Source organism: Magallana gigas, chromosome 8 (genome assembly GCF_963853765.1).
Source record: "Magallana gigas chromosome 8, xbMagGiga1.1, whole genome shotgun sequence".
In the NCBI taxonomy this organism is placed as follows: Eukaryota; Metazoa; Mollusca; class Bivalvia; order Ostreida; family Ostreidae; genus Magallana; species Magallana gigas.
In genome coordinates this window covers 37,054,293-37,287,225 of record NC_088860.1, presented here as the reverse complement: position 1 = coordinate 37,287,225, position 232,933 = coordinate 37,054,293, and the positions used below count along the sequence as shown (strand labels likewise).

Below are 232,933 nucleotides of genomic sequence, written 5' to 3'. Positions count from 1 at the left end.
CTGACTGCACCTGCATTATATAATATCAATCAAGCAAATCAGTTGTGTTTAAGAGAGAGAGAGAGAGAGAGAGAGAGAGAGAGAGAGAGAGAGGTGCATTTTTAATGTCATGTCGGGTAAAATAAAGGGGTGCAATTAAACTATTATCATGCACATATCAGGGGTGAGGATGCGAATAATTTCAAATCGATCAAACCAAAAAGCTGTATTTGAATTTGTGCAAAACTAAATGCACATCTAAACATAATGAAATGTTTATTAAGATAAATAAATTCCATTGACTATCAAATTGTAGAAAATCCTCCATTTCAGTCGTTCAGCCATTTTGATAACAAGTTAAACTAACTGAATATATATAATTTTATTTTAGTTGGTACCTGCTTTGTCTTGAGATTTACATAAATGATGTTCTTATTGGTGATAATTTACCCGCATCCTTATCCTGGTGTCATATACAAGATGAAATGATGGAAAGAAAAACCTGAACTTTAAGAACAGGAAGTCTGTTTTTTTTAACAGAGAAGAGGAGCATAACTAAGAAGTCATACAATAAACACATTGATATCATTTAAAGAAATTACAATTATGAGTTTGCATGCATATGTCAGGTTTAAATGTTGTTACAGAATTTTTTTTCAGAACGTCTCTTTATCTTCTTGAATTAATAAAAGAAATGAAACAAATATAATTGTTTCTATATTCATAATTTTGTTTGAGAAGTGAAAAGGGGATGGTATGTAAATGGGTGGGAGAGAGATTCTCTCACATAGGAGAATTCAGACTTATTTAAATTCAATAACTTGATGTGAACCAAAAATGGCTTTTGATTGCCTTGTTGCAGGATTGACACACCCTCTTTCTTCCTTTCTCAGTAATGAGAAATGATCAAGCATAGAATTTATTTTGTGAATGAATATGCTAACCCTCCCCCTCTCCTTAACCTTAATCATTCTGCATGTGTTGAATAAAAATAAAAGTCAATTTTTAATGAGTGTTTAAATTAAAAGTGTAACATGTGTAATACAAAGGTGAATACTGTTGATTGCTTATGGGGGATGGGAAAAGGCCTCATACATGGGCAGATCTACATGTATAGTCCCCGTGGCAAATTCTAATTTAATTCACAATTTACATAGTAAAACACCCTGGTACCTGGCCCCTGGCAAACAGAATAAAGTTACCCCTTTGAACCCCCCTCCCCAGAATAATATTAACAGACTCAAGCAGTGCTATAGAATATGCAGTCATTGGGCTAAGGCTGCATTTGCATTCATCTGACATTAAATCATAAATAATGAAAAAATACTCCATATCTTATTTTTTAATATATATTATGAGATCAATTTACTTATATTAATATCAGGGGCTTCATTTGTCTCTGTTGACATCTATAAATCCTTCAAATAATTGTGTACAATTAGCTCTTATATATTTTTCTCCCATTCCTAAAAAAATATTAAGAAATCAATAACTCCGCGAATGCGGTTAACCAATATAACTGATACACAACGGTTTTTTGTTTACATCCATGATACGACAGAGGAAATGCGGACGATTCATCGTAACCATCTTGTCTCTTTTAAAATAAATAAAACAGAAGCACTATGTTTTAATAACCATTTACATAATGTACTGTTGAAACATATCTTAAAATTAATTCGGATTATGTGATAAAATGACATCGCGCCTATATCAGAAGAGTTATCGCTCAAAGAATTAACTCCCCTTTTGGGATCACTTGTGCGTTTGAAATGTGTATTGATTTGAAAGGACTTCTAGACTGAGAAATTAAATGCAAAAGTTCAAGTGCAAGACGCCTATAGATATCATTAAACTTGGTATGATTTTCTTCCTTTTTACAAGTTCTTTATAAAAACTGATGCTCATTTGTTGAGAGATGAAGGTTTACTTTGTAATTTTAATGAAAATATACAAAAATGCACTATTTTAGGAACAAGTAGACAGTTTTTAAAGAAATATACATAACTAGTAAACTTTACAACTGAATGAGCATTGATTTCTATGATGTATGGATAATTTTGAATATGTTGCCATATTACTTACTCTAAAATTTCTCTGGCTTGCCCTTGAACTTTTTGTCTCAATTTAACATTACGATTTTTGTCTAAAAAACGCCCACGTGACCCTAAAAAGTCACGTGACCGTCAAATTTAGACATGGTCAAGTAAAGGAGACCCATATCTTTACAATAACACCCAAAATAGTTTAGAACTATTCATTATGCACAAATGAATAGACAAAAGCAAAACCACCTCCTTTTCCTGCTGTTTAAAAGCAAAATGTTGCCTTAACTGTCCTGCGCAGTGCTGAGTCCCATTTTTTGCTGGAAAGTGACATTTAAAGAAAGAGAAAATTCAACATAGAACGAACTGAACCCAATTTTTTGCAGGGGACAAACAGCTTTTACAAAAAATTACAAAAAAATCATTGATTCTTTATAAATGATAAAATTGGAATAGTACAAATATTTGGTTTGGGGATAAAATAATAAAATAGAGAGATGCCATAACTTTGTGGCATTTTCTTTAATGACGGCATACACACACACACGCAATAAATAGACAAACCGCACAATATATCTAAGGTGAATAGTATAGAAAATGTATCATATTATTGCCATTTCATTTATTATCCAAAATACCTGATAAATAAATAATAGGATGTTTAAATTTAATACGTTATTTAAGTTACATAATAGCATATAATCCTCGATGTCAGGTAAATGTCAAAGTTGTGAAAATATTATGTTATGCAAACTTCATTGAATGATAACGAATGAGTCTAGTGATTCCAACCCCACTGTTCTTTGAATAAACTGCTACAAACAAGATTTATTTCACATACATTATATCAAACAAGTTTTAAGTACCCGTGTCCTGATCAAGGTCCAGGAAGTTCTAAATTACCTTAAAATAGCCAAAAATAACAGCTACATCCAGCTTATATAAAGTCGGAGTACTACAAATCTGGTTGGTGGAAGTGTTTCGTTTTCTCTGACTTAGTAAATTGAAACAAATGTGTTCCACTGCTTACATACAAACCTATGATATGTGAACATTTATATACAGATGGTGAAAATGTTAATCACATAAATGCAGGACAACTGTGCATCGTTCGAATCCCATATAAATTTTCTTTATTATTATTTACTATAAAAATAAATATACAATATATTATACATGTACATGTATCAAACTTTGACTACCTTTTTTATGCGTGTTTCCGGACTCCGTTTGGGGTATTTCTGCGGATACCGAGTGTAATGAGGGTGTTTTCTCGGTGATTATTTCCCATTACATAATCAGCTACCTGTTGACACTTTAGATGCGGTAATTGTCGCGTGGTCAATTTTTATCTAACAAATTTTGTTAAAGCAAATGAATTTCAAACGAGCGCTTGGATTACATTATCCACATGTGCAGATCGATACCTGTATTTATTTACTTGAAATTCTTTAAATATATCACGTTTTTGAGTTTGTGTTTTTTAAGACACATGTACATGTATATATACGAGAAAAGCCGTCCCTGGAACTCTTATATATAGTGAGCGGGGATCTTAGGAACTGTTCCACCCAGAAATTATATTTCGAGTAAATTGGGGGAAGTTACCACATAAAGAATACTTTTTAGCATACTGAGTTTGAAAATACAAACCGTCTGAAACCGGTAGATAGGGTAATTATTGCAATTTGTGAATAATTTATTAAATTCGGTAAATAATTTTACCAGTTCCTCACTTCAAAACCAACCACAAAGCAATTCAAATATAACAATAATGATACTGCCTTTAATTTAAACAAAATAGCAGAATAAGATAACAGATATTAGTTCACATTGTTATCCTGAAAACTTTTTTACAGACGATAATTGTAAGCAAAAACTAACAAAACATACAGGAAATGCCTTTTTGAAAAATGAATGTACATAAAAAATAATATAAGGTAACATATATGCCTAAAATATAGCAATACATAAAATAAACTTTCAATGGGAGTAGAATACCGTAAAAACACAGGCTATTACTGCAATGTTGGATGAAAATAATCTCTAGGATAAGCATATTTAAAAGTTTCTTAAATTAGATGACATGTTAGAAATAGAAATAAAATATCTTCTGATATATTAATAAGATATTTGCTGTTGGATGACATGTTAACGAACGGACTTCGTGTTCCATATTTTACCCACAATGAAGTTGTATAAAATGGTAAATGCCTTGGACAAGGATTGAATGTTCTAACCCGTTGGAAAAACAATTATATCAACACGTTTGATAATCTTTTTCTTGAATATTACATTTTTGTTATTTTTTTTACATAATTTTAAAAACATATAAGGCTGTTTAAACGCTTATTATTTTCAAATTATTATGTTAAGCAGGTATGGTTGCTTGCACATTATGATAACGTAATGTATATTGTCTATATTATAAATCCGTTTTACATAACTCTTAAATAATTCAGGTTCGCTTGAGTTGTTTTATAACGTTATTATCCCAAAATTGAAGAAATAGTTTGGAAAAGTATTTCGGTGGGTTGCACGTTTATATAAGCGTTATTTTAGAGGATTATTTTGCTTATTGTTTTAAAAACCATCTTGCATATTATGGCTATATTTCATATCAGTTTTTGGTTGATAAAAATGACTTTGCCAATATTTGTGAAAGTATATCTATCTTCAAAGATTAAAATATTTTGCTTCTTATGGAATCATTTTTTTTTAGAATTAAGTAGAGTATACCAAAGAGTGGTTGTCTTAAACTCGTTTACTTTACAACGCTGTTAACTGGCGCTATACATGATGTACCGATTACTTGTATTATTTTCTATTTGCAAGATAATGATGATCGTTGTTAAGGTAATATTGGTAGGTCTATACACGAAAGATCTGTGGTATTGCGTTTACGTTTTTTATTTCTATTTTATGTGTTTTCATTACAATACTAGATGTGAGTCGGCTAGTTTTCTTACATGGAAAAAGGATTGATCCAGATTAGTTATGCACTGCTTGACCTCTTGATCCAAGCTGATATTATGCAGATATAGCAGCAGATTGCACAAATCGTGTTTGATAAAGGAAAATATTTACGGGTGTAAATGAAAGTATCAAAATTAAATGACTTGAAGTGGGTGTCTAATTCTGTAGCACTACATGTGTGTGTACAGCTGTGGCCTATAACCCGAGTTCGAAAACAGCAGGTATTGTTTTTATCAAAGCAAAGCCATTTTTTTTAAAGTTGATTAAGATAAAATCGGAAAAGTTTGACTGTTATGATAAAATTCAATACACGTATATTTAAAAAATATGAAACTTTTAAGGTTGCATCCGAAACACAAAGTATGCATTGCGTCGTTATACTGGTACTAATTCGAAAAAAAACACATGCTACGAACATCAATTCCTTTTAGTGTGTACCTCACACAATATTGCAGAACAAAGCAATTTTTTCCCCAAATACATAAAACACATAAGACAGTTATGGATTGGATTCAATTTATTTAAACCATACCAGTGCAATCATCAAATGGTTTTTTTACGTATCACATTCTTCATACTTGTTACATGTGCAGCATTGTGGAAGTCTTAGCTTGACCATCGTAAATCCACAATTCTCACAATAAACCCATGCATTGAAGTCACGGAAGTATGACATCAAACACTTGCTTTCTTCTGTCGTTGAACCAGAGCAGCCCCTAGAGATAATTTTACACTATATATTCCTGTGACTTTAGGGGGGGTTTTCGAGAAGGATGTTTGTTTGTTTTTTTTAAACAAATTAAACTATATGTAATTGAGGTTTCAATTCAATTCAATTTTTTCCTATAATAGACTGTAAAGCATTGTTTTATTAGTTTCTCCATGTATTTTTTTAAATTAGTCTGAATATAAGTCTTAAATAAAGTCATTCAAAGATTTATATTTTAAGATTAAGCGGTTTTGGCAAATGCAAGTATTATTTATCTTATACTTACGGTGCGTCGTCACATTTCACGTAGGTCAGACATTGCTTTTCTGGCTTGACGATGTAACAGGTCTTGCCATATATTTCAACTGTCGTAGGAAAGGTGACCTCGCTGGGACAAACATTATCCAGCCCATATGGAGTGTAGTAGCTAAAAACCAGTTTTGCATACATTTTTAAAAAATTAAAATACATGAAATATATCAAATGTCCAATTTCTCTGCTCTGATTGAAATGGTTTTTTAATCAATTAATCACATATTGTGTAGAATTTAATTTACGTGTTTGCGCAGTGAAGATATTTCTCTTTGATTTCTTCATTAACAGCTGGATTCTTTCTCAAAAGATACTCAATCTTCAGCCTGAAAAAATAATAAATATTATGATCATATTATTGTTCGTTATCAATTATTAATTATATACGTTCAATCTTTCCATCTTTCACGTGTAAACTAAAAACAACTACTTTTTTTCTATCATATGTCAAAGTATTAAAAAGATGTTTGCATGTTTACTTGAATGAATATTTGATGTATGTAGATAAGCAATACAATATTGTGGAGGCTAATCTTACTTCACAGCCGCGCTTTGACACTCGTCTCCAACTGGTAGCTCAGGGTTAGTAGGTCCATCTGTCCAGCATTTGTCCTCTTTGTTATACTCTCCATACAGGCTAGTTTTGTCATACTCCGAATAGGCATACAAGTCAGTATCACGACGTTCAGCTTGTTTAGCAACAGGAGAATCCTCACCGACCACGTGACTCCAGAACAGGAGAGAAATCGCAAAGACCACAGTTATGACCTTCAAGATGATTAAATGAACATTATGAATTGAAAACAATCTTTTTATGCATGTCAAATCATTCTGGGATAAATTTTTCGTATGTCGTTTTAACTTACCATGAAAACAAATTCAGGTTTCGAGAACTAATAAATAGTGGTATTACTCGTGTAATTTAATTTTGTATATCAATAAAATATTTGGAGTCTAAATACTTTTCTATCTCTGAATATCCCAAGAGTATAATTGTGCTGGTTTTGTTGTCGTACTTATTCTTAGAATATATTTTGTTCTGGATCAGATCACAAAGCAATCACATGTCTTAGCTTCAATCAAACTTCCAATTACTCTCCTGACGAACCCTCGGCATTTGCAGTTTTCAATTTTAACCAGAACTGAATGATTTGTTGCAAAACACGTGCATTTTCTTTTATTCAATGTTAAAGTATACAAAGTTCTTGCAAACATAATAAACACGTTGATTTCAAAGACAGATTTCATCAATCAATATCATTGTCAAAACACAATTATCGACTTTAATATTTACAATACTTGGAAAGTCGAGCATCGCATGGAAAACAGTCTATAATAATTATTTTTAAACAATCAATAACCAAATAATTTTTGTGTTATACTTTTTATAATTTGCTTTTTTCAAAAAATCATATATAAAATAACAGTGGTAGAAATGCATATTAAATGGCATACACCGTAAATTAATTTTTGGTTACAGTCTTAAACTTACCTGCATGATGTTTGCCGATGTTCACTTGGGTGACTTATGACTTACGGCTCAAAATCACCCTGTATAAATACCGTGTATGTTATACAACGCGTATATATTTTGCATATCTTAAGCCCATCAAATGTGTATAGACTGAAAATTAACGTTTTAACAAATTATCATATCAACTCATCTGCAAATCTCAATCACGTTATGAAACTACATTAAAGTTGTATAATCGAAGAATCGATGAAAAATCAATAGTTAATCTGTTATTAATACATTTAAAACGAAATGTATTCAAGGAGTTAACAAGGAGTTAATTTAAAAAACCTTTTGTATTGGTATGATTTTTAAGTTTAAACCACACTAGAACACCTTCGAAAAAATATTAGAGAAAATGTTCTGTCACCCATATTATATAGAGCAAATTATTATACAGCGCCAATTTTAAGAGGAATTATGAGTTGGAAGAAAAAAATGTAGAAAAGCAAAAAACAAAAAAAATTAACACGAAACTTGAATTTAAAAAAAAACAAGAAATCTGTTTTTAAAAAGTGGCTGGGGGGGGGGGGGGGTATCTATATATAAATTTTAAAGGGACTGAACGGACATCACTTAATATGTTTAGACTTAGTCGTTCTTCTTCAAACGAAGAGTTCTTTATAAAGATATTAAAAAACATAGAAACTTTAAAGTGAAATTTCAGTTTCTTGAATAAATGTTGATTTATTTCTTGAAAATTTAAGCTAGATCTAATTGTTAATTGTGTTGACCAACCAGCCTCCTTAAACGTTTTAGATTACAAAGAGTAAAATTTTGTTTCCAAGAAAAACTACATTGGACAGTTCTTTGGAAAGAAGCAAATAGTGACGTTCGGGGCACTAGATAAACTTATCCTATTAAACCTCAAGCATCAGACAGTAATGGTATGTACCATGTACTAAATCAATTTGGACTAAGCATTGAAAATTGAATAGGTGAAAAGATTTTATCGAATAATAATGTGTATACTAATTAGCATGTTTTGTAACACACCAAGCATATAAAAGAGAATGATTCATAAGTATATTCAGTCATCTTGGTTCAGCAGTTGTACATCATGAAGGTAAATATTTCATCTTTTACAAAACTTTCTTTGATTTAATTCTAATATGAATTTCAAGGATAACAAATTAGTTTTCAACAAAACCTTGGTTGGTGCAATACTGGATGAAAAGGGGTTAATTGTCTTGTATCGTGTCATGTTTTACAGCCTGCTAATTTGTAAAATAAAAAAGTGTTAGTTTAACAGCAACCGAGTGAAGTTTTGTTTTAATCACAATCACTCAGTAGTGATTACGTTACGTTACACCTTTTGTTGTTTTTGCGTTGTCAGTAATTTCTATATGGGACTTTAGCTTTTTTCTCGCTCCTTACAGAAAATATTGACCACGTCCACACCTGGGTATAATTTTTTATACAAGGATAGGTCATTTAAATGAAGGTCAGAGGTTTAAACTATATTTGTAACGAAGACAATCCATTTAATTGTCAATCAAAACTTCGAATGTATAAAAGTTGATTGCGGATACACAAAACTTTTTTTTTAATTTTAAACAAAAACATTCTATTAAATACTAAACTTTATGGAAGAAGTTTTTTTTTATTTCGGTTGTATTTAGAAATACTATAATGTCGGGTTTAAATCATGTCAAATGATTTACAAAAACATGGTTTACTGCAAAATATCTGTCTAAAATGATTCATTATCCCGAATAGAGGGACATAGTTACTCTAAAATGGATATTAAGAGAATAGAAATATTCTCATTTTTTCAGTTTTGGAATCATTTGCTTAGTTTGCACAATTTTTCTGTATTTTTTTAAAACTATGACGTTTGTTTCAAGGAAATATGCATACAGATGAGGTATAAATAATTATCATCCATTTTTCTGTTAAAGATTGTTAAATAGCGCTACAATTCGCGAACGTTGTGGTTAATATCAGTTATGAGACTGTAAGAGAGACTGACATAAAAGCAAACACTCATTTTATACATGTTTTAAAACGATTACACAAATAAATGTATACGGTCAATATAACTTTAAAACTTTTTAAAAATTTTAAAACATCTTTTAAACATCCATTTTAATATAAATCAATTGTTCCATTTTCATACATATGTAATCTGAATATATCATAATTAGAGGAATTCAGGGCCACTTTTTTTTCTAGCTAAGGTTCTTAATAAAGATATATAAGATTCAGTACACCGTTACATGTACAGTAAAACACGTTTATAAAAAGAGCCAGGGAGGGGCTTTTCACTTCGTTATAAAGATAATTTGTTTTATCCGTTAATTTCACAACATGTTCCCCACAGTGAATGAAAATTACGTCCATCTAATTGTATGGGTCAGTTCATTATAAGCGTGATTTACTGTATGCCTCTTATATATTCGATTTTTTATATCGCTTTCAGTATCTATCACAAACTACGGTGTTCAATTTAATGTTTAAAGTAACTGTTTATAAAAAATATTTCAGGCCATTTTCCTCACTTTGATTGGTTCTGCCCTTTTTTGGGTGACCACAGAGGCAGCAGATGCCTTTGCTGTGGAGTTATATGACAAAACAAGCATTTACGGAGATTTTGACAAAGAGGATGAATGCTGGACGGACGGCCCGGAGAACCCTACTCTCCCTGTCTCTGACGATTGCATACCAGCCAGTACAAAGTAAGAATGTGTTAAAAAGGAGATAACATTTTCTAGTTTTGCTTAACAGTAAGGTTTGTTAGGAGTGTCGTTGGACAAAAAACATTTTGAATCAAAATAGATTTTTTTTTCATAATTAAATGTTGATTTTGTTTCTTAGACAAACAAAATACTCAATGAACTTATTGAAACATGTCATAAGAAATATGATATTGCTATATTTGTGTTGAATAAATCATCTATAAAGTTATTAGAAAAAAATCATTTGAATATTCTTCTTTTATTTAAAACGTTGGATTTATTTTTAATACTATTTTATAGGTACATGTATCATATATTGTGGAATCATTAAAATTCGTGAGGGCGACTTTTGTAGATTGTTTAGATTTTATTGGTTCGTTGAAACGTAATTTCGTGTGTTATCTTATACATATAAAAGACAACATGACTTTATAGTCATCATTTATAAATTTGTGAAGAGTATTTATTCGTAGATAAGAGGTTCCCAGGAATTCAACGAAAATTGAGACACCATGAGGTCTAATGATTCCTTTGTATATCATTTATATCATTCTTTTCAAATATCAGTTGATATTCTGCCTATATTAATTATTACTTATCAATTTTTGATAAAAGTTGAAAATTCTATGCATTTATTTTAGGCTGAAAATTGAATACCTCTTAAGAAAGAACCCAAGCGTTTTGGCTGCCATTAAAGAAAAATACATCCGTTGTGACAACAGGTATGGGAGATTAATGATCATTGAAGCAAAAAGAGACGACAAAGAAACGTTTGAGAAGTTTTAATTCATAATCCAAGTCTTTTTTAAAGTTGATAGCAATTATATACATAGTAATACTTACATGTATACTGTCAATATCTTTAACAATACAAGTGCTAAAAACTCATTTCATGAGAAAACCTTTCAAGAAATTTCTATTTAAGGACATTTTTTTTATATATCAATTAAACTGAAAGTATTTTATTGTTTTTAATGATATGATTTTTCTTTTTAGCTATTACAAGTCTGTTGGGCTGACAAATGTCTGTCCATCAGAGGTTGCCTATCCTACAAAGGTCCAGGTTTATGGAACAATGTGTTATGTCGTCAAGCCTGAAAGTCAATGTATCAGATACGCAAAGTGTGAAGGGAAATCGTAAGTACATGACCTTTCTTTGAAATACTTTATCATTGGGTCTTTTTTACATAGCAAAAAATTTGCAGTAAAGGGGGTAAATGTGTCACTCTTTTTATTTGCGTCAGTCATTTTTACAAAAAGGGTTTTTTGAAACAAATTAAACAGAATATAACATTGCGCACTGTATTGCTGCGATGTCAAAGTGGTTGCAAACATAAGATAATTCCAAAAATAGCATGTTGAATTATGATAAGATTAAAAACAATAAAATACTTTCAGTTTAATTGATATATAAAAAATGTCCTTAAAAAGAAATCTCGTACAGTATCGTATCCAGATAGGTCAATTCCTGATTGATACAGAAATACCAGCAAAATAATTCCTTTTTCATTAAAAGATAGCTCAGAATTGAAGAAATTGACAATAAAGCAGTATTGTACAGTTCAAATAATAGTTTATAGAAATAGCACTAGTGTCACATTATAAGGGCGATTTCTTTTCTTCTTATTCTTCATAATGTTTCCAATGCAAGGTTAAGTAATGTAGATACGTCATAACTTTTGTTCTTTCATTAACAGAGGCTGCCTGGAAAATGACGCATCAAAAAGCGAGTGTCTGATGGACAGTTTCCGCCAGTTTGACACCTGGATCTACTGTGAAAACTGTGGGTTTAGACTCGTCCAACTGAGGCTTCCACAGTGTTGCACCTGTAGCAAATACGAGGAATGTCAATCGGGATCGGGATAGAGGAGAGGTGCAGAACAGTTTTTGGTTCTGTGACAAACATGCATATTATAGAAATATTAAAATCTGTTCAAAACGTCTAACTTGTTCCTTGATTCCATTTGTGACACTTGTGGTTTGGAATATGTATTACTAGGTATAAGTAGATAATAGAAATGGTTTGAGTATTTGAATGTCTTTGTGACGAATGTACTTTAAAAATGATATTTAATTTTGATTTTAATGTCTTGTTCTTACTTTCCTTGGCACGTGACAACTGTCATTTTTTAAAATCGAAGAAAGAGAAAATTCAACATAGAACGAACTGAACCCAAATTTTTGCAGGGGACAAACAGCTTTTACAAAGTATTACAAAAAAATCATTGATTCTTTATAAATGATAAAATTGGAATAGTACAAATATTTGGTTTGGGGATAAAATAATAAAATAGAGAGATGCCATAACTTTGTGGCATTTTCTTTAATGACGGCATACACACACACGCAATAAATAGACAAACCGCATAATATATCTAAGGTGAATAGTATAGAAAATGTATCATATTATTGCCATTTCATTTATTATTCAAAATACCTGATAAATAAATAATAGGATGTTTAAATTTAATACGTTATTTAAGTTACATAATAGCATATAATGCTCGATGTGAGGTAAATGTCAAAGTTGTGAAAATATTATGTTATGCAAACTTCATTGATTGATAACGAATGAGTCTAGTGATTCCAACCCCACTGTTCTTTGAATAAACTGCTACAAACAAGATTTATTTCACATACATTATATCAAACAAGTTTTAAGTACCCGTGTCCTGATCAAGGTCCAGGAAGTTCTAAATTACCTTAAAATAGCCAAAAATAACAGCTACATCCAGCTTATATAAAGTCGGAGTACTACAAATCTGGTTGGTGGTAGTGTTTCGTTTTCTCTGACTTAGTAAATTGAAACAAATGTGTTCCACTGCTTACATACAAACTATGATATGTGAACATTTACATACAGATGGTGAAAATGTTAATCACATAAATGCAGGACAACTGTGCATCGTTCGAATCCCATATAAATTTTCTTTATTATTATTTACTATAAAAATAAATATACAATATATTATACATGTATCAAACTTTGACTACCTTTTTATGCGTGTTTCCGGACTCCGTTTGGGGTATTTCTGCGGATACCGAGTGTAATGAGGGTGTTTTCTCGGTGATTATTTCCCATTACATAATCAGCTACCTGTTGACACTTTAGATGCGGTAATTGTCGCGTAGTCAATTTTTATCTAACAAACTTTGTTAAAGCAAATGAATTTCAAATAAGCGCTTGGATTACATTATCCACATGTGCAGATCGATACGTGTATTTATTTACCTGAAATTCTTTAAATATATCACGTTTTTGAGTTTGTGTTTTTTAAGACACATGTACATGTATATATACGAGAAAAGTCGTCCCTGGAACTCTTTTATATACTAGTAGTGAGCGGGGATCGTAGGAACTGTTCCACCCAGAAATGATATTTCGAGTAAATTGGGGGAAGTTACCACATAAAGAATACTTTTTAGCATACTGAGTTTGAAAATACAAACCGTCTGAAACCGGTAGATAGGGTAATTATTGCTATTTGTGAATAATTTATTAAATTCGGTAAATAATTTTACCAGTTCCTCACTTCAAAACCAACCACAAAGCAATTCAAATATAACAATAATAATACTGCCTTTAATTTAAACAAAATAGCAGAATAAGATAACAGATATTAGTTCACATTGTTATCCTGAAAACGTTTTTACAGACGATAATTGTAAGCAAAACCTAACAAAACATACAGGACATGCCTTTTTGAAAAATGAATGTACATAAAAAATAATATAAGGTAACATATATGCCTAAAATATAGCGATACATAAAATAAACTTTCAATGGGAGTAGAATACCGTAAAAACACAGGCTATTACTTCAATGTTGGATGAAAATAATCTCTAGGATAAGCATATTTAAAAGTTTCTAAAATTAGATGACATGTTAGAAATAGAAATAAAATATCTTCTGATATATTAATAAGATATTTGCTGTTGGATGACATGTTAACGAACGGACTTCGTGTTCCATATTTTACCCACAATGAAGTTGTATAAAATGGTAAATGCCTTGGACAAGGATTGAATGTTCTAACCCGTTGGAAAAACAATTATATCAACACGTTTGATAATCTTTTTCTTGAATATTACATTTTCTTATTTTTTTTTTACATAATTTTAAAAACATATAAGGCTGTTTAAACGCTTATTGTTTTCAAATTATTATGTTAAGCAGGTATGGTTGCTTGCACATTATGATAACGTAATGTATATTGTCTATATTATAAATCCGTTTTACATAACTCTTAAATAATTCAGGTTCGCTTGAGTTGTTTTATAACGTTATTATCCCAAAATTGAAGAAATAGTTTGGAAAAGTATTTCGGTGGGTTGCACGTTTATATAAGCGATATTTTGAGGATTATTTTGCTTATTGTTTTAAAAACCATCTTGCATATTATGGCTATATTTCATATCAGTTTTTGGTTGATAAAAATGACTTTGCCAATATTTGTGAAAGTATATCTATCTTTAAAGATTAAAATATTTTGCTTCTTATGGAATCAATTTTTTTTAGAATTAAGTAGAGTATACCAATGAGTGGTTGTCTTAAACTCGTTTACTTTACAACGCTGTTAACTGGCGCTATACATGGTTTACCGATTACTTGTATTATTTTCTATTTGCAAGATAATGATGATCGTTGTTAAGGTAATATTGGTAGGTCTATACACGAAAGATCTGTGGTATTGCGTTTACGTTTTTATTTCTATTTTATGTGTTTTCATTACAATACTAGATGTGAGTCGGCTAGTTTTCTTACATGGAAAAATGATTGATCCAGATTAGTTATGCGCTGCTTGACCTCTTGATCCAAGCTGATATTATGCAGATATAGCAGCAGATTGCACAAATCGTGTTTGATAAAGGAAAATATTTACGGGTGTAATTGAAAGTATCAAAATTAAATGACTTGAAGTGGGTGTCTAATTCTGTAGCACTACATGTGTGTGTACAGCTGTGGCCTATAACCCGAGTTCGAAAACAGCAGGTATTGTTTTTATCAAAGCAAAGCCATTTTTAAAGTTGATTAAGATAAAATCGGAAAAGTTTGACTGTTATGATAAAATTCAATACACGTATATTTAAAAAATATGAAACTTTTAAGGTTGCATCCGAAACACAAAGTATGCATTGCGTCGTTATACTGGTACTAATTCGAAAAAAAACACATGCTACGAACATCAATTCCTTTTAGTGTGTACCTCACACAATATTGCAGAACAAAGCAATTTTTTCCCCAAATACATAAAACACATAAGACAGTTATGGATTGGATTCAATTTATTTAAACCATACCGGTGCAATCATCAAATGGTTTTTTTACGTATCACATTCTTCATACTTGTTACATGTGCAGCATTGTGGAAGTCTTAGCTTGACCATCGTAAATCCACAATTCTCGCAATAAACCCATGCATTGAAGTCACGGAAGTATGACATCAAACACTTGCTTTCTTCTGTCGTTGAACCAGAGCAGCCCCTAGAGATAATTTTACACTATATATTCCTGTGACTTTAGGGGGGGTTTTCGAGAAGGATGTTTGTTTGTTTTTTTTAAACAAATTAAACTATATGTAATTGAGGTTTCAATTCAATTCAATTTTTTCCTATAATAGACTGTAAAGCATTGTTTTATTAGTTTCTCCATGTATTTTTTTAAATTAGTCTGAATATAAGTCTTAAATAAAGTCATTCAAAGATTTATATTTTAAGATTAAGCGGTTTTGGCAAATGCAAGTATTATTTATCTTATACTTACGGTGCGTCGTCACATTTCACGTAGGTCAGACATTGCTTTTCTGGCTTGACGATGTAACAGGTCTTGCCATATATTTCAACTGTCGTAGGAAAGGTGACCTCGCTGGGACAAACATTATCCAGCCCATATGGAGTGTAGTAGCTAAAAACCAGTTTTGCATACATTTTTAAAAAATTAAAATACATGAAATATATCAAATGTCCAATTTCTCTGCTCTGATTGAAATGGTTTTTTAATCAATTAATCACATATTGTGTAGAATTTAATTTACGTGTTTGCGCAGTGAAGATATTTCTCTTTGATTTCTTCATTAACAGCTGGATTCTTTCTCAAAAGATACTCAATCTTCAGCCTGAAAAAATAATAAATATTATGATCATATTATTGTTCGTTATCAATTATTAATTATATACGTTCAATCTTTCCATCTTTCACGTGTAAACTAAAAACAACTACTTTTTTTCTATCATATGTCAAAGTATTAAAAAGATGTTTGCATGTTTACTTGAATGAATATTTGATGTATGTAGATAAGCAATACAATATTGTGGAGGCTAATCTTACTTCACAGCCGCGCTTTGACACTCGTCTCCAACTGGTAGCTCAGGGTTAGTAGGTCCATCTGTCCAGCATTTGTCCTCTTTGTTATACTCTCCATACAGGCTAGTTTTGTCATACTCCGAATAGGCATACAAGTCAGTATCACGACGTTCAGCTTGTTTAGCAACAAGAGAATCCTCACCGACCACGTGACTCCAGAACAGGAGAGAAATCGCAAAGACCACAGTTATGACCTTTAAGATGATTAAATGAACATTATGAATTGAAAACAATCTTTTTATGCATGTCAAATCATTCTGGGATAAATTTTTCGTATGTCGTCTTAATTTACCATTGAAAAAAATTCAGGTTTCGAGAACTAATAAATAGTGGTATTACTCGTGTAATTTAATTTTGTATATCAATAAAATATTTGGAGTCTAAATACTTTTCTATCTCTGAATATCCCAAGAGTATAATTGTGCTGGTTTTGTTGTCGTACTTATTCTTAGAATATATTTTGTTCTGGATCAGATCACAAAGCAATCACATGTCTTAGCTTCAATCAAACTTCCAATTACTCTCCTGACTGACCCTCGGCATTTGCAGTTTTCAATGTTAACCAGAACTGAATGATTTGTTGCAAAACACGTGCATTTTCTTTTATTCAATGTTAAAGTATACAAAGTTCTTGCAAATATAATAAACACTTTGATTTCAAAGACAGATTTCATCAATCAATATCATTGTCAAAACACAATTATCGACTTTAATATTTACAATATTTGGAAAGTCGAGCATCGCATGAAAAACAGTCTATAATAATTATTTTTAAACATTCAATAACCAAAAAATTTTTGTGATACTTTTTATAATTAGCTTTTTTCAAAAAATCAAATAAAATAACAGTGGTAGAATTGCATATTAAATGGCATACACCGTAAATTAATTTTTGGTTACAGTCTTAAACTTACCTGCATGATGTTTGCCGATGTTCACTTAGTGGGTGACTTATGACTTACGGCTCAAAATCACCCTGTATAAATACCGTGTATGTTATACAACGCGTATATATTTTGCATATCTTAAGCCCATCAAATGTGTATAGACTGAAAATTAACGTTTTAACAAATTATCATATCAACTCATCTGCAAATCTCAATCACGTTATGAAACTACATTAAAGTTGTATAATCGAAGAATCGATGAAAAATCAATAGTTAATCTGTTATTAATACATTTAAAACGAAATGTATTCAAGGAGTTAATTTAAAAAACCTTTTGTATTGGTATAATTTTTAAGTTTAAACCACACTAGAACACCTTCGAAAAAATATTAGAGAAAATGTTCTGTCACCCATATTATATAGAGCAAATTATTATACAGCGCCAATTTTAGGAGGAATTATGAGTTGAAAGAAAAAAATGTAGAAAAGCAAAAAACAAAAAAGAATTAACACGAAACTTGATTTAAAAAAAAAAAACAAGAAATCTGATTTTAAAAAGTGGCTGGGGGGTATCTAAATATGAAAATATATTTATAAATTTTAAAGGGACTGAACGGACATCACTTAATATGTTTAGACTAAGTCGTTCTTCTTCAAAAGAAGAGTTCTGTATAAAGATATTAAAAAACATAGAAACTTTAAAGTGAAATTTCAGTTTCTTGAATAAATGTTGATTTATTTCTTTAAAATTTAAGCTAGATCTAATTTTTAATTGTGTTGACCAACCAGCCTCCTTAAATGTTTTAAATTACAAAGAGTAAAATTTTGTTTCCAAGAAAAACTACATTGGACAGTTCTTTGGAAAGAAGCAAATCGTGACGTTTGGGGCACTAGATAAACTTATCCTATTAAACCTCAAGCATCAGATAGTGATGGTATGTACCATGTACTAAATCAATTTGGACTAAGCATTGAAAATTGAATAGGTGAAAAGATTTTATCGAATAATAATGTGTATACTAATTAGCATGTTTTGTAACACACCAAGCATATAAAAGAGAATGATTCATAGGTATATTCAGTCATCTTGATTCAGCAGTTGTACATCATGAAGGTAAATATTTCATCTTTTACAAAACTTTCTTTGATTTAATTCTAATATGAATTTCAAGGATAACAAATTAGTTTTCAACAAAACCTTGGTTGGTGCAATACTGGATGAAAAGGGGTTAATTGTCTTGTATCGTGTCATGTTTTACAGCCTGCTAATTTGTAAAATAAAAAAGTGTTAGGTTAACAGCAACCGAGTGAAGTTTTGTTTTATTCACAATTACTCAGTAGTGATTACGTTACGTTACACCTTACGATGTTTTTGCGTTGTCAGTAATTTCTATATGGGACTTGAGCTTTTTTCTCGCTCCTTACAGAAAATATTGACCACGTCTACACCTGGGTATAATTTCTTATGCAAGGATAGGTCATTTAAATGAAGGTCAGAGGTTTAAAATATATTTGTAACGAAGACAATCCATTTAATTTGCGATCAAAACTTCGAATGTATGAATGTTGTTTGCGGCTACATAAAACTTTTTTTTTTAATTCTTAAACAAAATCATTCTTTTAAATACTTAACGTTATGGAAGAATTTTTTTTTATTTCGGTATTTCGGTTGTTTTTAGAAATACTATAATGTCGGGTTTAAATTATTTCAAATGATTTACAAAAACATGGTTTACTGCAAAATATATGTCTGAAAAGATTCATTATCCCGAATAGAGGGACATAGTTACTCTAAAATGGATCTTAAGAGAATAGAAATATTCTCATTTTTTCAGTCTTGGAATCAATTTGCTTAGTTTGCATAATTTTTCTGTAATTTTTTTTTAAACTATGGCGTTTGTTTTAAGGAAATATGTATTCAGATGAGGTACACAATTATAATGTTATTAAATAATTATCATCCATTTTTCTTTTTAAAATTGTTAAATAGCGCTACAATTCGCGAACGTTGTTGTTAATATCAGTTATGAGACTGTAAGAGAGACTGACATAAAAACAAACACTGGTTTTATACATGTTTTAAAACTATTACACAAATAAATGTATAAGATAAATATAACTTTAAAACATTTTTTTATTTTTTTTATTTTATTTTTAAAACATCTTTTAAACATCCATATTATTTCATATCAATTCATCAATTTTCACACATATGTAATCTGAATATATCATAATTAGAGGAATTCAGGGCCACTTTTTTTTCTAGCTAAGGTTCTTAATAAAGATATATAAAATTCAGTACACCGTTACATGTACAGTAAAACACGTTTATAAAAAGAGCCAGGGAGGGGCTTTTCACTTCGTTATAAAGATAATTTGTTACATCCGTTAATTTCACAATATGTTCCCCACAGAGAATGAAAATCACGTCCATTTAAGTGTAAGGTTCAGTTCATTATAAGCGTGATTTACTGTATGTCCTCTTATATATTCGATATTTTATATCGCTTTCAGTATCTCTCACAAACTAGGGTGTTCAATTTAACGTTTAAAGTAACTGTTTATAAAAAATATTTCAGGCCATATTCCTCACTTTGATTGGTTCTGCCCTTTTTTGGGTGACCACAGAGGCAGCAGATGCCTTTGCTGTGGAGTTATATGACAAAACAAGCATTTACGGAGATTTTGACAAAGAGGATGAATGCTGGACGGACGGCCCGGAGAACCCCACTCTCCCTGTCTCTGACGATTGCATACCAGCCAGTACAAAGTAAGCTGCTGTTAAAAAGGAGATACAATTTTCTAGTTTTGCTTAACAGTAAGGTTTGTTAGGAGTGTCGTTGGACAAAAAACCTTTTTAAAGTAAATCCACCCTCCTGTGACGTCATACATTTTACATAAACCATGAATTCATTAAAATTATTGCAAGTAGATTTGTAATTTCTATGTTATGATAGGTGCACATCAAAAACTCAAATTATTGTTTACTTGGAGATATTTAATAAGCGTTCTTTATCCTTTTATTCGACATAATTCAATAATGACAAAGGGAAATAACTCTTTTCTACTTTTCTCTAAGTGATATATCTAAATGCTATAATTTTTCTAATGTAAACAATTTTTTCTTTTTTTTAATTAATTTTAGTTTTCTGGCAAAGTAAGCGATAAAATTTAAATAGACAAACAAGTATCCATCCACTTATATTTAATTTTTAAACCAAAAAAAGTAATTTTCAGATGATAATTTCAGCCTTTGGTTTTTATTATCTTACATCTTAAATAGTATGGATACATATATATTTTATTTATTTTTTGATGAAATTCAAGTCTAATAAGTTAAAAAACAGTTAAGTTTTTAACTTTGAACCCATAATTTTATAGATACGGAGTTACCTTAAATCAAAATAGATTTTTTTTTCATAATTAAATGTTGATTTTGTTTCTTAGACAAATAAAATACTTAATGAAATTATTGAAACATGTCTTCAAAAATATGATATTGCTATATTTGTGTTAAATAAATCATCTATAAAGTTATTAGAAAAAAATCTTTTGAATATTCTTCTTTTATTTAAAACGTTGGATTTATTTTTAATACTATTTTATAGGTACATGTATCATATATTGTGGAATCATTAAAATTCGTGAGGGCGACTTTTGTAGATTGTTTAAATTTTATTGGTTCGTTGAAACGTAATTTCGTGTGTTATCTTATACATATAAAAGACAGAGGTTCCCAGGAATTCAACGAAAATTGAGACACCATGAGGTCTAATGATTCCTTTGTATATCATTTATATCATTCTTTTCAAATATCAGTTTATATTCTGCCTATATCAATTATTAGTTGTTAAAAGTTGAAAATTCTATGCATTTATTTTAGATTGAAAATTGAATACCTCTTAAGAAAGAACCCAAGCGTTTTGGCTGCCATTAAAGAAAAATACATCCGTTGTGACAACAGGTATGGGATATTAAAGATCATTGAAGCAAAAACAGACGACAAAGAGACGTTTGAGAAGTTTTAATTCATAGTTCAAGTCTTTTTTAAAGTTGATAGCAATTATATACATAGTAATACTCACATGTATACTGTCAATATCTATAACAATGCAAGTGCTAAAAACTCATTTCATCAGATAACCTTTTAAGAAATTTCTTTTTTAAGGACATTTTTTTTATATATCAATTAAACTGGAAGTATTTTATTGTTTTTAATGAGATGATTTCTGTTTTAGCTATTACAAGTCTGTTGGTCTGACAAATGTCTGTCCATCAGAGGTTGCCTATCCTACAAAGGTCCAGGTTTATGGAAAAACGTGTTATGTCGTCAAGCCTGAAAGTCAATGTATCAGATACGCAAAGTGTGAAGACAAATCGTAAGTACATGACCTTTCTTTGAAATAATTTATAATTGGGTTATTTTACATAGCACAAAATTTGCAGTAAAGGGGGTAAATGTGTCACTCTTTTTATTTGCGTCAGTCATTTTTACAAAAAGGTTGTTTTTTTTAAGCTTAACAGAATATAACATTGCGCATTGTATCGCTGCGATGTCAAAGTGGTCGCAAAAATAAGATAATTCCAAAAATAGTCTGTTGAATAATGATAAAATATTATGATATCTCTTACAGTATCGTATATAGATAGGTCAATTCCTGATTGATACAGAAATACCAGCAAAATAATTCCTTTTTCATTAAAAGATAGCACAGAATTGAAGAAATTGACAATAAAGCAGTATTGTACAGTTCAAATAATAGTTTATAGCGTATTTAAAAAATATTATATTAAAATTATTTCCAACGATGTGAAATTTTTTAAAATAATTATTAATAGGTAAAAGGTCAAACGCAGCGCGAAGAAATTGCAAAAGGAGTAACAATGCAAATATATAGTTTACTTAAACTGGATGGAATAAAGAAATAGCACTAGTGTCACATTATTAGGGCGATTTCTTTTCTTCTTATTCTTCATAATGTTTCTAATGCAAGGTTAAGTGATGTAGATACGTCATAACTTTTGTTCTTTCATTAACAGAGGCTGCCTGGAAAATGACCCAGATAAACCCAGCGAGTGTCTGATGGACAGTTTCCGCCAGTTTGACACCTGGATCTACTGTGAAAACTGTGGGTTTAGACTCGTCCAACTGAGGCTTCCACAGTGCTGCACCTGTAGCAAATACGAGGAATGTCAAACGTAATCGGATTAGAGGAGAGGTGCAGAACACTGTTATGTCTCTGTGACAAACATGCATAATAAAGAAAGATTATAATCTGTTCAAAATGTTCAATATATTTCATTGTTCCTTATGCGAACAATAATGGAAAAGTAGAAAAGAAGGTAGAATTATTCACAATTCTTTGATGTGTTAGTGACAAATATAAATAATTAAGAATGTCTGAAAGAATTAAAATCGATTTTTTTACGTTAATTCGTTTAGAAACACAAGCAATTTCTAACCCTCCACAATGTTATGTGCCCGAAGTAATAAATGTTTGTGGTAATTTTGATAAGATTTCATCATTGAAGAACAATGATGGGAACTAATTACGAATGAGTAATAAGTATAAGTAATCGAAATATTCAAAAATTTGTATGGATCCAAGCAATAGTGAACTCTAGTCTCGTTCAACCAGATGCTCGGCTGTCTCTGTTAGTCAACAAGCAAGAGAATGTGTACACCAGGTCACGTAATAGCTTGATAACGCGACCTCTAAATATAGAATGACTCTCTGCATTTCGGAGATTTACGGAGACAGCCGATGGTTGAACAAGACTTTGTTGAACTCTGGCGTATGAATACATACGACTGCAAAAATATCTAAATTGTTCGTACTATTTAACATCTGACTATTTTCAAAGTATTCATAAATAAGTTTCTTACAAACCAATGCTTCAAGATACATTACATCGAATTAAAACTAAATCGATATCTTGTCAGCGGTGATGATTTATGCTTACTTCCAAACACTGTTTCACTTTCGGTTTGCCAGAGTAACTGCATAGGAGAGTTGATTAAAATCAACTCTCAGAAAGGATTCTTAGTTGTTTAAATCAAGAGTGAAACCCTTTTTCAAACGGAGATAATTAAAACAGTAAAATAGGTTGTGTGTCTGTAAATAATCTTCTTCTCAAGAACCACAGTACCAAAGATACACATATTACTTCAAAGCTTGTATATACAGAGAAGATTCTAAATTGTGACCCTACACCAATATTGGGGCCCCAAGAGGGGTCAATAATAGCTAGTTAAATGATTAAACATATATATATGTATACAGACACACTGTTTTAGAATCTTATTCTCCAAAAACTGATATGCTATTTTTTGTGATATTACTACATGTAAGCAAGCATCCTCAGACTGTGTAGATTCTAAATTGTTTAAATAAAAACCCCAGGCTAATAATGTGGCCCCCAGGGGGAGTTAAAAGTTTAACATAAAAGTATATTGGAAAAATGATTAAAAACCTTATACACAAGAGTGCTAATATTTGGGGGATTATTTTGCAAGTATCCTTAGGTAGTGAAGATGCCCAAAAGTCAATACTGGGGTCTTAATATGGGTTCAAAGTTTAACATTTGAATATAAAATTTGGGGTTTTTGTTTAATCTCAAGAATTGTAATGCTACAATTTATGGTATTGCTATGCAAACATTCTCTGATAGTGTAATTATTAAAATAAAAAGCTGAAGCCAATATTAGTATCAAAGTTTGACATAGAAAGATATTATAGGGAAATTTTCCAAAATTCAACATCTAAAAAACGTTTCGGGAGATAACTATGCAAGCATCCTAAAGTAGTGTAAATTCTAAATTGTTAATACTGTGACCCCATGCCAGATATGAGGAGTTTAAAGTTCAATTTAGAAATATAATGGGGAAAGTGTTTAAAAATATTCTTAAGAACAAACAGTGTAACAATACGTGAAATTCTTTTGTAACAAGCACCCTTAAATAGTGCAGATACTAAATTGTTAAAACCGTAACCCATATGCCAATGCTAGTATCCCAGGATGTGTTCAAAATTCAAATGTATTTAACCTTGTTTAAAGTTCAGTGTAGATTTAAATAGAAAAATAAAAATTAAAAAAAATCTCATGAAATACAATGTTGATTTTAGTTATTTTTCTAAGTAAAAATTCTCATATATTCATAACAAGGTCATAGTGACCGCCATTTATTTTATAATTATGTATACACCATGTTGTCATCTTTGATACGTCCTGGCCTTGGATAATAAGGTTGGACAGTTGATGCATCTTCGATCTCAAAATATGATGTTCAAAAAAGTAGGCGTCTTTTATACATTGCTTAATATATTTTCAAATTTTGGATCATATGAGAGTTTGCAATATTTTCTAGCGATCAGCACCAATACCATAAACACAATGAATTGTTTAAGGAATAGTTACACGAGCTTGTAATCTTTAGTCTTTGTGGTTACCAAGCATGCATAATGTGGTTACCAAGCACGCATAACAACTGATGAAAAGTATTTCGAAAATTATATTTCATGTTTCATTATTTCCAATTTTAAAGAGCTGGATGGACGTGGCCATTTTTAGTTTACATCAATCTTCTTTTTTATTTAAAAGGAAACCTTTGCATAGAGATAAAGCAAATTATCCAAAACATTACATTTCAAATATTACGAATGTTTCTATACTAACAAAACTGCTAATAGCTGAATAAATCATATCTAAAAATTTTGGGTATATAGATCTGATGGGTAATTTGTTGGACATCCAGTTTCCTATATCTATTGTTTGTATATCACTATATGTACATCATTTGAATAAATACATTTATTGATAAAACTCAGTGAAAACTTTACCTGGTCTGTAATGTATTTATAAATCATGTATGCAATATTCAGTTTGAAATGAGCGTAATCTGAATTTCCTTAATGTATTCAATATTGGCGCAAGTTGATTAGACTATTCTATTGATTATATCCGTATCTAGTTAATTAATATAAAGGTAAAATGTAGAATTCGTCAGCTTTGTGTACACCCATCCAGAAATATCGATAGTTTTTGCATTTTTTATAACCATCTATGTGCATTGGAGTATAACTAATAACACGTGAAGCCTTTTTAATGTAAGAATTAATTGATCAAATCTAGGATTGATGAAAGAGGTTGAGGGAACATGATTAGATTGGTACAGTGACTTTTAAAGGCACTGTAATACCTAAATCAGTGGGTTCACTGCTAAATCTACAGACGTCGTCAGTCAGGTCTACCCATCGTCGGTCGTTTCGACTCCTATCCTGGAACGTCCTCGAGGTTTTGAGTCAGCAATGATAGCCCAAATCATTGCCCGTCTGTAGATGGCTTCCAGCTCTACACTGCTCTTCTCCACCATATAACAAGCATGATGACTTCTCTGCTGGTGTTGACAGTCTCTGTATTCCTGCTTTTGTTTCTTTACCCTTGATTCTCAGGGTCGACATTGCTCTCCACGTAGACTGGGCTGGGAATCCTTTGCAGCTAATTTCCACTGGGAAAACCCATGCACCTCGTCCCTTGCTGCGGATGTTGTCTGCCAGACCTTGATACTTTAATTACTTCCACTGGTAAGCCTCCTCGCATCTCTCTTCTCATGGGACAGTAAACTCCACCATTACTATCTTTTTGCCTTTGTGGGACCATAATACGATGTCAGGGCAGAGATTGGTGTGGATAACATCTGGAAATACCAGCCGTCGTCCATGGTCTACCTGCATCTCCCATGATGTTGACGAATCCAAGATGAACTTCTGTTCTGAGGGTTTTTAACTGTTGTTGGAACGCCTTCCTTCACAAAGTTGATATATTTACTGTCGTCTCTCCTCTACCCTCTCTTCTTTCGTTCCCTCTCTATGTCCGCTAGCGCTGACTTGGTCATATATCCATCTGTACCTGCCCTGTGTCAGAGAGACACTACATGATGTGTTCCGCAGTACCTCTCCATCCACATAGATCGCAGGTCATATTTTTTGCTAGGACCACTTTATATTGATATATGGGTTATTCTAATTTGTAACATTCGCTGAAATATATGTTTCATCAATCAAAATTGACATTTTTAAACAGTGTTTACTCATATTCTTTCGAAACATTGGTTTTAATTTTTGATTCACGAAGTGAGAATGCATCAACATTTCTTTGCCTGGCAGTAGGAATTGTAATAAATATTTGGGGTCTATTCATCTAAGACGTTTTGTGAAATAAACCATCATCAGTTATCGTCAATCAAATAATCGATGAATATAAAAAAATTATCAAAAAAAATCCAACGCTTAAATTACAAAATTATCAATCCATAGTTACTATCAGTATATTATTCAGTGGACTGGTTAACGTTAATCCCTTTTTATCATATGTAGGTCAAACGTACTTTGGGTACTGTGGTTTCATCAATATTCGTTGAATACCAATTTTCGTGGATTTCGTTGTTTAGTTGATCCACGAAATTAAATGTTCATTGAAAGGCAATTATTATTAACATTTGGTATTGATAGGGTCATTGGCCACGAATTTACGTATCCTTGAAACTGTGTTTTTTCACTTAATCCACGAAAATTGATATCCTTGAATATTGATGAAACCACAGTATATGAATTAGTTGTTTTTTTTCATCAAAAATGTTTTAGGGGCAAGCTATTTTCTAAAGTATGTAAATCAAAGCTTATTCCATTGCCATTGACTCTATAAAATCAACATTAATGACTATTGGCAAATTTTGGTTTATATTCAACCTAAAACAAAAAAGGATCTTCGTCTTCATCACTTGTGAAATGGTAAACGAGATGCGAACCACAGTTATCCAGATAATATGCAATTTTTGTTTTGCATTTTGTAAAAAAGATTTTTAAATATTAATTTTTTTCTACTTGTGACGGAGCAGACAATAGATTCATTTCCTGGGTTATCGGCAAAATGTATGGCTATGTCTTTTATTAAAAAATAATAAGAACCATGTGCATTGTGTGATATAATTAATATTCGCTGACCATCAATTTTTGTGGAATCCGTTGATATTACATAACAAATACTTATAATCATTGATCACGAGTCTAGGAAATCTTGAACAGATTTTTCAATAAATTCACGAAAACTGTTACCCTCTTATGTTAATGAACGTGAAACTCCTGTAAATATATGTCTATCAAATATTATTCAAAATGTATTATTACTTTTCATAACAACGCAGTACTCTTTCCAGTTAAATATTTGATAACTTTAATTAAGTTCTCAACGATGCCAAATGTAAATATCACCTGACTTGTATCTGATACGATGGTGGGTTTTCTATCTGATCATCTCTCTGTGACGCGTTTCAAAATTGAAAAAGTAAAATTTCTGTACCCGTGCATAAACTTTGATACTAAACCTCATGACAACATCCTTTTTCCACATTTTTTTTTTTGGTTTCATTTAAGAGATTTCCAAACAATTAAACAGAAAACAGAAAACAAACCGAAAGGAATTAAGTCGACACCAAAATACAGCTGTTAGAACCAAAGTGTAAGGTGTCCCATCATTGTTTTTTAATTTAAATGAAATATTAACTACGTTCCTTAATTTATTATCAAATAAGTAGGTTAAATGCATTATTATACTTTTTAACACACAATATAACAAAGAAGATATTTTTTTTGCATCAATGCATTCCGCTCTGAAGTCTGTTTTAAACGGAAATATATTTGCTGTATACAATTTTTCATATGCAATATTGCAATATGTTTCCCAATGTTTAAATGCTAGTTATGATTTAGATTTCTTCTTTTTATTCAAGCAAACCAAACATCCCCTTTTTTAAGCAAACAATCAAGCGCTCTTTTCGAAAATTGCAGTTCTTTGTTCATTTGGAACAACCAAAAAAGATGACTACGCTCGGTTTGGGGCTATTACCTTTCTGGAATCAAATATTTTACACCATCATGGTCAGATATAATAGCAGTTCTATATATGTTAACAACAAATGTTAGCTATTTAATGATCATCCAAAGTTTGAATGTAGTTGCGTTCCAATCAGACATAGAGAACCTGAACTTGGACATTTACACTGCATCTTAAATGTACATAAAATTATAAAAACACATCTCTTTTCTATGAGGAATAGTCCATGAAACACTTGTGTTTTTTAAAGGCCGGCTTCATCCATTTTTTTAAATATAGAATGGAATTAAATGTGAAAATATGAGGAAATTAATTAAAAGTTGTCTATGACAAATGGTATACAACATATTTTTTTGTTAAACCTGCATTGATAGGTTGGTCAAATCGTAAGAAAGTTAGTAGAGGGTCTCCGGTTGAAAAAAGACAAGGATTTGGGGATTGGTTTGGTAAACATGTCTCATCGGTTTGTTTTGAATTAAGGCTGTCAACATAATCGGTATGTTCACATTTATAGAAACAATAATTGTATTTGTTTGAGGTAAAGGCAATGAAAATGATTTTTTGTATTCAACTTTACAGCATATTTAAAATTGTTTTACATTCTGTCTTAGAAACACAACAATACAATTATTTCACCAAAAGGAAAAAAGAACAAGGATTAAATTTTTGGTTAATTATTATGTGCATGTACTTACACAATCTAATTATATCAAAAATATATCTTAAGTAACAATATCAGTCAAGCATTTCGCAAATCATTGAATCCGAATCAGGGATTATAATTTCTCTTAATTTTATCGGCTAATCGGTATATACTAGGGTTATTTAACCAATACAGAAATTTGATTTCATCTCGTTGACTCGATAAAAGCGTACTTATAATGTTTTATAACAGAGTATTATATATTTCATAAGGTCAAAACTTCTTTCTTTGTCATTTTTGATCGGATCATACACTATGCAGGTATGACTTTTATTAGCGTAATGAAGATTTGACCATAATTATATAATATTTTGGTATGATAATCAAAATCATTAAAGTAAAAACAAAGTTTTTCCCCCATTTTGCTTTCTGTCTTCCTGTTTCCTAATTTGCGTTTTTGCTGTGTTATTTTTTATTCAATTAATATTGAAATTTCTGTGAATCAACGTCTTTAAAAACATATTACATCTCACAAATAAAATGTAATATAAATCAAAGGCTGTCTTTTTTTGTCATCGCCTTAATGAATCTGAGTCACATAAAAGAGACAATCTTACAATGAAAAAGAGCGTAGGGTGTAACAGACGGAAATACACCCATACCTAAGAGAGAGAGAGAGAGAGAGAGAGAGAGAGAGAGAGAGAGAGAGAGAGAGAGAGAGAGAGAGAGAGAGATGTAACGAATTATGTGAAATACATGTACAATGTGTAAACTTATAAACTCACATAATATATCGCATGACGATAACTTTTTTTCTACGACATTTTGTGATATAAGATTTATATAATGTACCAACATAGTTTTTATTTCAATAATTTGTACCGATATCAACTTCATCAAACTCCAAACTGGCAAAACTTTGCAATTTTTTTTCGTTTTATATCATTGTAGATCCGTTTATTGGCGGGAACGTTCCTTGCCTTTATTGGCTATGTGGCCAGCTACGATCAGAGTTTTCTTATTCAACATAATGACAAAGTCGGCGTATACGGACAGTACGACAAAAAGGAGAAATGCTGGGACCAGGAGCCGGAAAATCCCACCCATCCCGTTTCTGACGAATGTCAGCCTGCTAGCGTAAAGTGAGTTGTTCTTTGTTTCAACATACACTTGCTTTTGTCCCATCAGCGTTTGCAATGATCGCGAACTTCATAGCCAGTTTCAAAAACCACAGTCCAATATTTACGCTTTTTTTCAATTTCTCATAAATCGTTCTAATACAAAGAGTAACAGTCCATTAACTTGGAAGAGCAAATATTCTTTCATACGTATACCATGTTTTAAGTTACTTCAACTATCTGAGAGGCTGACATTGGGCTGTGCATTTCGTTTTTTCAATGTTTGCATTTGTTTCGATTGATCATGAAGTAATTCATGCAAAATAAAAATCTACAAGATAACAGAAAGCTTTATCTAAAATGTACAGATCTACCTTTTTAGTTAAGGTACTTGGAGCGGGTAAAGTTCCGAACGTTGTTGAAAATTATGTTTTAAGTTTTTAACAGCTGAACGTTTGTGCAACTCAATATCACACTATAATATATAAGGGTAAGTTTGTGATTCGGTCACTAGCAGTTTAAACAAATTCTGATTTCTTGCCCAAAAAAATAGAGAAAATACTTAATAGATGTAGATAAAAATCATTGAATAAAATAGAATAATTACATAATACATAAATTATGTTAAATTGAGAAATAATTGCAGTGAACATTTAAGACAAGACCCGTGGGACTAAATTCTTCAACTTGAAGAGTGCGTAAATTTTATCCCTATATTCAATTTCCATCGTTATTAATTTAAAAAAAAACATTGTTTATTAGTTTAAGAACAATAACAGATATTTCATACGTTACACTCTTTTATCATTTTAAAAGAGATTCAAGTTACAAAAAAAAACTTTCCTGAAAATAAGTGTTTAGAAATAAACCTTACGTAAGAATATTTAAAGAATATTTAAAGAGACAATACCGTATGTAGGTTTTTTTTATGATGTCACAAAATTTGCCAAAATTTGTAAAATGTGTAACTTTTTTATTTTTGTCCGTCATCTTTCAAAAGTTTTCATATATCAAACAAAACCGAATAAAATTTCTGCGTGTATATTCTGCGATCTAAAAACGATCGCGAAAAATCATCGCAAAATTAACCAGATATAAGATACTAGTAGTTATTAACCTTCAAGAGGGCAGGTTTTCTCTCTTAACCATCGAGAAGGTATATTTATTTTTTCAAAGTGTGCGATAGCTTTAATAATATGGTTGATTTTCAAATATTGCATTTTCTGATCATATCCTCTACTTGCCTTTTCGGATTTTTTTATCTTCATGATTGCAATCAAGAACATTGTATATTCTAAATATCAAAAATAATTAATTTCAGGATTAAATTAGATTACCTTTTGAGAAAGAATCCAGCTGTGGAGGCTGCAATAAAAAAGAAAGGCGTTTATTGTGACACAAGGTAGGCAATCGCAAGATGCAAATTTTGGTGATTGGGATAGCAAAAAAAGTAAATATCTTGTATATGACGTAATATATGAAAACAGAATATCAATATAGTTTCTTATCGACAACCAAAAAACTCACTACATTAAAAAATTACATCTTCTAAACACCATTTGTGAAATTGAAATACTCGGTGACATCTGATAACTCGAACTTCATTTGAACTTGGGATTGTTTAGACTAAGAGATCGATATATCATGTCAGAACCATGATTTAAAATTTAAAATTCAAGAGCATCGAGTTATGAGCCATCGAGCGTCACCAAGTTGAAATTAAAAGGCATTTAGTAAAGTTTTATTAATTATTGAGGTCAAGGAATATTATATGAAAAAAAATATGTTGCCAATTTTGTGGGTTTTTTTTAGTTACTACACTCCTATTGGAATCGAAAATATTTGTCCCTCAGAGATTACGTTTCCTACAAAAGTCGAGGTTTATGGATCACGGTGTTATATTGTCAAGCCAGAACTACAATGTATCAGTTACGCCAAGTGTGCAGAACAAACGTGAGTGTACTTTTTAAAATATTGCTATCTTGATCTATTCTACAGTGTATACAAACCATTTCTCACTACTTTAACTTCTTTGATTTTTGGTATGAATCAATAGGAAAGATATGTAGATTTTGGCTTTTATTCAATTTAATTTAGCAAAGCAGGAAATAGTTATAATAAAAAGGTTAACACAATAATATCCTAGTAAGAAGATTTGAACATTTCTGTGGGCTGTAATATGAATTAGAAATTTGCAACGAAAAACCAATTTAATTAAGGATATATCTTTGTTGAAAAAATAGAAAGACGCGCTTTAAAAATGAATAACTTTTTTAAAATAACTGTGAGGATGTTAGTAAAAAAGGGAGAAGCAATTTAATGGATGGATATAAAGCATTTGCTTCGTCTTAAAGATTTGCATTATAAATAACCAAACTACCAAGTTGTTATTTAGAATCTGTGTAATAATCATATTGCCATTATTGTTCTTTAACTAGTGGTTGCTATATCTCAGAAGACAAAAGAAGCAAATGTCTACAAGATAACTTCCGTGAATTCGACGTTTGGATATACTGCCAAAACTGTGGATTTAGACTCGTAAAAATCAAATTGCCACAGTGCTGTACATGTAATAGATATCGAATTTGCGGTGATATGGATCAGGAGGGTGGAGAGACAAATGAGGACGGAGATGGAAATGAAGATGGTGGGGACACAAATGAAGATGGTGGAGACACAAATGAAGATGGTGGAGACACAAATGAAGATGGCGGAGAAACAAACGAAGACGGCGGAGACACAAATGAAGACGGAGAGGGAAATGAAGATGGTGGGGACACAAATGAAGATGGTGGAGACACAAATGAAGACGGTGGAGACACAAATGAAGATGGCGGAGACACAAATGAAGATGGTGAAGACACGAATGAAGATGGTGGAGATACAAATGAAGATGGTGGCAATACCAATGAAGATGGAGATGGAAATGAAGATGGTGGAGACACAAATGAAGATGGCGGAGACACCAATGAAGACGGTGAAGACACAAATGAAGATAGTGGAGACACAAATGAAGACGGCGGAGACACAAATGAGAACGGAGATGAAAATGAAGATGGTGGGGACACAAATGAAGACGGTGGAGACACAAATGAAGATGGTGGGGACACAAATGAAGATGGTGGGGACACAAATGAAGATGGTGGGGACACAAATGAAGATGGTGGAGACACAAATGAAGATGGCGGAGACACAAATGAAGACGGTGGAGACACAAATGAAGACGGAGATGAAAATGAAGATGATGGGGACACAAATGAAGACGGTGGAGACACAAATGAAGATGGCGGAGGTACAAATGAAGATGGTGGGGACACAAATGAAGATGGCGGAGAAACAAATGAAGATGGAGGAGATACAAATGAAGATGGAGGAGACACAAGTGAAGGTGGCGGAGACACAAATGAAGACGGCGGAGACACAAATGAGGACGGAGATGAAAATGAAGATGGTGGGGACACAAATGAAGATGGTGGGGACACAAATGAAGATGGTGGAGACACAAATGAAGATGGTGGAGACACAAATGAAGATGGTGGAGACACAAATGAAGATGACGGAGACACAAACGAAGACGGCGGAGACACAAATGAAGACGGAGATGGAAATGAAAACGATGGGGACACAAATGAAGATGGTGGAGACAAGAATGAAGACGGTGGAGACACAAATGAAGACGGCGGAGACACAAATGAGGACGGAGATGAAAATGAAGATGGTGGGGACACAAATGAAGACGGCGGAGACACAAATGAGAACGGAGATGAAAATGAAGATGGTGGGGACACAAATGAAGATGGTGGGGACACAAATGAAGATGGTGGAGACACAAATGAAGACGGTGGAGACACAAATGAAGATGGTGGGGACACAAATGAAGATGGCGGAGACACAAATGAAGACGGTGGAGACACAAATGAAGACGGAGATGAAAATGAACATGGTGGGGACACAAATGAAGACGGTGGAGACACAAATGAAGATGGAGGAGATACAAATGAAGATGGCGGAGACACAAATGAAGGTGGCGGAGACACAAATGAAGACGGCGGAGACACAAATCAGGACGGAGATGAAAATGAAGATGGTGGGGACACAAATGAAGATGGTGGGGACACAAATGAAGATGCTGGAGAAACAAATGAAGATGGAGGAGATACAAATGAAGATGGCGGAGACACAAATGAAGGTGGCGGAGACACAAATGAAGACGGCGGAGACACAAATCAGGACGGAGATGAAAATGAAGATGGTGGGGACACAAATGAAGATGGTGGGGACACAAATGAAGATGGTGGAGACACAAATAAAGATGGTGGAGACACAAATGAAGATGGTGGAGACACAAATGAAGATGGCGGAGACACAAACGAAGACAGCGGAGACACAAATGAAGACGGAGATGGAAATGAAAACGGTGGGGACAAAAATGAAGATGGTGGAGACAAGAATGAAGACGGTGGAGACACAAATGAAGACGGCGGAGACACAAATGAGGACGGAGATGAAAATAAAGATGGTGGGGACACAAATGAAGATGGTGGGGACACAAATGAAGATGGTGGAGACACAAATGAAGATGGTGGAGACACAAATGAAGATGGCGGAGACACAAAAGAAGACGGCGGAGACACAAATGAAGACAGAGATGGAAATGAAGACGGTGGGGACACAAATGAAGATGGTGGAGACAAGAATGAAGACGGTGAAGACACAAATGAAGATGGCGGAGACACAAATGAAGATAGTGAAGACACAAAAGAAGATGGTGGAGATACAAATGAAGATGGCGGAGACACAAATGAAGACGGTGGAGACACAAATGAGGATGGAGAAGACACAAACGAAGACGGCGGAGACACAAATGAAGACGGAGAGGGAAATGAAGATGGTGGGGACACAAATGAAGATGGTGATGACACAAATGAAGACAGAGATGGAAATGAAGACGGCGGAGACACAAATGAAGATGGTGAAGACACGAATGAAGATGGTGGAGATACAAATGAAGATGGTGGCAATACCAATGAAGATGGAGATGGAAATGAAGATGGTGGAGACACAAATGAAGATGGCGGAGACATCAATGAAGACGGTGAAGACACAAATGAAGATGGTGGAGACACAAATGAAGAAGGCGGGGACACAAATGAAGATGGCGGAGACACAAAAGAAGATGGTGAAGACACAAATGAAGATAGTGGAGACACAAATGAAGATGGTGGAGACACAAATGAAGAAGGCGGGGACACAAATGAAGATGGCGGAGACACAAAAGAAGATGGTGAAGACACAAATGAAGATGGCGGAGACACAAATGAAGGTGGCGGAGACACAAATGAAGACGGCGGAGACACAAATCAGGACGGAGATGAAAATGAAGATGGTGGGGACACAAATGAAGATGGTGGGGACACAAATGAAGATGGTGGAGACACAAATAAAGATGGTGGAGACACAAATGAAGATGGTGGAGACACAAATGAAGATGGCGGAGACACAAACGAAGACAGCGGAGACACAAATGAAGACGGAGATGGAAATGAAAACGGTGGGGACAAAAATGAAGATGGTGGAGACAAGAATGAAGACGGTGGAGACACAAATGAAGACGGCGGAGACACAAATGAGGACGGAGATGAAAATAAAGATGGTGGGGACACAAATGAAGATGGTGGGGACACAAATGAAGATGGTGGAGACACAAATGAAGATGGTGGAGACACAAATGAAGATGGCGGAGACACAAAAGAAGACGGCGGAGACACAAATGAAGACAGAGATGGAAATGAAGACGGTGGGGACACAAATGAAGATGGTGGAGACAAGAATGAAGACGGTGAAGACACAAATGAAGATGGCGGAGACACAAATGAAGATAGTGAAGACACAAAAGAAGATGGTGGAGATACAAATGAAGATGGCGGAGACACAAATGAAGACGGTGGAGACACAAATGAGGATGGAGAAGACACAAACGAAGACGGCGGAGACACAAATGAAGACGGAGAGGGAAATGAAGATGGTGGGGACACAAATGAAGATGGTGATGACACAAATGAAGACAGAGATGGAAATGAAGACGGCGGAGACACAAATGAAGATGGTGAAGACACGAATGAAGATGGTGGAGATACAAATGAAGATGGTGGCAATACCAATGAAGATGGAGATGGAAATGAAGATGGTGGAGACACAAATGAAGATGGCGGAGACATCAATGAAGACGGTGAAGACACAAATGAAGATGGTGGAGACACAAATGAAGAAGGCGGGGACACAAATGAAGATGGCGGAGACACAAAAGAAGATGGTGAAGACACAAATGAAGATAGTGGAGACACAAATGAAGATGGTGGAGACACAAATGAAGAAGGCGGGGACACAAATGAAGATGGCGGAGACACAAAAGAAGATGGTGAAGACACAAATGAAGATAGTGGAGACACAAATGAAGATGGTGGAGACACAAATGAAGACGATGGAGACACAAATGAAGATGGTGGGGACACAAATGAAGATGGTGGGGACACAAATGAAGACGGCGGAGACACAAATGAAGACGGAGATGGAAATGAAGACGGTGGAGACACAAATGAAGACGGAGATGGAAATGAAGATGGTGGGGACACAAATGAAGACGGCGGAGGTACGAATGAAGATGGTGGGGACACAAATGAAGATGCTGGAGAGACAAATGAAGATGGTGGAGATACAAATGAAGATGGCGGAGACACAAATGAAGATGGCGGAGACACAAATGAAGACGGCGGAGACACAAATGAGGACGAAGATGAAAATGAAGATGGTGGGGACACAAATGAAGATGGTGGAGACACAAATGAAGATGGTGTAGACAAGAATGAAGATGATGAAGACACAAATGAAGACGGCGGAGACACAAATGAGGACGGAGATGAAAATGAAGATGATGGGGACACAAATGAAGATGGTGGAGACACAAATGAAGATGGTGGAGACACAAATGAAGATGGTGGAGACACAAACGAAGACGGCGGAGACACAAATGAAGACGGCGGAGATACAAATGAAGACAAAGATGGAAATGAAGACGGTGGGGACACAAATGAAGATGATGGAGACAAGAATGAAGATGGTGGAGACACAAATGAAGATGGCGGAGACACAAACGAAGACGGCGGAGACACAAATGAAGACGGAGATGGAAATGAAGACGGTGGGGACACAAATGAAGATGGTGGAGACAAGAATGAAGACGGTGGAGACACAAATGAAGATGGCGGAGACACAAATGAAGATGGTGAAGACACAAAAGAAGATGGTGGAGACACAAATGAAGATGGCGGAAACACAAATGAAGATGGTGGAGACACAAATGAAGACGGAGATGGAAATGAAGATGGTGGGGACACAAATGAAGATGGCGGAGGTACGAATGAAGATGGTGGGGACACAAATGAAGATGCTGGAGAGACAAATGAAGATGGCGGAGATACAAATGAAGATGGCGGAGACACAAATGAAGATGGCGGAGACACAAACGAAGACGGCGGAGACACAAATGAAGACGGAGATGAAAATGAAGATGGTGGGGACACAAATGAAGATGGTGGAGACAAGAATGAAGACGGTGGAGACACAAATGAAGACGGCGGAGACACAAATGAAGACGGAGATGGAAATGAAGACGTTGGAGACACAAATGAAGATGGTGGAGACAAGAATGAAGACGGTGGAGACACAAATGAAGATGGCGGAGACACAAATGAAGATGGTGAAGACACAAAAGAAGATGATGGAGATACAAATGAAGAAGGCGGAGACACAAATGAAGACAGTGGAGACACAAATGAAGATGGTGGAAACACAAATGAAGATGGTGGAGACACAAATGAAGATGGTGGAGACACAAATGAGGACGAAGATGAAAATGAAGATGGTGGGGACACAAATGAAGATGGTGGAGACACAAATGAAGATGGTGGAGACACAAATGAAGATGGCGGAGACACAAACGAAGACGGCGGTGACACAAATGAAGACGGCGGAGACACAAATGAGGACGGAGATGAAAATGAAGATGATTGGGACACAAATGAAGATGGTGGAGACACAAATGAAGATGGTGGAGACACAAATGAAGATGGTGGAGACACAAACGAAGACGGCGGAGACACAAATGAAGACGGCGGAGACACAAATGAAGACAAAAATGGAAATGAAGACGGTGGGGACACAAATGAAGATGGTGGAGACAAGAATGAAGACGGTGGAGACACAAATGAAGATGGCGGAGACACAAATGAAGATGGTGAAGACACAAAAGAAGATGGTGGAGACACAAATGAAGATGGCGGAAACACAAATGAAGATGGTGGAGACACAAATGAAGACGGAGATGAAAATGAAGATGGTGGGGACACAAATGAAGATGGCGGAGGTACGAATGAAGATGGTGGGGACACAAATGAAGATGCTGGAGACAAGAATGAAGATGGCGGAGATACAAATGAAGATGGCGGAGACACAAATGAAGATGGCGGAGACACAAACGAAGACGGCGGAGACACAAATGAAGACGGAGATGGAAATGAAGATGGTGGGGACACAAATGAAGATGGTGGAGACAAGAATGAAGACGGTGGAGACACAAATGAAGACGGCGGAGACACAAATGAAGACGGAGATGGAAATGAAGACGTTGGAGACACAAATGAAGATGGTGGAGACAAGAATGAAGACGGTGGAGACACAAATGAAGATGGCGGAGACACAAATGAAGATGGTGAAGACACAAAAGAAGATGGTGGAGATACAAATGAAGATGGCGGAGACACAAATGAAGAGAGTGGAGACACAAATGAAGATGGTGGAAACACAAATGAAGATGGTGGAGACACAAATGAAGACGGAGATCGAAATGAAGATGGTGGGGACACAAATGAAGATGGTGGAGACACAAATGAAGATGATGGAGAAACAAAAGAAGATGGAGGAGATACAAATGAAGATGGTGGAGACACAAATGAAGATGGAGGAGATACAAATGAAGACGGTGGAGACACAAATGAGGACGGAGATGGAAATGAAGATGGAGGAGATACAAATGAAGACGGTGGAGACACAAATGAAGATGGTGGAGACACAAATGAAAATGGCGGAGACACAAATGAAGATGGTGGAGATACAAATGAAGACGGTGGAGACACAAATGAAGATGGCGGAGACACAAATGAAGACAGTGGAGATACAAATGAAGATGGTGGAGACACAAATGAAGATGGTGGAGATACAAATGAAGACGGTGGAGACACAAACGAAGATGGTGGAGACACAAATGAAGACGGCGGAGATACAAATGAGGACAGAGATGAAAATGAAGGTGGCGGAGACACAAATGAAGATGGTGGAGACACAAATGAAGATGGCGGAGACACAAATGAAGATGGCGGAGACACAAATGAAGATGGCGGAGACACACATGAAGACGACGGAGACACAAATGAAGACGTTGGAGACACAAATGAAGACGGAGATGGAAATGAAGATGGTGGGGACACAAATGAAGATGGTGGAGACACAAATGAAGACGGTGGAGACACAAATGAAGATGGCGGAGACACAAATGAAGATGGTGAAGACACAAATGAAGATGGTGGAGATATAAATGAAGATGGAGACACAAATGAAGATGGTGGAGATGGAAATGAAGATGGCGGAGACACAAATGAAGACGGTGGAGGCACAAATGAAGATGGCGGAGACACAAATGACGACGGTGGAGACACAAATGAAGATGGTAAAGACACAACTGAAGACGGTGGGGATACAAATGAAGATGGTGGCAACACCAACGAAGACGGATGAGAGACAGATGAAGACGGTGGAGACACAGTTTAAGATGGCAAAGATACAAATGAAGGCAGTGGAGACCCTAATGTTTCCTTCTTACATATTTATAATTTGATCATAAAGAAGTATATAAAAGTAACTAAATTATTGTAAATTACAAATTAAAAATTGAGAAATCGTCTTATATGGAATTTGAGTCTGACATCATCATAGTTATTTCGTGTGTAAACAAAACTTAAGATAAACTTAAAATAAGTCACCTCTACCGGCCGCCTAAGTTTTTGATGAATTATCCCAGCTGAGCACTCCTCTAGTTATGGACTTAAGTCTAAGAATGAACACGTCTTACTTACATGTAAGCATTGTCTTAGATTTGAGAACCCTTTACGTTACAAGTCCTTTGTATGATCTTTGTTGTTTAAAAACAATAACTTTCTTCTTCTTTTTTTAGGATATCTTGATTCCAATTTTTCAACTACAATGAATCTTTTAAAGGTAGTTCTGTACTCGCCACTAAATTTGCTCAATCAGAGAAGTTTAGTTTTGAAGAATAGATTTGCTTTCTAACAATACAAAGCATAAATCATTTATACATGTAAATGTATCATTTTCTACACGCTACTTTTTCTGTTATCACCTCTTAAAAATGAGTACCCCTTTACAAAAATTATTGACAATGATGAACTTTGAAAGACGCACACTTTTTAAAAACTAATTAAACATTTAGTAAGAACTGGATGTACCAAATAGAGTGTCAACATTTCTAAACAATATCATGAATATTCTTTGTTAAAAAACAAGTACGCATTGTGGCCCTTATATATCAATACGAAAAAAATGCGATGCATATGTCGATCGTGGTCATTTTTTATGATTCAAACATTAACAATGGTATTTACGAGGGTTGTTCAAAAAGTAATGTCACAGATGCTGTAAAATCGTAAAAAATCAGCGTAAATTGAAAAATTTCGTGCATTGAAATATCCACCTATTTCAATTCCGATTTGAAAATCTTTGTGCATTTAAATATAGTATTTACTTCTAAAATGTATTTGATAAAGCGTGATGTACGAATAGTAGCCGTACAATAGCGACGTCTATTCTGAACCCTTGCCGTTCTAGACAGGTAGAAATTCATAACTTAGTCCTTCTATTTTATAGAAGATTCATGAACTTCATGGGTGTTACACCTTTAAATTTAATGTTAAGGTAAAATAAATAGTTATTCAACTGCACGTAATACCATGGCAAGACAGCTTCAAAGAGGAAATAGATATAATTCCCTAGTGAACACATCCACTTGATAGTAATATCAGCATTGTTTTCATTAAATTAAAAAATTTTAATGACCACAATCCACATGATTTTATGTTACATCAAAGCTTTTCTTGCAAGCTATATTATTTAATATATTGCATAATATATTATTTAATTGTAAATCAAATGAATATGAGCTATAAATATACTAATTAAAAATTGTAACATGATTATACGGTGATGTATAAATAAGAATCAACACTCCTGATGGGGTTCGTTAAACGGGCCTTTATTTATATACAGTAGAATAGAATTGACCCTTTAATAACAATATAACAAATAAAAATAAACGGCATAAAACACATAAGCTTTAGGTATTCACTTACTGATGTACAATCAATAAATTGAAGTTATTTAAATTTATAAAGGGAGATAACTTCTACAAGTAAACTACGCACTACGCTTTACATAGTATCTCCTTTATATCCATTTACATTTGAGTCAAAGAAATAAAATCATTTTCATAATTATAATAATTAATGCATTTTATACGTTATGATATTCTAGGCATAAACATACCATTCTATGGGAATAGGTCCCATGTACAAGCTGAACCAACTAGAACTTTTTTTGTCTTCAACAAAAAGTAGGGGCTTTTTGACATCCCCTTATTAAATGTCAGGAAATATCATGTCTAAGTTTTTTTTTCCAAATTCTTCAAGCCTTAGTATAACATGTATAAGCATTTCCTTAATAAGAATTTGTAAGTAATGCAATGTTAAACGAAAGATAACTCAAGATCAAACTCTATAAGTAGATATACTTTTAACTTCGTAAAGAATATTTTCAATAAATTCTATAAAAATAAACACTTACTTCTCGGACCCAAGACTTGGTATGTTAAGAGTATTTATCTCTATACATTGTTTTTAAGCAAAGTGGGATAAAACGGTAAATAGATTTTAAAATTTTACAAAAGTACAAAAGTAGTGATTTTTAGGCTCTTAAAATCCCTATAAGGAGTCACAAAGTGGCCCCTCATACCATAAATTTTAAATGGTACTCTCCACTTTGACCTATAAACCAAAAAGATTTTTAAAATCTGATGAAAAATAAAAAAGTTACAGCTAAAGGGCTGTTTTGAATATTGACCCCTCAAGATCCCTTATTTTCCGGAATATCGTTTTCAGACCCTTTTCCAGTCTGCGCATTAGGTCCCATACATGTAATATAAATATGAAATATATTAATAAAATATTTACTTAAACACTCTCTGAGAAAATGTGACACATGTGAATTTAGTTTTACATTAAAACTCCCATAGACAATTTTTATCTACTTATAAAACCGGAACTCCTCAATAGTTTTAAATGAAACTTAAAATATATGATGATTAGGACAATTTCAACATTCCCAATGCCTCATTTTAAAAAAATCGTCGTTTATTTTAATTTCTACTTTTTTTCATCCCCCTTTTTTCAAAGTTTGAAGCCTAATATTAATATCTCGAAAACAGTAAGAGATAAGAAAAAGTTGTTGCTTACAATTTTGTATATCATAGCATGAAGTATCTAATTCCAAAATTTCTTAGTTTATAATCAAAAAATAAAAAAGATACAAGGGTCCTTTGAATTTTTTTTGTATTTTGCATGTGTTAACCCGAAGTATATAAACCAGAGGTCCAAAAGGGACATACTGGAGAACTAAAAGATTGCTACAATAATTAAACATTAGATTTTTTTTTTTTTCCTACTGTTTTCAAAACATCGCCGACGAAACTTTGTCGAGAAGAATAATAATAATAAAACAGAACAAAAACAATAGGTCTTTTTAACCGAAAGTTGAAAAGCCCTCAATACGAGACATGTTACAAAATGCAAGGATATATATTTATTCACACTTAACATACACATTTCCATTCAATTTGAAAGTGTTAATTCAGTGAACTTTGGATATCTGATTTGACTTCCAAGTCTTCTTGCATTCTTTATCAAACACCCCCAAACCCTGCTTGCTGTCTTTTAGTACACATGCCCTACAAAATAGGTGTCCACACGGTGCCCTATATAAAGATTCCATTTGTTCCCAACAGCTGCAACATTTGACATGAGTTTGAATGACAGGTGACGAGGAACTAGCATTGGAATTACTTTTTGTGAAGGACGGTAACTGACTTAAGATATCACTAAAGGCAGAATCAATACTCTCCTTTAATTTCTCCTCATGAGTCTTTGATTTCACAGATGAAGACTGAAAATCAAGTTTTATTTTTTTTTCTTTACTCCTTGGAGGATCTATATCAGCTCTTTTGGAATTATCACTTACAATAACATCAGATCTTGTGCTAGAATCCTTACCATCAAGCTCTCCACATCTCACATATGTAGTATTCTCAGACCCAGTAAACATTTTTCTCCTTTTTCTGCCCTGAGTTGTTGTTGTTTTATCGGATTCATTATGTTGTTCACAATTGTTTACATTTTCTGAGGGTTTTTCACATTCTATGAGTCTACTAGTATTTTTCCTCTGTCTTTCATACTTTGAACAACTTCCAGCACTACTGCCAAGAGTTTTTGGAATATGCTGTAATTTCACACTGTTTTCAAGTACAAATTTGTCAATACGAACTTTCAGAGGGACATTTGGCAGTGGCTTGTTCTTGTCATCATAGGGAACTCCTGTAAAAGGGTCACTGGGTATTCGTCCCCATGAAGCCTCCACTGAATTATGTCGCTCCAATGTTAACTGATCCACATTTTTACCACAAGGTAATAACATAGGAACAGTCATTATTTCACAAGTGACAACATCAATAAAATCATCCGGAACCTCCACCCCATTTTCTAAATGCACAGTCTGACTACCTGTAGGAATACAAGATTTTTTTGGTGAATTTTCTTCTTGTGGTTGAAATTTTTCCACTTCTTGTGGTTGAAATTTTTCCACATAGGTGACCTGATTCGGGATGCTGGTAAACAACTGGCCTAATTTTTGTCTCACTGACTGTGGCACTGAGCGTGAGGGCTGCCCCCAAACTTCAATACTCTTAATGGCAACCGACCTGCCTGAGGCAGTTTTCATAATCCTTATGTTAAGGTCACTCACATAATTCAAGTTTCTTGAATTTCTTCCTTTTAAATACACACAGTTTTCATACGAGGTCTCTGAAACTGGCTGCAATTCTTTTCCTGTCTGAGACTGAAAGAGTTGGTTCTCAAAACATACTGAGCCTGGGTTTGAAAGTTGAACTTTCCCAATTGGTGAAAACACGGCACTAACAATAAATTCATAATCATTTTTCTCTTTTGGGGGGTTTACAGAAACGTCCTTCCACAATGGACCAGATCTCACTTGATTGCTCCGACTGTATATCTCAATTCCTGATGACTTTTGAGCCCCAACACACGGGTTAATAATGATTCGTTTTATCTCAATGTTGCATGGAAATGAAAGGGTAACCAACACGGGTGGTTTAATGAAGGATTCTCCAAGAAATCCCTTCTGTCGCTTTGAGAAGTTTCCGGAGATTAGATTCTCCACTTCATGTCCATCTACGGACACTTTATCACAAACTATTTTCGGATATAACCGGCTGTCACAAAAATTGAGAAGCATGGCAGATGATTTTCTCTAGTCTTGCATGTTATAAATCATATTACAACGGCTTCAATAAAACATCTTTTGGGCGTAAATATATATCGGAAATAGTAATCGCTAAATAGATTTCAAAATGTTTCCGGATGCTTCAACATCGACTATACAAGCCATGATAAAATAATATATAAAGTGTTTTGAGTGGTGAATTTTATGAAGGATTTTCATGATATACTAGATATTCAAAAATAGTGTATACGCACCCATCTTTATGAAAAAATATTATTTCAAAAAGTCAATTTGATTTTTTTTTTTGGATCATTTTACGGGTTTTAGCCACTTCTTCCGGAATAAGATGTCGTCCGTAAAAGCAGCTGTTGGACGCTTGACTATGATGCAACGTTGCAACCTGTGCAAGCAAAATGACATCACTTCGAGGGAAAACCTTATTTGTGGGAAATTTTATTCGTAGAAGATGTGTTATCGATTCCAGAGGAACTGTCGTGAAAAACACAAATAGTTTTCTTTCTCAAAAAGCAGACTTAGGCTTACTAAATAAACTTCAAGCCAACTTCCAAAATAGACGTCCATATTTTCAATTTCTGTCTGCATCAATTCTGTCAAGTTGTGTGCTTTATTTTATTCAGAAAAAACGTTACACAAGTGCGAATATTGACGCTTACTTTTGGAATGATCTTGGACTAAGACTTGGAAATGCATTGAATCTGAGAGCAGAGTGTGCTCAAGGCCCAGGAATGAGAGCACGGTTTAATTTCATTGCGGACATTGTGGAACAAGCCCAGCCAGCTGTGGTCTTTTTAGAAGTTGTCAAAGGAAATGAAAGATATGGGTAATTTGATCCATATATAATATATGATCATAATTGTAATTCGGTCATGGTTTTCTCAAATTTTAGATTTTAATACATACATGTATAGCAAGCATAATGAGGTGTATACAGACTCTGAAGCATGTGATGTAGGCATGCATGTCTGTTTCATTGCTCTGCCACTCAGCCATGCATACATGGATCTTTGAAATCAACAAGATTTCATTGTCTGGCTTTTGAGCTAAATTATAAGACAGCTATAGTAACTATAGTCTGTCCCAAGTTATATTGCTTCCATCACTTTAATAAAAATATACATGTACACATACCTGCAGTGAAAGAAATACACTTGAAATCGATGAAAGGGAATATATCCAAGATATCTTCATTGAACAATTATCATTTTTCACCCATAAAAGTTCACAGGAACAAAAACAAATTTCTTATGGAGATTTATAATGGGAAATGTTTACATCTTTTCTCCATTCGGAAGTACTCGGGATACCTCGTGCAATTTTTCAATGTTATCATCCGGCCTTATTAATGGCCAATGCAATGCAAAATCCCCGAAGACTTTTTATTTTGGGATGTGTATTGAAACCTAATGCGGTAGAGGGGGTGTTTCAAAACAGATAATCTGGACATTTTTTTTATATTAGTGGATAAACGTAAGTTTGAGCACAAAGGTATTTATATTATCAAATATCAAGCAAAAATGGGTGGAAGCAAAAACTCGAGACAGAGTATAGCAATCATATATGTATATTAATAATTCACTTAAAACTAGCGTCATTTCCAACTTGTTTTGTTGCAAGAAAAAGATTAGATCTTACTGAAAGTCCAAGGTCTTGTTAAAATGGTTCTAATACACCAAAAGATGCTTTCAGTTGGCATATGGCCTGAAAATGTATTGTGTAAATTTCTTCATGTAAATCTCTTCTAGTGTGCAGCATTTCATATTAATTAAGACATATTAATTAAGTAAAGTATATCATGCAGGCCAAGCCATTAGAACCATTTTAACAAGAGCTTGGACTTTGGGTAGTTGGGTCAAACAGCAATGTGATGTAGGCCTGTCTATTTCATTGCTGGCCACTTCGCCATGGCTCTTTGAATTCAACAAGATTTGTCTGGCTTTTGAGCTAAGACTAGCAATTAGTGCATATTTCACTTGAAACAGCATCATTTTTAACTTGTTTTAGCACAAGAAATAGATAGCTACATCCAACCAAAAGTCCAAGGTCTTGTTCAAATGGTTCTATATCTATATGTTGTAAAGTTGGTCAATTTTAAAAAGGTTAAGTTATTGGGTTGAAAAAAAGAAACCCACCAAAATTATACAGTGTACATGTATTGGCTGTATATGATTGTAGACTCAAACAAAGGGCTAGTGGATCAGGATTTATCGTGCGCTCGGATGGTTTGATCCTGACCAATGCCCATGTAGTAGCAGGTGCTTCCCGAGTGCAGGTGTGCCTGAATGATGGGGAGAAGGTCCAGGGCGTGGTGCAGGCAGTAGACCAAGTGTGTGATCTGGCCACAGTCAAAGTACAGAGGGTAGGTATGTGTGCTATATATATCAATGAAGGTCTGGTAGTAGTGATTAATGAATTAGTGTAATCAATATACCGGTAATCTGTGACATAATGCCTAGATATTATTACAGTATGTAACTGTAAATTATGATTCATTAATATCATATATGTCATATATTTATATTCACCAAGTATGATTCCCTGTATTAATTCTTAAGAAAATTGAATGCAACTCATAGCTCTGTTGAAACTGAAAGGACTGAAATCTATACACACCCCATTTATTAATTGGACATCGAAACCTTTAGCAACCAGGGCTCTCAATTCTCTTTAATTAGAACTGATATTTGGCCCCATTCCCAACGTGAAAAAGGCACCTTTTTTCCAAAATTGATTACGATATCTAAAATTTAATATGTATAAAAAAAACCAATTGAAACAAAACATACTAATTGTGAATACCTTTAATAGTCATAAAAGCACTGAAGATATGAAGCACTACCACATTGTGGCTTGATAAATGGAAACCAGTTAGTGTGAAAGCAAAGGTAAATTGTAAGGGGGTACAACTTGATTTTTCCAAAAAGATGTTACACTGTGTACACCTTTGTAAATTAAGTGCAGTGTTGTAGCGTTTAGGTGTACACTGGATGTACATTTTTTTACAGTGAGTCAGGGGCATGAGTTGTTAGGTTTACAGTCCCTGAAACATTCTACTTTCCGATTTTTCTGTGCGTTCACTGGGCGCTCACAATGCATTTTCTGTGCATGCGCTCTCCGCCCCGTTCGCACTAATCATTCACGAAACGCTCACCATGTTTAACCAGGTTCTCACAAAGCGTTCACATTGCACTCACCGTTGGTTTGGCATCTACTTATCGTTCAGTCAGATGATATTAGATTTAGGCTGATAACAATACATACGCGTAGTTTAATTATTTGTTATTTTTTCCTGAGTACCGATAAAACACAATGTAAGAATAACTCTCGGGGCTCTCGGAATAAATTGTTCATCTTGTGTTCACATATCTTTCACCGTTCACTTTGCGCTCAGCGCTCGCTCACCATTCACCATTCATAAGCGCTCACCAAATTCTGTTGAGTTTGCACTCCCCATTCACTCAGCATGCTCTCACTGTTCAAGTGGAAAAGTAGAGCGTTTCAGGGACTGTAGCAGTAAAACCAATATGGCGGACGAATGTTATGATCAGAAACTTGATACATGTAAATGGTTTAAGTACCGTAATATAACAGATTAAAAGTTGCATACAAATTGTCTTTTGTATGAAAGCCCTTGAATTTGAAATATGTTTATTTTATTGCATTTATATCAGAAAAAACCTCGGATTGTAGTAGAATGTCAGATTCTCGGTTAAAACAGCATCCTTTTCCGCCATTTTTTTTTTCTTAACTACCCATTCCATGTACACTACACTATTTATAAGTGCTTTTGATATACAATACTAAATGTTTACATCAGTGTACACTGGTGTATACCAAGTTAAGCTAAATCAAGCACATGTGCACCCATTAGTGCACCCATATGTCATATAAAGTACTACTGTATGTGCAGTAAAATGATTTCTGACTATTAAAACAATTGCAAAGTGCAAGAAAATAGACATTAAATATTTATACAACGGCAAACAATTAATTTTTTTCTTAAAAGAAAGACGTATTGGCGGTAAGTATATAAACAAATAAATATGCTTTGTTGGATTATGAAGGTAGCAATCATTGCAGAAAAACATTATTTTGTATGACTTATTGTATAGTTATTAGGGCCCCGGCCGCTCTGTGGGTGCCCTGTAGTGATCAGTCTATCCATCCATCTTTCTGTCTTTCCATCCATCTATTTATCAGAGATCACTTGTCTGGAGCTTATTTTCTCTCCCCTTGGCCCAATCTGGCTCATAATTCATGCACTCACAAATTGTCTATAGACTATGTATATTACTGTAAAATGTAAATAATGATGTAAGATTTTTTTTCCAGAACAACCTGCCAACTCTCCCCCTTGGTAAGAGTTCTGAGGTACGCCCAGGGGAGTGGGTGGTAGCACTGGGGAGCCCCTTCAACCTCCAGAAGACGGTCACCGCTGGCATTGTCAGTAACCCAGGTCGGGAGACAATGGGGAACCTCACCAAGAGTCCACCCATGATACAACATGATGCTATCATCAATGTAAGCTGCAAATATGCCTGTATGTAATATTGGGGGGGGGGGGGGGGGGGTGGCAGGGCTACATATACAGTCATGTACTTCATTATTATAGAACTATCACAGCGTTTTGTTCAGCAGTTCTCAAAATGATATATTTCATACTTCTTAATACAAAATATGATGCGACAGCAAGCAAAAGTTCCTACTCATTATTTGTTTGAAAAAAAGGTATAACCCAGATGTCTTGTCTTTTCTTCCTTATTAGCATAATTTGTTATATTGGTAAAGTTTAGAACAAGTCACGAGGAATGAAAATCACTTTGCTGTAAGCATCAATTCATTACATGTATAAGAGAGTTTGGTATTATGGTGTTTTACTGTATTAATGTAAATTTTACCTTTAAATATTGTCAGAAAAACACACAAATGGTATAAAATTGTTTAAATATTTTACAATGTTTTCTGTTACACTGTATTTAATTTGGATTGAATTCAATTTAATTTATTTTGTATTAGAATCCATTATATGATTTATCGTAATGTGATTTTTGTGTTATTTTGTAGGTTGGAAATTCAGGTGGTCCTCTAATCAATCTAGTAAGTTTGCTGCTAGCTACATGTATTTTATCATCAACGGGGGATAATGTAAATTTCATTTTTAAAAACATTTTAAAAACAAAAGCACATTATTTACAGCATGCAAAAAAATTGTGATTGTTTGCTAAACTACCATAAAACATGTTAGGAGCAAGCAACAAGCATAGATTTGCATTTGTATACTAGTATGTCCCAAACTGTTTCGAACATATAAACCTACCGTATGGTACATTTGATTTTTTAAACACACAAATTGTAAATATTTGTCAATGATTACAAAACACTCTTAATAAGACATGTTACTCCGAAATTCATGTCTTTACTTGCCTAATACTTTTTCACCCTTGTCAATCCTGGAAAGAAAAGTGTGTTAAATGCACATGCAGATCCCAAGTTTCCATTATATACTGTGGTTTCATTAATTTTCAAGGGCATCAATTTTCGTAGATAAAGTGAAAATCACAGTTTCAAGGATACGTAAATTCGTGGTCAATGACCCTATCAATACAAAATGTTAATAAAAATTGCACTTCAATGAACATTTAATTTCGTGGATCAACTAGACAACGAAATCCACGAAAATTGGTATTCAACGAATATTGATGAAACCACAGTACCTGACTATAAATAAGAAATTAAGCCTTTTAATCCATCTTAATCAGTACAGCAATCAAATCAGTGACTTTTTGTTTCTTTAAATTGCTATAGATATACAGTATATTTATGGAAATAATACACAATGTCATATATTACATGGAAATTCATGGTTGATACACAAAAATATACTTCATGATCTTTGTTTTGATATAAAAGAATCATTTTATATTTAATTTTTTGTATTGATATTCAGTTATGAACACACTGTACCATTGTGTTTTGCTTCAATCATCAGAGTTTATCTCTGGATGTAAGTATACACATACATACATATATAATTATATTGTATGTATCCTGAATACATGAAAAAAGCATGTTTAATTTACATTCCTGTAGGTGTACGTGATATATAACAAATGTTTAATAATTTTAAACAAACAAGTCACCTTTCTCAAACAGGATGGTGAAGCCATTGGAATCAACACAATGACCTTGACCTCAGGAATTTCATTTGCCCTTCCAGCAGATTTAGCAGTGGACTTTCTGAACAGGGCCAAAAGAGGTAAGTGCATGAGTGAGATATGCTTTCCCCGAAATGTGTATTCCCTAGGTTTATTTTACCAATGAGCTTCATACTGGAAATCTAAGAGCATTAAAATGTCAATCAACAGACATTTTTGATCTATATTTTTCAGCAAAAATTCTTGTTTTTAGCTCACATGATCGAAAGTTCTCCTCTGTCTGTCTGTGTTGTTAGCGTCATTGTTCACATTTTCCACATTTTCTTCATCTTTTAATTCAAATGGGTCAGTTTAAATCAAACTTGGCACAAAACATCTAAGGGTAAAGGGGATTCAAGATTGCTCAAATGAAGGGCCAGGTACTCTATCAAGGGTAGATAATTTAGAATTATTAAAAATTTGTTGGCAATTTTAAAAATTTTCTTCTCAAAAACCATTTTTTCAGAAAAGCTGAAACTTGTGTTTCAATAAGCATCTTCATGTGGTGTAGATTAACATCTTTTCGATTGATGATCCCCAGGGTGGTGGGCAACAATGGAGGGTTCAAATTTACATAGGAACAAATTAGGAACAAATAGAGAAAAAAATATGTAAAAAGCTTCTTCTCAAAAACCATTTGGCTAAAGAAAACTGAAACATGTTTTTATGTATCTTCAGGTAGTGTAGATTCAAGTTTGTTCTAATCATAATCCCAGGAGGGAAGGTGGGGCCAAAAAATGGAGGTTAAATCTTTTACATAAGAAGAAATAGAGAAAATCTTTAAAAAAAATCTTCCTCTCAAAAACTGAAACAACAAGAGGAGCTCAATATCATAAGAATATGTGTGGAAAAACTTGAAAATCTCTTTATACAAGGTCTTCTCCACTGAATTAACTAAATATTTTGTATTTGATTCCCTAAAGCTGAGCTGATAAGAGTTATGACTACTGTTGCTGAGGTGAGCGATGTGGCCTATGGGCCTGATTTTTTTATTATTCTGCGTAAAGTTAATTTTTCATGGTTTTTTTTATACATATAGTTGAGGGCAAATTTCCTAAACCAGCTCCCAAGAGGCATTATGTAGGACTTGGTGTCATGTCCTTGACCCCTGACCTTCAAATGAACCTGAAGAAAATGGCACCCAATTTCCCAACCAATGTTGAACAAGGCATTGTTATTGGATCTGTGTATGTTGGCTCACCTGCCCACCAGTAAGTGGTTCTATATTCAAACATTAATTTAAAAATGCTTTCTTTCTTTTTTCAAATTAAAAGGACATACAATATGGTTTATTAATAATTAATATTTGTGGGCATCAGTTTTCAAGGATTTAGTGAAAATGATAGGATCATTCAATGATCCTATCAATACAAAATATTACCGGTACACATCAATAAATATTACGCAATTTTTTGCTGTTTTCGAGGTCAATACGATTATTTAGCTACCCGAGAAGTACAATTCCGGCGAGTTGAATATTGTACTTTGAGGATAGCTAAATCATTGTATTGATCGAATAAACAGCTGCAATAATTATTTTAGTTTTAAATTCAGCTACGAATTTATACAGACATATCTCATTGAGTGTTATCAAGCAAAGATTTTAGTTTGAAGCCATAGCCAAACAAATTGAGAAACATGATACATGTATTTCATTGGACAATCTATTTTTAAACCAGTTATTATATTGACCTAATTCTTGATCAAGTGCAGGTGATTATAACGTTCTACTTTTTCTAGATTGTTGGATATCAGCCAATCATAGAGCTAGAAATTAATCAATCATTCAATAATGAAATTCGTTAATCAACTGTACAAAAAGTCCACAAAATTGCTATTCAACAAATATTGATGCCTCAGCATCTCAAGCAAATGGTACCCAGAAATTCCATGGCTGCATTTGGATATCATGCAGCCAATCATAGAGCTAGAAATTAATCAATCATTTAATAATGAAATTTATTAAATTCATTCAACTGTACAAAAAGTCCACAAATTTGCTATTCAGCATCTCAAGCAAATGGTACCCAGAAATTCCAGGGCTGCATTTTGCAAAAGAATTTACGAACCAATAAAATAGTCACAAAGTAATCAGTGTTTTATTCTGATGGCTGCATGTACATGTAAATTAAGATTATGGAAATCAAAGTACATTGTAGTTGTAAATAAATGGTACATGTATTATATAACTTTTGTTAATCATTAATTAAAGACCCTTCCATGAGACTGAAAATATTTACAACTTTGTTTGTCATATGGTTTATGTACCCTGTAAATGCCTGTTCATGACGTTTTGTGTATCTTCAACAGGGCTGGACTAGTACCCACTGATGTCATTACCCATATCAACGGTAAGGTCGTGACCTCAACCTCAGACTATTTCAAGGCTATTGAGACAGGTGAAAAGATTACATTACAGATTGCACGCAGCACTGGAGTTTTCAAAGTCTCCATCGTGCCTGAAGATGTTGATTGACGGAAGAGTTTGTGTGTGAAACTGTTTACTGATCATGTTTATTTGTTAGTACTGATGTCACTTCTTACATTAAGATATGCAAATATTTAATTTCAATTGTGAAAAGGAATATATGATATGTTTATTTGTTAAGATCTGGTGTCACTTTTAGTGAAAGTTTTTTTTTAATTTAACATCAAATATATGTTAAAAAATTGATGTTGCTCAATGGCAGTTAAATAAAATTGATTGTACATGATTGTTGAAACTTGTTTGTTTTCAATTATATCACAGAGGCATCGGAAGGTATTGAATATTAGGACAGTGAAATTTGATCAATAAGTATTGAACCTGGTTTGACTTGAAAGTACACTTGAAACTTTTATAAAAAGTAATAGTAGAATACTGTGGAGTCATCATTACTTCATTTCCCATGTTGCTTATAAGGCGAGATCTGATTGGTTAACAAGCCAGGTGTAAATTTCCTTACACCTGCTGAAGCTGGGTGTAAATAAAATACGACATCGCATAATAATGCAACGTTCAATGAAGTAAATGAATAACTCATTTGTCATTTCTTAATATTCTATTAAATAAATACATGTATGAATATATGATTTTCAGCACAATTTCAATTATTATTGATGAATTTCAGTTTGCAAAGCACTGTTAAAACAATATAATTTTAAAATTTGTATAACATAGGAAATAACTTCGTTATCCAGGTCCAATCAAGGGTGTATGTGGATTAACCCTGGGTTGTATTCCGTAAATCCCCGTACACCCTTGGTCAGATCTGGATAACTAATTTTGTTCGTGGGGGACAAATGTTTGTTGGCGATCGAACCTTGCCCAAAAATTTACATACTTGCGAACGTATATATATAAACATATACAAGCATTTGTTTAACACCATTTTTTATTAAAATCATCCCAAGTTTTCTACCAAATGAATAAAATTAAGTCCCAACCAACCAGGAACACTTTGGCTATACCCATGAACATTGACACCCACAGTACATATAATAATGATTCCACAGTAAATAAACTCTGCAATGAAAACTAGAACTGTCCTAATGGGACTAATACCCCCGCTAGGCTAATTTCAAATGGGACAAATAATTGAATTGAATAATAAAGGTTTTGAACACATACAAAAAAAAATTTCTAGAATTGTAAAAAAAAAAATTAGTTAACAAAGAAAAATTAAAATCAAAATTGTCAGAATTTCACTGTAAATACATATCTATAACAGTAATACATTTACAAATGTATGTATTTGATGATATATTTTTTTTATTTAATTGATTTAAAGAAAAACCAACAAAATGAAAATAACCCCTCCCTTTGCAGTGAATAGAAATACCGGTAGCCAAGCAATGCTCTTCTGTTGATAAAAATTTCAATATCTTTCTAATAAGAGTCTTGACAGATGCAATTAGTTGTTTCAAATTTTCCTCACTTTCTCCTATGGCACAATGGAACTCCATATCAGAAAATTGATCCCATAGGACTATGATTTTCTTTGATGAACTTGTTAAATTTAATAAACTCCCAAAACATTACCATAATTACCATACTATGTAAAAATATGTAAAAAAGAAAATTTAATATTACAAACAATTTTAAAATTGCCAAAACACTACAATCATATCAGTAATTTTGAATTTCATTTAAATTAATGCCCAATAGGGTCACTTCATCAATTTACTTGACAAATAAATTTAAACAACCTCTAAAAATAGTTTAACTTTTTTATTAATAATTATATTATTTATTTCCTTATAATGATAGACCCTTTGGTTTACATGAAACAGTTTTAAAATAGCCCCAAAACCATCACCCATTTTACAGATTATCAATTTCCCCTAAACACATGCTCCATCTGAACCATGGCTCAGATAATGGCTCCCTTGGGACAAATGAATTCAGCCACACTTGTCTTTGATGTTCTTATTAGCTCCTAAGAATTTATCATTGACAAACAAAAACTTTGCATTGTCAGTTGATAGAATACTTATAAAAAATAAATTTTTTTTATTAATTAAGACATAAAGACAAAAAACTCCATCTGGATGTATTTATATAAATATATTTTAGAGTGTTTTCTATTAATTAATTAATAAAATCTGTAAGGATTACCTCCCTTACTTTTCAACATTAGTGTACAATATATAGAATAAGGAAACTGTCATAAAATCATTAAATCTTGTCTGATCTTAAAAAAAATTGCAGGTGCACATCTTCAGATGGTGTTCAAAATATGTACAAATTTTCAAACTGTTCCATGCAGTAATAAAAAATTCTATAGGGGGGACAAAATTGTGTCTACAGACAGACGGACAGGGTGAAACCAATATACCCCCCTAAACTTCGTTTGCGGGGGTATAACTAACTGTAAACTGGTATTTCTTGAAACCAACATTTCTGGATTTACCAGTGATGAACTGGTTCATTCCCACTACACACGATTTTTAGAGCAGAGCCTATTATTGAAGGCAAAAGTTGGTCAAGTTGCAAAAATATGAGCTCTATAAATGATGTCACATTTACGAGCACATCATTTTATATAACCAAGTCTCTGCGCCAAAAAGATAAAATAAAGCGTAAATTTTCAGTTGATTATTTTTATTTGTCAATGTAAATATATGCTTGAAATCAATGTAAATACATGCTTGACACACTGGACAAAACATAATGAAAACTGCAAAATATTAATGACTAGGGCTGTTCCATTATTAAAAGGGGCAATAAGGAAACAAGTAAATCAATTAATTTATTAATATGAAAAAAATCTATCAACCTATATTTAACAACTCAATAAAAATAACAATATTAAAATTGAAATTCTAAACTTCCAAATGATGCATCAATTTTATCTTTTATTTCCTCCAACCCCCCCCCCCCTTTTTCAGTCCCTGCACCAGGCAAAAAAAAAAGAGGAGTAAATCTGTTTGTCAATAGAGCTGATCATGTTGTTTATAAAATGGATGCTTGGTAACCCATAATATATCTTAAATGAAACAGCCTAACATTGATTTTTACAATGATTATCAAAAACATATTTATTTTTTAACATATCAAAAATGCACACACATTAAAATGTTATAGAGCTGCAATAGAGGATGTACATGGTACATTTATAAAACATACATATATATGTACACATAGTCGTGTACACATAACATATATGCAGACATGTAAATTATTAATACAAGTTCAAAACAATTATTTAGTACATTAAACCCCTGTGGAAACAAAAACCCCAAACAAGCAACACTAAAATGTTTTTAAAATTTGGGCATTAAGTATTTCAATATATCTCCCAACACAAAACCCAAAGACTGCAACTTCTAGGATTTCATCCCCAATACACAATAAGAATTAGGATAAATCATTTCCTCAAAGACCGTACTGCTAATGGATGCCACACTTTTACTACATTATTCCATGGATGTTACATTGTACATAGTTATGAGGTTTTTCTTATCATTATGATATTATATTCATGTTGAATGTGATGTGATTGCTTAGACTTTATGACCATCCACATGATTATGAACATTCTTCAATCCATTTCTCATTTTCTCATCAAATATCTTTTACTACTCAACCCTGAGCAACTGAGATTTACTCTATAAATTCAACAACTGGCTGTATTTTTCATTTTTTCCTTTCATTCAAATGATGAATATTTGTGAGGAATTTATCAAATTATTCACCAAATGTAAATATGTTACTATAAGTTTATACTGAGAAATCAATGACTTTTAACAGATGTCCATGGTTTACTGGTAATTTGGTATGTAATTCCCAGAGCTGGCTTCACTGGGTGGAGTATAATTTGACTGATATCCCGAGTTCTTCTGTAGTTCCTTGGCTGCTTTGTGAATTTTGTCCACAAAATCAACCCCTGAAATCAAAGAAATCCTCATCATTATGTATGTAAGCACAAGAAATGGTAAACACAAACCAAAGTTAAAAATAAATTCCATAGCAAATCTGAATGACAAGATAGTAAATTTGATTTTTTTCCAAGTTTAATGGAAAAGCTGGAAGCAAGAGGGCATGTAAGCTATTCCCTGTAGAAGAATGTACCATATATAAAAATTTCCTCAGTATTCTTTATGCAATATTTTAACCTGAAAACCATTTAAATTTAGTTTATGAACTTGCATCTGATTTGAAACTCAAAATAAGGGAAAGGAGAGGGTGCTGTCACAAACCAGGACATTTTTTTGTTTTGACACTGGTAATAAAGGTGTGTCCTACTAGAATCAAATGTACAAACCTATTCTTGTGGCAAAACTGAAGGCAATACCAGAGTACATGAGCTGGGGGTCGTCATGGTAAGTCATAACATACTCCAGGCCATTCTGTGAAAACGAAACAATACAATATTTCTTAAACTGCCAACATATCATTAACAATCCTAATGGTCATGAAATTAATCATTAACTTTTATTTAAGGAAATTACCCCACGGCTTTTTATGCCTTAAAACCCCAACCTCCCTTTCCAACATTCTTTTGAAATTTAAAAAAAAAATCTTTTATAGTTATTTCTGAAATATATCTTTAAAAGTAAACAAAAATTTGTGGAAGACAACAGTGATACAGATATCTTGGTACACTGGTCTAGCGGTTGTACCTCTGAGAATGTGGTCTTGGGTTTGATGACCATGTAGGAGCAGTAGATGTCCACCCGAACCAGGTCGTCCTTGCGGGGACACTCTGGGTGGTTCACTGACCGGGCCATGTACGCCATCACATTTCTTTCTTTGTCCACCTGAGTGACAGTAAACACATTTTCAATACTTTGTACTACAATACTCAAAACAACAATCATAATGAATTGTACAGTGTATTCCTATAAAGTTATTCATTTTCATTTTTAAAAATAAATCATTTTCATTTTTAAAAATAAATCATTTTGTTTATCATGATTACGATATTTTGTCAAATACAGATTTGAACTACCCTTATAACAAAGCAAAAATTTTGTAAAAAAGTCAATGTAAAAGATAATTTTGAGTTTTGATAAGTGTTTTGATTTTGTAATTTGAATACTTTACAGTGCATTGAATATTGTACCTTGAATCTTCTGATGTACAAAAACTCTCGACTGTACCAAGTAGCCTGTAAAATGTCATAAGTCATCAAGATGTACATGTCATGGTCATCATGGAATACACATTGATAAAATCACAATAATTTAAGATCTCCTTTTATAGATTTTAAGTGCAATTTAAATTACCTACATGGTTAACGGGTACAAAAATATGACCAAAATTAACCATTCCTGTCCACTGTAATTTTAAAAGATAGTTTTCGTAGTACTTACTGGATAGTTTGTTATCCACTGTACAACCTCAGATTTAGACTGTGGGTCTTTGTCAATGACGTCCAGCTTCACAACATAATGGTCCCATTTCTTCCTGTACTCCAAGTCAAGCTTTATAATACACGTGAAAAAAAAAAATTAAATACCCATTGAAACCATAATAATTATCCAAACAATACTCCTTTTCTCTACACATTTTGTTGTTTCTATTAATTAATATTGATAGGTTTTTACCTGTACTTGGTAAAAGGCTGATGGGGACACATCATCATACTTTCCATATACTAAAATAAAAGACTTGAAAATGTAAATTGTTTCTGTAACTACAATATAGATCTATATATATATATTACTTTTAAATTTACTTTGCTCCACAAAAAAATCATCTATAATATTCTCTCTCTTTTAGTCTCTTAAAACTTTATTAATATTATAAATAGATTCTTTTTCAATAGAAACTACCAATGATCAATATATTTTTTGTAATTTTCTCAGTTTTTTTTAAGCTGTACATAAACCTGTAAAGTTTTTAACATGCTATGATTTGAAGGTAAGTCAAGAAACTTAACCATGGTCACATACTCGCATTGAAAGTGTGTGCATCTCAGATGACCAATATATACGTTACTTGAAAATTTGGCGTAAAAAGAAAAGGTACATCTCGTTACCTTTGTATTCATACAGATGAGAATTGGGAAGGGGTCGTCTCCAGATTTTCAGTGATGGTTCATTGACGATAAGTGCCCAGTCTTTCAAACATCCTGTGGCATGGGCCCCCTCTAGCTGGTGGTGACGGCCCATAGCCTGAATCTCAGACATATCATCGATAGCACTGAAATAGAAAAAGGTTGTGCATTTTAAAACACTCCTTTGCAAAAGATGAAAACATAGAACATTACAGCTTAACAGATATTTATCAAATCCCCCTCCTATAAGTTAATTTTCTGAAGATAATTTTACTTTTTAGATTGGCCCAGTAGGTAATGGGACGACAAATTAACATCTAAGACTTCGAAAACCTTGAAATTTCCTGATCTGTGATGATTTCTTCATTCCATGAGAACATTGAGGCAGCAAACAGAGCAGAGAGTCCCATCCCCTTTCTCCTCAAAAACGCATTCTGTAAACTCTGCAAGAATCTGATCAGCGACTTGTGTCCATGCGTATTCTCATACTCGATTGTCCGCCGTATCCTCTGGGCAATCACTCCTTTATACTGGGTTTTCACAGTCTCAGTGAATGTTTTGAAGTTTTCGGTGATGTACTCAATGTATGCACGATACAGAGGATGCGCCCTCAACCTTACTGAGAGATTTGTATACATCTGCGATTTATCTGTCTCCGCTTTGTGACTGATGGATAATAGTCTGTGAGAAAACCTGCGGAAAGCTGCGTAAAGACCTTCTGGAGCCATGATCTGGACTAGAACAGCTCCTGCTTCAACCCCGTTGTATAAGACTGTTTGAAGGTTATCAAACGGACAAACCCCTTTGACTACGGCCGACCATGCGTACCGGAAGTACAAAAGTCACATGAGTAGCATAATATCCCGAAAAATTGGAAGACCTAAAACAGATACTGATCTTTTTTCTATGCAGTGTAAAGTTTTCTTTTGAGGTTCTATTTGTATTCATAATATAAAGATTAATATATTATATTATTGTATTTTTAAAAATCCACACCATTGATATTTTAATAATTTTGTAACAATTTGCAGAGGGTATTCTCCAACCAGATGGGGGTGGGGGATGGCAGTGGCGGAAAATAGTCAAAATAAAGTTGAATCATGCTCCTTCTGACAAAGAAATTGTATAAATTGCGAGTCTTAATTATTAAATTTTGGAACATTAGACTGAATTCAACGGTATAATATGAAGAAATTCCCATACGTGGGTTCAATTGTGTAACGTCCTTTTACATACATGTAGAAAACCCGTTTTAGAACGCTATCCTTGGGTTTAAATGTGATCAGAAATCTGCCTTTAAGCGATTGGTTATTAAATTTACAGCCAGAAGAAAAAAATAAAAGGAAATGTTTTTTTGTATTTCTGCAAACAGAGGGTGTTGTCAAATTTACAGCGTTTAACTGAAATATTTATCAACACCCAAAAGCATTATGGTATGCATTTTCTTAACCATGTTAACAGCAATATTTTTCAAAAGGTATATGCATGGTATTTGTAATGTATAAGGTAATATGCACTGAGCATATTCTTTCTAATCAGTTTGTTCATTAAGCGTTAGCGTATGAAATTAAAGCCATTTCAAATATGTATATCAATTACATTCATCTTCAAGTTGATAAAATTAATTATTTTTCTTAATTCTGGAATAACCATTTTAATTAATATATGAACCAAATGAGAGATCCTTATCAAGCAAGTTTTTTTTAATTAAGGTGATGTATGTATATACATATTCAAAAAGTAAGTTAAAATGATTCACTGCATGTTTATCGTTTTTGAAAGTCTCAAGAAATTAAATCGAGCCCTGCACATTTTTTTCTCGATAGTATCGACCCATCTTCGCTTGCAATTGCCTTGTAGAGGAGTAAAGTTAACAGTAAACGTTTGGCTCTTGTAGAAGAGCGGACTGCCGGAATCATAAACTCTTGGCTTTTGTAAAGGAACAAAGTGGATTATAAACCCTTGGACAGCGAAGATGGTATCGATCTATGCAAAATTCAAAGTGCATTGACTTGGTCATAAATCTAACGCATTTTGTTTTTGTTTTTATTGAAGTGTGTTGTAACATATTAAATACCTGCTAATTTTAAGCACTCCTTGCAAAGGCAAATTTAAAAACGTTAAGAGTCATATTCTTTTGTTTGTGACTGATAGGTAAAAATATCCCGGCCTGTCATAGATATGAAAATGTGCAGCTCTATATGAAAATAATATATATAACTATTTTTAGGTACATTATAACTATTATAACGTAAAACACTTGCTTCTGAAATAAAGGATGTTGTATACTAGTACATGGTTTTAATAAATAGACTAAAAGAATAATAAATCGAAAATATGAATAAGTCCAATTGATTATCCCCATCATATTAACGTTTTCAACTGTCTTTGTCTATGATAACATTACGAATCAATTTTGAAGACTATAACCCAATAATTTCCGAGCAGATGAGCGACTCAAAATGGGCGTGTTTTATAGCAAAACCGAAGAACGGCATTGACTGCGCCGCGTAGTATAATTACATAACATGTGCTACATGAAAAAGAGTGGTTTTAAAATGGGGGGGTTTTTTAAGTGTAAAAATTAGAAATGATTTAAATATAAGTAATAAGGAATCATTCTTTGAATATCGTGAGGTGATAATTTCGGTCGGAGCGTGGTCAAATCTATCATAAATTCCTTCGGGCTTTATTGGATTTGACCATGCCCCGACCGAAGTTATCACCTCATAATACTCAAAGAATGATTCCTTATTCCAGGAATATGGAATATTTATTAAATAAGCAGATGCTGATGACCTGGTGTGAACTCGCTTGTTAACCTTTCATAATGTTAAATTTTTCGTAAGTACAACGGGGGTCACATGACATAGATTTCAGAAAGTGTGTTCGAGGTGACTATAGAAGACAATTATAATAAAATTTTCAAATGTCTTTGTCTGTAATAACACTATGAATCCAATTTGTAACTTAAAAAAAAATAACTAATTTCATCAATAATAGAAATGACCTACAGTAAAAAAGGACCGCTGACATGTTATGGGAAACTATCCCTAATTTGCCTCATAGTATTGTTATTATAATACTAGTATTAAAGGAATAAGGAATCATTCTTTGAGTATTATGAGGTGATAATTTCGGTCGGGGCGTGGTCAAATTTGGATAGATTTGACCACGCTCCGACCGAAATTATCACCTCATAACATTCAAAGAATGATTCCTTATTACTTATACATGTATTTATGTTATTTCCAATGTGTACACTTTAATGCAACATTATTTGAAAACCAGTATTTTTTTTTATGAAGCACATGCTATGTATTAATACGCGGCGCAGCAAATACCGTTTTTCGGTTACGTTTTAAGACACCCCTTTTTGTGTCACTCATGTTTGATGAAGTTATTGGGTTTTATGGTTCAAAATCGATTCCTAATATTTTATCACAGACAAAGACAGTTGAAAATGTAAATATTAATTAAGGAGTAAATTTCATTAAAGTTCTTGACCAAGAATCTCTCCCAGAAGAGATGTCAGTCAAAAATTGTCAGTCTCGAAGAATCTAGTTGAGGTTAAACAAATTTCGTCACAGAAACACAGTCCAGAATTTTAATCAAAGTACCGAAGAACTGACGGGAGTTAATTTTGATGGATGTTTATTTATTTTAAAATCAATGATATGTTATTTTGCATTACAAGTACGGGTAGTTTCTAATCTGTATTTGAATTATGCACATTTCTATAATATGAATTTTTGGACTTTTTTGACACAAGAATGTTGATAAAACCCCATATGAATCATGTTAAGTATTATTTAAAGATAGAATTAATTCAATAAAACTATGTATCAGTGATAGAAATATTTCTGGAAAATTTATGGATCCAAGCAATATTGAACTCTAGTCTCGTTCAACCAAACGCTCGGCTGTCGCTGTTAATCTCCAACAATTAAGCAAGAGAGAGTCTCTGCTTGTCGGAGATTTAAGGAGACAGCCGAGCGTCGAGGTGAACGAGACTATATTGAACTCTGGCGTAAGAATACATACGACTACAAAACATATCTAAATTGTTCGTACCATTTAAAATCTGACTATTTTCAAAGTATTTATAAATAAGTTTCCTTGAAAAACAATGCTTTAGCATACATTATATCGAATTTATAAGTTATTTTTAAGAACTAAGTCTTGTCAGCGGCGATGATTTGTGCTTTGGTCCAAACACTGTTTCACTTTCGGTTTGTCAGAGTAATTTACTGCATAGGAGAGTTGATTAAAATCAACTCCCAAAAAAGAATTACAATAAATAAGCAGAAGAAAATATTTTTCAAAAGACCACTGACTGTCATATTTGATCACTGTCAGAACAGATTAAAGAAAATTAATAATTCTTTACTCATTGAAATTTATTAAAAATCATAATCAGTATAAATAACATGCATAAGTGAAATAGCAACAAAATGACCAGAACTTATAACTAAGTTATCATGACATCATCACTGACACATCATCATCTCAATTCTTCATCCCCTATCATCAACAACTTTTAAATCAAATCTGAAATCTAATTGAAATAATAAGTCACAATTCAATATTACTATCTAATAAATTTTACATAAAAATTGGCATATTGGTTTTATATTAGACTAAAGTCCACAAATAGACACATGACCATAATATTTTTAAGCAACAGGTCAAAGAGCACTTAACAAAACACATTTATTTTCATGTGGAGATGTATCCAAAAATACAGTTCATGATTTTGAAATACGTCTCGAAATCTAAGAAGGATAACAAAACATGATTTGATGTCATACATTTGTATCCTGTTGTATTAAATAAAACAAGGCTGAATGGAGAATTCTCACATTCATATATAATACAAGAAACTAAAGTTACTTATAATGAATGTACAGTACAATGAGAAAGTACTACTGAACAGAACATCATGATGTCAGCAAAGTGATGTCATGGATGTGCAACACTTTATGCCTCGATCGACAAACCAATGTCTTTGCGGAGATTTTGTTTCCTCTGGGTGCAAACAAATTGACCAGACTACAGGGCATATTGCCTAGATCTCAGTCACAGAACAAATAATGAAATAAATTAAATAGAATTGCTTAATCATGCTATTTCTTTCACAAATCTTTCTGTTATTTTTTTTTAATGCTTACTAACTTAAAACCATTGTGATGCTGCAATCATCATCAAAAAGCATCACCCACTCTAAAACCCAATGCAAAAACTTGTAGCGAAAATGCAGTTGTGCTTACATCAAAAATCACTCAATAAAAAATTCCCTCCTTTCCTCATATCAAAACCCGACTGACACAAAATTTTCGTAAAACATTCTTCGTAGGTAACTATCATGCCCTGTTTTGAATATTTAAAAGGAATTAGATTTTTAAAGAAATATTCATATATTTGTTTAGTTGGTTCTTGTATTATTGTATATGTACACTGTTTCCATGTATAGCATTTACTTGATTTAAAATTTTGCAAAAACTGCTCAAATGTAAATATAGTAAATGTACAACTGTAAGGTCTCCCTTTAAATGGAACCTCACAATTCTATTATAGATCAATTTCTATATATTAGCATATGTGTTTGTTCAAACATACAACAGCTGCTCAAGTGATTAAAAAAACATCATTTAGGGGGAATAACTCTGAATAGCTTCTTTTGCTGATGAGGAAATTAAATGAATAAATTATTGGAAAATAATTCATGACCTGCTATTAAGATTAATCTTTTTAAATCAATGACTATTGGAGCTCAGCACTTGGTAAATAAATTCACCTAACTCTTATTTACATGTACATTGAATTATCGGAGGTTCTTTTATAATAAAGGCGAATAACTTTCATTAACTGGAAAAATATCCATCATATATGGTTTAGATTTAATGAGCAAAGTAAGCTTTAAAGAATTGTTAATGTACATTCTTGTTTTCATTACATATAACATTGAAACCAACTGATCAGAAATTAACAATGTAACAATTTAAGGTGCATATCAATGAAATATCATTTTCGCAGGAAATAAAATCTGCATGGTATTAAAAGACAACAAAGTCAGATAACGCATAGAAAAATATTTTCAACATATTTTAAATATTATATATATTCTATCGTAAACGAGAACAAAAAAATGGTTTAACCATATCACAAGATATACCCATGCAGTATCTGCAGATATTTCTTTACAAATCAAACATTTAACCTGATATTGTATCCATAAAAGATGAGTATGTTATTTTAAAACTACATGTACATTTAGTGTTCTAAAGCAGCAAGCATTTTTAAGGTTTAAATTAGCATAGTATTCAAAAGCAGTGCAGAACTTTTCAAACCAATCATACATCAAGTCAATTTCAAAAAATCTTCAAGGCAAGAAACTCACAGGGTAAAATTATGTTAGCATTAAATATCAATGTGTTTTAAAAAGCTGGAGTAAAAATCATGGGCGGTTTATAACTACATGTACATCAATGATTTTTCAAACATTTCTTTCATGAACTACAACAGTTTTTCCAACATATATATCTTCACCCATACTTATATATTTCTATTTTGCAATTATCATCATTACTTTCTCCAATTCTAAACCAATTTACATGAAACTTGGTAGGGATATTCCTTTCTCCAATGAAATGACCTAGGGGCATCAACATGTGTCATGAGATAGTGATGATACTGTTTCAGCTTCCCACTTTGGCTATTAGTTCATCACATATTGAGGTCAACTCCTCATTCTCTTTGATCTGAAATTTCATAAACAGACCAAATAAGACCATGCATGATTTTTCCAGTTCAAAACAATACACTGTATGGAAACCTCCCTTACTTATACAAACTAAAAACATCTCCTACCACTACTTACACCAACTAAAAATATGCTCTTTAAACAATCATATATTAATTTACCTTTCTTCTGAAAAGACTTATAATTTTTTTCAAATATAAATTCAACTAACTACATGTAATACTGTCATTCAATATATAAATAATGACAATACATATCAACATATCAATATTACGGTAATAAAAATTTAAAATATTTTATCAAGATTAAATAACGCAACATGCTGCATGCTGCTAGCATCTCTTAAGTGGAACAACTTCTATCCGAATGGATTATAATAAGATTAAATACATCTGCTAGTATCCCTTGGTTTTCTAACATACCACATTTTTATTTACCTTTTGATCCAGTGATTTCTGTAGACTTTGGACCTGAAGGTCTGACTTTTTGACGGCCGCCTCCAGACGAGCGATGTCTGACGATGCAGATTTACGGGTCTTTTCCATTTCCTCTGTAGCTCTAGAAAAACAACACATCGTTTTAGCCTTACTGTACTTAAATAATACACAACATTCATATTCAGTGACTTTCTTCTTCAATGAAATACAAAATGCAATAAATATATGTACATATTGCTAGATGACTTTAGTTTAAAACTCTCAACAGTTTATAGATCCTGTTGAACTCCTTTGACTTTGATGGTCACTCACTCTTCAATTTTGACCTCCGCCTCTTGAATAAAGTCCTGTAGTTTGTCTTCTGCCACTTTCAGCTTGCTTTGATAATCCTGGATGCATTTTTTAAGCACTTCCTCATTCTACGAACAAAATCAAATTCAAATACAGTAAAACACCGTTAAAACGAAGTGCCAGGGACGGGCGAATTGCTTCGCTATAAGCATAATTCATTATGCCCGTCAGATTCACAACATAAAATATGGTGATGTGAAATGAAAATCACTTCGCTGTAAGCATCAATGCATTATAAGTATGTTTGATATAAACATGTTTTACTATATGTCTTCCCCAAAGGAAAAACATAGCTCCCTCTTTATGGGTTTCAACCCCCCCACCTCCATATCGACCGCTGGGGGAGATGGTAAAGGAAGTAAGAGATAGTAAAGGAATGGGATATGGGAAGGATGTGATATAGCATTAGTCACATCGTATTGATTTCAACAAAATTTATGAAAACATACCATAAGAACCCCATATTCTTTTCACTAATATAAAGAGTTGAAATATTTTTACTGCTTAGACATTAGCATCCAAGCCTAGATTTTTTAAATATTTAGTAATCATTCATATACTTAGCAATGTTTTTTCTAATTTTACCTTTTTAAATCCTTCTACAACGCCTTTTGTTTTCTCGTAACGTCGGTGTAAATCTGAAAACGAGGCTTCAACTCCCTGTAAATCTTCTATGGCCTACACGCAAAAAAAAAAATAAAAATAAAGAATAACTTAGTACCGGTATGTACTAAGCAAAATATTTAAAAACTGTAAAATGATAAATCTGCATATCACAGAAAAAGATGTTATATTGATATATTTACATTTTCCAGTGTCTCTGCCTGTGATAACACTACGTATAGATTTTGTACTATATAACCCATAATACAAATGACGCCAAATTGAGGTGCCAGCGGGGTTTGCTAATTTATATTTAAATATCTAATCGTACGATAGCTTAAAATTATATAAATATAAGTTGCAAGGAATCATTCTTTGAATATTATGAGGTGATAATTTCGGTCGGGGCGTGATCAAATCTATCATAAAGCCCTTCGGGCTTTATAGGATTTAATCACGCCCTGACCAAAATTATCACCTCAAAATACTCAAAGAATGATTCCTTTTTCCTTATTTCTTTTCGATTGTTAAAAAAAAAGAGAAGCTAATGCAAGACTCTAATCTTTTGTGATTAAATAGGATATTATTTTTACAGCTCGCCATGATTCATCAGAGATAGGAAAGACACAACCAACTGAATAAAATTTATATCCAATCGCAAATCATATAAATAGTTCTTTACAAATCAATTTTTAAAAAGAAGATTGTAATGCATCTCATTTTACCTGATCCCGTTCTTTTACAACCTCCTCAAATGTCTGTTGTGATTCAGAATGTGACTTCTCTTTTTCCGCTACAAAAAAAACATAAGTGTATATAAGTAGCTGACTTTTTTATTTTCAATTTTCACTTTATTTGATACTACAAGTCTATGGCTTTTAATATGAATCACAGATGTACTGTGGAATCATTAGATTTCGTGGTGGCTCAATTTTCGTGGAATTCGTGGGTACCTCGCATCCACGAATTATCATCCTCCACGAATTAATAAATTATGGTAATAAAGTCATATATCCTTTGTAGGTTTAAGAGAATACCTGAAATTACGTCCCCACGAATCTGTAAAATTGAAGCAATCCACGAAAATTGGCCCCCACGAAATTTAATCACTCCACAGTAATTGTAAACTGCAAGAGTCGGACCATCTCAAAAGTCAATCAAAATTTCCTTTTACGCACAGATAGAATGAACAGAATGATGAAAGAATCAGTTTTAATTCAAACTGCAGTCACTAATTCTTCTTCATTTAAAAGACTATAATCAATTACAAACAGAAAGCTACCCACTACAAACAGTCAACTGATGTTAAAAATACATCTTTTTATAGGAAGATAATTCCGTGTACAGCAACTTACTGCAACTATAATACAGTAGATTCCTTATGAAATGCGAGGATATGCTATATGTCGTGTAAAATCGCAAGAAGCACCCATATATTAAAATCTCGCTTTTTTTTTCTGAGAGTTTAGAATTATAAGAGATTTGGATAAAAGTTCTGTGTTCGCGATTTTATATTTTCGCTTTTTGTTACAAAATAACGGGATCGCAGAATAGAGTACTCGCGATAAATAAGGAATCTACAGAGGTGCCAAGCATTATCTTCTATAAAAGGAAATATCTTTAATATCGGGTGTCTGTGCCACTAAAGTGTCAATTTAAGCTGTAGTCGGATAACAATCAACACTCCCCTTTTCATTCTACCAAAACCTTCTTTTTTTTTACTTGATAATGATAACAGAAGATGCACATATTTTAGTAGTACATGTATTTTGGTGACTCACTTTGTAACTGGGCAATAGTCTTCTCAAACTCAGCAACAACTGCCCTGGAATAAAAAGAAAAAATGACCTCATTTAAATTCTAGTCCTGAATTAATAAAACATGAATACAACTGATGTTTTAAACATTATTGACCTCTACTAGTATTTTGTTTTCATAACTGATCATATGTCCTCATTGCTTGATTTGTGTAGTAAATTTCTAGTACCTCATATTCTCATTGGTGCACTTCTATATATACAACAAGTTTTCATTAATGAAAAAATTGTACAGTTACTTACCTTATGCCCTCATTGATGGATTTGTACAGTTACTCACCCAACACATGTCCTCATTGATGGACTGTGCAATAAGTAACCCTAATTCTTTAATACAAAAAATTTGAACAAACCACAATTATAAACTCATGTCCTCATTGGTGGCTCTGAACAGTTACTTACCTCATGTCCTCCTCATCTCATGTCCTCATTGGTGGATCTATACAGTTACTTACCTCATGTCCTCCTTAGAGGATTTTTTTTAGCAGTAACTAACCTCATGTCCTCATTGGTTGACTTGTACAGTAATTTACCTCATGTCCTCATTGGTTGACTTGTACAGTAATTTACCTCATGTCCTCATTGGTTGACTTGTACAGTAATTTACCTCATGTCCTCATTGGTTGACTTGTACAGCCTGTTTTGTTCATTGAGCTCTGTGATGACCTTGTCTCGAGCCCCGAGTTTCTGACTCCATTCTCGCTCCTTGTTGAGAAGACGAGCCTGGAAATCTAGCTCTAGCTCCTGCTTTATCTTGTTGACATCAGACTGGGAGTATTTTAGCACCTGTTATTAAAATAACTCACAGATCAGCAACTTGGTATATTTTGTAGTGAAAATGATTGCATTACCTTTCATCAATTGCTTTCATTCTACCATGCCTGAGAGAGATATTAGATTATCTGTCCGATTAGTTTGATGTGTTTATATCAAAATTCTTTAAAGAAATATCTGAATATTTTTAAAATGATTTTAACAGGAATGATATTTCAATTAATATTATCATGTAATGCTATTTATACCTTCTTGAAAAAAAAATATATCATTCTTAGAGTTATAGTTTAAATTAATCGGATTTTTTAACTTCTTATGACAAAAAACGGTTTTAATCTGTGAACAGATGTTATATTTCAAACAAAACCACACTCCCCATAATCATATATAATATGACAATTACATGACAGTCTTTATTTGTACTTGTATTAGGGTGGGTGTTGTAACATGGTATACAAGTGCTCCAACCTGGTATTAGTCATCCAATCACCATACAGGTCAAAGTTCAACAAAACAGGTGACCTTGCATCACTCTTGTTGTGAGTATGAGAATTTTCAACACATCTTAGAGAACTAGCTAACAGTTCTAGACTGACATTAGAGAGTGAAAGATCTTTATCCAGTGGTTCTTTTAGTAAAGATACATGTTCTGTAGGAATTGTAAGTAGCTCTTTAGACACACTAAGGATGAGATCACCATACAGTGAACTTCATTATTTGCCATTATCAATACTTTTACAATCTGCTACAGTAAACTCTCTTTTACTTTCAATTGACAGAATTTTGTAGGTGAGGCCTCATTAAATTTATACATTTATTCTTAGCTGCAGTGATTTCAGTTAGGACATATATTTGCGACAAACAGATACTTTCAGATATTAATTGGGAATGTTTATAAAAATTAATGATTTCCTCCTCTTTTCATCTCTTAAATATCTTTATAAGTATCATAAATTCAAAATTCTTCATAATATTCTTCATTGTCACAGTATCAATATTTGCCATAATCAAGTTGTACTGTATGGTAGGAAAACTGTCCTTGCTAGCTATGAAGACCTGTGCAAAAGTCATACAAAAAAATTTGCTGCTGACCATAATGAACAACAGTCTAGAAGAATTCATAATAAAATCTATCAATTAAAATTTTAAAAGAGCATTTTGAATGTTGAATTTTCAGCAATATATAAAAAAACATTATATAAATTACAGAAGCAAGTTTCTTTTTTTCAATCTCCCATTTGCACAGGGATCATAGAAGATGAGACAAAGAGAGTTACAGGTGAGGGATACAGGTAACACTACCTGGCTCAGGTAAGCAACATACATAACTACCTTGTTATTGCTGTTCTGTTCCTAGAGTATAGACACAACTCAGGTTAACACAGGTAATTCATACAGGTGACAATAGAGAGGTACCATACAGCTACATTTAATACAACTAAAAGCATTAAAAATTAAAGGAATAGCTCTAGAACTTAAAGATATAAAACAACTTTCTATAAGCATAAAAATAAAACAATCATAGCTCTAGAACTTTTTAAAAAGACAAAAACAATCTATATAAAATAATAATAATAATAGATTAGCACCAACAAAAATATACCATACTGTGGTTTCATTAATATTCAAGGGTATCAATTTTCGTAGATGAAGTGAAAATCACAGTTTCAAGGATAGGAAAATTCGTGGCCAATGACCCTATCAATACATTCAAAATGTTAATAGACATTGCACTTTGATGAACATTTAATTTCGTGGATCAACTAAACAACGAAATCCACGAAAATTGGTATTCAACGAATATTGATGAAACCAGAGTATATGTATCAATTTATATATACTAGAACTAAAGGTTTGTAGTAGTTATTAGCTTCATGTTAACATTAAATTTGTTTGATATTCCTTTAAATAATAAGTAAGCTAGGAAATATATTCTATAAATGCTTAAATGATGAATAATCACTCCTTTGTTATATGTCATTAAGGTAAGCTGTGCAGTTACAGGGAGATAACTTAAAGTTTTTAATTTCATTATGACGTAACACTAACTATCCTTTAGATTTTTATGATGTAATAATTGATTTCATTTTATACATGTAACTGTACTAGATGGACTATACTGTTATTTTAATGACAATAGATACATGTAACTGTACAACAGATCTAGATGCATGAGACTATTATTTTGTCATAATGATGGCAGTAAACATATATAATTGGACTTGATGGACTTAGCTGTTATTTTGATGACAATAAATATATGTATCTGCACATTGATGGACTAAGTAATTATCTTGTCATAATGATGACAATAAATACATGTATACATCTAATTGGACTACATGGACAATGCTGTTATCTTAATGACAATAAATACAGTCAAACTTTGTTATCTCGAACTAGATGGGACTGTTTAAATAGTTAGATATCCGAGAGTATTCGAGATATTGAGGGAAAAATACTTTAAAAAATAAGTGGTTGGGACTTACAAATCACTTCGCCATATCAATCATATTCGAAATATCAGTGTTCGAGATATCGAAATATAACTGTACATGTACTAATGGACTTAAATAAGATGAACTATGTTTATACTTTAGTTATGATGAAAGCATAGCTATAGACTATGTTGACTATGTTCTTACTTTAGTTAAAATAACATACCTGGACTAGGTGGACTATGTTGTTATCTACTGGAGATCTTTCCTCCATCATTTCTTTTCCATCCTAAGAAATAAAAACAATCACTTAAAGATAACAGATAATTCCAATATTTCAATTGCTGAATACTCAAACAAAACTGAATTCATAGATTAATTATACTGCAATTCAGACATGCAAAGTTAATAAGTAAATGGTACATACAGGAAAATAGTTTGAATATGGTCATATGCTCATGACAACAACAAAGTAGTGCATCATTTTTCATTATATACACTTAGTCTACTTTTTTTTTTAGTAAATTAACACCTGTACATAATATTATCTCATTAAGTATATCTAATTTAACTTCTGTATATAAATCAATTGAATTTCCTTTATGTTTTATTTCACTTTATGGACATTTTTGTATCACATGTATTTGTATTAAGGGAAAAGTTTCCATTCACAATCAAGTTGTTAAATAAATGCAATACATGTACATGTACATTGTAATTTTATCTTGCACAGAATTTCTCTCTTTTTCATATCTTAATCATGTTAATTGGCAAAATTCTTAAATACATTAATAATATATGTACATATTATGTAATAATAAGAAACTGTTACAATTGACTTTACTAGACTTGAACCAGGATCCTGAAGTACTAACTACAAGCCCACCTGACACATGCTGCCTATAGGATTCAAACCACATGAAACAAAAACATGGACAACTAAATCTAAAAGTTATAAGGCACTGTACTGGTACATGAACTGTCTATATTCTACCACAGGGGCCAAGCCCGTTTTAACATTAATTTCAATGTAACCATAAATAAAGATGTTAAAATGGGCCCCTGTGTATTCTACCTTGCAGCAAGGGAACACACATTTACTCAGCTTATAGCAAATTACACAGTCACAAAACAAAAATAAATATGGCACCATATAAATTTGCATTCCATAAACTGAGGTATGTTCCTTGTATCGAAAATCATTCATTAGCCTTTATTACCTTACCTAATAGGACTGGCTAATGTATTTGTTTCTTGAAGGTTGTAAAGCAAATACACAGATTTTTGAAAACATAGTAGCCCGAGTAGGCATACTTTTATTACCATAATTGTGTAAAAACATGCATCGTTTTCTTTAAGAGATTATCATTTAAATCTGAAATCAGTACTTGCTTATTAAGCTATATGACTGAATTTTTTTCAACCAGTTTGGGTAAGACTAAGTGTTATATACCCCAGAAAGATAAACCATAAAATAAAATGAATCAGATGTATTTACTATAAAATAATGAAATCTTATAAAAATTCCTCATCCTTTTTTAATGCAAACTTTTAGGGTTTTTTAATAGATGTAGTACACATGTGTACTATGTATCATACTGTGTTACACAATATAGCATGTATATGTGCTGTCATTCAACTACCGGGGTATTAAATATCATATGAACAATCATTGCAACAGATTTATATTGTGAATGATACACTGTTATATTCAACTGATAGCTGAGTTAGCTTTCAAACACATAATTGCAACAGTAATGGAAGATATTTGGTAGTAAGTACATGTATTCTAGTATCTTATATAGACAATTAATACATGTAACTGTGATTTCTTGATTACAAGAATATGAAGATAAAGCTTTATACAAATGTATTCTGATACATGTATAATTAATATATACCGGTACATACTGAAGATGCTACACATATATATTTACATGTAATGTTATACATGTCTGAGCTAACATGCCATATTTGTTCTTAGCTAGATCATCAAGAAATGTGATATACGAGGGTTGTTCGGAAATTATTGAGACAACACGGATATTTCCATTTCTAAGTGACGAATTATGCTGAAAATTGGCATGAACATTGAAGAAACCTTAGCAAATAATCAAAGAAAGTAATATTTAGAAAATGTTTAATATTTTGTCTACAACGGTAGATTAACAAATCTGTGGTCGGGGTACCCGGCGCAAGCATAAACTCGGAGAATAAGAAAACTAAAACATCGTCTATCTAAGTGTCCCCAAACTTTCAGCTTATATGAAAAGAAATCAGATTATATATGTTCATTTTGCTATTTATTGTGACTAACTTTTGATCAAGTTTCACGAGTGTTTGAGTTGAAATACGGATATGGTACAGATATATTAACCAAGCAATAGGAATTTGAAAACGACAGTATATAGAAATTTGACGTGAAGGCGGCGCAGCGAATATACATCAAATTGATGGATTTTCGGAAAAAGACCTTTTAATGCCACCCAATTGCTTTAACAAATATTATACGATGGCAAGGGATAAAGAACTTCAGTTTATCGTCTTTTTACACTAATTGTTTAGCTAGAATTCAGACAAAGTGACTAAATATCAAGTACTTTTTACACTAACTGATGTAAACAGTTCTAAAATATGTACACAGAATCACTGTAGGAGACATTTCACAGTAATTTGACTTTCAGTTAGAAATGACCCAATTTTTTTCACAAAAATCAAGAATGGAGGTAATATGCGAATCTTGACATCTTGAAATGTAAACAAAAGATGAGAATGAAGAATTAATTCGATATTCCCTTTGTTTGTTAGGTGTTTAAAACATAGGATCAACAAGAGGCGTTAAAATGACGTTGCGGTAAGTTTGCGGTTGCGCCGGGTCACTGGGTGATGGCAATTTGGTCAGCTTACCAGGAATGATCTAATCATGCTATGGACAATATTTTTTTTACATTGATAAACGCTATCCTGGTGTACGTTTTGGTGGAATTTCAAGTATTTATCTTTTTCCCCAAGGAAATAAGAGTAAATGTCTCAATAATTTCCGAACAACCCTCGTATATGATTTGTATATGACTTTATTATAATGTGACTACAGGTTTTGACAATTTCTGTGAATTTAATAGCATGTATAGATAAAAATTTGACTGTGCCCTATCTTACAAAAATATTATCAGCTCAACTTCCTTCCACTTTTACATAATTTTTACTACTTAGTATAAAGAATGTAAAAAATGAAATATTGTAGCTACAATATAATTATCATTACAATGTCATATAGTACTTATGAACTGAGCTCATTATAGGTTTGATTCAACCATTTAAGAATGACACTAAACTTTCACTGGTGGATCTACTATCTATATATAAACATGGCCAACACACGGCCAATAATAGTGACTAGAAGGCTGGAGGAAACAGGTTTGCAGGACTTACAAGTATAAAAGTTTTAAAGGTATTAAAAAGTTAGCCCAAACAGGTGTGATTCAACCCAAAAGTTTACAGAGAAACATTCAAAATAATTATATCTAGCCATAGAGAAATTCATTTATTTGCATGTAAAGTTCATTATTTCTTTTTTAATCAATTAATAATGATGCACTGTGTTAGAATACACAGCTAGGCCGTAATTGATAAATCTTTCATTGAACAATATATCAAAGATATTTTTAAAAAGCAAATTGATAAGATATAGAAAATTCTCAATGCATTAACATGCATGCTTGAGTTTAATAAAAAAAAAAAAATGATTTTTTTTCTTAAAAGATAAAGAAAGCATGCAATTCATTCATTAACAAAAACCAATCCTTGCTTAACTATGTTTAAAAGAGAAAAATTGTATTTCCTAAATTCAAGTTATAGCTATGCATTATGCAGCAAGACACTTACACGATGCTCTTCCATGATGCGACAAAAGTCTTAGCGAGTTAGTACAGAAATAAAAGACAATTAAGGAACAAAGAAAAAAGAAAGGGGTATATAAATATATTCAATACAAGCCTCCGTAGATTGTATTGGTCTGCTTAGAATACCTGTCTTGGCGGATAATCGTAAGCATCGTAGTATCGCAGTTCTTCAGCTTCATCACCGTTGCGCTGAACAGTACAAAAAATGTCAACACAGTCTCGACAAGATATATACAACACTTCGTTATCACAAAGAGAAAGGGCGGCTATATGTATCAGAGGTATTTTTTTAAAAACCTGTTAAACTTATTAAAAAAATTTAAAAAATACTGAATAGAGTTTCATTTTTTTATTGTTGAGAGAACAAATATTCAAAGTCTTTTTTTAGGTAGAAGAAAGTATTAATCTAGAAGTTGTTAAACTGAATTAAGACTTATTGATTAAAAGATGTCTAAGATAAGACTTTGTTAATTAAAAAGTTAAAAAGCCAGTTTTCAGAGAATGTCAATGAGAATGTCAATGAAATAGAAGCATATTATTTAAAAAATAACAAATACGGTGACTGTTACTAATAGATATTTCTTTTTAACTTTTTTAAGTTAATGAAAAATGTGATGGAGAATCTATATGGATCTACATGCATGCACATGAGAAAAGGTTGGGAAGATGGGAGAATCAATGTAAACCAAAAGATAGAGAAACTAAATAATATGTTAAAATTCACAACACCCAGTCTAGTAAATAGAATTGTTAATTAAAGTATAGTAGTGTTTTGCTTGTAATTGCATGTTCATAACATCCATATTGTTAAACATCTCTTGATCCTTGTGATGATATTCAGACACAAAGAAAACTATAATTATGAACATATACACCTGAATGATTATTATTCTTAGACTATACAATTTAAACTACAATATCACTCTAGGTCTAGCATCTTGAACACAGCACTGTCGTACACATCCATGTTAGTTTTCATAGACAACACTACTACACACACTTCACATGCATGCACATCACTATCACACATTCTTCATAGGAAACACAAAAAGTTCACATTTGAGAGAGAGAGAGAGAGAGAGAGAGTTTTTAAATTGTAATCTGAAGATTAAAAAAATACTAGACACACAAAAATATTAATATGTTTTGCATTATGATAGCATTTTTTGCAAGTTGTTTGATAGTTTAGTTTAAAAAATGTAGATGTCCAATCTTGACTTTTCAATGACATGTTTAACAGCTGATGCAACAAAATAGAGATAGATGTAACAGAGTTCATTCCCTTGTTTTCCTTACCTTGTTACCTCCCTTCTTTACACCCCCATTCTCCTCGAGGTTTTCCTCTAGGACTCGGGCGGCCGGGTGTTTGGGAACACGAGACGATGACTTGGGTGTGGTCATTAACGACGCTGGGGGGCTGAAGTGTAAAAAAAAATCTATTATCTAAATACATATACAACATCAGTTAATCAAGACTAAATTACTATTTTATATATTTAACTAGCTTGCCTAAATGCATAAATCATTGTAAATATTAAAATATCAATTTTAGCTTTCAATTTCTGTTTGAATTCTTCCTAGTTTTACATTGTGATAATAATTCAAATCATCCCAAGTCTTTATATGAAGATATCAGAAGTCATCTACCATTAATATTTCATCATAATTATTGTTGTGCCTGATTTCTAAATATTTAATTTTGAATACTTTGAACTTTACAACATAAAATTACAGCTAAAAATTACAGTAAAGGTACTAGGTTTCAAACGGCACAATTCTCCTGTCATAAAACCAAGTTTTCTTTCAGAAAACTTTTAACTATTCGTTCATTAAGAAGTAGCTTTGTGTAATTTATGCTCCATATCTTTTGTGTAAAATCAGACACCTTTCAAAACCTTCCAAGGGGTCTATTATAACCTCATTCAGCATGACTGATTTTCAGTGTATTGAATTCCATTTTCCATATTTTCAACACACAGATAAACACACACAGTTTTGAGGCATTAATTACAACATTTATATGTCGTCTGTAGCGTGTTTATCTGTATGTAAATATTTTGAACTAGCTGTGCAATATTCATATTTTTTTATTGAAAAATTCTGTTACTGCCCTAAATTCAACACATGCATAATAAGCTTCTGCAAAAATATTACAGTGCAGTCTTTAAATTTCAAGTTGGAAAAAAGAATTAGATAAACTTTTGTTTTTAAATATATCCCTGAGAAACTGCACATTTATTCATTCACAAATCCTTTACTTTTCCCCCAATTCCATTTTCTCATGCGTAATGTGCTCAATTGTAATTTGTCAATAGAAGCGTTCTGACTATTAACAGATGCTCAACAACTGCCTTTTCAAGCCAGGAGTAATTTAACCCCTTGTGACCCCATTACTTTAAAAATCTGTTTCACAAAATGATTTGTCAATAAACATGCTGTATAACATTCTTTTCCTCCTTGCTTCAAGAACAATACAACTGGATTCCTAATGGCTGCCCAATTAATCCCAGCACATCCCCTGTGTTTGCCAGCCAGTTATTTTTTTGTCATTTTCTAATCCAATAACTTGTATCTCAATGAAATCCTGTTTACTAATTACACAATGATTCACCCACCAATTAATAGTCTGCTACAAAAGGGGCTATGAGCCTATGACATAATAACTTTGTCAGCATGCAGAAAGCATCAATAGCCAGGCGCTGTAGGATTATTAGGTAATAGAGATAGAGACAAGATAAAAATATTACATATATATACACGTACCATAATGATTGCAAATTTACATAACAACATGATCGAGATTGAGATAGATGTGAGGTGACAATATGAGCAACAAGGTGCAAGACAGATATAGGTACAATATTACATGACATCATGATTGTGAGATAAAGATGTGTTAGATTAATGACATATTATCAATATGTTAAGATATAGAGATAGCTGTGAGATAAAATTACAACATAAAGCAATTTAAGACTGAGATAGATGTGAGATTACATAAATCATGGAGCAAGATTGGCATAGGTGTAAGCCTTAACATTCAGCATAGTCAGAGATACAACATGAAGCACATACAGCATCATAAGTGAGAGATAGAACATACAACATGAAGCACATACAGCATTATAACTGTTAGAACATACAACAGAAAGCACATACAGCATTATAAGTGAGAGATAGAACATACAACATGAAGCACACACAGCATTATAACTGATAGAACATACAACATTAGGCACATAATATAAAGTGAGAGATAGAACATCCAATAGGAAGCACACACAGCTGCATATTGTGATGTCAGAGGCAAACTTAGTTATTGAAAGAATAATGACTTAAATATAAGTTGAAATATTAATTGCAGATAATGTGGTTATGTATTTCCAACTGTTTGAGCTGCTAGCTACAGTACTGTAAAATAAAAGTTTGAGTAACTGTATTAAAACAGTTTGATTTACTGTATTATCTGATTTACTGTATTGTCTGATTTACTGTATTGTCTGATTTACTGTATTGTCTGATTTACTGTATTATCTGATTTACTGTATTGTCTGATTTACTGTATTGTCTGATTTACCATATTACAACTGCCTGATTTATTACATTACAACTGCCTGATTTATTACATTACCACTGCCTGATTAACTGTATTACAACTGTCTGAATTATTACAACTGTCAGATTAACTGTATTACAACTGTCTGATTTATTGCATTACAACTGTCTGCTGAGTATAAGTGGATTCAAGTACAGCAAATAATTCTTACTCAAAGCAGAAAAATTAACATCCTTAGATAACTTCTAAACAACCTGCAAGATATTACAAACTGTGGCTAAGAATTCAATGGATGCAAAGTGAATCATGTCCCAGCGAGGTAATGCAGGAAGGTGCAATATGCCTGGTGAGCAGCGAGTTGAGTCAAGCTGAGCGAACAGCTGTGACTCACTAGATTTATCAACAGAGACACTGAGTAAAAGTGCAAGATTACATATCAGAATTCAAGCCAAAGGCTACAAGAAACAGGAACTCTACTGAACAGATGCAATGCAAGTAGAGACAGATATTCAGAGGAAAACTGTGATATTATGCAACAACCTGAAGCATTTAAGGCTGAGCTCTGTTTTATTTCCTGCTTAATGGTATTAGCTTGTCTGTCTGACAGAGAACTTTTTCTCTGTACAGAAATAGCCCAGAAAACAACATTCAATTGTGTTCAGGTAAACACCATGCAATGGGGGACAACATAATGAGCTTTGATGATTAGTTTTCAGACAGTCTATATTAATTAGGTTTCTTTAAATGATTTGAAAAAAATATTTATTAAAGTGTTAAGATTAATCCTGATACATATCATTTATAATTTTCAAAAATTTAAATTTGTTATAATCATTAAAAAAATCATCTCAACAAAAAGGAAAATGAGGAAGTGATTGAAAAAATATCATTTCTGAGACTATTGTACCATGTGGTAAATATACAATAATAAATGTTAAAACAGCTGATCATAGAGATGCTGAGAGAATAGCACAAAATATTACTTCAATAGATACATGTATAATAAATAAATGTGAAGCATTTCAACATAATGTGAATTACTGTGAAATAATTATGCAAATGCTACACAGATATCATGAATATGCATGAATCATCTGTTCACTGTAGACCCTGCTTCGAGTCATCTAATAGTATGTGTAATGTAGGTTTGATGTGCTGCAGTATGTTTTGTGATAAGTCAAGGCCCAGCAGAAACAGTGGATCAATAACTGAATTAAACATACTGTAAAGGGGTAAATAAACAGAGTAACGCAGCATTAATCCATATAGCTACTTCAAGTGCTAAGGCATGCACATTACAAATATTAATTATTGAGTGAAAAATCTCACCTGTTGATAATGTCTTCAGAATCTGCCAGAGCTTCCACAGAACTAACTTCTGTCTCTGATGATGAAAAAAAAACACACAAAAAATACAAATACACAATCAGAAGTCAATTCCTCATAACCACGGCTTAAATCTCTCTAAAAAATCACACACACTCCATAATAACAGGGCTATAGCTAGCAGGTCGAAGCGTGCGCTTGGGATATATAGGTAGGCAGTGTCGCGGTGTCAATACCATTTAATCAATACTCGATCAATAAGCTTCCACGCTGCCTGAATTGACCTTTAAATATGTTTTACAATGTAAATGCCCCAACAGTTCTACCCAAAGTTCTGCACCACTTGGAGATTTAAAAATCTCTCTAGTCCCCAGTAATGGAGGATATATATTAAGGAGAGTTGAAACCAGTCAATGTACATGGAGAGAAGATGCCTACGGAGGTTAACTTTCAAGGCAAATATTGATTTTTGTCACGTTGAGGATCAGCTAAACTCTTGAAGATCGACTGCAAGGGAATGTGGACAGATTAGGAGGGGGATAATCCCCCTTAATCTCCCTGACAGCAGTCATAATCTGGACATTCATTTAGAAGGACATGTAGGGGACTTCTTCTGACCCCCAGAGATTTCCGAACATGGACAGGAAGGGACCCCCATCACAAGGTGAGATAATCACACTCCTGATTGAAACTCATTCAGCTCTGATGAGGCTGTGTTGGCTTGATACAGGAGAATCAATATCCCACTGTACAGTATAATGGCTCACATCCTGGGCCTTATAATGCAGGCCTCCTATGTATATCGAAACAAGCATGCTATAAGGATATCCATGCATTCTACCAGACTGAGTATAGATTCAGTACTTTAGTATTTTACAGTAATTCCTTTGAGAATAAAATTGAACATATTTGAATGTTTATTGATTGTATTGAATAATGAGTAACTGTTCTTTAAAAAAAATGCATTGAACAATTGAAACCGTGACTGATAGAAGTAGCTGAACATTTCTTGTTTTAATAAAACAATATTACATGTAAAACCTAGTTCTGATAAGAAAGTTGGGTTGTCTTTACCATCATGTTTACATTCAAAATATTCCTATGTTTACATTATTTCTAGAGTAACTGAACAATTTTTCAGATTTAGCTATACAGAGTATATTTATATGTACTTTTCCCCAAGTACTTTTGTATATCAATTTTTTTAATTATTTTAATACATTTTATAGCTATGATGTATATGATAGGTAGGAAGGGAATTATAAATAAATTCTTAATGAAATTTTAACCTCTACCCTTTAAATTGAAATAATCTTGATCTAAATTTGCAGGTCATCTACTCTAACCCTGACTCTTTAGGATGACATCTAAGATGCTTTGTTATAAAGGTAAGTCAAAAAACAGATTTTAATTTCCTTTCATCGAATATTCCCCCCCCCCCCTTTTTTTTTTTACATATTTTAAAATCTGAAAATTTTCTGACAGCTGTGATTTTTTAAATTATATACTTAGGCTTGTGATTGAAGTCAAAATGGGGAGATCATTGAATTAAATACTTGCGCAAAATAACGAATCTATAGATGTTCAAGTTATCAAGACCTGTATCACACTTTTTATATACGTATATACAATAAGAAGACTTCATCAACATGCAGCTTTTTTAAGTTTGACCTAGCTTACTTATCAGATCATGTCAACTCATTTCTAATCGAATGACATAAGCCCTCAAGCCTTTGTACAATTTGAAAGATTACACATTTTACTTAATATTGTTAAAATTATTCAGATACAACAACCTATAATGATGACTGGTGTAATATCTATTTATAATACGTAGTTCATTCAACATTGATCTACAACTCATATCTGCACACAGCTGCAGATGGTGGTTTTTAAATAATTTTTATAATCTCTTTCACTGTTGTTTATATCAACTGAATAACTGTATAAAAATGTAACTTACTACATGTATAAGTTTGCTTGAAATCAATTGCAAATGCCTAATTTTAAATATATTAAGACATTGAGCGTTCATCCAAAAATACAGTCAGACTTGGAATATGACCATAATTTGATAAAACATGATAGTGCCTTGTGCAGTGGCAAAGTCCCGACTGTGTTTTCTATTCCTATGCAACAGACTGTGCTAACAGAATTTACACTTTATTTATTCAGAATATTTTACAAAGCAAAAATAATTATACATTATTTGTTGCATTAGATTTCATCCCTAATGGTCTGGGACAAAGTCCAATTAGGGGTGCTGATAGGGATGCAAACTTTTGTTGGTGACAAAAGTAGCAGGCTGTCAAGACGTTCGATAAATACGTTTTGATGAAGTGAGGGGAAAAAGGGAAACTATAACAGTCCAAGTCCAGAGCAGTTTTTTCTGTTTGAAGGTGCAGGAAAATGTAAATTAAAGGCGGAATACACGTCATAATATTGTAATGGGAAAGTGTTTACGGTACAGGACTGCAAACACAAAGAAGTGCATATGGTGTCCAAATACCAGTTAGAATTTTAAACTGGGCTTTAAATTAGTCAATGACAATCTAATTCAGGAAACATGTAGAGAACCGTGGTATGGGGCTGTTTGATTGAAATAGTTAACATCATAAGCTGAGTACAGGGATGGGGTAATTGAAAAAAGTATTTGTAATGGAGTGTAATTAATTACATTTTTCAAAGTAATTGAAAGTAATTTGTAATTGAGTCTGTCTTCAATTACAAGTAATTGAATGTATTTAAATACATTCCAAAAATATTGTGTATTTTCAATTACTTTTCAATTACATCTCAATTACTTTTTTTCCAAGTTTAAAATATAAAAAAGGTGTCTTATATTGATAAATAGATTTTATACATGTTTTGCATGGACTTTTGTTTATACAATAATTAAATGTCCCAGAATGTTTCATATGTTTATACAGCATAACACACTGCCCAGGGCAATAGGTAAAGATCTAATTTTGTGGAGGTGTGAACTCCTCTGATACCCAAGAACCCCCATTGATTTTAGACTTAAGGGAGTCAAAATATCTCATTCTTGTGAATTATAGCAATTATTATTTATATACTGATATGCTGTACAGCCGAAAGTTGTACTTTCTGAATAAACATAGTTTTAATATGTGAATAAAAATTAATTCACTATAGAGAAAATATTATTCATAACCAAAAATGAACTCAATGGTACTTAATGAATTTAATGTTAAAGAAAATTTTTCTAGAAATTTTCAAGAAATCTGATCTGAACTGAACTATACAACCTTTAAAAACATAACCGTACATAAAGCTCTGTATATCTTAATGCTGTTAATATATGTATATGTTCTCAACATTTAAACAAAAATAAAACTAAAGTATTTGAAATGTAATTAATTACATTTATCAAAGTAATTGAGAGTAATTAATTACATTTTAAAAAATCAATGTAATTGTAATTGCAAGTAATTGATAAAATTGTCAATGTATTTGAAAGTAATTAATTACTTTTCAAAGTAATTAACCCCAACTCTGGCTGAGTAATTACTCTTTAATTTCAATTCAATTTGAATTTGTTATACTCTAATGGGCGTACATGCGTGATGCTTACAGACCAATTTTTTTTTGTATAATGGAAACAATACTTCTGTTTTTGTGAGTCTTAATATAACGACTGGACTTAGGTGTGTCGCACCATGGGGGCTTGGCCAGCTAGACCATGGGACTTAGGAGTGATCATCAGACTTTAGAGTTCCATCATTCTTATGCTCATCTTCAGGATTTTTTATATGTCTAATGGAATTAAAAACAATAAGGTTTTTCTAAAGGAGTGAGATATATTTATTCCCAGGGAGACTTGAAGTTTTATTCGCCCCGTCACATATCTGTCTCGACCAATCAGATTACATGTTATATATTCTTATAATGAGGTATAATAAAACAACAAAACATTTGTCTTACATACCCCCTGCTTGTTCCTCAGGCTGTGTGAACTCCTTGCCATATGTACTCACTTCTCCATCCTCACACTAAATTAAAAGTAAGGTTTGCAGTTACAGGGAGATAACTCACTCACTTTCATTGTGACGAACACCAACTACCCTTTATTTCAGCCATGACGTCAAAATTTATATGAAGTCATAATTGATTTCAGGTTTTTTTTATTTCCGGGGGTTTTGTAGTTTCAATGAAAAAATAATAGGACACAAGCATTTTATCAATTTCCACAAAAGCCAAGTCCGCATCATATGGTTTTGAATAGTGTTTTAGAAACATCAGATTACACAATCATATTTCTAAGATATGTTTTTCCTGAAATCGGTGGATTTGGAAAGGTTTTAAATATTGAGATGTTTTCATTTACATAATACATGTAGTCGTTTAAAATTAAGACTTTTGTTGCAATTTATACTATTTTTAGATAGTCATTAGAAATATATAGAAAAAAATTATGATATAAATAGCGACATTACTTTTGAACATTTTAAGCATTAATAACTCCCTTAATAGTCACAAATACAATGTACATATTTTTTCATGAAATTATTTACCTTTCATCAACATGAAAATTTGAAATCATGAACTTTGATCTTTTGTTAATTGTTATAAAATGTGACGGGCAAAATCATTTGTATTATTTCATGAGAAAAAAGACTTCAGTATGGTGAACACAATGGTATGTAACTTTGGTACAACTCATAAAAAAATACAAGCCGTAAACTTTACCTTAATTAAATTAAGTAATTATACAGCATGTTTTATCCTAAAATTATATATGAAGATACATTTGATTGATTATATGAAGATACATAATTTATGTTTGAATGAAGCTCTGTGGTTTCATCAGCATTCATCTCATTTCTATGTTTTGTCAAGCCATGAAGTACAATGTTCATTAAAGTTTGAAATTAGACAAAAATTTTCTTTGTTAGAATTATTGTCCATGAAATAATTTATGTATTATTAAAACTGTGATTTAAACTCAAATTGATGCTTACAAATATCAACAAAACCAAAGAAGCAGGTAACTCAATCAACATAAAAGTATATTTGGCAAAAGTAGTTTAAAAATTTTCAGAAACTTCAATATCTCTTCTTTAGAAGACTATGACTGAAGAGATCGATGCTTCCAAATAATTTATGGGTTTTTTTTTATTCTGTTCATGTTCAAAGTTTTAAAAGAGCCAAAATACCCTCTATGGAATTATGAAACCAGTGTCCACTGTATATCGTAATATTGGTGGTGGGAGGCTATCAATTTTGTAATGTTTACTCATTGAACAAAAGCTATTTTTATAAGGAGGTTTTTTGTGGGGTTTTTTCCATATGTTCTAAAGAACAAATGTTGTGTATCGGGTACTACGTCATCAGTTTCAGAGAGTGTTGATAAGGATTAAGATAACCAGATTACCACAGTGTGGTGATTTCAAAAGTTCATTCACACTCAGTAAATCAAGTTACAAACAAATAAACTGCTAGATATACATGTATAATAAACACTTAATTTGATTATATATACTGACCTTTCCTTCAGTTCCATACGTGTCCAACATCTCCCAGGCTGAATGGTCATCTATTCCTGTGGACAAGAAGAAATTTAACAAACCATAAAAAGTATGTATAAAGCTGTGTGGTTAGCATTTTATCAATATGAGATATTAACATAAAGATATTAAATAGATTTCCGACAGTAATTTGATAAGAACAAAATATGTACCTGTTTGTGCTGTGGCAAATCCTTCGTTATCTTCCTCAGGCATCTCCCCCGCACCAAATTCATGGACCATCTCCAGACTCTGAGCCATCTGAGTGGGTGCTTCCAATGCATTCTGTGCCATGTGATTGGTCACTTTTTCATCATTCGGTGCAGCAGTCTTATTGGTTGTCTCAATTACTTCATCTAAACTAGGTTTGTTATTTTCCTCAGTTACAGATTCTGTCTGGGTGGTATCTTTTGGGGGTGGGGCAAATATTTCTATTTCTCCTCCACCCTACAACAAAATATGAAATATAATTCAAATAAAGCAGAGCACATAAGGTCACTTGAAGACTTTTATTTAGATTTCATCTCTAAAAATAGGAATCATGCAGTGTTTTCCCCAGAAAATTTATGATCATCAATGAATTTTCAAACTTATTTAAAAAATATTAATTTGAAATTCTCAACTTCCCTACTTTTACTAAATGTGGATAACGATTGATAAAGACTATGATATTAAAAGGTAGTAACTATTACTATAATGCTACATACTTGTAACACAAAATCTAATATGTTTTAATAATAGTTTTAATAAACAATATGTTGTATAAATAAGTGAAAAATAACTGAAGGAAGGTATAGTTCTATACATTCTTTGTAGCTTTTTTTTCATAGTAGACATCGTTACCTGAAATCCAAAGTTAGCTGGTGGTTTGAATTTTTTGGGCTTTTTAATTCCTTTCTTTGGAGATGTTGTTTTTTTCGTACTTGAAAAAAAAATTCAAAATAGTTTTGGAACCTCAAATATGTTTTTTTTACAACTTACAGTATACACAAATACTCAAAAAAGACTCAGTCTCTGAAGTATTGTTCAAAAAATCTTTAATAAACACGAAAACCCAACAATACCTGGGTGCTTTCTTAGGGCTCTCTTTTTGAGGACTAGAATCAGACATTTCCATAGATTCGGGGTTGACTTCTGACCCTTCATCTGGAGAGTGAAGATTTTTCGTTCCTTTCGAATTTGAAGACTCATTTTCCTTACTACTTTCATTGTTGTCCATTTCTGAGTTTTCATTCACAAGTGCCTCACTATCTGTCTTAATCTGGTTTTCATTGCAGTCATTGAGGGGTGGGGTGGACCTTAATTTATTCCTCGACTGGAAAGGATTGATGGCGTTGTCTGTGGTCGGTGGAGAGGATCCCAGTTTGGTGTTGGACTGGAATGGATTCATGTCCTCCAAATTGTCAAAATCAATGTTGTAGGCTCCTCGGGAACCAGGGAGAGGAAGTTCATCCTCCATGATTATTTGATCAATATGAGGTCAGAAGTGTTGATATTTTCAGAAGAAAAATCCTGATATATTTTATATTTACAAAATGACTTGTGGTTCTGAAAAAGTATACAATCTAGAATAAAATACATGCTAGTTTTAAAAAGAGAATGATTGAAAGAGATGAAATTTAAAGATATGCTATTTAACGGTACAAGAACCAGCTCTCAATTAAAGTTGGAGAGAGAGCGAGAGAGACTGTCAATAGGGTTTGTTATGTTAATCAATATCAAATCAGTTAATTAGATTCTTGGAAATACAAAAAAAAACCCTCTTTTTATAAAAAAAAAAAAAATGATAGTGTCACTCATAATGATTTTCTACATCATTTCTCCAACTTTGATTACAGGTCTGAATATCAGCCCTTCCGCTTTAAATACTAACCTTAATTTCCCCCAATGATTTTGTACCCTTCCCCATGCACATAAAAAATTCGTTCATAAAGATGCAGAAAAATCACTAACCAACACAGAATAAGGCAAAGATTGCATATCCAAGTTAAATTCATCAAAATATTTGGTTAACACACATGATAATATTCCCTCGATATTTCAGAAATTGGTGATAGCTTAAGTTAAATGTGAGTAAATTATTTATGAATGAGGTTGTAAAATATTGATTAGATAAATTATGTATTGTTTGAATTACCACAGTACTGTATAACACATCTTTTCTCTGTTCATTTTTAGTTGGGCCTAAGGAAATGAAGTTTTATTGACAACTTTCTAACCTCCTACTTTGAAGAGCAGCAAAGAAAGATAACTCTGAAAAAGATATTGCATTGCCTGGCTGTTAACATTGCATGTCCTCAGAAAAATACTGCACTTAATTTAAAAATAAAGAGATACTAAAAACGTTGCTTTATTCTCTATCCAGTCTCCTATTCAGGTGCCAAAATTAATGTCAGTTAATTTTTTTTTTTTGTTTTTTTTTTAATTACACAATTAATCAAAATAAATGTATTCAGGAGGGAAAAAAATATATTTTTAAAAGAATCTTTAAAAATTTGCTGTCCACATTTAAAAAAATCAGAATGCTTTAGCTTTTTTATTATTTTTTTTTTTTTACAATCCAAAGTAGGATGTTCGGCTTGCAAATTAACCGCTTGCAAACTGACCGCAAAATATATTTATTTAATTAATATTTAATAGTAGATATAGAGCTCTAAAAATCATCTTATATGTTGTGTTAGAAATAATAAATTTACGAATTAGTTGTCAGAAAACTATTCCAAAATATATTATGAAAATTGCATTAATCAACCTCTTCAATAGCTGACAAAAATTGGAAACATATATATATAATACATTTTTTTTCCATAGAAACTGTTTTATAAATACATGTACCAGGCTTGTTTTTACCTGACAATACTATATCACAGCATCGTTAAAAGCATTGATGACGGGAAATGTCGTTGCATACTCCTCCGAGATCTATCAAAAGCCTTTGATAGATTTTGCCATTAAGGTGCTTTATTCAAACTGAATAGGAGGAAATATTTATCATAAATAGTTTACATGTTATCTTTTTTGACGTACCCAAAAAGTTATGTACGAAAATCAATTGTCTTCGAGTGCATGTTTACATGCAGGGGTACCCAAAGGCTAGCTCTGTTCTTTGACCTCTATAACTTTTAAATTATATTAATGATGTTGCTGAAAATATGATGTCTTTTAGTATATTATTTGCTGATCTGATAATTCAGTCCAACATACATCAACAAATCTGAACGATATCAAATTAACTCTGAACTTTGACCCCAGTGTTATAATTTTTGGATAAATGGTCAAACAAGTGGTTGTTAGAGTTTAATCCCCGTAAAACTGAGGCTGCACTTTTCTCAATGAAAAATCACATCGGTCCTCCTAAGTTATTTTTCCAACATTGTCAGTAAGGACATTTAGCATTGTTTGTTTCATGGGATTTAGGCTGGTCCCACCATATAAACAAAATAACAAGTACAGCTTAAAAAAATAGGACTTCTAAAAATAACCTAAAATTTACTTTAGGAAGAAATCTTTTGAAAATTTATATTACATGTACTTTTATAAGCCCACTCTTTGAATATGCTTCTGCTGTTTGGGATGGATGTATAGCTCATCACTGAGTGCTAGCCATCTTCCCAAGTCAAGGGTTTCTGATCCGCTCCGCTCTACATGTACATAAAGATCAGAAAACCTTGACTAGAGCGGAGCGGATCAGAAAACATTGACTTGGGAAGATGCTGTTATAGCGAGATCGTAGAAAAAGTCCGGTAATGTGCAGCCCGGACCATTACTATCCTTCCTATACAAGCTTCCGTAGACTTTCTCTATTAGAAACTGCATAAGAACTACTGTTACCTATAGTCGATTAACTGCTAAACTAGTTACTATGTACAAGGTTCATAATAAAGAAGTTCCACAGTATTAAAGGGGCATGGTCACGACTTTGGTAAAAAATTATTTCCTATTTTAATGTTTACAATGCTTAAGTAAGGCATTTTAATATGCAACCAAAATTTGAGTGTCATTCGCTGAGTTATAAGCGAGTTACATGGCTTGCAATTCTTTACTATGTAAACAAACAAGCTTTTATTTACAATTTGAATGTTGAAGTGGAAAGTCCAAATTTTAGACCTTAAATAAAAATGTTTAACGTTAGGAACTGTTTATTTATGCTTTATAAGATGAATAAGAAGATAGACAAATTAGCTTTAAAAAGATATTTTTACGGGTATAGTGAACCTATGTAAACAAAAACTGGATACGAGCCATGTTTACATTAAAAAGAATTTTGAGTTTTGTATCTTGCTTGTAAACTAACGATTGACTCTCAAATTTCCTTTGATCCTTAGAAATTCATTTCTAAAGCATTGTAAATAATGAAAACAGAAAAATAGAATTTGACCTAAATCGTGACCACGCCTCTTGAAAGAAGTTTAATTATTTGTCCTCATATAATCTTCGCAATGGAGATAACTATACACTTTCAAAATGCAAAAGTTTACAAAAAGTCATTTATATTAGATATGCTGTATCAAAGTGAAACTCTCATAAATGACATTCGTATTCAATGTCTGTAATACAAGTTTTACAATCAAATCTTTTGTCTCTTGGCATATTTTTATGTCGCCCTGTTTCAATAAGCAGGTTAAGTGAGGACAACCTCACTTTAAAAATAAATTTTTTTGTACAACTTTTTTTTATTGATTTTTCTAAATAATATTGTAAGCAAAAATTATCAACTAAGAGCTTGTAAATAAACATTTTGTTTCTATTTGCATCTTGCCATGCAACGTTTGAATAAAATTGTCTTGAAGTGTTTTCTGAATGATTGGTAGACAAATACGACTGTTTAAATTACTTTGACCATTCCACATGTAGCCAAGTCCCAAATTATATAATTGGTTCTTTATAAATTTTGCCCAGCTTTGATAATTTTGCTTTTCGTTGTCACAAATTTTACAATATGACCAGTCAGCTCTTAATATACAATTTTCTGTCTGCAATAATTTAAACCAGAACTTAAACATTCGATATATACGAATGAGATATAAGGGTAGACGCCCAGTCTCGAAATATAACATAGTTGTATTTTCAGTTTTACGAACACCAAGCACAAAGCGTAAAAACTCAAGGTGGACCTTTTCAATATCTTGTCCCTTGTGGGAACCCCAAACTTCACATCCATAATAATTATTTAAAATACTACACACATAAGTTTCAAAAATAGAAAACAAAGTACAATGGTTTAAATAAAGCTGATTAATTGTTGATTTGAGAGCAAACATGGCTTTGCGACCTTGTGCCGCTAATTGTTTTTCAGTGTTAAAAAAATACCATTATAATTGAACACAACGCCTAGATAAACAAACAGGTCCACAATTTCTAAATTTTCACCGTTATAAAGCCATTTCTCGTTGGTACGGTACTTCCCACCATTTCTAAAAATAACAACTTTAGTTTTAGATACATTTACATCAAGGTTCCATTCATTTGTATAGAACTGTAAAATATTCAACATGCTCTGTAGCTCATCAATTGATTCAGAAAACAATACCATGTAATCAGCATACACAAGAAGATAAATACTTAATAATTGCAGGTCAGTAGGGGCAATACCTTTTTTAAATTCATTTTCAAGAACATTAACATATAATACAAACAACATGGGAGACAACACTTCTCCTTGTAAAAGACCAATACAATTTTTAAAGAAATTAGAAATACGACCAGAAGATTTAACACACGTTCTTATTCCGGAATACATTGAACGAATTACTGCAAGAACTTTTCCTGTATACCGTAATACTTTAATTTTCTGTACAATTTCTCCCTATTGATAGAGTCAAAAGCCTTCTTATAATCAACAAAACAACAATAAAACGTTTTTTAGTTTGAAGCGCTTGTGAAACAGACAAGGAAGTGCAAAAATTGCCTCTGTAGTACCTAACATAGGTTGAAAAACGAACTGTGCATCTGTGCCAATACTATTAGAAGATGCCCATAATATAAAGTCTATGATTCAATATTGAGGTAAACAATTTACAAAAACAGCTGATAAGACTTATACCTCGATAATTGCTGGGGTCAACTGGGTCACCCTTTTTAAAAACAGGAACAATAACCGCAGCTGACCATTGGGTAGGAAAATAACTGGATGGTAATATACGATTAAAAATCTATGTAAATAATGGCATAAGTATAATATTCATTCAAAATATAATCAAGACCATGCGATTTATCTCTTTTAAGATTGTCTATATACTATAGCTTAAAGCACACATGTATCATCTGAGTTGTTTAACACATGTATACTTACACTCATTTCTTCCTGAAACCATACCTAACATTAAACCTTATTCACCTAATATATTTCATGAACTATGCTTTAAAGCATTAAATTTTATTTTACTACTGTAATCATAAAAGTAATCAAAAATTAATCATGATTACAGGCCTTTCTTTTAAGAGTAATCGATGAAATTACGATTACTTGTAATCAGAAAAATGAATGACTACTGATTACTCAGCAACCTGTAATCAATTACAACTAATTAAGATTACTGATTACGACTGATCACCCCATCCCTGTCAACTTCATAATGTATTAAAATCATAACTAAATAATGGTTAAAACTATAAATATTTATTTGATTTATTCAAATTATCAACTTCCGCGACAAAAAATATAGTGCCAGAAACTTGACATTTTATCTTATATGAGTAAGTGGAAAGAACGTCATGTAATTCTGCTTTTTATCTTAAATATTATAAACCCACTCCGAAGTAAATACCAGGTGGTCCTAGTCGTAAAAACACAATTCTTTTTGTTACAGATGAATCGTCTCCTGTGAGACTTTGAGTTTGACATCACCATGATTATTTCGCGCAGTCTGTGATTTTTCTTAGCTCGCTGTAGGTTTCGACCAATCGAGAAACAGGACATCCTGTCTGTTTCTTGTCAGTTTCAGCCGCTGTAGATTTCGACCAATCGATAAATAGGCCGTGTCAATTTCAGTCCTGTCAGTTTCTTGTCAGTTTCAGCCGCTGTAGATTTCGACCAATCGATAAACGGGGCGTGTAGATTTCAGTCTGGTTGTTTCTTTAGAGTTATGAATTAACTATAAATTTCCGTTAGAAATAGAGGGAATAATACTTGGTAGATGTAATTATAGAAAATTGAATGTCGCAGATTTCCAATGCAAACATACAGTGTATGGGGAAATTTACAGTGAATGTAAATATAACGGTTTACACGGACGACCTGTATCTGATTCTCATCTACGTATGTACATGTGTCTACTTCCAATTCAGACTCTGACTTAAAAAGCCCACGACTAAATGATTAACATATGATTTGATTCGCGCGACTCGCTAAATAAATAATACGTGTGAATTATCAAATCAGAGAATTTTTTTAGCTCGCCTGAGTTGAAAGCTGAAGTGAGCTTTTCTGATCACTTTTTGTCCGGCGTCCATCCGTCCGTCCGTCTGTCTGTAAACTTTTTTTTACATTTTCGATTTCTTCTCCTAAACCACTAGGCCAATTTCAACCAAACTTGGCATCATTGGGTAAAGGGGATTCAAGTTTGTTAAAATGAGACACCCTATTTTTAGGGGAAATAATTTGGATTTATTCAAAATTTGGGAATATTTCTCAAAAATCTTTTTCTAAAAAAACATTTGGCCAGAAAAGCTGAAACTTGTGTGGAAGCATCCTCAGAGAATGTATATTCAGGTTTGTTCAAATCATGGTTCCCGGGGGTAAGGTGGGGCCACAAGGGGGGGGGGTCAATGTTTTACATAGGAGTATATATAATGTTAAACTTTAAAAATCATCTCCTCAAACACTTTTAGACCAGAAAAGCTGAAACTTGTATGGAAGCATCTTCAGATAGTGTAGATTCAAATTTGTTAAAATCATGGTCCACAATGTAGGGGGGGGGGGTTGAAGTTTTACATAGGAGTATATAGAGTTAATCTTTCAAAATCTTCTTCTCAAACACCATTAGACCAGAAAAGCTGATTCAGAAACTTGTGAGGAAGCATCCTTAGATAGTGTAGATTCAAGTTTGTTCAAATCATAGTCCCCAGTGGTAAGATTGGGCCACAATGGGATTGGGGGGGGGTCAACGTTTTACATAGGAATATATAGAGTTAGTCTTTAAAAATCTTCTAGTCAAATACCATTTGGCAAGAATAGCTGAAACTTGTGTGAAAGCATCCTCAGATAGTTAAGATTCAAGTTTGTCCAAATCATGGTCCCCGGGGGTAAGGTGGGGCCACAATTGGGGGTCAGATTTTTACATAGGAATATAAAGAATTTTTTTTATTCTAAATCTCTTACTTAGAACACAACTGTTACTTGAGTGAAGTATCTTCAGGTAGGGTAGACTCAAGTTTGGTCAAATTATGATCCCTGGGGTAGGGTAGGGGCACAATGGGGAGGGGTTAAATCTTTACAACTGAAATATTGAGAAAAAATCTTTTTCTGAAAAAATCATTTTCTTAGAAAAGGTTCAACATTAGTGAAAGCAACCTTAGATAGTGTAGATTCAAATTCGTCAAAATCATATTTTTCAGGAGTAGGGTGGAGCCACATGGGGGGGGGTCTAATTTTACAAAGGAAAACAAAACTAAAATGTTAACGTTATAATATATGGTTTTACTTATTTGTAAGCATTTTGACATATTGTTGATTCTTTAAAATTGTTTAGACTTTGTCCCCTAGACAGTTCTTGGGCTTTACAAGTTTGATGTAGGTTTATATCCCATTTGAATTCGATCTTCTTGAGAACTGTAATGCCCAATATGTGAAATGCCTATACTGTGACACAAAGGGATCAATGATAAACAGAATTGCCAGGGAAAAAATTGATTTTTTTTAAAATACAGGATCTGTTAGACTACATTGTCCATATTTGTTTTTGTATATGACTCTCTAAAGCTGATTTTATGATGTCTATTGTTGCTCAGGTGAGCAATGTGGCCCATGGGTCTCTTGTTTCACTTTACCATCGCCCTGGTACAAGCCTATTTATATACATGTACCTGCGTTAATTTTCAAATCGTTGTGTAATTGCATAAACTTAATTAGTGTAACAAGACTTTCGAGCTGAACGGAATTGTCACTCTATCCACACTTTCTTATTAGTATATTTTTTGTTAAACTACTAACAGTTACACTTGACTTCTATGTAGCTTTTTTCTTTGTTACAGTTGAGACGTTTGATGAACATTAAATTACATTCTATCACCTTGCAGTCAGGAGGAATTTTCAAAAGATTTAAAAAGATCATTAAAGTCAATTACCATCGAACTAAAACCATAGAAAATATTCTCAACATCTTAAATATACATTTTCGTTATACATGGTTATACATCAATGATAAAAAAAAAATAGCAACAATGTGCAACATACAATTCTATTGACGTTTATAATTATGACAAAATAATACGAAATAAAAAAGAAGAAAATATGCCGTAGTACCAGGAAAAGATCCATTAATAATTCGCCCACTTATCTGATTATAAAATCACAATGCAGATTAAAAGTAGAAACACATATATTATTAACTGGTACTAATTTGTCAGCGGATGTATAACGACAATTGATGGGTGTTCTTTGGTTCCGCAGACCAAGCACGAATAATTGATGTGCGCCAGTATGAAAGGTGGGCATTTTTTTTCGAGTGAAAAATCTGATTGAAAAAAGAAAAGAAAAGGGATACTCCTTCAACATTAGCTCAAAATAAAAAGACGTTTACAGCTACGAAAAATTAGCATTTGTGCTTCTGAAGTCCCGGGTGCTCGTTCACAAGGTAAGAGAAGACGACTTAAATGAACACAAAAGTGTAAGAAACAAACTCAGATAATCTTAATTTTGTTTTATATATTATGAAAACAACTTAGATTATATTGTTCCTATAGATAAAAAGATGTCTGAAACTTTTGTTTTACCAAATCTACCCTTTCGTTTGGAAGAGTAAATTCTGATTTCTTATAATTTTAGAGAACAGTTTATTTTCATAAAACTAACTTTATAATTGAGAATTATTTGTAATTTAACCTTCCTCGGAGAAACACATGACATTATCGTTACTCAACAAACTGATGTTTATAAAACGTTATAAATATCAATTAAAAACGTTATGAATAGATTTAGACTTTTCTGTAATTCTAGGGTCCATCACAATGCGAGGACTTGTCTTTGCACTTTTAGCGGCAGTCGTCGTAGCCTCAGTTCAAGGAACTAGGTACAGAGGCCCAAGATTCATCAATTTAGGAATAACGGGAATCCTCGCCCCAGTTTACGCGGGATACAACAGGGATACCCTCAGCCGCTTCGGCAGCATTTCCGGATCCTCCCTGAGCCGTACTTTTGGTTCTACTTTCCTGGCCGGTGGTGTTACCGGAGGACGAAGCATCGGGTTGAGTTCCGTGTATCCCTACACCAGGAGAAGCACTACAATTAGAACAGTAGCGCCATTCTCTGGTGGATTCCAAACCTACAATGAATTTGGCAGATTACCTTATGTGCCTGATGATGGACCTTATGATTTTGATGGACCTTTGTCTGGGTTTGGACCTGGTAGAGGTTTAGGTCGCGGAGATGGTGTCGATCCTTATCCTGGAGGACCTTTAGATGGTCCCAGTACTGACGGCTTCGGATCCCTGAACGGAGACGGACCTCTTACTGATGACAGACTATATTATGATGACGATGTACTTACCGGTAGCGGAAGTTTTGATGGTATCAGGGCTTTAAGGGGTGGACAATTTTCAGGCGGTTTCTTTTCAAGAAGATCCGGGTCAATAGGATATGACTATGAAGACAGCCTTGGACGTAGCGGTGCAGGCTCAGTCTATGAACCCTACCTTGGATTGGACGGATCATCATCTCTTTATCCTAATCCGTATGATGATTTAGACGGACGCTTCGATCTTGGCGATCGATTCTCGTCATCTGGATTCAGCAGTTCTTCTAGGACTGGGGTTTCCGGTTTTGACGGCGACTTTCCCGGTTCCGTTGGAAGCCCTGGGTTGGACTTCAACCTTCAAGGTGGAGATGGACTAAGCTTCAACACTCAGTTTAGTGCATTGGAAGGACAAGGGTCTCGAGGTCGCGGAACCGGAAGTGCCGGACTAGCAGAACCACTGAGCTCTCCAGGACGCTACCTAGAATACAATTTTAATAATGTGGGGGTTTCCGGTTTTGACGGCGACTCTGCCGGTTCCGTTGGAAGCCCTGGGTTTGACTAGCGGATAGCCATGCCCCCTAGCACGTAACCTAGTTTACAATAATTTTTAATCCCTTAGGTAACAACTTAAAGTAAAATTAAAAGTCCATCATTATAAGACTTTGCTATATTTTTTTCTTCAGTTTCAATGATATTAGGGGTTTTCTATAGGATAGAAATAAATAACGACTTGATAAGTTGATTTTTAGTTTTTTTAAGATAGGAATTAGGAAAAATATCAATTCACAAGTTAAATTTGTCAAAATTTGATGGAATAATTTACATCATTACATATTTTCTGAAATATCAAGCAAAGAAAAAACACTCAAGATTTTTCGTTGCTGTGACGGAACATTCGAAATACTCAGTGTTTTGTTTTTTTAAATATCTTTCAGGCTATTGAAATCGACCATTGAAGATTGGAGGTACCAGATGTAACAATATCGTCGCTTACAAATAAAACTTTCAATGTATGTTATATTCATGTTTTTGTCAGACGCCCGGGGACTTTTACATTAAAAATGTAGCACAAACTTATGTTTGTCTTTTTGTTTTCTATAATTTCGTTTTCTTTGCAAGTCACTAACATTTGCTAATAATGTTTGAACTGTTAGATTAGTAACAGTTATGCATTGAGCTTCGCGGAAGGACAATAGTAGATGGCAAGCGTCAAGAAAATGTGGCGGAACTCAAATTTTGATTTTTGAGAAAGATGGTTATTCATGTTGATTCTAAATTAATAGGTTTGCAATCTAATTAAAATTAGATCTTTGATCCGCTCCTAATAGATCGCTACACAAATTGCACGCTGATTGGTAGACTGAAAAGGTCACTGGATTTGACCTGTGAAAGGGTTTTCGTTAGATCTTTGTGTAGCGATCTATTTGGAGCGGGTCGAAGATCTAATTTTAATTAGATTAATAGATTTGACAACAGATATCGTTTAAGGTAACGATAAACATATATATAGTATTTCTTTTTCAAAAATACGATTTCAAAATCTGTCTGAGGTCTTTTAAATTTTAATTGTCAAAACATGGTCGAATGTTGAAGTGAAAGAATTATCATGTGTGGTCTATAAGTCAACAAATTACACATCTGTCTACATGTCTAATTTTAAAGATAAAATTATTTTAGATATAAATTATTATTTTCCAAAAAATTACCCTTATGCTTTAACTTTTAAAGCTGAATATTTTCCTTAATATGATGCTCTTTTTAAAAAAAAATCAAAATATTCTAAAAATGGCCATGCTAATAACAACTTAATTAACTAAATCAGAATCCAACTTCTCTACCTTTTATTATAGCTTTGATTTGTTCTCTTGTTATACAGAGAATGACATTTAATTCAGACTAGGAGTAGGAGCGAAGGCTACTATACTCTGTCCCAAGATATCCTAGATTTACATTTTGCTTTATTGCATGATATTTATAAATACCTCAGGGTTCAAACGATGTTCATTCAAAAGAATGAAAAATTTCCAAGATTTCTCATTCGAAACGCCCCTGTTAGCTTATCAGCTTTCAATACAATGCTAAAAAATGTGAAGTCTACGGGGATTTTGTATTGCAGTAAGCCTGGATGATAACGTTGTAAAATTGCGCTATGTATTCCGAGTGTATTCCGAATGGAGAAAAAATGTAAACATTCCCCATAATAAATCTCCGTAAGGAATCTTTTTTCGTTCCTGTGAATTTTTCCGAGTGAAAGATGATAATGTGTCAATGAAATTATCTTGGAAATTATCCCTTTCAACTAGCCTATTTCAATTGCACTTCTTTCACAGGTATGTGTATTTTTATTAAAAAATCGTCCAAATGTGCTGCATAAATATCTTGGGACAGACTAAACGAGAACAAACCTGTTTATCTGCATAACTAACAATGACATTTTCAGACACCATTTTGTAGCATAGAAGGATAAAAAAAAACTTGAAGAAATTTATCAATTTTAATAACAAAAGTTACAAAAATTTATTTTTAGATTTAGAAAAAAAAAAAAAATTTCTACAATTATTATGATTAAAATGTGTAAAATAACATGACTTTTTATGTACGTTGTTATGAATTCCTTCAATCATACATACAAATATATATCTGCAAAAATGAAGATAATTGGTTTTAAATGATACAATAGAATAATGTGTCATGATATACACATGTGCTCTCATATTGTAACAAAAGGGAATGTTCTGTAGAGTATTCCAAACTTTGCTATGCTGAATGATAAATAATAGGCCTACTATTAAACAATATTAGATCTATCATTTGCAGTAAACCCTATCATAATTTGAGGTGTTTGAAAATCTCATGATCTAGAAAATCAAGGTCACTTTCCGTATCTAGATCTGAAGCTACCTCTGTGATTCATTTACACAGTTAAATCAACTATGCAAGTTAAAATAAGTTCATTTATTTACATAAACATGTAACCTGTTCCAAAAATCTTTACCTCATCGAGCATCCGAAACATAACTCAGATAAAGCAATCAAGCTTGTGGCGTGCATCAATTTTACAAAGTGCATCATTTCTCCAAATCTGGGAAGGCTTAAACCAATGATAACTATGATTTGTCAATCAAAGTACACCTGCTCCAAAAATTTAAACAGCTGAACACCTTAACTTATTCCAGCATCCAAAAACTTCGGCTTATATTCAGCATTTTAGCCTGTAGAATGCACCAGTATCACAAGATACAACACTCATGCAAGTTTATTGAAGTTAGGACCAGTAGTAAGTAGGATATTGTCATTAAAGGCCACCTGCTCGAAATACTTTAACCAGCTCCGAACACCTTAAACTCATCCAGCATCTGAAACCTTTGTCTCAGAGTCGGCATTCAAGCCTTTCAAGTGATTAATCTAAGTATCATAAGACGCACCATCAGTACATGTTTGGTGAAGATAGGACCAGTAGTAATTTGGACATGGCAATCAAAAGGCACCTGCTCAAAGCACCTTAACCTGCTCCAAAAACCTTTACCCTCTCCAGCATCTGAAATTCATGGCCAAGATTAAGCATTTAAGTCTTTTAGGTACACTAGTTACGCGAAAACCTTAAAACCGCGTAAAAGACTCCCGCGCGTATTGTAAATAGTTAAAACGTTATATAGGTGTAAATCATACATCCGTGTATTTTACAGCCACGCGTATTATTTGACCATTGAACACGCGTACTTAACCACCAGCGTAAATAGCCACTTTAACAGTATGTCTTATATTCTTCAACATATTTTGGCAACAAAAACTTACCATATGGGTGTCTCTCTCTCTCTCTCTCTCTCTCTCTCTCTCTCTCTCTCTCTCTCTCTCTCTCTCTCTCTCTTCAAATTTTTCTCATATTTACCTTTACCCATTTTCATCAAGATCTTAATTTCATAAAGAAGCTTCTCTCACTTCTGCATTCCAGAACATCTCCTCATTTTCATTCTCTTGTCTAACTTTTCGTTTGTCTAACTCAACTGCATCGCTAGCAGGCTTCCAGCCTTCCATAATACATTACATGTAGACACAATCATACCCTCCTCTTCTACCTTCTGAATCCAACCAAGTGATGACATCATAAAATTCTAGGCAAGACAACTGACCTACCAGGATAAAGTACTTCTTAGGTGTGTGATATCAAGCTGAGATAAACCTTGCAACAAGAAACGATTCATTATTTTTTTCCTCTTAAAATCAACAAAAAATTATTTTAATACACAACATACATTGTAACCAGCATTTTCTTGCAAAACCCACCACTTCCACCATATATAAGGCATTCATTTGGATGGGATTTTGTGTGGCTTTGATGAAAAAATATTACCTTGTAAAAACTGAGCATATTCATTATAAAAATAAAGTAAGAAAATAACAAAACCGGTGATACATACTAACACGTTGTTACTTTGGGTGTTTTCCCGTGTTATTATTATTTTCGTTATAAAAGGGGAAATAACTCGCTTTGAGGGATATTATCCTTGTTGGATCAATTAACAGCTCTACTCGTGGGAGCTTTCCAAATATGGCTCGTCCTCTACGGTGGCTGGAAATCCAAAGAAAGGAGATATAAGTATAATAATTGTTATCAGATGTTTTATTTAGGATGGCGTCGATGGAAGTGTAAAATATCTTTATAAACACACAGTCACCAGTTACAAAATAGTATTCAATGTAATAAATTTACGTATAATGATATTTAATAAAATCTGGTGACTGTACAGAGGGTAAAACAATAATTATCAAAAATCCCTCTGCATATTAATTAAAATTACATGATCATAGTGAACTATAATAAGTGAAAATCATCTTAAATTCATAAAACGGCAACCCGTCTAATTGTTACTTTTTATCACACAAACTATGAACTAACTCAACTAAACTAAAAAGTTATATAATAGCTGACAGTCTCACAGTGCCTATTCAATAACTCAATAGAGACAATTCGAACTACAAACATCTCGCTATCTAACCACTTTCCTTTAATATTTACTCGTTTAGCTCGAAGAGGTTAATAAATCTTACTCTGAAATAAGGGATTTAACAATTTTTTGACGCAATCAATAAAGTGTTTAACTTACAATTTTAATGCGAACATCCTAACACTTATGATCCCGTTAGACATGTATTATAAACAAACAACCTTTTTACCTCTTTTCATAAAAGAGCGCGGGAATAAATAAAAGCGCCAAATTCAAAATCTACTTTTCTTATGATATGCATAAAAATAAATGTGATATAAAAATATGACTGGAGACTGTAGCTAAATATGATATACAACAAAAATATTAAAACATACAATCTATAATCTATAAAGTACTGTACACTAAATGAGGTCATGTTGCACGTTACCTAATAGATGATGACTTTAATTTAACTTTTAAAGACTTTACTAAAAGCTCAAATTTAGAAGATAATAAAAACAGGATTATGTACAAAATAAAAAATACACTATCCTTTATCAAGGTGACTTTATATCTAATTGCAAATAAATGAAAACTTAAATTTACAGACCTGGAAATCCAAAGAAAGGAGATATAAGTATAATAATTGTTATCAGATGTTTTATTTAGGATGGCGTCGATGGAAGTGACCAAGCTTGGGCGCATTTCCACCGACAAACCTGCGTCTTTGGATTCCAGGATTTTAGCCAATCAGAATTTAGGATTGGTTGATTTACCGAAACAAAGTTGTAAAAAATTTCCTAATAAAGAAGATTATTTAAAATGAGCAATCACATGACCTTAAAAAGATAGTCACGATAATTGAGATAATAGGTACACCTGTGCTTGACCTCAGGCCTTGCGGCCTTCTTAACAAAAAAAAGACAAACTAACAAAAGGAACTAAATATTATTACATAATCACTTGGGCATCGATGTGATTAAACATTGGTCAGTAACAGCTCAAAGTAAATCAATTACATATATACAATGGAGTTCCATTAGCGTGTCAGGCCAATGTTTTTATAAGCGGAAGCACCTTTGCGGTTTTTTTGAAAAGACTAATTTACCCAGGTAACACCAAAAAAGGACATTTGTATGTCGTATTTATATTGCATAATAAAGAGACATCTGTAAAAAAAATCAACTCTGAAAATGTTATCAAAAACCAAAATTATAGTCCCAAATTATCGCGAGAACATAAAATCGCGAATGCCGAAATTTTATCATACTTTCATGTAGTTTACATATGTTTGAAAATTAAAAGCGATATTTTAAGATTCGCGTGACGTGCTTCTCGCGATTTTGCGCGGATATTTATTCCTCGCGTTTAATTAGGAATTTACAGTATATTCGCCCACGTGCTGTTTCTCTACAACCACCTTCCTCGTTTTCCCAGGTCTCATCACACTGCCTTAAGGTTCTCCGTTTAGGATGTATCCGGACCGTAGTCCCCGGACTCGATGATATTCCCCTTCCGGTCAATGAAATCATCGATGGCGACTAATCCCCTTCAAGCACTACCTATTCCTGACCAGTGATTCCGTATGCCCACGTGGCCTTCCGTAATAAGTCTTCGCCTCACGAATCTTCACCAAACACACCTTTGTACTGAACATATCATTAACATAACTACCAAAAATACAAATGTACATGTAGTGACAAAAAACCTCAAAAACACATTTTCTACATACATGCATGTATTTATGAACTGACAAAAAATACTCACCGAAAAGAATAGATTACGTGCTCGCCTGATAGAATCCTAAATTCTTATTCAATGGTTATCCGCATATGTGTCGGAACCAGAGGGGCTGGGGGAGGGGGGCTTAGCTTTCCCCTACATTTCTTGCAAAGTAACACATAACCATAACCTAATCCTTTTTTTTTTGGTCAAGTCTAGCCCCCCACTTTCAATTTGCTTCCGACGCCACTGTTCCGTTATAGTGTATCAGTGTACCAGTTCTATATTTATCTAACTAAAAATATTAGACATGATGTCTATAAGCTTGGTTTAGGTCAGAAAACTGGATCAACTTCTTTACAGTCGATAATTTTGATTTTTAAAAATAATACTATACATATATAGTCTACTATAGATATATATATATCTAACTAAAAATATTCAACATGATATGATGTCTATAGAAGGTTTAGGTGAGAAAACTACATTGACCGTAAACAGCTATAAAAGATGGATAATTTATAGGTCGATCCTGATTTGCTAGTTCAACCTTCAATCATGTTTTGTCATATGGTACTGAAAATTGATTAGTCCTTGGACTAATCTTGATATGACATCAGTTCAGTCGTAAAAATGACCCCCTGGACGATTAACAAATCACCAATCAGATCTTCCTACAATTTTTAAGATCTGAATTGTTAAGCTATAAAATATAAAAATTCACATATTTCACAAGTTAACGGTCATTTTCCTATATTTTTATATGGAGCTCTTCTTCAAAAGAAGATCAATACAGTCTAATAATTGTCACGACCATCGAATGGTTATTATTATCCTAAACGATATTGGGTGTTTTGAAATCACCATGGTAAACAGCATCTTTCTGCGTAATATTCAGATTTGTTGCCATATTTTCTCGACGCTTTTTGTCTGTGGTTGTTATAACTGTCCTTTGCAAAGCTGAGGATTTTCTTCTGTCACTAGTTCAATAATTCCAACATTATTAGGACATGTTTAAGACAGTAAGAAAAAAGTTCGAAAAGCGAAAAACAAACATAAGATTGTGCTACATTTTTTAATGTGAAAGTCCCCGGGCGTCTGACAAAAAGATGAATATGATATACATGTACAATAAATGTTTTAGAGAGACCAGATTTTTACATCAAGTGCTTCCTTTTTCCAGAAGTCGGGCTCGAAAGCCTGAAAGATAAAATAAAAACAAGTTTCTTTAATTCTTTTATTAATGTGGATAAACGTACATTATGATCAAAATAGGATTTACAAAACCTTCACTGGTTTGAATTTCTAAATTTTACAACATTTCATCAAAATTGAGTTGTAAAAATTTTGAAGTCTGAGGTAAAAATAAAAAAAAGTTCCAACACATGGGGTTCGAACACATGACTTACAAAGTCGTTGTTAACGCTTAATAACCAATTGCGATAAACTATTAGGTCACATTTTGGGAATTAAAATTTCATTTTATTGTGTATTTCGATAGGAAGTGCGTCACAACATGGAGGCCAAGGTGTCCCTTAATAATCTAAATATATCATCAAAACAATGAAAAATTCCAGTGTATTTCTGTGTTTGATTTTTCTTTCGTAATTATAAGTATATATGGTATAATTATGTTTTAATTCACCAAATTAATTTGTTTCCACTTTTGCTGTGGAAGGAGAAATGATTAATATAGAAAAAGGGAAATATTTAATTAGGTTTCTTTTAGGAGGCCGATTTGGTTTTTATAGCAAAACTCTTTTTTTTTAAACCATTTATCATTTCTTTTCAAGGGTCGTATCAAATTAAAGGTACATTTACTATAGGAATATAAAGGAAACTGTCATTTTCCACACTTAGAAGCAGATTTAAAAAACCCTACTACGATTTGTTTTCTCAAATTGTTATATATTATTAGTAATATCATTTTTTAACTTTTATGTAAAAACACTAAATTCTTCCGTCCGGCTTTTATTAAGGGCCATCTCAAAATATTAAAATGCACTAAATTTTGCTATATATTTGGAGCATTACGGGTGAAGATTGATATAATGGATTCATTCAAAAGATAAGAAAAATTAAGTAAATAGCATTATTCTGTGAATAAATTTTCAACTGCTATGATTTTGACTTTTTCTTTTATGTTAATTCTTATAACGCGTACACATACAAAGCTTCATTTTATCATAACATCATAAAACCACAATGTCAATGCTCCCCTATACCGTACAACGGAAAATCGTTTAAAAATAAAATTTTCCTTAAAAAACTAAATATATTTATCTGTATTTTGTTTATTGTGTTCAATTTTATGAATGATTTAGAAAAAAATTCATAAGAAGTATAAAATTTTAATACACTGTATTATAATAGAAAGCGCAAAAACAGTGAAACAAGAAAACTAAAGTCGGCCTCCTTAAAACAAAATTTCATTGTCATTATTTTTTTCTTCATTTTTTAGTTATTCATTTGTATGATGAATCTTTTTTGCGATCACTGATTTTGAGAGAATTCAGTTAATTTAAAATTATTTTTAATTAGGAATTCTAGCCGTTATCTATGTTTTTATCATACAAAAAAGCAAATAGCACTGAAATGAGAAATAGGGGGAAAAAAGCACAATCATAAAAAGATAGATGTTTCTTTAAATAGTTACCTTATGCATTATTATTGAATTCTAGGTAGCGTCCACCTGGAGAGCCCAGTGATTCTGCTAGTCCGGCACTTCCGGTTCCGCGGCCTATAGACCCTTGTCCTTCCAATGCACTAAACTGAGTGTTGAAACCTAGTCCATCTCCACCTTGAAGGTTGAAGTCCAACCCAGGGCCTCCACCGGAACCGAGAAAGTCGCCTTCAAAACCGGATACCCCAGTCCTAGAAGTGCCACCGGAAACGGAAAAGTCGCCGCCAAAACCGGAAACCCCAGGACGATAGTTGTATAAATAGTCATAATCACCAGATGACGAGAATCGATCGCCAAGATCGAAGCGTCCGTCTAAACCAGTGTATGGATTAGGATATCCTGAACCGTCCAATCCACGGTAAGATTCATAAGCTGAGCCTGCACCGCTACGTCCAAGGCTGGCTTCATAGTCATATCCTAATGGCCCGTAGTAACCACCTGAAATCCTCTCACCACCTAAAGGCCCGAGATCACCAAGTCTTCCGGTAAGTAAACCGTCTCCTGATAAGTCACCGCTCAGAGGTCCGTCACCGCCAAGAGGTCCGTCACCACCAAAAGGCCCGTCACCACCAAAAGGTCCGTCACCGCCAAGAGGTTCTAAACCATTACGAGGTCCCAAATAATCATAAGGCCCGGGGCCAACTTCAGGTCCTGCGCCATCATAAGGCCCTATGCCATCATACGGCCCTATGCCATCATAAGGCCCAAGGCCAACTTCAGGTCCAAAGTCGTTATTTGGTCCAAAACCATCTAGAGGTCCTACACCAATATCCCCAGATAATGGCCCACCACTTCCTAAAGGTCCTAGGTCACTCCCACGAGGTCCAAACCCAGACAAAGGTCCATCAAGATCATAGGGTCCATCACTAGGTACAGAAGGAAGACCACCAAATTCATTGTAGGATTGGAATCCACCAGAGAATGGCGCTACTGTTCTAATTGTAGTGCTTCTCCTGGTGTAGGGATACACCGAGCTCAACCCGATGCTTTGTCCTCCGGTAACACCACCGGCCAGGAAGGTAGAACCAAAAGTACGGCTCAGGGAGGATCCGGAAATGCTGCCGAAGCGGCTGAGGGTTCCCCTGTTGTATCCCGCGTAAACTGGGGGAAGGATTCCCGTGATTCCTAGATTGATGAATCTTGGGCCTCTGTAGCGATGGCCTTGAACTGAAGCCACGAAGGCCGCCGCTAAAAGTGCAAAAACGAGTCCCCGCATAGTGCTAGACTCTGGAAACAAAAATAGAATATGTTTTTGTTATGTAATACGGATCTATAATAAAATGATAAGATTATCTATAACAGTGTTGAAAAATTTTGTGAAAAAATGTTTCCTGAAAAAGTATGCAGAGGGTTACAAAAGTGAGGTGGCTACTAAAGCTTTTTTTCTGATGAAATGTTTTACCGGATTTCCCACCTCGACTTTAATTGGAATACTAGTATACTGACTGAGTGTAGCACCAACACGATCATATATATACGAAAGACATTTCGAGTTTGAATAACTTAACACATGAGATTATGTTGTTCTGTGTTGGACGGAATGGTAAACATGCATTCGCAGATCTAAAAAAAATATTCCGTGGGGGTGGGGGTTGGCATGGGAACATTTTGTTTGCCTAGGGAGGGGGCAATTTGCAAAAGGTTTTTTTTTATTGGAATTTGATAAATGACCCCCTCTTGATCCGCGCATGAGCCTCAGTGATTAATTACAGTATTCTCTCCGTTTTACGCCGTGATTTTATTGGAATGATGATCAAGCGTAGCACTCACCTATTTGTAAGTACGAGTTACACGTAAAAAAATATTTACCTACAACCTGTTAATAAAAAGTAGGGAAAGTCCAAGTTGTTCTGAAGTTTATCATTATGAAACTACACAACAAGTTTCAAATCAGTTTACCAAACCATTTTCAAAATTGGGTTCGAAAAAAGTTGGGACAGAATGAAGGTCAGACAGACGGAGGGTGAGGCGGCGAGTTAGACTCAATTAGGTCTCCTCCGGTTTAATGGTACAGGGCGACTTAAAACCAGAGACAAAAAATTGAAACTGATACTGTAAATTTCATGTCTTACGCTAGTGTTTGATTCAGCAAATCTGCAGTTGGTATATTTTTATTAAGTTTGATTACAACTTTCAGAAAAACAAGCATTCTGAGAGTATTGCATAAGCAATACACGTCACCCACCGGTTTGAACAATGCACTGATATGCAGACTATTGAACCCGAACATTAAAAAATTGGAATATAAAAAAATTAATTTTCTCGAAAATATGTCAACCAGACGCTACAAAAGTGTAAACTTCTCTGTAGTTTGACATTCTGAAGCTGTTCGACAAATTTCATATTATTAAAGAAAAAAAGCGTGGAAAACGGAAGTGGGACAGACAGACGGACGGACTGACGGACGCAGAGGAAAGCTATAGTCCCCTCCGGTGAAAACCGGTAGGGGACTAATAAAAACTAATATTTGAAATTATCAACGGGAGGTCTCGCGACTCTACCCAAATACCTCTTCATGTTGAATTTGGAATCTACGATATATGAAACATAAGTAAAATATGGAATTTACGTACCGTAAAATGCCACAATCTTCTGGAAAAGGAACACTGCTCTAACTTTATTTAGAATTATTGGTAACTTATACACAATGAACTTGAATACCATTGGATAATTCTGGCCAATGAAATTACGGATAGTCAATTAACCTGCGCAGTGAAACTTTAAATACTATATAAATTGTATCCACATAAACAGATTTGAGACCTATCATAAGTGTTAAAACGACTTCACAAAAGCCTGTAAAACATCATGTATATTTGTAAATAAGAATATTAAATGAATCATATTATCATGATAATAATTCATACAAAAATCAAATCAAAAAGGACAAAGTGAAACAGACATAAACAATTTTAAAAATGACCGCGATCACATTATCTAATTCCGCATTTTTGAATAGCAAGTTGACTTTCTGCTTAGAGATGAATTCAAAACCAAAATGTGTTATACAAAGGCCGATTCAAGTTTGCCATTGAGAAAGATATTGAAACATGTATCACGTTTTGTAATGCTACTCAACAATGAACGAATGACCATTTATTAATGATTAAAGACATGGTTAACAGACTATGCAGTGACATTTTTGTATTACAGCAGTCCTTTAGTACTACATACCAACTACTCTCTATGATCTTCACTTTTTATCAGATATAATATCAACAAACCAATCATTACAAAATCAAAATTATAAAGAAATTGTGTTTGAAATTTTTTTAAATATTTTTACACCTAACGGTTCTTTTGTAACCGGTTACCATCGTTCCAAACGAACAACCGGCAAAGCGGTTAGCAATTGCCATCCCTAATATAAACTCTTCTTTTCTTACCTTGTGAACAATCTGCCCGGGCCTCACAAAAACAAATAAAACAAATGCTAATTTTTCGTAAGTGCAAATAGTTCTTTTCTGTGTTTTTGGGTTTTTTTTTACTTTTTCCGGAAAATGAATGACCCTCCTTTCTGCGTTCTTTTTTTCTCAGTCAGATTTTTTGTTACCTCGACAAAAGAAATGCCGAACGTTTAGTCCGATTTGCATCATTAGTTTCAAACACTTTCAAATACATATTACATTAAATGGTTGGATAATTAAATAATTAAAAACTTCACATCAGGTTTTAAGTTATCATTTCTCTATCTAAAATGCATATAATTTATCTTGTTCAAGGGCACGTTTATCTACGTGTATATTTGTAGATGCATTGTATATATATTTCAATCGCATTTAGTCATAAATTGCAAGTTCTCGTTGAGGGAGCGTACTTGTCCGTTCGAAAGCGCGCCAGGCGTGCACATCGTTTGGTAAAAAACAATTGAACGAAATATAAAAAAGGTAGAAATTAACTGTTTCAAACAAAGTTTGTTTTCATTCAAAATGCGAGGAACGGAGACCATTTTGTGAATTCATGTCAGTTAAACTTAAGTACACATGGGACGTTTCTCAATTTTAGATACATTTCCATAAATAATTAGTTCTTGTTTATTTGTAACTTAACCTGTTGATATCAACAAATTAAAAGGAAATTACCAGGCTACTTTTGGAGTTAAAATATTTTGGATTTTATTTATAAATAAAGTCTTTGCTTATATTTTCCATGATATGATATAAAAGATAAAAGATTCTTAAATAAAATGTTATCAACACATCGTGGAGATAACAAATTTGAAAAATAATGGAGGGTACAATTTCCGAATTGATAAAACTGTGACAATCTACTAGTGCTGAGTTGATGAGATAATTCGAAAGATAAGGACGTGAATTTATTTGCAATTTATGACCAGTAGTGATGTAACAAACAAGTTATCTAAACAATGGACAGTTTTCTTATTCAATTTTTTTTTATCATTTTATATACTCGCTTTTCCCTACTGTAATTGTTTTAAAAAAATATCGATTAATTTATATCACAGACGTTGATGAAAACATTGAAATATCATAGTTATAATTGATACTTTTCTACGAATGAAGAAAAGGTATGAATATTCTTTAGGAGCAAAGATTAAACGACTACAGAGTGACGCGGACTTAGATGAAAACATGCACTTTTGCATAAGGCGAAGACAATTTTAGTCGATCTTATAACAATGAATATAATGTTCAATGGTGGTCACACGCCTGTCAAATTTAATGACCGATTAATATCATCCGTACCTATCTAACCCGCTTATAATTTAAATTTGGGCATATGAGGAGTTGTTTGCACGAACCAATGCATACCAATAAACAAGCAATGTAATTTGTCTCAAACGGTGCATTGTAGGAAAACATTGCGAAAAACAAAGGAAAATGTGACAAATTGAAAGTTTAATGGATTCTGACTGATCATCCAGCTTTGTCTTTCATTATCTACGTACAATGGTTTTTTTGTGTGTGCAGTGCCAGGTATATGGACCAGTAATGGATGATCGCAATGATCTACGCGGCAGATTTTTACTTGTATATTACAAGGAAGTCGCCATCGCATTTCACGAGGATGTGCGCTTTATGCAAACAACGAAAAGACGTTTCTTGTCATCCATTGATTTTAAAGATTACCAATAAAGACTGTTCAATTAACAGTCGCCATTTTTCGTTCCATCTATGAACTGTTCCGTTGAATTTTCTCCTTAAAATCAACTAAACAGTCATTGACGAAATAATGTCATTTATTAATGACGAATCAGAACTTACTACAAATGAAACACATTACAGAGAGATATTTCAGTCTTTTTGTATTTTTAATGACTTTTTTAATACATAAACGATAGCAGAAAAGATTTATATAAAAAAGAATAATAAATATTGATAAGTACGTTTGGATTGAATAAATATACATGTTCACATGTACCCTGACTTATAAATTTGTAGTTAGTTGGAGACTTTAAATTATATAAATGCAGAAAACACATTGTTAAAAAATTATTATTTATTTTCTTTTTTTTTTTTTGGGGGGGGGGGGTCGAATTGTAATTCAAAAAGATCAAAACCAAGCGTATATATAATCATCGAATATAGTGTCTCTCGTTCATTTATAATTAATGCCTGGACAAAACGGAAGTCCAGCAAGGCCTGTCTAGTTGTACATATTTACAAGTGGGTGGCATCGTAAAAAGTGACGACGTCAGAACTATTTAATATATACAAGATAATATATGCAATTCAACGTGGTGAAGTTTCATACAAGCATTGACCATCAAGAAAACAGCATAAATAAAATGGCTGTTTCCTGATGCGTGAATAGATTGATTGTTGCTTATCTTTCAGTCAGGGACCATTAAATTCTTTGAGCTTTCAGAAATAAACAGCATTTTAGAATGGAATGGGCGTGGCTTTTTATGAAATTATTCAAAACGTATCGGGTAATGAAAGCTGTATACGGTGTGCGAGGGAAAAAGTCGAGTGATTGAGAGGACAGATGGATAGCCATGCAAAATTAATAAATAATTAATAATTAAGAAAGAATTTCAATTTTAAAAGGAATTTAAGAGTAGAGTGATAAAATTTCAGAACTCTTATAGATCATTTAGGAAGAAATTGATTTCGAAAAATTTTGACTTGATTTTTTCCCAATAATTTTATTTAATTACTTTGTATCTAATATTCATATTTGTATCGTATGTTCACATCTAATCAAGGTTTACGAATGCGGTATGTCATTCAAATGAAAGATATGAAGATCATTTTAGACGATAAACCGATGCAAAATCGATGTGTGATGCAAATATTTAGCATGCACATGTATATGTTACATTAAAGTTTTAAAATTCAGAGAATTTAAAACTATCTATAAAAATTGTTATAGATAGTTTTAAATTCTCTGAATTTGAAAACTTTAAGGTAACTTATATACATGTACCGAACGTTAACTTTGTCTCAGATATGAATTTTGCGTGACATTTTTAGTCGAAGTTCACGTGGAAAAAGTACTCAAACGAATTCCTCAAAAACGTGAAATTCATGTCCGTAAACATTTAATTGTGCAACGTATGAATGAAATTAGGAATGTTGTGTCACTCAACTAATTTACACTGTGATCTGCTTGCTAGTCTTTTGTTTTCATTGCGTTTTTATTTTTCGGTCGAGAAAAAAGCAATGCAGTGTTGTTGTTTTTTTAAATGCTAGAATGGACTGCATGTATTCTTTCTTTTGCAACAAATACCGTGTTAAATATCTCCGATTTCCATTCATTTTCTTTTTACTGCTCTCTGTAAACGCGTGCTTGAATATATCATATACAAATATGCAGGAAAACTTCTCATGCAAGAAAATTAAATGCAAGAATATTTTGGTTTTAGTTTCCAGATTATGGATTTATAGATGAGTAGAATTACGATCGGTGCTAAATGAAAGTAAATTTATATCTAAAGTTTCGTTGGCCATGAAAGAGCTTAATGGCATTTTTAATTGATGATTATTTACTTAATGACACTGTGCAAAATATAAACGATTACTTTTAATCGGAACAAAGCCTCCACAATATGATAAATAAAGGATGGGTGCATGTAAGGAAAAGTCGGTCAAAAGAGTAAAATAGATATGGTTACGTATTCCTACAGAAAATTAGCAATGGTTGAGAAGTTTCTTGATTATGATGGAATACGCTCAAGTGTATATATATATATCTGTATATTTTAATTAATTACAAAACCTTTTGATTATGTAAATAATATGCAAAATGACGTTTTGTGATTTTTATCAAATTCATTTTTGTCTAAAAATCTATTAAAACTTAAGGTTAAACACACAATTATATGCGTCATAACATTTCTTGGTAATTTTTTTATTCCTTTTAATTGTTTACGTGTGTTCAAGCATCCTCGTGACTTTGTTTTTATGATATGAATCAATTTTTAAAAAAAAATACCTTGACAAAGTCACTATATATACGTTATATAGACATTGTTATCAACAAGAAATAATTAATATAAATCAAAATAGTTGATTTGACCCGCTTCCGGTTATCTCTGAAGCTGAGAATTATGCAATGTATTTTTATGAATAATCTTAAATCTTTAGCAGTTCCACAGTCTTCTTGCACACGTTACAGCTCATCCCCACTGATAATGAAAAATAGTAGTCTTTTGCATGTTCAGATCATGTACTCTACATATTGCGGTATTACAAGGTGGGTACGATTGATGGATTAGCTCTTTCTGTTTTTCTTAATGGCATTGATGCTTCGCTTCGGAAAGAAAGATATACCGAACACATTAGCCAATTAACCATCTCTGGGTCAGTGATTGTCCTTTTACGAAAAACAAACGATGCATTAAAAGAAATTCGAAATGAAGAAACTCAATATAATTGGAGGCTGTCAAATGAATGACAGTCGAGTCATTCTTGAGAGGGCGTGGCTACTATATAAAACCTCTTTCCAGAACTTTTCTGCTGTCCACATTAGTTAGTAATCCTTGTCTAACGAAACCACGGGGGTAAGTTTTTACACAAATATATTTCCTAAGATTCCGTATTACAACGCTTCATTTATCGACTGCAGTATAAGTAACTAAAATTTTGAATTATGATATCAATAAGTAACTATAAGGATGGAGTGACATAGGGCCCCCAGTAAAAATGGAAAAAAAAATATTTATAAATTTCGGAATTTCTCTTTTTAGTCTGTGTGTACCTAACTTTTGATATATGCATTCTTATAGATTCCCTTTCCTTCCACATGAAAAATCATTTTCATGGGAGATTAAAAAAAGTTATTTATGATTGGGGTTACACTGCTTACATTCCATCTCTGCAGACGTTAAGCATCGCCCCATATATGGAAGCCTTTTAAAATACTGTTAACCTTTTACAATGTTACTCGTATGTGCCACGTGTATATCACGTGACATAGTTTTCCGTAAGCGTGTTCGACGTGACGTACATTACATGCAATTTACCTTCGTTTATAAGAAAACATTATTTGTAAGTTGTATTATCAACGGATTTCATATCTGATCGCTAGCCCTCCCCCCCCCCAAAAAAAATAGTGAGAATTCGGCGGCTAAATCCCCTCCCCAATTGGTAGTTCAGCGATAAATTAAGTCACGATTTGCTTTATAATAATTGAGAAATATTAATTATCTTGATTTAACATTTTTCTGATTGTCTCTGAAAAATGAATTTTGCTGGGGCACCATGTTTATACATGGATGTAAAATATGTTTCTTTTGATAAATAGAAGCATTTTAAAATTTGCTACAATCTTTTATTTTGCCTTATCAAGAAAACACGATCGAGTACCTCACGTTTTGTTTATAAATGTGTTGATGAAGCTTTTCTAGAGTTTGATGAAAATAATTGCATGATCTGCTTTAACTTTAAACTTTGACGGACAGTCTTCCATCCAGCTATATTAGTTGATTTGTACATATGATATATACATGTAGTTTGATATATTTCAAAAGGATGATAATCCTTTAACATATGAAAGATGCCCCTTTTTACACAATAAATTAAATAAATTATAGAAAATCTACCATGCCTTTAACAATTTTAAAACAAGAGTGAGTAACTATATGACATATTCTGATTTGATAGCTTGGATCGTTATTTATTATAATACAGGCATAATCGATAATTTTGCACACCTTGTAACAGTAACTTTCAGTCTGGTTTGTGACCCTTTCCTTCCAATGAATAGATTTGGTGGACCTTAATGCAAAAGCTGATGTGTACATGATAAGATATGAAGGAATTAAGGAAAACAATATATACCCATGACAAACAATGCACTCAGACACCTTTTCATATTCTAGAAAGAAATGGGGATGGAAGGGTTCGAGACTGTTGTCTGTTATCACTGGATATGCTATAAAACCCTTTGTAATTTCACTAACATTTTCTCTCTTCAGATGTCGTTACTGTGGTTCTGTGTGCTACTCCTAGTAGCGTCGGTTTGCGGCAACCCTCCCGAGGTCATCAACTTGGGGACACGCTTCATCCCCCGTTATCACAATCAATACTCGGATATTGTGGCCAGAATACTAAGAGCCCGAGGCATCCGAGTGTACTCGGTCCATGACGTCGGGGCCTTAACATCCACAACATTGAGCAGGCGCTTCTACGGTATCGGTGGGGACTCCTCTCTGGGTCTGGACAATACCTTCGTCAGAAGCTCTGTAGCTACTGGGAGGCCATCTATTACTTACGAGGAATTGTACGGCGGTGTGGATACATCCGATTTACCAGATGCAGCCGTTCCCCTTGTAGGCTCTACTTCGTTTCCGGGGCCATATGGGCCTGAAACAGGCGGACCTGGACCCTATGATCTAGGACCTATAGGAGATGGACCCGGACCATATGGACCTGGGCCCTATGGACCAGGAGACGGACCTGGACCCTATGGTCTGGGGCCAGATGGTGGATCCGGACCCTATGTACCAGGAGACGGACCGGGACCCTATGGTCTAGGGCCAGATGGTGGCTCCGGACCCTATGGACCAAGAGACGGACCTGGACCCTATGGTCTAGGGCCAGATGGTGGATCCGGACCCTATGGACCTGAATTAGATGGACCGGGGCCATATGATACTGGGCTAAGTGGATCTGGACTAAGTGGCTTTGGAACCGCTGGAGTCGAAATCGGTGGATCAGGTCTCTCGACTGCTGGACTTGGAGTAGATCGATTATATGATGAAAGCTATATTAATGGACCCCGCGGGACTGGGTTTGGTGATTTCGGTGGTCTAGATGGTGGGTTTTCAGCTTCATCGGGTTCTCTACTGACAGGAAGTTCTTCTATCTATCCAAGTACCTACTACGGACCCCTTTCAACAGGAGGTAGATCTTCCGTCTATGCGTCCTATCAGTCGACATCTCCCACATACACCGACTTATACAACAGACGATTCTCATCCGCCGAGCTTGGTGCTGGTGCTGGTGCTGGTATAGGATTAGACGGTGCCCTAGGGTCCGGCTTCTCGGCTACCAGTTCCTTTGTCGATACAACACCTTACTCCGGTCTTTCTAGCGCTGGGGCAGGTTATTCCGATGACTATGGTCTTGACGGTGGCCTAGGATATATGAGGCGCTACAGGAGTACTTACACTCTACCCGGGTACTCGTCTGTTCAACGAAGGATTAGGTATCTTCCGCGTCGTCAGTTCACCACCAGGGTAGTCAACTACCCTCCCACAGTGACCACCTACCAATAAGTCTGGTGCACTGGTCGTTAGACAGGTAATTATGTTAACATGGAGTAAAAGCATATAATACAAAGATGTAGGACTTGGTTAAGCAAAACGGAAAAAGGGAGGTGTCTCATATCAAATTAAAAATAATATTACACTTTTATTTTTTTTTTTTCAAGTAATATATGGTTGACAATATTAACTAATTTAAATTTTATCTAAAAAAAACTATGGTTATACTCAAAACTGTTTTCACATCCGGTAAAACCTCAAAGTAAAAGTTTCAAATATCTTTGCCACTGTATTTCATTTTTATGACGAATTATAAATTATATAATTTTTTTTATTATTTTCAGGAAGACGCAACTATAAATTCACATCTCTCATTTGTAAATAGACGCCCGAGGTTGAATAAATCATACATGCATTACTGGTAGCCAATATATTTTGTTGATGTTTTTTATTATAATATCGTATTTTTCCCAAGCATTTGATTGCTTAATTGCTGTCACATGACCATGCTACAAATTCTCATATAGACCCTTCAATTTTATACTAAAAATAGAAAATTTATAGACCTCAATATATTTAAAATAGATTTTCATGACAACATACTAGTTTTGACATTTCTGACATCGTGACGTAATAATAGCAAAATCAACATCTATACATTATGAACAAAATGTTTTACTATTATAAACTTGAAGAAAATGAAGAGAATAAGTTTTTGATTAATCATAATAAAACAGTTGTAGCCATTTGATATCGGTCAATGCATGGTTTTATAGACCTGATGAAAGTATATCAATCTCGGACTTCGTCCTATGTCGATAACAGGTCTATAAAACTAAAAAATATTGACCTCATCAAACGGCTAAAATTGTATATTATTAACGCGTGGGGGAATTTACACTAAATACGCGTAAGCTTAAAACAGCGTAAAATACCCCCGCGCGAATGGTATAAAAAAATCATAATTTTAATGGTGTTAACCACACGTCCGCGTATAAAATACCCACTCGTATTGATTGACTATGTAAAACGCGTACTTAACCACGAGCGTTTGTGACCACTTTTACAGTAAACTGGAATACATCTTTCGGAAACACTGTTGTGTGAAAAAATTGGTGTTCGATTTAATTTGACACAAGAAACAAATGGTACTAAACACAGTTTTATCTTATTTATTCTCTAAAAGTAATCAAATTCAGAATCAGGACAATACAAAAGTTAAAATTCTTGCAGTCAACATTTCTGGCATAAAGTATCATTTGTTAGAGGGTATATGTTTTTTTTATTATGAGAAAAAAAGTACATACTTTTCGCATATATGTTAATTCTATAAATTGTAGGCATGCGCAATGAATCGGTCATAAGTACAAGTAGTATTTAAAATGACTACCGGTATTTACTGAATGAATTTAAGCAGTATAAAATAAAAGAATTTCGAAATTCTTACAATACAAAGATAAAGAATGAGTGCTCATCAGGAAAAACTCGGTCAAAAATGTATAGTATGTATACATGGTTAATGCGTACATGTATTTACAGAAAATAAGCCGTGGTTGAGAAAGTTTTTTTTAATAGGACGAAACACTCACATGTGCATTTATACCGCATCGGTCAGGCAGGTACGTAGCATCGTTTTTGAAAGGGGGGGGGGGGGCAGACACATCCAAAAATTTTTGACAAGCAAAAAAAAAATTCAATATTTTCATATCACCTCCCCTTTGAGGGGGAACTGACTTTTCATTTGAACAAACTTGAAAGTATTTTCCCAAAGGCGATTTTTGTCAAGCTTAGTTGAGATTGAAACAGCTCATCTAGAGAAACATAGGTAATCACAGATTACAAAGCTCACTGAGACGATGCATCACCTTTATGAGGCATGATCTTTATGAGACCACCTTTATCATATTATATGAAAATCATAATTAATGATCTTGGATACTGTTTGACACAATATCATATGTTAGAAAATAGTTTGAATGTATACAATAATTTCATAAGGTATTGTAAGATACTATATTTATCAATATATTAATATAGAATACGATTTTCCATCCTATCATACCATACAATACGTATAATGTTACACAATATGATACTGTAGTATAAAATGATACAATATGATATCACACATATGATATGACATTTTATCAATACATGTATATGATATTGTATCATATAATTTAATATGGTATTGTATCATGTTAATATACATTCTTGCTTCACCTCGCCATCTATGAGATTGATCAACCCAATAAGTCAGTAACTAACCTAAAAAGTAATAATACAATATCATATCATACAATATTGTATCATATGAAACAATATTACATATTACAATATTATATGATACATACTTCGTCTCAGTGAGCTAAAACCAAAGTTGATAATTTTTAGTGTGACATGACACATATCATATAATACTATATGTGTATTGTATTATATTGCATCATATGATACCATATTTTATCCTGTGGTAATTTAAAAGAACAATATTGTATCATATGATATTTTGTTTTCCCTCAGACTGTAAATGCCTCTCTTTCATTTGTTCAAAAATGACTTGAGACAAGATATATCTCTATGTCTGTTTTAATATTCACCAAAATGGTCAACACTGCCCACTCTTATCAAAATTTCATAATACATGTATTTAACACAGAAACTGTGTTCCAAACATTCTTTGGAGTAGTTACCCTCTGGAATTACTTTTAAATTAGAGTAGTTGCCTTTTGAATTGATGTCACATTATTGTGTCTGAAGCAGAATATAATGACAGCAATTAGATTTGTTAAAACTCTTTGCAGAAAAGGGAGAAAATGTTAAAAAATCAAATAGCAAGGGAGTAAGGATGCAGAGAAAATTTTTAAAGACTGAGCATTTCAGAGGTGAAAAATGATAATTTTGAAGAGTTTAATTGTTGAAAATTGTTCAGCAATTTTTACATGAATTTGTGTAGACATTCGCTTTTTGTGAAAAAAAACCAAACAAACCAGTATAGAGCAATGCTTAATTGTTCTTTTAATTTTCTGCATGGTTAGACAATTAACCTCAAGCCTTAAGACCAAAGTTATACTTGCCCTGAATTTGTGGCAAGCAAATGTGAACATAAAATGGAATACATCTTTCGGTAACCATGGTGTGATGAAATTCATGCTCGATATAATTTGATATTCGAAAGAAACGGTAAACAGTTGATAAATTTGTTTCTAAAATTAATTTAATTCATATTAATGGAATAGCAAATCATTCTTTAAGTATTTTTTATTAATTCTTTTACAAAGTGTTTAGTTTTAAGCAATTGCATGATTAAATTTGTATTAATTTTGCATCATACACAATTAGAACGAGGTATCCTTGTTGGTAAATAAAAGTAGGTTTAATACCTTTACCAAGTTTAAAGAAAATAAGTAGAGAGAAAGAGAGAGAGAGAGAGAGAATAATTTCATCAATTCTTGTTTTCACAATTAACATTTATTATCTACAGAATAGTATAACAAATGTATGTATATAATTACATGTAATCAAAAAAACATGAATGAGAGTAGTCCATTTTCATAAAGTGTTAAAGAATGAAACACACTCAAGATATAGCACCATGATTCATCAAAACATCATTGTCAAAATTTATATACGTCACTGTCCGTGTATCAGGTACTGTTGACTGCCTAAAGCTTGCTCTAGCTTTCTGTATCTGATTCCAAGTTCCTTGTATACCTGTGGGTAAATATTAAAATGTAAAATAGAATTCAGAAATTAAAATAGACATGTAACAAAATCAACCTCTGTCTCTCTCTCTCTCTCTCTCTCTCGATCACTACAAAAAAAATAATGAAATTTCATAGCCGATTTACCGTAACAGTTATAAATGCACCAAAAATAGAGTCCATAATTATAATAGTATAGATGAATCTACTTTAAATGTCATTTTAAGTTGTAAACCATAAAACTATTAGTAGATTAACAAATAAAAAAATCCATTTAGTCTACAAACAGGAACTGCTTACACTAACATTTTTTAATCAAATGTACATCAGTTCAGACATATCTGTCCTTCCCTGCCCTGCCCTTACTAACCTGACTAGCGCCCTCTGTGGGTCGGGCCACACACTCTGGCTGCGGATGATTCAGAACAACATCAGAGAAGTCACAGCCTTCCAGCCCTTCAAACCAAGATAAACGGAACTGACTTGAAATAATTGATAGTCAGTTACTTCAGACATGTTTTCCTTAACACTGACATTCTTACTAGATACCCTTCAGTCTCCCCTCACATACAAAATGCAGCTACATTTTACCTTTCATTGAAAAGAATACCCCCAGAAGTTGCCAAAGACCTAATAATGTTGGTTTATGGCAAATATTTTTGATAAGATACTCTGATGAGGCAATTCTTTATACTCAAGATTCTCTCTTTGAAACTTGTTGAAGCCATAATCAAGAGTTATGGGAATATTGCAAAAGCGCAATCCCAGTACATGCTCCCAACTTCCATCCCTTTAATTATTTAAACTAAAAATTATTTTTTTTTTCTTGATAGGATACCATCCCTGTCTGGAGACATTTATTTTCAATCAGTACAGTATTGTTTAAGGTACATCGACTCTGGGATACTTGAGATAATTTTTCACTCTGATAAATGACTTTTTCTCTTTCTCTCAGAAGTAATGTAAATGAATAAGTTCAAAGGCATTTGGAATTTGCCAGGAGACGAATTTATAGCTCATGCAGATTGACCAGTAGAGAACACATAATATCCTTTGATACTCACCATGTTTTGCTCTGTAACAGGATCCCAGGGCAGCCGAGTTCGGGATGTCGCTGACGAAAACCGGTGCACCAAAGACGTCTGAAATAACCTGTGAAATGAAATGAATTTCAGAGTTGTTGAAATGTTCTAATCATACCACAAGACAATTCATCCAACAATGTGAAAAGTTCTGTCAAACCAGATACAAATATGGATGTGCGTAAAGATATCTAAAGAGTTTCACTTCCTCATTGGTTAATTGAGAATCAATAAATAAATATTCATATGAAATAGAAAAGTTAAATGAGCTAGCCCATGGTAAGCAATGTGTAAGTGTATGTGAGACTGGCCATGGGTTTCTGATAATGATTTTTACTCTTTCATAAATCATTCCTAGACTCTGAGACATCCACATTCATATTGAACTACTTGAAATATATCTACTTTTACAATGTAGATCAGTAGGCATTCTCTGAATTTTTCTGTAAAATCTTTTCTCACCTGTAAGATGGCCCTATTCAGAGAGGCCCCTCCTGTGGCCAAAATCCGAGTGTCAGGACCTGTCAATCAAAAATTTTGTATATCAATCGAACCTTAACTAAAAAAATCATTTCAGAGTCATGTGAGAGTCATGTGGCTTGTGGACTCATACCAATATGCATTCCCCTCAGCTCCATGTAGAGTTTCCGTGCCATCATCTGGCTCTCGATCACAGCACGAACTTCTACTTCAGGTGGAAATGAAGACACCTGTACAACAGATGCAAATGCTTGTCACCACAAACATTAAATAAGTGTGAATAAGTGTTCATACTTCTTCAATGCATCCAACCAATTATCAAATATTGCGAGGGGGGGGGGGGGGGGATTGGGTCATAAGGTACATGTATTTAGTGCAATGAATTGACCAGTCCCCATTGTACCATGTATTGGTAGGCCGGTAGCATCAAACAAAAATTCAGTTGAAGATAGAAGACCACCAATATTAATATACTTAAGCTTTATATAAATCTGCACTTAAAATTACAACATCATTACAGTGACAATATTGAGGGCGGGTAAGGATTGGTAACAGATTCATTACTTTCAAATGATAATTTTATCTATCATATTAACCTGTTCATATTACTCCTGGTAATAATTTCAAGATATGGTATATTCATCTGTTTAAATCAATCATATTTATCAGTACTGTAGTTAATATTTACCTTTTGATCAGCACTGTCAAAGCGGAAAATTCCCTGAACTAGTGGCTGAATCTCCATCACATCAAAGTAAATTCCTGCAAACAAAAAACTGTTAAAGACCTTCATCAATGCTTCTATAAAAATATCTTAGTGTAATATACCAGCATTTCACCTACACACCTATGTATTTCAAGAACACATGAAGTGCAGTGAAGATGTATTTCCAGAATAATAAGCTTGCGAAATTGACATTAATTTTACCAATATTTCCGTTGTTTCCTGTGGGTGTTTTTGTTAGGTATTCAGAAAACTTCTCCCATGAGCCCTCAGCACAGTCGTCCTTAATTCTCTCTCGGGTGAGAGATCCATTTTTAAAGCTGGACAACAAAGGAACGAAGAAATCAGTATCAAATTATGCTATAAACCGTATTTTACTTTACTTTCATTTTGAAAACAGAATTGCAATACTTCTTTTAAAACCAAAGATTTATCCAAATATTTTACTGACATTTATATCATATTTTTGAAAAAATACATCCGAAGTTTTCAAAAAATATTAACTTATTTTTTTTAAGCAAAAGGAATACAATCAGTTCTGTATTCACCAAACAAGAGACATGTATGTGTCACAGTCGATGGGGTTAACGAAAATGTGACCTTCCAACTCTGCATTTTGCCGTGGTAACCAAGAGAAGACAGTGTCACTGGATCCCAGACTAATCTATGTCAAAACAGGATTTACATGTAATTTTAAAAAAAGTTAGGTTGTAAATAAAACATATTTCAGAATTTTGAGGATTTTGTAACATGTTATCAGCTAAGAGAATTCATAATACAAGCATTGCCAATGCAATATAAATGTTATATTTGGTGTAAATGTCAAGTTTATGGTCAGTCAGTTACATTGTAAATATATGCAGGTGAATAATTAAGGGATGCCTTCTTCTCAGCATTGAGCATAATGTACTCTTGTTTCAACTTACATTATTCCGAAATATAGATTGACCTTTTGTTCAGGTGAGTTGGTCAATTAAGCTTTGAATCTAATGTAAAAACCACAATACAGGGTACTTACTATTGCATCTCCTAGTTTTGGAGCCACTCCAGCTAAAGATGCTTAAAGTGAAAAACAAACTAATGAAATATATATACTTAATCAAATATAATGAGGTGTTTTCCGAAGTATTGCTTCCACTGAGGGGATCTCACAAATCAAAATCCAATTTCATTGATAGCATTAGAATTTTAGATTTGACAACTTTAAGATGTGTTTAATTCAATTATGTAAAAATCTAAAAATGTGTTAAAACTGCCATAAGCACTATTTTTTCATGGCCGCTTTTATATGTTTAATAAATGTTATAAATATGATTAATTTAGCAACAAAATAAAATCCCACAAAAGCATTGTAAAACACAAATCCCCCAAATTTCATCTCCAAGATAATTTCAGCTTGCACAATAACACAGCCAACAGTACCAGTAAGTTTTAATTTGTGTAAATTTTCCTGCTCTCATTTACCTGGGTTGTCTCCAGTAAAAGCTATGACCTTACAGTTTGGACTGAAGTTGTATCGTCCAATCAGAAACTGGCTAACATTTCCCTGCAATGAACAGTGTTATAAACACGATCAAATGCATTAATTTTTATATTTACATGTATTTTTTGTCCAACAGTTGTAGAAAACTAAAGAAAACACTAGCTAGTAACTGAAATGTATGCTAGAGCTGTATACTAGTATGTAGACAGTCATGTGCTATGATGTAAATCGGTCTGCATTTATAAATCTATAAACTTACAACAATTTGCTTGGAGGGAACTGGTTCTCCTAGCTTTGAACTCAAGTCTTCTCCACAGGCCTTTAAAAAAAAAGATGAATTAACTGGCTCGATCCATTAGAAGAATTTTGTACAAATAGACTTCGATAACTGACTTCAAATTTTCAATATCTCATTATCCACAAAATATTTTGGAACCAAAGCACAAAAATTTGCAAGTGCAGAAAAAACCCATTTATTCAATAGTATGGTTAGGCAATGACTTTCAATATTCAATCTATTGCTTTATGCTAGAGAGGATAATTAACTCATCAAACCTCTAAACACTCTGGTGACCATTTCTTGGTTGTAATATCCAGAAGGTTCATTCCCGACCCATCACTTAAATCGATTGGTGCATAGTCTCCAATCAGCAGAGAGGCTGCAAAGCTACTGACCAATGATATCCTCTGGGAAAAAAAATCAAATAACTCAATGGCCTATTTTTTACACCATGGATCAACAAATCAGTTACTATATCCTTTACTATATTTTTAATTCAAACACATCTGTAGAACTAGTTATCCTAATTATGTACTGTACATCTTAGAGAGACTAGCTTTAATTTGAATTGCCAACCCAAACCACTCTTGTCAAAATGATCTGGAGTCTAAACATTATATACACTGTAACTATCTCTCTGTGTTCTTGGAGGGTTTTGTCTATGAAGTGTCAACACATTTTCTAAATGTTGATGTGTATAATGTTTCTCTATGTCTAATATGTACTGCGGTGATTTTGCCTTTGGTAAATTGTATGTGTTCATGCATTGTTTAAGTGTATGCATAATGTTAAGAGTTCATTCACTGTCCAAGTGTCTATCAACTGTTATAAATGTATATAATATTAGTTTCTTAGTGGCTACTCCTTGTCTAAGATTTTACTCATTGTCTAAGTGTCTATTCATTGTTTTAGTGCCTATTACTTGTCTAATAGTCTTTACAATGTCTGTGTGATCTTCTGTCTCTATTTGTCTAAGTGTCTATACGCAGTGTCTACAATGTCTACACTATGTACCTCAGACTACCTCTGTATCTTTTTGTCATAGTGTCTATACACTGTCTCAGTGTCTACAATATCTACACTGTGTACCTCTGTATCTTTTTGTCATAGTGTCTATACACTGTCTCAATGTCTACATTGCTTATACTACTACCTCAGTGTCTTTGTACTCTGAGGGTCTCGTCTGGGAAATCTTCATGATCTGGTTTCCAGTGTACCTCTCAAACCCACGGGATCCAGTGATCTCTGCCAGTCTCTGTACACAGTACATCAACACGTAATGTTGTATAAAAAAGGAAAATTGATGATCTGCTGGAATGGTTCATGACCAATTTAATAATACATGTATCTATATGTATTTTTGCCTATATCAATGAGAGAGAAAGACACTGATGAACAAACAGAGAGAGAGAGAATGAGAGAGAGAGAGAGAGGAGAGAGAGAGAGACAGACAGACAGACAAACACAGAGAGAGAGTACCAGAGGTCGTCCAACTTTCTCCTCTAATTCCCTACAATTTTTGGTTGTGCTAGCATCCATCCATATTGGTGAATCAGGGACTGAGAAACAGTTCTATAAGGAAATAAAAACATAAAATCATGTCATTCATGGCATTGGATTGCATGCATAAGCATTACAGTTAATCTACTTGTCACACCATATTTTTTTACAATGAACTACACAGTACTACAGGTGTATACTCATATTAGGTTTACCACTTAATCAAATCAGGAATTTTAAATAAGAAATATTTAATCAAAATGTGAAGGAATCTTATCTTCGATCATCAAAAGAGTTGCTGGTTACGAATACATTGATCACCCTAGATACGGTACCTGTAGCTGTTGATGAAGGGTCGTCTTCTCACTAAGATTTCTCAGAATCTGAGCACTTCCTGATCTCCAGTACACACTTCCATGTTGCTATTTTATCAAAGTTAAAGAGATTTGTAAGTGAACAAGGGAAGATACTAAAAATCATCAAATTTAATTTAAACCTTTTATTCAAATATTGACCATGTTAATTTGTCAAATTTCTTTAAATTATCATTTTTTTTTTTTTACTAATTTCTACATGTTTGGAGGTTGAACATTTAAATGCATAAGTGCAGATTTAAGCCTTACAGATCACCCAAAAATTAAACTTTCTGAATTTGATGCATTTTTTTTGCATGAACCGGAAAGTATATTGTTATTAAAATTTATCATTAGCTAATTTTTTAGTGTGGTTCCTGTATTTGTGAATCAAACGTGTAAATCTATGAGAGAAGTATGTTTATGAATTCACACCTGTTTAGTATAATAGTTAATACCTGAGTTTTTTATGTATCATACTCACCTGACCAGCACCTGACACACCAGCCACCTTGTCGAACGGGAAACCATCCTTCTTCATCTTATCCAGAAGTAGGTCAAAGGCCTGTCAATTTGAAAGCAAATTGTCCTCAGAATTCTTAATTAACAAATATTAATTGTCCTAAAATTAATAGCAAATTGTCCACAAAACTTATACATAAAAGTATGTCCTCAAAATCAGCACACAAATACAGTGAAAATTTTGCATCATTCTTCATTCCGAAGTAAACATCCACATTACTTATGCATTTTGATATTTAATCAATATCTTAACTTGTTAATGTAACGGACCACTTTTTATTTCAAAATTTGTCCAGAAATCATGGCATCACGATTGCTGGTGTATATATGACATTTAGTAAAGCCTTAATTTATACAGCATTGAACAATTTTTTGTGAAATTAATTTAAATATATAGACTTATCAATATTTTTACAAATTTCTGGAAGATTCTCAGTCCAGTAACGACTCCAGTTCAATGAAACTTCACTATTGAGATTTGTATGTCACTAATGTCGGAATTTCTGGCGTCGTGTGTCATTCAAAGTGTTCAACGGTATTAAGTATCTGCATCCAGATTCTCAGTAGAGAGAGTTCCACTTTATCTGATAGCAGTTACACTGTATTTCTAAAACTCCTAGACTTAAGTATCCATCCTCATGCAAAGAATGAAAAAAAAATTGTCTCCTAGATGACACATATATCGATTGAGTTTTCACACAGGTCGAGGTCCAGTTGTTATGATCACTTGCAAAGTTTGTGGAAAGTCAGGGTTGGGTTAAATCAAGATTACAATAGACTTAAAGCCACATTAAAAAAAAAAGTGGGGTTTCAATGCCTAGCTGACTTAGAGTTTAAAATTTTAGTCAATATGTAGTAATCTTGCCAAACCGTACATAAGTCATGAAGATACTGTTTTTTCATCAAACAATTTTTTATAGGTGGTCCAAGTTGAGCTTCTCAAATCAAGCAGCACTCAAAGCAAATATTATGGCTCTTTCGGATGAGAACAGTTAGACAAAACCAAACCCCTCACGGCTCAATGGCCCTTTATAAACCCTGGGGTCATGAATTGACCTAAATTGCATAGCCATCCACCGTGATCAACAGGAATTTGGTGATGTCTCAATATATAAGCAAAAGAAACTCAAAGAAACCTTACACAGGAACACATGGGACATAATCTTACCTTGACCCACATAATAGTAGGGGCAGTAACTGTGACCTGATCATCATGGATATGGACACCTCCCTGTGTTCTGAAAGCATAATTGCATAATCGATTTACTGTTAATTCCTAATTAAATGCGAGGAACTAATATCCGCGTAAAATCGCGAGAAGCCCGTCTCGCGAATTTTAAAATCTCGCTTTTTAATTTTCAAACATATGTAAACTACATGAAACTATGCTAAAATTTCGACATTCGTGATTATGTTCTCGCGATTTGATGGAAAACAGTCGAATCGCGGAATTAAGTACTCGCGTAAAATAAGGAATCTACAGTATTGCTCAAATATTTAATGAAAATCTTCATTTAAATTAATACCTATATAACTCATTAAATGCTTCAAACTTATAATTTATTGATTCTCCTCTCCACCGTTTAATCTAAGGGAAATTGTGTAATAAATAGATATGTAATACATGAAAACTACATGTAATAGATTTAAGAAATAAATCAATTAAATAAGATTTTCCAAAATTATATAATCTGTTAGTTTAAGTTTTGCTGCATCATTTGCAAGGGGAAATAACTCAATTTCATATTTTCTCTTTTTGAAAATGAGTTATTCCCCTTTTCAATACAAAGGGAAAAAATTAATGTGGGAGTGGCATGACTACATGAAATAAAAAAATATGCCAATCCACATTAATCATTATTATCTTGTGGGTCTTAACTTTTCATGTTGTTTGCAAATTAATGCAAAATCCCAATAGAATTTTTATTTCTGGCTGTGTATTATAATTGAAACCTGAAACAAAAGAGGGTGCATTTCAAACCAGAAAAAAGGGATGCTTTTCATTCATTTCTATATAGTAAATGAATGTTTAGTTTTGGCATCTATGTATTTTATTAATTATTGATCGAAATATTAAGGAAAAAGTGGTGGAATCATACACTTAAGAAAAGTTTATTATCTGCATGAATTTCTCTCCTGATTTACATTCATAAATATTATTTAAAGTGTATTATATTTATGATTATAAGATGTACATTTCATGCATGCATGGCACATCCGATCACTTACTTGTACTCTGGTAAATCTGTATCAAATTTGACGGCAGTCTCATTTACAATTTTCAGGGCATCATTTATAGCAACTGCTTTGATCTTCGAATAAAAAAAAAGTATGTATGAAGATGAGCTGAATGTCAAAACAGATTCACAATATAGAAAAAATGGATTTAATTGTAGATGGACAAGTATAGAGAGAGTTTTAATAATTTATATTGAATCAGCTGAGAACATACCAGTATTAGTTATTTATGTCTCTGACAGAGATAAATGAAAATGCAGTTTTGCAAAGTTAAGAGAGAGAGAGAGAGAGAGAGAGAGAGAGAGAGAGAGAGAGAGAGAGAGAGAGAGAGAGAGAGAGAGAGATTCAACTCCCAATAAGATCCGCCTCCCTTTTTGGATCGGGATCGGTATGTAAGACCTAAACTGGAACTTTACGAACGTTCAGTTTACCATGTTTACTGCAGTGCAAAGAATGTGCACTGAGATAAAATTGTCCATGTTCGCTTTTATATGAAACATGACTTACTTGTTGAGTACTGAAATCAAGTCCAAGAAACAGCCTCTCAGATCTGGCGTCCATCGTTATCTGTTTCTCCCGATATCTAGGTCATCCTGCATTGATTATATTCTGGAAAAGAGGACCCGAAAGGGGTTTAAAAATGCAATATTTATTTTATAAACAAATTTCAATTCTTTTGAACAATTACAATCAACCGTATTTTTTTTCCCTCTGTATGGTAAGTTTTCTATTAATATTATTTCAGTCTGCTTAAAGTCAAACTTCTATTTTGACGCAACAAATCAAAATGAAAGGAGCTTGTGAGGGATTGGATTTTAATTATTAGACTAATATATCATTTGTAGTTTGCCCTTCTCCCCTTAAAATACTGCTAATCAAGTTTCAAGTTTCAGGAGACTCAGTATTTATTTAACTTTGCAAAAATAAATAAATAAAACTGTTGTGCGCAATTTCGTTGCTCAACCATTGGTTGGTTGTTTAAAATGCATGCATGGTGTGCATGGTGTCACCCCCCCCCTTCCCGAAAATAGAAAATAGTATTTAAAAAGAATAAATAGGTCTATATAGAGTATATAGCTACCATGCAGTGAACATCATTTATTACGGACGTACATGCTCTTTGTAAAAAAAAAAAAATAGAACAAAAATATCCCAGATTAGAAATCTTTTTAAAATTACAAAAAGTAAAGTTTCAATATACATGCATACGGTATAATATACTTTAATATGTACTGTTCGATTGATTCGTGCGCACCTTAATAAATCAATCCTAGAAATAAGAAATTCATGTTTAAAGTTTAAAAGAAATATTAGAATTTATTATTACATTATTAATAACAATTCACATTTATGTATGTGCATGTACGCAAACTTTTTGACAAAGGAAAAGTGCACGGGGAAGACCCATATCCATGGCTATATACTCAAACAAAAAAACATTATATATAAGACAAATGCAGCCTTTCAAATACATGTATATGGTGTGATCATGCATGAATCTTTTCATTATAACAATAATTGGATTAAGAAAACTCAAAGGTTAGGAGATCAGTTTTTACAAAAATGGCATAATTGCTATTTTAAAAAAATCCTCTTTGGGAAATATATATAGAGAATTTATAAAAACAATTAAATTTAGAATTTGAATGTTTACAAAAATACTAGTAAACCTAAGAATTTACAAATCATCACCTTCCAGTTATGGAAGTAGGAGCAGTGTACAAAGAACGGAAACGAACATACACTTTACGTACATATGTATATATATTTACATCTCCCAAGTATTATTCCCTCTATTTCTTACGGAAACTTGAAGTTAATTCATAGCTTTATAGAAACAGCCAGAATGAAATCTACACGCCCCATTTATCGATTGGTCGAAATCTACGGCGACTGAAGCTGACAAGAAAATGACAGGACAGATATCGACACGCCCTGTTTATCGATTGGTCCAACCCTATAGCGACCTGGGAAATATCACGGACTGCACGAAATAATCATGACGATGTCAGATCGACTCAAAGTCTCACAGGAGACGATTTGGCTGTTTCTTTTAGCTAACTTACTTACGTACATCAACAGTAATTTAGTGAATTTTACTTACTTTTCCTAATCAATTTATCGATTAGCTTAAAGAAAGATGTTAATATAAACAATAAAATGCTTTCTTTGATGATTCATTCCGGTTATGAAGGTCGTTATGTATTTTTTCTGCAATGTCACTACCTTCATATCCCGAATGAATCATCAAAGAAAGCATTTTATTGTTTAAATATTGTAAAGCTGTTGTAACAAAATTGGCGAGGAATTTCATTTTATTTATATTGCAAAGCATTGTGAAATTCACGTTGTCACTTTTTATCTAAAGTTAGTATACCGTTTTTCTCCTAATATTAGAGAGTTTACTGAAATCGTATGACGGCATTTAAAAAAAAAAAATCCAAATTCAGTAAATTCAGTCATGGAGTTATAGTTACTGCATGTACGTCCTGTTTAGACTACCAACATAGATATGTTTGTATCTAAAGGTACCGTATATTAGAGGGTTATGTCAATCCCAAGAAAAGTCTGAATAATGGATTTACATGCAATTTAAGTAAAAAAAAATAAAAAATTGAACCCCCCCCCTTCCTGAAAAAAATAAATAAACATACCTTGGAAAATTTCTCGAATACACACCTGACACACCTGTAATATATGATCCAATCTTTAAAAAAAATACATTGCGGGAATAAAATGTATTTGTTCCGGATTTTTACTATCTGACCGGAAAATGCTGGATTAAGTTTCTAGAATCTATTTCCTGTTTTTGTTTTTTGGCGGTGGAGAGCTACGCTATTTTGAAAAGCTAGAAAACAAACGAACGTAAGCGTAACATTGGTATCGGTTTGTCTTATTGATGTTTTAATGAGATTTATGAACTATGTATGTAAATGTATCACACATTATCGCAATGTACAGAACATAAAGACCAATGAAAAACATGAATACATTACACTCGCACTGCATGTGTGTTATGTTATAAATCGCTGTTCACACAGAGAATCAACCTTTTCCATATGTACTTTAAGTAAAAATACTCCTACAATTCATTAATGAAATTTTCAAAACGTGGTTTTCCTCTTGGTTGATATATAAAATCAGTCTAGAACAATAGAAGTGAAGAGATTTTATTCAGTCACATATTTTCCCAATTTTTTCCACATGTAGAATTATTATGGCAGAAACACCAAATGAATTCAAGTTAAAGAATGCCCCTGAAGATGGAATTTCTGCTGTCAAATTTGGAACAACCAATCAGTTTCTACTGGCCTCTTCTTGGGATCAGACGGTCAGATTGTACGATGTTATTTCCAACAACCTGAGGATTAAATATAGTCATTCAGAACCTGTGTTAGATTGTTGCTTTTATGTAAGTATTGGCAAGACTGGGTGGACTTTTAGAATTTAACTTTTTGAATAAATCAATGAATGGTTTCTCCTCTAATTACATGAAGCATGCTGTGATGAAATGAAACATGCAAATGATTTATATTATTGAAATAACGCTTTACGGCTTACATTATTTTCATTCATTCTCTCTCCTTTTTTCCAATTGTCGTTTGTAAAGTTGAATTGTTTATCTTTTAATGAATATGTGTTCTTTAATTATTTTTATCTTTTTTTTCACAAGGATGCAGTACATTCATACAGTGGAGGATTAGACTGTACACTCAAAATGTTTGACTTTAACACCAGCACAGGTACATTTAAATCAACAGACTTACACCTTTTTACACCATGAGAACCAGTCTTCTTTTAAATATAGAAATATTGTCAATGAGTACTTAATTCCATGATTCGATTGTTTGCATCAAATCATGTAAATATAAAATCAGGAATGACAACTTTTTATTGCAGTTTCATATAATTTTCAACCGTCTGAAAAATAAAATGGAAATTTTATTATCTGTAAGATGTGCTTCTCACGATTTTATGCAGATATTAATTCCTCACATTTGATTAGGAATCTACATGTACAGTATCATGTGTACAATATATTATACATATACTTAACAAAACCTTTGTTTACAACGTACATAATATATATTGTAAAATTGGACCAAGCAGCTTTATAAAGAGAAAAGTTATCAAACAAGTAAAAATTCAATGTCTACAATTTGATTAATTCTATCAAGTTTGCCTGAACTGCCCTGAAGTTCTGTGGTTCAAATATGATAACAACAAAAATTTGAAGAACTGAAATTGTAATAATAACATGGATTTTAATTTTAATGTCTGGTCTTTTACAGAACAGAATGTAGGTCAACATGATGACCCAATTCGTTGTGTCGAGTACTGCCCAGAGGTCAATGTCATCATCACAGGGAGCTGGGACTCCACAGTCAAACTGTGGGACCCCAGGGCGCCATGTGCTGCGGGGTCCTTCAGTCAGCCGGACAAGGTGTGTACAAAATCAGTGAAATTAGGATATGAATAGGAAATTATGTTGATAATATTTTTTTTAAACTTAAAGTGAAAAACTTCCATGTAGTTATTCCCCTTTCCAATATGGCAATAAAACTGATCAATTCAGCTTAGTAGACCTAATGCACTGCTGCCCAAGAAATTTGTCTATAACTTGTTATTGCCTTGTAAACATGAGTCAGGTGTGCACAATGTCTGAGTAAGGAGACAGGCTGTGTTCTGACACCATAAAACTCTCATATCATAATATCAGATATAGATGCTGATACCTGTAGACACTTCAGGTGTACACGATGTCTGAGTAAGGAGACAGGCTGTGTTAACCATAAAGCTCTCATCCCATAGTATCAGATACATGTATAGATGCTGATACCTGTAGACACTTCAGGTGTACACGATGTCTGAGTAAGGAGACAGGCTGTGTTCACCATAAAACTCTCATCCAATAGTATCATATATAGATTCTGGTATTTATATACACTGCAGGTGTACACGATGTCTGTGTGTGGGGACAGGCTGGTGGTGGGGACTGCCGGGCGGAGGATCCTGGTCTGGGACCTGAGGAACATGGGATACGTCCAACAGAGGAGGGAGTCCAGTCTCAAGTACCAGACACGCTGTATCCGATGCTTCCCCAACAAACAGGGATACGTACTCAGCTCCATTGAGGGTAAATAAAGTTATACATTTTCATTGGTTAGATGTACCTGTAAATGACAAGATGAATTTGATGTGTAAAATATGTATACGTGACTTTACTTCAGTTATTTTTAGGGACAACAATTCTATCTTATTTTAAATAAATGATTTTTATCCATTCAGTTATTTTTTTTAAAATTAATGTGATTAAAACCAAGCATATAACAACTTTTTATTTGGGATACCATTTATTCATGCAGAAAAGGGAGTTTATATTATGATGCTGTACATTGTACTTATCCCTTCTCCTACTGCTAAATATTGATTATTATATAAAAAATAATTTCAGGACTCTGAGGTGTTTCATGTGCTGTAACGGTACCTAGTTTGTCAAATTTCAATACCCGTGTAAAGAACTTAAAAACAGTGTAAATTTTAAAATATATAACAAGATTCTTGTAATTTTTTTTAGGAAGGGTAGCTGTAGAATATCTTGATCCAAGCCCAGAGGTACAGAAAAGGAAGTATGCATTCAAGTGTCATCGAATCAAAGAGAATGGTGTGGAGAAGATATATCCTGTGAATGCCATTGCCTTCCACACACATCACAACACGTTCGCCTCGGGGGGCTCCGATGGATTCGTCAACATCTGGGACGGGTTTAACAAGAAAAGATTGTGCCAGTTTCACAGGTATTTATGTTAAAACTGTTAAATTTTTATGAAATATGAAGCTTTTTTTTTTTTAAATAATTTTGTTCTGTTTAGTGTATTAGATAATAAAATATATTACACTTTCATGGAAATTTGGTGAACCTGAATGATGAATTAAGTGAGATCTAAATGATTATAGTATTTTACTATTTAAACAATTTTTTTTCCCTTAAATATTAAAACAACGTATTTTAGGATGTCAAAATATAGCAAAGGTTCATATATTACATGGCAAAAGGATTTGATATGATCAAGATATAATTAGTGCACAAAGCATTTATCTTTCACCATAGCTCGTGTCTGGTGTCATCAAAGCATTTAAAAAAGGGAACTTTTCCTTCACAAATGTGATTATCCTACATTGCGCAGTTAAACATAGCTTTAAAAAAATGTGTGCAGTCTATAACATTTAGTAAATTATAGTATAATTATATGTATTTTGCAAAGATACCAGTAACACTTGAAATTTATATCATCCCTCAATGTTGAAGAGAGTCAGAGTGTGACAATTTTAAATGCAAGATTAATTTATTACTACCTATGCATGAACAAAATGAAAAAGATTGTTTATTTCAAAAATGGAGTTTTGGAATCAATTTTTTAATTATTTTCTCCTTTCAATTACAATTTGAGAATTGATCAATACTCAAAAGTAAGAATTTCCCAATTTGGTAGAACATATATTAACTTGTACAGTATTTATTTCAAAACATTTACAATTCCTTTTTCAAGTCTTTATTTTGATAAATATGAATGTTATCTAGGTACTGGAATGCCTCATTCATCAATTATATATTCACAAGAAACTTTTGTTCAGAACTTTATCTGGTGTTGTAGGTATCCCGCTGGAATTGCGTCCCTTGCATTTAGTCCGGATGGTGCAGTACTAGCCATTGCTTCCTCCTACATGTATGAAAACGACGAGCCTATAGAACCAGTGGAAGATGTGATCTACATCAGAAACGTCAGCGATCAGGAAACCAAACCGAAATCGTGACACTTTGTTAACGATAATGATGAATTGTGTTCGGGTACACAAGATTTCCAGAAATACTGCCATCGTAGACCTACAGACCTCATTGTTGACCTTAGAGTCGTAACTTATGTTGTCCGTCAATGTCACGTTATATAGAAAATATGGTCCAACTTTTGTTCGATTTTGGGGGTTCGCTTTTTATTAAGAAAAACTGCTTTATTTTTACCATGAGGAATTTTTATTCTGTGTAAATAGCATAATTCAGTGACTCTTTAGGAATGGATTTTTACAGTTGTCCAACTTCTGCATCTTGAATTCACTGAATATTGGAAATGAATTATTACATTTATCTATAAGTGTGCTCCATGTGTACAGTACTTTTCTCTTTTAGATTAGATGTCATCCCTTTCATATTTATCTTTCATCATGAAGATGCAGTTTGACTTGATGATTGTGTTACGTAATTGCAAAGAATTGTTGTTTTTTTTTTCAATAGCTCCAGCATTGTATCGTAGGGATGTGTACTTGTTCTATATGACATCATCAGATTCAGTATGACTGACACACAGAGAATTCATTGATTGACAGGAACCAAATTATTAATAACTTGTACATAGAGGTTTCAATGTGGAATAAAATTGTGAATTGTTTTGCATTGTGTTGTTACCTCAAAAGATTGTTTTTGTGTTACTTGTTGATTCTTCTTAATCACTGTGTTTCATCTTTACAACATCAAGAAGAATTGTGTTCAGACTCAAGTGTGATATTTTAAAGCGTTGCTGAAATAAATCAAAGCATCAAAGATGTACTGTATCATCCCAAATAGGCAATTTACTTGCAAAGGAGGATATCTTTCCCAAGTAGTTCCCAGAAAGTGTTGCTGTTTGCATGATATGGAATTTTTTGAAGCATATTCAAATGTTTACTGCAGGCCTGTAGGAGGATTCCACAAATCTGAATTAATCCGTCTTCCAATGAAACATGTCCAAACCATATCATCATCTTAAATAATTCAAGGGTCTCCTCAAAACTGCATGGTGAGAAAGACAGCTGCAACAAGTGTGTCTAGTATTGAACAAAAGTCTTAGGATTTACCAATACAATTGTAAAAAATTTTCATTAATTTTAGGCCTCTAAGAAATCAGCTGTATTCACTATTAAACGATGTAATTTAATGATATCTGCCATATGTTTTTTAAAATAAATTTAATTACACAGAGGTAAATTTTTTGTTAAATGAAAAAATATGAATTAAATGGAAAAAAATAACATTATAAAAGACAACAGGTAATGGTACATCCACAAATATATAAGTATTTTTTTTTCTTAGAACACTGTCACGTGATTGGTTTCAGTTTCCAAAAGCCTCCTTAATCATATCCTGTTTGCTTTGATCATCGTCTGTAATGAACTGGACCCAAGCGTCCACTATCTGCTGTACCGTGGGCTGCCCGTAAGCGGCCGTGAACAGCTGGAAGGCCTTCGCTACCTGTCCGGCATCCTCCTGACCGAACACCTTGAACCCAAAGGCGAATTCCTGCTCCTGTATAGGACGGTCCATATTCTCCGTGACGAATTTGGCGATGTCGCCGAAACATCGCTCCATTTCTTGGCGGAAAGCCGCTTTGTCTTTTTGGTAGGCCTCTGCGAGGGATTCCACGAATTCGTCTTTCGTCATCGACACCCCGGGACCCTTACGGAAGATGTAGTCGTTCCACCATTTTGTGTTGTCGAACTCCGCTCCGTCTACGGACCCCTTATCTCCTATTAGTTTCCGAATTTCCTCGAACTTTTTGGCAGAAATCTGCATGTCTTCAGGTGTTATTTTGTTATCCTTATCAGCATCCAGAGATTTGAACCAAATTGCCCATTTTGTCTTTAGGTAATCCATTCTACAAGGGAAATGAACCAGACACGTTTTTGTTGTTAATATATAACATTTAACAAATTATTACTTTCATCTCGAAATAGCAACAAAAATTATCTGTCTACTTCGCTTGATACCATTTCACAGTGAATGAGGGACGGGTAATTTGATTTGTTTTCAATTTAATCTTTATGTCCCTTTGGAGTTATTTTAATCAAAATCATTTTAGCTCATTTGAGCCAATGACTCGGGTGAGCTTAGCTGTGTCGTCTGCCGGTGTCAATGTCGTAATTGACTATTCGTGGTCACCTACAGGATTTTTAATCCAGTTTAATCAAACCTTGACAGAAAGTATTTTTTGTTAAAAAAAACTAAACAAGCTTAATTACAAAAGACACCCTCTTCTTTTCCCAAGGAGAAAGTTTAGATACTAGTATAGTGGGTGATAAAAACTTTTAAGAAACAATTGAAAAATATGTATCTTGTTATAATATTGGCTACCTGTAAATTGGTGCGAAAAAAAAATTGAAACGAAACCAATCCAAACGAAACGAACCCCCAAAAAATCGAAACGAAAGGAAACAGACGAAACAGAAAATATTTTAAACAAAACTGAAGCATATGGGCTCCCCAGCTAATTTATAAATGACGAACGATATCTATTTATATATGTCTATCCTCTATACTATAAAACCAACTATAGTACATGTATAGAGGGTAGACACAGCCAATATAAATAGATATAAATCGTCATTTACAAAATTAGCTGGGGAGCGCCTATATGAACTGCAGAGAACTTTAATAATTACTAGTAATTCAATTACGACTACATAAAAGTGACTACTAATTCATTGAAGTAAAATTTTAAACAATAAATAACAACCTGAATTTTTAAGATTGCCGGTGTAAATACTTAAGCGGTACTTATAAAAATTATATTATAATGTTTTTCACTGATGTATTCATATTAATATAGAAACTGCCAGACAGAAACTTTTTGTTACTTAGGATTTGTTTCGTTTCGATTTTTGGTTTCGTTTCGTTTTTATTTTTGGCTTCGTTTCGATTGGTTCGGTTTCGTTTTGTTTCGCACTTTACAGGTACCCTGTATTATCAGAATTGTATTACATACAATTACATTACATTACATAATATGAAGCATCATGATGTGGTAAATTTAAGGTTTGTTTAAACCATGTGCGCATGGGTTTACGGAGGAGAACTAAAGGGGAATATCAAAGTTCATTTTATTACTAAACTAAACATAAAAAGTCCTTTACTGGAAGATGAAGGCAATACTTTCAATAAAATGCAATAAAATGAGATATGAATGTCCGTTCTTCTAGTTTACGAATTGCCATACGGCATAATTAAAGGGGCATGGTCACGATTTTGATCAAAAATTCTTCTTCCGATTTTAATGTTTACAATGCTTTTGTAAGGCATTTTTAATACGCAACCAAAATTTTAGTGTCATTTGTTAAATTATAAGCGAGTTATAGAGTTTACAATTCTTTGCTATATAAACAAAGTCTTTGTTTATATTTTGAATGTTGAAGTGGAAATTCTAATTATAGAACTAAAATGAATGTGTTAAATGTCAGAAGCTGTTTATTTATGCTAAAAACGAATAAGAGGATATATACAAACAGCATGAAAAAGATATTTTAGAGGTATATTGATCCTACGTAAACAAAAACAGGGCGCGAGGCTTGTTTACATGACAAAGAATTGTGAGTCCTGTATCTTGCTTATAGCTCTACGACTGACTCTCAAATTTTATTTAATCATTAGAAATGCATTCCTAAAGCATTGCAATGAATAAAAACAGAAAAACAGAATTTGACCAAAATCGTGACCATGCACCTTTAAAGGCTAAAGTTACAATGTAATTTCTTGAGTTAAAGTTTAAAAAGTGTTACTGGTCATACCGGAATTTAAAAGTAAGCCAGGTAAAAACAAATAAGAAATAAATGACAAAACAGAAAAAAAAACCGAAATGACAATAAAAAATATGGAGAAGGTGGATACGACTGGGTTTTTCTCCTCCATGTCACGGATTGAAGGATTATGAAGGGCATTCCACCCCCCCCCCCACCCCCTTCCCCCACACTCACGGCAAACCAAGTTACCAACACATGAGAAACTTTATATTAAGCTCGATTCCAGAATGTATATGTCTGCAGAATGAAATGTTTCTGAAACTATAGTTAGTGAAGCAGTTCTTGAAGTTTACTTCAGATATTAAATGATTCAAACAAGCGTTAAGGAGAAAATAATTAAATAAAACATCTACGTAATAAGGAATTACGACCAGTTCTTAGCTTGCCTCTTTAGTTAACGCTCAAGCATTCCTTAGTATGCACTTCTTCGGAACATACGTTTCCACTCACTTATATCAAAGGCCACATTTTTGTATTCAGTTGAGAGAGTTTGGGAGAGTTTGGGAATTATTTTTACTTTCATTTTTTATATGCCAAAACATGGTACAACGCTGTATGAAATATACGTTGCACATGAAATAACATGATAATAGCCAGATAAATTGTAAAAAATACTGTAGTTTGCAAGATAGCAGAGAGTCAGTTTTTTCCATTAGATGTGTTACATAACATTTTATTCATTATGCCGTTTATTTTCATGAACCAATATTGTCGCAGACAGGAATCAAACCCATGGCCTTCCACACAAGGATGTAGGCGGTGTGAAGGGAACGGGATGTAAAGAAATTGACATTAAAAGGTGTACTTTACCGAATAATGAATAGAGGAGTGTGTGCATGTGTCGAAATAAACTATGTGTCATGTGGTATTCGTCGTGACGCTTTTAAATAACTTTTTGAAGTGGTATAGTTTTATTTTCACTCACTAGTTAAACGCTGACTTGAACATGAATGCAAGCATTGGCTTTAGTAGGTACTTCGTCAATAGTTGTCACTTAAAATTTACATTAGTATTGTATGTAAAACGACCGCAAGTGAAAAAAAACACTCATCGTCGCAAATCACGGTTTTGAGTCCAAAATGATTGAGTCACACGTGGGTTACCGACGATGAAAAAAATTACCATCTATAGCCTTAGATTCCTAGGTAAAGAAAAAAACCCCGGATATGTACGCATTCGTGCGCGGATCTTGGGGGGGGGGGCTTTGGAAAATTTCAAATTTATTAAATTCACATAGTAAAATTCTCAAAATAGGCCTCGGACCCACTGGAAAAACAAAATTATCCATCGGACCCGCCCCCCTGGAAAAAATTCTGGATCCGCGCTTGCTTTCAATACTCAAAGTCCACGCGCGGATGTAGAATTCTTTCCCAGCTAGGAAAGGTCCGAGGGTTAATTTTGTTTTCCGGGGGATGTGTGGGTGAGGTCCTTTGCTGCATTCTGTTTTTATCGTTAACCTTTTTATGAGAACATAATTAGTTTTAATTAATTTTCCCAACAGGGCATCGATCCTGACCCCTCTCCCTTTCTCCTTTTTAGATCCGCGCATGGACCTACATGTACATCATTCTCAAAAATTCCCGAGAACAATTGGAGCGTACGATACGCTCTAGTGCAAGGTGTTGGCACTATGGAAACCCTCATTAGCACCAGTTAAATGTTGTAAGATTTTAAATTAAGTTTGGCTATGGAGAACAGCGGATGTTATGACTGTGATAATAATATTGCACACATGGTGAAACAACAACAGTAGTCTTTTATAAAACACAAGCACTTGCTACACAAAATGTGTACATGTGACTTGAAAATGTAACATGAATGAAAACTAGCCTAGGATATTTGAAGTTTTTAATAAAAGAAATTAGCAGGCTGAGCGAGAAAAAAAGTACAGTGTATTTGTTTTAAACAGGTTTTCCGAACAACCTATTAACTGAAGCAGATTTTGTGAATTGCAGTTGCCGACTTCTTGACCTTTGTTATAATATGATTAAAGATAATAACGTGTGTGCACCTCCATTTGATGGAGAATAATGACTGACTTCCTTCTGTTAATCAATACAGACGGGGCTCCTAATGGAAATATTAGCTAGGCCACTGTACGGCCGTACAAGTTAAGCCTTTATACAGCCAAGATATGACGTTCATAACTATATTCTTTATCATTATAATGCACGTATGTAGTAATTTGTTTTCATTTCCTATTGACATCGGGTGACACAAAGGTTTGTTGTTTGTTCATATAATCTTTCTTTCACGGAGAGAGAGAGAGAGAGAGAGAGAGAGAGAGAGAGAGAGAGAGAGAGAGAGAGAGAGAGAATTAGAGAATTGTGAAAACATGAAAAATTACGTTTATGTCAATTCAGCATTCCATCGTACGCGCATTATCTAGTTATAGATATGTCTTTAAATGACCTGATCAAATGAGAGAGAGAGAGGGAGAGAGAGAGAGAGAGAGAGAGAGAGAGAGAGAGAGAGAGAGAGAGAGCGTTTATGTCTATTCAGCATCGCATGCCTCATATTTAATCCACACTCGAACCCCCTACGAATGCAGTTTGTAAATTAAGACACCACAATTAATCTTCATTGCAAGTCTTTGCATTTTTTATTACGCTATATTTAAATGGGACGTGACCCTTTTTTTTGGTCTTACGATACGCTCTTTTTAAATACTAAACCGGAATTTAGAATATAAGGTATGTGGCATTTACCACAAACCGCAAACTGCGCAATTAAATTAATGTAGATCGTTATCATTAAATATGCACCCCCCAAAAAACAAAAACAAAAAAACAAACAAGAAAATAAATAAAAAATCACAAGATCTGCATGCAACTAACCTTAGTGCTTAATATCAGAATCTATGTTCCGGGATCACTCTCAGCTACTGAAAAGCATCGGCACACAACACGCGGTTAAATACAACTAGGCTAAGCCAGCACGTCAGCACGCCATCCACAATGATTAAATCAAAGAACCGAAAGTAAACGGAATGGAAATGGATTTTAAGTTAAAGTTATTTGAGGCAGTTATAATTGGTCACATGGTGATAAATGGTGAAATAAATATCAAAACATAAATAATGAATTTATTTGCACATAAAGATTAACGCCTAAATAACATTTATTTAATAAAGAAAACAACATATGTACAATGTAATGTAAAACCAAGGGTTCAGCCCCCCCCCCCCCACTTTTTCTCGAAGGAAAGATTATTGTACCTTTTACCTTGAGAAGTTGGATTCAGAGGCACAGTAGCCCCCCCCCCCCTACGAATTAGGAATTTCATGATTTGGGGGAAAAAATTATTGGTAGGGAAGATTGTTTTTTTGGAAGTATAGCTATCTCCCCCCCCCCCCCCCACACACACACACACAGATTAGGATTTCCGTGATTTTGGGAATAAGTTTTTTTTTCAACATTTCTTAGGATTAGTCTAGCCCCCCCCTTTCAATTTGCTTCCGACGCCAGTGCTAAACATGACAGTTGCTTGCACTATTCCCCCCCCCCCCCCCTTTTTTTTTTTTTTTTTTTTTTTTTTTTTTTATAAATTACGCAATCTTTTTTCTCTCAGACCTGCGAACATTAATTCATCGTAACGTAAATCTGCACGTGAGGAGCATTTGTGAAAGTGTCTTTTGAGTGCAATATGTATAATGTAATAGTGGGTTTTCCCCATCATTTCAGTTTCCTTTGTCTTCACAGGGCATGCTCCAAGTGAGTATTAGAACCATTTTAACAAGGCCTTGGACTTTCAGTAGGATGTAACTATCTATTTCTTGCGTCAAACAAGTTAAAATGACGCTGGTTTCAAGCGAAATTTACATCGATTGGGTAGCATTAGCTCAAAAGCCAGACAAATCTTGTTGATTTCAAAGAGCCACGACTGAGTGGCCTACAAAGCAATAGACAGCTAGCCTACGTCACATTGATGTTTGACACAACTAACCAAAGTCCAAGCTCTTATTAAAATTGTTCTAAAGAGTTCGCTTCATGTTTATAGCAGCTAAGCCCAACTAATTCTACAACGGCTTGTATAATTCCCATGCACCCTAGTAATTGAATTTACAAATTAGTACAAACAAATTAGAACAAACAAATTAGTACAAACAATTCGGTCCTATGAATGCAGTATCGATACTTGTTGAATGATTCTATTTTTAGATGTTGTAGTTTCAATCTACATTTAAGTACTACAAGTGCTAACCTCTGGACAGTCGATCTGTGCAAACTAAAAAGCAGTTATAATTGTTAAAAAGAGCTGCCACCTGATTTAATGCACAAACTTTTTTTTAGAATTCATTTTATAAAATGTTATAATATATATTGTGATAGAGACAGAAATAAAGACGTAACTGTATTGATTGATTGGTTGATTGATTGGTTGGTTGATTGATTGATTGATTTTAAATAAGCATTAGGTACTCTCCTTCGTTCCAAAGCGAATTTCAATATACAGCAATGATTTCAATAACTCGAAAGAAAGTGTCTATATCATGTGTCACATTGTAAATTTAATGAAAATCTCAATTTCCAATGTAAACTTTCTTATCGTAAGAAAGAGAGGAAATATTCACAACTTCTGTTTTTGATTAGGCCATTCATCGAAATACAATACTTCAGCCTTATTTCTGCATGTGTTCGTTTTAATTTTACGCTAAAGTCAGGTCGTGGCACATGTTAAAACATCCATAGAATATGTTTTCTTGTATAACTGAAGACTTTCACAAAGATAGAAAGTTTCGATTAAGCAGTTGCTTAGAAATTTGATATTTGAGTTCGTCGAAATAACACAACTTCAACCACATTTGCATGTCTCGGCTTCATGTGATGTCATTGATAAACGAGATTGTCCCAGTAATTCGCTCAGCACTCAAGACCTTTGCGCCTTATCATCTTCAACTTATAGCTTGCTTATCTCTTCGAAAATCTAGAATCATTTTAAATTACCGGCGTTTTCATGTTTCAATTCATTATATACATACCCAACTTGCTAATTAAATAAATGATTCCTGGATAAGAAATTGCTTTTTATTATCACATAAAACATCCTTAACGTACCGAGTTGAATTCATGAGCATCTTGAATTATTTGTAGACATTTTCGTGAGTCAATTTACTTGAACGTATATCGGCTTAAAAATATACACCCAAGAAATTCTCCGTGTTCATTGTTCCAATCATAGGAGAAAAAATTACAAAAAATTTACCCCCCCCCCCCACAAAAAAAACAACCCACAAAACAAAACAAACAAAAAACAAACAAAAAAACCATCCAAACAAAACAAAACATGAACACCCCCACGGAGTTATGCAACTCTAAGCGTGTATGTATACATGTATGACTGGTGTGTGGACTTTTGCTGCGAGTGGGCCCCCGCTTCGGGTCCGAGCGCGGCGAGTGTGCATTTCATTCGGGAGCCTGTGATTTGTCCGGTTGCGCAGCAATTTCAATAGTTTTACAATTTAACACCCCCTTTAAAAAAATAACGAAGATTAAAACATATATGATCAATTAAAAAATTAAATGAAGTAATATTAATATTTGATCAATTATAAAATTAAACGAAGTAATATTAACATTTTTTATCACTTGTGATAAAATTTTCATGTTCAATGAAAAGTCCATCTTCAATAAGTACTTCCCTAACTTTGATTTTCTTACAATTTACCCATGATAAAATCTGGGATTAAAGGTCGACTCGATGCTACCAATGCAGCTGTTATGTCGTCTGTCTTGATTGTCGGTACATGTGCATTTATAAATTAATTAAAAGCATTTTCGACTGTTATAACGGTAATATTTATAAAGGTGATACATACACACCAGCACCTCAATCAAATCAATTCACAAAACCGACAAATCCAATTACAAAAGATTATCCCTCCGAGTAATAAGAGAAGCACAAAACCCTGTATGAAACAAACTCTAACCCCTTTACTATGCGCACAATTTAATCCATCTTGACGCGGCATTTTTGTTTGTGTAATATGTGTTACAAATTGGTGAAAATGGTATAAATGGAGTATCTCTCTCAGTTGAAGATAATAATAACGAGACAATTTATACGATGGACTCGGCATACACTAAAACCTGGCCTGGTCCCATTGGCCTGGCCTGGCCTCAAAGTGGCCTCACTTTTGGCCTCAAAATTGGCCTGGCCCCAAATTTTGGCCTGGTCTCAAAAATTGGCCTGGCCTCCAATTTGGGCTCTTCAAAAATTTTTGGCCTCAAATTAATTTTTATATTTTCTTCACATATTTGATGATTTTATTGAGTCTTTATTGATTTATTTTCAATGCACATCAAACATCCCACTTTGTGGCTTTAGTGTCTCATAGTGATAGTCTATTTAAAATAATAGTTACAATTGATAATATAGTACTAACAATGCATAATTATGACTAAAGGTATGTCGAGTAATCCCTTCTAATAGATTTTTTTCAGTCTGATTTAAATTCTTAAGAACTTAAGAATGTGATTTTGCCTGCCGTTGTATAACCATGACATTATTTTGTATATATGTAGATTAAATTGCTCTCAGGATCGGACAATAGCTATGTAACTTTTCTTTTACCAACGACTTGTTTGAGAAAAAATAATTGAAGCCAATACTTGTTCTAACCAACATCAAAGGTCACAAAATGTTTTGTTTTGTTCAAATTCTGAAAATGACAATTCCAAAAGGAGAAAAATTGTTTCCTAAATATACAAGCAACACATGCATGAATCTATTCTAATCAGGAGGTGATGATTAATGACCATCACTGAGTCAAGTTATCGGAAGATGCAATGCTGCAGTTGTTCACAAATGCCATTAATTAAATTAGACCGCGTGAAATGTTAAATGACAGGATAGGCAATAAATCTGACCCCTATGCAGCAAATTAGCGACAGAAAAGATGAATATCGAATTTCTGCTGGGGAGAGAAATTGGACTTGATTGGTATTGACAGGTAATGTAAACAAACTGCATGCAAATTTTAAAGTGCACTAGACAGTGATAACAATTTAATGCCATGTACCAGTTTACAAATATGTTGGATATCGATCAGGTCAGTCTCTTAAAATGATGTTTATCTTTTAAATGGGAGATGGGGGGGGGGGGGGCTCTCAGTTTTAAAGTTAATCGCTTTGGTATTGGCATAATCTATTCCTTAACAATAGTAAGATCAGTGCTGTACATGCATGTCATAGGTAATTTTTGTGTGTTTAGACATGGATAAAACTAATTAAACTTGAACAATTGGTCACTTGTCATATATATTTTTTCATATATTTATTCCTTAAACATTAAAAAAAAGAGCATTGAATTTTTAATTTCTAAAAGAAATCAATAAAAATTCAAACTAAATGTAAGAAAATAAAAAAAATAAATTTTAAATTTGAGGCCAAAAATTTTTGAAGAGGCCAATTTATGGGCCAGGCCAAAATTTGGGGCCAGGCCAATTTTGAGGCCAAAAGTGAGGCCAGGCAAACTTTGAGGCCAGGCCAGGCCAGGTTTTAGAGTATACCGATGGATTCCGTGCTGACTGAGATATCCAACTGTCACCCTATCCTTTGTGAATGTGTATGTCAGTAATCTCAAAGATCTACACATTTTAAGTCAATGTTTTTCAGTAAAAAAAATCCAGAAAGAATACTATAGTTGTGTTATAACTAGGGCAAATTTTTGAAACCCAGTCTCTAGCTGTTTACAATCTGATCTTTCGGGGGTTTCATTGATTTGCTAGTCATTCCGTACAAGAAATTGATCGGACCAACATGTTGGCCATGTTGCAGGTGGTTGATTTGGTACCCTAGATTACATTTGGTCCTCTAGATTACATTTGGTTTCAAAATCACATTGGTATACTAAATCAAATATTCACATCAAAGCAGACTTGGATGATCATGCTGTTCACTATAAATTAATGTTTCTTATGAAGTGACTGGTGACCATAATGCCATATTTGTTTGCTAAAAATAAATATGATTTGTTTTAAGCATTCACGCGTTTTCTTATTATTATGGTAAAGAATGAATGTCAAGTTAAAAGAAGAATAAAATATGAATAAAGCTTTAATCGAACACAAGAAAACTAAATACTTTAGAGTAGGCGAAAGTAAAACACACAAGAAGAAACTGAATGCGAACAGTTGGTCAATGAGAATTTTAAGCACGGCGTCGAACCTGAGAGAGTGACAAACGATTTGAGACGCTATATTGTTCCAATATTGTTTTTTGGTTTTGCTTTATAAGTGATTGCTTTTAATTTTAATTGCTTTATTCAGTCCCTTGAAGTCTTCTTGAAGTTTTACTTGTCAATCTTAGCGTTATACTATTTTTTAACGTCAATCACGCGACAACACTCTGAACGGCTTAGCTGAACATCAATTAGTATTTTCCATAACTCTACATGTTGTCAAATAGAAAAAAAGTGAAATGCCCTCCATTTTCCAATAACCCTAACTTGCCACTATATATATACTCAATTCATGGTTATAAGATAGAGACAAAATCCAGATGGCACGCAGAGAACGTTAATGAATTAGACTCCAACAGTTTTACACGATCTATGTCAAATTACCGGGTTTGTGTAAAGAGGAAAAAAAAAATTTTCAAAGAACTTGAAAAACGAGAGATATACAATTTGATTGTTATAAACAGTTACAGCTGTTAAGAAATAAACTAGCTTGCTAGAAGTCATTCAATTTGAAACGAAACAGACACAGAGAGGGAAATTTCAAGTCTGATTTTTGCAAGACTTGAATCTATATAAATAAAATAGATGCAGTGTTCTTTGCAACTACAAAATGAAAGCAGGAGAATTTACGTTAACTTCGGACAAAATGATTTTAAGCATTATATCGAATTTCCGAGTCTATTATAATCTAAATATTCTGTTCATGCTAGCAGAATATTTCCATGAATGGTGTCAGGTGCTTTTACTCAAGATGACAATGAAAGTCAATGAATTAACTATCAAGTGAGATCACAACTTTATAACATTGAAAAAAAAAACCCAACTGATTATGCAACTTGCAGTATTACGGCATAATGGTAATTCACGTTAGTCATCAACAATTTTCTGCTTGTACAAATTCGTGACCTAAATCAACACTCTAGGGCGGATATCACTCTAGAATTCATATTTGACCGCATTTTTACAGACTTATTATGTTGTACATTGATTTTTTGATGCAGTTCATCTATGCCTTGCTATTTGATACTTAGAGTCGCTTTTTGTACGAGCACCGACCGCCAGTCTGACCAACCCAGTGTAAATGTAGTGCAATGAATTTGATACCGAATCCTTATTTTGGTTTTAAATTTTTAATGTGAATCAACTTGTTATCACTTGACTCGCACTGAATATCAATAATAAATGAATAAGCGTGTCAAGACACTCTATGTTGTATAGATCGTACATTTTTGTTCAAGATAAAAGTGCACATAAAATTGTACAGCGTGACGATATTTTGAAACTTAATAATATTCTCATTGGAAATTGAGGCAGTAATTTTTGTTCTTCTGTTAACATTTTTAAGATTGTAAATTTGACTTTTCTGCGTGGCAGTATGATATATATCTTGCCAAAAACGCAGTTTTGAGAGAGAGAGAGAGAGAGAGAGAGAGAGAGAGAGAGAGAGATATCTTTCTTGTACATTTTCATTTTTATTTATTATCCTTTTTTGTCCGTCATTCCCGTTGGCAATGCAAAGGGCAAACACCTGTACAATTTTTCGTTATAATGTAGCAGGAAACACAAATGGGAAACAAATGTCACAAAGCACTGCTAGGGATCTTTTCCTCTTAGAAATGTGCAGATTCCCCGTGGCCTGACCATGTAAATGGGTACTGTAATCAATAGACAGAGTTCTTCAGAGAGAACACTCGACCATGTGACATTGAGATTCCAGATCGTCTGATAATATTATATCACATTCCCTTTGGGACGTACTGCTAGAGTTTGTTTTTTACTATTGACATTTTCTGGGTAAACGGTCCCATATTGGTTTTAATGGACTCCTGGAGTCCTGGGTTTTTTATTCTGTTGATGGTTGATGGTCGATTATTGGCTGACTCATGCACTTTTTTTTCGTTACGTCTGTCATAAAGGAGACAGGACAGCAAATCGCGAATAAAGAAAAATAAAAATCTATGATTAGATAAACTGATTTTAAAGTCTTTAAAAAAGTATGCCCTCTAGAATGTTTCATACGGGTAGGAAGTTTATCGTCAGCGGCCGGGTTGAATGCGATCTTTTTTTTTTTTAATCTTCACGGATTTGCTCCATACCTTTATCGCTAGGATTAGGATTTTGAAGATTTTGGAAAACAGCCTTTGTTTATTTTTTTGCTTGTTAAGATTTTTTGGATAAGTCTGCCCCCCCTCCCCCCCCCCCCCCCCCCACTTTCAAAATCGATGCTACGTGCCTGTATAGGAAGTAAGTAAAAGGTCGTAAATTTTTATCATTGTCGATCAGAAGGTTCCACAAAAAATAACAGCTAATTTTAATTTTTTTTTTATTTATTAAGTGAAATATACCATGATAAGTACAACTTCTTGGAAGTCTGAGGTCTGTCTGTGCCCCCAATGCAGCTAGTTTGTTTGCATCGTATGAAAAGCCGTTGAAGTATTTATTGTAATTTATTGATATCACTTATTCGAATCATTGATATCATCTATTCACATGGGTAATATCACCTATCTAATCAAAAAGGTGATATCAATTATTCGAATTAGTGATATTACCTACACTTTTGAACTGATTGGTGATATCAACTATTCAAATATTTGATATCACTTACATGTATTTGCATTTATAATTACATTTATTTAATTTATGAATGATCCTTCCGTTTGAACATTAACTTAAAAAAATATAGCGACCGCTGAGGCAAAGCATAACATTTTAATTACAATAAAACATTCAAAGAACATTTTCGTCATCTCTGCTGTGCTTCGGTAGTTCGATATTGATTGCCAAATAATGTTACAAAAATTACCACATGGATTGCGATCGCTGAATTTTAATATATTTACATTCAGACGGACGGTATATTTTCACGTAAGCTAGCATTTGAAATCTTTTATGCGGCGTACGAGCAAAAGTGAATGTCATCACACGTTTTGAATAGATTAAACAATGTACGAAAAAATGAAATTTACATAATCACTTTGATATGTACTCTTAAAAATAACCGTTAATAACATCTTTTCGTTCTCAAAAAAAGAGTTTTCTCTGCAAAGTTTCTGGGACTATATTTTTTGCCACGAAAGCGTACCAAATAATATTCTATTGCTGATACAAAATATTACATGCTTATAAGTATTGAGTGCTTATTTTAGGTTATATTGTCGGTCCTGTACATGCAACACACCAGGCAGTGAAGAAAAATCATCGTAACGCGCGTCATGCTAAAAAACGACCCTCTTGACACGGTAAATTATAGTGCTATGTACAATGTAATTCTAGTAATTCATACATCAAATTTGACCTTGCAGCCATCATTAGCTTTCCGCTTCCGACTTGCGTAACAGATAAAATGAAACAAATTTGAATAATAGCGTGTGTCCGTGTGTTATTGATTTTAACATTTTAAAAAATAAATTGAAGAAAAACACAATAAATTTGAAGAAAATACTACAATTATACTACAAATATACAGTTCTGGTGTTTAGATGATAGATATTAATAGAAGACAACTCATCAATAATGGGAGTATTTTTCAGATATAGTTTATTAAGGTAAAATCATCAATTAAAGGAAGTGGTATAACCTATTGAAATTGAAAAGGTGATATCACATATTCTAATTGGTGATATCACTCATTCGAATAGTTTATATCACCAATTCAAAAGCTAAATAGTTGATATCACCTAATCGAATAGGTGATATATATCAGAAAATGATATTAAATATTAAAATGACTTCTTATACATGTTATACGATTAGTAAAAAATAATTCAAAGTCAACAAACAAAACGAACAAAAAGACATGAAAGAAAAATAAAGCAAGATTTCCAAAGACTTTCAATTTTTTTCTAAGCATATTCTTAAGTAAAACAACGAGTTTATTTTGTTGTTTCAGTTTTTGAGAATAAGATTTTAAAAGATATTTTCTAGACGCAAATGCCCAGTGTGGCCCCACCTTACTCCTGGGAATTATGATTCGAACATACTTAAATCTACAATGTACACTTTAAACTCACATAAGGGTCCGGATATACCATTCACAATACTAAGTATTCTCAACCCAAAATACTAGTACGCCAATGAGTAATAAGTAAAACATGCAATTTCAAAGGACGTATTCTTTTTAAAAATGGAAATGAGATTTATTTTGCTAAATTTATACACGATATTCGAGTCTTACTACTGATGATTATAAAAATTGAATATATGATTGATGAAAGATAGTGGGTTTCTTTTCTCGTAGGTGACAACGTTGCCTCAATCTTCCCAGTACACATTCTCCTTAATCCAAGGTAAATAAACCACCAGATGACATTTTTATAGATAAAATGTTTTTCTCAGTACAAAAAAAGTAAAAAAAGAAAGAAAAGTAACTTTAAAAAAAAGTACATTTGCTGAGTATTTCCTGTACTACTTTTTACAAGACGATAAAATTGTGTCCACAAACACACTGACAAAACCAGACCACGATCTTTTTCGACTAAACCAACAAGTCTGCGTATGAGTATAATTATGCATTTTAAAAATTAGTTTTGATTAAAAGCTGCTTTCAAGCGCAATTATTCAACATATTATAGTTGATCATAAAGTAGAAAAAACTTATTTCAAATAGTTATAATAAGCAGTATATATGTATATCGCTTATTTTATACAGTTTAGAGGTTGACTCGCGGATCATGTCGTATTCACAGTTGTTTGAAACTATGCAAACTTAGCTACCATGAGGTTACATATCGGGTTCTGTGCGGACTGATGTCAGACTCAGTTGATCTCAACTGATGTCAGACTCAAGTAGTTGATCCTTTTATGGAAGAGGTGGGCGTGTTTTCTGCGCAATATACTGATTTTTATTTAATTTCCACACATTTTATATGGTTTAATGAAAATAAATTAAGCAGGACGTGTACATATACAAAAACAGCATAATCATTTAAACATCCGGTGCTTTTATGTTTATTTGAATTATATATTTTTTTGTTATACTTTCATGTTAAATACTGAAATCTGATTGGTTAAGACGCAGTTAATAATATTTACTATTACCCTCAGCGTTAGCAACGCACTTGGCAACGGGTAACATTATATAAATAGTGCCTGTTTGGGAGGGTAACAGTTGAAATTGACACCCCGAGAAAACCATTGTCAACCGACGCGAAGCGGAGGTTGACAATGGTTTTCGAGGGGTGTCAATTTCAACTGTTATCCTCCTAAACAGGCACTATTTATTTTGTTATACTGAATGTCTTTTTTAAAAATTTTAAGAAAATTTTACTGCTTTTATATAGGAATAACGTGAAATCTACAGCGAACCGTACGCGCATAATTTTCGCGCATGTAATATTTTTTAATGTTACCCGTTGCCAAGTGCGTTGCTAACGCTGAGGGTAATAGTAAATATTATTAACTGTGTCTTAACCAATCAGATTTCAGTATTTAACATGAAAGTATAACAATATATAAATAGTGCCTGTTTGGGAGGGTAACAGTTGAAATTGACACCCCGAGAAAACCATTGTCAACCGACGCGAAGCGGAGGTTGACAATGGTTTTCGAGGGGTGTCAATTTCAACTGTTATCCTCCCAAACAGGCACTATTTATTTTGTTATACTGAATGTCTTTTTTAAAATTTTTAAGAAAATTTTACTGCTTTTATATAGGAATAACGTGAATTCTACAGCGAACCGTACGCGCATAATTTTCGCGCATGTAACATTTTTTAATGTTACCCGTTGCCAAGTGCGTTGCTAACGCTGAGGGTAATAGTAAATATTATTAACTGCGTCTTAACCAATCAGATTTCAGTATTTAACATGAAAGTATAACAATAAAAAATGTTACATGCGCGAAAATTATGCGCGTACGGTTCGCTGTAGAATTCACGTTATTCCTATATAAAAGCAGTAAAATTTTCTTAAAAATTTAAAAAAAGACATTCAGTATAACAAAATAAATAGTGCCTGTTTGGGATGATAACAGTTGAAATTGACACCCCTCGAAAACCATTGTCAACCTCCGCTTCGCGTCGATTGACAATGGTTTTCTCGGGGTGTCAATTTCAACTGTTACCCTCCCAAACAGGCACTATTTATATAGTAGCGTCGCTTTAAAACTAAAAAAATAAAGCATTATTAGAAACTTTGAGGTCACAAAATCTTACCAAAATCAATAGCACATCAAAACGTACGATTTTTCAACGCTTTATACAACCATTCCCCATGGCAAATTAAAATCTAGGCTTTTTGATATCATCGACAGTTGTTCTTCAATAAAAATGGAAGTTGTAAAAATACTTACCTTGTCATTGCAAATCTGAAACATTATTTTGTTGAAAACGATTCTGATTGCACACAGAAGTACTCTGAAGTTGACATTAATGTCAACTTCTATGTAGTTTTTTGGAAATCAAGTCTTCCAACAATCTTTTGGAATCCCCATGGGTACCAATTGTGCCAAATTGTTAGCAGACCTATTTTTGTATTCTTACGAATTTATTCAAAAACTTGTACGTGAAAAAAATAAATCACTCGCTGTGGCCTTTAACTCAACATTCAGGTATATTGACGACACATTTTCAATTAAGAATTGTTATAAACTTTATATTAAACGCGTTAACTTCAATTTCTATAAAGTCAACTCTCCTTACTTATGTAGCAATATACCTTCATCACCTGCATATGGTGTTTTTTGTCTCTCAGTTAATTCGATACACAAGGGCATGCTCTTCGTATGAACATTTTCTAAGGCGAGGCAAGCTACTGACAAACAAGTTGACAAAACAGGACTATCAACAGTCTCGTTTGAAAATCTTTTTGTACGTTCTATGGTCGATACAACGACCTTTTCAGCAAATACAATCTTCCACTGGGTCGCATGCTGACTGACGTTTTTCAAACTAATTGTTAGACCATAATTAATCACCTAATTGTCTACGGTGTTTTCCGTTTTTTCCCGATTACGACAAAGAGCACACGGCGGTCAGCAGAGGATGCTAACTCCTTCATGGCACCTGATCCTACCTCTGTCTCTTTAGAGGTCTTAAGAGGTCTTTAGAGGTCCATGTTGTCTGCTTTGAATTTGTATTTCGTTTTATGGATTTTTGAGATGGTTGATAGTTTGTTATTGTCATTTTTTCATTTAAAGCCATTATACACACTCTTTGTCATGGATATGGATAATACTGTGGAATCATTAAATTTTGTGGGGGCCAATTTTCGTGGAATGCTTAAATTTTACAGGTTCGTGGGGACGTAAATTCGTGTATTCTCTTAAACCTACAGAGGAAATATGACTTTATCCTAATTTATTATTTCATGGAGGATGTTTATTCGTGGATGAGAGGTAACCACGAATTCCACGAAAATTGAGCCACCACGAAATCTAGTGATTCCACAGTAAATGGAACAGCCATAAAAAGTATCATTAAGTGCGCTTCTGTGCCTGAATATATTATAGTGCCAGAAAGGTTTAAGGTAAATCTCTTTTTTGAGATGCGATAGATGTGACTAAACAATTATTTTTTCAAAAATACATATCAATTTCGTTAGGTAAATAAACGTTTCATAAAATCTAACATTAATTTATCGATTCAAAACGAGTGATGACGTTTACTTGTATTATACAACGTGATCAGTTTTATACGAGTGTTATTGCAAATTGACCGTCACACATTTCTAATGTAAGCACAAGAGGAAATATACATTGAACGTTAATATATGCATATCAGAAATCTAATTGCATACATTACATTTGATACATCAATAAATCTAAATGCATAAACCGATGTACCAGAAGTCTAAATGCTGAAATCATCTCTCCAGAAGGATTTAATAAATCACATAAAAAACATGTATAACATGATAAGATAAACATAAAATCACGAACAAAAGATTTATTAATACATCTACTTACATCCAAAAGGTTAATCCTAAAAACATTTTAATCATGTATGCAAAAATCCATTTTTTTTAAAATTTGCTCACATTCGTAGATCATTAAAAATGATTATAAAGCACAGATATGAGGTTTTGGACAGACTTCAAAATGACCAATATGAAAAAGTTATAAAGACATATGTTTATTGGACGGAATCAACAAATGAATATTGTAAAACCTTGTACAATGTAAAAATGTTATGGTTGTTGGATTATACAGGTGTATAATTAGTATGATAATGAGTTTTTTTTAAAATTATCACTAGTAACAAACATAAAAACTATTTAAAGGTAAATGATACATATATGTATTTGTGACCTCTTGGGTGTAAATGAACATTGAAAAATGAAAACAAAAATTATAAATTAAAGTAAGATAATTACAACTTTGACAAAAACAAAACGAGGATAAAAAAATATCCATGAAAATTCACATTTCTAATCAGGATTAACGGATTTACATAGATCATTATTTACATCTCAAAGACAGGAATGTAGACAAAGTCCTAGAGTAAAGTGTAATAGATCAACAATGTAAATTAAGAATGTACATTAAGAATTAATGATATAAGAATTTTCCATATCAATTTAAATATCAACTAAGCATTGCCATTTAATATCATATTGTAAATTCAGCACATTTTATTTCAGCCAGACATATTGAATAAAAGTATGAAAAAAAATTATCGTCAAGGCTCTTTATTGAAAGTAATTTAAAAACTGTGAACTTGATTAGTGATTTTCCCCTACCATGTAATTAAGTGCAGACATTATTGAGTCTTTTTAAAAAGATGTTGTATCGATTTGGGGACCCATCCAGCTTCAACCCCCACAACACCCGTAATATATACAGAAAATGTATGTGACAATTTGAATAATCATAAATAAAACATGCATTCTTTATTAAACTGGCTAATAATGTTATATGCATTTCAGGGGTAATCATGCAGCACATTTTCTTTCTTTGAAATTGACGATTTTAAAAATTACATCATTGTTAGAACGATATTAACCCCATAATTCCTTTTTTGAAACGTCGCATCCATCTTGTCAGTTTCAATGATATAGTTTAAATTAAAAAAGTATGCAGGAACTATGCTTTTCTAAAACAGGAAAGTTCTCAAAAATATGATAAAAATTGTATAAGGTATTCAAGAAACTTCTGAATGATAAGGAAAGATAACGTGTCGATAAATTCTTTTCTGGATTTTCCCCCTTTCATCAGTTTCAAAGATATGAATTGTTCAGCTTTTATGATTTGGCTTCTGAATTAGATAACATTGAGTGAAGCAAAATAAAAATCAAGCGTTCTACATACTCTTCAGTGTAGTCTTTGATTTAAAAGATTAATTTTTCAAATGAATTTTTATCCGTTGTTGCAATGTTTTAATATGATTTGGACAACTAATCTGAATCCGATAGCTGACGATTTCGAAATCTTTGATAAAGTTTAGCTCTAGATCGTAGCTGGTCTTTTGTACTACTCTCCAACTGCCTCAGTGACAACCTTTTCCTCGTTATCCTGGGAACGTCTGTATCGGAATCACTCGGTGATGATTCTGAACTTGTATCCTCTGGAATGCCCCAAGTTTTATATTGCTCAGGATATTTTACTTGTTCTTTGTCCTCACTGTCAGACGAGTCGTCCGATGAGTCATTTTGCCATGTCAGACGCCGGTGTGTATAAGGAGTTTTGTTATGCGGTTTGCGACTGAGCGCCCATGGAGACAGATTTCTGGAATGTCGCAAGGGCTGCGTTGACGATGTGGGCTCAGGAATATGGATTTGAGCCTCAATGTCAGGTTCAAGGTTAAGTTCATCATCATTTTCTTGGTCTGTTATATAAATTTTCTCTACTTCTTTCAATTCTCTCTTATGTTTACTGCCTTTTTTCAAACCTTCATCCTTAATTTGATCTTCATCCTCCAAAGTCTATATTTGAAATAAACGAGAGAAAATTTAAAAACCATGTATTAGTGACCAGCTTTTAATCATTTGTATCAAATACACTCCTAACACCTGGTTTATGTATGCCTATAACAGTTATGATCATGGTTATGTTGTTCATATTAAATGTTAATTAACAATTTTCTTAAATTGCATTAAAATGTGATTGAACTATGATTTTCTTCATTGATTAATAGTTATAGCCGAACACTGGCATTCACATGACTTTAAAAAAATATTTTAAGGCTTTAAATTGCCTACATAATACATTGTATTTCATTATACGTGCAATTGTTTATGATACAAATGATCAACTTGTAGAAATAGTTATTATCTAGAAAATGAACAATTTCAGACCTTTTCTGCCTCCTCATTGGCATCCTTCTCTTCTTGCTTCTTGACAGATTCAATGTCATCGTGTGATTTGGGCAATCCATTAGGCTGCAAGCCGGCACCCTTAAATTTGTTCTCTCTGGTCAAGTTTGCAAACATTGTAGTCAGAAGTGTGAGGGCATCACCTTGATCTGTCGCAAACTCTTCTTCCACCAAGTTGAAGAGTTCCTCAACTCTGTTGGTTTTAAAACATTGGAAATCTGTCTCGTTATGTTCATCTACTTGAATATTTAATCATTTATGACAACTATTTTTTATCGATGTAACTAAAAGCACATAAATAACTGCAACACAGTTTTCAGTAATTAAATCGGAAAACATTTTTCATTAGAATATGTATGGGTTGAAAAATTACTCATTAAATAACCCAAAGTTTTCACCACTCGGTCATGATGTTACTTAACAATGTCACTAGCATATGAATTTTACCTCTTCTGAACTTTAGATTCAGTCGAATCTTTTTGTTCTGATTTTTTACGTCGGAGATAGTTGGCCATTTCCTCCGTCTCAAACACTTGCAAATATTGAAGGTGACGTTCGGTAAACTGTACTCCTACACAGAACATAACAAGATAGCCAATTACCCGTCATTGCAATTCAATGAACAACATGCAATTATGCAGACTTTAATTAATCATTTCTTAAAGTCTTCCCCCTTTTTGAAACAGGTTTTCTGACTCTCCTGTACTTTATTCAATAGTACTGATAGGGAACATTGTAATTAAGATTCATTTCACATTTTAATCATCTCCTCACATTGGAAACAGTAAATTAAGCGCACAATTCTGAATTTAGGTACAAAACAAAGAACCATTTCCTCGGAGCATTTCAAAAATTACCTTCAGATCTCTTTGTGCAGCAAGTTTTCCTAGCTAACCACTTAAAACACAGATATATATGGTGGATTATACTCAGTGGGGGAACCAGGGCAGTCTTGTTGTCAAACTCCATGGTTAAAAAGTACATCTGGAACTTCCAGATCTCGTTAGATTTCTCTTCCACTTTTGTGAAGATGTGACTGGATGAAATCAAATCGTTAGAATGCGAAACGAAGAAAACAACAATTACAAGTTGTTACGACAATTGCTCAAATTTTTATCTTTTTGCACCAGTTATATTACTAGGGTTTATGGCAATTCCCAAATGATAAGTGGATAATGTACATTAATTGAAACACAAAATATAAAATGGTCATGAATCATAACTAAGATATGCTAATATATAAAAACCAGGGAAATGATCTTATATTGATGAATATCTTAGTGAACATTTCTAATCTATAAATGTCAAAGTACGATACTCATTTTAAGTGGATTACATTGCTCCATTTTTGTTATTTGGACTAGAGTTTGACCCGTTTGTGCATGGGTTTACATTGCATTTGATATCAGACATTTACGAAATAGATACATCGACACACCGTATTGATGACATTTACATAACCAAGCTTTAAGCCTACAGTAATGCTATTAATTTCACTACACTCTGCTTAGTTAGAATAATCTAACTGTGTCTCGAGACAGGCCTTCACCACAGTTAAAATGCCTCCCATATACCCATAATGTAGCAAAAAATTCAGAATGGCTCCCAAACGATTTTGGAGAAAACTAATGAAGCTACATTGAAAATAGCAGTTAAATCATTCATAACAAACCATTTTGAGGCTGTAAATACCTTTCATCTAAAAATTAATTCATATTTATGAAGAATTAACACTTTTTCACCTACGTTTTTAATTGGCTTCGAATTAAAACAACATGGTGACATTTGGAACTCTCGGGACTTTTCATATTAAATGCACTGAGTTAGAGTTATATCCGTATTTCCTTTGATGAACACTTTCAATGAAAATTTTCAGGTTTTTCTAATATCATTTTTTAGTTTATCCATGCAAATGTGATATTGTAGAAACATAAACTAAAGAGCCTCCTGTGATTAAGCGTGAATGTAATGCGCATGCGCAAGATTGTAAAAAAAAAAAACTCAGATGATTTCCGGATTTTTAAAAGGGATTGTCGTTGTTTATTGATTAGCGAAGCTTGATTTAGAAAAAATGAAAACAAATTGGTAATCTTCATGTACCAATGATGTTTTAAATATGTAAAACAAAAGACAGTACTCCTCCGATTTCTCGGTATAAAAGCCCCAAAATTCGAGTCTATTATTTTAATATAGTAGTATATATCGTTTTTGCTTGTTTTTAATAATGCTTTCAAAATGTACTTAATTTTTTATGTGGTTCTGTGGTTTAGCTGCATAAAATCAACATGATATTTACCTCAACAAGCATTTTTACTAAACGTAATATAGTTCTTGTTTCTAGGGATGATATGTAAAAGTTTTTGAAAATATCAGTTATACAAAAATAATGAAATTTAAGCGGTGTAATTATATGTAAATAAAAAAATCTTCTAAAATATTCCCGCAAACTAAAATAATAACTTAAAACAAAAGCATTGAAGACGTGTGTCAAATAGCGCCAAGCGTTGCACTGTTTGATCATAATAATTTATATCTGGTTTTATTATACTTCATCTTCGTATGCTGAGGCAGTGATTAATAAGCGCCTTACTTGAAGATGGCAATGAGAAGATTTAACAGCAGAATAGCAGCTATGATGAGGTATCCTGCACACAGGATATATACCAGCAACAGATTCCAATTTATGTGGGACTCTACGTCTGCATTCGAAGACACCGTTAAGTTCCAACGAGAAGACGAGTTCCAACAAGTACACTCAATGTCCGATACTGATGAAATAGTCATCGGATTTGAATTCGAACTACGGGCTGAGAAACAAAAACAAAAATGCAGTTAAAAATAATAAAAGTGTGAAGACTTTATATCTGTATGAAATGGGTATTTCCCTCTTACTATTTATAGAATCGGTAGGACAACAGAGTAGTGCCTTTAAAGGGGCATGGTCACGATTTTGGTCAAAAATTATTTTTCCGATTTTAATATTTACAATGTTTAAGAAAATCATTTTTAATAGGCAACCGAAATTTGAGTGTCATTTGTTGAGTTATAATCGAGTTACAGAGCTTGAAATTCTTCGCTATGTAAACAAAGCGTTTGTTTACACTTTGAACGTTGAAGTAAAAAAATCAGTTTTAACTCTAAATCGAATGTTTTAAACGTTAGGAACTGTTTATCTATGCTTAAGATGAATAAAAAGATAGACAAATAAGGTGGAAAAAGATTTTTTATTGGTATATTGAACCTATGTAAACAAAAACAGGGCACGAGCCTTGTTTACATGATTAGGAATTGTTAGCTCTGTATCTTGCTTATAATTCTACGATAACTCTCAAATTTTATTTTTGATCATTAGAAATGCATTTCCAAAGCTTTGTAAATAATAAAAACATACAAACAGTATTTGACCAAAATCGTGACCATGCCCCTTTAAGCAAATAGTTCCTATACTTGCAGAGTGTATATACATTTATTGGGACATTTTAAATCAAAATGCTTAACACATGTCAGAAAAGAGGATTTGCAATTTTAAAAGCAAGTGTCAACATTGAATTATCGTTTGAAGAAAAGATTTGAAATTGTTTGATGTACACCCTTTCCAAAATTGTGAAATTCCCTACTTTTACTTTCATTTTCAGAGTTTTTGCAATACAGACGCATTTTTCCGGAAAACGAATCTGACTTCACACCAGGAAATTTGTACAGGAAAGAGACAATTTGATGAGCTTTCATTCAAGAGGTCCCTTGTAGCTGTACGAAAATTAGGGCCGGAGCTATGAGCCCTACGTTAACATTAGCGCCTATCGAAAATGCATTTGTGGACTATACCCAAATAGTTGATTAAAAATCACATGCCAAAACACAACGCACAATAAAAACAAACTGAGAGTTAATTACATCTTTTAACAATAATTATAATTAAATACATTTAACTTCATTTTTTATCCTTATTTTTTCATCGTTGCCCAACGAGTACAACTTTTCACGGCATTCTACATTATCTATTTTTTTAAAAAGAAATAATTTCCACAACAATAAAAACGAATTCTGCTCTCCAAAGTAAAATGTTATCATATGTTTATACATGTTGACACAGAATATGAGTTTTCAATTATCATTTTTACATTTAAATTTTTTTTTTCATGTTTATCATATATTCATCTCACGAACAAAAATATGATAAGTGTTGAAAGCGCAATATGATGTTCTTTTACAATGCTGCAATACAGTTTAATATAAGAATTTGTAGCAGTGTATATTCCGTGTATGGGTATATATTTTCTTTTTTTCTGGTTTAATTACTTTTACACTCGGAATATTTACAATATCTGCATAAGTTGCTTTTTTTTTTCCTTTTTTTTTTTTTTTTTTTTTATTAATAAACGTTTTCGATATTGAAATTTGCTGTTAATATACTCCTTATTCTCCAAGTTCTTTCAAGCTTTCCTTACTTTTCATCGATTCATCAAAACTAAGTTCTCCATACAGCTGCCAGTACGGGTGAAATAAAATGTCCCCCAAGATATTCCATGATGGCTCTGTTTGTCCATACAGAAGCGAATGTCTAGCTACTCCGTAGGCCAGGAGAAAGACGATTAACACCAGGAGAAACGTCGTAAGTTCGATATACTGTACAAAAAAAACATTTTCATAGTATGTATGTATGTATTGATTAAATTTAATGTAACACACTTATTTGATTTTAATGCAAAGGACAGCGATATTACTTTTCAGTTCATTGATTTTTGTGGAGGCCAGTGTTTGTCATAAAAAGAGCTACTAGTATAAAGTCAAATAAAAAGCAATAAACAAAGTAACGACATTGGTATGCTTTACGTCTTTATAGAGTTCAGGTCCATGATACACAATTGTAATAATTTTGATGATACAATTTGAATATGTTTCATTATATTAATGACTTTGGATAATGACAAATTTTTTAGCAAATATCTAAAGTAGACAAAACGGATTCATGTTGAGGGCACGATCATTGTTTTAAATGTTTACTCATAAAATTGCATCATGAAATCATAGTGACCGTCTAGCAGCATAAAACGTGTCCTACAAAGGTTCATTTTCTGACTATAATTGATTGTCATCGATCTCATGGTTTTTAAACTTTTATACCTGTAAAATATTTATGTATGTGTAGATATCGTTAAAAAATTAAGTCCCAGTGACGAGGATGTAATGATATTTAAGATGTGACATAAACACTTTATGCTGACAAACGGGTCAACACATTCCAAATTTTTTTTTTAATTCATATCTTTACAATAATGTGAATGCAAAAATGGAAAAGGCAATAATCGTATTGTTTTCTAAGGAAAAACTATATACAATATATATATATATATATATATATATATATATATATATATATATATATATATATATATATATATATATATATATAACAATGAAGAAACATTTAAGCAGGGACACAATAAAAACATATACAAATTCGTAGCATTTCAGAGCAATTGAGTGTACTCCAACTCACCATCATTTTGATCATCTCAAGCTTGGGTCCAATTCGGCTGTTAGCCGTGTAGAGCTTCATGATCCGTAAATAAAAAATGATGCAGTTGATGGAGAATACAATCCTGACATCACTCGCATTCTTGTTCGTATGCAAGGTAATTATTTGGACAAAAAATGCTATTACGGCTAACAAGAGATTCAACAGGTCGATAGATTTTAACTTTCCATACCAGTTTCTCATCTTTACACGAAAGGTCGGGAATGGAAACGCCAGAAGCTGAATAATTCAATGATTTGATGTGATTAAAACTCGTGCTCTTATATATATATATATATATATATATATATATATATATATATATATATATATATATATATATATATATATATATATATATATAATAAGGAACTTGCAGTAAGCATAGTAAATAAAACATCGCACCGTTATGTTGATTTCCGAAATAATAAGGAATAAATAAACTTTACTCTTAGTAGGCGAAGAGTACTTTCGATACGCATGTAAAGAAAAACTGTATAAATGTATCAAGTCATATTAATAATGTATTAGTGTTATTTATAATTTATAAACCAGGAAGTCCCTGGTTTTTATTTCACGTTGAAAAATGACTTTTTTCCCCTGAAGAATGAGTGTCATTTGCAGTAAAATGAGCAAACTCAATGTGAAAAAAGTGACCTAAATGGAAACATGACCCCCTTATCGCTATAATTTCTTGTTATACTTGTGTAAAACATTGTAATTTTTGCAGTAAACAGAACGAAACAGATATTATAATTCATATTAGAAAAAAAATAACAAACTGAATGGAAAGTGCATGAAAAACGTATCGTATCATACAAGAAGCGTATCGTACCGTGCAAGAAACTCGTATCGTTCAAACTCTATAGCGTGAGAAGCGTGCTTGAAATACACACTTGGTGTAGTAATGCGTTTCAGTGTCTGCATTTCAAAGATTCATGATTTTTCTGTGTAGCATTCACATTAATCTGCATAGGTACATGTATCTGCATTAAAATGCATATAGCGGGAAAATTATGTCAACTTACTGTGTAAAGCTCATCTACAATGAATGTTATTATCCAGAAAATACAGATAACCTCGATTGTTGTGATTTTGTCTGGTTGATAGTCCACTAATAGAAAGTATGTAAACAGACCCACAAAGAAAATGTACAGGATCTGTAAAACAATGAATAATACTGTAAGCAGATCATAAAGAAAACATGTAAAGAGTGTGTAAACAATAAAAATAAAGTTGTCATGAAAGGCTCTGAAGAAAAAAGTACATGACACACACACACACAAACACACACACACAAATATATATATATATATATATATATATATATATATATATATATATATATATATATATATATATATATAAAGCTTCCTCTTCAGTCTTCCTCAACCAGCCAACCCACTCTTCTTGAATCTTTAATGATTTTAATTCAGTATAAATTTGAAAACATATAGTGAATATCAAGTGGTTGCTTCAAATGCCTAGATATAATTAACATGGGAATAGATTGTTAAGATTGTCACAAATATTGGAGTACTCAAATTATGACTGTAATTAAGATATGGCATGAAATAAGCTGGTTTTAACTTACCATTTTTCTTGACTTTTATGAAATGTAAGTCTAATATGCCAAAATATGTCTATAGAAATATATTCAAAAATTGTTCAAATATGTTTATCGGAACACGAAAAAGTTATCTTAATCCACGAAATATCTGGAAATCTAGTCTGCATCAAAAAATAGTATGCTAAAGTAACAGTACTATTAAACTCTTAAATTATGAAAAATGTTCTTCTTGAAAACCATTCGCGAAAAAACATGGTCCCTAAGTAATCTATGTTAATATGTTATGTTCTTTCAATATTGTTTGTTTGGCACTGATAAATATGAATATAAGAGTAGAATTATTATATGATGCAGACTTTCTAGACTACAGGTGACACAAAATGACCAAACAGAGATGGACGAAAATCTTTGACGATGGCAAGAAAGTTACTCTAACAGAAGAAAAAATATATCAAAATAACGTCTCCTTTGTATTGCTAAGTATTTAAAACAATGCAGAGAACACAAAACCCATATAAACAATTTTAGAGTTAGTTAAACTGTTTCAGAAACATTGCAGACACCAACATTTCAACGGCTCTGGGTCTTTCCTTATTGATCAGTTTGATCAATTTAACGAGGCCGGGTCTAATTTGTTCTGCCCTAGATTTTTGAATGAAATTTTTTATATGAATTTCTACTGATATAATTATTATTTTAAGATAGAAAAATAAGACATTTACCACACCGTTTGTTTAAGGGGTCATATCAAAGTGTGTTAATTTTTAACATAGGACCCTATGGGATTTTGATCAATTTTGCACATTTTTTACAATTTTTTTAAACTTCTGCCCTAGGGATTTCTTTTTCTGTTCTACATATTAAAGTTATTGCTGAAAGGCATCAAATGGTCTAATAAAAAAAACCTTTTACCTCCTGGTTTGTTCCAGGGGTCTTATCAAAGTTGTTTTTTTTGTATGCCCAGTTTCCTAGTTTGTCAGATAATGGCTATTTTTTATTTGACAAAGGCGGATATGGTGACCTTTATAGTATTATTAAAACATTCAGACATATTTAAGTAATAAATAAATATATAACATCACATATTAAGGGTCATTAATAAAAAATACATGGTTACTGTTTTGAAATATGATTTAAGCTATATTTAGGCGGGTTAAGAAAACGTGACAAAAGGCTAGACTTGCTGAACCCTCTTCACATTTTCGACTCGAGCCCAAATATAGCTTATACTTCGAGACATTTATGTTTATTCCACAATATAATATCAATTTTACGCATCAAACAAGTTATTTTCAACAAATTTCGCTGAATATCTGCAGTTGAAACTACCACGCCATGGCGTCAACAAAGCAAAAAGATGACGTCACAATACAAATGAAACGCTGCGCGAAAGCGTGCGTACTCGTTCTGTACTCGGCCTCGTTAAGTGTTTAAAAAAACTATCTGCAAAAAAGTCTCAGTCACAAAAAATGCAAATCATATAAAACACCCTCAGAAAAATACAAATTTAATATTGACACTTTGTCAAGAATAATTGTTTTTTTTAAATTCGCTGTTGTCTTATTTTAACTTTGCTATTGACAAAAAGACATATCAGTTATGAAATGTTGGAAACTATTTTATTTCGTAATTTTCAAATTATTCTATTTATCAGGGTAAACACTCAAAAGTTATTTTTTGGGTAGACAGATAGGTTATAAAAATAAGTCACACTTTGACCGTTTGCCAATACCAAATGCATTTTGCACTAAAACCAAAAATACAGTTGATGTATTGTAGATGCAAATAACCTTGTACACTGTATATATACATTGAAATAGAAATATATTTCCTCACCTTTTTACGAGAGAGAGAGAGAGAGAGAGAGAGAGAGAGAGAGAGAGAGAGAGAGAGAGAGAAAAGAGAGAGATGTTTGACAATCTTATTTCTACACAATATGCACAACCGCATATAAAAAAGCCCGACTTCCAAATACCCCAGTCCTTAATTTATAATACCATATCATATAATATCTGAAGATCTAAACATTCCCGCGCTAGACTTACCGAGTAATGGATGAATTTTGTAACTGGTGCTGTGTAAAACGTAAGGATTTTTTGAAAAGTCTTAGCTTCCTTCTCCCCCATTGAATCAACTTGAAGAAAGTTTGTCCACAGGAAAAAAGGGAAAATCACAGTTACTAAGACCTACAAAGATTAGAAACTGACAAGTCGAATTATGTATATATGATATATACTTAGTTATTCCATTTTAACTAACTGGTTTGCTTTTTTAGCAATCAAAAAGTTAAAATTATTCTTAAAAACTACTACATTATATATTAAGATCAATCTTTAGCGCATTAAGTTGTAATACCAACTTGATAAACAGTCTTATTTCTAGCTCCTATACGTTTCTGAAACTTCAAATCTAATGGAATAAATTCACAATACAATCTATGATGATAAAATAAATATAGAAAATGTTATCGATAAATTTTATCTATGAATGGTTATTGGTTAAACAAGGTAACTGTGATTTCAGCGATTAATTGGTATACCCTCTTCCATCGAGATAAAATCCCCTGATGCCATGTTGCGTCGATCGAATTTCGACAAGCTGCAGATGAGAGATAAACCTTTAAAACAAAAGAAGTATAATTACTGATACTTATAAAATCAACATAGAATAATATAAGACTTATTTTGTCCTGCCTTCTGTATTTTTATGTTTTGCTTATTGGTTGGTATATGCTTTTCTCAGATTTTGAAATGAAAGAATGCTTTATTCCTCTGAATACTTATTACGTATAATGGAATTGATTTGATAAATTCACAAGTAATAACAATTGAACAGATTGCATTGAATGCTTCATACATTCAACATTTGTCCATAAAAATAATCACCTATGATATGACCTGGTGTATGTTATAAGTGTTAGCAAAGCTGCTCTTGTTTCATTGTTCTAGTTGACTGTTCTACAAATATTAGATGTAACGTACCATATTCTTTGCGGAGGCTGCTATCTGTAGACTGGTCATTGAACTCCAGGTTGGAGATTTCCTCTCGGCCAGCATCATCGCCTTGTCCTTTTGTTTTGCATGACACTCGTCAAGAACACTTCTTGCCAGGTGCTCAAACTCACTGTGAAACAGAATTTACTGAGTTATCACCAACACATATACTTGTTGAATAATACTTTCACTGGTTGTTGAGTTGATGATGAAAGTGCATATAAAACAAAAACAAACATTTTTATGATCAATTCAAAAACGTTTGCTTATCCTTGAAACTGTTTTCAATTTACGAAAACTGATGCCTACTTTAAAGAATCCAAAGTATTTGATACCCAATCTACTGAAAATGATAAAATTATTCTGTGCTTTACACTTCGATGTTTTTGACATTTCATATCAGTGGGTGTATTATTGAACTATATTTAGAGTAACATGTCTTGTTTCTGGAACATCATCATTGAATCGGTACTATTTTGCTTTTTGTGTTTTTATTGAGAACGTACGAGTGCAAATTGAACTTAAGTAAATTTTGATCCTATATATATTAAATAAGTTTTTCAATATTTTATAACCTAATTTAACACAGACTAAACAATGTTATGTTTTCTTTTAATAAGAGTTTAATGAGAATTTTTGGAACAAATTGAATAGAATAGATTTATATATTGCGATTTTATCTATCCATAATAATAAATTAGAATATAGAATATAATCTGGAACAGACAAAAGTGTAATGCAACCGTTGCAGCAGTTTAATTAATACCTATCTGTGCAGGATAGTACTAAATGGTGAAATTAAACTCATCTTTTGTAATATCGTATTTATCAAAACTTGTTTATAGATCTTTAATTTAAGGACTCACTCTTTAAAACCAAGCACTTTTTCTTTCAAAGCGGATTCGTTCCCATGAAAATTCTGAGCCATGCTGCCATAAATTTTAGAGGCGGCCACTGCACTGGTAATTGGCTCACTCCCCATCTGCCAGGCAAACTTTGCCATCTTTTGTCTAAAAAAATACTGGATTGATAAAGATATAAAAGTAAATTAAAGTAATGAGATTACTGAAAGACGGGGTCTTGAAAGTTTGAATTTGTAATTGTCCTGGATTTCCTCGAATATGCTTCCAAAATTTATGAGTTTGAATAAGTTGTTACAATCTATGTTAATTAGGCTTTTTTTTCAATTGTCTGATACTTTGTCTAAATTTTACTCAATCCCGGCCTTCATAATTGTAGAAAATTGACACAACGGTATATTATGTAAAATAAGACCCCCAAGGAAAAATTTTAAAAATTACTACTGACCGGGAAAATCAAACAACGATATCAAAGTAGATAATTTTAATCATTAGATTTATTCAATTTTGTGATCCAAGGGAAAATCCATAAGTCAGACGGTATCCGTAATAAAAGTTTTATGAAAACCCCGAAAACTCTAAAACTGCTGAATTAACAAACAAAGTGAACATTTGTATACCGATAGCAAACACAGGCACCTAACGTTAGAAATGTTTTTTTTACAATAAGATTCCAAGAACTTTGACAATAAAAAGATTTGTCACGGTCGCCATTTTGATTTTTAAGACCGACTTATCTGACACGATTTTCTTCATTTGCGATTCATACAAAATGATTAGGTAAAAATCAATCCGTTCGCCACTTACTACTTTTCTGTGTAAACTCGTGCATCACCTACACGAAGTACGATACAACCGTTCCTTTCATTAAACATCATACTCCGCCATTAGCGTGTAAATGTTACGGGACCAGCCTTATTTTGATAACTACAAGTGCAACAGCAATCTTGTATAAGTCATTAAATTTGAACCTGATAGTGAACATGAACCTGTAAATATTTTAAGCATGTTATAATTATGAAATATTTACAAAAACTCTTTATTTAGTTTTTAAATTACTTTTTTAAAACTTATTGACTTTTCAAAAAGTAATGGTAATGTATTACTTTACTCATGTAATGGTAATGTAATGCATTACTTCAAGAAAATTAAGTAATGGTAATTTAATGCCCTAATTCATGAAGTAATGGTAATGTAATGCATTCTTTTACAATGTAATTCACCCCGAGCCTGATTCCAACTAAGCCGGAAAACATAAACATTAACATTTATCTTGGTTCTTAAATCGATAAGATTGTATATATTATATGATGTATAGGTCTTCCAAAATGTATAATGTATTATAGATTTTGCTTACAATGCATTGTTTAAGAGTTAAATTCAGTTTAATCAACTAAAGAGCCAACGAACGAGAAGGCAAATTCAGACATGTTTTTATTTTCTTTGTACAAAATTTCTTTAGAGAAGAACAGCAATCATACCGCAAGTAGACTGGAAGCCAATGAAACACCTAGTTATTTAATTTGTAAAACATCTGTGTATAACCTGTCTCGATTTTAACTTCGGCTTGCTCATGAAGTTTGGTAGTATTAAGGTGAAAGATTGTCAAAATAAAATTCACAACCTTATCAAAAATGGCACATTGCGTTTGGGAACTTTAATTTCGATTCCACCATCAACCTCTTCTATTGATAAATGAGCTCGTACACCAACTGAATCGTCAATGGCGCTGTGCATTCAGTTACGTAACTCATTCCACATTTTACCCGAGCAAGAATATTTTGATCAATGAAACTATTTGTTTATTTTCTAAATAGAATATTGTTTATACACAGAGGCTTAAAAAGATTTAATGCGTGTTTTTATAATACACATTTACTGAAATACATGAAAACTTTCTGCACTATTTTCTTACGCGTAGACTCAATTCATGTGTTCTACGCGTGCCTTCCGGTTTGAGACTTCGGCTGACAGTAAAGCGATAGACGGGGTCACGTGACCCCGTCTCAAAATCAAATATGGTTAAATATGGACAAATATGGTTAAATATCATAATAGCTCAGGGATTAAAGTATCGAACTTGTGAACCACAAATCACGAGTTCAAAGCCGTCTATGGCTTTTGTTCACATTTACTAAATTAAATTTTTGAAAATATACTTTTTATACCAAAATTGTTCATTTTTCGCCTATTTTTTTATGTACATGTAAGGCTTATTTATCATGCTATTTATTATAATCAAGTAATTTGTGATGCTACTTCTGGCATTTTCCTCGGGTGAGTTAAAATTATAAGTAGATTTATGTGTATCTGTATGTTGCGTAAATAAGCCACAATGAATTTATATAATTTACAAGTTTATTTCTTAAACCAGTATAGTAGAATCTGATTTTTGAAATTTGAATTCAAATAGATTCCACAATCCTATTTATGTATAACCTTACCCACGTTGAATTTAATTGATATTCACTTCAAACTCATTATGAAATAATAAGTTGATTGCCTTTTGAAATCTTATCTACTATAAAAAAAACTCATCATGGTCAGGTCAGATAGAATGATCGAAGGCCACCAATTAATAAGCATATCTCATAATTCAAAGCAATCCTATAGTTATTTTGTCTTAGGTATACCCGAGCTATATGGTTAAAAAATAGTTGCCATAGTAATTGTCTTAAAATTATTATCACACATGACAGAATTATTTAAATAGTTTATTGACAGCGTAATTGATCGTCACACTTCTGGTTTTTTAATGGATTTTGACAACAAATTAAAATAAATATATAAAAAAAATTTGTCTACCTTAACATGAGGATGGACCAAATCATCAGCTGTTTGTATGGATACTTAAACAACTGCTGTTTCAAGTCTAAGGAGTATTTTCTCCCTGTTGCATTATCAGCAGTTTTGCTTTCTTCAAAATTGTGGTCGTATTTGTACATCAGATACTCCATTAGGCGTTTCAAATCGTCGTATGAAAACGTTGATCTGTGAATCTTATCTTTCATTAATTCCTTCAGGTGGTCAGCATCCGTTCGACTCAATGACTGGAAAAAATTAAAAACCCAGACGTACTTATTGGAGTTAAATCTTGAAATAAGGCAAACAGATACTCTGTGTATCTTAATTATCGGTCTTAAATATATAAATTTATCATATTCTGTCATTTTTCGTCATACCGTATATCAGGTTTTTTTGCGCGTGTATCCAATTTCCGCTTTGTTAGCGACGATTTCCGAATCGCAGAAAATAAATCAGCGTAAATTTGATACAAAGTTTGTTCTTGTAATAGAGTTCTCTCCTTTCTGATAAAGTAACCAGGTAAGTAAAAGTGCGATGAGCTATGTTCAGTTAGTTTAGTTACAGGTACAAATTGCAGGATCGGAGGACAAGCGCCAGATAATAGATTTGTATAAGCCTCGTTGTTTATGAAATAATACATTGACAAGCTATAATTGAACGGTCGCTTTCCTTGGGTAAACCCATGTCTAATTAGACCTGAGCTACTGGTATATGTAACAATACATGATCTATTAATTTATGACTGTTTGAGTCTCTGAAAATATTTACCGGTTATTATTTCACATTAAGGAAATCGTGTAAATGGTTTCATTTCCAAATTTTCATTACAAAGAGCGATAATTTAGATACTTTTCCCCTCTTACCTCACAGGATTAAACAATTGTAAATTCCACATATATTTACAATGTGACTTTGAAATAGTGAAAATTTGATTCGTGTAAATTCTATATACCGTTCTAGGCTCTGATCCGCGGAAAAAACATGACGCGGAAAAACCTGATATACGGTATTTGGAATTACTAAAAATAAGAATTCACTTACGGGTGATATAAAAAGAATTCAAATCTATAAGATTTCTTTTTTATTGTCACATCATCATATTTTTTTTCAAACAATTAACAGGAACCATAATATTTCATATATTTATATTTCATATAAAATAATTGAAAGCGTTATTGGTCTTTGTTTGGTAAAATCATAATCCCAAAAATATTCTTTATCGACCCATCAAATAAAATACAATTTTAGTGTGTCGAGGGACCTTAAATGTTATTTTCCTTCAAGGATTACATGTGAATCAGGTATAAATGTATATTGATTCACAGGGGTAAACTCATATGAAATCCATACAAGTTCTTTTTATTAAACCAAAAAATAAATATTTTTTTCTGATTTATATATCTTTAACTGACCTTTTCGTAAAGTGTTTGTAACCTTTTTCTTGTAAGAAACTCCTTCATCACTACAGTTTGCTGTAATATCATAGCAACAAACTCCACTTTCTCTTCAATGATGGCTTCCATCAAAATTTCTTCCAGACTTTCTAAAAAATAGAATGACAAAATTTAATTGGGATATAATTTTTATACTCTGATAAAGAAGAACCTGTGATCTTTTTTACCTTTGGGCCAAAACACATCTTCCCTAAAAATCTCCTCCTGAGCTATATCGGCTCTGTCCCAGGTTAATGCTAGCTTCAGCTGGTTTTTCCGGATTTCATCGGAATTCTCTGCGCCCTCAGCTTAAATGATATGATTATATCAAAAATATGTATTGTACAAACGGCTATAAGCCAATACTGTGGAATCACTTTTATCTGTGGGGTCAATGATCGCAGATTGTTCCAAGGACGTAACTTTGAGGGTAGCAATCTCTGCATTGTTTAATAAAACTTAAAGAAATGCTTGTATATATTTTACCCACGAAAGCAACGAATGTTCGTCCCCAACCAACAATTATGATTTCACAATATTTCTTTCTGCCTGCCGTTATTTGTCATTTAACTGGATTTTAAGTCTACTCATCTGAAAATTAGACAACATGTGGTCTATTTTATAATTTTTTACACGGCAGACTACATAAACTCCATTTTGAATGTATCTTGATTATGCTAAGTTGATCAATTAATATGCACTGATGATAAGTTCACCGTTTCAGCTCATAGTATTTTAATTTTGCATTCTTGGGAAATCATATGAAATCATTGGTTTATGAATTACATACTAAACAGTTATAAATATAAAACTAATTTTCAAATGATGTTAACACCTTTAGCATTATAGCGATATACCATACTGCACTCATGCTAAGTTGCATTGTTTCTGTTTGCGCTAACTCGTGAAAGGCATAAAGAATCTAAAGTATAAAGACTTCAGACAACAGTGTGTTTAATTAATGTCATTTTAATTGTAGTGATACTTCATAAACATGACTTTTGTACCATTCAGCGGTGTTTCTTATCTAATGGATAGAATTTGAACTAAAGAGACTATTTTATAAATGAGACAGGAAAATCAAAACATGCTAGTTTCATAGAACAAATCAACGTTAATACAATGATGTTACTTACAATTCAATAATGCTGTAAGAATAGCAATATCTAGGTCTTCATGTTTGTTCATTGGAAAGATATTTATCTGTCAATGAATAAAAAAATATCAGTTATCTATAGATTTATTGATTTAAGATAGATAGCACATAGCACATATTGTGAAGACTTTTTTTCCCCAAACGTTTTGTTTCAGGTAATGAGTATTGTATATATATATATATATATATATATATATATATATATATATATATATATATATATATATATATATAATCAAAAAAGAAAAAGAAAATGAACAGTTCCAAACTTTTATCTGTGGGGTCAATGATCGCAGATTGTTCCAAGGACGTAACTTAGTGAATAGAAACTTTGGAACTGTTCATTTTCTTTTTCTTTTTTGATTATTTATACTGTGTGATATCACCTTTCACTCATTTTGGATTATGAGTATTGTTATATATATATATATTACATTACGATAAACTGTTATTACATTTCATGATAGTGGTTATAGGAAAGTTATTCGTTATTCAATATTATGTACAGAGTATATTTTTTGTAAAATCTGGAATAACAATGACATTACCAATAATATATTGATCAAACATTGAGTGAATTCTTGCATTTGAAAATAACATTTCACATCACTATTGCTGTTTAGTCCATCAAAATTGAAATAAACGTACCAAGTTTCTGTACTTCATGCATTCCATGACATTGGTAAGATGTTTATCTATGTTCATTTCAATCTCATCTTTGTTCCACCTTCCCCCGTAGGCATCGCGTATCTTGTCTCTCAGTTTGTCTTCACGTTTTTGTTTCAACTCCCCGTTGCTTATAAAATACACAATGATAATTCATTTCTTGAGAATTTATATCATTATGCTTTGTATATGGTTATACAATGGAACATGTACTTACACCGAAGATGCATAATCATTAACAATTATTATAGACTGAAGTTTTATATATAAGAAAAGGTTAAATGTTATAGATGTATTGTAGTAATATAAAACATGTATCGAGTCTTCAATATCTATTTTTTTTCATTAATATAAATTTACCCGCTGAAAATCCATCGCAAGTCTTTCGTAGGTGTGAGTAGCCGACATCCCAATGCATTTTTAGACTAAGTTCTTATATAAGAATCTTTTACTATATTTGATACCTGGGCGATTCTCAGGTTATGCCCTTTATTTAGGACAACTAAATTGATGTCTTAAGAACAAACATAACGAGGCGAATGTTGACTGGTTTTGTAATGACTGATATGCACATTATAGTGAAACAAAATTCTATAGTTTGATACTTTGATAACTTTGATTTTAAAACTTATTATGACATATTTACAGTTCATTTTTTTAATTCTCCGGGGTAGAATAAATCAATACTATGGAATAATAAGAGACATAAATAACAGAGATTGGTACAGAGATTGGTAACTCCGGCATTAGCCTGTTTTGTTGTTGAGAAAATGTTACGGGACCAACCTTACTTTGAGAACTACATATTAGCAAACTGAGAAAATGATCTTAAACCAAAAGTATATTGTTTTTATGAAAAATGTGCATAAATTTTAGACGTTTTTGAAACAAAAAATTGAAAAATAAGATAAATAAATACAAAATATATTGGCCAGCTATAAAACATTGGCGAAATCTCGAACGACGGGTAGCCAACTGCCTCCTAAAACCCCTCTTTTGATATTGTTTATAAGAAATTAACTCATGAAAAAATAACATTTTGAAAATCTTTGTGATAGGTTTTAGCTGTTTATATTTTGATGTAATTGTTTCTTAGAAAGATATACTGATTTAAACTGGGATCCGGAATACTTTACATTAGAACCGCGAGATCTCGCAAGATTTCGATCAGTTTCCAATCTGTGTTATTTATATCTCTGGGAATAATCAAAATTTGTGGGGGCAATTATCATGGATTGCTTCAATTCTACAGGTTCGTCGAGGTGTAATTTGGTGTTTTATCTTTTATCTTAAAAGAAAATATGAGTTTTTTATAATTATAATTTATTAATTCGTGGATGGTGTTAATTCGTGGATGTGAGATACCAACGAATCCCACGAAAATGAAGCCACCACGAATTCTTATGATTCCACAATTGTTTGTGATATTCTCGCACTCGAATATGGGTAACGGGCTACAATTTATCTAGCTAGTGCACTGATATAATTGAAAGTATAAATGTCTGAGAATCATGAACCCTTAAGTAGTTTGTTGAAGAAAGGAATTTTTCTTTTCAAATTATTTATAAAAACAAAGAAAAATCATCTAAAACAAATGCGTTACAAATTGAGTAGACGAATGATCCGTGTTTTTCATTTCATTTTGTAAAATATCATTGCTAAAATAAAAAAAAGTTTCCTTATACCGTATTCTTTTTCCATTGTAGAAACTCTTTTTCTTGATAATTGTATTATAACCTATTGCATAAATAATAGGATACCTTCTCTTACTTCGAAAGACAATTAAATTATTTTCACCCAAATTAGTTATCTCTTAGAGTCATTTGGCGTTGCATGCAAAACTTGTTGAAAGGTTTCCATATATGCATCTGGTCAGTAGTGCACAGAGTCAATACAGGAGAGGTTTTGGCAGGGCAAAATTATATACTTTGGTGAAATATGACGTAACTTCAATTGGTTTACTTACGTCAATTAATAATCTACCTACTAAAACTTCGATTGCCAATTAAATTAATTTGCCCTGCAAGAGGGTGGTACATCAATTTTTGCGAAAGGGTCTAGTAATTAATTTCATAGCAATATGAAATATCAATAAATTGCATTTAAAATGTGAGAATTGAATTTATAATCAGTCGTGATTTGTATATGGTTCACCACCTGCCTGTGACATCTTAAGACATCAGGTTAAGGGGTTATATTCTTTACCTGAGAAACAATGGAAATTACGTTTGTTTAACCAGCCTTATGGCATAAAAATATCTGGATAATTCAATATAGCTAATCTTGCTTAATGGATTTTCTCTTCATATTCTAAAGTTTAACATAGCCCTTTTGTAGTTATAGTTATAGTTTTATAGAAAAAGATTGTAAACATTTTTCTCTACTTATTTCCATTTAATGTGACCCTGTCCTTTCCCCTGGAATTTTTGTTTGAAAATTTTATGAAATATAATATAGATATAAAAACCTTGAATCTTAATTATCTGAGAATGCTTTTACATGCGTTTCTGTATTTTTAGCCAATTGTGTCTGAGGAAAAGATATTAAAAAACAGTAAATTTTATATTATTATAGATTATCTATCTTTGAAAGAGCGTACATCATTTGTACAAACTGAAATTCCATTTTGTTTAAATTTTGTTATTGACCATTGCCAAAGCGGTTCTATAGAAGACGATTAAATTTAAAAAAAAAAAAAGAAAAAAGAATTTACAATGACGACGACGCCAAACAGAAAATTTTGATCAGAAGAGCGCACTTGAGCCTCTGATTAAGTTTGGTTAAAACTTACATTTTGAGTTAAGCAATATTTCTGAATGCATTTCAAACTTATATAAAAAAAATAAGAACAACGTTACGATTTTTAAGAAAAAAAAATCATGGTCAACTGATTCAATTTCAATTGATATCGATACATATGTCAGAGATAAAGAAATATTGTTCCTTAAAAAATAGTATGTAAGACTTTATCTTACATAAATTGCATATGAAATAGTGTACAAAATATAAAAGATAGGTCTTATTTGCAATTGTAAATATTTGGCTTAGGTAAAAATTACACATTTTCCAAACAAATATTTGTTTTTCCACAAGAGAATGATAACATACACAAAAAAGATAATACCAATTAAAAAAATCATTGGTGAACTTTTTACCTGCTGTGAGAATATGCATAGGCCAGGATGTCTGCTGCCCGGCCTGTTCCTGAGCAGACGACAACAGGAATATTGTGATTGAGAGACACCATAGCGTCATTGATAGCGTCAGTCCCACCCTCTAAGATCACCAACACAACTGGTATTCCTAACCCACCAGCTTTCAAAATACAAACAATTTAATATATACACCTCTTTTAGTGTTATGCCTTCATTATAGTTATTTTAAAATTCTTAAAAAATAAAATCAATCTTCTGTCTCTAGTCTGATTAATTCTGTGTGTGTTTCTTTCCATACATATTCATGTAATTATAGATTTTTGTAACAACTTACACTAATAAAATAAAGTGTTTTTTTTCTAACCTTGTCTTGGTTTCGAGACTTTCTGCTCAAATAAAGCCCGAAACTCCGATGCTCCTTTATAATTGTTCCTGTATCCATCGTCCACAAACACAAAGTGTGTGTGATTTGGATTTAAGGGCACAGGCTTACCATGTTGAATAACGTTGCTGGTTTGAAAATGCACTGGAAAACATCCCTAAAATTAAGAAAAATGGAAAGTTTTTATACCTACACAAAAATAACAATAAATTAATTTTGAAAGCATTCTAAATAAAAACAAATTAAAATGACGTATAAAAAACAGGAAGACAATTATGTTGTTAATTTTTTAAGCATTCATAGTACAGAATCAAATTATTCCTAAATCAAATTAGAATGCAAATGCAATTTGATCTTATTGACGCATATGTAAGATAAAATTCATTAATCAAACTTATAATTTATTTACATTCAGTGTTTATTTCCCTTAATGTTTGCATCTGTGTCGTTCAATGTTCAATTACATACTTCAAACCTCATCACGGCGTGGGGATAAAATAATTTAAAACGTCAGCATCGCGAATTTAGTAAGTGTATTATTAATAAATTCATTGAATCGTTCAAACTGTTAAACCAATTTCAATGTACTTTACATAAAGAACTGTTTAATCATATCCATATTTCCTCCCAAAAACAAGCCCTGAAAAAGATTGCTGACACAAACTACATGTTTTGCTACAGAAGCGCCATATGAAATATTTGTATATTTTTCCTTTCTATAACACTCTATTAGAGCGTATAAATTGTCTTGAAAGAGAAAATGTAAATAAATTCATACATATTATCATAAAAAAATATATGATTCAATTTGTCTTCAGAGCCTGGTGTGTTGTAGGACCGAACATATAAAATAAAGCATTCAATGCTTACTGTTATTGTAACCTTATTTTTTTATTGTACTCACATCACCCCTACTAATAAGTTTTTTCCTATTTTTGACATATCCCCAGGGCCCTATACCGATCAGTCGCAGGGTGTGGGTGATTCGGTCGCCGTCCCACAGGAATGACTGTCCCTCACTGACCGCATTCCCGACTGCCCTCATCACCCCGACGTTTGATCCAGTCGTGATCAGCCAAGCGTTTGTTGTTTTTGCCGCCTGATAAGGAAAATTATTCAAACAGGTAAGAGTAGCAAATTGTTACAAAGTTGAAAAACGAGTTTGTGTACTTCCCTTATGCAAAGTATATAATCCTTGAATTGTAAAATTGAAAATGATAGAAAAAAAATTCGGCATTCAAAACAACTTTCGTTGATTAAACGACTAGAAAATGTGAGGGAATGTTTTGGCGATTATTGATATTCTTGATATGTATTATATTACTCATTCCTTTAAAAGGTAGGAATATGTGTTGCTTTTGAAGAATAAATAAGGATGTGACAGTGTTGTTAAAATAATGAGGTTTAAAAAAAAGTAAATAAAGGATAGGTTTTCTAATGTGTATGTGTAATTCAAAGTTAAAAACCCAAAGGATGAACAGTTTTTATTCTTCTTGGAGGAGGAAGAATGGCATGAGGGGGCTGAGTTTATTGGGGCAGCAGATGGTGCAGGAGGAAGAGATGAAGAATGACGCAATATACCTTAATGAGGCCAGCGTTGAAGGTTTCTCTCATCTTGTTGTCCAGCTTGAAGCTCTTTGCCCCTCCTATTACAGATATACATAAGCTGGGACGTTTTGGCTCCATAATTTTCCAGTGGTCCTCCATAAGCTTCAAGCATTTGTCTACCGAATCATTGTGACTCAGTCGAATATACTAAAACATTAATCTGAATCAGACTCAACTAAAAATGTGTTTTTTAAAATAAATTCAGTACCCATAAAATAAAAAGCTTAAGTAACGACATATAGAAAACTATATACTGTGACCTCCTTTTCAACATGCATACATAAATAAAAATAAAAGGATCGAAACTGCTGCTGACTTGTTGTTAGTTGTTAAATAAATCTGAGAGGGAAGTCTCTGGAGAAGGTTTTGTAAGATTTCAATTTCTATATAACATGTCTGCAGTTGCTCTTTATGCAAAAAAAAACAACTATAAATCCAACTATAAAAAATAAGTTCTTGTATACCAATATATTTAATTATTACTAAAATTAAAATCTGCCAGAATGAATATGTTAATTTCCTACATCAGACCCTAGTAAAACAAATATTAAACATGGGTTTACTACATGTATGCCTGTATGGAAAACAATATTATCTGATGTCTTTTCTCACAATGTTTTATCTTTTAAGTCTTGATGAACATTCTTACAAATAGCAATGGCTGTAAACTTAATTGTTAAGATTCTTTTTTTTTTAGTTTGCATATTTGTATTTGTCATTTGATAAAGTTATGCTGTAAACGAATCGCGTCAACAATCTTCTCAGTTTTTAAAGACTATTAATAGTTGTATGTTGTAAGTTCTTTTAATTAAAGTTCACATTGCTTCTAGTGCGAGCAAATGGAGGGAGGAGATGTATATCAGCACCCAAATACTGCTGATGATTGCATTTCATTGAAGGCATATTTAAGTAGTTTCTTGGTTATGATAATTCAAACAAATACCTTGGCAGGCTTGGAGTTTTCATTGTTTACAAAACATATTTTGCCAAACGTTGTACAAGGTGTTCTTCTGAAAGCATCTTCTTTAGTCCACGTAACATTTGATAGCAGTGATGCTAAGTTTTCTGGAGGAGACTTTCCAATATTTGCAAAATTGATGTCGCTTCGCAACTCTGGAATAAAAGTTAAAATCGAAATTGTGACCACAGTAGCATATTTTTTTGTAATGCGTATTTAATACAATAATCATTTCATTTCATATTTTGCTGTATGTTCCTTTTCGGTCAATACATTGAAATAATATGTTGGATGTTTTAGCTCAAAAGTGAAAAAAGGAAACATAATAGTTTGAATAACTAGAATCAAAATGGTCCCATACTCATTTGAGTTAAAGTGTTCTCCAGATATTATTATATTACCTTTTACTTCAGTAACCTTTTCTTGTTATTAAGCCACAATATCTTTTAAATATTTCACTTTATAACAAAATGCCAGGAAGCGGTCGCTTCTACATTTTAAAAGTTTTAAACAATCGTATCTTCTGCGGACTTACATGTATACATAATTTGATTTTTTTTAAAATCTTATTTCAATTTTAAAAAGCAAAATATCATTAGAGTAGTATTGTTTATTACAAAAAACCCCGAATTTCACAATATTTTCAAAAACAAATTTCAATAAAAAAAGAAAGATAACAGAAAGCATTCTGTATATTACCGTCTCTTTTATATGATCAAAGCACATAGAATTCTGATTAGTTTTTTTGTTCAAACAAACGCAACTATCAGAAGTATTTAACAATACAAGAACTTAGAGTCTGAGATTATAATGCGTTGATGCAAATTTGTCGAATTATCTGTGGAGAAATAATTTTAACAACTTTGAGACAACGAGTCATCCATGTGATCAAAATGCACACAAACGATTAAAGTATGACATTTTTATAGGTGGAGCGGATTTAACTTTGTTAATTTGTCTTACAGTGGATTCCTTGAATAATGTTATTTGAAATATAAGTTGTTCTAAAGGTGACAGTTAATTCCTTTGAACCTGTTTATTTTACGTATTGGATATCTTAACATATCGGATCAAGCTTAAGAGCATTTTTAAAATGCTAATTACTATAATAGAACTTTGCCTTCTGCTCTCCTTCCTTGTGTAAAAGAAATCTAGACTAATAATTAATCAATGCTTAAACAATCTATATACTCCTTGAAATAATGTATAATCAGCCTCTAGTGATTCATAAAGGTCCTTAAAGAAATATTTTTTAAAGATCGTCCTTTATAAAATATTGCACTATTACATGTATGATATACTTAAGCTATTATCCATACGTAAGAATATAGAAATGGCAATTTTTCTTTGATATCTCACGCATCTGATCATATTCTTTTAAAGCAATGCCCATTACATTCTAATCTAAACTTTGGGCACATTAAAAATATAAGGGCTATAGTAAAAATTTACAGAAATAAATTAGATTTAATTGTAACGCGCTGAAAAATTGGCTGAAAAAATATTTTATTTAAAGAATGTTTCATATATATATACTTGATGGGAACAGTTCATACTTCGCGGTTTGCAATGCATCGCCTGATAATTAAAATGTTCTAAGAGCCAAAATTTACAGAAAAAGTATATATGCATATTGTAAGAATCGGCTCAAGGAGATCTATCTACTTATGATGTCATATTTGAAATTGTTTCATGTGTAGAGAACAATATTTACATTATCTATATTCAATACAAATGCATTAATAGAAAGTGTTCTCTCTCCCGTAATTAACCAATGAAACTGTTTACTGGTTGTCACATGGGTAATGCATTTTGTAAGAACTTACAACACATTTAGTTATCTTTATCCCTTTGTAATGTTCGATCTCTATATAAATATACCATGTCCTTGTTAAATCTTTTGAATTACATACTACCACCTACCTGTTCTATGTCCATGTTACAATCTCTTGATTTACACACTACCGGGTAGATTTGAACAAAAATCATGCAATTCTTTAAAACAGAAAAATAGAATACTGATTTTTTCTAAAGTTTGCAATTCAAAACCCCAACATTAAAAGTATTTGATCTCTGAAATTTTGACATCACTCTCCTAAAATTTTATAAAATAATAAAGAACATTTTAATTTTCAGGTGACGAATGCGCAAACTGCCCTTACCCAGTTCATACCCAAATTGATTGGGTAGCCTTTAAATAAAATCTTTATCTAGAAAAAAAGATGATTGAATAGAAATATCACAATTTAAACCATGTGTCTCATATAGAAGAAAGTTTCATATTAAGCGATTGTAGCCTGTAGTGTACTGAATTCTTGAAACCTTATGACAATAGGTTTTGTACCAAAATTAAAACTGGTTACACTGTTAAAAAACATTAAACTTTTTGTGATTATATCTTTATGACAATCAGTATTTATAAAAAGACAGTCGACAAGAAATAGCCGGTATATTGTTTGTAGTAAACGTAATATGTTTAAATTCCATATAAATGCTTAAACTCCGCTCTCTCCCTATTTGGGATTGCTGACCACGTAAAAGCCATATAAGGTCAACTACAAATCATGTAAATAATAATATTAGACTGGATAGAAGAAGTATTTCATTGTTTAATAGTTGAATAGAAACCTCCCAAATTATACAAAGTATTCCAATGAAGAAAACACTTACCTTCAGGAACAAGACAATCAGTATTGTTATGAGCGTTAGAAATCACCACATGCTCTGTAAGAATCTCCCCACAATGACACCTAAACACCAGGTAAATAATATAAAATAACTTTACACAGAGTAATATGATTTGCTTGGTGTTTTTTTTTCACCAATCATTTCTCTTAAATATCTTTATCAAATTTAAGTTAATGGTTATCTAACTGGATTAAATATTTGCTTAAACAGGTCAATGATTGCATGTAAAAACAATTTAAAGCTAGTTTTACTGAGGGAATTATTCAAATGCAAAATATTATAGAAATTTTATTCATTGAAAACTTGATTGAAAACTAATTCTTTCTATTTGATATCAAAAAGACTTTAAAACATCTCCAAAATTAAAGCTGTTTGGTTCATTTTTATATCGGATTTTATGTAAGCTTTAAAACGATGGCTTTGTTCAATATGAGTATATTATAATAAAAGTTAGAGTTGTAAAATCATATGCTTGACAGTAGTTTTCTCAGTCATTTAAGCCATACACTTATTGAAAAATGATATGAAAATTTGTTTTCAAAACTAAGTTTACACACAAAGTTACCGCGATATTTTGCTCAGATTCGTCCCCGACGTCGAGGCGGATATGTTTGTTATACAACTCTGACAGTTGTTATAAATAAAGGAAATAAGTCATTAAAAATGTTTTGTAAATTAAGACTAAACCTGTGTTTAATTTTTTACTAACTTTCAATTGTTTGTTGTGTTCAGAATTGATGCATAATTTGTGAGTTAGAAAAACCCAATTGTTTGGGGAAGGAAACTAAACGGTTCTTTTTCTTAACTCATCCATCATGCATTTGCCATTTTTCTGTGTTTACATGAAGAAGGCTTTTTAAAAAACAATTTCCAATGAATTTAACAATGAAAACAGATTGAATCTGCTGATTAAAGGGTTGAAAGTTTGTAACTTTTTCAGATAATTTGTTTGTATTGAAAATTATTTGATACCTTGATATGCAAAAATACGGACCAGCCAGCTTTAACTACTTTCCTTTTAAAATTGAACTTACTTTAAATACTCGATCTTTTCCACATTAATCTTTTTAGGATCTGGTACAAATTTGCTACACTCAATTTGGTTAAAATTTTGTTTGACAAACCAAAGAAGTTCTTCTTTCCTCTGAAATAGTACACTGACAATAGCACATCAAGTAAGTAAAACGATCTGTAACAGAACTCGTTTGGATGAACACGGATATAGCAAAATCTTTGATATAGCAAACTTTTATTGAGTCCCTGCAAGATTCTTAAAGCAAATCTTAAAACAGTTTTTACGGCCGCTATACGAATTTACAGATATTGGGAACTGATTTAAGGCCCATAGAAATGAAAAAAAAACGACCTTACTACTTTAACTGCAAATTGATTTATAATCTTAAAAACGATATCAGTGTGGAAGAAAATATATATGTAGCGAATTCGCTATTCTGATTGTTACGAATTCGTTATACAAATGTAGTTAATAACTGATATATTGAAGTTTATAACGTGATTGAATCATTTCTAGCATTTTGATTGGCTGATATCCAAAAATTTAGTCATATTCACCTGCACGTGGCCTAGGAGATTATTATAATTTCTTATTTGATTTACATTAGACAAAAAGATCGGGGGAATTTCGGGATTACTCCGACTTGTAATCATTATTTCTCTCGTCCAATGAAATAACATGTTTGACCATACCTGTTTGGCTATGGTTTCAAACTAAAAGGTTATAAAATATTCATCCCAGTTGTCTGTATCAATTCGTCTCTGTATCACATAATAAAATAATTAATGCTGGGTTTTTTATTACAATCAATATGATTGTTTAGCTACCCTCAAAGTTCAATATTCCCCTCGCCTACGGCTCAGTGAATATTGCACCATTCGAAAAATTAATCATATTACTGACATAAAAAGCAGCAATAATTGTATAATATCCACAAATCCTTAAGACTATGACCGAGGTTTACTGTACTTCATTAAACAATCAACTAAAGTTTCTATTCTTTCATTTGTATCAAATTGCATTACAATAATTACATCTGATATTATTATATTAATGCCATATATATCTTATTTCTATCAGAAATAATAGTGATTGAAAGAATGTTGGTTTAAACACATCCACTGTATTGTACATACATGTATATATTTAACTTTGTAACCTACTTTTTGAAAATCTGATTCCTTTTTTTGTGGATCTATGCGATCTTTAGGAATGCGACCAAGTCCTGGGATCTTTTTGCGCATTTCTGATTTTTGCGCTTCCTTTAGCGTCAAGTCTGTCTGTATTTCGAAGTAAAGGGTTTCCTTGTTTTTTCTCTCGGTCAAGGTCGACGGACCTGCTCCCCCTTGGTCTGAACGAAATCGAACCCTGTCATATTGCTCTGAAGGGTGTATTTTTGTGTCCATAACAATACCCGCCATTTTCTGTCCTTTTTTGCGGGGGTGGGGGGGGGGGGGGTCTTTCACAAAATACTCCTGTCCGTTCTGATGAAAGAAAGAGTCATGTTGTATATTTGTTAATAATATCAGAAAAGCACTACTTTATCAGCACAAACGGGGTTGAATTCAATCATTTGCTCAAATTTTTAGTTTTAAATGTCACACAATTTACAAGTGTCTAGAAGAGTAAAAAAAAAATGCTTTCTTTACCTTTTAGCATGACGTTTTACGCATTAAAACCGGTGGGTAAAATCAAATTTCTTATTTTGTTGTCAGATTTTAATATTGTATTCATGCATGTATCTTGTCCTAAGATATTTTTTCTTCATTTTTCCCGTTTTAAGAAAATACACATACAAGTACTTGTCGGAGACGTAGAATCAAAAACGATATAAGGCGAAAATGCAAGATTTCTTCTTTGATACTTTATCTCATACCCAATGAAGGTTTGAAATTGCAAAACATTAGAAATCATACTAACCACAATTTTAAATCAATAGATTTGTAATGAGAACTTTAAATATACCAAAGATCTTATTTGCTTCTGATCACTAGTTGTTATCTTTAAAGTATTTCAAGCTAGCTATTTCATACGTGAACGAGGGAGATAATTACACTGTCACGGAGCAAATGACTACAAAAGCCCATACAAGATGTTTATCAAGCTTTTCGTTCGTTGAATAGTTTAAAAAGATAAACAAATTAATTGACAGATTTAATTTCACAATATAAAAACATCGCGTTACAGAAAAATGCTTTCAAAAAAATCCACAACCTAACATCATAAACCAATATAACGTTTAAGAAATTACTAAAAAAGCTAAACTTATAAAAGATTATCAATTTGAATCGCCTTATTCATCAATGAAAACTCTTTTAAATGTTTAGACTGCATTTAGTTTTCATGATGCAAACCTGGTAAGAATGGAATGTTGTTGCCAAAGCAACACTATTGAAGATACCTAAAAGCTAGTAAATTACAATTTCTAATGTATGCTGCATCTTGATAGTTATGCAAAATTAAAATAACTGTATGGTAACGTTCAAACCGAAAGTTGGCGTTTTTGTTTACTTACATTGTTATAGCACCATAAGTAGATGAACGAAATCGTTGGTTTTCCTCATGCAGTTCTGTGTGTCGTATTTTGGTGTCATTAGATTATCCAGATCCTAGATAATAACACTGTTAAAAACCAGCATTGATCGTCATTTAAACGGAAGTAGTACAATCGGCAGATTCTAAAGACCAATTCTTTTTACTGCACACGATTTTTTTAAAAGACCGAGGTTGGCCTCAATTTTTTCGGTAAAGGAGAAAGAAAACTTAAAGTTGTTAAAGCGCTCTTCTCTAAAAATAGATTAGCATATACTATTGAATGGTGTTTAATATTTTTAATTTGTAACCGACACCAATTGAGACCATTACTTATTTTATAGATTTAAGTTAAACTAAATTCATACTTTATTAATATTTATTGAATATAATTATTTCAGTATCAAATACTCTTTATTTTGATTGATTTAACAATCATCACATATCAAGTTACAATTAATAATCCAATTCATTAGATTTATCTACGTGCAAGATACAATTTTGTTAATGTAAATTTCTCAAATAAAGGAATAATAATGTTCTACTGGTAAAACTCTTTATATTATTTGATATGGATTATTATAATATATGCATAATGAATCGTAAGTGCCATTAAAATTCGTGTGTAGCATATGCAAATAAAATGTATACTTTTTCAGCGAGTGTTCCAAATTGTCAATCAAAAGATAAAATTCTTTTGTAAGATGTCTTTTTCTTAACATGTTTTAAAAGATTGGAATTGTTGTGTCGTTGTGAAGATTATTAAAGAATCTCCGGAGTAATGATCGGGGCCATTATTCGTCGAAAAAAATATAATGACCCTTTTGCCAGTTGAAAAAAAATCATTTAAAATCATTACAACGTGAAAAAAAGGTTGACCCGATTATGCCTATTAAAAACCTCATAAGGTTTAAATGTTATACAGTAAACAAAGTCAAAATAAGTAATTGAATGTAATTAAAATATTAAGAAATACAATTGTAAAAATCACTAGTAAAATGATAAGAAATGATACAAAAAATTACCCCTGACAAGAACAAATGTTACTTTTAAATTAAAACAATTCTATTACCTCTGTATTTGTGACTGAAATAAATGCATGGTAGATTAATATTTGCATTGGATGGAAACCCTATTCTTGAATTTTCAGAAATCACTGGTACAAGCTTACTTGTAGCAATATACATTCATCACCTGTTTATGGTGTTTTGTCTCTTAGTTGATATACGCAAGGGCATGCTCTTCGTATGAATAGTTTCTAAGGCGAAGCAAGCCACTGACAAACAAGTTGATAAAACAGGACAATCAACAGTCTCGTTTGAAGTCATCTTTTCGTAAGTTCTATGGTCGATACAAAGACCCTGTCAGCAAATACAATCTTCCACTGGGTCGCATGCTGACTGACGTTTTTCATACTAATTGTCAGAACCATAATTAATCACCTAATTATCTACGGACTTTTTCCATGTTTTTTCCGATTACGACATAGAGCACACGGCGGGTGTGACCGGTCAGCAGAGGATGCCCACTCATCCTAGGCACCTGATCCTACCTCCTCTATCTATTTGGAGGTCCGTGTTGCTCTACTTTGAATTTGTATTTCGTTTTATGGACTTTTGGGATGGTTCACGGTTTTTTATTGTCAATTTTATTTATTTACTAGATCGACAGACAGTATTCATGAAGATAATAAAAATGAACATATAATGGATAGAAAGAGTGTAACTTCCTTTCTTTGACAAATTTATTATTGTAAAAAGTAATAAATACCCGTTACAACAATTTGTGATATAGGTTATTTTCAAACTTTATCTATCTTGTAAGGGGTCAATTGCTTCCTTGCACACTCTTTTCTCTCTTGAATGCATTGATATATTAATCACCCAAGGAAATGTTTTAATAGAGTTTTATTGTTAATACAAGATATAATTTCATTTTATAAAATCTACATGAAAAGAAAAAACACATGTTGAGTACTGTCTTTTCCATTTCTTAATAAATAGTCTGATTTTGTTCATACAGCCACTGACAAAACTGGACAAGAAGACTGGGAGAAAAAGTCTAAAAAGACTAAAAAAGAAGTCCACGTATGAATGTTGGATTATAAAAATAATTTAAAAAACTGTCCTCAACGCATTATTTAACATTGTTTAGTTCATCAAGTAAAATTTCAATTCAAATTTCTATAATACGTGGTATGTATATTGTCTTATTTTATCCTTTATGGGTTGACTATGCGTGGTTTTTTCGTATACGCGATTCTTCGAAACTTTGCAACATTGACTACCATAAGATTACAGACTATTGCGCCTGTGCAGACTGATGTCAGACTTCAAATAGTTGATCCTTCAATAGAATAATTTGGCATGTTTTCTGTTCAACACACTTATTGACAATACAATAATTTCTTTTAACTTTAACACATTTTCTATGGATACATGAAGATAAATTAAGAAAGTGTACATACGCAATATGCATAGTTATTTAAGCATTCGGTGCTAATATGTTTATTTGTATGATAAATTTTTGTATCTTCGCTCTAAAGCCATTATATACGCTCTCTGTCATGGATATGGATAATAAACGGGACAGCCATTATACGTGCCATTTAGCGGGCTTCTGTTGCTAAATATATATAAAGTTCCAGAAACTTTACCGAGAAATCTCTTTTTTCAGATAGGATAGATATGACTAATCAATTATATTTCAAAAGTATATATCAAATTCGTTAGGTAAGTAAACGTTTCATAAAATCTAACAATGAATCGATTCAAACGAGCAATGACGTTTAATTGTGCTTATACAACGTGATCAGTTTTATACGAGTGTTAATGCACATTGACCTTTTCACATTTTCAATGCAGACATACATGTAAGAGGAAATATACACTGAATGTAAATATTTGCATATCAGAATTCTAATTGCAGACATTACATTTTGATACAAAAATCAAATATAAATGCATATATAGCTGTAACAGAAGTTTTTATGTACATATCATATTTCGAAAAAGATAAACTAGTATATCGAAACAAAATATGCCATCATATGAATATATCAAAATATACCATATATGAGTCCATGTGTATGAACTCTAAGTTACTAATACTAAAATAAATACGCTTAAGGATAAATGTCTTTATAAACGGTTATCAGTAATCGGGACGGAATTTTCTCATAATCATTACAAAACAATATCTCAAATGTAAAACTTTTCCTGTCTAAATAACCAATTTCTGTGCAGTACAAAAAAACTACACGATTCCAAATGATTTTTTTCTTGATAACAAAAAAGTAAACAATTGGTGACAACACATACAATAGACATAACAACAGACATATAACATAACAGATCAACATAAAATAACTAACAACTTTATAAATCTACTTATATTTATAAATTAAATTTGAATTTTTTTAATCATGTATGCAATTTAATTTTCATTTTAATTTGCTCACAATCGTCGATCGATGAAAATGATTATGAAGCGCAAATATGAGGTTTTGGACCGACTTTAAAATGATCAATATGAAGAGGCACCATTTGTTATAAAACAAAAAACCAGACTTCAAAATAGAACCTTAAATAAACCTTTTATAAAAGACAGTGCTGACTAGCTAAAACAAGGCCATGAGTTTAATATGGGTATGTGTGAAATCATTATTGTATAATATTATAGAATACATCGTCTCGGATGTGTTACATGAAAGCATATGTTTATTGGGCGGATTCAAAAGATAAATATTGTAAAAGACCTTGTAAAATGTAAAAACTGATAAAAAATTATATATATGCATTTAATAAAAGTCAAGACTAGAAAATAGAGCTATTGTTAAGTCATCCTGTTGAAAGTAACTTTAAAAACTGTGAGCTTGACAAATGATTTAAGTGCAGACATTATTGAGTATAATTTTCTTAAAACATTGTATCGATTTAGGGACCAATCGCCTCCCCCCCCCCACACACACACAGCCCCAAAATTTGTAGATTTAAACATGTTGTAGATATATACATGTCGAACCTGATGAGGGAAAGTAGTAAGAATGTCAGTAACGTACTATAAAATATGCTGAAAAACATATGGGACATTTTGAATGAATATTTATATCGAAAACATTATTTATTTCACTGGCTAATGCTATTTTCCTCAGTATAGAGATTATCATGCAGTACATTGTGTTTGTATAGACGATTTTGAAAATTACATCAGTGTTGAAACAATAATTTTTACTTTAAGAAAAAAACCCCAGTTTTGTTTTGAATATTCTTTAATAGGTGTGTGTAGTTTTGCTAAAAAATAATCAAAACGTCACGGAATGGTAATATGGGACGAACTATTGATGAATTGTTCAGCTTTTGGTTTATCAATTAGCATACTATTAAATCAACGAAATTAAAGCTCTCGCTCTTATTCAAATTGCTCAACATGTTTTTTTTATTTTCAATCTTTGATAAATAGATTAAATTTTCAAATGACTCGTCAATTGCTGTTGTAATCTAGCTATTAATTTGAAAATTAATCTGAATCCGATAGCTGTCGATTTCGACGAAATCTTTGAAAAAGTTTAGCTCTAGATCGTAGCTCGTCTTCCGTACTACTCTCCGTCCGCCTCAGTGATAACCGTCTCCTCGTTATCCTGGGAACGCCTGTATCGGAACCACACGGTGATGATTCTGAACTGGTTTCCTCTGGAATACCCAGAGTTTTATACTGCACCGGATATTTTACTTGTTCGTTGTCCTCACTGTCAGACGAATGATGTTGTAATGACACACGCCGATGTGTGTAAAGAGTTCTGTTATCCGGTTTGCGGTTGATTGCCCATGGAGACAGATTTCTTGAATGTCTTAGAGGCGGAGTTATCCCGGTGGGCCCAGGAAGATGGATCCGAGCTTCGATGTCTGGTTCAATTATAGGTTCTGCTTCATTTTCTTGGTCTGTTATATAAATTTTCACTTCTTTCAATTTTCTCTTATATTTTCTGTCCTTCTTTGTCCCCGCTCTCTTAATTTTTTCTTCATCCTTCAGGGTCTATATGAACAAGACAAATCATATAATGAACAAGCTTTTAATTGAATCATCATATAAAGTTAACCTATACATTTGTAACATTTGATCTGTGTAAGCTTGTAAATGCTATCAACATGTTCATGTGAATCATTTTATTTAGATTTGCAATTATCTTATCTTGCATTTAGATGTGATTAAAGTATGATTTACTTGATTAATATTTACATCCGAGCATAGACAGTAACAGGGCGTGTGTTAACTGCATAATTGTTTGTAAAAAAAAATATGTTTAAATAATATTTTGAGATAATCTTAATTCAATGTCAAAACATATTCTCTCTCAGCACATCTATACTGCAACAATGATTTTCTTCCATAAACTTTACGATATGAAAGTAAGACATAAATCCAATCAATGGCGTTTTTGAATTAAAGCAGAAGAAGTATTTTATCGTAAAAAGATAGATTTCTCACATGATGCATCGTTTTTCACAAGTTCGGCAATAGATTATGTTATATATGACCAACATCTACGTTTTAGAATGATTGGTACTTTTCGTCACAAATTAATAAATACTGCTTGTAATATGTAACAGTTAAAATTAAGACAATGAACAACTTGAGACCTCTGTTGCCACCTCCATGGCTTCCTTCTCTTCTAGCTTCTTGGCAAACTCTATGACAGCCTTTGGTTTGGGCCATCTATTAGACTTTAACGTTATACGCTCAGATGTGTTCTCTCTCGTTAAGTTTGCTGTCTTTGTGTTGAGAAGTGTGAGGGCATCTTCCTGATCAGCCGTAAACTCTTCCTCCACAAGATTAAAGAGTTCCTCAACCCTGTTCATTTTAAACATTGAGAATTTTTTAGTCATCTTTTGTTGATATACTTGTGTATTTTGTGCGTTTTTAATTTTCATTTTAGAGAAATCAAAATCACATGTTGAACAATAACTTCGTATAAAATGCAAACTATGGTTTTTACTAAACAGCCATGTGGCCTCTGCACAACGTGATTCGAGCTTTAATGCTACCTTTTCTGAAGTTTGGACTCAGCCGAATCCTTGTGTTCTGATTTTTTATGCCGCAGATAGTTGGCCATTTCCTCCGTCTCAAAAAGTTGTAAATATTCCAGATGTCGCTCAGTAAACTGAACTCCTGCAAAGAAAAGCGACAAGATAGCAATGGACCATGTCGCTCACCTACACTTACCGGTCAGACGCAACCTAAAACTAGAGCAGATTCCAGGTAAACCCAAAATTTACTTCCGGGTTTTACTTGGGGTTTACTCGGGGTCTGCTTTTTAAAACTTTGCGTCTACTCATGGTTTACTTTGAGCGACATGTACCTTTAGGACCATTTCACATGACCTTTTTCAACATTTACCTTTAGAACTTTTCTCACAGCAAGTTTTTCTTGCTATCAGTTTGAAAAACAGGTACAAATGATGGATGATACTCAATGGGGGAATCAAGGCAGTCTTATTGTCAAACTCCATGGTTAAGAAGTACATTTGGAACTTCCAGATTTCGTTGGATTTTTCTTCCACTTTAGTAAAGATGTGGCTGAATGAAATCAAATTAAAGATTTACAGATTAACAGCAGCAAAAAAGGCTTAAATAATTTCACGTTCGTACATGTAGCAAACAATTGAGGGACGATGATATTTTCAGAGTTCTTTGTGAATAATCCTTTTTTATTGAGTCCACAAAAAATAAAATTGTCAAATGTACTTGACAGATAAATGCTAAATGTAAAAAGCCATGCAGTTGATACAATAATAGATAAATTTGTATTCTATAAACATTTATAACGTCAGGAACCTGTGAACAGCGCAGGGGTTATTTTTCTTAATGAATAACTGACGGTATTTTTCAATCTGATCCTGTTTTCCTGCTGTAGGGATACATATCAGTATCGACACAACTTTAATTTGATTTTTTTTTTTTAATTTGCATATCTTACACCAATGATATTATCATCTCCAAAGAAATGAGTTGTAAAAGGACCTAGTATATACACTTACTGGATTAGTAACTTCTTTACCGCTATGTTTACATTTACTTCCAATGAACGTTTTGAAAAAAAAAATCAAAAATTTAACATTTTCCTTCACATTAAAGACCACATCACGTAAAACATCCGTACCAACGAGAAACATCCATACGGGTATAATAAACTTGCTTATGAATCGTTGTGAAAAACACGATTTTAATAAGAAAAAATCTTGTAAAAACATTGTTTCTCATTAAAACAAATGGATGTGTTTTTCTTGTTGATACGAATCTGTTTCATAAAGTTTTAATAATGACACGAATGCACATATCTACGCGCAATAATGATTTGTTGTGTTACCCGTTGCAAAGTGTTTTGCTAACGCTGATGATAATAGAACAAATTATAAACAGCGTCTAAACCAATCAGATTTCAGTGTTTAAATTGAAAGCATAACAATTTAAATATAGTGACTAAGTAAACGCGCCTTACTTGAATATGGCAATGAGAAGATTGAACAACAGGATAGTGCCGATAATGAGATATCCTGCACACAGAATATATACCAATACGATATTTAGATTCTCCACGTTTAATATTTGCGGAATCGCTGTGTTATTCTGAGGTAGGGCATTACAACAAAGACATTCAATGTCCGTTATCGATGAATTGATCAAGTTCATCCGTACTGAGGAATTCCAGCGCGGACAGTTAATGTCAAATATCGACAAATTGTTGAAGTTTATCTGTATTGATGAATTCCAACAAAGACATCCGATGTCCGATAGCGATGAACTGGTCAACCTATTCTGTACTGAAGAATACCAACAAGGGCAGCCCTGTTCCGATTGCGATGAATTCGTCAAGTTCATCTGTAATGATGAAATCCAACAAGGACACCTAGTGTCCGATATCGATGAAGTAGTCGTCGGAGTTAAATTTGGACTTCCAGCGTTGTCCGCCGCTAAGGAACAAAAGGAAAAACTAATCTTAATTAATAATTGGATAAAGTTTAAGTATTAAACCATTGAAGTAAAAATACTTGAAACAACGCACAATAAAGGTCAAACTAAAACATTTTGCCAACTCTAGTACTGAATTATGGTTATTATTTTTGCAATCATAGAATTCTACATTTGAATATATATGATAAGAAAAACACAAAAAGAAAACATACCTGAACATGTTCTAATTATTATTTTAGAGCATTTGTACTGTTTTATCCACCATTTAAAGTTCATTCACGCATATGTTAAATTAAGCCGGATTTTACATATAAAATCTTGGTTTTAATTGATCAGTTAAGTATGTTTTTATTTTTATTTAATAAATAGGATCAGGTGGGTAATAGGAAATGTGTTGCAGAGTACCATATGATGTTTGTTTTAATATTTTTATATCTAGAAATTGTATTATGAAATAAAATGTTTGAATTATAAAGTTTCATTCCTTTGTGTGCATAAGTTTTTAGCTCAGTATTAAGTGCTTGTAGACTCTTACTATTGACAATTGCATTTAAATGCATTTGTTTAAAATGATAAACTTTTTAAAAATAAATATCTAGTTTTAAATATTTTTTTTGGCAATTTCATTAACTGAAATACATTACTTTTCATTGAATTATCAAAATCAAGTTCTCCATACAGCTGCCAGTAGGGATGAAATAAAATGTCTGTGAAGATTTTCCATGATGCTTCTGTTCGCCCATAGAGAAGCGAGTGCCTGGACACTCCGTAAGCCGCGAGAAAGACAATTACCACTAAGAGAAAAGTCGTAAGTTCGGCAAACTGGAAAAATACATAACATATTATTCAGTGTTGTATATTTTAATCGACTCAATTTCACTTGTCGCAAGTTCATATTGGTTTCATTTGACATGACAGTAACTGTAAAAAATAACTTTATATCGTGGAGGTAATTGATAGTAATGCAACATGAAATAGGTATAGTCTTCAGAGTGTAATTCTATTTTTAATGGTGTATAGTTAGAATGAAAGCTATTGTAATAGCACTTCTCTGGAATAGTTTCTTAAAGTAGGCATTTGTGTCAAACTTTAAGATAGTCACGTTTTTTCAGCATAATTTATTATTATGAAAAAGCAGACAAGTTTGATATTATTTTAGGCTTGTTTTGAAGGATATGTTCTTTACATTTTTTTTCAAATGTTAAGCCATAAAATTACAAGATAAACCCATGGTGGCCTACATGGGTCATCGAACATCATTTTAAAATTTGGCCACAGTGGCGATGGTCTTATGGTATATCGGATGTCACAATCGCGTACAAATCAGCATATATCATAATTCGACTATTCAAAAACAAAAGAGAGGCAACAATAGTTAGGTTTTGGATTTTTTTTTAAAAAAGGAACATTTGTCTACTAATGTATACATGTATCATTTTAAAATATGAATACAAATATAGACAAAATATAACATATTTAAATAGGAACTGAAAGAAAAAAAAACCATTCTGCCTTATTATTTGGAAACTTTGAAAATTTATCAAAGCATTGCAAACTCTGACTCACCATCATTTTGATCATCTCAAGCTTGGGTCCAAGACTGCTGTTTGCTGTGTACAGCTTCATTATTCGTATGTAGAAAATTATACAGTTGATTGAGAATACAATCCTGACATTAATCGCATTCTCGTTCGTATGCATTGTAATGACCTGAATCACAAATGCTAATAACGCGAACAATAGATTGAACAAGTCTATACATTTTAACATTCCGTACCAGTCTCTTATCTTTCCACCAAAAGTCGGGGATGGAAAAGTCAGTAGCTATAAAAAAAATTAACTCAATAATCTAACAATAGAATTCGAACTTAAGATTCATAAAAAAACATTTGAAGAAAAAATGATGACTAAATGTATATAATTATAAATTGTTAGCAACTAATATTTGCAAATATCTGCATACATATCGATATTGCAGGAGTTTGATGAAAACTTACTGTGTAAATTTCATCTACAATGAATGTAAAAATCCAAAATATGCAGATTCTCTCGATTGTGGTGATTTCGTTTGGTTGGTAGTCCACTAATAGAAAGTAGGTAAATAGAGCCACAAAGAAAATGTACAGGATCTGTAAAAAAAAATCAAATACTGTAAAAAATTTTATTACCATAATATGGGAAATACAATGTTTGAAAAAAAATCAACTAGCAGGATTCCAGTGTTTGAATTACCGAGTAATGGGTAAACTTTGTAATCGGAGCAGTGTAAAACGTTAGGATTTTCTGGAAAGTCCTGACTTTCTTCTCCCCCATCGCATCGACATTCAAAAAGGGCGTAAACAGCAAGAAAGGGAAAAATACAGTCACTAAGACCTTAAAAAAAATCCAAAGGAAACCGGTAAGCTTTATCCTGTCCGTATATACATAGTAAGTTCAATTTTCGCTCCATTCACTGGCATGCTATTTGTGCAATTAGATTATCAAATTTGTTAAAACTTATTAGATTCCAGCAGATTAAATGCATGGAAATGATTTGAAATAACAATGCTCAACTGCTATTTCTATTAATGGGGTGTGCGGCCATCTTAATCATTTGTGAATTAAAGAAATGTTTTCAAAAGATAAAAAAGCAATAATTATGACGTTCGGCATGTTGTTTTGTATGCAATGTCCGCACACAAGACCAGAAAAATGCCTTTGTTTATCACTAAAAATGTCAAAATGAAAAAAGATATCAAAGACGGTCATTTGTGTCGGCTCTACAAGCATTGCTGAGAAAAAGGTCAAAGCTTACTTATCTAAAATATCGCTTTGCATCACATAGAGTGCACTTTTCTTCTTAAAATGTGTTTAAAAACCATCAATTCGCACAAAATATTTTTCTGTGGCTATGGAGGTACACAGAAATTATATTTTCTTTGAAAAATATATGTATATTTTATTTTTCTATTTAAGACGATGAATTTTTTGGAACCCTACCCTACTTCTCAAACGAATAAAATTTAATTCATACTTATTAAACTTAGTTTCAAAAAATGGAACTGGTATAAATATGCCTCACTCTGTCACGTTCAACACGTATTGTTTTAAATTGGCATATTGTGCTTTTAAAGACACAAGAGTTTTATATATTGACTGGAATTTTCCTGTTCTAAAAACAGATCACATGCTGAATGATAGAAAACTTTTCCCTATTTTGAGGCAAAGTTACATGAATATGCAATATTCAACCTTTTCTTCAACAAATGGTTGTGGAAAGGAAGCCAATGAACCACACTCTTATTTTTTCAGATTTTAAATTTTCAAAATACGTCTGCACTTCCACAGTTGTTCTAAGTGATTAAAAACAGTTTTCTGTTCTTGTATGCCTTTTTCACAGAATAACAACATGTAAAACATCGTTTTTATTACTTTTTATCTGTTGACAACAGTGTTGGCCAGTTTTTGGCAGATACAAGCCAGTTCAAGAAATGTTAACATTGTTATTCTCAAATGTACACATCCCCTTAAGAGTATGTTTAAATGTCTACAATTTAACGTTATTTCATTATCTTCTTTGTTATCAATAGAAAGTATTACTTCATTTATTCAAAACAAAATCGTTTTCACATTAAGCAGTTTCACCAGGAATAATAGATATCAAGATTTTTAGCTGATACATTTAAGGTGTGATATAAGTTAGAAAAAGATCAGAAAGGATCTATAAACCATATACGTGTGTTGCTGATATACGTGTGTTGCATGAAGCATGAACAATTACATGTACGTTCATACTTGTTACAGATTGATTATCTTACTAAAAACAAGAACATAATACACATCGAACATTACCAACAATGAGCATTTTGTTTTTCAAAGTTTGACCTTAAGATTTCTATAAGATTCTATACGGTTCATAATTAAATGCTATTTATGATGAATTCATCATGCCATATCTGATGACAAAAATATTAAAATTCATCAAAAGATTACCCAAAAAAACCCTTTTTAAGATAAGTCAATGTGACTACGATTCACACAGGTGTTAAGATTACCTGCCATCGAGATAAAATCCCCCGGCGCCATGTGGCGTCGATCGAATTTCGACAAGCTACAGAGGAGAGATAAACCTTTAAAGAAAAGAGAAGTATGATAATCAGAGATGTTCAAATCAACAGTCAATTCAAATAATAATTTTTGTCCCACTTTCTGCTGCATGTTTGATAATTTGCTCATCCTTGAGTAAACAATTATTATCAGATTCTGCATTGCAGTAACAACTTATTCCTCAGAAGAATTTTGTGGTATAATAAAGTGTCTCTTTTTAAATACAATGTACACAATTAATGACCACAAACTGCACATTTCAAAATTTACATGTACAGCTTCAAAACTTTGAAATATGTCAATAAAACACATGTCCTTACAAATTGACCTTGTCATTTTATTTGTGTTGGCATCAAAGTTAAAAGCTTCGTTTTTTAGCATAAAATTTTGTACAGTAAACGAAACGCACCATGTTTTTTCCGGAGGCTGCGATCTGTAGACTGGTCATTTCACTCCAGGAAGGAGACTTCCTTTCCGCCAGCATCATCGCCTTCTCCTTCTGTTTTGCATGACATTCGTCAATCACGCTTCTTGCTAAGTGCTCAAACTCACTGTCAAAAGATATTACTGCCACTGCTTTCAACAATATTCGTTGCAACCAATTTTCGCAGATGTCGTTCTTCAGTTAATCAACGAAATTAAGTGCACATTGAAATGCCCTTTTCCTCATAACACATTAAATTAAAAAGACCATTGCCAAACTGTGTTTTCTCGATTTCGACAAAACGCGATGTTCACAAAATTATTGAAACCACAGGAAATGATACAGAAGCTATTTGGTTTTACAAACAAATATATGGATTGCAATAAATATTGATGCCACTCTGCATCAATTTATATAATTGTTTCTATTGTTAGAGAAAAATTAATATTTATCAGAATAACTTCGGTTAAATGGTATTGTTTCACATTTTAATTTAGCGAGACCCTAGAAAATGCAAATTCTAGTGTTGCAAGTTTTCATACTGGTTTAAAAATCTCAACTGTTAAGCAGTGAAAGCAATTTAACCCTACATAAGATATCTTAAATAGCCTTAGTCGTTAAGTAGTGGAAGCCCTTAAACATATCATAATCTACGGTAGAAAAAAAATCTTAGAATTGTGGAGAACTGAAAATGTGAAGTTTTAATCAATGGAAAGAAAGTCTGTATGAACAGTCTTTGTTAGTCCCAGACATAAACAATCGAATTTGATGCAATTATAATATATTTATTTGTACACTGTGGTATAACAATGCGGCGGCAAATACAATAATCATCGCTGCCAGAAAGTATTACATGCTGGAATCATACTCATTTATATAATTTATAGAATAATTTTCATCAGTGCTAGATGTGTCAATCGGATTAAAATCAGATCCTAGATCATCTCAATAATTTTAATGTCGCTTTACGAGCATCTGACAAAAGGTCACCTCCTGGTGAACTTTGTTTTTACAAATCAGATTGTCAGTTCCATTCCTCGGTTATGTGTTTTGGAAGTTATGCCTATGTATTCTCTGAGGGTGTCTAATATCAACTTTCGCTTCGTCTCTAGCTCGCTGATACCCAGAGATTCGAGAACATGTCCCAATGCTTCGTAATTGAACTCCATTTTTGTTTGAAACCCGAAAATACCATAACACGTTCTCTCATTGTCTAAGGTAATTCATGAATATCCGTAAATCAATGTTCACAAGGAGATGACCTCAAGCAGGGTTTCTCCAGAACCTCGTATAGCAACAATAAAAAAAGGAACGGATCATGGATCTGATTTTAATCAGATTGCTAGATAAGCCATTGTATATTTAAAACTTACTCTTTAAAAATCAACACTTTTTCTTTCAATGCGGATTCATTTCTATGAACATTCTTAGCCATGCTGCCATAAATTCTTGCTGCAGCCACTGCACTGGTGATTGGCTCACTCCCCATCTGCCAGGCAAACTTTGCCATCTTTTGTCTGATAAATATTGGATTAATAATTATCAAAATGACAAAAATCGTATACATATATGTATTCTCATTTAGGTTCTTTTTTTTAATTATCATGAAAAGGAAAATGAGTATCATTACTTACCAATTTAAAGCTCTTTATTTATTTATTTATTTATTTATTCATTCATTTATCTATTTATTTATTCCCAAATGCATGTATTGTAAATACTATGAATTCGTTTAAGGCTTCATACGAAATCGAAGAATTTTAAGAATATCTGTTTCTATTATAAATATATGTTTGTAAAGTTTTCCCTTATATTATAATGGTCTCGTTTAAGATCAATCTTCGCGTTCTACGAAGATATATAAACATGAGAATCAGAAAAATCTTTTTGAATGTAAAATTAATGATACTGTAAAATATTGCTTTTTAAAATATTTGCTAGTTTGTATATTGAAACTTGGGAGATCAATTCAAATTAACTCATATGAAGATATAATACCATTTAGATAAAGAACACAAAACAACTCAACCGCAGTTCATGTATCAGAATGATAATAAATAACTTCAAACTACTCATTGACTTTTTTGGTAACTCTACCTTAACATTAGAATGGACCAAACCATCAGCTGTTTATATGGATGTTTAAACAGCAGTTGTGGCTTCTCGGGTTTCAAGTCTAAGGAGTATTTTCTCCCTGTTATATTGTCATTAGTTTTCCTTTCCTCTATATCGTGGTCGTATTTGTACATCAGGGACTCCATTAAGCGTTTAAGATTGTCGTATGAAAACGTTGAGCGGCGAGTTTTACTACTCATCAATTTCTTTAGATGATCTGCGTCCGCTCGAAGTAATGACTGAAAAAAGCATACTGTTAAAAGTACCGTCGGGAGTATTCTGAAAGCTGAACACTGCTCGTAAATAGGCACCGTCACACAAATACCTGGTATGTAAACCCTTAGATTTCGTAACACCCGATTGCACATCTGAAGCGGTCTTTTGTGTTTTTTGGATTTTATGCATTTATGTCTAATTCTATGTGCATAGTCTGTTTGGAAATTATGCATTGACAAATTTATTTGATGTTAGTATTTTACAGGCTTGAAAAAAGTGCGAAAAACTTGATAATTCGCGACCGAGTAACACGGCGAGGCAATATGTACGTCCACCAAGGTGAGACCTCTACAGCAAAGGACTTTGAACTGTTTAGAGGTCTTTGCCTTATACAGGGGTCTTAGGGACAGCAGTGATGAAAGAGAAATATGGCGGACAGTGCCTATTTACGAGTGGTGTTCAGCTACACATCTTAGTTAAGGAACGTGAGCGGTAAAAAAAAACTTCTACTAGTTCTGTAAAATGTTATGCAAACGATTGTCATCAGTTTATATATGTACTTTATTAAATCAAAGTACTGAAGTACTGAAAGCCGGGCTCTTTTGATGTGTCTTTATGCATATTGTGTAGTAGAGACTAAATCTCTCTCTCTCTCTCTCTCTCAATCTCTCTCTATATATTTCTCTCTCTCTCATGCTTGTAATGTCGGCAAAGCGTCAGAGAGCGACCACATTTTGTAAGCGGCGACAAACAAGAATATGTCTGTCTGGTAGAAAAAAAATTCAACAGTTTTGCAGCAAGCGTTATAAATTCAATCCTCATTTCTTCAATGCGCAGCAAAGTAGTTCATGGAAATTCATGCGCATTGTATGTGTCCAAAATGCACAGTCTTGTCTTTAAAACACGTAATTAATAAGAAAACTTAAAAGATAGACAATTCTCTCGAAATTAAAAAAATACCAAAAAAAAAAAACCCAACACTTTTGACAAAATGTGGCTCTTTGTGTAACTATTTGGTATAGCGGAAGTTTTTACTTTGACGCTGTTCGGTTTTTAAAGTGTGGTGCTACATGTATTTATAGTAACATTAGCGATTTGCCTGCCTACAGCCAGGACTCTGCTTTCAGCAGAGCCCGGCTAAAAATGGGTAGTTAGTGTAATATTAATGGTACCGTAAAAGATTGTCGTTTTTAAATATTCGTTAATTTGTTTATTGAAACACGGATGTTCAATTAAAGTAAGTTGGAAATTTTTAAGAGCTTTGATTTTAGCATAAACAATAATAAACCCTTCCTATCAGCAATGGATAGGTAAATCTAGTGACCCGTTTAGTTTAAGTTCATAGAACTGAAAATTATTTAAAACCAATCATTAATGGAGGCTGGGTTATCAAATACTACCCATTTGATCTATCCTAATGGTGTTATTTTTTTTTAAACCAATTTAGATTATTTTAATAAAGAAATCCTCATAAGTTTTATATTAATTAATCAATTCAATATCTTCCTGTATTTTCTTCTCATGGAGACTATTCTAATCTTAGTCCTATTAAAAAGTGTTAACACCGTAAAATACGTAAATGCATGAAACAACTCTTAATTACAGATAACACATATACAAAAAGGTAAAAAAAAACCCTCCTTAAGGTAATTATCCATACGTCACAAAACAACGTCTGACGTAGTTTACGCGTTATTACGTCTAATCCGTGTCCGATCTACATGTTTATGAGACCTAACTTTAAAAGGTGTATTTCAAAACAGAGAAATCAAGCTGACATAGAAATCGAATAAAAAATCCTGACAACTGCAATCAATTAGGCCTACCGGGGTAGTAATCAGCGAAATAACATGACTGTGTCGATTGCGTACTCGTTTTGAAAATAAAGACCGCTTACTTTTGTCCTGCATAAACATTAATCCATTATAAGGTTGAATTTAATCCAATTATTTGAACATTAATCCCTGAAGATCGATAAACATCCAAAATGAAATCCTGACCGAGATCTATATTCCAGTGCATAAGGGAGATAAAAACACCAGGGGAAATAATTTGACCTACATCATCTTTATCCTATTCGCTTAGCAACAAGCATAGATTATTTTTCCCAAAAAAATGTTTTAGAATTAAAATCATGCGCTGAAGAGAAGTTATTTCATTATAAGAACAGACTTTAACACTAGTAAAAAAAGTTTAAATAGAGGTTTTGTCTTGAAAGCATATATCAGGTAGTTAGCATTATCCACGCATGTGACTGCAATTTCTAAATACCGATCTTGATCAGTAATACTTACCGATATCCAAAGACACCATCTTTTGCGATTTAAATAATACAGATTAATCAACAGTTTGTTTAAATCATGTTTTCTATTTAACAATAATTAAAAACTATTTTTTAGAGTTATGAAATAAAAAAAACCTATGCACTGTTTTATTTATACGGATCTTTTTTCAAATGTATATTTTAATGAATTTACCAAAAATATGCCAATTGTGATCCTGAAAGGGCCGGTCTCTTGGGTAATTTTATTTCCAGTTGATTAAGAGCGTTAAGGTTTAAATAATATCAACATTTTAGAGAATGCTGTACGTACGTTAAAATTATAACAGCTTAAATGCTCTTTGAAAATTTATTCATTTTATATAATTTGTATGCAGCTTTGTCTATTTTTTGATAAATAAGCAAGTGTAACATAGTTTTGAAATAATAATTCCTTTATTTTACATAGGATATAAGTCAAAAAATGTTTTTGTGAAAGTCAAATTTCAGACTTAAGCTTATTTTCTTTATGTATGAGAAAAGCGCCATTTTCCGCAATCGGTTCTATTTTTAGCAACGGTCCTAGCTTTCATGATACCGATGGACCAGCCAACAGGTTAAAATTTGATATGAACTTATCCTCAGATACACGTTTAAAAATATGAAAAAAATTCTGTACGCATTTTATTTATCTAGTTGGGTATGGACCATTACCTTAACTGTTTAATTCTTTCAGATGATGCATATGATCTTAGGATGCATCAAGTGTATGAATATTTGATTCACAAAGAAAAGTCAATATAAAATACATCCAAAACTATTTTACCAGATGCTTAAAGAAAACTACTTTTTTTATTCATGAGATCTATAACTGACCTTTTGGTAAAGTTGTTGTAACCTCTCCTTCGAGAGAAACTCCTTCATCCCTACGTTTTGTTGTAAAATCAATGCAACAAACTCTACCTTTTCTTCGATGATTGCTTCCATTAGAATGTCATCTAAACTTCCTAAACCACAAAGAGATTGAGTTCAATCAGGATGGATAAAATTACGATATGTGCACTGTGCAAAAATTAAATTTAAAAAAAATTATCGAGATATTCCATACTTGGTGGCCACAACACATCTTCCCTGAAGATCTCTTCTTGGGCGATGTCAGCTCTGTTCCAGGTCAAAGCCAACTGCAGTTGGTTCTTCCGGATTTCAAAAGAGTCCTCTGCAGCTTTAGCTAAAATAATATATTTCAGCAATAAATATTTTGTTCAAACTGCTGTAAGCCAATTATCTCTCTTTGCCACTAACTGCCATTCTACTGCCTCCTACTTTGACTGAGTTGACTATTAAACAACATCAGGTCTACATTTTGATTTTACACATGGTAAACTTAAGTTTTATTTTATGTTGATAAAGTTTTATTTTTTTCATTGATGTTAAAATTTCACCAAAATGTTTTATCTTCAGCTCATACTATCTTTAAACAGGCTTTAATCGAGCGATAGTCGAGTAATCGTTCATTTATTTGTACCTGTGTGTTCTTTAAACATGATAATATTACTGTCATATACACCGTCCCATTAAATCAAAAACATTTAAAAACTTAATTTGAAATTAAATAAAAAATTATTTCATCTGAATGTCAATTAGCAAATTTTGGTTTTTCTTTTTCCCTTGTGACGCTTGCACACACTTGAGCTACATGTCACTTAACGCAAATCAAACGTGTTTCATGTTTAGTCATGATTGTCCCTTCCTAATCAGCTATTGGAGTTTATCATTATAAAAACAAACGCCTTCCGATTATTTTTGACATCAATTATTTATTTATGCACTGATCGAATTGATAATTTACAATAAAAGAAACATTCAATTGTTCCTTGATTCAAAATGATATTTTGATCAGATCAATGAATTAGAGGCTTAGGATATATACCAGGGGCACCGATGAAATGCACTTTAACTTATGAATCAATAACAAATATAAGAGGAAACTGTTTACTAAATGAGTACGAGTAGTCAAAACGTTAATGCGTTGAAAAATGAAATGTTTCTATTTTTCTTTTAACCAGTAAATCGACTGACAAAATTTTATTCGATGATCGTCATGTCAGAGCAAAAGTGTAGTAAATGTGTACTTGAATACTCGTTGACATCATTAACTTTTGTATTCTAGAGAAATTATCTGTTTATTGTGTTAAAAAAATAATAAACCATAATTAATTTAATTACAGAAGAAAGGCCTCCTACAATATTTTAGCATGGTACAGAGGGTTGCAAAATGTATCAACAGTGGAAATTTGCATGAAATTTTAAATTTTTGCAAAACAATTGCTGATCTCTGAGATATCAGTATTTTACCAGTGCATAATTTAAAAAGTATCAGATTATGTAAAACTATTACCTTTCCCAAGATAAAAATGTTAAGGTCAAATATACAAGTATGAACAGAATAAAAAAAAATCCAAAAAACATTAACTTATCATTATTTCATATCTAATTGGGTTGTGAAATACTTAATATAAATAATAATAAAATCCAACTTTAAGACACAAAAACCCCATTTGAAGTGTAGTGAAAATACATTTGAGCTGCACTCAAGGTCAATTGAAATGTCTTTTCTGAATAGGCATGCAATTAATGGAAACTATAACTTTGAAGACTACAATAAAATATTTCATTTCATTTTTACAATACCAGTTTTATCTGATTCAACGAATAAGAATTTTACTAAATCAGTAAGCAATTTCAAACGATTTTGGATATCAACTAGGACCATCAACACAGGTTTCTACTCTGATAGTATTATCTGTCAATGATTCCTATCATATCATAGCAAATATGGTAGAATGTTTATACTCACAATTCAGCAAGGCCGTAAGAATGGCAATATCGAGGTCTTCATGTTTGTTCATTGGAAAGATATTAATCTGTTAAAAAAAAAATAAAAAGTTAATAGATTTAATCCTTTTATAAACCATGAATTACGAAAATTGTTTCAGATAATTTATTTTTCAATACATTATTTATACATTTACAGAAAGTCAATTAAGGAGGCCGAGAGGTCAGCAAATTATTCATTAGATGTAAATCTGTATTTGACATTTATATGTATTATAGTAATAAGAATTCCATATATTTTAGCTTAAATATGTACCAAATTTCTGTGTTCCATGCATTTCATGACATTGGTAAAATGAATTTCTATATTCTTATCAATTTCGTTCTCCTTCCATCTCCCCCCGTAGGCTTCATTTATCTTGTCTCTCAGTTTGATTTCATGTTTTGATTTCAGCACCCCTTTGCTAACAATGAAAAGAGATAACTAACCCATTAGCACCTTCATGTCATCTACAGTAGATTCAAACATATCTTTTACAACACTCACCATAGCATAACATAGCATTGAAATCCCATTGCATAACATTGAAAGGACTAAGTGCGGTTTTATGCAATTTTTGCCCCCCAAAATCAAAGTTCTAGAAAGAGCTTTAAAATAAGGTGAAAGATAGTTAAAATCATATTGGAAATAAAGGTGTAAAAAGTTATCACCACAGTGACGTCATTATGTAGAAATGACGTCATGAATATTGCATTATTTTGATAAATTAATGTTTTGTGGCAAAATATGGGTGTTTTCCGATGATTTTTCGACTGGGAAACATCGAGCGCAGGCTTGCTCAAGTAGCATTTTTTAGTATGATATGTATAACTATCTGAAGAAAAACATATTTTAAAATCGCACTTGAGCAGACCTGCGCTCTATATTTCCGAATGCAAAATATAGAGCAAAAATGAGAATATCTTCATTTGTTTGCAAATTTGTGGGAATTAGGTCATTTAGGTGACGTCATAGATAAACAGCGAGTGAGCAATGATGACTAAAATCAAGATTAAAGTTATAGGCATCCTCTTTACAATGATTTCTGAAGATTTCATTTTTATACGATACTATTTAAAAATTGGTTGAAATCGGGGGCAGATATTTGACCATACCGCACATAGTCCTTTCATACCATAACATTGAATCTCATAGCATATAATTAGATTCTCATAGCATATCATATCATACCATAGCATAGCATACAACATCATTTCAATTCAGTTTGTAAAGATTGATTAGAGAATAAATGTTTACATTGCAGAAAAGTGGTTAACTGTGTTTTTTTTTAATATTTTAATTCGAAATGTTTGTATCTCCTCTGTATGTGGAGGCGTTTTTTTCTTAAAATCTCATATCATCACATAGCAAAGCATACTATAGCATACCATATCATTAGGCCTTTCGATTCAATTTATCGTAGCATAGCACACAAATCTCGTAGCATATCATCTACATCTCTTAAAATATCATTAAAATCCCATACCATAGCATAACATTTCTAAAAGATATGCATGAAATGACTGTATTAACATGGTGAATACTGAAAGTAATAACATTATACAAAATTTTAATCAAACTTGTATTTATACCAAATAGTTTCTTTATTTTTATTTTTAACACTGTTTTATACATTTTCTTGTAACATTATTCAGGGGTAATAGCTTACCTGCTACGTGTGTGAGAATAAGCATAGGCCAGGATATCTGCCGCCCGGCCCGTTCCTGAACAGACGACAACAGGAATATTGTGATTGAGAGACACCATAGCGTCATTGATAGCGTCAGTCCCGCCCTCTAAGATCACCAACACAACTGGTATTCCTAACCCACCAGCTGTCAAAATTACGAGGTAATCGATATATTCTCTCTAATTAATATATATATATATATATATATATATATATATATATATATATATATATATATATATATATATATATATATATATATATATATATATATATATTTTTTTTTTTTTTTTTTTTTTTTTTTTTTTTTATTTCGTCTGGCCAAATTTTGGATTTTTATTTAAATATCTTTGTAACACCCTAAATAAAGAATTCATTGAAAACATTCCATTCATTTATACCTTGTGTTGGTTTAGAGACTTTCTGCTCAAATAAAGCCCGAAACTTCGATGCTCCTTTATAATTGTTCCTGAATCCATCGTCCACAAACACGAAGTGTGTGTGATTTGGATTTAAGGGTACAGGCTTACCATGTTGAATAATGTTGCTGGTCTGAAAATGCACCGGGAAACAGCCCTAAAATAAAAACAAGAACTGAGTCGATACAGAAATATGATTTAATCATTCGTTTTGATTGAGTTACTTATTTGTTGATGAACATTATATTAGTAATGTTTGCACTTATACCGAGAAAAAAGTTGGGCATTGAGGAAAATAGAAGACAATTTCATCATTTCTATAAGCAGCTACTTTAAGGAAAATCCTAGAAACAAAGTAGAACCATCTAGGACGAACTTTAAAATCCCATCATTCCTACCTTACGTTCACTCTTATTAATTTACTACTGAACATTTAAAGAATAAAACAATATCTTTCATGCATTAATAAATGAAACTGTGTTACATGTAGTCTCAAATTACTATAAAAAACAAAATTGGTCACTGTACTCACATTTCCGTCACTCTCCAAGTTTTTCCTGTCTTTGACATATCCCCATGGCCCTATTCCGATAAGTCGCAGGGTGTGGGTGATTCTGTCGTTATCCCATAGAAAGGACTGTCCCTCACTGACCGCATTTCCGACAGCCTTCATCACCCCAACGTTTGATCCAGTCGTAATCATCCAAGCGTTTGTTGACTTTCCTGCCTTAGGAGGATATTTACCAAAAATGTAAGTAAACTGGCAGAAAGTAATTATTTTAGGAAACAATATAATAGGCCTACGATTAGGAAGAGAAGCAGGATCAGAAATAGGGGGAAGAGATGTAAGATGATGTAATATACCTTAATGAGACCAGTGTTGAAGGTTTCTCTCATCTTGTTGTCCAGCTTGAAGCTCTTTGCCCCTCCTATTACAGATATACACAAGCTGGGACGTTTGGGTTCCATTATTTTCCAGTGTTTATCCATTAGTTCCAGGCATCTGTCTACCGAGTCATTGTGACTTAGTCGAATATACTGAAATAAAAGTTTCATCAGTTCGACGTACTATGTAATATATTTGTTCATGGTACCCTTTAGACTCCAATGATTACATATAGAATAGGAACTAAAGTGCAGGCACATAGAAAATGGTTATAGTATAGAACTTCTTTTGTAACATTTAGACACACACAAATCGCAAAAGATTATATTAACCGTTAAACATAAAGAATCACATATTTGAAGTAATTCTCTTATGAAAATGACACAAACAACTACCTTGGCAGGTTTGGAGTTTTCATAGTTTACGAAACAGATTTTGCCAAACGTCGAACAAGACGTTTTTCTGAAAGCATCCTCTTTAGTCCATGTAACTTGGGATAGAATTGATGCTAAATTTTCTGGAGGAGCATTAAAGAGGTTTCCATAATTTATGTGGCTTCGCAACTCTGAAATAGTATTGAGAATTAGAGGCTTAATGGACAATTTAAAAGCAAGTATCCATTTATTTCACATTTTTTTAATTTATAAGTGCTTGATATTTTAAAGCATGGACATTATGTGTTGGGAAGTTTAGGATTAGAACGCTAAATGAATACACAAACACAATTACAGAGGCAAATTAGACAAATTTTCCAATTAAATCAACTAAATACATGGATATGTACGTGTAATGACTTGTATAAAATAAAGTATTTATGGCACTTGAGATAATTGATTTTATCACATTTGCCCGGTAATCATTTTAAAAATCCTTATAATTATTGAGTATCTGATATTTCAATCCAATATCTTTTTAAAATTACAAACATTAAGATTTCCCCTTTTGAAAACCACAACGTGTAAATTTAAAGTAATGCTTCTTGAGATGAAGAACTATGTCTTTGTATTCTACTTTGATCTTTACACTACTTTGGGTCGCATTTTTGTCTGGTAGCGAGACAGTGTACTCTATTACACAATGCATGGATCGTAATTTGCAACGTGTCGTTTTGTAGTTTCGAGTAGAAAACCAATAAGGAGATATGCTCTTTTATTAATTCTAATATAAGCTTCAAATGCCCCGTTTTATAGTTTCGAGTAGAAAACCAATAAGGAGATATGCTCTTTTATTAATTCTAATATAAGCTCCAAATGCCTCTTGTGATCAACCATTAAGAGAGAGAACGTACATGTAGTTTCGACTAACGTTATTCCATATAATATAAGAATTATTATAAAATAATATACCAAACCTTAAACTTTTGGTGTCTGCATGAGGAGGTAATAATTAAGTGCTCTAAATTAAATACATTCAAATAAGAATTTTGCTTGAAACCAAAAAATAATTTCATTTCTGATAAAATAAAATAATCTCCTTCATGTGGAATAATGGGTTTTCAAATGAATGGAACAAAATGAACCCCTTTTACCAACGAATACTTTGTAATATGTTTACATTAAATTCCTTTAAAATTAAATCAACCCCATTGTTTACGTTAGTCACATAAGTGTCATGCAAAAGATAATGAGCAATTATTGACATTGATTTTATTTGACAAAAATGAACAAGAAATCACTGAAACAAGTCATATATGAAGAACAATATCAGAACGCTATCTAAATAAGGGAGACATTCCAAACCATTAATGTCAATAATATTTTAATCTACTCGTTCATTTACATGTATTATATAAGTCTAGAATGGCCAATTATTCCATGGAACAAGACATGGTTAAATATTGACATCCCAAATTGTCCAGGTGTTAATTTGAAGAAGATACTCACCTTCAGGAACAAGAAATGTTTCCACAAGTTCCCTTTCAGCAAAGTTTCGGGCGTTAGAAATCCCAACATGCTCTGTAAAAATTTCTCCACAATGACACCTAAAGGAAAGAAAGAGAAATAAAATAAATACTGACTCAAAATATTATGATCTGCCATCAAACATTACCTTACATGTTTTCTCTTTTAAAATTTAAATATCAGATATCCAAGTGCACTTAGTCTAATAATTTAAACTTATGCAAGTATACAATTGAGAAAACAAATATTTGAAAAACTCAATAGGTGAATTAATCTTTAATTTAACATTAAATAGAAAATTAACATTTCTACAATTCTTTTGAAAAATATGCCTTCTTTGTTCTAAGATTAACCTTACTTTAAATCCCTGAAAACTTACTTTAAATCCCTGATCTTTTTTACCCCAATCTTTTCAGGATCTGGTACAAATTTGCTACACTCAATTTCGTGAAAATTTTGTTTCACAAAACATAGATGTGCTTGATTTCTCTGAAACAGTAAATTGACAATATCAGATTCAGTTATCGCAAAGATGTTTGTTGTGTCATGATCAATCTAGTTGTTTAATTGTACCGATAGTATAATTTCATTAGTGTAACCACTACATTTATTCCATCTTGTATATAAATGCCATACATATCTATCTATAAAATGAAAGTTTTTGAAGATACAAATGTACATAGTTCAAGCATATCCTGCATATTATTTAAGTTCTCGTACATACAACTTTTTTACATACTTTATGGAAGTCAGATTCTTTGCTCTGTCTATCTATGCGATCTTTAGGAATGCGACCAAGTCCTGGAATCTTTTTGCGCATTTCTGAGTATCGAGCCTCTTCTAACGTCAAATCTGTCTGTATCTCGTAGTATCGGTCCTGTTGGTATTTTCTCTCGGTCAAGGTCGACGGTCCTGCTCCCCCTTGGTCTGAACGAAATTTAACCCTGTCATATTTCTCTGAGGGGTGTATCTTTGTGTCCATAACAATACCCGCCATTTTTTATCTTTTATCTCTTGGTTTCTTTCTAGAAAAAAAATTATGTCAACTTTGAGTGTATGAAAAGCAGCACATTTATTAAAAATTGGTTAATAATTGGTTTTTGACTTCATGCTAAATTTCTGATAAAAATAAAAATATACTAGTTAATGATATATGATTTGAATTAGGATCGACAATGTGTGATATACACAGATAAAGTTGCCAGCGAATTACAGCAATACTACTTACGAGTACTTTATGAAAACAAAACTTGGTTTATTTCAATGATATGCTTATAATTTGTTATTTTCATCTCTTATAAACCAGTTTTAAGAAAAACCTATGATATGGCTATTGAATGAAAGATGCAAATAAATGTTCTAATTGTTCGATGCATTTGTTAATGAATAATGTATCATATCTTATGGTTATTGATATAAAGCTACACATTCAGTTTCTGTAAAACTGTTTACTAATTGTGATGTATACGTAACTATGTCATTACTATGCCATAATGAAATTGACAATGCATTAATAGTGCCTGTTTGGGAGAGTATCAGTTGAAATTGACAACCCAAGAAAACCAGTGTCAACTGACACGAAGCTCACTATTTATTTTATTATATTGAATGTCATAATTTTAAAGAAAACTTTACTGCTCTTATTTATAAATTGACATGAATTCTACGGCACACCGAACGCAAATAGTTTACGCGCATGTAACAATTTTTTGTGTTACCCGTTGGTTGCCAAGTGTGCTGCAAACGCTGACGGTAATAGAACGGATTATAAACTGTGTCTAAACCAATCAAATTTCAGTATTTAACATTATTATAATTCTTATTTATATTGGAATATGTCAATCAATGAAACCTACGATTTAATGTTTGTTTAGTTTAGATGTATGATGCATATATAATGAGCATTGCCATTCTACATTGACCACAAAGACCTTTCTCAAACTTATTCGGTAGGGATCAAATACATAAAAAAAAATTAAATCTTAAAAAAGAAAATAGAGTTTGATAATAATTTGGTGTACAAAGTTGGTTTTTACAAGTGAATTGACAGTGATTCGTTAAACAAGAATTGATGCCATTGGTTTGTCTACATTAAAAAAAATGTGTTTAATTTGCCCATTAGCATGATTTTTGCTCATCTAAGGCATTTCTATGTGTTGTTCCATGACCCTCTGGCAAACAATGCTAGAAAATTCAAATCAGTGCTTAATTTATATCTGGAAATAATTTTAACAACAATGTTTGACGTCGAAAAATTCCAGTCTTGACGTTGTTGCTAAACCCTACACATCGTTTAGTTATATTTGTTATTATTTCTTTTACAGATGAGTACACATATTTATTTATATAGGCGTATGCAGTAAATTGTGGTCAAATGATATCAGGTTACTATGGATTTTTAAATCAGTTTTGGCAAATTCAAATTTTGATAAAGCCAAAGTCGAATCATTTTATTTACCATTCATTGAATGGGAGGAAAATGAATTAAAAGAAATTTGTTCATGCTAACCACTTTTCCAAACAAATTCTAAATAAGAACTTTAAACATATCAAATTATCTTATTCATAATCAAAACAAGTTGTGGTCTTAAAGTACTCCAAGGTTGTTATTTAACATTTGTACGAGGAAGTTTATATTGCTACCATGGCACCATTGTCTAAGTCCATAAAAGATGTTTAAATATTAATCTCTTAATCTTTTACAATTTTTTTCAATTCGTTATTTTTTTAGCGCTCTGAAAGGAAATTCGAACTTGATTTTACCCGCACACGCTTTTACAAAACTTTACAACAAGAAATTTAGTTACTGCAGAATAGCGCACAGACTTTAGATATGCATACAGAAATTTTTCTTCCTATAACTTGGTTTCTATCATTTACATTTGGTCTACACTGACATGACATTTTACATTTATGGATAGTTGTATTATTTTTTTTACAATTTTACTCCGTCTGCAATTAAAAAAAAATTTGTTTACCATACATGCCACAGACATTTCAATTATGTTCATACAGAAATTTTTTTCCGCACATCTCTGATATATAAACTATTTTAACTCTTATTCTAAGTTTTGGCTGAAATCAATACTCGCCAAGTATATATCGGCAGTAAAATATTCAAAAATGAAATAGGAAGTAGCGGTAAAAACTGAACATTTGCACGGAACAACATTAGCCGGGAAGGTTTAGATGTGTCTTGTAGGTACTGAATCTATAAAGTAGAAAATTAATTTTCAAAAAACTCTCCTTCATTTTGAAAATGGAAAAAATATCTAAATTCCAACCTAGAACCTATAAACCAATTAATAAATGAACCAAAAAAAACTGCACTTAGAAAGATTGAAAATTTGAAGTTAGTATCGGATATGTTATTAATCAATCGAAACACATTTTTCTAAAAACATTTTCACATTAATTTATATGAGAAACACGTCACTTAGAATTGAATGTTGTTATGGCAACAATTTCAAGATTCAATTGAAGTTATAAAGTTGCAAATTATTACGTAGGCTGTATTTCATTTTTTATGTAAACTTGAAATTAGACTGTATATACCGTATCTGTCCAAAACGAAAGTAGACCATTTTATTTTATTTACTTACATCTCTTATGGTATCACAAGTAGGGGAACTAATATCATGCCTCAAATCAATTATGTTCCTCATACATTTCTGAATCATAATTTGGTGCCAGTAGATTATCCTTCTTAAAAGCTCCTTTAAAAAACATTACGGATTGTCATGTGAACGGAAGTGGTGGAATCAGCAGAGAATTTAAAGACTTCTTCGTTTTACTGTACAAGATTTTTTTAAAATTCCCAAGGTTGGCCTACTTTATTGATCTGTTGGAGAAGTAATTAAATCTACCGATGTTAAATCGCTCTTGTCTAAAAATAGATTAGCTCATATTATTGAATGTTGCTAGAACTTTGATATTTTGAATTTGTAAGCAGATAAAGAGCAATGAGTGCTGTATCATATGTTTAGTGGTACTCAATTAATACTTACTAGATATGACAATTTGAAAGTATCAATGTACTTAGTTTATTAAGCAAACAACACATATCAAATTGTTGTTCAACATCAAATTAGTTGGAGTTATCTATATTTGTGCAAGATACACTTTTTAAACTAAGTATATCAATTGTATCTTTCAAAACACTTCATTTTTCCAAATAATTGAATAAATAATGAAAAAGCACTTTCAATATCTGAACAAAAAATCCTTTTGTTTTTTATCTTTATATTAAATATTCTGAAACCAAATACTGATTGCAGTGGCATATGACACTCGTAACTTTACTTGAAGCTGATGAAGGGATGGGAAAAAAAGAGAAAATACAACTTCAATCACAGATTACTGGAATTATTAGTACTTAAACTTTTATTTTAAGTTCATATAATTAAGCAAAAGTAAGATTTTGTACGTAATAATGTTATGCATTAAAATATATTCTACAGATCTATAGCAACACAACACAACAGTACGATTTTGATTCATAAAATTAATTTGATATAGACACCATTGTGCTATTTATCCTTTTACTTACGATCAATTATTTTCAAGTATGGATACGCAATGATATACAATCTAATATTCAAATTACATTGCTTTTATTCACTTACATATAATGGTGAAAGAGGTTAGAATATTTGTTTAATAAATAAAATTCTAAAGTTTTTCTAAAGCTCACCTGAGCTGAAAGCTCAAGTGAGCTTTTCTGATCACTATTTGTCTGTCGTCCGTCTGTCCGTAAACTTTTCACATTTTCAACATCTTCTAAAGAACTACTGGACCATTTTTAACAAACCTTTGCACAAATCATCCTTAGGCAAAGGGAATTCAAAGTTGTGAAAGTTAAACGGCCAAACCCTTTTTCAAGGGGAGATAATTAGAAATTAATGAAAAAAATTGAGAAATTTTCAAAAATCTTTTTCTAAAGAACCATAAAGCCTGGAAAGCTGAAACTTGTTTGGAAGCATTCTCAGGTAGTGTGTAGATTCAAAGTTGTGAATATCATGACCCCCAGGGGTAGGGTGGGGCCACAATGGGGGTCGAAGTTTTACATACTAATATATAGAGTAAATCTTTAAAAATCTTCTTCCAGAAACTAATCAGCTAGGAAAGCTGAAACTTGTGTAGAAGCATATTCAGGTAGTGTAGATTCAATTTTTTGAAAATCATGATCCCTGGGGGTAGGGTGGGGCCACATGAGGGGTGTTAAACTTTTACATAGGAATATATAGAGTAAATCTTTAAAGATCTTCTTCTCAGAAACTAATCAGCCAGATGATTCTTTATAATTGTTAAGACTTTTGCTCCAGGACAATTCATCGGCCTCACAAGAAGGTTCAAAGTTTGAAGTAGCTTTATATCCCATATATAAACACTTGTTAAGGATCTTTTTGAGAACTGCAATACTCAACATGTGATATGACTATAAAATCATCCCGTTAGAAAAGGGACTGATGATTATAAACATAAGAATATCCAGGGGGGAAATGGATTTTATTTATACATGATCTACATGTATTGTTGTACATTATCCAGAAAGTTTGTATTATGACTTCATGAAGCTGATTTTATAATACCTATTGTTCCTCAAGTGAGCGATGTGGCCCATGAGCCTCTTGTTATGCTTTTTTTTAACGTAAATTATCATTTCTTTATTCTTCATAATATCTTCTCAACAGATTGCACTAGCAACCATTTAGACCTAAAACATTTTCATCAGGCAAATTCTCTATGTTTATTAAAAATCGGCATAGATATTATGTAAAAAAAAGAGTTCTGCCACAAGACACTTTGTTTTGTAATTCACTTTCTGGTAAACGCAAAGGTAAAACAGAATTAGCGTATTTCTATTCATGGTTTTTGAGGAGACATTGTTTAAAATATTTTCTAATTTGTTTTTATATTGCAAATGTTTATCTAGATGTAGCAAACCCTTCCAGAGATTACGTTAGGAAATAATATAACCATTTCATTATCATATTGTCTTAAAGACTTAAAAAATCTATTGTACAGCATCATTGGTTATTAGCAAACGGTTAGTTTCTGTAAAACAGCATAACATCCTGCCTGTTTGTTTTTATCGTCATCTGCTGTAAACTGAACCCACTTCCTGTTGGACAAGGAAATGTTCATAAGCGGACCGTGCTGGAAGGCCCCTTCGCTACTTGTCTGACTTCCTCTAGGTATCTTCATGTAACGCAATATCTGGGACACATTTGTTGCAAAATATACCAATTTCTTGACGTCGATGATAGAAAGGACACCATACATTAAAGCGTACCTTTAATTAGTTAATTAGTTAATTAGTTGTTGAATATTATATTTCATATATAAAACTAATGGCATTTATTTATATTCAATCCAATGCAAATTAACATTGCCATCTATTATCTTCGTAAATTAATCAGTAAAACCTTACTTAGACTACATGTAAGCGTAAAATTATATCACTTCTATATCATTGCTAAAAATCGGCATTTTATGACAACACAGGAAACAGGAAAGAATGACATCTGTCGGTTTTTTTAAAGATGAGATGATCATTTTTAAACGGGGTCATGTGACCCCGTCTATTAGTTTACTGTCAGCCGAATTCTCAAACCGGAAGGCACGCGTAGAACACATACAATGAGTCTATGCGTAAGAAAATAGAGCAGAATGTTTTCATGCATCTCAGTAAATATATATTTAAAAAACAGGCAATAAATCGTTTTAAGTCCTCTATGTATAAACCAAATTCTATAAAGAAAATAAACAAATAGGTTTATTGATCAAAATATTCTTTCTCGGATCCAATAGTTGTAGCGATTCATGGAATGAGTCACGTAACTGAATGCATAACGCCGTTGCCGATTCAACTGGTGGACGAGCCCATTAAACAATAGAAAAGGTTGTAGGTCGATCGAATCGAAAGTGAGCTTCCCAAACGCAATGTGCCATTTTTGAAAAGATGTGAATTTTATTTTTTAACAAACTATCACCTGAATACTACCAAACTTCATGCCCGAACCGAAGTCTGGACGGGTTATACATAGTGTCTTATATATATGTATTGAATAGGTGTTTCATTGGCTTCCAGTCTAGTTGCGGTATAACTGCTGTTCATCTCTAATGGAATTTTGTACATAGAAAATAAAAACAAATCTGAATTTGCCTTCTCGTTCATTGACTCTTTAGTTAATTAAACTGGATTTAAATTTTGAACAATGCTTTGTGAGCAAAATCTATATAGATTAAACATTTTGGATGACCAATACATTAAACAATATATAAAATCTTATCGATCGAAGAACGTAACTTTTTGTTAATGTTATGAGACATAAGTTTACTCTTTTTTCAATACTTTGTAACGGACAAAACCAGTCACATTCATCAATATCTTAATGTCTATCATCAGATACTTAGCTGATCTTTCTCCAATCGGTAAATATCTTAAACCAATATTAGACCTATGAATTCAGAGATAATGCATGGTTGTTATGTTTTTAATTTTTAATTTACTGTGTGCATTACATGTATCTCTCTTCGTATAGTCATTTTACACACCTTATTCACCCATCTTCTTCAGAAAAAGATTCAGGCAATAGCAAAAAGCTGAATTTTAACATAGATTGAAACACCTAATTCAACTCTTAATTTTTGGAAGCATATTCGAGGAAAACGTGGACACTTACAATTCGAGACTCCGTCTTTCAGTACTGTCAGTACTTTGATTTAACGTGAGTACTACTAAGACAAAATTTAACCAAACCTGAAAAATTGGCACCATATGCATAGACTTTATTAAAACTGATTTAACTGATGGTGAGAAAAAAGATCAAATTCACAAAATAAATAAGAATTACAGTCATTGAATTACATGTATATTTGTAAAAATAACAATTTTACAGATATTTTTGAATGAAGTGGGATATAAAAATAAATATTTAAAAGAAATACTATTATAATATTTCCATATTCATCTTGAACTGTAAAACTGAAAACGATTTAAGAATTCTTTAAACGATTTTTTGTTGTTTTGTTTCGTCATATTCAGCTTTTTTTAACATAACATAAACTTCAAAGCACCCCTCTTTCATATCGAAAATACTTGTTTAGATGTCAAAAACCATGCTTTGATCGGATAAGTGCCGTTCATAATTCATTTACTATTTTTTCATTATAACTTTTTGTAAAAATACTAAAATATTTTGTACAATTTCAACGTTCAAAATCAAACGGTAAGTTTCCATATATTTCCATGATGATACCATGTTTGCATTGATCGTTATCTGCCTTGAACTGAACCCAGGCATCAACTTATAGCTGTACAGTGGGCTTTCCATGGGCGGCCGTGAATAGCTCGTATGCCTTCTCAATCTTTACCTCGTCTACCTGACCGAACTTAAAAACCTTGAACCAATAGGCGAACTCATCTTTGGTGACAATCTGTTTTATGACTGCAAATTTTGCAATGTCCTCGAAACATCGCTCCATTTTCTTAGGGAAAGCAGCTTTGTGTTTTTGGTACGCCTCTTCAAGGGATTTCACGAATTCATCTTCCGTCATCGTCACCTCGGGACCCTTACGGAAGATGTAGTCGTTCCACCATTTTTTTGATTTCAACTCCCTACTTTCTGGTCCCTTGCCTCCCAAGTGTTCTTAAAACTCCCCAATTTGAAGATGCCTTCTCTCTTAGTTGGTTTCGAATTATTGCAAACTTCTCGGCCGACTCGTCCACGTCTTCGGAGGATATTTTGCTGTCGTGGCTAGCATCTTATGTGTGAAACCAGACTGACCACTTTGACTTCAAGTATTTCATTTTTCTGTAATGATATTAAGATAAATGAATTCAGTAGTGTCAATAGGATAGGTTCTAATTTTATAGCATTTACTGATTTGATTTGGACGTCGTCGAAACAGCCGTAATTTGAACATAGATGTTAAATGACGCACTGTTTTGCGTTTTGATTATTATTTGCATCGTAATGAATTCAAATATTTTTCTACGAAAGAAAGATTGCGAGTTATGACATATCCATGGTATATTTCTGGTGGTTTTTCATAGTATAATTTTTTTTTATTACATACTACCATGCAGGCCTCGGTATTATGAAGCTTTTATTTATAAAAAAAAAAAGAGTCAAATTTCAATCATTCATAAAAAATATCTATCATTTAATTATACTTGAAGTTTGAAAGTATCAAAATAACATAAAGACACATTTAAATAGTTGTTCATTTGTTCAGTGTGTTTAATCACAACACAAGAAATATACTAGTCCTGGTTTTAGGAAACTGGACTTTTTACCACCTCCTTCAATAAGAAGTTTTCTTTCTTTGTTGTAAGAACCACACAAGTGCCCAATTGGCGAACCAGTGTATCAAAGAAAAGGTAAAACTAATCGCTTTTTTTCTCCGAACGAAGATGATACAACTTGTTACTAAGGGGAGAGAACATCCTGCAAAGGTGAGTGGTTTGTATTTTCGATTAAGGTTGTTCCACCCTTGATGATTTTATGATTAAATCCCTGTATTTGTTATTTAAATTTAAAGATCATTATGTAAATATTTAAATTGAACTTAAATATTGGTATGTTGCGAATATTTTGTTCATGCTGTTGGAGCTAACACTGGTACACTATCAGGGCAATTATAGCGACGACTGCTTTCCAAGCAAACAAACATATTTTTTCTACTGATTTCTTTATTTAATGTCTTTTTACATATTAAGTCCATTTAAACTTGCCAGTATAAAAGCACACTTACAGTGCACTATGATACAATTTTTCAACAATGAATAAGTACAGTTTAGTAACATAAACGTCTATAAATTTTGAAATAATGGTTCAAACTCACTGAAAAATTGTACATTTGTAATTCATTATATATCCTATCGAAATTTTTAAAGAAACTTTTCCCTTGCCAGTTTAAAAATTATAATTGTAGTCTCTATCACGTTTGCCGATGTACGGGTTTATCAGTTTTTCATTGAATTGAGCGATTTGAACTCAAACTACTCTCTTTAAATTGTTAAACATTAGTGTCATTTCAATAGATTAACATTGCTTTAATGTGTTAAACACAAGAATACATAAAAAAAATATTGGCAAAACCATGCATAACATAACACTAAGAATATAACCGATAACAGTACAATATTCGGAATTCTCACGATGACGTCATGGAACAATCGAAATACCCTAATTGTTAAACAGAATTACACTCGTTCATTGAAAAGCTACTATGAAGAATTGAATTTTCATTCACACATATATTTTATTCTATATCTAGAAGCAGCCTGAATTTGAAAGAATAATACTTTTCTTAATTACCGTGATTTAGATTCATTAATTTGATTTACCTTCATCCTTAACTTTTATCTTTACCACTTTATCGATAATTTAAACCCTTTTCGATAGTTCTCTGGTCCTCCTTTGTGTTTCTAGTCATTTTAAATCAGTCAATATATTGCTACCATAATTTTTAATATAAAAAAAGGAAAAAAAAATAATTTTGTCCAATTTTCTTCTACAAATTTATTGATTTACTGAATTTGCTGTTGATATTTTTTCTCCAAAAAACAAAAAACAAAATGAACTGTTAAAAAAACTGTAATAGTTGTATTCGTGATATGAATACAAAAATTTAAATGCAAAACTCATTTTTGCCATCTTTAAACTTGAGAAATAGTCTTTCTTAAAGTAAATGTATATTTAGCATGCCATTCATTGTAGGCTTTAAAAAATAAAATTCATCAGAGGAATTGGGGAGTCAATATCTGATGCTAGATTTTGAATTTTTTTATAGTTTAAGGACGATGATTAGCATGTTACAAAAGTGTGAATGGAACAAGAGGATAGCTAATAAAACAAAAAACTACGTTTAGGTTAGGTTGTTTGTCGAAAGGAAAAACCCTTATGATTTGTTTAGTTTTTTGATTCTGAGAAAAATGTATCTGGATTGTGACTAATATTCCCCATTGATAGTACAGTTCATAGAAGTACACAAACTCAGAGACATTTGAAACACAAATACAAAAAAATAATGTTAACGAATACTACGACATTCGTATTAACTCGAAGATCAACAGGGAAAAACCAAACTTTTCCTTCTTTTTTCCTGCTACCAAATATTTGGGAGTCATGTGATAAAATCTCTTTGAATTTATTTAATTCCTTCGATGTGTGGGTTGCCCCATCCTACAATAGGGAAACGGAATTTTATTTTCAAATGACGTAGTTACAAACTTTTAAACTACAAAGGCTACTGTGAGAAACCTTTGGTTTTTTCCCTAAAGATAGCGGCCAAGGGACATAACTTTTGTAAAGTGTTGATTAGTCATAGTGTCGGTGATACTCTCTTCGCCTCATCAAGCGAACTGACATGCTGTTACAAAAATGACATCTGCTTATCAAGCGTATCTCCATTGCATGCATTTGCATGCATTGTTGTGGCAACTCATCAAAATAAGTTGAAATTGATTTTGTATAATATACGGGTTATACTGATTTAAATTGGAGTAGGAAAATTGTTGATTACAATCAGCCAATGACCTAGTGACCGACAATAAATTAAAATAGACGTTTGTGCTCACGTCAACAGTTGACACAAACTATAGAAATTACACAGAATGCGACTAATACCAGATTTCAAATGTCTTCTTTATCAGGTGACAAATAAATCAAATCAGCTTCCTCTTTTTAAAAAAAAAAATGTTTGAAGTACCAGTAGATGTATTGCGGCTGTGAAAAGAAAAGGGTTTCTTATTTCTTGGTGTCATTATCTTTAGAATTTATTTTTAAGCACTAACACTTTAGTTGTAAGATCTACTTCCATTCTATTTTCGTAAAACACAAACTCTTATCAAGCGTTTCCTGTTAAATGTCTCAAATTAACGCATGCGTACGTACATTCATTAATATTTGTGTAAGTAATTTTCGCATTCATATATTATAAAGGTTGAACTTGAAGAGCAAGCTGTAAAAGGAAGATATTACCCCCACGAAAGAAGCGTATTTAAACTACTTGCAAACAGCAAATACAAGTAACCAAATTTAGTACATGTACGTACAACTACGAGCGACCTTTCGGCTTCAGAATATCCAAGAGGCGCACTTCTCCTCTACAAGTCTACTGAATTGTTTTTGTTTTGTTTTCTTTATATTTACTTTTTTGGCCAATACAGGAATTTGTTTTTCAATTTGAATCACTGTAGTTATATGGAACATAAAAGTGAGTTTCAGTCCAAAAGGCTTGAAATGTTTGACATCTAAACAGTGAAGATTTTAAAGGTGTATGACACATTTTCATATGATATAAAGATATCAATGATCATGTTAAACATATATAGTCACAATTTCACAATTCTTTTAACGTTTATAATTCTTATATTTGTCATGTAGTCTTGTAAATCCGAATATGCAATCGTGATAGTATGTGAACCTGAGTATGAATGTATATAATTCTGACCACGTAACCAATGAAACTTGGGCATAACAATATTACGATTTGACTCAGTTCCCTTGTATGATGCACATTTTGCAGTTTGATTGTTTTTGTTGGTTAATTTAACCTTCAACTTTGCACAATTTCAGTCCGTACATTTTGCATTTGCATCTTCATGCTCGGAAATAAGCACATCTGACATGATACAAATTGACAAAATCTAAAGCCTACAAGTTTTTCGAATTTTAATGACTTTTTATGGCAAATGTCCGAAATGGACCAAAATAAACATAATATTCAGTTAAACTGTTACAATTAACTTTTATAGAACAACACAATTTTCGATCGAAAATGATATTTTTTGTAAAATTATTGAGGTATGATTGAAAAACTGGACCGAACAAAAAAAAGGTGCATGTGTGTACAGATCGTTGACGGTGTGACGAATGCGCTAATTTCTGTAATAAAATTCCCATGGTATTATACAAAAAGGGGTTAACTTTTTCTACAAAACGAAATGTTAATATCTTATATCTCTAAAATAATTTGACATGTAATTCAAACTGGATATATAAGCGGAAAAATGTATGTTCACGTAGCTATATATATTTTTACCTCATCTAAGCTTTCAGCTTTTCTGATCAAATTTTGTCCGTCGTCCGCATGTCTGTCCGTCAGTCCGTCTTTCTGTCTGTCTGACCGTGAACTTTTCACATTTTCAACATCTTCTCAAAAACTACTGGCCAAATTTTAACCAAACTTGGCACAAAACACCCTTAGGAGAAAGGAATTCAAAGTTGTGAAAATTAAGGATCATGCCCTTTTCAACCGGAAGATAATTAAGAATAATTAAAATTGTGTTTAGAAATATTCAAAAATCTTCTCAGGAACCATTTGGCCAGAAACGCTAAAACTTGTGTGGAAGCATTCTCAGGTAATGTAGAATCAAAGCTGCGAAACTCATACCCCTTGGAGTAGTTCTTCGGGTCAAAATTTTACATTTGAATATATAGAATAAATCTTTTAAAATCTTCTTCTCAGAAACTAATCAACCAGGAAATTTGAAACTTGTGTGGAAGCATTATCATGTAGTGTAGATTCATTCATTCAGTTGTGATAATCATGATCTCCCGAGGGGGGGGGGGGGTCCCATGGGGCCACAATGAGGGTCGACTTTTTACATAGGAATCAATAGAGTAAATCTGAAACAATCTTCTTCCCAGAAACTAATCAGCCAGTTGTTTCTTTAAGATTGCTTAGACTTTGGTCTCTGGTCGATTCCTTGGAGGTTAGACAAATTTTATCGTATATCAACTGGTAGAGTTTTAATTATTTAATTGACCGACCGGCAGACCCCGTTGAATTTTTCTTTTTTCTGGGGGGTGGGGGGTTTTGTATCAACCTCATTGATTTGCATCAGACGTCAGACAAATTTTATCGTATATCAACTGGTAGAATTTTAATTATAAAATCTTTTAAAATACTATATACTTTATTGACAGTAATTTTTCAAGAAGCTGCTTTATAGTAAACAGTACATGTTCACAAATGGCTGTAAAGCTGTATTATAACAGCCCAGCCTCTAAAAAATTTTGATTAACCATCTTTAATAAGTGAGTGTGTATTGAACCGGCATTTAGAACGCCATAGTTATGCCCCGTATTAATTGCTTAAAATCAACACGTCAATCTTTACCTTAGGCTTTTTTACGAGTTGATGTATATCAAGTATAGTCACTGCAAAGGGATTTCCCATCACTGGGTTAAATCACATTTTCGTATTGATGGTCAGACTAATACATCAATTATCAAAATGCAATGATATGAATCATGAAAGAATGGCTTCTGTTATCGGAGGTAAAATTTGTTATCATCGTATTTTAATCAACAAAAAATCATGATTTTCTTTTTGTTAATTGATATCAATCCGCACAAGAATATAGGTTCAAGGAAAATCTTCTGACACATTTCATATACTAAGAATACATTATTGTTGCCATCAATAAATTGTATAAAACATATCAAGTATGTTTCTTCATAACTAAGAACATTTTAATTGACTGAAAAAAATGTCGCTATAATTAAATTTGACGTATATGCATGTACATGAAACTTCAGTGATACTCGCGCGCGCTGTAATCGCTTTTAAGCAGATGAGCTCAGCTCAGTGGTGGACGTTTAACGTTTTCCCCTCACAAGAGTTGAAATTCAAGATCATGAATGCGTTTTATTACTTACGCTTTATGAAACGTGAAATGATTTTAGTGTGACAAAACAAAAAGTTGAAGCACAAGAGTTGAAAATAATCAAGAGCTGGGGGTCTATGTGGTTTGATCTTTCGTCGAGTTGAAGGCCAGTGTGGCCCTGCAACATGCACATCGGGAACTGCGCGCCTGTTTATATACATCATAGATTATAAATAGATTAGCGTGGTAGTTACTGTGTGGCGATATATAGTTTTGAGCAGCGTTGATTAAGAAATAGTATCATAAACATGATTTGTTTTTACAAATCGGTTTGATAAACAGAGGCAAACTATTTTACCCAGTCTAAAGAATGGTAGTTTGTAGTTAATGGTGTGCATTTTGGACATGAGTAGAATTTTGTCATTTTGTTTTTTTTTTTTTTTTTTTTGCTTTTTGGTGTACTGATTTGAAATTTATATTGGTATATTATATTTATATATCAATGTAGAATAACTTTAAATGCTATATAATAAAAACAACAAGACGGAAATCTACAAGCCCCGTTTATCGATTGGTCAAAAACAACCTAAGAAAAATCCCGGACTGCACGGAATATAATCATGGAGAGGATTTTGGTGTTTCTTTTAGCTAACGTACTGATGTACATTAACAGTAATTTTGTGAATTTAACTTACTTTTTACAATCAATTTATTAATTTGTTGAAAAGATGTAAATAAAAACAGTAAAATGCATCTTTGATGATTCATGTGGGTTATGAAGGTAGCGAACATTGCAAAAAAAATTTACATAACCCGCTAACGCGGATAATGTATTATTTCTGCTATGTCGCCACCTTCATATCCCCCATGAATCACCAAAGAAAGCATTTTATTGTTTAGATATAACACAGGCACCTGACGTTTTTAAAAACTTTTTTTTCTAAATGAAAAAAAAAGAATTTTAAAGAGAAAAGTTTAAAACGTCACGTGCATGTGATTTATGAAACCCTTTAAAATCTTGTGTCCATGTAGTTTTGTAAAAATGGAACAAGGTTCTGAAAAGAAGTATAATAATTTAAGGAATGACAGAAAAAGAGACCATCATTTGATCATATTGACGGTTTGCTTTCATTGAAGTAAATACGATAAATCACAGGCACATACATTATACATTTTTTTCATAATAAAAAATATATAGCAACCCTCTACCTAAGGTACCGGTATAGAAGGTAACTATATAAATTTAATTTTGAGAAAAATATACATGTATATAACATTAGTAAAATGTGGCCGAATGAATGAACTTAACATTATTTGTGTTGATCGACATAACAATACAAACCACCTGTTTAAAGCTGCATGGTCTAATTATTATCCATACAAACCAATTATCTTATTTTTGTTTTGCCACAACTCACATTAACACGCGATGTCAAAGTCATAATACAATCATCCCCACCTCGACTTCAGGGGCGAATTTAAATATGAGGCGAAGTAACGCGATACCCTTTTTATGACGTTTGTTTTGTTAAAAAACCTATAATTTTTTTCATTGAAATATGGCTTAATTGACCGGGAAAACTACCGCAATGTCTGTTATTATACACATACTTTGCATAACCATCGTTTAAAAGCGTACACAAAATTTGATATAAAATCGGATCATGCAGCTTTAAAAAAGGTGTTGTACTGTTTTCTTGTTTTTGTATGCGTAATTTGCAGACTAAACAATAAGTAAAAACTCATATTTATTGCCTTTTTATGTTATGACAACTGTTTTAGTCAGTTTTTGGGCAAAAACAAACCAGTTCAATATATGTTTACATTTTGACCCTCAAATGTACAAGATGGCCGAACATCCCTCTATATAATATTACGATTATCAACAGAAGCTTTTTTAAGATAGCAACATTTGATGGAAATTCATACTAACAAAACACATAATTATGTAAACAATAACAAGACTCGGGTTTTGTTTACAAAACAAAGAAATAAAAACTCTTTATCGTGCTTCTAACTCAATATATGACTTTTGAATTTTGGCAAGACATTTAAAATACCCAAATTCTCCATCAGTATGCGTCAGCATCGAGATCACGTGAGATTGCAAAGCTATTCCCAGAATTCAATGCGAAGTTTGACCCAGATTTGATCAGTCGTGGAATTTTATGCTCTGTAATTTAATTTTGTTTTGTGACCGTTTTTTAGTACATTTAGCGTTTCTCGTTGGATAGTGAATTGGTGCAGAACATTTGCGGTAAATTTGAAAGGAGTTTTTAGATGTAAACTGTTTTATCGTACGTTTTTACGATATGGATATGGACATGATGGACGAGGAGCGTCCCTCAGGCTCCGACGCCATTTTGGGGGATTTTCTAACCCAAGTCATTGAACAGTCGGAAACGCATCATGATCAAGATGCGCATACAAGTGCAAAGCATTCTCGTAAGCGAGATGCGCTTGAACATAATTCGTCACCAAATGCCCATAAGTGGGTGGACGATGATTCTTCGAGACCAAGATCTAAAGAAGAAGATTACGTAACTACACAAGATAAAATGTGCAGGGAACAAGACACCGAATTTGTTACCGAATCGATGTTCAAAAGATTCATGGTAGATCAAAATTCGGCTATGATGGCCATGAAGAAATCTTTGGATGCAATAAATAATTTAATTTATGTGCAAGCAGAATCGGCTGATGATAGTGATTCTGAATCGGTTGGAAAACATAGTACAACTAAAAGAAAGGCCGACAACGTTTCTAATAACGCGGCAAAAAAGGCCAAGATAAGCTGCGAGTCGACCGCGCATGGAAAATTACCCGCTGTCAGTCAAAAGGAGACGGGGCCTTCAGACTTGGGCGGACATGACGTAGAGGTAAACAAAAATGGCGGCTCGGATAAACATGACGAAGATTTCTTCGCTGTTTCCAACTACATTGTTGAGGAAAAAACTTCCGATGCCGTGACAACAAAATTGGCAGACTTAGTAAATAAGCTGTTAGTCAACAAATTAGAAGACTCGAAGAAAAATGACTTGTTTGATAAACATTTACGGCCAGAAAACTGCAAGTTGGAATTTCCTCGAGTGAATGATTTCGTTTGGAACTATTGTATGAACGAAACTACGAGGTCGACGGACGTAAAGTTCATAAGATCCAGAAAACCCTATTGAAAGGACTTGGTCCCGTAATCAAGGTGGTGGATAGCTTGCTGAAACCTAACAATGAATTTGACAAAAACAAAGCAGCCAAAGATCTGCTCGATGGTGTGGCCTTGTTGGCCTCTGGTAACACTGAACTTTCTTTGCACAGAAAAGCATGTATAAAAAATAACATGAAACCAGAATACAAAAAACTGTGCACTAGTCAGACTGAAATAACGGCATACTTGTTTGGTGATGACGTGGTGGAAAAAATGAAAAACATCACGGAACACAACAAAATGGCTAACAAGGTAGCTTATGATGACAAAACTTCCAAAACTAGAATGAAGTTCAATCCTCGTCTGAAGTTCAGAGAAAGATCCAAACCCAATTTTTTAGGGAGAGGACCCCAGCATTACCAGCTGGGGCATTACAACCGGAACTACCACCACAGCAATCACGAAACAAAGAAGAACTACAACAAGAAACCCGTGTCCCACCAAAAGTAGAGAAGGTAGGTGACATTCAACATGCCGGACGGATTAGTCAATTTCTATCAGTGTGGAAAACTATCACACATGACAGATACATCCTTAATGCTGTTAAAGGATATTCATTAGAATTTACTTCAGTACCTCTTCAATATTCAGTGAGAGAAACTAAACTCAACTCTGCAGAGGCTGTGGCTCTAGACAGAGAGTTATTAAAGTTAATGGCGAAAGGGGTAGTGGAGAAAGCTTCACACTCTGATGATGAATATATATCAACTGTGTTTTTACGTCCTAAAAAGGATGGCAGCTATCGTGTTATCTTGAATTTAAAACAACTGAATGAAAACATTGAGTATGCTCATTTTAAAATGGAAACACTGTGTACAGCTTTAAGATTGATTCAACCGGGATGTTATATGGGTTCTGTGGATCTAAGTGATGCATATTATACTGTGAATGTAGCCTATCCTGACAGAAAATATTTAAGATTCATTTGGAAAGGAACTCTTTATCAGTACACATGTTTACCAAATGGTCTGTCAAGTGCACCCAGACTTATCACTAAGCTCCTAAAACCAGTATATGCTTCACTTAGATCTAAAGGACATGTGTCTGTTGCATACACTGATGATTCCTATTTACAAGGAGAAACTTATGAACAGTGTTTAAAAAACATACAAGACACAATAGACCTATTTGAACAATTGGGATTTAAAATCAATAAAGAAAAGTCAGTGGTGGTACCTACACATGAAATTGTATTTTTAGGATTTGTTTTGAATTCTAAATCAATGACAACCAGTCTTACTCCGGAAAAGATAAAGAAATTCAATAATCTTTATCACAATTTTTGTTCAAATAAATCACACTCGATTAGACAAGTGGCAGAACTAGTGGGAGTCCTTATTTCATCTTCAGTAGCAATTCCTTTAGGATTGTTACATACCAAACTACTTGAAAAAGAAAAAGCCATAGCTCTTAAATGTAACAAGGGAAACTTTGATTCAAAAATGACACTCTCAGCAGAGGCGCTTCAAGACTTAAAATGGTGGTCAATACAAATAAATAGTGGCATCAAGGCTCCAATTCGACAGAAAAGTATCCAAGCGACACTAACCACTGATGCATCAGGAATAGGTTGGGGGGCAGAATACAATGGTGTCTCTACAGGGGGACATTGGTCCATTGAAGAAAAACAGTACTTGCCCAACATTAACTATTTAAAATTACATGCAGTTTTTCTTGGACTACAAAGTTTTCATGCTGAGTTGTGTAATAAACATGTAAAAATTTATTGTGACAATTCCACAACAGTGGCATATATTAACAATATGGGTGGTACAAAATCAACAGCATGTAATTATAAAGCTAGAGAAATATGGATTTTTGTGCAAAGAAATAATATGT

The 232,933-nt window shown here is 32.7% G+C and overlaps 15 protein-coding genes and 2 long non-coding RNA genes across 25 annotated transcripts; 7 read left to right on the top strand and 10 right to left on the bottom strand.

Annotated features, from left to right (window-relative positions):
* Positions 1-5,542: 5,542 nt before the first annotated feature.
* On the bottom strand, positions 5,543-7,534 carry LOC105347707 (uncharacterized). Its single transcript, XM_011456878.4, has 5 exons — positions 7,514-7,534; positions 6,560-6,789; positions 6,267-6,347; positions 5,996-6,136; positions 5,543-5,716 (listed from the first exon to the last, which is right to left on the bottom strand). Exons 1-5 carry the CDS (start codon positions 7,517-7,519, stop codon positions 5,557-5,559), a joined length of 618 nt encoding a protein of 205 aa, XP_011455180.2. The 5' UTR covers positions 7,520-7,534; the 3' UTR covers positions 5,543-5,556.
* A 1,038-nt stretch (positions 7,535-8,572) lies between these two features.
* Positions 8,573-12,174, top strand: LOC105347708 (uncharacterized). Its single transcript, XM_066070144.1, has 5 exons — positions 8,573-8,600; positions 10,022-10,212; positions 10,854-10,934; positions 11,209-11,349; positions 11,910-12,174. The coding sequence occupies exons 1-5, from the start codon at positions 8,595-8,597 to the stop codon at positions 12,076-12,078; spliced, it is 588 nt and encodes a 195-aa protein (XP_065926216.1). The 5' UTR covers positions 8,573-8,594; the 3' UTR covers positions 12,079-12,174.
* Positions 12,175-15,483: 3,309 nt separating this feature from the next.
* LOC117690189 (uncharacterized) lies at positions 15,484-17,527 on the bottom strand. Its single transcript, XM_034473614.2, has 5 exons — positions 17,491-17,527; positions 16,541-16,770; positions 16,248-16,328; positions 15,977-16,117; positions 15,484-15,697 (listed from the first exon to the last, which is right to left on the bottom strand). The coding sequence occupies exons 1-5, from the start codon at positions 17,494-17,496 to the stop codon at positions 15,538-15,540; spliced, it is 618 nt and encodes a 205-aa protein (XP_034329505.2). The 5' UTR covers positions 17,497-17,527; the 3' UTR covers positions 15,484-15,537.
* A 1,419-nt stretch (positions 17,528-18,946) lies between these two features.
* LOC105347709 (uncharacterized) lies at positions 18,947-22,632 on the top strand. The gene is made up of 4 exons (XR_010708688.1): positions 18,947-20,233; positions 21,347-21,427; positions 21,702-21,842; positions 22,504-22,632. It is a non-coding gene; the product is annotated as an uncharacterized lncRNA (long non-coding RNA).
* Positions 22,633-41,476: 18,844 nt separating this feature from the next.
* LOC105347710 (RING finger protein 37) lies at positions 41,477-44,927 on the bottom strand. Its single transcript, XM_011456882.4, has one exon. The coding sequence runs from the start codon at positions 44,821-44,823 to the stop codon at positions 43,147-43,149; it is 1,677 nt and encodes a 558-aa protein (XP_011455184.3). The 5' UTR covers positions 44,824-44,927; the 3' UTR covers positions 41,477-43,146.
* Positions 44,928-45,135: 208 nt separating this feature from the next.
* On the top strand, positions 45,136-53,731 carry LOC105347711 (serine protease HTRA2, mitochondrial). The gene is made up of 7 exons (XM_066068644.1): positions 45,136-45,652; positions 47,005-47,188; positions 49,162-49,350; positions 49,894-49,926; positions 50,983-51,085; positions 52,063-52,234; positions 53,334-53,731. Exons 1-7 carry the CDS (start codon positions 45,225-45,227, stop codon positions 53,497-53,499), a joined length of 1,275 nt encoding a protein of 424 aa, XP_065924716.1. The 5' UTR covers positions 45,136-45,224; the 3' UTR covers positions 53,500-53,731.
* Positions 53,732-57,117: 3,386 nt separating this feature from the next.
* On the bottom strand, positions 57,118-60,337 carry LOC105347712 (stAR-related lipid transfer protein 7, mitochondrial). The gene is made up of 8 exons (XM_011456884.4): positions 59,840-60,337; positions 59,489-59,652; positions 59,055-59,104; positions 58,821-58,931; positions 58,571-58,615; positions 58,128-58,265; positions 57,770-57,854; positions 57,118-57,391 (listed from the first exon to the last, which is right to left on the bottom strand). Exons 1-8 carry the CDS (start codon positions 60,232-60,234, stop codon positions 57,267-57,269), a joined length of 1,113 nt encoding a protein of 370 aa, XP_011455186.3. The 5' UTR covers positions 60,235-60,337; the 3' UTR covers positions 57,118-57,266.
* A 3,551-nt stretch (positions 60,338-63,888) lies between these two features.
* Positions 63,889-88,460, bottom strand: LOC105347715 (transforming acidic coiled-coil-containing protein 2). 4 transcript variants are annotated; one of them, XM_011456886.4, is made up of 17 exons: positions 88,066-88,460; positions 87,845-87,923; positions 87,175-87,448; positions 86,981-87,036; positions 85,423-85,486; positions 81,477-81,531; positions 77,888-78,008; positions 76,718-76,780; positions 72,916-72,978; positions 71,584-71,604; positions 70,085-70,263; positions 69,442-69,485; positions 68,386-68,453; positions 67,643-67,735; positions 67,019-67,125; positions 66,707-66,827; positions 63,889-66,267 (listed from the first exon to the last, which is right to left on the bottom strand). In XM_011456886.4, the coding sequence occupies exons 1-17, from the start codon at positions 88,458-88,460 to the stop codon at positions 66,205-66,207; spliced, it is 1,866 nt and encodes a 621-aa protein (XP_011455188.3). In that variant the 3' UTR covers positions 63,889-66,204. The 4 variants fall into 4 exon arrangements, with proteins under 4 accessions (XP_011455188.3, XP_011455189.3, XP_011455190.3 ...); XM_011456887.4 differs by lacking the exon at positions 71,584-71,604; XM_011456888.4 differs by lacking the exon at positions 76,718-76,780.
* On the top strand, positions 81,629-89,335 carry LOC105347714 (uncharacterized). 2 transcript variants are annotated; one of them, XR_010708239.1, is made up of 6 exons: positions 81,629-82,137; positions 82,805-82,861; positions 86,992-87,071; positions 87,214-87,366; positions 88,279-88,480; positions 89,046-89,145. It is a non-coding gene; the product is annotated as an uncharacterized lncRNA (long non-coding RNA). The 2 variants fall into 2 exon arrangements; XR_010708238.1 differs by lacking the exon at positions 89,046-89,145 and adding an exon at positions 89,180-89,335 and having other exon boundaries at positions 81,631-82,137.
* A 7,300-nt stretch (positions 89,336-96,635) lies between these two features.
* Positions 96,636-98,751, top strand: LOC105319237 (uncharacterized). 4 transcript variants are annotated; one of them, XR_004602302.2, is made up of 3 exons: positions 96,636-96,795; positions 97,158-98,293; positions 98,610-98,751. XR_004602302.2 is itself a non-coding variant. In XM_034473618.2 (3 exons), exon 2 carries the CDS (start codon positions 97,169-97,171, stop codon positions 98,234-98,236), a length of 1,068 nt encoding a protein of 355 aa, XP_034329509.2. In that variant the 5' UTR covers positions 96,636-96,795; positions 97,158-97,168; the 3' UTR covers positions 98,237-98,255; positions 98,610-98,751. The 4 variants fall into 4 exon arrangements, 3 of the variants coding, with proteins under 3 accessions (XP_034329509.2, XP_034329508.2, XP_034329510.2); XM_034473618.2 differs by having other exon boundaries at positions 97,158-98,255; XM_034473617.2 differs by having other exon boundaries at positions 97,158-98,259.
* A 6,629-nt stretch (positions 98,752-105,380) lies between these two features.
* LOC109619055 (uncharacterized PE-PGRS family protein PE_PGRS46) lies at positions 105,381-109,693 on the bottom strand. The gene is made up of 3 exons (XM_066069766.1): positions 109,581-109,693; positions 106,981-108,234; positions 105,381-105,524 (listed from the first exon to the last, which is right to left on the bottom strand). Exons 1-2 carry the CDS (start codon positions 109,669-109,671, stop codon positions 106,982-106,984), a joined length of 1,344 nt encoding a protein of 447 aa, XP_065925838.1. The 5' UTR covers positions 109,672-109,693; the 3' UTR covers positions 105,381-105,524; position 106,981.
* A 5,241-nt stretch (positions 109,694-114,934) lies between these two features.
* Positions 114,935-118,108, top strand: LOC105330807 (spidroin-2-like). Its single transcript, NM_001305327.1, is given in 3 exon segments — positions 114,935-114,973; positions 116,390-117,716; positions 118,024-118,108. A coding segment is annotated over 1 exon segment (1,302 nt). The 5' UTR covers positions 114,935-114,973; the 3' UTR covers positions 117,692-117,716; positions 118,024-118,108.
* A 3,140-nt stretch (positions 118,109-121,248) lies between these two features.
* LOC105332698 (xylulose kinase) lies at positions 121,249-132,718 on the bottom strand. Its single transcript, XM_066068303.1, has 20 exons — positions 132,700-132,718; positions 130,553-130,654; positions 130,037-130,119; positions 128,976-129,045; positions 127,770-127,850; positions 127,268-127,354; positions 126,912-127,004; positions 126,586-126,687; positions 125,708-125,839; positions 125,412-125,471; positions 125,134-125,215; positions 124,688-124,728; positions 124,218-124,333; positions 123,874-123,989; positions 123,634-123,707; positions 123,079-123,175; positions 122,928-122,986; positions 122,448-122,535; positions 121,754-121,839; positions 121,249-121,393 (listed from the first exon to the last, which is right to left on the bottom strand). The coding sequence occupies exons 2-20, from the start codon at positions 130,604-130,606 to the stop codon at positions 121,313-121,315; spliced, it is 1,602 nt and encodes a 533-aa protein (XP_065924375.1). The 5' UTR covers positions 130,607-130,654; positions 132,700-132,718; the 3' UTR covers positions 121,249-121,312.
* Positions 132,719-132,765: 47 nt separating this feature from the next.
* LOC105332696 (mitotic checkpoint protein BUB3) lies at positions 132,766-137,490 on the top strand. Of its 2 annotated transcripts, none has more exons than XM_011435383.4 (7): positions 132,766-132,910; positions 133,256-133,457; positions 133,719-133,788; positions 134,338-134,489; positions 134,999-135,182; positions 135,624-135,843; positions 136,702-137,490. In XM_011435383.4, the coding sequence occupies exons 2-7, from the start codon at positions 133,263-133,265 to the stop codon at positions 136,859-136,861; spliced, it is 981 nt and encodes a 326-aa protein (XP_011433685.1). In that variant the 5' UTR covers positions 132,766-132,910; positions 133,256-133,262; the 3' UTR covers positions 136,862-137,490. The 2 variants fall into 2 exon arrangements, with proteins under 2 accessions (XP_011433685.1, XP_065924376.1); XM_066068304.1 differs by having other exon boundaries at positions 132,908-132,925.
* A 537-nt stretch (positions 137,491-138,027) lies between these two features.
* On the bottom strand, positions 138,028-143,644 carry LOC105332695 (sarcoplasmic calcium-binding protein). Its single transcript, XM_011435382.4, has 2 exons — positions 143,488-143,644; positions 138,028-138,732 (listed from the first exon to the last, which is right to left on the bottom strand). Exon 2 carries the CDS (start codon positions 138,729-138,731, stop codon positions 138,192-138,194), a length of 540 nt encoding a protein of 179 aa, XP_011433684.1. The 5' UTR covers position 138,732; positions 143,488-143,644; the 3' UTR covers positions 138,028-138,191.
* A 12,769-nt stretch (positions 143,645-156,413) lies between these two features.
* Positions 156,414-187,339, bottom strand: LOC105332694 (transient receptor potential cation channel subfamily M member-like 2). The gene is made up of 25 exons (XM_034473623.2): positions 187,053-187,339; positions 185,909-186,018; positions 184,857-184,936; positions 182,172-182,341; positions 181,202-181,375; positions 180,525-180,719; positions 179,603-179,777; positions 179,239-179,398; positions 176,066-176,213; positions 175,398-175,464; positions 174,450-174,569; positions 174,241-174,371; positions 172,829-173,073; positions 170,030-170,173; positions 169,152-169,293; positions 168,710-168,787; positions 168,216-168,356; positions 165,629-165,760; positions 164,583-164,840; positions 163,531-163,708; positions 161,673-161,889; positions 159,940-160,118; positions 159,530-159,653; positions 159,065-159,275; positions 156,414-158,692 (listed from the first exon to the last, which is right to left on the bottom strand). The coding sequence occupies exons 1-25, from the start codon at positions 187,308-187,310 to the stop codon at positions 158,165-158,167; spliced, it is 4,365 nt and encodes a 1,454-aa protein (XP_034329514.2). The 5' UTR covers positions 187,311-187,339; the 3' UTR covers positions 156,414-158,164.
* A 3,851-nt stretch (positions 187,340-191,190) lies between these two features.
* LOC105318910 (transient receptor potential cation channel subfamily M member-like 2) lies at positions 191,191-217,091 on the bottom strand. Its single transcript, XM_066070013.1, has 26 exons — positions 216,866-217,091; positions 214,003-214,288; positions 213,643-213,752; positions 213,246-213,343; positions 211,758-211,927; positions 211,341-211,514; positions 211,009-211,203; positions 210,459-210,633; positions 210,037-210,202; positions 208,644-208,791; positions 208,350-208,416; positions 206,601-206,720; positions 206,369-206,499; positions 202,999-203,255; positions 202,275-202,418; positions 200,887-201,028; positions 200,426-200,500; positions 198,624-198,764; positions 198,389-198,520; positions 197,958-198,215; positions 197,036-197,213; positions 195,919-196,390; positions 194,818-194,996; positions 194,466-194,589; positions 194,061-194,271; positions 191,191-193,455 (listed from the first exon to the last, which is right to left on the bottom strand). The coding sequence occupies exons 2-26, from the start codon at positions 214,258-214,260 to the stop codon at positions 192,940-192,942; spliced, it is 4,641 nt and encodes a 1,546-aa protein (XP_065926085.1). The 5' UTR covers positions 214,261-214,288; positions 216,866-217,091; the 3' UTR covers positions 191,191-192,939.
* Between the last annotated feature and the right edge of the window lie 15,842 nt (positions 217,092-232,933).

Bases quoted from the DNA above. Each gene is read 5' to 3' on its own strand.
- LOC105318910 (XM_066070013.1), bottom strand. From the start codon at position 214,260: ATGGCGGGTATTGTTATGGACACAAAGATACACCCCTCAGAGAAATAT. The intron at 206,721-208,349 runs GTGAGTATAAAC...ATATTATTTTAG, and splicing joins TCTTACGGCCTTGCTGAATT to CTAAAGCTGCAGAGGACTCT. The intron at 200,501-200,886 runs GTGCGTTTCGTT...TTTTCTTTAAAG, and splicing joins CAGCCTCCGGAAAAAACATG to GTTTATCTCTCCTCTGTAGC.
- LOC105332696 (XM_011435383.4), top strand. From the start codon at position 133,263: ATGGCAGAAACACCAAATGAATTCAAGTTAAAGAATGCCCCTGAAGAT. The intron at 134,490-134,998 runs GTGTGTACAAAA...TATACACTGCAG, and splicing joins CCTTCAGTCAGCCGGACAAG to GTGTACACGATGTCTGTGTG. The intron at 135,844-136,701 runs GTATTTATGTTA...CTGGTGTTGTAG, and splicing joins AGATTGTGCCAGTTTCACAG to GTATCCCGCTGGAATTGCGT.
- LOC105347707 (XM_011456878.4), bottom strand. The intron at 6,137-6,266 runs GTAAATTAAATT...ACTGGTTTTTAG, and splicing joins TATCTTCACTGCGCAAACAC to CTACTACACTCCATATGGGC. The intron at 5,717-5,995 runs GTAAGTATAAGA...AATTATCTCTAG, and splicing joins GTGAAATGTGACGACGCACC to GGGCTGCTCTGGTTCAACGA.
- LOC105347710 (XM_011456882.4), bottom strand. From the start codon at position 44,823: ATGCTTCTCAATTTTTGTGACAGCCGGTTATATCCGAAAATAGTTTGT.
- LOC105347715 (XM_011456886.4), bottom strand. From the start codon at position 88,460: ATGGAGGATGAACTTCCTCTCCCTGGTTCCCGAGGAGCCTACAACATT. The intron at 85,487-86,980 runs GTCAGTATATAT...CTTTTAATTTAG, and splicing joins CGTATGGAACTGAAGGAAAG to TGTGAGGATGGAGAAGTGAG. The intron at 70,264-71,583 runs GTAGTTATGTAT...TTTTAATAACAG, and splicing joins AACAGAACAGCAATAACAAG to GTGCTAAAATACTCCCAGTC.
- LOC117690189 (XM_034473614.2), bottom strand. The intron at 16,118-16,247 runs GTAAATTAAATT...ACTGGTTTTTAG, and splicing joins TATCTTCACTGCGCAAACAC to CTACTACACTCCATATGGGC. The intron at 15,698-15,976 runs GTAAGTATAAGA...AATTATCTCTAG, and splicing joins GTGAAATGTGACGACGCACC to GGGCTGCTCTGGTTCAACGA.
- LOC105332698 (XM_066068303.1), bottom strand. From the start codon at position 130,606: ATGGACGCCAGATCTGAGAGGCTGTTTCTTGGACTTGATTTCAGTACT. The intron at 127,005-127,267 runs GTACCGTATCTA...ATTTCCTTATAG, and splicing joins CCCTTCATCAACAGCTACAG to AACTGTTTCTCAGTCCCTGA. The intron at 122,536-122,927 runs GTGAGAAAAGAT...TTCATTTCACAG, and splicing joins TGAATAGGGCCATCTTACAG to GTTATTTCAGACGTCTTTGG.
- LOC105332695 (XM_011435382.4), bottom strand. From the start codon at position 138,731: ATGGATTACCTAAAGACAAAATGGGCAATTTGGTTCAAATCTCTGGAT.
- LOC109619055 (XM_066069766.1), bottom strand. From the start codon at position 109,671: ATGGTATTCAAGTTCATTGTGTATAAGTTACCAATAATTCTAAATAAA. The intron at 108,235-109,580 runs GTACGTAAATTC...TTTTGTTTCCAG, and splicing joins GAAGATTGTGGCATTTTACG to AGTCTAGCACTATGCGGGGA.
- LOC105347711 (XM_066068644.1), top strand. From the start codon at position 45,225: ATGACATCACTTCGAGGGAAAACCTTATTTGTGGGAAATTTTATTCGT. The intron at 45,653-47,004 runs GTAATTTGATCC...ATATGATTGTAG, and splicing joins AAAGGAAATGAAAGATATGG to ACTCAAACAAAGGGCTAGTG. The intron at 49,351-49,893 runs GTAAGCTGCAAA...GTTATTTTGTAG, and splicing joins AACATGATGCTATCATCAAT to GTTGGAAATTCAGGTGGTCC.
- LOC105347708 (XM_066070144.1), top strand. The intron at 10,213-10,853 runs GTAAGAATGTGT...CATTTATTTTAG, and splicing joins TGCATACCAGCCAGTACAAA to GCTGAAAATTGAATACCTCT. The intron at 10,935-11,208 runs GTATGGGAGATT...TTTTCTTTTTAG, and splicing joins TACATCCGTTGTGACAACAG to CTATTACAAGTCTGTTGGGC.
- LOC105347712 (XM_011456884.4), bottom strand. From the start codon at position 60,234: ATGGCTCCAGAAGGTCTTTACGCAGCTTTCCGCAGGTTTTCTCACAGA. The intron at 59,653-59,839 runs GTTTTCGAAGTC...TTTCTATTTCAG, and splicing joins ACAGATCAGGAAATTTCAAG to TGCTATCGATGATATGTCTG. The intron at 57,855-58,127 runs GTACAACCGCTA...TCGTTTTCACAG, and splicing joins CCAAGACCACATTCTCAGAG to AATGGCCTGGAGTATGTTAT.
- LOC105332694 (XM_034473623.2), bottom strand. From the start codon at position 187,310: ATGGCGGGTATTGTTATGGACACAAAAATACACCCTTCAGAGCAATAT. The intron at 173,074-174,240 runs GTCAGTTAAAGA...AATTTTTTCCAG, and splicing joins TACAAACACTTTACGAAAAG to TCATTGAGTCGAACGGATGC. The intron at 168,788-169,151 runs GTACGTTACATC...TTTGTTTTAAAG, and splicing joins CAGCCTCCGCAAAGAATATG to GTTTATCTCTCATCTGCAGC.
- LOC105319237 (XM_034473618.2), top strand. From the start codon at position 97,169: ATGCGAGGACTTGTCTTTGCACTTTTAGCGGCAGTCGTCGTAGCCTCA.